Source organism: Tachypleus tridentatus, chromosome 3 (genome assembly GCF_004210375.1).
Source record: "Tachypleus tridentatus isolate NWPU-2018 chromosome 3, ASM421037v1, whole genome shotgun sequence".
Classification (NCBI taxonomy): Eukaryota; Metazoa; Arthropoda; class Merostomata; order Xiphosura; family Limulidae; genus Tachypleus; species Tachypleus tridentatus.
In genome coordinates, this window is record NC_134827.1 from 62,895,798 (window position 1) to 63,184,155 (window position 288,358).

Here is a 288,358-nt window from a genome sequence, read left to right on the forward strand (position 1 = left end):
ATAAATATAATAGTACTGTCTGTTGTATGTCCATGTAACTACTTATCTATATAAATATAATAGTACTGTCTGTTGTATGTCCATGTAACTACTTATCTATATAAATATAATAGTACTGTCTGTTGTATGTTCATGTAACTACTTATCTATATAAATATAATAGTACTGTCTGTTGTATGTCCATGTAACTACTTATCTATATAAATATAATAGTACTGTCTGTTGTATGTCTTGGTAACTACTTATCTATATAAATATAATAGTACTGTCTGTTGTATGTCTTGGTAACTACTTATCTATATAAATATAATAGTACTGTCTGTTGTATGTCTTGGTAACTACTTATCTATATAAATATAATAGTAATGTCTGTTGTATGTCCATGTGACTACTTATCTATATAAATATAACAGTACTGTCTGTTGTATGTCCATGTGACTACTTATCTATATAAATATAATAGTACTGTCTGTTGTATGTCCATGTAACTACTTATCTATATAAATATAATTGTACTGTCTGTTGTATGTCCATGTAACTACTTATCTATATAAATATAATAGTACTGTCTGTTGTATGTCCATGTGATTACTTATCTATATAAATATAATAGTACTGTCTGTTGTATGTCCATGTAACTACTTATCTATATAAATATAATTGTACTGTCTGTTGTATGTCCATGTAACTACTTATCTATAATATAATAGTACTGTCTGTTGTATGTCCATGTGACTACTTATCTATATAAATATAATAGTACTGTCTGTTGTATGTCCATGTGACTACTTAGCTATATAAATATTATAGTACTGTCTGTTGTATGTCCATGTAACTACTTATCTATATAAATATAACAGTACTGTCTGTTGTATGTCCATGTGACTACTTATCTATATAATAGTACTGTCTGTTGTATGTCTAGGTAACTACTTATCTATATAAATATAACAGTTCTGTCTGTTGTATGTCCATGTAACTACTTATCTATATAAATATAATAGTACTGTCTGTTGTATGTTCATGTAACTACTTATCTATATAAATATAATAGTACTGTCTGTTGTATGTCCATGTGACTACTTATCTATATAAATATAATAGTACTGTCTGTTGTATGTCTCGGTAACTACTTATCTATATAAATATAATAGTAATGTCTGTTGTATGTCCATGTGACTACTTATCTATATAAATATAACAGTACTGTCTGTTGTATGTCCATGTGACTACTTATCTATATAAATATAATAGTACTGTCTGTTGTATGTCCATGTAACTACTTATCTATATAAATATAATTGTACTGTCTGTTGTATGTCCATGTAACTACTTATCTATATAAATATAATAGTACTGTCTGTTGTATGTCCATGTGATTACTTATCTATATAAATATAATAGTACTGTCTGTTGTATGTCCATGTAACTACTTATCTATATAAATATAATTGTACTGTCTGTTGTATGTCCATGTAACTACTTATCTATATAAATATAACAGTACTGTCTGTTGTATGTCCATGTGACTACTTATCTATATAATAGTACTGTCTGTTGTATGTCTAGGTAACTACTTATCTATATAAATATAACAGTTCTGTCTGTTGTATGTCCATGTAACTACTTATTTATATAAATATAACAGTACTGTCGGTTGTATGTCTAGGTAACTACTTATCTATATAAATATAATACTAATAAATAAATATCCTTCTGTGGTATCCTAAAGAAACGTTTCTAGATCACTGTTGGCTAGTTTCCTAAACAGTACCAAACGTGTGGTTCTTACATTTTGTTTTCAACTTTAATACTGTTTTATAATAAAATATTTAAGGACTTTAGAGTTTCCTACTTTTCAAAGAATCAAAACAAGAACCCGTGTTTAAACTTTGAATATTAAAATCCCATTAAGGCCTCGTTCTACGGTGGCGCCCTCAACGGAATAAGTTTCACAGTAATCAGTTTGTTCATTCTACATTCTTTAATAATTCATGAACCAATGAGACCCCTCGATTCTTTGTAGCGATGGAAATATGACTAATTGCAATGCATAAACCAGATTACGGAAGAAGTTTTTAACAACATATCGATTGTCACAGAATATCTAAACCAGTGTCGTTAATGGAATTGAGGGTCGACCGGATATTCTGTTTCAAATTCTCTGTTGATTGTGAAACCAGGGAGCGCTTTAATATTCCACGATTTTCACAATTCATAATTGGTTTGTCAGTACCAAACTAAGTTATAACTTTAACCTGTTGACGCCAAGTATTTCAGCTGCTACAATACAACTCTAATGCTTCTTGATTTTGTAACTTTTTCGTGACGCTATTTGGGATCGAAAGTGAAACAATTTGTAAGTAGGTCAAACACATGTATGGTGCTGACATCTAGCGTTGAAGTTAGGTATTATTGAGAACGAATTAACTCGTCCGTGGCACTGTGTTACCGATCGGCTTGGACGAGTTATCTCGTCTACGGCACTGAACAGGTTAAACCGAGAAGCAAAAGGGAATCCTAAACAGCTGCTGCAGTGCTTGCAATTATTTTAAGCAGAATAAAAGTAAATTAATCTATGATAACTTCCACCCCTTTTTATTGGTTATATTTTTGTTCGCCAGCAATAACGACCGTAGGCCGTGCATAAACCCCATTCGAATTTATTCATCATAAAGATGTCTACCTGCCCACCCTCAAATTGAAAATCTTTTAGGCAGCATTAGAGTAAATTAATCTATGAAACCTTGGGAGTGATCAAATACATCATTTGAAAGAGTTTGACCTCCTGAGTCCAAAACTGTAATTAGATCTCAGATCGACCCAGAAATGACGGAACTATGAACTAAATATTTGTGCTTGATAAAAAAAACAACAACAACTCAAAGTATTTCTATGTGCGACAATGCCATGGCTGAAAAAATGTAAGTTCGACAATTTTTTAATGAGATATTTTTCACCAATTTATATTATAATACACAAATGGCATACCTTGAGGGTGGAGTCAAGTTGACTGACCTCTAGTTCCTCACAGACTGACCTTTGTGCAGACTTCAGAGTTTTTGGGTGTTATGCAAAAAACAGTCATGGCCCGGCATCTATTTTGATTTTTTGGTCACCCTGAAGTTTACATTTCAATTCTCCCAGGATTCGGAATAATATCTCATATCATTAGTCATCAAACAGAATAAAAAAAGATCCATTTGAAACTTTAGGAATAATTTATGCCATACCAGCTGTTGGAGTCTTGGGCTTTATAGTCTGAGCCCATCATATATTTACCGTAGGCATAGATGTTGACACACCAGTTCACTTTACTGAAACCACTATAATTATTGCTGTTCCGACCAATCAAAATCTTTAGATGATTAGCCACCCTACGAATTTCCTACGAACCTCCACTCTTATGAGCCCTCGGATTTGTATTTTTATTTACAATCGGAGGTTTAACAGGCGTAGTTTTCGCAAACTACATCATTTTCCACGACACATATTACGTTGTGACACATTTTCATTGTGTCCTATCAATAGGAGCAGCTTTCGCTGGAGTAACTCACTGATTTCCACTTTTTTTGGAACTACTATAAATCCAAAATGACTAAGGCGTGCGACTCGTAATCTGAGGGTCACCGGTTCGAATCCCGGCCGCACCAAACATGCTCGCCCTTTCAGCCGTGGGGGCGTTAGAATGTTACGGTCAATCCCACTATTCATTGATAAAAGAGTAGCTCAAGAGTTGGCGGTGGGTGGTGATGACTAGCTGCCTTCCTTCTAGTCTTACACTGCTAAATTAGGGACGGCTAGCATAGATAGCCCTCGAGTAGCTTTGTACGAAATTCAAAACAAACAAACAGTTCCATACCAGTGAGATGATTACAGAGATGTTAATTAAGTTTCGGGGTTTAAACTTTCAATAAATAGAACGAACAAACTAAAACAACAAACTATGTTCTTGAAGTAAAAGTTGCACAAATAAAACAACAATCAAATTTTTCGTTTCATTTTAAAAAGTGCCAGACATTCTGAGTTCGTGATTTATTCCATGTTAATGTTTTTTGTTTTTATTTTGATCGTATAATATTTCTTATAACGCCATTAAGATTGACTTTTTTGTTGTTGTTTTTTTTTCCTTTTCGTTTTACTTTTCATTTTTAACAGAATCCCTTTTGATCACGCTTCCAAAATATTGGAATATTATCCACACATAGATGCACATAACAAGTTTTCCGGTCCTTACTCATATAATGGCCGAGATAGCAATAGTCACGGAAAACTGTAATGCGTGTATCCATCATCTTTCAGACGTACGAAATGGTCTTTTTAATGATATACTCTCCCATAGGGGGCACTCTGAACAATGCTAATTAACGCGGCAGGAGACGAGGTGGTGCAAGCCACGTGCCCACGTGCTCAGCCTCTTCCATTTTGGTAAATCATTTGTTTTTTGTTGTTGACAAACTATTAAGGTCGCTATGGAAACGGTATAGTTTGATGGTGGATAACAGTGCAGGTCGTCTCGTTTATTGGATAGCTCTGTTGTTGTTGTTTTTTAAATACATTTTTACATCACGATCTGCTTTTAACAGTTGAAATAGGTTCGACAGTTCAACTTACTCGCTTAATCCCACACGAAACTATATTAAATATCACGCGAAGCGAGCTTTTAGGTTGAAGCAAATTAGCCGCTTCGCCCCATAAGTGATGCATATTTAATTATAAACAAACGTCAGTATCTGTGTATCTGCGTGTATATGTGAATAACTTTACCTTTTCCACATTTAAATAAAATATCAAGTTTGATACAGCGATACACAATATCATCGGCCCGTCATGGACAGGTGATTAAGGGGTTCGACTCGTAATTTGATGGTTACGGATTCGAATCCCTATCGTACGAAACATGATCGCTCTTACAGCCGTGGGGGGCGTTATAATGTGACAGTCAATCCCACTCATCGTTGGTAAAAAGAGTAACCCAAGAGTTGGCGGTCGGTGGCGACGCCTAACTGCCTCCCCTCTAGTCTTACACTATCAAATTGGAGACGGCTCGTGTAGTTTTGCGTGGAATTCAAAACAAACCAGAATGACATCAGGTTGGACTCACTCCCGACACACATACCTTTAATTTCATATTTATAGAATTCCAGAAAACAATTATGTATTTATTTTCAGTATTGATATTTTTACGTATTTTAATGTTTATTATGTTAAGAAAAAACAAAACTGCAATAATTTCCCATCCTTTCTTACCAGAGAGTTTTCCTTTCACCCGTCCAACGGGCGAGTACTCCATCTGGTGTTTAATATTTATTTATAATTCTTGTTAATGAATTACAAAAGTTTGGTTTGGATTTCGCGTAAAGCTACAAGAGGGCTATCTGCGCTAGCCGTCCCTAATTTAGCAGTGTAAGACTAGAGGGAAGGCAGCTAGTCATCATCACCCACCGCCAACTCTTGGGTTACTCTTTTACCAACGAATAGTAGGATTGACCCTCACATTATAACGCCTCCACGGCTGAAAGGGCTGCATGTTTGGTGTGACAGGGATTCGAACCTGCAACCCTCAGATTACGAATCGAATACCATATAAACCTTGGCCATGTCAGGCCACAAAAGTTTGAAAGCTAACCTTAATTGCATAACTTTTGCTGCAGGTTTCATTTCGTAATTTTTCTTTCATTTTGACGTTCGTTTATAAAAGCCAATAGAAACTTACGTTTCATTGAAAAAAGAACATAATATTTCATCATTATTAATAAGAGAATAGAACACATACTGTTGTACACGGGTTTCCTCGGTGGTTGAAAATTCATAGAAGGGTTTGGTATACCACATTTAAAATTAGTTTAAACTAAGAAGTAGAATAACAGGAAACGAAGTGAAGGAAAACGACCTGCGTTAGGGTTAGTATTGGTTTCTTTTAACAAAAGGCTCAGTGATCTCCACCTTGCTCTGTCTGCTAAACACTGGGGATTTAATCACGAAGCGTATCTTTCAACAAACCAAAGAACGATTTAATCAACGACCACTGGAGAGTGAAGAAGAAAACGAAACCTGGCGGGCTTTTCTGTAACTTTAATAATCTCGACCTAAATGCCTAGTTTTAGACCCCCACGCGTTCTTTTTATCTTTTTCGGAATAACTGATGAGATGAACAGTTAGTCGTTTATCTGAGAAGTGGAAGGTGGGGGAAGGGCGGATTTTTCAATTTATTTCTTTGGATGAACTGTTTTCCATTTATTTGTTGAAAGAAATAATAGAATTTGTGTGTTGATTTTAGTTTATGTCTCATACCACGCACAATGGACCTATTTTCCGAACTATTTATCTTTATATATATATATGAAACAAAACCAAAACTATCATCTGGAATCCGTATCTATGAGTATATGGTGTTTATTTCATTTTGTGAATAACATGGATTCTTCAACAAGCAGAACGACAATTTATGGTTACCAACGTTGAATGTTAGAATTAGCTTGTGGAATATTTCACCAGAAATTTGATACTTGGAGAATATAATTCATTTGGACTCCCCCCCCCAAAGAAAAACGTTTTATTCACGCATAAGTAAAAAGATGATTTACCTTCGATGTTATTTGACGAGACAATTTTCAGTGATAAAATTTTTACTTTGAAATTCTATAGTCTAGACGTCTTTTACAAAATTATTTCGCTTCTTTCCTTTTACTTTCCATGGCTGAAAGATCAAATAGTCACGTATCACGGGTTTTCAAGGCTCGCTGTGAAAGTAGTGAACACATTGTGAAGTGCAGAGCCACAGTATTACATTTCTAAGAATAATCCCTCACATATATTTTCAACGAACGTAATTCAGCATATAGGCGACTGAATTAAATAAATCAATAGTCAAAGGTTTAGTCGTTTCGAACTCGAAAAATGGGGGCTTATAATAGAAAATTCGAGATTCGATTCTCGCGTTAAAACACAGTGCAGACAGCAAATGGTGCTGTTTTTCGTTTAACAACGAGAGCAAAGCAAATTTTCGGGACATAAATATTATTGTAAATTATCATTTTCCATTTTAACTCAAAACCCTAAATCTGTATTGAAATATTAGACGTATGACTAGTATGTTAGCGTTGAGAAAAAACACAATATCCAACTATATTGGTTTATTTTGGGCTTGAGTTGTTGTATAAGTAAGGCTTCTTTAATTTTGCGTTTGTTTATGTTTGTTTCTTTATTTAGTATTTGAGTGTTTTTTATGGTTATGTTGTGTTTATTTGACTTGCAGTGTTCGAAAACATGTGAAGGTGACTTTTTATGTTCTTTGAATCAAGCCCAAAATAAACCAATACAAAGGAACACCTTTACACCGATATTAAAAATAACATGAATACAATCTCCAACTGTGTTTAGTAACTGTCTGAAAACCTCTTAATAATAAAAGGTTCATCTGTATTTTTACAGAAACCAACCTTATATTCTTTTGCTATCAAATATCTCCTTTTTCCTTTACTGACAAACTTTAATTAATAGGGATTTCTACCTATTTTGAATGAATAGTTATAAATTTGTTCAAGTAAAAAACATATATTGAAATTCATGTAACTGATGGTAAACGTGCAGATGTTTCACGGAATATGTCTTTTTATGGCTTATGTAACTTCGATTATTGATATAATACAATGCCATCTGATGTGTAAAACATGTAGTAACAAAAGACGAATACAATCAGACTATTGGTCGGATAAAAAGGAAAAACACAGCCAAGTTGACAATTAACAACATCACAAATTGATAGCCTTTTTTATCAATACCACCTGAAATGTATGATAACGTTCAATTAACAGTTACTGATAAGTGTGGGTGAACTGTCCACAATACGCTTATAAATAGCCCGCGTCTTAATAGTGACCTGTTGTGAGGCTGAGTAACGTAAGGTCACTTTAATAAAAGGAATAACTAAAAAAATCATAAATATTTTCAATAATTTGACATCAAATATCCTCAACTCGCTTTTCATGCAGTATTTAAGTTATAGGTTGACTCGATTGCACTAGCACTACTGGGCATAGTGTGCCGCTTGCCTGATATCGTTTATACTAATTTCAAACAGCGCGAACTATCAGCACGTGACTGTAATCCATGAAATTAGTTTTCACGCCATAAAAATTTTAAAATTTTATATTATATACGTATTTCACATTATGAAAATTATTTTAGAAACAAACAACCGATACGCGTATAAGACTCGTAAACGGGAAATAATGTAACAATACGGTGGTGTATCACAAACAATACATAAAAATAATATATTAATGATACCTCACAGATGTTTACGTCTCGCTTCATTTCTCAAGTGTGTTAAGGCGTTCGACTCGTAATCCGAGGGTCGCGGGTTCGAATTCCCGTCACACCAAACATGCTTGCCATTTCAGCCGTGGGGGCGTTATAATGTGACGGTCAATCTCACTATTCGTTGGTAAAAGAGTAGCCCAAGAGTTGGCAGTGGGTGTTGGTGACTAGCTGCCTTCCCTCTGGTCTTTTTCACATTTCTTTATTCAGTTAAGTTGTTTGGTTTCATTTTCATTTTCTCAAAATTTACACAAGTCCATATAACATCAAGAATATTTATATCAAGGCTTTGTATAGTCAAAGTTTTGGTTGTAAATGTTTCATCAACCTCCATTTACACAAGTCCATATTACCTCCAAAATATTTATATCACGGCTAGTCCAAGGTTTAGTTCTGAATATTTCATGAACCTACATTTACACAAGTCCATATAATCTCCAAAATATTTATATCAGGGGTTTATAAAATCCAACTTTTGGTTGCGAATGTTTAATCAACCTCCATTTACACAAGTCCATATCACCTCCAAAATATTTATATCACGGCTAGTCCAAGTTTTAGTTCTGAATATTTCATGAACCTACATTTACACAAGTCCATATAATCTCCAAAATATTTATATCAGGGGTTTATAAAGTCCATCTTTTGGTTCTGAATGTTTAATCAACCTACATTTACTCAAGTCCATATAATCTCAAGAATATTTATACAATGGCTATGTGTAGTCCAAGTTTTGGTTGTGAGCGTTCCGTCAACCTAAATTTGACAAGTCCGTATCATCTCAGAAGTGTTTATATCAGGATGTTGCCCAAGGTATGTGAATGTTCCGTCAACCTCTTTGCTGTCAACAATTATGTGTAGGTCATGGATACCACTGATTGTGATGCAGCCCCAAAGTTGTTGTGATGTCAGTCCTTCATCATGCTCCACTGTAACTATTCTAATATGTCTATGACATAATGAACATTTCAATCTCTCGGTTTGGACAGATCTTTCCATCATCGGTTCTGAAGCAACTACGTATTCATTAAAACCACATTGTAACTAACGTCTAACTGATCTCGAGGTATTGTTTTGTTTTTGTTTGTTTTTGAATTTTGCACAAAGCTACACGAGGGCTATCTGCGCTAGCCGCCCCTAATTTAGCAGTGTAAGACTAGAGGGAAGGCAGCTAGTCATCACCACCCACCGCCAACTCTTGTGCTACTCTTTTACTGACGAATAGTGAGTTTGACCGTAACATTATAAAGCCCCCGCGGCTGAAAGGGCGAGCATGTTTGGTGTAACGGGGATTCGAACTCACAACCTTCGGATTACGAGTCGAGTGCCGTCACAGTTTTTCATATATTTTTCACCTAAACATTTTTCATTTGGAGTATCCATAACAAGCCAAAACGTTAATTTTTACATGTTTATCATGCGGAATTTTACACATACGTGACAAAAGCGGATCACACATCGCATTACGACTGATAGGCATAGTATGAATGTCTGCATTTTTGTAACTTTATGCTATTGTATCAATTTCTGATTAGTTGGACAAGTTATCACGTGACCTTTTTTAAAATACAAATTTGGTTAATGATGAATAGTATAGATTATGAAATATATTTTGGCGAGTAGTCTGGTGTTTATTTCTTTCGCATATTCACACCAAACTACTATTCAAGGGCTATTAGCACTAATCGACACCAGTTTTGAGATCCCAATCCAAAGAGAAGACAAGATCTTGGGACCTTTCCTGACCAAATCCTGGGACTTCAACTTCGTCATTGTTTACTAAAAAAACACCTTACGTGTAACAAAAGTTGAGGGCAAAAATAAACCAACTGTGCACTTACATTAAATGGCTGCACTTTCTTTTCACACCTGAGATGTTTATGACTATGTATCATGAATATTTGTGAAAACACATCAACAAAATACGGCACGTGAGAAATAAACACTCGATAGAAACCCACGTTAACTTTAGGCTTCAAATCCTATTTATCGGAGCAGACCTTTACTTTGAAAAAACCAACCAGATTATTGCAATATATAGTGGTAGTTTTCCTCTCTAAAACAGTGTTAATAGCTTCCTTTGTAGTAACACCATGGAATTTAGATTAACTGTTTCTTGTCATCAACCGCGTACATTCGGTACAAACACATAAAGCATTATTCTTTATGCTAATTGTTTGAGATAATATCACGTGATGCTAAGCGTTCTTCAATCAGTAAAATATCTTAAAATTTAGAAAATGTGTTCTGAAATATTGGCAATAGATAACCAATTAACATGTTCCTCCATTTTGAAAATTAGAGCTAGAAACTGCTGATCTAATTTGCTTGGCTTAATCAGGGCGAGCATGTTTGATACGATCGGGATTCTAATCCGCGACCCTCGGATTACGAGTCGAACGCCTTAACACGCTTGGTCATATCGGGCCTCCAAAAAGAATCAATGTTGTATATTAACTCATAACCAATGATGGGCTGATAAAGGTAAAAACTAATGCACCGACATATAAGTGAAGAGCTTAACTGTGATAAACTCTACCATCAAGGCTTACACGTGTAAGTTATATAATTTTAAGTTATAAGTTAAACTGCTGTATTATTCCACTCTTAATGTGACAACTGACCCAATATATGTCTCTTATTGCGATAAATATCTTACTTAAAACGTTCTTTTTCAGGTGTATTACTTTATATTGTGTTTGAGTATTAAACACAATTGTGACTTTTTCTGTGACCTTACTTTCGTCCACCAAATTGGAATTTGTTATAAATAATGAATAATCGAATCCGAACAAATTTATTTTTGTATACGACCGAAGCAAAAACTCTTTTTAACTGAGTGAATATGGTAATTCGTCCTAACAGCAGTTGATTTTATATTCTGCCCATTTGTTGTTAATATCGATTAGAGACAGCCTCCTGGAGGTAAAAAGGAACAATAATAGTTGACTCCTTTTGAATAAGTCATAATGCAATCAAGGTTAAAAACACTCAGTTTCTCTGAACTTGCAGCATCACGTGGGTTCGATTTTTCATATGCAAGTATAATAGTTATAATATCACCGGAATGATATTTGTTGGAGTTACACCCCTTTGTGATCATACAGACAAAACCCAATTGATTAGCTATAAGTTATTTGTTGGCAGTTTCAAACTAATTCTCCAGAATAATAATGATTTCCACTGTTCGGAGTCAGCTCCAGAGAATTTCCCAAACTAAATCAACAACTACACAATAAAGGAACATGGACTGCTGTCATTTCTGGTCGAACATAAAATAATGGGTTCGATATGCTGTCTTGTAAGCTATCTCCATATCTTATCGAATTTCTTTACTTTGATGTGCCCCGTATACGACGATACAAGTAATGTGGCTTACACACTATCCACTTCACTTCGCGGGCTACGTTTTATAAGCCCCCCCCTTCCTTCCCTACCAATCTACGTTTTAAGTCAAAAATACATTACTGCTCGCTTCCGAAAAAAAATCTCTCATCGAGGTCGAATTCATGTCAAGAATAAACGGTATTGGTAAAGTTTCGTTTAACCAGCTCGTCAAAGACCGATAATGGAATATATCTTCTTACTGTCCTCCAATAATAACTGCGTTTCTTTCGATGCGAATATTTGGCTAGTGTTATGAAATAGTAAGTGTCTGAAATGCCAATGGACGTCACGAATAATTATTGGTTTTGTGTGCACTAAATCGAATAGATTTAGGTTTGTTGTTTTTTTTAACCAAGGGGAACCTACGCCTTAAACTACATTATTGTTAAGGTTTATTACTGTAGGACTCAAGGTCTTCCCACGTGAGTTGTCTTCTCGATTCACTTATAATACATTCGTGCCGAATATTGATTTAAAATATTAAAAGGATGGACTATAAGACTTATGGGTTTACAGTGATCCAACGAAACAGGAAACGACGAAAACACTGATGACGAAAGCAAAATGTTCACACGTTTGTTTGTTGTTAAAGGAAAAGCCACACAATGAGCCGTCTGTGCTCAGATATTGAAATCGGTTTTCAACCTTACAAACTTTAAAACTTTTAACTGAGGTACTCGGGAAAGGGGGGCATATTCTTATGATAGCTAAAGCACTGAATATAAATCAAGTTCTCATGAACGCAAATAACATTATATCTACATAATATTACAATATAAACTCATGCCATGTGCAGAAAAGGTTGGTAGTAATAAAAAAAAACTCTTTAAAATCGAATACGATTTCATGTAACACCAAACAAAACTGAAATATCCATTTCGGTCCAATTGTCTAGTTTCATAGAAACTGGAATGCATTAATGTGGATATTAGGGTTAGAAATGTAGTCTCCAAGTTTAAAATACGGCAGTAACATGAAATAACACGTTGCAACCACAATACAAACAGAGAAAGAATGGATAAAAACAAAAACTTATCAGTTGTGCATCGTAAAGTTGTTTGTAAAACTCGCACGTGTGACACGAATTTGTTTACAAACGTTTCTTATATTTGTAGGGTATGTTTATGGATGTGCCTGAACGACATTTGTATCATCCTGAGAGTCTGGAGTCTTCGAGTCCAGTGCCTAAGGAATGTTAAATAGTTTCTTTAGAAACATTCATTCACACGTCTGACTGGCTCTTACGTTAAAGCACGCAGTTCAATTTTCGTCCTTTATGAAAATGTCACATATGTTTCTCTTGTCACGTACGTAATACCTTAGATGTTGTTTTTTCAAACTTCATTTATTTTGTATTTCTTTTACTTTGTAGTTAAGCTAAACAATGGGTTACCTAGACTCTGCACAACATGGGTATCGAAACCCTGTTTCTAGAGTTGTAATCCCCACACAAACCTTTGTGCCACTGGAGGCGTTACATTCGAATGTATATAACAAACTGTAAGTTTGTTTGTTTGTTTTGAATTTCGCGCAAAGCTACTCGAGGGCTATCTTCGCTAGCCGTCCCTAATTTAGCAAAATAAGACTAGAGGGAAGGTAGCTAGTCATCACCACCCACCGCCAACTCTTGGGCTACTCTTTTACCAACGAATAGTGAGATTGACCGTCACATTATAACGCCCACACTGCTCAAAGGGCGAGCATGTTTGGAGCGACCGGAATTCGAACCTGCGACCCTCGGATTACGAGTCGAATGCCTTAGCCCACCTGGCCATGCCGGGGCCCAAACTATAAGAGCGAGATTTGAATGAGACAAAACTTTTCTTTGTCTGGTTCACCTCTCTAGACTTTGTGATCCCCCAATAACGTTACTGTCAGTACATTACTTACTACAGAATCCCTATAGATGTTTATTTATATTTCGAGGATCTACGGTGTACTGCTAGCATGTGTTGAAACAAGTTTGGAAGTTTACTCGATCGAAAAAATAAATCATTTGTAACATAATGCATTTAATATCGTCTCACAAGTATATATCGATAGTTTAATGGTAAATAATCGATAATAATAATCTATTAGTGAAGTAAACCGACGTGATTGAATTGGCTTTGAAACTACTACAAATATTGATTCGCTATTTTTGTAACGGAAAATTCTGCTGTATAAAGTTTCTCTTTTATCGCTCCTGTTTAATGTGTAGCGGAACTTAATTAATCAACGCAAATGTCATTAATCGAAAGTATTTAATAATCATAACAGATAACAATTTATCGTCGCGATAAAGTTAAACAGTGTGCTTTGACGAAATATTAATACACAGACTGTAAGTCGGTCGAAATTCCCGAACTACGGTTTTCGTTTGTTTGTTTTGGAATTTCGCGCAAAGCTACTCGAGGGCTATCTGTGCTAGCCGTCCCTAATTTAGCAGTTTAAGACTAGAGGGAAGGCAGCTAGTCATCACCACCCACCGCCAACTCCCGGTCATTCTCTCTTTCTATCGAAATGTGGGTTTGAGCGTCACATTATAACGCCCCCACGGCTGGGGGGGGGGGCGAGCATGTTTGGCGAACCCGCAACCCTCAGATTACGAAGCGCACGCCTTAACGCGCTAGGCCATGCCAGGCCCACGGTTTTTGTTACTTCGTGGAAAACGTTTATTAAAGACACTTGAGTTGTTGAAGGGGGCTAAGTTGTTTAACTGCCCCCCCTCCCACTGACATGATCGATCATCCACGTTCCCACTGATTTATTTCTGACAGAAGTACAGCATGGATACGTTTTAAATTCATCTTCGGGAAAAAAAAAACCTGCTAAAGACCTCCTATGCGAGGTAATTCAACTTTAATGTAATAAGCTCTCAGTAGCAGAACTGACGAACACCCCCTTTCCCTATGAAGAATACAGCATTCTTATATTTAAGCTGGCCGTCTATCTTGCCATTTTAACCATTTAATAAAGCAAAATGAATAACGCTCTGTAGGAATTACAAATAACGTGACCGTCGTTTTCACAACAACGAGGTATCAGATGTTAGAACAGTTTCTGGCAAATGGTTGTGACGTTCGAGTCTGTTTGAACAGAAACAAATAATTCCTGGCGTTTGCAGTTCGTGTATAGTTCTATTTTAACGCTTCTAAACTACTATAGTTGCTGGATGGTGTTCGGCCTGGTAAATAACATGTGGGGGACGCGAATGCTATGGCAGAGCTCTGACTTTCAAAGCGAGGGAACTACAGGGTGGCCCATAAGTCCCTACCCATCCATATGTTGTTATGTCATAAACAATTACACATGTATTATAAATTTGTTTCTTTTTTTCAGAGAAATATGGCCGATGTAAGCCCATTTACACTTGAAGAGCACATTGTGACAAGTATTATGCAGCGAGAATGAGGGACAGCACACAGATACACTGGATAAATAAGATATATGGATGGGTAGGAACTTACGGGCCACGCTGTAGTTTCCAATCCATGCGACACCAAGAAATATTTACTGACATATAAGCTGTGGATGAGTTATAAGAGTGATCGTTAATCACTGGATTTTAGGTGATAGGACGCTGTAGTCTGCCTCTTTTCTCCTGGTTCAGTATGGAGAGTTTAGTTCCTAATATTAAAACAGTTTCGAATATTCAAATTAGCAAATCACGTGATAATCACGTGGAAAGAAGTGAATCATTTGCTACAACGTGCTGTTCTTAAAGTTTATTCGAGTTATGTATAGACTTGTTATTTGTATTCTGGGCCGAGTGCCCGTTACCCTGCAGGTTTGAAGTTCCGTGTTTCGTGCCCTGTATTCGTTTTAAAAAACAATAACAAAATAATCGTACTTTGGGGCCTCGGGTGCGTTATAAAAGTAATCGTCAGATCTAACTACTCGGTATTATATGAGAAGTCTATTACTCCAAAATAAGGGACGGCTAAGGCAGGTAAGCTTCGTGTAGCTTTGCCCTAAATTCAACAAAACAAACAGAAGTTCTTGTATGCATTTGACGTAATTCGTCAAGCGTACTTGTGCCTGCCAGTGACATGCTACTAGTTTGTGTTTTATGGATTCACAGTTTTAGAAGGATTGACTGACTTGAATATAAGAACAAAACACGCTTGTAATTAGCATACAGCGAAACTCAATATTCCAATACTTGGATAATAATTTGAAAGAACACGAATGATGCACTCAGAACGCTACGGGAACAGACTTTACACAACAAAGAAAACAAGCGTGAACTTCGTGAAATTAATGCTTTCCGAAAATAGCTTTGTGGTTTTGTAGAAGGAAATAAGTATATTTCGCTTTCCATAGGAAAGTCTGTAATGTCCAGGAAAGATGCTGTTTGACCCCTAAAGTATGCAAGCAAAACCTCGTATATTAATTTATCCAAATACTTAAAGCTTCTTGTTCCACTGATATTGTGCGGACGTCTGGTCACTTTTATGTCTAGGACAGACAGCGAGACAAACATGACAAAGAGAGGTATAATGGTAATCTTAAAAGAGAGATAGACTTAAGATAAAGACAGTTAAAGAAATGAATAGACAGAGGTTTATATGAGTAGATAAATATCCAGTAAAGTTGAATAAACAGTTACATTATAATGACTTCTTTAATAATAATAAATAGAGAATAAACGAGTGATATGTAGTTTAAAGAAACATAAAATTGTACCTGACGAGGAAGTCATAGAAATTTAACCTGTTGACTGCCAAGTATTTCATCTGCTACAATACAACTGCAATGCTTCCCTCATCTTGTAACTTTTTTCGTGACGCCATTTTGGATAGAAAGTGAAACAATTAGTAAGTAGGTCAAATGCATGTATGGTGCTGACATCTGGCGTTGAAGTTAGATATTATTGAGAACGAATTAACTCGTCCGTGGCACTGTGTTACCGATCGTCTTGGACGAGTTATCTCGTCTACGGCACTGAACAGGTTAAAGTTATGGCTAATAAACGTGAAAAGCAACGTGACTCTCACTGAATAACGTAAGTATTTTGCTTACTTCCTTTCTTATTATATTTTTTGGGCTTTTCTACAGTTTGTGTTCCTGTTTGGTGTGCATTTGAAATCACACGTGTGTTGTAATAACGTAATCCATGCAGAAATCAGGTGTTTTATTATGCTTCGAGACAGAAAGTAATTTAATTAACCCTTCCAAAAAGAATATATATATATATATATACGAATTCGTGAAATTAAAATAAGAATACTGATTTTCAGTGTTTATTTACCTCCTGTGGAGTTTTGGATTCCGGTGTAGAATATTTAAATATGGCAGATATATGTATCTATCTATGTATTCTCCTGTTACTTTAAGAACCCTTCGTAATCCAGTAGAAATGAACATGGACCAGCGAAATTGCGATGACAGCTATATTTGTTTTGTTTTACAATCCTCAAATGAGAGGTTCGATTCTCTCGGTGAATACAATGGATAGCTGGATATGGCTTTATTATAACAAAACACAAAAGAGCTGTAGAAAGGTTATCTGAGATTCATCGTGACGATAGCGGCTTTTTTAACCTGTCGGTGCAAATGGAAACTACGGGAATATTTGAATAAATTACACACAGTTTGCGTTTTTTTTTCGAAATGTGTGAAGCATAAACAGGTAATTTATATTCGATCAGTGGTTTCTAACAGATATAACAAACAAATTTGAATGTCTCGTGAAATATTATTGTTTATTGCCGCTTCTTTGTTTGTTTTTTAATTTCGCGCAAAGATTCACGAGAGCTATCTGCGCTAGCCGTCCCTAATTTAGCAGTGTAAGACTAGAGGGAAGGCAGCTAGTCGTCACCACTCACCGCCAATTCTTGGGCTACTCTTTTACCAACGAATAGTGGGATTGATCGTCATATTATAACGCCCCCACGGCTGAAAGGGCGAACATGTTTGGTGCGACGGGGATTCGAACCCGCGATCCTCGAATTACGAGGGTTGAAAGTTCGAATCCCCGTCACACCAAACATGCTCGCCCTTTCAGCCATGGGGACCGTTGCAAAGTTAGGGTCAATTCCACCATTCGTTGGTAAAAGAGTAGCCCAAGAGTTGGCAGTGGGTGGTGATGACTTGCTGCCTCCCGTCTAGTCTAACACTGCTAAATTGGGGACAGCTAGCGAAGATAGCCCTCGTGTAGTTTGCGCGAAATTCAAAAACAAACAAGCAAAAACTAATTATGGCTTTATTAGATATATTATAACGTCCGTACGACTGAAAGATCGAGCATGCTCGGTGACGGGATAAGAGCCCGCGACACACAAATTGCAAGTCGAGTATAAACAAAGAGAACCGACAGATTATTCGATTGTTTTACATTGAGTTTACACGAGTAAAACATCCTAGCAACAGACAAATAAGGTATTTCATTCTGTCCAATCATAATAGCTTCTTTTTTTTTAAATCTTTCAACAAAAATTTTCGATCGATTTTACACTTTCGTGTGGATAACACTGCCAGCAATCCGTATATTAAGCAAACACGTATCTCGTAATAGATGAAATTCGAAACCCTTAGCGTGCAAAGCACATAGAAACGGTGTATTTTCAGAAAAATCACCATATATATAAGCATAGTTTGGTTTGTGCAGAACATCAGTCGATAAGAACTGTATTCAATGACGCTTCTGAAACGAGTTTACGAAAACTGTTTCATCTGCCAAGTTCTCGGACAAGGAGATTCATATTTCTTGGCATGAGTCATCTGTGGTCAGAGGGTTAAGTGTAATGGGTGGTCAGAAAGTCTGTTTAGTTTCCTAACCTCAGATAAATTTTCTGGAACGTTCGTTCGGCCTTTCACGAGGCACGACAAAGTTAGAAGTTTGACTCGGATTCTCGCCAGGTGAGCAGTATGAAAAATGGGTTTAATTGCAGTCTTTATAAAAGACTTTGTTGGGAACTTTGTTTCGAGAGAGTTGTGTTAAGCCTACAGTTGCACAAATAAGCTATCTGTGCTTTCCTAACCACGGGTATGGAAACCCGATTTTTGAGTCATAAATCAATAACAAAAAAAAAAGTGATATGACACTAAAAGTTTTTCTTGTTTATTAACTTTTCAAAAAAAAAAATTTAATTAGCATGTGCGTTACATTGTATTTCTTATCGATGTGTGTTTTCTAAAAGCAAAGCTGCATCAGGCTATTTACTGAGTCCACGGAGAAGAATCGAACCCCTGATTTTAGCGTTGTGAATCCGTAGACTTACCGCTGTACAAATGCAGGATTTCTTATCGATAAGACTCGTTTGTCGCTTTCCACACTTCTGTCGATTGTAATTCTCTTATCCAATGAAATGCCAGTTTCTTTGTGAACCTGCGAATGAATTTCTTCGCATAAGTTTCACAAAATGACGTGAAAAGGAAGTATGTGCTTTTCTCAGTGAGACAACTTCCTAACCGGATTCCATTCTACACACACAAAATATTTTTCACTATCGATTTTTTTTTGTTGTTTTTGCAGCTGGAGGGAAAAGAAAAAAAAATCCAGATAGAGAAGAAATCTTGAACTGAAATATTATAATTATTTTAACATTCCTGAAGTAACTTTTAACTGGTTAAAACGTTGAAAACGTTTTATAACTCAGCTCGTTAAAAATCGAGAATGGCCTAATGCGGAGGACGCTTTCACAAAGCAATGGAGTTAAACGTCTGAGTCACTAAGCCCATGTAACGTTACGAATCCTGCTCAGACGATGAATGTGAAAATTTTGGAAGGACCCCTGTCGTAAATGTCGTCTTTAATGCTGCAAGTATTTGAATCTGAAAAGCGTTGGCAGAAACTGTTTTCTCTCTTTGGACATTAACGATACGACGTCGTCTGGTAACGAGGATTCTAAATGTACATATATAGATTTATGTAGGGGAAAGTCTTTTTGTGTTCATTCCATGAAAGACGACCTCTACCTTTCAATTAACCTTTCGACTCTTCTTAGGTTTGCAGTTAATGTTTTCTCTGACTCACTGAAGTTTTAAAACGTGTTTTGTACCAAGCCCAACAACAAACAAAGTAAAAGAAACAGAGGTATTACATTAACTTGATTGAAAGAAGTCGTGAAATTTGCACGAGAGGAAAAAAAAATCCAGTTTCCGGTTCACGTGGGCAAACCTTAAAATTGATCGTACGTCGGAGATAGTTTTCTGTTATGATTCGGCTTAGAGGTAAATATTTCAAAGTAGTTACGTTGTAATATTCCCAACTGGTTGGTGTCCATTGTTCGTTAAGTGAGAAATGAAACATAATCACTCAACTTTGTGTGACACAAATCATCTTGTAAGCGGATATTGGTCGAAGTCCATTAGCTCAACTGTATTCACAATGTTTTGCTTGTTTAAGTGAAAACTCCACAATCGTTTACCTGCCCGATGCCTAATGCAGAGATGGAACGCCAGGTGTCAGGATTGTAAGAACTTCCGCTTTCCATTCAACCAATTGGAAGGAAGAATGTTCAGCGTGAACGGACAGAGCCCTTCAGAACCCTGTATTAAACGCGAGCAATGTTTGGGTTCCAAGAAAACAAATAACGTGTATATCAGTAAATGAGGTGCCATTCAATTGAACTGAATTCTTTTGTACATTTGAGGTACAAGGGTGTAAAAATAGACCGCAGAAGATAACATAATATGAGTTGACGTTTCGACCATTAGACCTTCAATTGGATTCGATTACTAGTAGTGTTATATCAGTATCAGGATAGGAGCCACGTGAATGACATGCGCGTCTGCTGGATTACGACATCAAAAAAACGAGGGTTTGAATCCTCTGGTAGGCAGAGCAGATACTGTGTAGTTTATGGTTCTGCGCCTAACAACAACGAAACCAAACTAAACGTGATATTAAACGAAACGTTTCTTAGACAGTTGCTTCGGGGAAACAAACATGTAGATCCGAAACTTTACTTTTACACGCCCCTAATTTTCAATACGAAATATACAATTTGAAAGGAGTCCACATTTTACGTGATCTCAGGTCCCGCATGGCCAGGTATGTTAAGGCGTTCGCGACTCGTAATCTGAGGGTCGCGGGTTCGAATCCCGGTCGCACCAAATATGCTCGCCCTTTCAACCGTGGGGGCGTTATAAGAGTTGGCGGTGGGTGGTGATGACTATCTGTCTTTCCTCTAGTCTTACACTGGTAAATTACGACGGCTAGCGCAGATAGACCTCGTGTAGCTTTGCTCGAAATTCAAAAACAAAAACCGTTTAGTAGCCTACCCAGCGGCACACAGCGGAATATCTGCGGACTTACAGCGCTAGAAACTGATATCCCTTTATAAGGCTTTGCACTAAACTACAAACAAAACAGTTAGTAGGCCACGTGGGACTTGGCGACGTTCACGAGCAACGTGATTCGTAGCGAAGGAAAAATTAACAGAAGGTAAACAACGACTGATTGATTTGTAATTAAACACAAAGCTACCCAGTGGGCTATCTATGCTCTGCCCACCACGAGTATCAAAACCTGGTTTCTAGCGATGTGAGTCCACAAACATTCCGCTGTGCCTGGATGGGGAGATTTGAACAATGAGTTGTTTTTGTATGTTTGTTTGTTTTTTTAATTTCGCGCAAAGCTACACGAGGGCTATCTGCGCTAGCCGTCCTTAATTTAGCAGTGTGAGACTAGAGGGAAGGCAGCTAGTCATCACCACCCACCGCCAACTCTTGGGCTACTCTTTTACCAACGAATAGTGGGAGTGACTGTTCACATTATAACGCCTCCACGGCTGAAAGGGCGAGCATGTTTGGTGCGACCGGGATTCGAACCCGCGACCCTCGGATTACGAGTCGCACGCCTGAACGCGCTTGGCCATTAAGAATGGCAGTTGCTGTGAATATTCAAACATGTAATAATATGCTTATAGTGGACAATGATCCTCTGAGGATGTTATATACATCGTTTCTTCGACCCTCAAAAATTCTCTCTCAAATTTAACAACGAGTTTAGCCATATTCAACATTCGTGAATGACCATTAATCGATTTCAGTGGTTTATACTGGTATATGTAACAGATTAGTAGCAGTGATAAACGACCGTCTTTGTTTTGTCAGGCTCGAATAGCCATCCCATCAAACATATCCATTCTTTTAGCCGTAGGGGCGTTATAATGTAACAACCAGTCGCACTTTTCGTTCGTAAAATATTAGCCCAAGAGTTGGCAGTGGGTGGTAATGACTAGCTGCTTTCCCTCTAGTCTTACACTGCTAAATTAGGGACGGCTAGCGCAGATAGCCCTCGTGCAGCTTTGCACGAGATGCAAACTAAACAATTTTTTTTTTTTTTTAAATTAGGTGCTTTACCGAAACACAAACTGTAAGTGACAATACAAAGTACTTCGTGGCTCCAAACACTTTATGTCAGTACAGTTTAAAATTAATAGAACAAGGGTATCCTAACCCGAAACATATAACATTGGTCACTTTCATGTAGTACTAATTTTCCCTCAACTGTTGATTTCGCGTTATTAGCGAAACGACATAGGTCTTTAGTAGACATTTTAAATTGTATATTCACGAGTGTTGACAGCTATTATTTTCAGCAGTTTTAATATTTTGTTTTACTCAAGTTATCAGTTACAAGATTAGACTACGTCGGTTTGTCCTTATATAACAATATTATGGCCTCGAACATAGCTTCCCGACGTTTAATGGTACAAATGACAGCTTAAAAATGCTGTTTACAATCTAAGTCGTTTGGTATATACACTATTCAATAAAGCTAAGTAATTTATAATATGTATCATATGTTTACATGTATTAACCACAATTTGCGAAATCCAGAGCCAACGAGACCTTTTCCCGAATACCAGAGCTCATTGGGATACGACAGATATATTAATGGATCAAACTGTTTTAGTAGCTTTAATAACATCAACTATTGTGGGGTGAGCCTGCTTAATTTGGTTATATTAGTAAATTAATTGACATCAGCTGTTATTGTGTGAACCGGATTAATTTTGTTATACTAGTGGTGCAAACTGGATTAATTTGGTTATATTAGCAAATTAATTGATATTACGTATTATAGTGTAAATTAATTAATTAATTAGTATTAAGTATTATAGTGTAAATTGGATTAATTTGGTTATATTAGCAAATTAATTGATATTAAGTATTATAGTGTAAACTGGATTAATTTGGTTATATTAGCAAATTAATTGATATTAAGTATTATAGTGTAAATTGGATTAATTTGGTTATATTAGCAAATTAATTGATATTACGTATTATAGTGTAAATTAATTAATTAATTAGTATTAAGTATTATAGTGTAAATTGGATTAATTTGGTTATATTAGCAACTTAATTGACACTAAGTATTATAGTGTAAATTGGATTAACTTGGTTATATTAGCAAATTAATTGGCACTAAGTATCATAGTGTAAATTGGATTAATTTGGTTATATTAGCCAATTAATTAACATCAGCTGTTATCGTGTGAACCGGATTAATTTTTACCATACAAGTACTTAACACCATCATATTTTCTGTCTGCCTAAAGCTTTATTTAGTATTTCGTTTCAAATTTAGTATAAAAATTCATCATCGAGTTACGTTTTGTTAAAATGTGACAACAGTTTGTCTATACACATTGAATAGCAGGTGAAATATTGGATATTAGCTCAAGTCCATTGATCCATGATCAAGTCCATTGAAGTTTAGGAACATATAACATTAATTGAAAGAGGCCATGAAGTTGGTGAATTCACATGAGACAGTTTATTATAGCTTGAAGCACACTATTAGAGCTGTAACATAGAAACTTAGACACTTACTCAGTGTACCAAAATATGTATATATTAAACCATGTCTACAACAAATCAGGACACTTGATGAAACAAGATTTGAATGTAATGCTGTTTAGTACAATTTCTGGAAAATAATAATAGAATAAATTGAGTAAAAGTTACTTTTGCATCTCTAGCCATCTATTTTTCAGTCTTCAAATCGCTACGATAGGCTTTACGTCATTTGACGTCTCAGAAGGAACTTGGAAACGTTTTGGGTTGGGAAAAATATCTTCTTGAACAAGAAACCACCCCTTCTAATCCACACCCATCCACACCCGTATTTTAGGAACGTTTGTTTCAGTCATAACAAAATACGTTTTCCCAATTCAGTGCCATGGAAAAAAAAAAAAACATACAGTTAGGCTAAAAAAAATTCAATCATAGAAATCCACGTTTCACAAGGGCATCTTTTTTTTTCAAGCCAGATGTCTTATGGTAAACGCAGAAGCTCTCTGATTAACCCTTAATAAATCTGAGAGTAGAATACATTTTCAAATAGGAACTTCAAGTGCAATTTGAGGTAGAGCAGAGAAGAACTCTCAAATATTTTGTTTTTCACGTCTTGGTGAGTAACTTGGTGTTGTTCATTCTAAATCATATCTGCTCACTGACTGTAATGGCGTCGCCTGAGCATCTGCTACAACTTAAAACTTTCTTTTGAAACTTACTACAATATTCTTAACATCAGTAGTGAAAGCGACAACTGAATGCCCTTGTTTGAAGTAGCTTTTCCAAGTTTGGTGATTGTCATTCCATACACAAATGAAATGAACTAAACCTGATGTACTCGCGCAATCCGCCACAAGTTTGCAGACTTACAATGCTAATATCTGAGGTTCGAGTCCCCGTGATGAACACAACAGATAGTCAAATGTGGCTTTGCTCTGAAGCAAACAAATGAAGTCATCGCACAACAATTACCTCAAAGAATTGAGCCACAGATTTAGTATTAAATTTAAACCGTGATACAAGATACTTTTGCAGTTAGAGCACACGTGATACTCTTTTAGTGTGATCAAATGTACCATACTTAAATATTGAAACGTCTGAAAATCCATGAAGAGTACAAAATATACTAGGGTAATAAAAATTAAACATTTAGAAGTTTTATAAAGAACTACTGCTTAAAAATCTTAGCCAATTCAGTTTCAATTTTGTGTTCACGGTTCGGATACATTAATATTTAATATAATACGATTAAAACCAAAATACTAGTGTTTATAATTTCAAACGACATCAATTTTCGCTTACTTGTTTCGATAACAAACGTTCATGTTGTGAAAAACGTGACAAATAAACACTTAAACACATGAAAAAGTTTACAATTTTTGCTTATAACATAAAAATATTATATTTTTAAATAATTCAAACCTGGTTTTCGGTATACCTTTAACCTGGCGTCTTTCTATTCATTGTCTCGCAGCTCTCGTAATAAAACTATTATATAACAGAATAAATTCGAATCTTATCGTATGATAGAAAATAGTTAAAACACACAATTACTAACCCAGTTCAGAGTTTTCAGTTGTTTTAAAAAAACACTCTAAACCTGTGTAACATGTTTACACATTCTATAGCTAAAACTGTTATCAATGGTTTCGTTTCACATTTAAAATAACAATAAAATGATGTGGCTTTCTTCGAAACGCAGAGAAAATATTTCATCCATGGGGCAAAAATAACAGGGCAAATTACGAGTTGAACACTCACTCGCTAACAAGAAAATGAACTAATACTTTTTGTAACATTTTATCAAAAAAAGAAACAACAAACATAACTAAAAATGAATTTTCTGACACACATTATATATATATATATATATATATATATATTTCTATTGTAAAATTTTTATTTTTACTTTCGAAACGTTTAGGCTTAAGGTGATAGGAACTCGCACACGCCCTCACTAGGGCAATTAACATAATAAATATTTAGTTTGTAAAAAGTGAGCACAAGATAAATATGAAATTAACGTCACTAAGTTCGAGTTATACCAACACGAGATTACATTTCTCCAAAAAATAAGTTCCCGAGTTAAGATATAACTTTTATCTTAGTATAGTAACCCGCGCGTGATCGAGGAACTTTAAACAGTAGTAATTCTAAACATCAACTTCTTTAAACAAACAAAAAAAAAAGTCATTTTCATATTCATTTATGTATGTACACGAAAAATCTGTCCTATAACGTTTTCAGTTATTTTTTGGATAGGTTAGCCATAATTAAACGCCCTCTCGCGGTGGCCTCAACAACTTACTCTCCAATAAAACGAAAATCAACAAAAAGAAAACAAAACAACATACAATCACGTGGCAGTGAGCAACAATTTTCAACCTGCAGTTCAAATTAAATAACAAAAATCTTACCATTTTGTCAGTGAAACAAACTATTAGAAGCTATATTAAGTTTTATTATAAATCACTTTTTATCTTATCAGTTACACTTACCATCTACTTACCTTGGATTAACGAAACATCAATAAATTAGTGTATTTTCAAAGAACTAACGTTCTTTTAGCTACGAAGAAATAGTTCATACTCTGTTACCTAAAATTTTCACTAGTTATTTCTACAAGCTTTGCCACATATAGCAGCATCAGGTAATATTCAAAGACGGAAAGCAATGGTATTTGTAACAAACGACACCCAACAGAGAAGTTTTGTACACAACCGATCACTGCTGGTACAGCATTCACCCCAGTCAACATTGAATTATTCGAGTAGATATATATGCAAAAGTAGATCACCTTAGGAAACCATAAACAAAAGATATGATAAAATTTATATTATTTTGTGATTAAAAATCCAGGAACTTTTTTTTCACACCCGCATCGTCTTGGTAATCAGAAATAGACGACTTCTGTTCGCAAGAACAAAAGCAGTTACAAACTATTGGGTGTAATTGCTTGTTTTCTCCCAACATTGACGAGTACATACACGTATCTACTATTATATCAAAAAGCGTCTTTAACCATTCTTTGTAAACAAAATCTTCCTCTAAACGTTTCACGAACATTTCTTAACGTAGTTCATATTTATAAGACAATACTTTCCACTTAGAAATTCAGTGTTTTCTATTATTTTTATTCAAATACTAATTTTGCTTTTGCTTTTGGAGGAACAAGACATTTTTGAATCACCATCTTTATATTAAACAAGAATGTTTTAATTAGGATTAAGTAAAGACTTGTTCTCTCATAGAAAACAATTAAAATAATAAGAAAAAAAAGCTAAAAACCGCACTGACTAAATCTGGACAAGGAAAGTGTTTCATGTGTCTTTCTTTAGCCTTAGATGAGTAACGTAATTTCCAGTTTCACGTGAAAAATACCCGCAGATACGTCGAGGAACAAAGACTTATTGCCTGAAGAAGTTTAGCGTTCGTGTTTATAATCCAGTCGCCCGAGTAGCACAATCCAGTTTTAGATCAGTGGCCAGAAGTCGAAATATCCATTCCGTTGCCCATCATCATGCTCTCAAGTCCGAGGGCAAAGTTCAAGGAGGATTCTAGATCCCGCCTGAAGTCCGTTTGCGATGCAGACAAAAGAAATGGATTAGACATATCTGGGATTCTATTTATGGTGTCATGAAATGACATTCCGGGCAAAGTGTTTCCCACTTCTGATTGAGATGTCATAGGCGGCGCTGCCGGGGGATGTAATCCTGTTGGAAGATGGCCTGATGACGTCATGGAGCAAGACGACAAATGACTTGTGTTCGCTGGTGTGGCCAAACCAGGGTATAATGTTGAAGGGCACGAAGCGGACAACATGGGTGTTACATTGAAATTCGCTCGTTGCATTACCCGTGCACCTGATATTCGATTTTGCAGCGCGAGATTTACGTCATTAGAATGACTTGTGAACGCCACCTTCCGTTGTAACTTCTCAACTCTTTTCACGTGGCTGTCCAAATGAGAATGAAATTTAAAATCTAAAACAGTCGCAAACCGTTCCCTGCACAGTTTACACTCGAAGTAGACTTGTATCAGCTTCAACACGGCTCTATCTTCTTCCTTGCCATGAGCGAAACATGATGCCCTCTGGTGGTTGATACATAGAAGCTCAGCTGGATAAACCATTTGACATTTCTTACATACGAATCCAATGTCTATGTCCACCTCGTTCAACTGCTCGACATCAGATTCCTGAATAGATCCTTTAAGGTCAGCAATATTTTTACCGTCCTGGGAAAAGCGAGTTATACCGTGCCCCGGTTGACACAATTTCTGAGTAACGTCTAAAATTGCCGCTGGAGGGAGCTGCAAGAGCGAGAGATGAGTACTGTATATACTAGAATCACGAAACAGGTTCTTCACAGCTGAACACCCTGCGGAACAAACAGTAAAACACAGGATTATTACATACACAATATGAACATTTCATAGCCTTTTATATCACAACTGAAACAGCTTTAAATTCCATTAAGAACACTTATTCCATCATCACCTAGTTTATTGCTTTGTATCATAATATCCATAAGTGTTAAAGTACTACAATACAAAGGAGTGGATTTTATAGGGTTAACATAATGAATTATTCTCATAAAACATGGGGGACAAACCTATTAACTAGTTAAAGTTTTAACACGTTTTAAAACGAACTTCATTGTTTCGCTTCTTTACAACTATCAAGTCACGTTCGTAATTTCGATAACAGCTCAAACACGGATGACATAACGTAAATTGTTTTGCTTTTAAAATGACTGATTTATTTGTGTTGAAAAACGGCTGTGTTTCTTTGTTCAAAGGTAAGCACAAAGCTACATAATCTGTGTTGTGCCAATTGCGGGTATCGAACCCTGGTTATTAGTCTTCAGACTCGCTGCTATACCACTAACATGGATGCTGAATGATACGTCACAAGATCCACACATACAGTAAAATCGTCACGAACCACACCTAGGATACGTCTGTTCTCCAACGATATGTTTTGAAATAATTCTAATTTGAAATCAATATCTGTTTAAGGCGAAATCATTATAAATCAACCGTAACTGAGAAAAAGAAAACAAACAAGGCCCATGTGATTGAAGCATGTTTTTCACGAAACAGTGACATTGTTATTTTGAACACAAAGAACACCATGTTTTTTTATATTTGCCCGGTTAAGCCAATTGAGAAAGAACAAAAATATAATCACTCAAAGAATTGTGTTCGTGTAGAAGAAACATGTAAAAAATACATAAACAAAAAAACAGGTGGATAAATACATAATCTTGCAGACAAACCAAGATGGGCGAGGGGGGGGGTGAAGTTAAGTTAAATCCTGGTGGAAACAGAACGAATGCTTCCAAACACTACAGCTGGTGCCTGTGTGTCTGTGGTGACCACTTATCGTTTCTGTAAATTAGGGGTTTTCTTCTTCCTATATTGTTCAAGACCAGCATGCTCTGGACATCTGACACAGAAAAATGACCACCTACGTAAATATACCTGCTTGTTTATGGTCTTTGGAAGATAAAATGTTGTGTCAAATAGGGGCCTGGCCTGTCACATAAATCTGTCTCCCCTCACTTGCCTATTTTAATCTCTAATGTGGAAAACAAATATTTGAGGTTTCGTTTCAAATTTCCACTTGCTGCAAAAAAGTAAAATTACCATAAGGTTGTATATTTATTTATCAATCTTATTTACAAGATTGTTAATAAGAGAAAAAGGTTTAAGCGTGTTATTTCTTAAATGTTTCAAAGGAAAATGTATTAAATCGTTTGTTAGAAATATTACGAATTTCTCTCATCTGAAGATCAAAATGGCGGCTTAAAACTGATGTTGCATGTTCTATACGACAGGCGATAAAACACCTGCATTATGTTACAGTCTGTGTTAAATTTTGAAGGTAGAATAAAGTTATTACACTTCCATAAACGTTTGTTTGTTTTAGAACATAGTCGCATCGGACTATATACTGCATCCACTGTGGGGAATCGAACCCTGAATTTTAGCGTTGTAAGTCCGTAAACGTATTGCTCTCTCGCCAGAAAAATACAGTCGTGTGTGTGTGTGTGTTCTTTATTGCAAAGCCACATCGGGCTATCTGCTGAGCCCACCGAGGAGAATCGAGCCCCTAATTTTAGCGTTGTAAGTCCGTAGACTTACCGCTGTACCAGCGGGGGGTAGAAGAATACAGAAACAGGTAATGTGGATAATTCTTTGGAATCAGCTTCTGATCTTCGAAAGTGAACACGTTTTTATGTTGTTATTTAAGTGAAATAGTTATCGTTACTTCAATATGTAATTTCTTTACTGCAACATACTTTCCAAAAATTCTTTTATACGTGTAAACACTTTCGCTCTTTCAACCGTGGAGGCTTTTTGATGTTACGTTTGTAAAACAGTAGCTCATGAGTTCGTTGGCGGGTGCGTGGTGGTGACTAGCTGCCTTCCCTGCAGTCTTTCACTGCTAAATTAGGGAGGGCTAGCCCAGATAGCTATCGTGTAGCTTTGTGCAAAACTCGGGCACAGTCTGGGTACAATGATATTCGACCACACTTGGCCCAAAACATAGATGGAAGCTATATGAATATATAAATGCATATCTTAGGAAGTCTGATGTAATAATTGGTTGTGGCTGAGAGAGGTGTAAAACCAGGAATCTTTAAGTTAGTTCCTGACTGTTTAAGAGATTGGAGAATTATTTGAGTGATCGGTCACCTTTCTCAGTTTGCGATTGTTTAGTTTAAGGAACATCCTATGATTATGAGTGTTATAATTACAATTACGGAAAACAGGTGTAAAAGGACAGACAAAAATAGATCTGTTTCGAAAACAGAGACAAAATATAGGCGTTAAAAGAAGGGGGGAAAGAGAACGGGAGATGAGAGAGAAACTTAATAAACCGAGAGAGAGGCGAATGAAGAAAAAAAAAGCTGCCAGTAAGAACCAAAACTGATTAATTTGTGTAACTCCTTTATCATCCATAGAGAAAAAGTTTGTTAATTGTCAAAGGATTATTTCAGATATTTAGATTACATACACACTTATATAAAAATTCAAATATTTTAGTTATTTGTTTTGGAATTTCGCACAAAACTACTCGAGGGCTATCTGTCCCTAATTTAGCAGTGTAGCTAGCTAGTCATCACCACCCACCGCCAACTCTTGGGCTACTCTTTTACCAACGAATAGTGAGATTGATCGTCACATTATAACGCCCCCACGGCTGGGAGAGCGAGCATGTTTGGCGCGACCGGGATGCGAATCCGCGACCCTCAGCTTACGAGTCGCACGCCTTACGCGCTTGGTCATGCCAGGCACAAATATTTTAGAAACAACCGACTATAGTAACACTATCTGCTCTGTGGAATATGGTTCGCGACACTTTGAAAAGTTTCTTTGCTGGTAACGAAATACCTTATTTGAATAACGGCAGCTTAAAGTTCCATGTCTTAAAAGGTCTACCGCCATGACACATGTACCAGAAAAGATTTTTAAAAGGGACATTTGACATAAATTGTTTCTTACTGCCCACAAATATGTACGTAAACCTAATCAGAACACCAACAGTACTTCCGGATAATGTTCAACGTTTTTGCATTTTTAATGATACTTTAAAAACACGGGGCAAATTTTTCTCGTCATCCACGTTCTCACGTGATACATCATTACAAAGATGGCGCTGAAAGTGTTGATTGAACTTTCGATATGAACGACTAGTACAAGGCGTCCAGTAGGCGGGTTGCGTCCTAATGGACTTATTATCGGCTGCCTATACATAAAAAATATATATATATCTCAAAGGCTCACAAGCTAACTGTGATGTGCAGAGATACCCTCATCCATCAGCAACGACTGACATCAGAGAGGTGTGGGTCACGTGTTGGAAGGCAAGAATTGTTTGTAAATACCAGCAAGCACCTCGATTAGCAAAGCTTAAATGATTCTGTCTTATATTTATATAAAAAACACAGAAAATTTGGCTTTTTGCCAATCGATTCTCGCGCCCTCTTCTCAATTTATCAAGAAAAAAACAGTAAAAGCGCTGAAACTGACACTCTCTCAATCTTCGCCTTTTCATGTAGCATTATAATATGCGCATCAAAAAATAGCTCTTTCGGGAATAAACAGAACTTCCCCACACTAGAACACCGCAACTGAAAAACAGAATTATTCTACAACGCGTTAGTAATATTCAATACATTTAAGTACAAGTTGTTTTCTAACTACACCAGAGAACTTAAAACTATTTGGTACATGTAGTTCTTACTGATCCAGATCGATGACGTATTATTGACGTAGTACGTGCAGAAAATACACACATAATTCATGTATAAACTAATATATAAAAAGACACTTGTCGAGGAATGGAACTAAACACCTAACACTCGAATTCTTTTCAAAAGCGCACAGAGACAAGTATTCAAACTAATTTGGAGCCTTACCACGCCATTACAGTACGTACTTTACCTGATTACCGTGGACCGTGGCGCCAATTCTGTAGCGTAATTACCATTACAGGAGGTTCTGTAGCAAGGCTGTCATGTCCAAAGAAAAGTTCTCCTCCTTGCATGCTTTCTATATGCTATACTGAAGAAAAACGGTGGTTTGAAATCGCTTGTTTCGATAGTGTAATTGCTCAGTTGCTTCGACTTGACTGATGCGGCTTTAAGTTGAAAGCATGAACACCGTTTCATTCACAAGCGCAAGCAACTGGCATTCATGTGACCTACGTTGCTTTTACAAATGGAGATTTTCTTCATTATATTACGTGCTGTCACTTGCGTCACGTGGGTGGATTTAGCCACTGGCCATTGTGATTGCGGATTCACACCAGTTACAAAACAATTCATTTTGCTAACAATATCTAGAATGTAATTTATTAGAGGTCTCTTTCTGGGTGGTCCTGTGTTCCCAAGATGATCCACATTCCTTCATTTCAAATACTATCAAGTCCAAATATTACCTACGTCTTGGAAATTTTGGAACGTTATCAGAATACACCTTTAGGTGTATGGATATTTTGGGTCTGAAAGGGCTCTTCCATTTCTTTTATTCAAACACCCAACAATGTCAAAAATATAGTTCTGATAAACGTTGTTCCATCGCAAACTTTTATCGACTGTGGTTGTCACGTGGCATGTTCATTTGCGTATTCAAATCATTTTAATATAACGTATTCAACCCTTTGTATATTTCGAGATAAGTTTTGTCTTAAAATCTCCAAATAGAAAACAGGTTTTATACGTTTTGGTTCATATATGATACCGTGATTAGAAGTCCAATACAATTTGGGATGTTTTTAAGTTCTGGTAACATCGTTGGGAACTGTTTAAAATCCAGAATCAGCTGTGATGATACAAAAACGCTATGGATTATTTTCATTTCGGGTGTTTTCAGTCTAGACCATCTTTTCTTTCAATGTTTCAGCACCAACTCTGTCGTACTTCCATCTCCACTGAATCATAAATAGATGAAAACCACCAAGATCACATGGTGTTTGTTTTGAGAAATAACACAACATTTATTTACCTACGCTTTTGTTAATTACAAAAATTGCAATTCCACAGCCAAAAGGCCTGATGGTTAGGTCGCTCGACTAGGAAGCTGAGTGTCGAGGGTTCGAATCCCTGTTCCACCAAACATGTTCGACCCCTTTCAGCTATGGGGTGCTACAATGTGATGGTCAATCCTACTATTCGTTGATAAGGGAGTTCCAAAGAGTTGGCGGTGGTGATGACTTGCTGCCTTCCTTCCAGTCCTTCACTGTCAAATTAGCGACATCTATCCCAGATGACCCTCCTGTAACTTTGCGCGAAATTCAAACGAAATTAGATCTCAAATATTTATTTTAACCTAATCATGGACTTAGAAATTGCAAGTTTAATGGTGGACATTTTCTGTTGTTGTTTTTACTAAACTAACAGATTCAGTAAATGAACTGTAATACTTATGCAAAAACGCATTACTGATGAACTAACGCTTTTCTCTAACACTGAAACAGCTTGTTGCTAAAATTATTTGTAAAGTTTGACAAGTACGAAAATAAATTATCGCGTATCTTATAAGCTTAACTCATACTAAAAGATGACAAGTTTTTTTGTCTTGTATTCTTCATGTGCTACAACGTTCTACACAGAACAGTGCAGAAGTGTATATGAATTATCATTAGAAGCACTTTGCCAACAAAGTGTAGTAACTTTGAAGTTCATATACAAATGTTGTCAATAATGAAACGTGACCTGCGCCAGCTGGCGGAGGTAAATAAAGCCACTGTGTCCACTACAACGAACTAATCGTCACGTTTGCGATGTACATGTAAAAAACAAAGATAAAACAGAAGATGCATAAAGACAAAGGCAAGGAACTATTTCTTTGCGCGCAGGACAGAACTGTGGATCTTTCAAAAAGCTACGCTCAATTATATTACTTAAAGTGATGGACATTTATATGAAGAATTCCGTTGAGGAATATGTGAATATGTGTTTGAATTATTTCAATAAGAAAACGAGAATACACAGTTTATATAAATATATATATTTCTCACTTTGGCCAATGATTATAAACAAGGCAATCAATAAACGTCTTCAAAGTTGCTGGTTTTAACCGATAAATCACTTTAAATTAAAATAAACGTATTTACTGTAATATCTTTGATATCAAGAGATTCAATTCACTCGTCATAATCCTCAAACCTAAAACTGCATGACTGTGGTGGCTGTAATAAACTGTCATAAAAACTTGTAGAAGCGATAATAAATAAGTTTTAAAACACGAACGAGGAATATCCTAGATGTCATCGGTGTTAAAATACGAACGAGGATTGTTTGTTTGTTTTTTGAATTTCGCACAAAGCTACTCGAGGTTTGAACAAAATAAAACACCCGATCGTTAATTAACTGCCTTCTTACGACATCGTTTTATTAGTGTTCTTATTGTGCTGAAGAGTTAACCAAACCTCTTCGTTCTGACCATACCGCCTACGAAATGATTGTTTGCGCGATCATGAAGGAAATAATGTATTATGTAGTCCTATGGACTACAGGAGTGGAAACAGTGCCATGGGTATACATAACACCCTATCTTGAAAAGCAGAGTAAACACCTTGACAGAAGACATCACAACAAGTGGCAGCATCTAGAATTGTACATCAGGAAGTGACGCGCAAAGCTACTCGAGAACCATCTGCGCTAGCCGTCCCTAATTTAGCAGTGTAAGACTAGAGGGAAGGCAGCTAGTCATCACCACCCACCGCCAACTCTTGGGCTACTCTTTTACCAACGAATAGTGGGATTGACCGTCACATTATAACGCCTACACGGCTGAAAGGGGAAGCATGTTTGGTGCGTATCACACCACCACGGCTGAAAGGAGCGAGCATGTTTGGTGCGACCGGGATTCGAACCCGCGACCCTCGGATTACGAGTCAAACGCCTCAACAACATCCCGTAAGAACGTTTGCTGGTAATTTAATGTAAGGAGATTCTATGGCAAAAATCAGAAGTTCCAAAACAATAAACGTGGAAGTTGAAAACTTCGTAAACACACACATAACAAATACAAGTTATAAATGTGTGTTACAGGCGAAAACCTAAGCCTTAAAAAGTGGATTTCAAGTTAAAACTTCGTCAAGGCACATGATAAGAAACGCACGATAAGACACATGATAAGAAAATTGTGTTTTATTGGAGGATATTAGGATTTATCTTTGTCACTCAGTTTTGGATAAAAAGTGCAATAGCTTTTGTGTAAATAACGCATTCAATACGAGGTCAACAAAACAGAATTGGTTTATTATGAATCTCGTGCAAAAACACACGAGGGTTACGTGCGTCAGCAGTCCCAGATTTAGCAATTGTAGGCCCGCCGCCAACTCTTTCGTTACTATTTCACGAACGAATAATGGAATTGATCGTGTCATTACAACGTCCGTATAGCTGAAAGGGTGAATGTTGATGATAGGAATTCGAACCCGTGACCCTCAAATTGCGAGTCGAGCGCCCTCACCACACCACGCAGCTCGAAGAAAACATTTCAGGTGTATTTGCGTACCCGATTCTAAATATGGTTTACCATTTGATCAATTATTTTTTTTTACATCAAAGGGCGTTTGCTTTTTTTTTCATATTTATTTATTAAAAAATCTAAACTCGGTTGAAACAAACGAGGGATAGTTTGATATCCAGTTGATATCAGAATGCGTTTCCTTTTGTAAATATGTCGTGTAACCGTTTAACTTGTATTTCTGCAGTGGTACAACGAGATGTATGCGGAATTAAAACAATAGAAACCAGGTTTCGATACCCGTGGTGCGCAGAGCACAGATAGTCCATTGTATAGCTTTGTGCTCAACTACAAGCTAACAGCTTCCCAGACAAATGGGTCAGTAAAGAATGGGTCGACCTGCCTTCGGTTCGCGTTATTTAGCGGTTTTATTACTGGAATTATAATTATTATATTAACAAAGCAGCTTAAAGTGTGTACGATATATGGATTCACTTGGGTGAAAACGAGCTATCGATTTCATTTCGAGTTCGTTCTCTTGCTACTGTTAAAAACCTAATTTAACTTATCATATCTCAATTACACTTTATAAGCCTATTTTACAAAGCAAACTGTACGAGTAGTTAATGAGATAAATATAACCAATAAAAAGAACAAACACATTGTTCTTACCGTCAAAATTGTTTGTTTTTGAATTTCGCGCAAAGCTACAGGAGGGCTATCTGCGCTGGCCGTCCCTAATTTAGCAGTGTAAGACTAGAGGGAAGGCAGCTAGTCATCACCACCCACCGCCAACTCTTGGGCTACTCTTTTACCAACGAATAGTGGGATTGACCGTCACATTATTACGCCCCCACGCCTGGGAGGGCGACAAGCATGTTTGGTGCGACCGGGATTCGAACCCGCAACCCTCGGATTACGAGTCGAACGCCTTAACCTACCTGCCCTTGCCGGGCCACTCGTCACGATTAACCCGCTGTGCTTATCTTCCTATCGTTTAAATATAAATTACTATAACAACTTTAATGTTTCCAGTGTAATATAGAATTCTTAATATTGTGTCGTTTAAAATTAAATAATTTTACGAGTTCAAAAACATCACATCCAAATTTGGAAGTCTTCTTATTTCGTCATAATAACTATATATGGAGTTGATTAATTTATGTGCATGGCCAAACGTGAATTTTCCTCACGTTTTCCTATTCACCTGAGTATTAGAACAAATACCAACTAATCATTGCATAGTCAGAAGTTTACGCGGCAAATTTAGATGGACAGATGGTTTGACAGTAGTTAAGCCCAAAGCTATTTAATGGACTATCTATACTCTGCCCACCGGAGATATCGAAACCCGATATTTAGCTGTTCCACTGCTGGGAGTGGGAGAGAAACCGAATAGATGGGCGCTTGGATTACACTACGTAACAAAATGTTTACTTGTTCCTGGACAGAAAGTGTTATTTCTCAGTTGCTTAAGCCTAAAGTAAATGGAAAAGACCTATTTTTCTCTTCAAACTTTGCTTTTGTGACCTGGGAGGGTATAACAAAAACATGATGGGAGACTGTATTTGGGGGCTGATACGTGAAAGTGATTTACATTACAGTCGCAAATCTCGAAAAACTACTCGCTTCTAAACAGTTTTGTATAACTTTAGTATAAATACATGTAAATCTTGATTCATATGTTGTTTTATTCAGACCTTATGTAAATGAAAATGTGCAAATTTGTCCGTTTTTACACAGAAAATATGTAAATTTCTAAATTTCATTATCCAGGTCACAAAAGCAAAGTTTGAAGTGAATAATGGCCATTTTATGTACTTTTACAACATAAGTAATTAAGAAATAACACATACTATCCAGGAACAAAATTTGTGTTACACAGTGTTATACAAGGCTGAATTCTACCCTGGAATATTAACAGTTTAGGAACGAACGAAAGAATAATTTAGATTCATTCATATACAGTTGAGTCAGATTTAGGTTTATTTTGTATATTTTCACAATGCGCCAACAGTATTTAAAGTTTTAAAACAAACATGCAAACAGGTTGAAAAGTCTTCGCACTTGTTTCATTTGTAGAAACAGATGAGGCGTTTCAGAAAAAAACAAATGCATTTTCTTTCAAACACAAGATGACACTGAAGTAAATCGAATCTGCTGGAAATTAGTATCACGTTTTGTATTATTCAAACTGTAAGAAATATATTAATACGATGAGCCGTCCTTTCGATAAGATAAAAATAACCTGTCTTTTGTATTAGATCAGAAGCAGAGGTTCATACTTGGCACTAGGTGGCACAAGTGATAAAAAAATTGTCCCACATAAAATTACATTTACGAAGAAACTCGTTAATGAACAATGTATATTTTCATGATTATTTTACAAATTGTTGAATATTGTAAAATAAATTAGATCACAATGTACTATATATCAGTAAAACGATTTTAATATCGTGATATGTATTAGAACGGATCTGTGGATTCCGTGAAGTTATTCAAATATGGTCATTTTTCCGATATTTGTTTCTGCTTAGTTTAATAAACTAGAGTATATGACCTAGAAACTCCCTATGAAGTAAAATTAGGGTTAAAGTACGTAATGTAACATTCGTAAAAGAATTGACTTCATGTGTTGTTGTTTTTTTTTCAGACAACGCTTTTGACTCGTAATCCGAGAGTCGCGGTTTCGAATCCCGGTCACAGCAAACATGCTCGCCCTTTCAGCCGTGGGGGCGTTATAATGTGACAACCAATCCCACTATTCGTGGGTAAAAGAGTAGCCCAAGAGTTGGAGGTGGGTAGTGATGACTAGGTGCCTTCCCTCTAGTCTTACACTGCTAAATTAGGGACGACTGGCGCAGATAGCCCTCGAGTAGCTTTGCGCGAAATTCAAAAACAAACAGACACAGCTTATTTAATACTAACGTGGTCTCTTATAAATAACATTCAATATACTATAGTCAAGGGTTCGTTGGGATAGATATAAAACAACAGAATGTATCCTAGGTATCTGAACATTTGCTCCGTTGAATGTTTAAAGGTAAAATATAATTCACTTTCTGTCAGTGAAATATAATTAAATAATCAAAAAATAATTAATAAAGTTAGTTATTCTATGCTCATTTCTGATAATTATTAGGGTTTCTCATCTAATAATGAAAGGGTATCTAACATGGCGATTATCAAATATTAGAAAGTGCCTTACGATCGTTATAATATTACGTATAAATAAAAATAATTTTAAACAATTATCAAATCAAGAATTACAAGTTGTGGAAAGCGTGTTCTACATATTATAATTTGTTTGTAATTGTTAGTTAAGCACAAACCTACACAATAGGCTATCTGTTTTGTGCCCATCGTGGGTATATAAACCCAAATGTTAGAGCTATAAGTTTTCAGAGTTGCCGCTGAGCCACTGGGGGCAAAACCACTAAATAATACAATGCCAAATACAACGTTGTAACATAGCTTATTTGTGTTAGCATGCGGTTACGTTACATTAATATAAATATATATTATAAGCTACAAAGTTATTGTGTATAAAAGAACCAAAATAGGTAACTTCGTTATAAAAGGTAAAAATTACTGTAATTAAAAACCTTCCAAATTTTTTAGTTTTGTTATTTTAACCAATTTAAAAAGTTCCATGTTTCAGTCTCTCTTTGGGAAACTATAGCCATCAATTCCAATTCGAAGACGTTTGTCTCTTGTAGCAATTTGAATACCACCACTGCGCTTGGCCCAACATGGCCAGGTGGCTAAGCCACTCGACTCCTAATCCGAGGATCGCGGGTTCGAATCCTCATCACACCAAAACATGCTCGATCTTTCAGCAGTGGGGGCGTTATAATGTGACGTTCAATCCCACTATTCGTGGGTAAAAGAGTAGCCCAAGAGTTGGCGATGGGTGGTGATGACTAGCTGCCTTCTCTCTGGTCCTACACTGCTTACAATTAGGGACGGCTAGCACAGTTAGCCCTCGTGTAGCATTGCGCATAATTCAAAAACCAAACCAAACCACTGAGCTTTGTAAGTGTTCACCTATATATCTGGCGACCTTTAACGTCTTCACCCTTGCGACTGAATTTTAAGTTTCAAGACTTATAATATTAAAACTCGAGTTTTGATACCCCTGGTGGGCAGAACATAGACATCTGTCCCCTGTGCCCCCTTATCAAACAAACAATATTTTACACCTTAGAAGTCAGTGTGTTTATAAATTATGTACGAGCATCACAACAATGGTTAACGTGCCGGCCCATCTTAAGAGTGCTATTTATCTAGTAAGTGGCACAAGGGAAACTTTAACACGAACAAGTCTATCACTGTGACGTTCACACATGCTCCAAAATAAGGAAAAACCTTTAAACAAAGTTTATGACAATAGGAGATAAACAGTAGAACAAGTATTACTGACACTTGCAAGAGGTGAAAGCAAAAGGTAAAAAAATGAGGTGGTGGTTTTGGTACGGTCTGACCTAGAGACCGGAAGGTAATTTTGGTCTGGTCTGACCTAGAGACCGGAAGGTGGTTTTGGTACGATCTGTCCTAGAGACTGGAAGGTGGTTTTGGTACGACCTGTCCTAGAGACTGGAAGGTGGTTTTGGTACGATCTGTCCTAGAGACTGGAAGGTGGTTTTGGTACGATCTGTCCTAGAGACTGGAAGGTGGTTTTGGTACGATCTGTCCTAGAGACCGGAAGGTGGTTTTGGTACGATCTGTCCTAGAGACTGGAAGGTGGTTTTGGTACGATCTGTCCTAGAGACTGGAAGGTGGTTTTGGTACGATCTGTCCTAGAGACCGGAAGGTGGTTTTGGTACGATCTGTCCTAGAGACTGGAAGGTGGTTTTGGTACGATCTGTCCTAGAGACTGGAAGGTGGTTTTTTTATGATCTGTCTTAAAGGTATCCGTATATACGAAATTAACCTCTCTTTATATTTATTTACACTTACTGTTTTAACAGTGATATGTGTACATTAAACTTCACCCCTAACCAGCTACATCTCTCGGGGTAAAATATGACATGGTTTTGTGACCTGCAGATGTAGGACGTTTCTTTCTTTTTGAAAATCTTCCAAAATTATATTTATTTGTTTGCACCAACTAAAGCCACTGTTTGACTTTGAGCAGCTTGTATTCATTGCGCAAAACAAGGAAAGCACGTCTCGAATCCCATGAGCCGACAGCGTAAATATAATAGATCCGAAACTTGACACCTACCAGAACAAGCACCACCGAGTAATATATATCAATTACCATATCGATGACACATATTTGACTTGACGTTAAATATTTATGCGAAATAATTTTCTTTTGAACACCTTAAGTGATTTCCTTTTATTCAAATAAGCCAGATTTAAAAGCGAAGTCTGAGATACATCCGGGACTTGTCAAACTTGAGATGGATGAGGGTTTGGAGAAGTTAGTTACAATGCACTGAGAGATCCATGAAACTTGATAGATCATTTGGTGCCACACTTTCGATTACTGTTCTTTTTAATTCTAAGCTGTCGTGGAGCCTTATTTTAATGTGATATAGAGCAGAAACAAGAACAACTTAATGTTATGGATAGTAAGTTATTTTTTAAAGAAATGGTTTTATAATACGTGTATAGGAACACAAACTCGGGGTAGGTACAAACAGTGTGATACATGGTATTACACAGCGTCTCTTTTCATTTATAAACAACCACTGAAAAACGAAATACTGTAAAAATGTAAAAGAAAAAGCTAAAACCTGAACAATGAAAATCATTTACGGAATATACTGGATTTTTGCTAACTCCAGTGTGGGACCTGAGTATGCCATACTCAGGGGTCCACGGTTTACGACCTGTTGCCCCATAAATGGTTTATTTGAGGCAACGGGTGCGTTATAAAAGCAGTAACTAAGGTTTCACTATTCGATCATGGCCAAGCGTGTTAAGGCGTTCGACTCGTAATCCGAGGGTCGCGGGTTCGAATCTCGGTCGCACCAAACATGCTCGCCCTTTCAGCCGTGGGGGCGTTATAATGTGACGGTCAATTCCACTATTCGTTGGTAAAAGTGTAGCCCGAGAGGTGGGGGTGGGTGGTGATGACTAGCTACCTTCCCTCTAGTCTTACACTGCTAAATTATGGACGGCTAGCGCAGATAGCCCTCGAGTAGCTTTGCGCGAAATTCAAAACAAATTAACCGATCAGAGCACCTTTTAAGATTTAGCTTGAAACTTTACTTAATTTGGACTTTTAGTTTAACAGAAAAACGTTAAGTAAATATTGTAACGTGACCAGTCATTAACATTCACGAATCAACACCATGCACATATTCTTCCTTTATGTCTTTTACCAACCCAACGAATAATGGGACCGACCGTAACATTATAACACCGCACAGCTGAAAGAACGAGCAAGTTTTGGTGTGAGGGGGATTCGAACCCACGACCCTCGGATTACGAGTCGATGGTCCTAACCACCTGAGGCTCCACCGTAGAGATCGAGCCCCGTATTTTAATACTGTAAGCCATCAAGCTTTCCACTATGCCACTAGAGGGCGTCTTCGTTTAAATAGTGTGCTTTTTATTGGACGACGTTATATTGTTAGAACGAAAGAGGGAATCACGTCTCAAATTGACACACTGTTTGAAAACGAAAAAAATATTTGCTCGATAATTTTGATTTCTATAATAACGCTGAATTCATCGAATAGTCCAAATAATATCGCGTTTCTTGCTACTTAAGTGAATTGGTTCAGATTTTTCTTTTCCCCTAACGATTCTTTCATTTTTCCGTTTCTTATTAAAAAGTTACTCTTTCGAGGAAAGCGAAACACACGAGCTAGCTTCAATAGCAGAAATGAAGAATGAAAATTAGTTGAAGATTTCCAAGTTGCTTTGAAATATATTTTAAACCTAAAAATTACATTTTAAAACACGCTAAAAATAATGTACTTGAACTTGATTTTTCGAATTGCTTGACGAGTTTGATTTAATAGTTTTGTATACAACTTGAAATATATTTTAAACATGAAAATTATATTTTAAATCACGCTAAAATAATGTATTTCAACTTTTTTCAAATTGCTTGACGAGTTTGATTTAATAGTTTTGTAAACAACTACCAGGTGGCTCCTCTGTACGAAGTCGTTGAGTTGTACCAGTTACAGGTGAAACGCCAATAAACTTAATTACTAGTAAGTAGCCAGACTGAGCTTTGGCTAATAGAAATTATTCAATTTCAACCCATTTGATAGACCAGCGCAACGACTGGCAGTTAACTAACTGTATGTAACCCTCACAGTTCTGCATTTAGGGCCTAAAACATACCAGATAACAGAATTTACTAATTTAATAACTCTTCTACAACGTTTGTTTCTATGACCCTGACTGCTTCCACGTGTAGGTTTCTTTTTTGTTTGAAGAATGTTCAAATGTTCGACCGATTCTAAATCAATGAGATAAACAATAGGCAAAGAAGGCACTTGCTCATCACATGAATTCTAGGCTAATACGAAAAACAAAATCACAACTTAGTGGAGCGAATATTCGAACCTGCGACTCTCAAACGGCGAGTAGAGCGCCCTCTGATCTTCTGGCCATGATTATTTAAAAGTATTTATTAATTTTTCTAGACCTCACAGAAGATATACAATTTCTTTCTACAATTGTATTTATCTATGATAGTTATAAAGCACTAAAGATGCTCACGCTGGAACTAACATCACAATTATAAATGATTTGTACAATTTATAGTATAACGTATCTAATCAGTTCTCGATTCGTGTTACTTTATTTAGAAACAATTGTTTAAAACGATACTAACGCGTTTTCGTTTCACCTATGTAATAAATAATTAGTACTTAACTTTAGGCCTAGGCTTCTGGTTTGTTGATTCTTAAAAAACTACGAATCTGCTACTTAAAGCCTCTGCCCTTTAAAATAATTTGAGTTTGTTATATATTATTATAAAGTGCCGAATTATATTATGACGTAGTAGATAACATTGTGACGTGTTAGATTATGAGATGACGCACAGTTACGTGTAGTAATGTACCATTGGTCTGTAAATAATTCTATACTTTATTAATAGGGGGAGAGAATTTTTATACACGACAGAATTTCAATGTGAAATTCCAGTTTAGTCTGTGTGAGAAAATTGACGATATACTTGAATGTAGAGAGAATGGAATATTAAAAATTCACAAATAAACTGTAAGTCTTTATTTCTGTAGGATTAATAATGGACTTTAAACCATTATTAGATAAACGTCAGTATGCGAGTACGGGATCTCCGATTATAACTGGTGACCTGCTATACCGATTGTCACCAATCCCGGCACGTGCCCTTACCAACACCAGAGGATCGATAAAGGGGAGTCAGCGTTTAAATGTGAACCCCGATATTTTCCTCGGGCGTTATTTGTGTCCATTGCTCGATCAGGTGGTACTAAGCCTAACATATTATACAATCAGGGTTCCTATGTCTTCTTCGTCTGTTAGATGGGTAACTCAGCCAGTAACGTAATATGTTTTACCGCACAACAGAAAATTGTTTGTTTTGTCTTAAACGTGAGATTTAACAAAGACAGGGAATTGTGCATAGAAAACAGTTAATATTCAACATGGAGTGTACCTTTAAAACTTTGTAAATCTTTTCCCATTGCGTATAGATTTGTTACGTTTTTCCATCTAGTTCGAGGTACCGTCATACGAGATCACTAACCATTAAACAATTTGAGAATTGGTTTAGTTTGAAGTTCGCGCAAAGCTACACTGCGGGCTATCTGAACTAGCAATCCCTCATTTAGCAGTATAAGACTAGAGGGAAGGCAGCTAGTCATCACAACCCACCGCCAACTCTTAGGCTACTTACTCTTATTAACTAATAGTGGGACTGATCGAAACATAATAACGCCTACACAGCTAAAAGGGCGGGCGCGTTTGTTGGGACGGGATTTGAGCCCGCGAATTTCAGTTTGCGAGCCGAGCGCCCTAACCATCTTTTGTTTTTTATATCCCTAGAGGACGCAGCATATATACATCACTGTGCAGCTTTGCGCTTGGCAACAAACAAACCAGCAATAGTTAATGGAATAAGTTGAAATTAGTTGTTGATTTGTGTTATATAACGTTCTCTGTTCAACAAATTTATAGGCCCACAAGTAATTTAGATCATAAACAGTGTAGAAAGAATTCTTTAAAAAGCCGATGGCGTCCATAAGGGCTCCATCTAGAGTAGATTGAGCACACTAATATACATGAGCAAATATTAGTTTTAATACATATGTAAAGCGATCAGAGAACGAGATTGAAAATAGTTCGAAATAATCCCAAACGAATGAAAATAGCAGTTGATATTTGTTTGAGTCAACACACAACGGATTCTACTTTTCATTCGTTTAGAAAGAGAAACAGGTAACACGGCCTCATCAAAGAAGCTACAAACGACGACATGCTAACTGGTTAAACGTTCCACGCGCTGCTAATAAGTTCAACGTCAGGTAGCGGGAAATTGTCCTTGTCGTTCAACAAGGAAACGATTACGAATTAACAAGTTAACACCTAGCGGGCAAATTTAAATTTATATCTATAACTAGCGGGCAACGTTAAAATGTCATTGTTACGTTATCAGAGTTTTCCACATCTCAAGTGCTTGTTTTGGCGCACGTGCAGCTCTGTTCATCTCGTCACGCTGATCAAAATCGACTCATTAAACGTGTTTTTGATTGGAACGTTACACAAAACGAATGGTAGTTACTTCTGACGAAATAACACAAAAAGTGCTGGATACAGTTGGTCCAAGTTTGTAACATACATCAGGATGATTCTTCTTACAAACAGGTAACAGTATGGTGCCCGTTTGATTTCAGGACACTGAGTAATAAGTGTAACAATAAGAAAGTTCACAACAACAGTTGGATCCCTTTATAAAATACAAACAAACCTTGTATTGCGTAGTACACTGCTTATAAGAACTCGACGAATTAAAGGTTAAACGCATCTGGGACCATAAGGTTTCATTTCTTTCTAAAGTTTTTTTCAAATATATGGGCAACAGATCTCCTACTCTGCTCGTAATTTTTTTCCTCAATGCACCTCAGTGGCAAATCTGAGAGCTCGCACCGCTGAAAACCGGACTTCGATATTCGTAGTGGGCACAGTACACATAGCCCATCGTGTAACTTTATGCTTTTAGCAAATAATCAAGGTCTTTCTATTTTCTAAATGTGTGTGCTGCCCTCTAATGGATAATTTATGAAGTGATATTATCATGTAATTAACCAAACACACCACGAAAACTTCCACAGGAAATCTAAATCCAAACGTCTCTGCAAACCGAGACACACATGTGATTCATATAACATATCTGTACAAATGAATGTAGTATTTTGTCAGATGAATTCTGTTACAATATAATTATGGAACTCGAGTTATATTAAGAAAAACAACAGGTCTGGAAACCGAGAACCACTTTACCGATTAATACAGAGAAAATTGATACGTGAAAAAGAAAACAAAACGATCATACAGACTTGATGGACTTTGAAAATTCGAACTAAGAATGACCAACAATGAGGCACTTGGCAACTAAAAGATGGACTTAAATTATTGTTGTGTTTTAAATTAGGTAAAAATCCAGATTTTACCACGTCCTTTGAAGTTGTAAAATACATCTTTCTGGTGTACTTTCTGGTTATATTTATACGATGTACTTATTAAAACAAAGTTATGAAAAATGGACGTGACTGTATTTGACCCGAATTACTCCTTGACAAAATTCAATATCGAGTCATCCATTATTAATGTCCCAGGAATCGACAAGAGCGATAAGCGAGGCACGAGTGTCCAGTTGAAGGAAGTTTTAACCGTTATACGAGGGCTGTTCAAAAAATACGCGGACTGTTTGAATTGCGCGGCTCCAGTTGGTTCCAGGGGAATCCGCTTGGTGTCGCTAGGTTCGCACAGATCAGCTGATTACGACGCCATTTCCCGATTGCAGATATCTTCATTTGTGTATTAGCTACGCGGTTTTAAGTGAAGTGCGATTTTTTTCGTTTGGCGGATTTCAGAATGAATGACCTGAAAGAGCAACGACTTGCTGTGAAATTTTGTGTTAAACTTGGAAAATCTGCGACTGAAACTTTTGCTATGCTTAACACGGTTTACGGTGATGTTGCTATGAAGCGTACGGCATGTTTCAAGTAACATGAACGTTTTAAGGATGGTCGACAGTCCATTGAAGATGATGAGCGTCCTGGACGTCCTTCCACGTCAACTGACGACCCACACGTCGACAAAATCAACACCCTGGTGCGGGTAAATCGACGTCTGACTGTCAGGGAGCTTGCTGAAGAGTGTGGGATATCAGTTGGATATTGTTACGAGATTTTGACCGAAAAATTGAAGATGCACCGCGTTGCTGCGAAATTCGGCCCTCAGAACTCGTGAGGTTTTGGCCAAACACTCGATCACTGTTCTTCCCCACCCCCTCTACTCACCTGACCTTGCTCCTTACGATTTTTTCTTGTTCCCCAAACTCAAAAGACCCTTGAAAGGAAGAAGATTTGAGACGATTCCCGAGATTAAGGCAAATGCGACGAAGGAGCTGGAGGACATTACAAAAAGACGTGTACCAGGACTGTTTCAACAAGTGGAAACACCATTGGGATAAGTGTGTGCGTTGGGGAGGAGAGTACTTTGAAGGGGTCCCAGACCTGTAACTTCTAAATAAAGTACATTTTGTTTTATGACGTCAGTCCGCGTATTTTTTGAACAGCCCTCGTATATAATGAGCCAAAGTTCAACTGTGCATGAAAACAAACATTCAGTCAAACTAACGGAAAACAACTATTAAAGGTTGTTATTTTTAAATTACCATTTTCAAGTAATGACTTACGTAAATTGCTCAAGTTTTTAACTATACGAACCTGTAAGTGACACCAAAGTGTATAAAACAACACTTCAATAATACTATATATGGTACACCCAGTGCCGACGAGATCTTTCGCATAATACTAAGAGCCACCTCAACCTATTCACTGTATAAAGTGTAGTCGGTACAGAAAAGTAACCGTTGTGAAGAGGGAACAAAATAGAACAATAAATATTCTAGAATGATGCATTTCAACTATTATTACCTATTAATAACTAAGGAAGATATGTGTATAACTGTCTTTAATATGGTTTTATATCATGCTAATTATAAGATTATTGTATAAATTTTAGACAGACGGGGATTTTTATTTTTTGACGTTGTTGTATCGTGATTTCCTGGGGTTCGATTCCCCTCGGTGGACTCCGCAGATAGCCAGATGTGGCTTTGATATAAGAAACCACACACACACACACCATTATTAATTCTATAAATAATTTTCTACTACGCCTGTAGAGGGAGGGACATTATTAAATGGTTTGACAATGATGGGTCGCACCTGATTGGTGGACTGGATTGTATTAATAAAAATGTAGTTCGTAAATGTAGGACAACTTAAAACGATAACATTTTTGGTAATTTCACTGGCCCACCAACTAGTCGTGAATTTTTTAAAACATTATTCATCAAATGTCTGACCGAATTTGTAAGACTGAAAGTGTATTTAACAACAACATTGTAACGCCGACGATATCACTCGCATTCATTGGCCCAAATAAGCGAAAACTACACAGTATTCAAACAACGAAGTTCATCTTTGTGTGCGTGTTTTACTGCTGCGCAACAAAACCAACCGTACGTGTATTTCACGAACGTGTAAATGTGGAAAATAAATGCCTTTGTTTTTGACTCCAAGGCCATCTGCGCTAGCCGTCCCTAATTTTCAAGGAAGGCAGGTAGTTAACATTACACTCCGCCTTTTCTTCAGATACTCTTCACCAACAAAAAGGGGGATTGACTGTGACATTACAACTCCCTACAGAGGAAAGGCCAAGCATATTCTGTGACAGAATTCGAACCCGCGACCCATGTATTGCGAATCACATACCCTAACCACCAGACCATACAAATACCACATAACCATCTCTTAAAAAGAACCCTCTCCAATAACCTTTTTTTCAGTAAATAACTCAACATATTCATGATTCTACTTCAGAACATGAACAGTCTATACTTTACAAAACATTACGACAAACACAACAGTATAAATATGATGAATCATTAAGAAGACCAGTGGTCAACAAAACGTAAGCTACGACTTGGAATTCCGCAAAACAGATAAGATCGACGTGACGTATCTGATTTAAAAGAAAGAAAAAAAAACTTCCAACTAACGAGCTGTAATGGAGCAAGGAAGACGTCTTCCTTTAGTGTCTTTCGAAACCAGGCGTGGGCAACCATAGCCGTTTCAGGTTAACCCAGTACTTTAGACCGTCAGAACGTCCACTTCCTAAGAACTATCACGCTTCAGTTAGATACATTTCCTGGACTACAGTCAGTGACTGAAGCGTTTATCCGTCTATCTCGCTAAGATGTATCCGTTTCATTAAAAATATAAATTACAGAAGTGTCGCATGAATTCGTTTGTTTTGAATTTCGCGCAAAGCTACTCGAGGGCTATCTGCGCTAGCCGTCCCTAATTTAGCAGTGTAAGACTAGAGGAAAGGCAGCTAGTCATCAACACCCGCCGCCAACTCATGGACCACTCTTTTACCAACGAATAGTGGGATTGACCGTTACATTATAACGCCCCCACGGCTGAAAGGGCGAACATGTTTGGTGCGACCGGGATTCAAACCCGCGACCCTCAGTCGCACACCTTAACCTACCTGGCCATGCTGGGCCAAGCCTTGAGGGAAGGCAGCTAGTCATCACCACCCACCGCCAACTGTTGGGCTACTCTTTTACCAACGAATAGTGAGATTGACCGTCACATTATTACGGCCCCACGGCTGAAAGGGCGTGCATGTTTGGTGCGACCGGAAATTTTATGTATGAAAAAAAAATTAACAAGTTCTCTGTTTCCATTTTTTATATAATTTTAACTGCCTTAAATTTCCACCTGTCTCCACCTATCTATCAAGTAACTTCACTTTCAACTGAGAACCATCAGTGCCAACTAAAATTCCATAGCAGTTTAGTATCAAACACAATAACGAATTTTCACATAACTTATTAAACAAAAATAACATTGCTCGAAACTCAAATGACACGTGATGGTTCAATACCAATAAAAGCTAATAGTTCGTACAATATATGTTTACTTTGGTATTATTCTTAGACAAGTTATCTATAATTAGAAGGCAAAAACATTCTTAGGGGAAATAGCGAGGCCTATTATAAGCAGATTTTTGTATTCGAATGCGCATGAAGGATACGTTTATTTAAGGCTCCGAGACACTTGAAGATTGTTATACTTAAATATGATAAAGTTTATTGTTCAGTGTACTATGGGCAGTCGTCTAATGTTATAATGCACGTTAACCGCACTGTATCTGGTATATCCGGTGGGACGAGGCCTTTCGCAAAGTATCAGGCCAGAAAGATTGGGACAGATATTATGATATTATATTGCAAATATTGACCCCCTCCCATCCTAGTAGTTCAGCGTTAAGACTAGCAAACTTATGACGTTAAAATTGGTGTTTCGATACCCGCCGTCATGGGCGAAACACAGATGTAAACACTGACTAATGTAAAGTTGTCCTTTTCTTGTTCTAAGACAAAAACTCGTTTAAGAAAACATTTCAAATGTCGTCACATGTTAAGGCGTAATCCGAGGGTCGCGAGTTCGAATCCCCGTCGTACCAAACATGATCGCCCTTTCAGCCGTGTGGGCGTTATAATGTGACGGTCAATCCCACTATTTGTTGGTAAAAGAGTAGCCCAAGAGTTGGCGGTGAATGGTGATGACTAGCTGCCTTCCCTCTAGTGTTACACTGCTAAATTGGGGACGGCTAGCGCAGATAGCCCTCGAGTAGCTTTGCGCGAAATTAAAAAAACAAACAAACAAACAAACATAAAAGACAATCTATTTCATTACATAGAAAATAGTAATGAGTGAGCTTACGCTACACTATACAGTTAAGTTAAGAATACGGTTTTTAGTAATTTAGTGAAGGATTCTTTGCAGTTCAAATTAAAATATTCTCGAGTGAGTGACACTAGCCACAGAAAATGAAACCCATAAACACTAGTTTACGAAGTAATTTATTTGATTGCGAATTAATGTTTTTACTCATGCAGGTGTAAGCTTACAACGCTTACTGTATATTTCCTAAATATCTGCCCAAACTGGTGGTAGAAATTAACATTTGCATACTTTAAACTCAACGTCACCCTGGAGTAAACTTCTGTCTAAACTGCGATTGTTTTGTTGATGGATTCTCCTAATGAATGCAAGTTTGGAATACATACAATGTATAAGCTGTTTTATTTATTTTTGTAGGAAGTTTCTTTATTATCTATTCTCCATTGAGTACGAGTTCCGGTCACTGAAAACCAGACGAAAGTAAAGCAGAAGTTATAAGCAGCTCTGTTAGCCGCTAGCCATGGAATTGACAAGTAAAGGTGATTTTTAATCAAGTGTAGTTGGTTGGTTAGGCTAAGAATTTACACCTAATTTACCACAGGCAGTATACGAGTAAATAAACTTAGTATTTCAAAAATTATTTAACTTCCAAATCTAACTTTTATTTGTTTGTTCGATTTGAAGCCAAGCGTAGAGCAACACCATAGACTATTTGTGCTCTGTCCACCACGGGTATCGAAACCCTGATTTAGCGTTGAGAGTCCGTAGACATGTCGCTGTGCCACTGGGGGCGAGTACAAGTTCACGAGAGGTCTATTTCAATCTACACTTTGATCAACGAGTGTTATGGTGTTGTGATAGTTTAGGTGAATTAAACTCCTCATCAGTAACCCTAAACACAAGTAAATCAAAGAGAAACAAGTTGGAACCATATCACAAAGTAAAATAATCAGGCGTTAGTTGTCAATGACGTTTATTAAAGTTTATTGAAGATGAAATGTTTACTAAGTCTCGGTAAACTCTGACGAGACAGAAAACGTCTGTGTTTTCTTATAGCAAAGCCACATCGAGGTGAGCCCACCGAGGGGAATCGAACCCCTTATTTTAGCGTTGTAAATCCGGAGACATACTGCTGTACTAGCAGGGGGCGAGACAGAAAAAATAAAATTTACCAAATATTACGAATATTTTTAATCATGTGAAAGGGATTCATTATAAAATCCCATAGCTGGAACTCCAAAATGAACAATCCCTATTTCAGGCGTTTTTGGAAAGTCTGGTGAATTAATAGAATTAATTAATAATTAATTATTAATTGTTTGTTTTTCTTACCAGGAATGCGTTATATGGAAAACCAAACCGCGTGGTTGATTATGTTTTCCCTCGAGCCACGTGAAGTAGACTTAACCCTTTTTGCTTCTAATGGTTGTTGTTTTGAATTTAGCACAAAGCTACACAATGGGCTATCTGTGCTCTGCCCACCACGGGCGTTGTAAATCCGCAGATATACCGCTGAGCCACTGGAGGTGGGGGGCACGCTTCTAATGGAGTTTGTCGACAACGAACACAATCTGTTGAGGGAACTGGTGTCAGAAAGAACATTGTTTGTTTGTTTTTTGGAATTTTGCACAAAGCTACTCGAGGGCTATCTGTGCTAGCCGTCCCTAATTTAGCAGTGTAAGACTAGAGGAAAGGCAGCTAGTCATCACCACCCACCGCCAACTCTTGGGCTACTCTTTTACCAACGAACAGTGGGATTGACCGTCACATTATAACGCCCCCACGGCTGGGAGGGCGAGCATGTTTGACGCGACGGGGATGCGAACCTGCGACCCTCAGATTACGAGTCGCACGCCTTAACACGTTTGGCCATGCTAGGCCTAATAATATAAGTAACGAGTTAAGTAAGCACGTGAAGAATTTTAAATGTCACGTTCAGAGCGCAAGACAAAGGACACCAAGCTACGATTAACCACATTTTACAGCGCTTAATTAGTACAGATTTACATTTATTTAATAAATTTGATTTCTTACGTTACAAGTAAAACAAAAGTACTTTGTATTCTGTTCCCCGTTGGCCTACCAGTAAGCTCGATAGCTAAAATTCTGAGTTTGATCCCCCATTGAAGACAAAGCTAACGTAGTTTATTGTTTTATGTTTATTTATTTGACAGTTAAAAAGCAGTAGCAAGTCACGTGAAGATAAAAAAAATGAAAAAGAAATATCACACTGGTAGCTGTGCCGTGACGTCACAAAACACGAGGGCCTTTCAGTCACAGGTTCGAATCCCATCATCGAACGTTTTCGCCCTTTCAACAGTTAAGGGATACAGCGTGGCCCAAGGTTTGGTGTTCACTAACTGTCTTACTTCTGGTTTATAACTTTAAAATTAAGGAGTGTTGGCAAAAATAGCCCTGGACGAAAATGGCCCTGGATTAGCCCTGGACGAAATTCAACAAATAATCTCTTTCTTTGCGGGCGAATTTTGCGAAAGAAAACACATTAGGGTTATTATGACGAGTGAATTATACGATTATTAGTTTAGGGCGTTGTTTTGATTTTCAGTCAAAGAACAAGTTCCAACAATAAAATACGTCCTGGTTGAGGTTCACTGACTACTGAGTTAGAGATGTAACAACAATGACAGAATTTGATGTGAACGTTTCCTATGCCTTGTTGTGGGAACCTATAACCATTTTGGCCAATTCCTACCTCAGTCTCCCAAAAAAACAAACAAACAAGGAAGCAAAACGAAACGGTACATTTTTTTTTTGTGTGCAAAGTTCAGAATTTGCTGACTTACTGGTTTTTTTGTTTGTTTCCTTCTTTGATTCATTTCGGTGGATATTTTAATAATAAACCCATTGTTTGTATGAGTTATGTATAATTACATCAACTATGATTTGTGAAAACAACCTAGACCTCAGTATTCTCAGCTATGTTGAACTCGAAAGGTATGTTACAAAGCCCATGCATCTACATACATGCGTTGAAATAAACAACGCTTTGTGTCAAGAGCGTTGTAAAAGTGGGCGGAGGGGCACGATATTTGGGTCCCATTAACGGATTGGTTCTACTTTATCATTAAGCCAAACTACTCGAGTGAGAAAACTGGCATAAATGTGAAAAGAAAAATACCTTGTAGAATTACAAATGTAGGCTTAGCGTGACTATCTGCATGTAAAACATGTTTACTACCCCATGGTAGCACAAGTGTAGGCTTAGCACGACTACTTTGTGGTTAATTTTTTTCTGTACACTGTGATAATACAGGTGTAGGCTTAGCATGACTACTTGGAAAGATAAACGTCTTCATTACCTTGCGAGAAAGTAAGTGTAAACTTAGCATGACTACTTAATGGTTAATTTTTTTCTGTACACTGTGATAATACAGGTGTAGGCTTAGCACGATTACATGAATGTAAAACATGTTTACTACCCCATGGTAGCAGAAGTGTAGGCTTTGCATGACTACTTGAAGGTGAAATATTTTCTGTACATTGTAATAACACAGGTGTAGACTTCTCATGACCACTTGAAAGAAAAAAGTGTTTATTACCTTGTGAGAAAATAAGTGTAGGTTTAGCATGACTACTTGAAGGAGAAACATGTTAATATATTCAGCTATGAAAATTTTAACAGCTATTACCTGCTACTAAATACTGTGCATCAGATATCGTTGTTACATATAGTTAATGTGCGTACCTATATTACCGTGCAAAAGTAAAGTACCAATAAAGACTGGAAACTGTAACTACACGTATAGAATCTGAGTATCAGATTTACATAATCATACGCTAAGTACCCTAAAGTTAAATAACGCTGTCTAGAAGTCAATATCAGACTGAAGTTTACAAAGGTACTACAAATTTACGAGACCATTTCCCTCACACAAAAAAAAAATAGTTTGCATGTGGTTTCTACCCCTCACTACACTCGTAAAGTACGGTTTCAACGTACTGAAAAACAAAGTAACAGAAAAAACATTTTCCTAATATGTCTGAGCGTATTTTATATTGCTGTATAATTGGACAGACAAACCTAGACGTATAAATAAGTATTTGTTTCTTTTAACGATGATATCAATAAACTACTTTAACCTGTTCAGTGCCGTAGACGAGATAACTCGTTCAAGCCGATCGATCGGTAACAGTGCCACGGACGAGTTAATTCGTTCTCAATAATACCTAACTTCAACGCTAGATGTCAGCACCATACATGTATTTCACCTACTTACAAATTGTTTCACTTTCGATCCAAAATGCTCGATGCCAGCACCATACATGTATTTGACTTACTTACAAATTGTTTCATTTTCGATCCAAAATGGCGTTACGCAAAAAGTTACAAAATGAAGAAGTATTAGAGTTGTACTGTAGCAGCTGAAATACTTAGCAGTCAACAGGTTAATATATTTCACGATGCAAGTAATCAAGATGGCTTCTTGACGTAAGTAACATTAATCTGAATATCCTAACTGTTAAAACTCTCGTATGTGGTCTTCGAGTTACAACATAAACGATTTTTTTCTTTCGCTTTCACAAACACTTCTACGTGGTATTTAAGATAAACATCAACGTATTGTGAAACATAGGACGAAAATGTTGAACTGCAGATAATCAGAGATTTTGTTTTCTTTTTTACAATAAGTGTTAGCAGTAATTTAACACATGTAGAAACAGAAGAAACCGACCGCTCAGGAAATACGAGATTTTACTTACATGTTGGACGCGTCTTGTAGAAACATTCTATTTATTTGTTTTCAATTTTGCGCAAAGGTACACGAGGGTTATCTGCGTTAGCCGTCCCTAATTCAGCAGTAACAGATCAGAAAGAAGGCAGCCAGTCAGTCAATATCACACACTACCAAATCCTGAACACTCTTCTACCAACGAACAGTGGGATTAATCGTGACATTAAAACGTTCACACAGTTAAAAAGGACAAATTTTTCGTTGGCGACATTCGAACCCGCGACCCGCAGGTTCCGAGTCGACTGCCCTAACCATTCTTGAAAAATTAAACAAGAGCGAATCATCAGTAGCCGCGGCTGTAATGAGATCTCAAATCGGTCAAGAGATAGCGCTACGAGATAAAAGTTTGTACCTGAAAAACAAAACAAAAACCACAAACAAACTCGAAGCTAATCTATAAGCCACTGTGCCGCGGTTAAAAAAAAAAAAAAGGTTATAACCAAGTTAACCAGTTTCTAATAAATATCCTATAATTTCTTACGTTTCATAATACTTGACAAATACCCGCGAGACAAAATTGCGTTTTCACTGAAAACGCACGTAACAACTTTGTCGTGTATATCGTCACTAACGAATTCACGCAAACTAGGTGTGAGAATAGTTCTTATATAAACACGAGACAAACGCTTGAAGCCTAGCTTCATAAGTTACCCCCACCCCACCCACTCGATGTCGTCAGTATTATAATAGAATACTTGCCGAACCAAGAAGGTCTACTGGTTTTTATTATCTTTTTTTATTATTAATTGTATGTCTAGATTTCGCAGAAACAGAGTTGCTGTGACAGAAATACTCTTTTGATCACGAATATTACGCACACGTCACATGTTGCAACCCCTAAGTAATCAGCTAAATCCATTTTATCCTCACCTGAAATTTTGAAGTGACTACGAAAGACCTTCGTCAAACTCATAATTAAATTTCTACGTCTCCTCCCTCTAAGCAAACTGAAGCATGACAAATACAAGGATATGGTGTTCGGGTTTTTATTAACTAAGGGGTCATTACCAAAGTTCTTATCACCTAGATATTTTATCGAGACTTTGGAAGAAAAAAAACGTTTAGCAAAACTTCCCTAAACCTTACTGTAAGTTATTAACGTGGAAAGCTTTTAATTAAGCCACGCATTGTAGTAAATATGCTATTGTTTCATCTCTTCGTTTTGCCGGAGGTATAAAACGTGAAAGTAGTAAACAAGAGATTTTGAGGTGTTCTAATAGGTTTGTTTGTTTGCTTGTTTTGAATTTCGCGCAAAGCTACTCGAGAGCTATCTGCGCTGGCCGTCCCTAATTTAGCAGTGTAAGACTAGAGGGAAGGCAGCTAGTCATCACCAACTCTTGGGCTACTCTTTTACCAACGAATAGTGGGATTGACCGTCATATAATAACGCCCCCACGGCTGAAAGGGCATGTTTGGTGCAACCGGAATTCAAACCCGCAACCCTCGGATTACGAGTCGAACGCCTTAACACGTTTGGCTATGCCGGGCCCATTTTAATATGAGAAAATCTTGTAATATCATGGAATTAATTGTTCTTCGAAACGTTGATTTCACGTAGTGTGAAATTATACATTAGTAGGTACGGGTTGTGTAAACGCATGTTTGTTATTTAAATTTGTTAATAAACAAAATTTCCTTGAAAACGAATAATTGTTTTCATTCTGAAGTACACGAATACCCGTTTTTAAACAGCCGTTCTGGTTTCGAGAAAATTCAAACGGAAAAATACATTGAATACAGTCTGCTTGTGGGATGGTTTAGACAAGACAACTACTGCTGACGTGGCAGTTAGAGTTGTAATGTTCTATTATTGCTTTCCAGATATAATTTGTCTTTACGTTTCTTATAGTTCAGATTGTTGTTTTAAAAGTATAATACAGAATGTTCTCGATTCTTTTTGTTTGGATAACAGCCGTTAACGTAATTGCAGGCTCCCGTTTAATCCCCGTATTTTATAGCCATTGTATACTTTATGTCGGAAGCAAACGAAGACTAATTCTTATACGTGTACAGTTTTAGTCTTACATTTATTCCTCGTGTTTTATAATCAACGGGGTCTTTCTATTCATAAAATATTGCAATTATTTCATTTTAGGTTTCGTTGAAAAATAAATTATAAGTTCTGCAACGAGAGATCTGTTCTGTTCATCTTAACTTACAAAGTACACCACCAGGTTTCATTTGAATTTCACGCAAAGCTACACGAGGGCTATCTGCGCTCGCCATCCCTAATTTAGTAGTGTAAGACCAGAGAGAAGGCAGTTACTCACCACCATCCACAGCCAACTCTTTTACCAACGAATAGTGGGATTGACCGTCACATTATAACGCTCCCACGACTAAAACGGCGAGCGTGTTTGGTGTGACGAGGATTCGAATCCGTGACCCTCGGATTACGAGTCGAACGCCTTACCACACTTGGCCATGCCGGGCCCCGAGCAGTGTAAGACAAGAGGGAAGGCAACTAGTCATTACCACCCACTGCCAACTCTTGGGATACTCTTTTACCAACAAATAGTGGGACTTACCGTCACATTATAACGCCCCCACGCCTGAAGGAGCGAGCATGTTTGGTGTGACGGGGATTCGAACGCGCGACCCTCGGACTACGACTCAGTGCTTTAACCATGTAATATATGTTGGAATTTCTTTGGGTATAGACTTGTTGGACTCGTAACAGAAATAATTTATCTTTACGAAGTTAAATTTCCCACCCATAAAACTTAAGGTTTGAATGTTTTTTTCTCTCTTGAATTTTATATTTTAAATCCCGGTTTGAAACATCCAGCTAAAGATCCATTACACTTAACTTTAGGAAGCATCGAAACGAGAATTAATCGTCAGTTCGTCCGTTGTAATTTAAAGTCGTTCGGATGCTCTACAAGATTTTTATTTCAAATAAACAAACTGTATCTTGTAAAACATCGAAAACAACGACCCAGAAGAACAGTTCGAGATGTATAGTTTTTTTTAGCTAGTGCATGGTTTGATGGATGTAGTCAATTTCACCCTACCACGTGTGGTAAGTGGAGCTCGTCTTCTTCAAACCTCGCGTGCTCACCGGTTGTGTATCCTTTGTCAGTTTTGTTCTTCTCTTGGAAATACTTGAATGACCTCTTTTCTAAAATAAATTGCGAGCTGGACAGTCCCAGAAGGTCATTAAAAGACCGAACTAAGGTAAATGTGAGAAGAGAAACATGATTTGAATATGTTAAGTTCTAGCAGAGAGGGAGGTTTGGAAAGTTTTTTTGTTTGTTTTTGGAACTTCGCACAAACCTACTCGAGGGCTATCTTTGCTAGCCGTTCCTAATTTAGCAGTTTAAGACTAGAGGGAAGGCAACTAGTCATCACCACCCACCGCCAACTCTTGGGCTACTCTTACCAACGAATAGTGGGATTGACCGTCACATTATAACATCCCCACGGCTGAAAGGGCGAACATATTTGGTGCGACGGGGATGCGAACCCGCAACCCTCAGATTACGAGTCGCACGCCTTAACAAGCTTGGCCATGCCGGGCCGGTTTGGAAAGTGTCAAAACAAGAGATATTACTGGGATCCCACTTATATTTTAATAACGATTACAAATTAGAAGAGATAATTAAACACGGTTAGAACTTTGAAACCACCTCTTTGCATGGTCAAAAATATTAATATATGATAACGTAAAATGCCAGAACTAAAACCTGTTTTATATCAGAAGTAAACCACAAGTACTCAATAGTTGGTGACAGAAATTGTGAATGTGTTCAGTTCGGTTAAAGTATGATATTTTAAAATATTTTAATATACCTATGTAAGTTACTTCATTGAAACAACTGATGTTGTCAATATGCAATATGAAAGTTATGCGTGGAGTGGTGAAAATTCATAGACATAACTTTCAAGGCCCGGCATGGCCAGGTGGTTTAAGGCGTGCGACTCGTAATCCGAGGGTCGCATCCCCGTCGCACCAAACATTCTCGCCCTTTCAGCCATGGGAGCGTTACTATGTTACGGTCAATCGCACTATTCGTTGGTAAAAAGAGTAGCCCAAGAGTTGGCGGTGGGTGGTGATGACTAGCTACCTTCCCTTTTAGTTTGACACTACTAAATTAGGGACGGCTAGCACAGATAGCCCTCGAGTAGCTTTGCGCGAAATTCATAAACAAACAAAACAAACACATAGTTCTATCTCGTCTTCTGTGATAATTATTGTTTATTAATATCAAAAATAGAATTCATTACGTGAAGGTGGACTTCCTTTTATAAGAAATATATCAATTTCTCGCCAAATGGTTTGTTTTATAGAAGAGCCACATTGGGCTTTCTGCTGCGTCCACTGCGAATAATTCAACCTCGGATTTTAACGTTATATGTTCGTGAACTTGTTGTTGTCCCACTGTGAGGGATGGCCAAGTGTTTAAGGTGCGCGACACGCGACCTGCGGGTCACGGGTTCAAATACTCGTCTCGCTAAATATGTTCATCCTTTCAGTAGTTAATGTGACGGTCAATCCTACTATTCGCTGGTAGCCCACGAGTTGGCGGTGGGTGGTGATGACTAGCTACCTTCCCTTTTAGTTTTACACTACTAAATTAGGGACGGCTAGCACAGATAGCCCTCGAGTAGCTTTGCGCGAAATTCAAAAACAAACAAAAGGACAAACATAACTTTCATAATATATCAACATGCACAGGAATTGGTTCTGTCATTGAAAAGCGAGTGATTGAAGGTTTGTAAGTAGCCTGTAGTGGGTTGATGACTTCCAATTTAAAAAATTGAAAAATCTTTCATAAAAATGAGAACATCTCCATGGGCAGGTTGTACACAGTAATTAAAAGAAAAAAAAATTCCATTAAAATATATTATCTCCATCACGCCCAACTTGTTATATCTTTGAAGGGTTGCCGAATTATTTACAATTTCTAAATGAAAATTCCGTAAGTAGACGAAATACGAACACTTTTTGGTGTCAATGGATACGTAATGACAAGCGATCCACGCCATTTCAGGTCCTCTGTCTCTTTGGAAACTTCGAGAATTTGCAAGAAAATTGTTCCTTTTATTTGAAGAACTGAAAGTGAGAGCCACTTGTTTCGAGAAATTTCAGTTATTAAAATAATGACATCTATAATAAACAAAGATGTTAAAATAATATACAACACGACGCAATGTGTTCATGTAAGACCAAGGAAAAGTTACAAGGAAAATCAAAAATCAAACGTTTGTTTTTTCTACTTAATATTAATAAATTACAGTTGTTTCACTTAAAGGATGGATAGTTGTTAGAAGGTAACACCAGATGTCATTCAGCAAAATTACTCTTTTATTTCCTTATTGGATGTTTTCTGTTAACTACAAAGATAAACAACAGGCTGTCTATATTGTACCTACTATGAAAACAGAAACCAGACTTCAGTTGTACAAGCCCTCTGGCCTACCGTGCGTGTGTCTGTGGAGATGGGAGGTTTTTTATGTTCGATAGAAATTAAATACGACAATTAATTTCTACCTTCCGTTTTAAGATCTAATTACTTTACGGTTCCCTAGAATGGATCAACATGGAATCGTATACATAATTCATGAGGTCATATGACCAGTTACTGCAGTTTTTAGGCCCGTTTTAAAAACTTTATTACCATATATTTCTCGTTAACAAAACGGCTGGTATGGGTATTAACATTTATTGATAAGCAGAGAACAGCTTGCATTATAACTGGCCTCATATCGCCAGGAGTTTAGGGCGCTCGACTCGTAATCTGAGAGTTGCAGGTTCGAATCTCGGTCGCACCAAACATGCTCGCCATTTCAGCCGTGGGGGCGTTATAATGTGACGGTCAATCCCACTATTCGTTGGTAAAAAGAGTAGCCCAAGAATTGACGGTGGGTGGTGATGACTAGCTGCCTTCCCTCTAGTCTTACACTGCTAAATTCGGGACGGCTAGCGCAGATAGCACTCGAGTAGCTTTGCGCGAAATTCAAAACAAACAAATCTATGAGGCAACGCGTTTTATTTGTTATTCCAAAACGTGATCATTTATTTGCTCAACAAATCTGTCTCCCGCAATTCTTCTCTGTATATAAATACGTTCATTTTTATGTAAACAAAAATACACTAATACAACCATAACAGTATAAAAAAAATCCTTATCCTTCAAAAGATACGATTGCTATTATTTATAATTTTTGATCTCTCGTGCGATGCAAAGCCCAAACAACCACGTGTTTTTTTTTTGCAAGTTAATTTATTTGACTGTTGGAAAAGTTTCTTCATATTTGGACAAGATGTCGAGAACTTCCCTACCCATACACATATGACCTTGATGGGAAGCATGATGTTAGATTGGTCACATGCTCTAAAATACAATATCACTTTAGTTTCATGATATATAGTTTATAGTGTAAATTATTTAAATTGGATAGAAGTTGTAGACACGAGCACTTTATAACAAGTACAAGGGATTCTACCACACCCTATGTATGCTGTACCTAATACATAGCACAAGCCTTGTAGTGGTTTATAACAGAACTTAATTATGGTCTTCCAGGAAACCACCATAATTGTATTAATGCTTTTTAAGACTGTCACTGTCATGGCATATAACATAAACATGAAATATTATCCAGATATGTGTACCCTTAGTATTTCTAGGGAAAGTACCATGTTGTTCAAAGGTTAGTTATTAAATTACCTTGTCGATACAAAAGACCGGACTGTTTTAGTCGTTAATGGCTAGAAAAATAAACTAGAGATGGCTTCTGTTGGTTATATCGATTAATATTGTTTTAAAGAAATTTAACAAACTAATGGCGGAATTATAAAAAAAAAACGAAAAACATTTTTTACAAGTTACGATATACCCCTCTAAAGTTCACTAACAAAATATTAAATTCACCAGGGATATCACTTGAAGAATACGAGTTTCTGTATCACCCAGTTATTGATGTTTTATATACCAGACAAATATGTAGATGTTACAGATTTATGAAAATAAATATACAAAACTATGCAAATTTCATTCATTATAATATCAAAATTTGGTTTAAGAAAGCAGAAAAACAATTCGAAAAGGCCACTTAAGCCTTATTAGGCTTACATTAATGTGAAACGTTAAATATCGTTAATTTTAGATTGTTATATTAGTGGAAAAGCAGTTAGTCAACAGCACCCACCGCCAACTCTTAAGATACTTTAATCGAATAGTGGAATTTTACTTTCTATTAAAACGCAAACACCTCTCCCTTCACGTAGTTTTGTAGCATCAGTACCCGAAAGCGATCCTTTGGATTCAGAGACCGATACGCTAACTTCTAGGTCACGACCGATACCTAAAATGATTACATCTTTAAAATATCTCATCTTAAAGGAATTTTGAGAATCATAAACTGTTTAAGATATTTAGACATAGAACAGTTTATTTTAAAATTACTCCATATTAGGTGAAAAACACACGACATTCTTAACTTGAACATCAAATCTATCATGAAATAAAGCTACTGTAGACGACACTTGTTCCGGATAGCATTCACTTATCCAAGTGACGCTACAGTAAACACCACAAGTTTTGGATAAGAAAGACATTTAGATATGGAATATACCATTATTTTTAAACACCCTGTACCACATGAAAATTTTCCGAATAAAAACTTATTTACTAATTTATTTAATAAGGTTTATTATTCTCAACGTGCCACTGTATGGTGTACTCGGGATCGAATCAGTGTTGTATTTTTTTTAGAAAAGTTTTACAAACCTCCGAATCCTTCTTTCAACTGTGTATTACAGATAATTAAAGTCTGGATCGAAAACACGATAAGGTGTCTTTATCGAGCTGACTAAAAACCTGTACAAATGTTTCATATTCAACTTCCAACTTCCACCGTACAATTAAAACATAATTACTGTTTTAGTGCCACATGAATGACCAGAAAGTAACTATTATTAACGGAAGAACGTACAAACGTACATATAAATAAATTAAACCAACTATGGTTGTGTTCGAACCGTGAATGTTAAGTAATATTTCATTTCTTTTGCGTTTTCTAATGAACGTGTGAACAGTTGTTAGCATCGGCAATGTTTTAACTATCATTACTGTAAACAAAGTTGGGGCCCGCGTTCCCTTATGTTCGTCGTTGTAAACAAAGTTGGGGCCCGCGTTACCTTATGTTTGTCATTGTAAACAAAGTTGGGGCCCGCGTTACCTTATGTTCGTCATTGTAAACAAAGTTGGGGCCCGCGTTCCCTTATGCTCGTCGTTGTAAACAAAGTTGGGTCCGCGTTCCCTTATGTTCGTCGTTGTTAACAAAGTTGGGCCCGCGTTACCTTATGTTTTATGACAATAATCTCAGTTAAAAACTATCTTCAAGAAGACAATTTATAAGTTATACCCTCACAATGAAATTACGCTTAGAATATTTGCTTGTTAAACACAAGTTAACCGGCGTAGCTAAACGTACTAGGTTTATCAATATAAACCAGCCGAATTGGCCCACAAAGTATTGAGATGTTTAGGTAACAGTAAAAACGTTGTCATGGGGATTCTTTTATCCATTTGAGTTTGTTCTTTAAATTACAATCTTCTGTGTTTAAATCAAACATTTTAAAACTGTTTTATTTAGGAACCGATTTCTCCTCGAGGTTTTACTATTTAGGGTTACTTATTTCGAACCCTCTTACAACTGAATGATTAATTAAAAAGAAACACTTGTTAACTGCACAATGTGCAAATACAGTGCTGTAACAATCAAATATTACAGCAAAGTTTTTGAGTGCCATAAAGTTGAGTGCATGTTAAGCCTTGTTAAGTCTCAAGAAGAGAACCAACCGAATATAAATTTCAGAGAGGAACACGTACAAGACATTCTTGGTATTTCTTTCTTCTCACAATCCTTTAAGTAACCGTTTGTTGAACTTCACAGAAAGCTACTTGAAGGTCATCTATAATTTAGTAGTGATAGACTTGACAGAAGGCAACTATTCAACATTACCCACCGCCAACTCTTGGGTTACTCTTAACAATAGAAAATCAGAGTGGCCGTACCTTTACAACCCCCCGTTAAAATTACTGTTTCTGACAAAGTAATGCAAAACTACACGAGCTATTCAGACTTTGTACACCAGGAGGAATCGGATCCCCAATTTTAGCGTCGTTTGTCCGTAAACTTTCCGCTGATCCATCGGAAAAATATTTCAAAGAAAAGTAAAAATCTGTTCTTTTCTCTTCTTCATGAAGACGGGAACATTTGAGGTAGATAGTTAAGTCATCATCTCTTTGTTTTACTAGGTTCAAACGTCATTGTATAATTCTGATACAGGAAATACCAATAAAACTTGTTCTGTTCCCTAACGAAATATGACAGAGCAACTTTGAGAAATATTAGATCGTTGGTATCCAATGAAGAGGAAAATATTTTAGTAACTTATTAATTCGAGGAAACTGAAAGAAAGGCACTCCAGTTGATACCACCACCTGGAAACTGGGTGTATGTGCATTGAAACCTGGGTGGGGGCCAAAAAGATGGGTGGGGCGAATATTGAGATAAAAATATCTGAAAGAAGAAGGAACAAAGGGGTAACGTGTTTCAGTGACTAACCCAGTGGTACCCAACCTTTTTTATGCCCCGCACCCTTAAAAATTTTTAATATGTTCTCGCACCCCTCACAGTAATTATTTATTTAAGAATAAAGGTGAAGGTGGCCAAAACAAATGTTATCTCGCATCCCCTGGAACGTTATCTTGCACCCCAAAGGGGTGCAAGCACTCCTGGTTGGTAACCACTGGACTAATGGTTAGTTCTGGGCTAAAAGTGAAATACCCCAATCAATTATCACACATCATAATACGGGCGTTGCGTGAAACAGATGTGAATTTTGCGAAACAGGGCGGGATGTGCCCTTTTCTAACGATCCTACTGATCGTAAATACGTCGTACTTCGTTTTTGTAGCTCAAGGCAACACAGTGGACTGCCTTCTGTCCATCTCGGGAAATCAAACCTCGGTTCTTGACATACAAGTCTACAAGGCTTCCTGTAATTTACCGGAGGGGGGATACAAAGTAAACAGATTCATCAGTGGTTCTATGCCTTTTTTGTTGGACCCCTAACCCCCATCGGCTCAGTGATAAGTGTGAAGGTTTATAACACTAAAAACAAAGTTTCGATACCCGTGGTGGGCATTACGTAGTTCCTCGTGTAGCTAGCTCTGCGGTTAACAACGAGCAAAGACTTTCAGCCATCTTGTCGTAGTTCAAATTCCACTTGTTAATGTTTATTATAACGCATCAGTTGCTTCTAGAAAGATATAATTTAAATACTTAAACGTTACAGACACCCCAACATTTAAGAAACAACACATTTGTTTACACAGCGTTGTTTCATACCTCAGGCTTCAGTAAGTCCTTTATATCAGTTTGTTTTGAATTTTGCGCAAAGCTACACGAGTTCTATCTGCGTTAGCCGTCCTTAATTTACCAGTGTAAGACTAGAGGGAGGACAGCTAGTCATCACCACCAAACTCTTCGGCTACTCTTTTATCAACGAATAAATGTGATTGATCACAACATTATAATGCCCCCACGGCTGAAAGGGCGGGCATGTTTCGTGCGACGGGAATTCGAACCCTAGACCCTCGGATTACAAGTCGAATTCCTTAATAACTTGGTCATGCCGGGCTCCCGATTTTGTCTTCCATCATTTTGTGTGTATGTGAAGGTATGTACATTTTTCTGGAGCCCACAGTTTTCGAATTAGATTCTCAAAGGAATCTTTGATCTCCCCTCGAAACGGTTAAGAAACACTGCTGTAGATAATTTGTTGTACAGCTGTGTTCCTGCTGTACGTTAATTAAATATTATTGGATAAATGGAAATTGTTTTGTATATTTAAAGAGTTTGCGAAACTTAAACATATTTTTGTAGACTGTATAATTTAATATTGTGAATTTATGTTTAAACTTGCATCCTCGACTGCCACTGCTGACTGTGCTGACCATATTGAAGTGATAAGATCAGAGAGAAGGCAGCTGGGTTTTTCTTTTTTTTTTAATTTCGCGCAAAGCTACACTAGGACGATCTTTTTTCTTTTTTATTAATTTCGCGCAAAGCTACACTAGGACTATCTGCGCTAGCCGTCACTAATTTTGCAATGTAAGGCTAGAGGGAAAGGCAACTGGTTATCACCACTCACCGCCGACTCTTGGGCTACTCTTCTACCAACGAATAATGGGATTGACCGTCACATTATAACGCCTCCACGGCTGAAAGGGCGGGCATGTTTGGTGCGACCAGGATTCGAACCTGCGATCCTCAGATTACGAGTCGAGTGCCTTAACCACCTGACCATGCCGGGCTGAGCAGCTAGTTAACGCCAACGTTTGTGATGCGTGTTAACAACGAATATTGAAATTAACCGTTACATTGTAAAACCTTCGCGGCTGAAAGGTCGAGTAAGTTTGACGACTGGCTTCGATCCCACAACCATCCCATTCCGAGGCGATCGCCCTAACCACCAGACCCTGCCAGATTTCGCGTGGTTTTACATAACGTATTTTCGCATACTAAATTTAATACATTCGTTTTTAATCATAAAAAGGAGGGAGAGCTTGAAATGGAATGGCATAATACCTTTTGTTACACCTATAAACCAATCAACCAATCGCGGTAACCCTCCGAATTTTCTACGTGCAGACCATCAGGTTCGGCAATGTATTCGCGTTTCGTGGCGTCATTGAAACGAGGTCGTATTGAAAGTTAAAATAACTTTTTCGTGAGAACAATCTAAACGTCTATTTAATCCATATTTCTTCGCTGTCTAGCTACGATCTCGAATGTTTAAGATAAGACAAAATAAAAACGTAAGCCTGAACTACTGACAATACAGATGGTGTTCCACCTATACCGGAGTTTTGTGTTATCAGTGGAACAACTTTCTCCACCAGCTTTTGTGATCGGAGTGATAGTTATAACTATGTACTATTGCTCAAAACTATAATTTCGATTTTAACAAGCTTTCGCGTTGACGGCGACTAATTACAGACCACAAGTCTGAAGAAACTTTTTGCAGATCTCCTTATCTTTCGTGGGCTTAATTAAATATTCCGTTTAAGCAAAACTCCATTCGTGCTAAGCCCGGCATGGCCAGGTTGGTTAAGGCGTTCGACTCGTAATCTTAGGGTCGCGGGTTCAAATCCCGGTCGCTCCAAACATGCTCGCACTTTCAGCCGTGGGAGCGTTATAATGTGACGGTCAATCCCACTATTCATTGGTAAAAGAGTAGCCCAAGAATTGGCGGTGGGTGGTGATGACTAGCTGCCTTCCCTCTAGTCTTACACTGCTAAATTAGGAACGGCTAGCACAGATAGCCCTCGAGTAGCTTTGTGCGAAATTAAAAAACAAACAAACAAAGGAGTTACAATGTGAAATTTTAGTAATACGATGTGTCCCACTTAAAGTATTATACAAAGAAAAAAAATATTAGCGGAAGATATTTCGAACTTTGCATTAGCGCTCTAAATGTCTGTTCCCAATATAAATATAATTTTCTCTAGCAGCGCTATTTTCTTCAGAAATACTGAAATATTCATTTCTCTTGTGCGTCGCTATTGTTACCACCTTCTGAAAATTTGACAAACTACGTTTCGAACATCTCGATCGTTACTACGAACGTTGAAACACATGTTCATGTGTCTTACTTAGGCAGAGCCTTTCGACTCATTGTTTGAAAGAAACAGGTGCGCGTGCAATGGAAAAATTTAAAATAATACAAAGTCACCTGTCTCATATTTAAAATAAAGTAATTCGGTCTTTTAGGCTTAATGAACTTAATTCGAAATTCAAGTGTGTAGCCTTAAAGACTTAACAGTTGGTCTATAATTGCTTGATGTAGTTATTAACTTTAACCATTATTTATTTATTATTCGGGTAACAACAACAATATAAATATTTCTACAAAATATAGAACCATATTTTAGTGAAAACAATAGAAAACGAAGGAAACCTCAAAGACGTATTACGGAAATCAACCTACAAAAAGTATTCATATTGGAGTAAAACCATTAATATAAATAATTCAGATGATTTTAAAACATGAGAGCGGGCCAACTTCTTAGAGTAGAAATGGCTGTAACAAACATGTCTTAAGTGGGTAGAATACGAACCCAGGTTCATTTAGCCGTTTACATATAACAACGAATACGTTGTAAATAAAGCAAATCGTACGAAACACAAGGCGAATTTGGATACTTTGGTGTTAGGTTTAGCACACGAGGCGAATCTGGATACGTTAGTTTTAGGTTTAAAACACAAGACGAACCCAGTGTAGTTTGAGGTTCAGGGAAAAAACAGGTTTGTTTCTTGTATTAGACGTCTTTAAAGCACATTATATATCAGAGACACCTGGTTTTCTCTCTTAGAAACCATTTTTACTTGGTTGCAATATACATGACTTAAGCCTTTTCAATTTGTGATACGTTTAGTTGATAAAACTATAGAGATCCTAACTCAGAAACAAAAGAAAAAAAATGACGAAAGAGTTACATTCATATGGAAGAATATTGCATTTACTATAAGACAATATTCAACTTATCAGTAAGCTTTCTCAACCACAAGTTTAGTGGATCTCCTAATAAGTTACCATCCATATAATAGAGTTACAAGACTATAATTCCTGTCGTAAATTAATTATTCGCGAATTAAGAATTACTGTCCATCAGTCAACATATTTAACTGTTTGTGAAATAAGCTTTACCGTTGACTGTCAGTATTAAAAAAAACGCGAGTTTCAACGTGCGTCCAGGTATAACGTATCCCCATTACTCTAAAATCAATCAATTTAAGTGGTTGTTTAACGAAAACTACGACATCTATACGTGAGAACGAGCTCATAAAAACTCATTTCAAGGAGAAAGTCAAACTAATCGTGGTTGAATATGTGGAATAAACATTAGAACAAATAAATAAATCTCATGTTTCCTTAGATCATAAAAATCTAAGAACAATTGTGTTTCCATAAAACTGAAATTTAAACTTACGGCAAATAATATTTATGAATAATACACATAAAATGACCAGTATTTTGCAAAAACATGATGGTAATCCATATTAACAGTTTCATCCGGTATCTTTGTATTATCTGTATTTTATCTTTGTATTACTGTGTCTACTGAATCCTTTTTAAAGCAGCCGTTTCGTTTGTTTTTGCCCCCAAGTGGCTCAGCGGTATGTCTGCGGACTTACAACGCTAAAAACCGGGTTTCGATACCCGTGGTGGGCATGGCACAGATAGCCCATTGTGTGGCTTTGGGCTTAATTCAAAAATATCGTCGTTTGTTTTTTTAAGGGCAGCAATAAAATTCGATATGAAACACGATCTAACCAGTTGAGGTTTTTACCATCTTCATTTCCTTTTAAATAAGTTGTCAACTCCTTCAATTGTATTTGGATAAATAACATGCGTAAACTCGGGCTGCGAGAACGTACATTGTCCGCCATTCGTGTTCCGAGTCAGAATTTGTTAGAAACAAAATATATTCGCACAATGAACGAAAATATCTACACAATGTCGGTGATAAACTTTTGTTCATTTTAAAATAATTAAAATAAAATCATCTACAGATTAATAAGGTCGAAACACTGTTCTGTACTCTATTTTAATTAAAGTTTTAACGCCCATACCAGCTATCTTGGGAATACATTTTTACTTCAAGTGGGGTTCTCGTCATCGTCATCTAATAACATTATCACTGCATAAGGCCAACAAAATTTCCATTTCTTTCGTACATTGAGAAGAAATGGAAAAAGCCTTGGCTTATTTTTAGCTCGCACGTGCTCGACTTTGTATAGGTAAACAAAAACATTGTTAGTGCATAGGGCCAACAAATCTTATCTTGTTCATGCACGAGGTAAATATTGTCTTTTCACTAGGCCAAAGATGTGCGTTATCTCACTCACACAAGTTGCTTGTCTGTGGCCAGATAAGTGAAGGTTGCCAGAATACATCACCAATATCGCTTTACGTATTATCACAATAAACAAATAAAACATGCAATGTAGTCTCCTTTTAAAGTTCTGCGAAAGGTGATCAGTTGACAGTCAAAATCCAGTTTTGTTATAAGACTGTCGATCCTAGTAGTCTGAAGCACCCGTCCCCTGGACGGAAGTTATGGAAATTCATGATTAATGAAAGATTATCTTATGGCATGAAAAGTTGTTTCCCTCTATGTAACTGTAAAAAAAAACACAAAAAAACACCCATACAACTTGGAAAACGTAAAACACGAATCTGCAATTTCGCACCTTACCGCACGAACCCAACAAACCACCATCTCACATTTGACAAAGATCCACCGACAAAGGACAAAGTAGTGCCACAAAACGGTTATAAAAACTGCAAACTTAAAATTATCTATTACTTTTCCCATGAACCTAATGGGCTTCCATATCAATTTTGGCGAATATCTATCCATTCCCTTTGAAGTAGTTACACATACAACGGACAGAACTATCAAATTTGTACAGATATACACACGGTCAGACATTGTGTGAAATCGCTTTTATGTGCTGTTATTAGAATTCATGTTTACACCACAAGAAACGTTGTTAGTAGAGTAAAAACGATTTTATTATATCAGTTGTTTTCAGGAGAAAACATCTCTTGTTTTACACTGTTCTGTTAGAAGTTTCACACTGGAGCCCAACAAATCACATTATATCATTTGGTGATATAACACTCAACGTTTCGTAGTGGACCAAACAAATCACATTATATCATTCGGTAATATTATACTCAACGTTTCACAGTACTGACGTGAAACAGCAAGAACTCGTCAATTTTCTGCGAATCGTGATATGAAACATTATAGCGCCCTCTACTGGCGTGATGAACCAACTAAACAGATTTTTTCGCTGAACGATGCGCACAACTGACAGGAATCAACTCTTTCATCTGTCTCTCTTATTGCGATTGGGATGGCGTTGACCAACTGGCTAAACTGGTCCGTTTCGCACTGGATTGATTTGTAACAATTTCGAGAGCTCAGCTGTTACACAAAGCTGTTAACAAAGCTGTGACATTGTTATGACACAGTCAATTTCACTATTCACTGTGGAAAGAGTATGCCAAAGATTGGTGGTAGATGGTGATGACTAACCAATTTCCATCTAGTCAGGCCTGGCATGGCCAGATGGTTAAGGCCCTCGACTCGTAATCCGAGGTTCGCGGACTCGAATACCCGTCACACCAAACATGCTCGCCCTTTCAGCCGTGGGGGCGTTAAAGTGTGACGCTCCATCCCACTATTCGTTGGTACAAAAAGTAGTCCAAGAGTTGGCAGTGGGTGGTGATGACTAGCTGCCTTCCCTCTGGACTTACACTGATGAAGTAGAGACGGCTAGCGCAGATAACCCTCGCGTTGTTTTGAATTGAAAGCAAACAAAAAAGGTTTGCGTTTCAGTCAGTTTGAGACATGTTTATTAAAATCACTACATTCTTGCGGTGAATTTCAAAGTTGTTATAACAGAAAAAAACTCGAAATGTTACTTAATCTTCCTCTGAGAAGTTGCGAATTTACAATTATAATTACTCCTCCATTAGTTGGTTTTAGGAGAATAAATATAAACAAAGGTTATCACGAATTAACTTCTGTTTTTCGATGATATTACTAACAAACAAAATCCACAGATTCGGATTACATCTTCATAGGGTCCTGCATGGCCAAAGCTTGTTAAGGCGTGCGACTCGTAATCTGGGGGTTGCGGGTTCGCATTCTGTCGCGCCAATCATGCCCGCCCTTTCATCCGTGGGGGCGTTATAAAGTTACGGTCAATTCCACTATTCGTTGGTAAAAAGAGTAGCCTAAGAGGTGGCGGTGGGTGGTGGTGGTGCCTTCCCTCTTGTCTTACACTGTTAAATTAGGGACGGCTAGCACAGATAGCCCTCGAGTAGCTTTGTGCGAAATTCAAAAAACAAACAAACATACATACATTTCCATGTTGATGCGTGTGATGTCACAAAAACGTTTGATTCAACGTCACCATACTGGACGTCAATACTTTCCTTCTAGCAGTAAAAAGCAAACTTTGCGTTAATTCACTTTCTCTATATAACCTTTATATCCCCGATATTACATGGTGTGAGATAACACGATATTAAAAGGAAATTTTGCCCTCGACTTCTAATATGGCGGAATAAACCACAACGTGATTTTTTTGGTGGTCATAGGGATATTAGGAACTTTGGCTGAGAGACTAAATTCACATCAGTGACTGCTTTTGCTTCAGCTAAAATAGTAATTACGTAAAAATGATTTGCGTTGAAGGCCTTGTAATTACACGAAATAATTGATAACAATCAAATTGCCAGTCTGTGCTTATAACAAAAACATAAATTAACTCTTTGAAGTTTCCAAAAGCATCATTGTAAACAAAAAACAAAAGCTTTAGTCTATACCTTCTGTGTGTTAATTATCCCAAGTCTGACAGGTTCAGTACTGCCGAATTATGACAACACCATGATTTCTACATTCTAATTAGACCGATCCGTATCTAGGTCCATACAAAGGGCGGGAAAAATCGTGCAGTCCAAAAACTTTTGTTCTTTTTATTTTTCTGTTGATTTCAAGTACACTGAGGGAATAACTTCTCAACAACAGACATTACGTTGGACCGCTCATTATGTATCTGCTAATGACACATTAGAGAACGGAGAAGTTGCTCGTGTCGGGTTCATACCTCTAGTTAGCCCTGACCTCTGGCGAGTGGAGGTTGCCAACATCCTGGTTCTGGAAAGAAGCAAAGGAATTCTTCCTCCCATGAGTCCGGAAACCACGAGTCCGTTTTTGATGCAATAACTTTATCAACCTACTCTGAAATATGTCCCCTCCTCTAATTCCTTGCTAAACCTGTTACACACGAACATAAGGTGAACTAGCCTTATTCTAACACTAAGAAATAAACACTCCTCTTACCGAATAGACACCTACGTTCGTTTAGTTTAATATGAAATCCACATTCCTTTCTAAATTAAGTTTACAAAGGCTTGTTACGATGTTTGTCAGATGTAACGAAATTACTAATTAATGACACATCTAGTCACAGCCTCCAGAAAATCGTGAAGAAACCACACTAAAGTCACCGCTAGGAACGGTAAGGATACACATATTTACGCACACGCCCTCTGGCAATGAAACACTGTTGCTATATGCTCACACTTTAGGCAAAATCGACGATGTATATTATATTTATTCCGTGTAGTAAACGTTGTTCGACCTTTTGTTGCAACAACGTATATTTTACTAATAGCCAAAAAGTCAAATGTACTGTTAATTATAAATTAAGAGCGTGGGTCTGTTATGATATTGTAGAGAACCGTGTTGCTTTTAACTCTTTTTGGTAATACGAATGGGCTTTACAATAACAAAGTTGGAGAAGAGAACATCTAACTTTGCTGCTAAGTGCAATGGTCTATCTGTCCGTGCTCGACCTACCGTTGGACGTGGGGTATCCAAGTCATAACCTTAGCATTATTACAAGCCCTCACACTTAACCCTGAGCCACCGAGGGATAAAACATATAGCTCTTGTATACAGACAGATATCTTCATGGATTTAAACACTAATGCCAAACCGAAGATAATTACAGACAACTAAAAACTTTCGAATATAAACTATATTTTTTAAATATATTTGTTATCATAATTATATTAATAGCATTACTTTTCAATTTGGAGCAGTATAAGTAACTAGGACTAATATCAGGGAAATATTTGTCAATATTCTCTTACCGCTAACGATTTGCTCAGTTTAGGTTTAGCAAACGTAAGATTATTAGATAATAAAGTTCAATAATTTGGTTTGAAAGAAAACCATTCTGAAAAATACAATTAGCAAATCTAGTTCTACAGTATATGATTTTTAAATTTCGTAAATTATTTCTTACCACAGTTTTCCCTCTGTGCAGCTTTGCGATTAAAAACAAATAAAAAAAAGCTTTAATTATTTTCTTTTTACACACCTTATATGCTCAGAAATTAGCACCACCATGTTACTATGGAAACAGCGTCTTGACGAAACGTCATTCAAATTTCAATCTATATTTGCGTACGTTTTCGTATTTACTTTTCAAAAAGCTAAACGTGACCGGTTAGGCCTAGCGTAATGTCTTCTTGATTAATTAGTTTCATAATTAATTAATAAAATCTACAGAAATTATTCGCTCTTTTGTTGTAGAGCAAAAAGTCATATTGGGCTATCAGCGTTCCTAGCGTCGCGGGGTATCGAGCCACAAATTTTAAAGAGTTGTAAGCTCGTAAACTTACCGATGATTCGTCAAAGGACAAATTTTTAAAGAGCTAGCTTAGAATAAGTAATATATCATTGCGCCACTTCTAACCAATGTGTACAGGGTGGCCCGTAAGTCCCTACCCATCCATATATCTTATGCATCCAGTGTATCTGTGTGCTGTCCCCCATTCTCGCTGCATAATATTATGCGACGCCATGTTCTGAGAGACATTTTCCTCAACATTGCAGGGGTTATTGTTCCAAATGCCGCGGTAACAGCTGCCTTCAACTCATTATTAGTATCATAACGTTGTTTAGTCACAACATATGGATGGGTAGGGACTTACGGGCCACCCTGTACTTGGACAGTATTTCTACATATTTTAGTATAAGAGAAATACCAGGAGTATTGTTTGACCAATTACGTTATCTCTTTAACAAAAATTCACGCATAGTTAACAAACAATTGCTGTGTATGCACTGGATTTTACGAATGTTTTGGCTGAGAAAACAAAGCCAGTCGCTCGTTACGCTACATAACAGTGTAGAGTGCGTGTTTTCTTATAGCAAACCCCCATAGGGCTATCTGCTGAGCCTACCGAGGGGAATCGAACCCCTGATTTTAGCGTTGTAAATCCGGAGACTTACCGCTGTACTTGCGGGGGGCCCAGCGTAGAGAAAGGCCTACAGACAGATCAAATGCCTTTATAAAAACGTTAAGGAACTGCAATAGGTACCCTTTCAAAGCCTTATGCTTTGGGAGTGGAATGTTACAACATGAAAAGAGCGTATATTCTTGATGTACTCTTAATGTTCTCGCGTTACTTGAAGAAAAATACATAAATGCAAATCCAGAAACAAAGCAGATAAATAAACGTCTCGAGCAAACTTGGCTTATCCTATCCTTCGCTAGGTGGAGCACCTTTATAAACACAATGATACGTTCATTAGCTGCGACATGGAATTTGAACTAAAAACATCCCTCCGCGAGAATGTTCGATATGGGATGACTTTTTTTTCTTTTTCCTTTGCTAGAAACTCGTGTTGTAAGCCTATAAAGCTGAGCAGAATCAGAGTCCTCTAACCGATTCCTCTTGTTCAAATCACTACGACTCATTTGACAAAGAATGCGATGAAAAAAATAGTCACTTCTACGGTCCTAAATAATTACAGTAATAACAAACCTAATATTAAAAAAGGTTGTGTGTTCACACACACACACATACGCAGCCGACTTGTTTCGTGAAGAGGTACCACATAGTCACGTAAGTTGTCTTTGTTGGATTACTTGAACTGCGAGATAGAATTTTTTATACAGATCTAAGAAGATAAATTGGCAGGTGAGCGGTAGTCATTCTGATTGCGCCAGAAGGCCATTAAAGTCTTTCTTTTGTTGTTCTAACGACGTCACTTATTACTCGAGCAGGAAAACACGAAATATATTAACTACCTTGAATAGGAAATATTATTTTTTTGTAATCGTGACTTCCATCACTGGTAAATACGAGATTTGGTACGAAGAATCGTTTAAAATAAATAGTTCGTCTTTACTGCGAAAAGGAACAAACGGAAGGAAAATATTTGTAACATCCACAAGCTGCATTTGGTCGTCCATTGGAAAAGAAACTGTAGAATACGAGATTCTTTATACCCTTATCTTAATCAATCATTATGGTAAGATAACCTGGCTAGTGAACCATTCTCTTTTGACGTAACACGTACGTGCAGATGAAACTATACATACATAAATTATGGTTGTTTGTTTGTTTTTGAATTTCGCCCACGGCTACTCGAGGGCTATCTGTGCTAGCCGTCCCTAATTTAGCAGTGTAAGACTAGAGAGAAGGCAGCTAGTCATCACCACCCACCGCCAACTCTTGGGCTACTCTTTTACCAACGAATAGTGGGATTGACCGTCACATTATAACGCCCCCACGGCTGAAAGGGCGAGCATGTTTGGAGCGACCGGGATACGAACCCGCGACCCTCAGATTACGAGTCGCACGCCTTAACGCGCATGGCCACATAAATTAGGATTTCAACAACTCTCACAGTTTTATTCTATGTCGCTGGTGGACGAAGCCTTTCGATCATCATTGGAAATTGCATGCAAATATGATGCCTGTTAAACAAAACAATGAACATCTTGAATGTTGTAGACCGGAAGGCACGACGACTTGTGGCTTGTAGCGAAAAACCTCGTCGGCAGCGCTACATACAATAGATTTTGGTTGTTTGTTTTAAAATTTCGCACAAAGCTACTCGAGGGCTATCTGTGCTAGCCGTCCCTAATTTAGCAGTGTAAGACTAGAGGGAAGGCAGCTAGTCATCACCACCCACCGCCAACTCTTTTACCAACGAATAGTGTGTTTGACCGTCACATTATAACGCCCCCACGGCTGAAAGGGCGAGCATGTTTGGCGCGACCGGGATACGAACCCGCGACCCTCAGATTACGAGTCGCACGCCTCAACACGCTTGGCCATGCCGGGCCTACATACAATAGAACTGTAGTCGAAATGTTAATATACCTGCCTCTTACAGCCAACCAGTAAATAGCACTTATTAAAAAAAAAAAACACTATTAATAATACGGCACCTATTGCCAGCTTAGGAATTATGAATCATCAGACTAACTACAATGTTAAAACATTGTATTGACCATTGCTGTAAAACAGTAAATGTGTCGAGTTGCTTTCTTTATTTACAGTTGGCACGTTCTTCGAGCACGTAGTCCAATCAACAAATCTCTGATTTATCCTGTGTGGTTACAATGTGTCGATCACACTATTTGCTAAAGATCTTGTTAGCTCTGTTTAGCAGAGAAGCTCGAAGTGAGTCTGAAACCTTTACCTTTTTTTTAAATATTAAATCCACCCAGTTCAACTTCAATCCACGATGGATTGATATATGCTTTATTTATACCGATCCGAGATTCTATTTTTAAGAAGGCCAACACAATGACTGGCACTGTGCACCACGAACCATCCTTCGTTTTGGTTAACCGTGAACCACGAACCTTGCTTGGTTTTGGTTAACCGTCCTTGGTTATGGTTAACCGTGAACCAGGAACCCTCCTTGGTTATGGTTAACCGTGAACCAGGAACCCTCCTTGGTTTTGGTTAACTGTGCACCACGAACCCTCCTTGGTTTTGGTTAACTGTGCACCATGAATCTTGCTTGGTTTAGTTATTTTGACAACTGATTGCCTGTGCATGTTTTTTAGTCCTAGAAATGCTTTCATATACGATGTCGCGTGGAGTTTGTACTTCCGGACACTTCCTGTTTCCACTATGAGAATTTCGTTAATTATACGAACGAATTACTTACACCCTTGTGCAAATTAATTGAAACAAATTGTCATTTTACAATATTTTCAGCATGGCGGCCGGTGCAGGCTCGCTGGACCCGCTGATTTCCTTTAATAGTCATTTTTTCACACAGACGGCGTCATTAGCTGTGTTGTGCAGTACGGTCGATCTATTTTTGGGATATATGACGAAATTTTGAGGAATATTACGTCATTCAAAATTGCGTTAGAAGGGCAAGGAGACCAGTCAAAAAACAACTCACCAACTCAATGAAGAAAAAACGGTATCACTGGGGTCTGAAATACAAGAACTGGATGCAAGAACAATGGAGGAAGGTGTTATTCAGTGACGAGACTCATTTCTTTGTACAGGGTCAAAGAAGTCTGAATGTTTGCAGATCTCCAGGTGAGAAACTTCGAGAATCTCACATCAATCAGTTCGTAAAACATCCCTTGAAGAAAATGTTTTGGGGCTGTTTCAGCTACTATGACGTCAGAGGCTTACATATCGTAGAAGGTATGATGCGAGTACCACAGTACATCGAAGTTTTGTTGAGAAGAATCGTTCCAGAATTGAAAAAGAGATTTCCAAATGGATCTGGCATTTTTCAGCAAGATCTGGCTCCGTGCCACACATCGAAACTTGTGAAAAATTTTATGACTACAACGCAAATAAAGGTGCTGGACCGGCCTGGAAACTCTCCAGACTTAAACCCAATTGAAAATCTTTGGGCGATTTGTAAAGAAAGACTTCGGGGAAAAGACTGTATTACGAAAGATAAGCTAATTGAGGCCATAATTGAGGTGTGGTACCGCGATCCAAAAATTAGTAAAGATTGCAGTCAACTCGTGGACTCGATACTAAAGCGGATTAATGATCTTTTGAAAAATAAAGGCGGTCATATCATGTATTAATTTGTGAGTAATTTTTGGATTCTCAGAAATAAAACGCAAAAAATTGAAAAACATCGTAATTTCCCGTCTTGTTTCAACTAATTTGCACAAGGGTGTCAATACTGTGTTTGGTTAAAGTGTGGAATTAATGAAACAAGTTTCTTTTATTTAACGTGTTTTTTATTAAAAATTATGTATTTTTAATGCATAATTCTATGTTTGACGCATTCGATTAAATTAAAACAGAGAAAAACTTAGCATTAGTTATAATAAAAAGTATCTTACTGTTGTGTTACTGTTCGAAATGATAAGTGGCACTGCTCTTTGCTGTACGATACGAAGCGTATTATTATTCTAATAAGACCATTTCATTTCCACAAATCGTCTTATACAAGAGCCTCTAGAAATACCACAACCATTCCACAACACACACAAAGTTCAACCATCTCCCAGGTCTGACGACTCGAATATGCTCACCCTCACACGTTAAAAAGAGCCATTATCTACACAGGAATAATTTCGCGAGCAGCTCTTGGAACGCTGAATCGGTTTTTATCTCGTTTCTTTTTCCTTAATGCATGTAATAAAGATGGAAACTCATTGACAGGATGAGCCTCTGTTAATAAGTCGCCAGCTGAGTCCTGAAGACAACATTTATATAGATGAAACGTACAACGCTAACGAAATACACAAAATGAATGCTGTTTCTTTTCTCCCTGATAAAATTCGTCCACTTATCAATTTACACAAGTTGGTTAACATGGTTTCCAGATAACACGAAACTTTTAATCAGTTTTTATGGACTCGTTTCATCCAATTCCCCTAGCGTACGAAAAGTGAAAAAAAAACAACATAAATTCAAACCACAGTTAATACAGTATTTATGTTTGTTGAGGCACCCTCCCCCGTGCGTCCAGATAAGATTTTATTACGAATATGGCATGATTTTTACTTTCCTTTGCCAGCAGCTTGTGTTTCAAGCCTTCAAAACTGAGCAAGCTCAGATAGTCCTATAACTGTCTCCTCTGAGAAACGAGAATTATTGTATTAAAAACACAAGAATATAACGTAAAACTAATGTTTTTTTCTTACAAAATAATTTGATCATATAATATAATAGTCGACTAGATGTTAAGTTTCACTCTCCCTCGAGTGTCTTAGTTCAAAATTAGACAGCATTTCCGGAATAGGGAAACACTCTTATAATTACACTTTTCAAATTTTAACATTCTCGAAAATTCCAGTTAGTTTTTAAACTGTTATTCGCATAATAACAGGGAAACTGTAAAAACACGTTAAAAACTGACATTAGTTTAAGCTTTGACCCGGCATGGCGAAGTGTGTTAAGGCGCTCGACTCGTAATCCGAGGGTTGCGGGTTCGCATCCCCGTCTCGCCAAACATGCTCGCCCTTTCAGCCGTGGGGGCGTTATAATGTTACAGTCAATCACACTATTCGTTAGTAAAAGAGTAGCCCTAAGAGTTGGCGGTGGGTGGTGATGACTACCTGCCTTCCCTCTAGTCTTACACTGCTAAATTAGGGACGGCTAGCGCAGATAGCCCTCGAGTAGCTTAGCGCGAAATTATAAAAACAAACAAAAGTTTTAGCTTTCCGTTTCAGAATTTCGCGCACAGCTGAGCATCAGGTAACAGCAATTTTAATAGAAACATAAGTGATTGATGTGGAGGGTGGTATACAACTAAACTGTCAAATGTTACAGTCGTTTAATGTTTCATTTACCAGCCAAACGTGTTATGGACAATTTGGTAAGTAAAAACAAAAGTTGTTCAACTTTTCAATTGGTTCGAGAAGATAATATTTTGAACTGGTCTGAAAATCTTTGGGGAATATAGATAGGAAATCCTCCTGAAAAGGGAATTTTTCATCTTGTTTTCGTTCCGCAGGTGAAAGAGTGTATGGTTCGTTTTAGCCCAAAACTACACAACAGGCTACAGGACTCGAACCCAAAATTTTACTGTCAAAAGCCATCAAGATTATTGCTGAGCCGACGGGAAGTGTGTGATAAAGAACTGACAATTCACTCTAAAAATGTGCACAAATAAAATTATCTTATTGTACGATACCACAGGTAAAAAGGTTTATCGTCATACGAAAAAAAACAAGTCTTCTGGAGCTGAAGACATGCCAGTGTGAAAAAAAAAAACCAAAACACTTACTTTGAGCAATGTTTAGCTTAAGATGCAGCGAAAATGTGAATTGTAATAATTATTTAACACACCGAATGAACAAAGCTGTTGACTATCAAAAAAAGACTTACTTGGCTCGTGAGGAAATGTAAACACGTGGTTTTGTTTCGTCTGAAAACAAAGATAATAATGGTATTAACGATTCTCAATTTGGGGGGAAAGGGGGCTTTGACGCGTAATAAGAGTAATGGTCAAATCCCACTATTACATGAAAATGGCCCAACAGTTGGGAACAGGGGAGGGGGCATTGGCGGATTATAAGAGTAATGGTCAAGTCCCACCATTCCATGAAAATAGCCCAACAGTTGGCGACAGGGAAAGGGACATTGGCGCGTTATAAGAGTAATGGTCAAATCCAACCATTCCATGAAAATAGCCCAACAGTTGGCGACAGGGAAAGGGGCATTGGCGCGTTATAAGAGTAATGGTCAAATCCTACTATTCTATGAAAATAGCCCAACATTTGGCGACAGGGAAAAGGGCATTGGCACGTAATAAGAGTAATGGTCAAATTCTACTATTCTATGAAAATAGCCCAATAGACGGTGACGGGTGTTTTTCACTAGCCGTTATTACTGTAGTTTATTAGTTTGAAATTAAGTACAACTATGAGTTTCGCTGTAATTTGATTCCACCGATAACTTACCAATGTAGATGTAACAAAGCTTTCCGACGCAAGATGTTCAAAACAAACGTATTATAAAGATGCCTTCAGATCGAGGATTTAGAATTTATAAGACCGTAGTCAGGAACATTCAGGAAGATCAGCTTGTCGCAACCACAGCTGAGCAAAGTGTGGCTAATCATAACGTGCGAGAACCACAAACGGATATTCATGTTACCGGACGCCGAGTCTGTCTAAATCTTAGCAAATGAAACGGGCGCTCGTAAACCTTTGTCCTTGTACACTGGGACGGCTTTTGAGAAACGGACAGGGAGGGCTGGTTTATTTTAAACATGATATCCTTACGCTGGGGCCTTTTGCAATGGAAAGTGCGCTGTAGGACCAACATTTAGTTGGTTGGTTGGTTTGACGTTTTATGACGCAAAGCAACTAGGCTATCTGCGCCACCAACGTTTGTCTGGTAGGACATGACTGGACATCGTGAGGCTCTACAAGTTTTAATTACATGTACTAATTCTCTTATTTATAAAATTCAACGAACATCGTGTAAAAAAAAACCTTACGAATTAGTGTTGTACAACGGTACGTCTGCGGACTTTCAACGCTAAAATCCGGATTTCGATACCCGTGGTGGACAAAGCACAGATAGTCCATTGTATTGTGTTTAACTTCAAACCAAACAAACGAAACCGATGTTATGAAGTTCAAACATAATTCATCCAAAAGTAACTTTAGGAACTTTTAAAATAAAATATATTCCATAATATCTAAATACTGAACTTCAATTACCTTGGAACCCCTTTGGAACAAATTGATTTATCCATTTGTAATAACAACTAAAATTATTTAACATGAAATTATTGGTAACTCGTTTTCTCTACGTCGCTTAACACTCCTACGAAAAGTGGGGCCTAATAGGCCCCAGAGCAACTTGAAAGGTTATTAATATTAGGCTAATAATTTTGTATTTAAATGAGATTGCCATTTAAATCCATTAATGAATGGATTAACAAGATTCCCACTGTCCCTATCTACTATCTAGCGAAACCACAGCCAGGGGAACGGGCTTGGAGAAATCAGGACTAGAATCGTCTTTTCGTAGGAGTGTTAAATAGAGAAATACTTGATACATTATTAAAATATAAATGTAGCGGTTATACTGAACAAAACTGTCGGATACTGGCGAAATTAAGATGCCAGAAGAAGTGAAAAGAATCGCGCAGCTGAGACGTGCTTTGATTTAAGTCAGGTTTTAATCTACACCAACACGAATAAAATTTTCTAACTGTTGTCAAAATGGCCACGAGCTAGTGTTTGGTCAAAAACTGACATGTATTAAGGCATAGCCTACAACATATAATTATATTTTATTACGTTTTCTATCATTATTAGCAAAGAACTTTTCGTATTACCGACTCATGCGAGTTTCTCTAGGCTTAAAATTATAACTTATTGAAGGTTTCCATGGCGACAGATATAAGGTTTACACACGTTACGACTCGTGATCATGCATTCCTGGAAAACAATCTCCACTTCCTCTTCGCAGATTTAGAAAGTTATTGTAAAGTGTTTTAACACACACACACACGGTGTTCATAACCGCCTGTTCGTATGACTTTCCATTCTAACCCCAATAACAGTGCATCTAACGAACTATTTATTTAGATTTTACAAGAGCAGATATGGAAGAAGAGGCGTGATTAATAACATTCCATTCCAGCTCGAGTGCACGTGATATGTTATCGTCCAATGACTTCGTTACCTGTCGCAATATTGTTGACTACTTGCTTTCTTCTTCAGTCATAGTTTTTGTCTCGAGATTCATCTAAATATATATATAGAAATACCCCGATATAAGATTTAACTGTTAACACTAATCAGTGTAAGGGCGCTTCTTTTTGTAATACAAATGGCACTTGCTTTAAAATAAAAATCGTGGAAGAAAAAAAAAATTACCGTCGTCTAAAATCATGTTATCGATTTTACTATTCTACCCCGTCTTTGTTCTGCCCATGCACTACTATCTTGGCAACGCAGCCATGAGCTGTGAGTCGTAAATATGTATACATGCATCATAAGACCGCGTTCAGGAATCAATACTGTTCGTCTGCCCCCTAACTCCCCTTCTTCATCAAGACACACAATACCGTAGATTTTCTGGACAACATAAATACGCACTGCGTGCCTTCACTTAAAGTTTGCATACAAATTATATCGTTGAAAAACTTAACGAGCGAATATCAGCAACTCAATTTTTGTTAGTTTTTTGTTGGGAGGGAGGGGAGAAGATGAAAAACTCTTCCGCCATCTTTAAAAACCTAACAAAATCGATATGTTATATATATAAAAACACTATAGTAACGCTGTTTTTTTTAAATCAATTATAATCACATTCGTTCCGTTTTTCTACCACCCTCCTCAGTTTTAACATTTCTAAATAGTTTAACATCATTGTTTGGCCACATGATAAACAATAAATAAGTATCTCAAAAGACACTACATGTTAATCCTGTTAATATTAACTTTCATCATTTCTAAGTTTTATAAAAATGTTTCCTACACTGCAGGTTAACTAAAAACTTCTGTCATTATATACACGGACGAATAACGAATTCAGGGCTATTACACACCTAAAACATTTAGAAACCAACTGTTTACTAAAAAATGAAACTAATATTTTTTTTCTTTTACACGAACTTCCTATGTCTAGGCTTACCACATTACCAGTTTAATTTACTTTGTGATGTGAACTGTACAGATCTAGACCTACTTTATTAAAATTCTAAATGTACTCCATTATTTGACCTACGACGATGTAGGTTTATATTACCACTTTAATGTTTGAGCTATAATATATCTAGGCCTATTTTACAAACTTTTAAAATCTGATCCGTTATTTGAGATATGTAGATCTAGATTTATTGTATTACCAGTTTCATGTACTCAATTATTTTAACTGTTTAGATCTTGCCCTATTTTATTAAGTTTTAAAACCTACTCTATTATTTGAACTAGATTTATTATATTACCAGTTTAATTTACAATTTATATGACATACATGTTAACTGGACAACTAGATAATTATTAGATGCCTAAATGTCCTACTTCCTCATATTATCCAGGTGTTTAGTTGAACAGTCACCAGGACGAATAAACGAATTTGCAAGTGAGGTGTCCAACTCTTAAACCAGAATAAGAAGTTTGATATATTGGCCTTGTTGCAATGGTGTATACGTAATGCGTTCAGAATATTTTAACCAATGAGATAAAATTATTTTTTCTATCAAAATAATTATAATATTGGTTACGCGGTTTCAATTTTTATAAATAACAAATAATAATCACCACTAATTTTAGGGCTTCACAAATTTAATAACAATCGAAATGTTTCAATGTTTTTGCATTTTTTTTTCCCTAGCGAAACAAAACAATGTCCTAAGGGCAGGACGTCCACCACCGTTATGTTATTTGTACCTTAAATGCACTAATGCAACGAACACTGTTAAGTACTTTTGGCAAAAAAACAAACAAACCAATATTTCACTGTGAAACACAAAGAAGTGAAAAAAAAAAAACAATAACATAGAAAAGCCTACAAATCCAAGCTGGTATGTCTTAATATTCTACATGCATCGTTCTGGTGTCGTTCATTCCACGTCGATTTTTTCCCCATTACATAACGACTATATTATCGGCTTGAGACACAACACCGAGCACTTAAACTACATCATAAGATAAAAACCTTGTATTAGACATAAATCAATCTGTATTTATACAATTTTACGACTCCCAACCTACACTCCTTCTCAATGAAGTATTATATATTACAAATTAATGTTAAATTACGTAACCATCCTACTATTTAGATGTAAAAATAACCTTAGAGTAGAATTTAACCATTCTATATATACTGAAATCTTAAGACTACAAACCTCTACCCCTTTTCAATAAGGACTACAAAATGGTGTTAAATAAAAGTTAAAACCCTTACCTGAGTAATAATTATCTACACTGCTATCCCAAAAACTCCCCCTAAATGAAGATTATCCTTCCCTCCCTACACGTCATTCTAAACTAATCCCCACACCGACATTAACGGTTAATTATTTTCAAACTTCAAATGATCTTAAGTAGTGACCTCTATGTATTCCGGAAAGTAATTTCAGTAATTAAACTTTTATTTTTTAATATATATTTTCTATTTGTCATTATTTGTTGCCTTTATTTGTTAATAATCGAAAATTATTCACATAGTAATTAGTATTGGTAAAAACCGTATGATATATTTTAATTCAGTGTTAAAATTCACGATGGATGAACCAAAGACAAAAAAATTAAAATTCTTTTCATTAAAAATAATTAACTGTTTTCTGCCTTCGCGAAAACAATATCTTAATCAATCTGGTGTACGTGATAATATCTGTTATTATTTCTTTTTATTGTACGTTACTTTGTTTAAAGTTTACGTTATAATATTATTGAACAATTTGTTTGTTTTTTGTTTGTGAATTTCGCGCAATTTGTTTGTTTGTTTTTTTTAATTTCGCACAAAGCTACTCAAAAGCCATCTGTGCTAGCCGTCCCTAATTTAGCAGTGTAAGACTAGAGGGGAGGCAGCTAGTCATCACCACCCACCGCCAACTCTTGGGCTACTATTTTACCAACGAATAGTGGGATTGACCGTAACATTATAACGTCCCCACGGCTGAAAGGGCGAGCATGTTTGGTGCGACTGGGAGGGCGAACCCGCGACCCTCAGATTATGAGTCGCACGCCTTAACCCACTTGGCCACGCCGGGCCTTATTGAACAACGAAAGTGTAACTGTACAAGGTGGAGTTTGTTTCTTGTTTCGTAAACACAGTCCTGTAGTGTAGATGCAAGCCAGCCACCACAAATTTTAATACTTTTCAAGGAAAGATAATATAGGTATAATAAATATACAGATTATAAATATATTTGTACACTGATGCTCAGTAGATTTGAAATTAGAAATAATTATGTCAGCATCTATACATTCCCCGATTAAATCGTAAAAAGTTCTGATTAAATCTTTCAAATCTATTTCGGTGTATCATGTTGTAAAATCATAAGTTGTTTTAACAGAATTACTTGCTCTTAAAGAATTTACATTACATGAACTTTTCGAAGTCTGTAGGGTTTCGATATTTGTGATGGCCACAGCACAGATAGCACATTGTGCAGCTTCGCAATTAGCAACAATCAAACAATAGCACCTAACCAAATGGCCAGGCATGGCCACGTGGGTTAAAGCGTTCAACTCGTAATCAGAAGGTCGCGGGTTTGAATCCCCGTCGTACCAAATATGTTTGCCCTTTCAGCCATAGGGGTGTTTTAATGTGACGGTCAATCCCACTATTCGTTGGTAAAAAGAGTAGTCCAAGAGTTGGCGGTGGGTGGTGATGACTAGATAGCTGCCTTCCCTCTAGTCTTACTCTGCTAAATTAGGGACGGCCAGTTCAGATAGCTTTCGTGTAACTATCAAAAACAAACAAACTTATACCACAAAGAAACGTTACATTTTCAGAGGCTCAATTCCCCTCGGTGAACTCAGCAGATAACTAATGTGACTTTGCTATAAGAAAGCACACACATACACACACACTTTAATATGCGTTGAAAACGTATCGGGCTAGCCTTCTTTGGGCGATTTTAAACTTTGGCACAACAAAGTTGGTTTTCAGTGTAACCTATATAGCTTCTCATAACCAGAAGTTTTAATTAGTTAATACTTCATATAAGTGTTCAAACACCTAGCTGCACTACAAAATGTAACTAAACCTCATTTTACAGTTCCTACGTAATTAGTATTGGAAAAGGACAAAAGCTATAATATATCAACTGGAAGTCAATGGCTCTGTTATAATGACCTAACATATAAAGTTGTATTACAAAACACCTAAGGTCATAGTTAACGTTATAAAGACAAGGGGTGAATGATTGAGTAATAAAGATCCAGGGTCAAAGGTTATTTTATGATGAATTCATTCGAAGGTTATGTTGTAAAAAATTAACATCAAACACTGGGTTAACGTGACTCTTATAAGAAAGTGGTGTGACAAGTAAACGTTACCTGTTCTTTTACAATAATCAGTTCTGTGTCAAATGCGTTGACCTCCAAGCTGTTACTTCTTGAATAACACTTTATTAGCACAGCGTGTAAAATATTAACTCTTTTTGCATCAAAACGTTTAGAACGTACGAGTAAAGAACTTAAACACAAGTTGGTTATTGTTAAGTTTGTCAATAAGGTTTTTATACCAATGAATACAAGTGAACAATGAAGTCAGTGTTAAGTCTATTGGTACACTTTGTTTTCCTTTTCTCAACGTTTAACAAGTAACTTGGGGCCTGGCACGGCCTAGCGCTTCGTAATCTGAGGGTCGCGGGTTCGCGCCCGAGTCACGCCAAACATGCTCGCCCTCCCAGCCGTGGGGGCGTTATAATGTGACGGTCAATCCCACTTTTCGTTGGTAAAAGAGTAGCCCAAGAGTTGGCGGTGGGTGGTGATGACTAGCTGCCTTCCCTCTAGTCTTACACTGCTAAATTAGGGACGGCTAGCACAGATAGCCCTCGAGTAGCTTTGTGCGAAATTCCAAAACAAACAAACAAGCAAACAAAACAAGTAACTTATCAATTAATTTCAATATTTAATCAGTAATTCTAACTAATATTAATGTTTGCAGACCAGTCGTGGCTTAACGGTTGGCGACACAGACTCTACATTTGTAGGTCCATTTTTAACTCCCAATTTCTATAAAATTGGAGCTACATAGTAGCTCAAAAGATGGCGATGTGTGGTGTTGACCGATTGTATTCCCTTTGGTCTTTCACTTGAAAACTAATGACGACTAGCAGATATGTATCTGTGGCGCGAAATCTAACAAGCAGACCTTAAAGGTTCTTATGTCTACATGCAATGATTAGTTCTAGTTTACTTCTGTCGCAAAGGTAGAGAAAATACATGACTCTAGTTGGGCATAGAGTGCTTAATGAAATAATAGATACATATTATTTGAAATATTCACATAATTACCGAAGCTAAACGTAATCCAAAACCTTTATACATATATGTATATTTATAGCTCGTGTCAGAATTTTTCAGATGACGTGGTTTTTCGTTATGAAGAGGTTAATTTACATACGTACATTTTATGATCGCTTATTTACTCGTATAAATTAACTCTTGTGATAACCAGTAGTATCGATATTGTTTATTATACGTTACAACACCACAGGGAGGGCAGCCACTCAGTGTATTTAGTTGTGGTGTTTTCAGATCTCTTTTACTCGTACCAGTGAACGTGTGTTTACAGAGAATTTCAAGAATAGGTAACGCTAATTTATTATTCTGAAATTATTAATCAAGCAGTATGTTTAAAATACCGAAAATAAATATGAAACCCAATACATAATGAGATCACCACTTGTTGGGTTCGGGAAATTTTTAACGGTCTTCAATAACCCTAAACGTAACATGAACTCCGTCTTTATGTTAAACCTACTCTTGTTAATGGAACAAATTATCTGAGGACAACGTGAGACTTAAAAAAAATTATTTTGTTTGTATGTTATTAAGCGCTAAGCTATACAATGGGCTTACTGTGCTCTGTACAACACGGGTATCGAAACCCAGTTTTTGCTGTGTCAATAGGGGCGGTGTCATAAATTCCAAGTTTCTCTAACCTGAAGCCTTCTGACAGTTTGTTCCATTTTCTGTCTCAGTGCCTGTATGTTTGTGTATTTTTCTTACAGCGAAGCTACATTGGGATATCTGCTGAGTTCATCGAGGGGAATCGAACCCCCGATTTTAGCGTTGCAACTCCGTAGACTTACCGCTGTAACTAGCGATGGACCCTTGTATGTGGTTTTAAATTAATTTAGTTTGTTTGTTTTTAATTTCGCGCAAAACTACATGAGGGCCATCTACGCTAGCCTTCCCTCTCGTCTTACACTGCTAAATTAGGGATACTCTGTTACCAACGGATAGTGGGATTGACAGCCACATTTTAACGTTCCCCACGGCTGAAAGGGCAAGCATGTTTGGTGTGACGGGGATTCGAACCTGCGACCCTCTGATTACGAGTCGAGCGCCCTAACCACCTGGCCATGCCGGGCTATATTTAATTTTGTGAAATCAGTAGAACTCATGACAAGTGTTGAATCGAGTGACAGATTTGGCTTCGTATGTATTTTTAGTATTTTTAAACAGATGGTGTACTAAATAATTCATAAGGATAAATTAGTCGCACCAGTGCCAAGCGTTCTTCAAACCCTATATAGGTACAGGTTCACTTCGTGGAGTAAAGTGCAACTCTGAACACCATACATATCATAAATAGTGACTATAAATAGCACATAGTCTCGTTTGTTTACATTTTTCCTTGTTTAGAATTACTGATGAGTGGTAGAAGTCCCTAAAACCCGTGTAACTCAGTGAGTGGAAAGTTGTGAGTCCAATGATAGATGGGGAATCATATTTAGTTCTAGTTTTTGACACCAGTGTGTCGTTATGTTGTCACTAACGTTGTGAAAGAGAGATAGAGCGTGTGTGTGTGTTTGTGTGTTTTTCTTATAGTAAAGCCACATAGGGCTATCTGCTGAGCCCACCGAGGGGAATCGAACCCCTGATTTTAGCGTTGTAAATCCGGAGACATACCGCTGTACTAACGAGGAGCTAAAGAGAGAGAAAAAAAAGATATAACCGCTTGAAAAGCCACAAACACCAGGGGTTTCAGAGTAATTAGGAATATGTAAACTTTGATGGACGGGTGCTGCAGTCTTGTACATATGAAGAAGTGTTAACTGTCAGCATATATATGACCTAAAACTTCTCTTAAACAGTTTGACTGTTTGCATTCTGATATTCATTTTCATTCCCTGATGACAAGTTTTGCTAAATCATTTGTTTAGAGATAGTTTGTTAATAATATCATTGTATGCACAAGTGCTTGTAATTCACTTACGAAGATTGTTTTGCACCGGTAGCTTATTATACGTGTTAGGACTAATTTAAGTGAGACATTGTTTGGTTTACGACAGAAAACATCGATAACAGTGAGAGCTTCCAACTGATGAAACAATAAATTCTAACCAGTATAAGAACGTAAGAGCAGTGTATTAAACTAGAAACTCACAGTAATAACTCGATTTTTTTTGGTTCGATCAAAATTTATTTATAGTGAGATAACTATTTTGTGAATTATTATTGGTTTTATTATTCAAAATTTGCCTTGAATTTAGAAAATACAATTCCTTTATTATGTAAACGGGAACCATACTTTGACGTTAAAAATGTTGTTGTTTTTATTTCAGCTAGTTAAATAAAAATTTTGCGAAATAGATAATTTTAGACTCCAGAGAATTAGAATGAAAAAAAAAACGTTTGCGGAATTTCGCGAAAAAATACAAGAGAGGTTGTCGTTCCTAATTTTGAAGTGACAAACTTAGTAGGAAGGCAACTAATTACCACCACCCAACACCGGATCTTTAGCTGTTCTTTACTCACGAGTTACCGTCACGTTAAAGCGCTCCCATGACCTTAAAGAGCGAGCAAGTTCTGTTACGGGACTCGAATCAGCAATCCGTAGGTTACAAATGAAGTGTCCTAACCACATAACTCCAAATAAACGACGAGTTGCAATAGTTATTGGCTCATGTGACGTAAGAATAATGGACGTTTAGGGTCTCGATGACATATCATTTGATTGAAAATATTAGAAATAAATCTGGAACGTGTCGTCATCCTAATCCGTTATATGATTGTCTGCAGTGGCGTATTTAGGTGGGGGCTAGAGGGAGCTTAACCCCAAAGCCCATGGTTTTAATGGAGGCTCATTGAAAATTTTATTCTATGTAAAATTACCTGGGAAGTAGGATGAACAAACATTATTAGCTTCTGGACTTACACAACCTTAAATCCACCATTTATTGTCTGGTGGACTGTTTATAAACGTTTTTTGTAATGCATGTGTTATTACAATGAGGAAAATTGCGTCGCATGTAGTTTCAAGTAAATAAAACTCACTGAAATGCATTGTTAACGAAAATGGTTCGGTTTCAATGAAGTGGATGCATCTAGCACATGTTTTTCTGCTGGATGCTCCAGTTCCTTGTCGTTTTATTGAGCACAAGAAAAGACCGTTACAGAAGTGGGTTGTTATTTATAGAAATAATGTCAAAATGAAGATATTTGAGTTCAATTTCTTCGCTACACATAAACATAATACTGAAAAAATAAATACAGAAGCCAAACATCAAATGTATACTCAGACATCCTCATTGTTTATGTTGTTTTTTTTTCATTAATACTGCTTCAAAATATTTACTTCAATTTATCAAAGTTGGAATCACCATTTGTTTCGTGATTTTCCCACATAAAAGAAAACAAAAACGTGTTTTGTTTCTCAGATTCACCGGACAACACATGTTTACATTGATAAGAAAGTTTAGGTATTGAAAAAATTAATTATATATATATATATACATATAATCTAACAGATACTGAAGTGTTCTAGTGTTTAGTTAACAGAACTGTGCTTGAAATATTTGGACTGTTTTTGTAGCTTGTCGTTTAAATGTGGTTTATTTACGTACTATTAATATGAAATACTTGCATTGTTTAGCTGGCTTGTTGCTTAAATGTGGCTTATTTATGTAACTGTTAGTATAAAATACTTGGATTGTTTAGCTGGCTTATTGCTTAAATGTGGCTTGTGCATGTCAAGTACTTGGATTATCTAAGTGGTCTCCTACTTAAATGTGCCTCATTTGTGTGTTAAGTGAAGACTAGGCATGCTAGAGGGTTTCTGTTAATAGGTTTGTCTTTTTTGGTATGTTTCATGTGTATCGAAACTATTGACAGATCCGATTGTTAGTGAGGATTAGAATAAAGGAAGCGATTATGTAACAAGAAACCCAAACGCTGTTGTTCAAATTATTGCTTCAAATAACGAACAAGGAAACAACATTCGGGTTTATATCTTACTAAGTCTCGCGGAAAATTTGACGAAAACGTTAAATAACGTAACGGTTAATCTGCTAAGCTTTCAGATGATTAAATTATTTTGGTGACTGGTGAAGAGAAAACATTTATTTGTAGGACGTGACACACACTTAAATGAATACCAGAAGTGTAATAGCAGACACATTGAAATTCGAGACATACGTAAAGAGAACAGTGAACATCACGTGCGTATTGTTACTGTGGTTTCTACTATTAATAGGCACTAATATGGAATCAAACAGCTTGGTATATAAATTCATGACAAGTACTGTTAAAGAAAAATTTCTTGACAAAAAGCTTGTGGAGAGAAACGTTTCTTCTCGGGACATCGGTTATGTCGTGCATATTAATGGGGGATTTACCCCCATTTCGCGGTAATTTGTATGCAAAGTTGATACTGTTGGTATATGAAAATAATTACCAGTTTTTGCGAACACGTAATGGTTATTTTATTACGAAAGGCAGATAAATCTAAGATTCGTAATAATGAATTTGAATCTGGTTTAGTACTTCAGAATAAACGTCACTTAATAATAATTATTATTGTTTTTAAATTATGTAAGAAAATACGAGAAGTTTAAAACAAAATCTATAAATTTAAATAATAATTTATGTGGCTCATGTGACCACTGTAATTATTGAAATATGGTTTGACACGTCCTTAAGAAGCATGTCCGGTGACCGTCGTTTGCAAACTCTCTCTTTGTTGACCTGAAGATGACCGAAGAAGACCGGAACGTTGCTGTCTGCTTTATTATCAGAAAACTGTTATCACCCCACCAGCCGTTCTGAGATATATTTTTACATCAAGCGGGTTTCTCGTTATCGTGAGTGAAAATAAGTTATCTAAAGAATAATTATTTACATTCGAATAATTGTGCTTAAAATTAGTTAACACGTATCATAAATGTGGTTTATCCTTTATCGGGTATTTAATACTTTGAAATAGGATATATAAAACTGTTTATAAAACTTGTGAATTGTTTGTTTTGGAATATCGCACAAAGCTACACGAGGGCTATCTGTGCTAGCCGTCCCTAATTTAGCAGTGTAAGATTAGACGGAAGGCAGCTAGTCATCACCACCCACCGCAAACTCTTGGACTTCTCCTTTACCAACGAATAGTGGGATTGACCGTCACATTATAACGCCCCCACAGCTGAAAGGGCGAGCATGTTTCGCGCGACTGGGATGCGAACCCGCGACGCTCGGATTACAACTCGAGGGCCTTACCCACCTAACCAGGCCGGGCCGGGCCGCAACTTAATAACTTAGTCATACATTAACCGGTAATCATTATAATTTTATGACTTAACGGCTCAGTCATATTTTATGACTTATTGGCCCCCTATAATACATTCAACGTTCTTTTCTTCGTATGAAATATCGCCAGTCGAAAACAAACAAGCACAACTGGATGTCATTTCAATAGAATTTCCATGGGATTTTTGCAAAGTCAGTCACAAAATATCACGTATTTTTGACATTAGAAACACATGATTTCCTTTTGTGTATTACTTATATAAAATTCTCACCTGCGGTATCACTTTAGTAAAGGCAAATCCTGCTCCAGTGTAGCGTGACGTTTGAGTTGTAAATTAATAATGCTGCTGTGCGAGTTCTTTCCACTGACTTTCAACTGTTCTTAAATAATGTGAAACTTTATAACATACTCAACAGTTTAAATAATTTTATGGAATTGCAAGCTTATTTGAATATATCTTTATATAGGTCTTACCTTTGGCGTATACGTAATGTAAATACCATTTTAGGTTTTCAAATGTATGTATATATACATATATATATATTTTCCTACACCATGGATAATTTGTTTTTTGTGTTAAGCAGAATGCCTTCAGACTAACTACTGTTTCTGGTTTGGATACTTAGCATTATAGTGTCTATTGTTAACTAATTAAATTGTAATTATAGTCAGTTAGACTTACCATATATTTGGTTTTGGTAAGATTAAAGAATTTGCTAATTTTCACTTATTCTGGGCCCCGGCATGGCCAGGTGGGTTAAAGCGTCGACTCGTAATCTGAGGGTCGCGGGATCGAATCCCCGTCGCACCAAACATGCTCGCCCTTTCAAGCGTGGGGTCGTTATAATATGACGGTTAATCCCACTATTCATTGGTAAAAGAGTAGCCCAAGGGTTGGCGGTGGGTGGTGATGACTAGCTGCCTTCCCTCTAGTCTTACGCTGCTAAATTAGGGACGGCTAGCGTTAATGGCCCTCGTGTAGCTTTGCGCGAAATTCAAAACAAACAAACACTTATTCTGTACAGCACATTGTGTAATTTGTGTTCAGTTAAAACAAACAAAATAGATAAAAAAAATGAACATTCTGCCCAAACAATCTGTCAAACAAAGATCAAAATAAAGTTTCGAATCATCCCCAGAGATAAAATTTGTGTGAGACTTTGCTAATAAATTATGTTTCTTTTGCTCAATTCATGCGAAACTGGTTTCTATATTGCTGATGCTTCTTACATCACTCACGCACGAGTGTCTCTAAATAACATTATACAGTACGTTATTATTCGCTTGACTCACTAGAATGGCACTGTTATCTCCTTAACTTTCTAAGCCTTTATTCATATGAATCGTTTACGCATGTCTTAGGTTTGCTCAGTTTACTTTTATAAACAGTCTAAGTTAGTCGACTCGTAATTCGAGGGTCGCGGGTTCGAATCCCCGTCTCACCAAACATGCTCGCCCTCTCAGCCGTGGAGGCGTTTTAAAGTGACGGTCAATCCTACTATTCGTTGGTAAAAGAGTAGACCAAGAGTTGTCGGTGGGTGGTGATGACTAGCTGCCTTTCCTCTAGTCTCACACTGCTATATTAGACACGGCTAGCGCAGATAGCCCTCGTGTAGCTTTGCGCGAAATTCAAAACAAATAAACAGTTACAAACAAACGTCGGAAGGAAGTGAAATGGGTGTTTTAAGAATTACTAACCAGAATCTAAATTACACTTAATTACCTTCGCAGTGATCGTCAACCAATCGATTTATGGTGAACATATTTTCTTCCTTATCCCCCAGAGATTCTCTGTTTTGTTACCTGCATTAACAACACCAGGGGTTCTTCTACTGTCACAAAGGAAACGCTTCTCTGACAACAACAATGTTGGGATCCCGCTGGTAAAAAATGAAACCTGTCTTGAAGGGGTTAGATACCTGTCGTGTAGATTGAAAAGAATTATTTATCTTTTTTTTCAACACGTGTTACATGTGGACAAATAAAGTGATCAATACAAATGGCTCTAACACACCCACCCACCAATGTACCTCCGTTCGCTCGGCCAAGTTCATGGCTTCAATACGAGATAATGAATTAGTTTCACGGTCTAATTAATTTGCTGTTTGTTCAGAATGTTTAAACTTGTGACCTACGCCGCAGAAGAACGAAACGTTGACGTAACTTCCAGGACAACTAAATGAATACCGTTTTAGGGATACTTTGATAACGCCCAATGTTCCTCATGTTTCAGAACCAGTTTCCTCTTTTGGTTTATACATTTTGGTGACTGAGCAGTAAGTCTGAGGGCTTATAACGATAAAAATGAGGTTTCGATACCTGTGGTAGGCAGAGCACAGTATTTGTTTGTTTGTTTGTTTTTGAATTTCGCACAAAGCTACTCGAGGGCTATCTGCGCTAACCCTCCCTAATTTAGCAGTGTAAGACTAGAGAAAAGGCAGCTAGACATCACCACCCACCGCCAACTCTTGGGCTACTCTTTGACCAACGAATAGTGGGATTGACCGTAACATTATAACAACCTCACGCTCCCCGCTAGTACAGCGCTAAGTCTACGGATTTACAACGCTTAAAATCAGGGGTTCGATTCCAATCGGTGGGCTCGGTAGATAGCCCGATGTGGCTTTGCTATAAGAAAATACACACAACCCCACGGCTGAAAGGAAAAGAATGTTTTGGAGTGACGGAGATTCGAACTCGCGACCCTCAGCTTACGAGTGGAGCGTCCCAACCATGTGGCCATGCCGGACCATAACAATAAATATACTGCGTGACCAAAACAACGACCAATACATCAAGCCTAGCACGACCTGGTAGTTTGGGCACTCAATTCGCAGTCTGCGTGTTTGAATCCCATAATCGAACATGCTCGACCTTTCAATAGTGTGTGTGAGGCATCATAATGGGACGTTCGATCCAACTATTAGATGGTAAAATAATAGCTGAAATGTTGGTGGTAGGTGGTGTTGTTTGGCTGTATCCACTCTAGTCTATTGCTTCGAAATTAGAAAGGGTTAACAGTGGAAATCCTCGAGTAGTTTTGTACGAAATTTAAAAAAAAAAACACAACAAAAACAGCAAACAAAGAAAACTTTAATAGAATATCCAATTTATTGGGCAAAGTTATCGTATTACTTTATCCTCGGATTTGGACATGTAAGACACTCTTTCATTCTACAGAACTTAAACCTGACGAGCAGAGGGTTTATTTGTTTGTTTGAATTTCGTGCTTAGCTGCACGAGGGCTATCTGCGTTAGCCGTCCCTAATTTAGCAATTGTAGACAGCACAACCCACAGCTACTTCTTTACCAACGAATAGTGGGATTGACCATCACATTATAACCACCACCTTAACCACCTGGCGAAATAAGATTTTACACAAATAAAGACTAGGCTTACGTCAGTACAGACAGTGTGTGTATGTTTTCTTATAGCAAAACCCCATTGGGCTATCTGCTGTTTCCACCAAGGATAATCGAACCTTTGATCTTAGCATTGTAAATCTGTAGAGTTACCGTTTTCATAGCGGGGTACCGGTACAGACAGATTTTTTTAATGAAAAAAAAAAAGGTGATTTAATATCAGTATAGAATTATCAACAGATGGCGCTATTAAACATTTTGATTTTTTTTTAGGGTTAGTACATGAAAAAATGGAATACAACAACTAGTATCACAAAGACGACGTTAGTTACAGTGGAGAAGTTGTTCAGTATCACAAATCAGGCTGTTGATAAACTCAAGGCTATGACATTGTTAGTACAACTTAAATCCTAAAAGGATTATTCCAGTATAACTTGTTTGTTGACAACAGAAGACAGTTTACCTACCTCCTACAACTTCCGCTAGCACAGAAATGCAACGTTTCGTTCGCTAAAATATTTTTAATGAATTCAGCAGTGTAATGATCTCTTATGTTTCTTATTGGCCAAAATATAAATGTAACGTTTACATGTTATGTTGATGTAAATAGAATTATTATTTTTAATTGGTTACGTATGAAAATGTTCACGTGTTTATGATTTTGTTTGTTAGTTGTTTTATTTCGCATAAAACTACTGGAGGGCTATCTGTGCAAGCCGTCCCTAATTTAGCAGTGTAAGACTAGAGGGAAGGCAGTCAGTCAACACCACCCACCGCCAACTCTTGGGCTACTCTTTTACCAACGAATAGTGGGATTGACTGTCACATTATAACGCCCCCACGGCTCAAAGGGCGGGCATGTTAATAGTGGGATTGACCGTCACATTATAACGCCAAAGGGCGAGCATGTTTGGAGGGATCGGGGTTCGAACTCGCGACCCTCAGATTACGAGTCGAACGCCTTAACCCATCTGGCCATGCCGGGCACGTGTTTATAAACAAAAGCTTTTAATGCTGTGATGTAAAAGATACCAAGCCACAGAGTTTCCAGCTGATCCTCTGTTATCAGTTCACTTAGGCCTTTTTTAACTTTCATAGTACGTCTAACATTTCTGTATGATCAAGGAAAGCCAAGAGCTATGTTACAACGTTGTTAAATATGTTCACTAGCAAATTCCAGCATCTTAACTTTTTAGCTCAGTTGGTAGAGTGCCCATTTGCCGGTGGTCACGTGCTTAAGTAATGCCTGAGGTAGAAAAAACAACAACAAACAAATTACTACGGAAACTGCGACACTCGGATCCAAACACTTGAAATACGGTCCAGGGTCAGACCTCGTCTTGTTTGTAAAAGAAGAGGAACATGGTATTTTCAGAAGTTAAATATTTTTTTTTACTTATAACGTCTACTTTGTTAATAAAATTTAAATCCTATGCATGAGAGGCTCAAAAAGATTCCAATATTAAATTCGACAATAAGTTGGCTCGTGTACCTGAAGACGGGCGAAGCTTATATGTGTAGCATCATCTAATACAGGGACCTAAATGTGTTGATAAGAGATGGAATGGTCCAGAAACTGTGGTTTTCAGCCGTCTATGAAAGGACTTTTCCTAACTCGTGTAACAGCCAGACAATTCACCAATGTGGAAGTTTAGGAGCAAGTTAATGAATTACCAGAAAAGTAGTTGGTTGGTTTGCCAATTCTTGTGAACGATAGTTACATTAATGCACACAAGTACATAAAATAAATAAACAATGTTATAATAACATAAATAATGTTGTCATATTTATTCTTGTATAAAGACGATACGAATGCTTAGATGAGACTAAAGTTAAATTTACATTGACATACTGGAACAATAGCAATGTGTAGATTAGGCTAAAGTTGAATGTAAATTGACATACTGGAACAATAGCAATGTGCTAGATTAGGCTAAAGTTGAATGTAAATTGACATACCGGAACAATAGCAATGTGCTAGATTAGGCTAAAGTTGAATGTCAATTGACATACCGGAACAATAGCAATGTGCTAGCTTAGGCTAAAGTTGAATGTCAATTGACATACCGGAACAATAGCAATGTGCTAGATTAGGCTAAAGTTGAATGTAAATTGACATACTGGAACAATAGCAATATGTTGGATTAGGCTAAAGTTGAATGTAAATTGACATACTGGAACAATAGCAATATGTTAGATTAGGCTAAAGTTGAATGTAAATTGACATACTGGAACAATAGCAATGTGTAGATTAGGCTAAAGTTGAATGCAAATTGACACACTGGAACAATAGCAATGTGTTAGATTAGGCTAAAGTTGAATGTAAATTGACACACTGGAACAATAGCAATGTGTTAGATTAGGCTAAAGTTGAATGTAAATTGACATACTGGAACAATAGCAATGTGTAGATTAGGCTAAAGTTGAATGCAAATTGACACATTGGAACAATAGCAATGTGTTAGATTAGGCTAAAGTTGAATGTAAATTGACACACTGGAACAATAGCAATGTGTTAGATTAGGCTAAAGTTGAATGTAAATTGACATACTGGAACAATAGCAATGTGTTAGATTAGGCTAAAGTTGAATGTAAATTGACATACTGGAACAATAGCAATGTGCTAGATTATGCTAAAGTTGAATGTAAATTGACACACTGGAACATAAGCAATGTGTTAGATTAGGCTAAAGTTGAATGTAAATTGACATACTGGAACAATAGCAATGTGCTAGATTAGGCTAAAGTTGAATGTAAATTGACACACTGGAACAATAGCAATGTGTTAGATTAGGCTAAAGTTGAATGTAAATTGACATACTGGAACAATAGCAATGTGCTAGATTATGCTAAAGTTGAATGTAAATTGACACACTGGAACAATAAGCAATGTGTTAGATTAGGCTAAAGTTGAATATAAATTGACACACTGGAACAATAGCAATGTGCTAGATTAGGCTAAAGTTGAATGTAAATTGACACACTGGATCAATAGCAATGTGCTAGATTAGGCTAAAGTTGAATGTAAATTGACACACTGGAACAATAGCAATGTGCTAGATTAGGCTAAAGTTGAATGTAAATTGACATACTGGAACTATAGCAATGTGTTAGATTAGGCTAAAGTTGAATACTAAAACCAAGGTTTTTCCGAAAAATGCAGCCATTTTTTATCATATCTGGTGAGTTTAAATAAATAAAAACCACCTCAGCTATGGCCTATATTCTTTAAAATTTACATTCTAACAGAAAGAATTTTTACGCAGTTTGCTATTTACAAGCTGAGAAAAGGCCCAGAATGGCCACGTTGTTAGGGCGATGGACTTGTAATCTGAGGGTTAAGGATCTGAATCCCCATCTCGCCAAACGTGCTCTCCTTTTCAGCAGTGGGACGTTATTATAAGTTACGGTCAATTCCATTATTCGTTGGTAAAAGAATAGCCCAAGAGTTGGCAGTGGGTGGTGATGACTAGCTACCTTCCCTCTAGTCTTACACTGCTAAATTAAGGACAGCTAGTGCAGGGCGAATCATAACCAGGACATTCCATTTAATCAGCACGCGAGTAAACAAGTTGTGTTTTTGGTTAGTTTGTTCTCTTGAACGGAGCGCTAGGCCTGAATCAATATTTGGTTATTCCATAAACTCTATTTGCATATTCCATGGATTTTTTTCCAAAAGCCCACAGGAAACAGCTATATAACACAGAAAATCCAAAGGAAAACCCGATTTTTCATCAGAGTCGAAGTGAGGTAACTCATCGCATCAGACATTGCAGTTCAACTTAATATTTTTAGGTGGCAACAAAAGGAGAGGGAGTCGGAAATCTTGTTACCTATCATTGATTCACCCAAACTGAAGGAGCCACCCCTCCCAATTTTTTAACAAAAACTGCCCATAGGTGTATTGCTGTGCAAAAGATGGTTTGATTTATTTTATTTAGTACGCTATGTCGTCCATCTCGCCCCAAACCTGCCCATCTTTAGCGATTTACTGAAAATATTAAAACCTCAGTTATTCATATAAACAGAAGACGTTTCCTTGACGTTTCATTCACCAAACTCTGAAATGAGAAACTTAATTGTAATAACGTCACTGAATTAATGTAAGATATTAATAGCGTATTGAATATATATTTAAAAAAACTAACAGAATAATAGAGCAAAATAGTAGTTTTTTTGGTAACTATACAACTTTATTTAACAGATATACGTGGGGTTGTGGTCGGGGGTTACAAATCTCTTCAAACTAATATGCCCCCCCCCGTGGTAGACGGGGTATGTTTACTCACTTAAAACGCTAAAATCCGGGGTTCGATTCCCTCGCGGTGTACATGGCAGATAGCTCAGTTTGGCTTTACTTTAAAACAAGCAGTTCAACGTTCTATTTTTTTTACAGTTTTATAAGTTTCAGTTTTACGTGGATATTTAAATACAACAAATAAAAATAACGGTACAAAGAAAGGGAAACAGTATAAAAATACCCCTATTTAATTAATTTCGTGTTCGCGTGACTCAAGGGATACAGTTATACGCCATAACTCTTCACGTTTTGGAAATACTATGGAATGTCAAAAAATAAAATGTGACAGGAGAATGATAACCAGATAAAACAAAGTTCACACAACACCACTTGTCAGGGAAAAAACACGCGTGACACTTCACGTGATATGTTTCACGAGGTAGGAGAGAAACAGTAGAACGATACAGAACTTCCATCTGTAAATAAACCAACCCTAGACTTTCACAGATGGATGACTGCCCTGCCAGACACGTATTGCAAGCTACAAATACCAAACGTAATGAAATTCTTCCCTTTATTGTTACGTAACTATTGAAATAGATTTGTGAAAAACCAGTCTACTAATTATTATTTATCTTTAGAATGATCTAATTTTGTATAATACAGTTACAGTAACGTGGATATATATTTTGTGCTTTGAAAGAGCCAGGTGAGGCCTAAATGTTAGACGTGAACATATATGTTTTTTCGCTTTTATAGAGCCGGTTGAGGCCTAATTGTGAGGAAACTGTGCTGTGTATTGATGGGTTTGGGTTCGAGCTTCGCTCCTCACTTTCAGGTGTGATACGTTATAAAGAAAACAGTCAACTTTATTAGTCGATTATGAAAGCCTGGTGAGCCTTCGTGGAGGTGACTACAAGTTTTTATGAACTTCATTTACGAATTACGTATTATTATGATCAATTGAACCACGTGTTTTTTATGAGGGTTATTTATGAGATATTAATTATAGAGACCTATGGTTTATAAATAATGGCGAATTTGACAATAATTTCGGTTTTGTTTGTTTGTTTTAGAGCAAAGCCGCCTTGAGCTATCTCCTGTGTTGACTGCGGAGAATCAAACCCCGAACTTTAGTGTTATAATTTTGTGTCCGCTAAAAAGAAGCATTTTTAACAGCCCAGCAACTGAAATTTCCGTGATATAACATGTGGTTTATCCGCATCCGTAAATGAAATAGCCCAAAATTAAGGATCTCTTTCTTTTTCCGCAACCTCCGTTCACCTACACATTGAGCTGTCTGCTGTGTCCATCGCGGGGAATAAAACCCCGGATTTTGGCAATGGCAGTCCTTACGCTTACCGTTGTACCATCGGGGAACAGATGTTCCCCGTGAAGCCGTCCCTGGTTTCGAATGAAAGACTAAGATTGTAGGCTGTCTCCTCTGAAGAGGGCGCGGCGAATCGTTCGTTAGAGAATTGTGGAATTATGTCCACAAGAGCAGACAAATTATCTCTGAAAATACAAATTGGCGACAAAGAGGTAAAAAAACCACCGTAGAAGTATCATTACTATTAAGTAATATATAGAGTAACAATAACTAAAATGGTAAAAAACGGATGTTACTTTTTCATCACCTAGACAAATAGATTACAAAGATAACCGATAGAGGGAGGCCCCTAAAACAACAATAACAACAAATAACAACAAAAAGCAAACAACTTATAACCCAAAAGTGTGGAGCTTGTTTTTCTGGCATCGGGACGCGAATCATAAACCTTCGAATTCAGAAATCAATAACGCTAACCACTAGGTAACGCCCATTTCCTCACACGTACTGTGAAAAAGAATATAAGACACCTGGTGTGATAGTTGTAGTAAATATACCAGAAGTTTATAACTAGAATTTTTATCTTGTGTTTTCACCTCGTACGCAACCACTACATAAAAACATCTACAAACGTTTCGTTCTGTATAGATATTATATATTAGTTATGTTAAAATGTATTGACTTCAATTTAAATATTTATTCAAATAGATCAAGTCAACGTTTAGTTTAATTTTTGTGTTAACTTCATCTATTTACTGCAACACTCATGATTAAATTGTATAAAATAAAAGTGTATTGGATATACAGACTTACTGGCCATCTGGTGTGAAAACAACGTACCATAACTTCATCCGTGAAGATCAAGTAACAAGCTTAGAAAAGATCAGTACAGGATCAAACAGACAAAAATATCGATGATTCCACAGTTAATTATGATCCACACACATCTGTCAATGTGCAAAGGTTGAACATCGAATGATGTGGTCAGCACCCTCAAACATAATTCAAAGGATAATGAAACGGCTCTGTTTGATTGTTCCAGTAATACAACTAACCCTAACAAAGATATTTACAGTTTGATAATATATGTCGTTGTTCTTCACGCACATTTATTTGCTCTAAATAATAATAAAAAAACTAAAAAAAAACTAGTAAATTGTGCAATTAACCCTGGTACATTAATCCAGCATCTAGACTTTCGGAACAACAAACAGAGTCTGGTGAAAGCCTATTTCAGGTTAAACAACTTAAGTCACCGATTGCGGATGTGGAGACCCAACCTTCAGCTGATGTTTACCTTCAGATTCTTAATGTTTAAAACCATTCTCAAGCTTTTATTTCTTACGTTCCGTTTTGACAGAAGTGGGTCGAACGCGGCCAGAGTGTGAATTTGGGGTTAGGTGGTTCGCTATCATCCCCCACTCCACCCCGTGCGGGCGTTATAAGAGTGAGGGTCAAATTCTACTATTCGGTGTGAAAGATCAGACCAACAAATGACGGTAGGCGGTGTTTAACAAATGAGTTTTTTTCTAGTCTACCTGTTCTAAATTAAGGATTGACTTATGCAGACAGTCGTCACAAAGTGTTTCGAGAAATTACATAAAAAATGAAAGAGACCATTGTTTGTTTGTTTTGTTTGTTTTTGAAATTCGCGCAAAGCTACTCAAAGGCGTGCGACTCGTAATCTAAGGGTCGCGGGTTCGCATTCCCGTTGCGCCAAACATGCTCGACCTTTCAGCCGTGGGGGCGTTATAATGTTACGGTCAATCCCGCTATTCGTTGGTAAAAGAGTAGCCCAAGAGTTGGCGGTGGGTGGTGGTTACTAGCTGCCTTCCCTCTAGTCTTACACCACTAAATTAGGGACGGCTAGCACAGATAGCCCTCGAGTAGCTTTGTGCGAAATTCAAAAAACTAACAAACAAACCAACAGGTTACCAGAGCTGCGCAATATTAAAAACAAACAAACTAATACTCCAGTATTTTAAAACACTGCCTTAGCTCCCTCTTGCGAGACTTTAGAAACACTCGAGAAACTAACTCTGTTACCACTGCCCTCGTGACGTTAGAATACAGTACAGATACAACCCACACAGTTTTAGTTTGTGGCACTACTTGCTAAGCCTAAAAAAACGAAAACGTATATCTGCAGACACATTAAAGTGAGCATGCCCACGACTGGTAAGGTGTATTATCAGATCTATAATCTGACTCATAGTAGGCAAGGTAAGTGAATAAGTGACATTATTTTGAGGGTAAGAGCCGGACCTAGTGGTCACCTGCTGTGCTGAGAGGGGAAACTATTGAATTAAAACCGGCGTGACGAGAAAGGTTTTATCGTAACAAGAAATTAATGTAAGACTCGCTGTCGGCCTATTCACGAACGAGCTTTCAAGCGTTTTACGCCAGACTTTCGGACAAGTCAGAAAAAGTGATTTCCTAGGGTATTTCTTAGTTTGAACGGCCTGTCGGCATACGCTTCAAACAATGCTTCAGCTGCATTGTTGACTTGGCGGTTACAAAACAAGGATTTATTTCACTAACCCCCCGTGTTTATTCATAAAACACCTTTTTCATAATAATAATAAAATTTCTCTGAAAATAAAAACCATAAATATTAATAAAAACCTAAAAGCATAATTAAAAATGCGCGAAATTAAAAATGTAAGAAAGAAAGAAAGAAAGAAAGAAACAAATTACTGAAACACGAAAGATGTTGTTGGGATAACGGCCAAGAATACCGCCAGCAGCGACGGTACCCAACTGATGAGAAATTATTTGTATTTATTCGTAGCTAAGTTCTAGTTCTAATTAAAAACTAATATCATTTCGACACAATCCTCTATAATAACAGGAAACTGAATTTGTAAAGAATTAATTTGGCAGCCCGTTGTATATATTTGTGCACCCAGAATCTAATAATTTTCAAATGGATACAATTAATATATTTTTTACATTCCTTCAGAAAACTAACACCAATCTTGAAATCGCGTATAGCTTAGTCCCCCAGTGGCTCCGCGGTATATCTGCGGACAACGCTAAAATCCGGGTTTCGATACCCGTGGTTGGCAAAGCACAGATAGCCCATTGTGTAGCTTTCTGCTTAGCTCAAAAGAACAACAACGTATAGCTCAAACCAATTTAATTTTTTCTGAAAAATTAATCAGACCCCTGGCGGTTGGTAGAGTCGAAACGGACCCCTCGAAATATATGTGGTTGAATAAATAGTTGAATGACTCTCAAATAATTTAAAATTAAATTACAAAAAAAGGTCGTGTACCACACTGTAATTTATAGTAATTCGATTTAACGCAAGTTGTTTGTTTTAATATAGTTGCGAGGCAGCATTAAAAGTTTTATTAACGAGATATTAGTTTATCAGAAGAGCTATTTGTAGAAGCTTTCTGTAGTAGTGGGTTTTGCTATCAAAGTACACCATTAATCGCACACCTTGAAATATATGGTCGATATTCTGGAACGGGCTTCACGTCTCTTTAACGACAACAAAACAAAATACTATTTGTTCGCTATTTTTAAGTCTTTTTAAAAATATCGTCTAAAACCCACAACCAGTAAATAATACAAACTAATTATTTTTTAATTAATGAAGAATTATTGTTTTTTTGCTCCATACGTGAAATAAGAGAACCATTAAACTGCTAATATATGACATTAAAGTGTAGTTAATCATATTGTATTTGCACGGTCTCGAATATAAGGCGATTAATAACATTCCTGTCTTGGCCTTTATGAATGGGATTCGTATGGAGAAATAATAACAAGTAATGATTTATTTTAGGATCGAGGTTGTATTATTGAGCAGATATGGCATGGAAATATATAGAACTAACAAACCGTATTCTGTAATGAACACATATTGCAGAAACCAGAGGTGACAGAGATTATTCGCATACGACAGTGATCGTAATAAAAAAACGTCATTTCCTTTCTTATCAATTGAAGTAGCTTGTGTCTGGCATACAGGATGTGATGTTATTAGTCACCCCCTCCTTATTGGCTGTCTACCTGCCCATCATATTAACGTTTTCATAGCGTACAATAAATTCATTTGCGGACAGGATGTGACGTCATTTATATTAACTTTTACTTACTAACTATCTAATCGTCTATCATTCATCACCTAACGGAATATTAGTCTATCTTTTACAGACAGAATGTATTTTTCTCTTTACTGGCTTTATCTGTCTTTCATTTCTATTATATATTTTAATACGTTATTTGATTCACGCAACTTGTTATATTGTTTACATTTTTATTTCTATTTTGTCGAGAAATCTGTTATGCGTAAAAAAAAATATTTTGGGTCAGTTATAAAATGTATGTGAATATCTGTGTGCGTGCTATTTCTTTCCATAAGCTTTTTGAATAGAGTCGGAAAGCTTATTGGAAACATCTCGTTAATCAGGTAATAAAGTTTAGATCCTTCCAGAAATTACCTCTTATAAACTTTGTTTATAGCCTTATTACGGTACCTGACAAACTTTACGGTGCCTTCAGCGTTCAAACGAAACAATGATTTTAATAGACAACTCGCTCCATTTCAACTTGTCATTCCTGCAAAGCCTGAACACTCAGGTATCCGCTACCACCATGGTAAATTACTGCGGTATGTATAAAGTAACAGATCAAATTTTTTTTCGAGATCGTGCCATAAAATAATGATCGCTCATAAGACAACGTTCGTGTCCCATAAATATGTTGTGAAGCCATTAGAATGGGTCCTTCTAGAAATCACTGTGTTTATTGCTAGGTGTTCATTATAGTGCGGAACTGCCTAAGCGGAGAACAAGCGAATTCAATTATTTCTACAGAAGGATCATAAGTCAATAAATATGAAGACGGCAGGTGTAATGTCCAGACAGCAATGTAAGAGTTTGGCAAGTGACGAACCAAGAAATAGCAACAAGGATCGTTTCATATCAACCACCCGAACCTAGAAATATTTTACTAATGTACTAAAAATATTCGATACTTAACAATTATCAAGCTACCACATTACCAGAAAGAACTTTTAGAAATAATACTTAGGAAAGCATTGTTGAAAAAGCTTACGAAAATACTGTTTGTTTTGAGTTTCACGTAAAAGCTACACGAGAGCTATCTGCGCTAGCCGTCCCTAATTTAGCAGTGTAAGACGAGAGGGACGGCAGATAGTCATCATCACCCACCGCCAATTCTTAGACTACTCTTTTACGAACGAATAGTTGGATTGATCGTCACATTATAACGCCCCCACGACTGAAAGGGAGAGCATGTTTGGTGCGACCGGAATTCGAACCTGCGACCCTCGGATTACGAGTCGAACGCCTAAACACACTTGGCCATGTCGGGCCCAGCTCTATTTCAACGGCGTGGAATCGAACTCCGGATTTGAGCACTATAAGTCAACCAAACCGTCGGATAACAGTTAGAACAAGCATATCCATGCTCAGATAAATCAAACAAATTTATTTTCAGGCAAAATAAATTATTCTTCAATATATATATAATTAACCAACTTAAAAAATAAGACTTGAAGACAACTGAAAGTGTCTTACTAACAAAACAAAACAAAATCACTCAAGTTAATTTATTCAGAAAGAAGCAGGATAACCTTGTTCAAGGTCAAATAAACAATATTATTCACAGCCGCACACACGGAAACAATGTTATGCTTAGAAAATTGAGTAAAACATTAATTACTGACAGTGTGAAATTTATTAGCAGAAGATTAAAATAAGCTGATTCACAAACAAACGAAACGCTTTGTAGACAAATGAGAACTTGATTTGTGAACAAAGTTATATACAGAGAAATCAGAACATTTATTCATAAGAGTCAACACTACGTCGTAAATCTGATAATAGTTGGTCTCTTGTGAGTTAAGCATACAATTCACAGTGGGCTATCCAAGCTGAGCCCGCAGCGAAGATCGAACCTGAAATTTAACCTTATAAACCTTCACGTTCACTGTTTTGCCTCAGAGGGTGGGATAACTTTTTGGTTTATTTTAGAGCAGTGTCACATTGGGTTATCTGCTGTCTCAACCGAAAGGAATCGAACCCAGATTTTTAGTGTTGTAAGTTCCTAAATGAAGCAGTGTAAGACTAGAGGGAAGGTAGCTAGCCATCACCACCCACCGCCAACTCATGGGCTACGCTTTTATAAACGAATAGTAGGATTGAGCATAACATTATAACGCTCGCACAATTGAGAGAGTGCTGTCTCATCGGTGGATAAGGAGATAAATACGAAAAACCAATGTATTTTTGTAAACACTCTTACAAGATAACTTCTTTGTACTTAGATCTTGTACATTACATTGTTTTCAATTTCAAATATTGGGATTGACCGTTACATTATAACGCCTCCACGGCTGAAAAGGTGGGCATGTTTGGTGCGACGGGGATTCGATCCCGCGACCCTCAGATTACGAGTCGACGCCTTAACCCACCTGGCCATGCTGGGCCTAAACTAAACGGAAGACAGCTGATCAACACCTTCCGCTTCCTAGCATGTTTGGTCAGAGCAATTCGAACCCACAGGCCGTCCCTAATTTAGCACCACCCACCGCCAACTCTTGGGCTACTCTTTTACCAACGAATAGTGGAATTGACAGTCATATTATAACTCCTCCATGGCTGAATGGGCGAGCACGTCTGACGGGGATTCGAACCCACGACCTTAGTTAGATTGAGAGTCGCGCGCCCTAACCATATAACCTGTATATTACTTCGACATGTAATTGGTTAAAAGCGAAAATAACAAGTTATCATTTTGAGAGCAAAACAAATGTTAAAGTCAGTACTTTTCATTCTACGACAAAGAAAGACGACAATATCTTTGTAATATCCTTCGTTCACGTAAGCCTAATAATAATAATAAGCCTACTTCATTTTCGACGTAAAAAGCTGTACAGATTGTCCTTTATACAACTGTCAAGTTCGAAATTATTGAAGGCATACTTTTAGGATAAACAGACCCTTTGTTTAAGAATGACTGATTCTCATGGTTATGTCATGGAAACACGAATGGAACCTTATGGACTAAGTGGAAAGTTCAGGCACAGCGATCCCTAACCCTGAACTGTTGGCCACACTGACCAGTCCAGCAGAAGCACCTTTCATTTGGACGGTCCTGTTAAACGAATAGCAGGAGTGACAGTCAGTTATAACACGAATTTGCAGGACGTATTTACTGAGATATCGCGGATCGAGTCGTAGGCCTGTCATTCTGTCGCTCGGCGTACGAACAATCAGGTCCCACAACCTGTTTACGTCAATAAAAACCAAATGGTCTAGAGTTCGCCTACTAATTACATTTTCACAGTTTTAAAAGTCAGTTTCGTAGTTAACCATTTATTAAAATACGGGGAAAACTGCACCTTTATTATATCCCGTAAAATACGGGGAAAACTACACCTTTATTATATCCAGTAAAATACGGAGAAAAACTACACCTTTATTATATCCAGTAAAATACGGAGAAAAACTACACCTTTATTATATCCAGTAAAATACGGGGAAAAACTACACCTTTATTATATCCAGTAAAATACGGGAAAAACTACACCTTTATTATATCCAGTAAAATACGGAGAAAAACTACACCTTTATTGTATCCAGTAAAATACGGGGAAAAACTACACCTTTATTATATCCAGTAAAATACGGGGAAAAATACACCTTTATTATATCCTGTAAAATACGGGGAAACTACACCTTTATTATATCCAGTAAAATACGGGGAAAAACTACACCTATATTATATCCAGTAAAATACGGGGAAAAACTACACCTTTATTATATCCAGTAAAATACGGGGAAAAACTACACCTTTATTATATCCAGTAAAATACGGGGAAAAATACACCTTTATTATATCCTGTAAAATACTGGGAAAAACTACACCTTTATTATATCCAGTAAAATACGGGAAAAACTACACCTTTATTATATCCAGTAAAATACGGAGAAAAACTACACCTTTATTGTATCCAGTAAAATACGGGGAAAAACTACACCTTTATTATATCCAGTAAAATACGGGGAAAAATACACCTTTATTATATCCTGTAAAATACGGGGAACTACACCTTTATTATATCCAGTAAAATACGGGGAAAAACTACACCTATATTATATCCAGTAAAATACGGGGAAAAACTACACCTTTATTATATCCAGTAAAATACGGGGAAAAACTACACCTTTATTATATCCTGTAAAATACTGGGAAAAACTACACCTTTATTATATCCAGTAAAATACTGGGAAAAACTACACCTTTATTATATTCAGTAAAATACGGTGAAAAATACACCTTTATTATATCCAGTAAAATACGGGGAAAAACTACACCTTTATTATATCCAGTAAAATACGGGGAAAACTACACCTTTATTATATCCAGTAAAATACGGGGAAAAATACACCTTTATTACATCCAGTAAAATACGAGAAAAACTACACCTTTATTATATCCAGTAGATGAAATTCAGTTTATATTTTTATTAATAATATATTAGGTACAATGTAAGAAACTTAAATATGATTTTTAAACCCAAGATCGGCTAAACCTTTGCAATTTTAAGCGATTGATTTACACAAATGTTAAGACGATGTCGAAAAATTTCCCGAAGTAGGCGACGAGAGCCTTAAGGACATTTAACGAAAAAATAATTAGTTGATGACCTTGAGTTAACTTGGGGTTTATGTTGGCTATTCTTTCCATAAAGTAATATTCATACAGCAAGGGTTGTTAAAAGATGTTGAGTCAAAGAAAGACACATGACACTGATTTTGGAAGAGGCAAAACTCACACAGCAGAGCGTTTAGGCTAGCAACAATATCGAAAACTTCACTACAAGACAGTACAGAGAGTGGTAGGTATCGAAAGAGAATCTTCTAGCCCCTCCGAAAAACAAACTCACAGAAAACATAACAACTTAGCTACACGTCTTCTGTTACCGTTAAAAGCAAAATAAAAAGTAATTAGAAACAGATGAAGGCTTACAACCTCACAGCCATACCTTGAAACCAACAGTTGCTTTTGACAATGACAACCTAATAAACTAAAAGTCACGGCAACCAAATATGGCAGCATCCTCGTGATTCTCACGAGCCATCTGAAATAGACAAACTTTCGTGCCTTTCTTCTGTTTAAACGCGGTCTTGGAAACTGACAATATCTACACGTTGGTTTTTAAATCTTTCTTTGACGCAAAGCACTTGACCGGACATATTTAGTCCCTTATTTATGTAATTATTAGATACATAATATAAAGAGGATGGACATGGTTCAAAGGGCTGACTAAGCCGTGTAATTATTCATAGATCGAATAGGCATTGGTGTTAATACCAAATCAAACTTTTAATATTTTTACGACGAGAAGTCGGTTTAGAAAAAACGGAAACTCTTTTAGCGATTAGCAATTTGACCACAAGAATACTAAACATATTAGCCGGTAGATTTTGGGCTGGTTTCTTAGAAATGATTTGAAATTCGATAATTAATGAATGCTATCTCTACATCAGCTGAAAACCGAAAATATATACAAAAAACTCAAAAGTGAACTCACATACTAACTAATACATTTTATGTCTCATTTCAATATTCGTTGTTGTTTTTTAACGCACATTATAAGTTATTTGTAAATGGTTTTCTTCGCGTGATAAAGTTAATGGTATTTAAGTTTCAAAAAGAAACTCCAATTTCCAGACGCGTACAACGTGAGGCTATTTATCTTCCATAGTTAACTCGACTTATAAAGTAAAGTAATGGAAATATGAATATGAACTGTTCATACGAAATAATGGATTCCAGCGATCCAACAACGAAAGTTACAGAATAATAATGAAGAAGGTGTGAAGTTATTTATTATTGTGAAAGCCAAAACGTTACTCAAGATAATTCTTATTCGAAAATAAATTAACATTTGACAGGACTTAACATATCCTTTGCATATATTTAGACAATTTTCAAGGTTTTAATCTGTGCAGTTTTTTAACAATTTCGAGAATTGGCGTTTTAAGAAAAACAATAGTTTCAAAGCACGCGACATAATTAAAGCTAGCAACGTGTTACTGTACCGTATAGATTTGTTTTGAATTTCGCGCAAATCTACACGAGGGCTATCTGCGCTAGCCGTCCCTAATTCAGCAGTGTAAGACTAGAGGGAAGGCAGTTAGTCATCACCACCCACCGCCAACTCTTAGGCTACTCTTTTACCAACGTATAGTGGGATTGACCGTTACATTATAACGCCCCAACGGCTGAAAAGGCGGGCATGTTTGGTGCGACGTGGATTCGAACCCGCGACCCTCGGATTACGAGTCGAATGCTTTAACACGCTTGGCACTGTCCAGAACAAACAAAAAGTGAAATCTTTCTAACTGTTTAGCACAGAACACGAAATTATTTTAAATTGATAATTCTTGTGTCAGTTCGATCTGAAGTTGTTGCCACTTCGTATTTTCCAACAAAAATGTTTTGATGGATCATAAAGAACTAAAACATCTTGCAAAAAACAACAACAACAAAAATTCTGAAATAAAATAAAAACCAAAACTTAAACTTCAAAATCTGTTTGGATTCGTTTTATTTAATTTTTCTCAGTTTTGTTTTTATTACCCAGAATTTTGAAAAAAAAACAAAAAACTGCTGTAAACAAGATAATCACGACCTTCATGGTTATCTGGTGGTTATAGGTTAAACGGTATATTTATCTGGTGGTTATACGGTTAAACTGTACCATTATTTAGTGGTTATACGGTTAAATAGTACAATTACCTGGTGATTTAACGATTAAACTCTACCATTATTTTGTGGTTAAACGGTTAAATGGTAGAATTATCTGGTGGTTATATGATTAAACTGTAGTGTTATTTGGTGGTTACACGGTTAAATGGTACAATTATCCAGTGGATATACGGTTAAATTGTATGATTATCTGGTGGTTATACGGTTAAATGGTGCGATTATTTAGTGGTTATAAGGTTGAATGGCATACAACTAATGCAACATGAATGCGGCATTCAAAAATGAATATTTTATAATAAATTAGAATAAATTAGAAACGAAATAAAGAAAAGTAGACAAGAAACAAAAACTTCTGTTTAAAAAAAACAAGAAAATTTATTTTATATTCATCTGACAAATCTGTGTATGTACAGGTGGCATGTTAAAGTACATCGAAATACCACAAGCTGAACAAAGAACAAAATTTTCTCAGAATTACAAAGTAAATTAAAAGTTCCGTAGCATAACAAACATAATAGAAAACAGACACTTTCAAAATCACGTGCAACTGAAATGTTTGTGGTTAACATGCCCTGACTAAATAGCAAATCAGTAAACAAAATGAAACCATGCAGTGAAATATAATATAACATTGTGATACTTTATAATATAATCCGAGTCCACTCATGTAATATTCTGTGACATTGGAAGCACAAAAAAAGTTGGCCGTGCCATAGTTCAATTACTTGTCGAAAACACAAAACTCACTACTCGCCAGCCATTTTTAAAATTAATTAGGAGTACGCTGATGCAAGTTCGAATCTGTAGTGGACATCTTGAGAAATAATGGTGAAAATATGTGGCGAGAATGACCTTTCTTGTACTACTGAATAAACCTAATGATTACAAGTTTTTTTCTTCCAATACTTATTTCTATTCGACACAAAGTCTATTGTTTTCAGATTATCATATTAAACCTAACTCACAAAACTTGAAGTATTTGTAAGCATTAACTTTACAAGCAAGAATATTTCACGGTGCAGAAGTTTTGGACCAATCAAAATATTTGTAATGATGACTAATAATAAATATTAATACTTCCCATGAGACCTAAAAATGACTGTTTTATTACAAGCAACACTTGAAATAAAAAAGAGACTATCTTTACTAAAGAAAAATAAAATGTGTGGTAAAATTTGTTGTAAGTTTATGACACTGTGTCTGTTACAATTTAAAATATTCTCGTAAATAAAGGCACGCAAACACAGCGACCTCTATCTTTCATTGGCATTTTCTTCTATTCTTATAGCCATATATATATATATATATATATATTTATTTATATACTGAAATTTTAGGCTTATATGTATATATATTTACAGCTTCATAACGTACTGTACAACACGATAACTTATTTCAGAAAATATTTCCCATGCACGTGGCAAAAAAAAAAAAAAAAATGTGGGTAAACATTAGGAACTGCTGAAAATCGACTTGATCATTGACACACACGCAGGAACTTATCTATCTGATCGATCGCTTAAGAGCATGTATCTGGCAGATTTCAAGAGTGACATTATGGCAAATTCAAATGAATGTTGTTGTTTTTTTCTTGAGGAACAAGGCACGTATTCAATGAACGAAAAATTAAAACAACCTAGAAGCAACCATTCTCACGTGTTTTTCCTACCTGTACTGTACATGTTCGGTGAAACGGTTGTTCCAGAGTAATAGCTGGCGGGAACACTGGTGAACATATATGGAAAAAATCCTGCAGTTCCTTCAGTGGAGAAAGATGCTACATCAGCTGATTGGCTTGTATTTGTTGTCGATGGGTTGGAAGCAAGTGGTGCAGCTAAGGCAATGTCTAAAGTCCTTGAAGTATTGGCTGCCACACTGGCTGATGGCAAGTTGCTTGATCCAAGACTTTCCGGGTTCGAAGTGACCGCTTCAATTTCTCCAGAAGACTGAAGAGGTTCTGTAGGTAAAAGTGACCTTTCCAAATTGGACACTTGTTGCAGTCCAGTCGCTTCAATCTGTTGCATGGAATCTGATTGGGTTGATTTTACGTGACCTGATGTTACGAAGTCTCGTTGTGGTTGTTTTGCTTCTATTGGTGCTGGAAGATCACGTGACAGGTTAGAGCTCTTCAACAGTTCTTTGTTCTTTTTGTTCTCTTCTATGTGGAGTTTCAATTCCTCAATGTGGTTCTTGGAAAAAATGTGTTCCTGTACGCTTGTATTTGTGTACTTAACACTGTACGTACTCTTACAAATCTTACACTCGTTTGTACGTTGAGATGTATCCGTATCCTGTCCATACGTGTTGGCAAAGGCAATACTCGATTTTTTCTCTTTAGCACGTGCATTTTGGAACCATACTTGTACGACCCGTTTCGGTAGACCAATCTCGTGACCTAGAAATTCACATTCTGTGATCGAAGGAGTTTTATAATCAATAAAAATTGATTTCATTATCTTAACTTGTACAATCGTCAGTTGGGTTCTAACCCTCTTTCTCGTAATGCTTGGTGGTGTGCTTACTTGGTTTTGAGTAATGGGACAGATTTGACTTCCACTTAACGAAATATCCTCTTCCCTATCAGTAGATTCGGAGAGAGTTTCTGACACTGTATCCTCTGAAACGATAAATTTAGACGAATAATCTTCGACACTCTTATCAGTGAGGTTTGTCTGTATACTGTCAATTAATTTCTGCGATTTCACACTTATCTTGGAAGGTACACTTAAATCTAGAGGAGACTCTCGTGCTTCTGGTAAATTTATCTTTGGCTGTTCTTTCTCTTTCACATTAACTCCAAAAACATCTGTTTTATAGTTAGGTGAAATTCTCAATTCATCTAAATAATTTAGTAAGGAATCTTCATGCTTTGTATTGGTTGTATTTTGCATGACATCCAAAGATAAACAAGATAGGCCAGAGGACATCACGGATGGGTTCGAAAAGGGCATTTCTTGAAAAGCTGATACGCTTTCTTCTCCAGCACTGTTTGCACCATCAGTGTCAGTTTCGCCATCTGGTAAAGTGTCTATTTGTATGTCGCCTTTTGTGTATTTGTCAGCGTGTTTTGTAGCCAAATGAGATTCGAGAGCCGATCTTGCTTTAAAGAGGGCTCTGCAGAATGGGCACCTCTTATGGATAACCTGTTGATGGGCTCGGAAATATCCTTTTCTTTCTCTTGCACGAGTGTTCTGAAACCAAACTTGAACGACTCGCTTCCGCAGACAAACCTCTCGAGCTATGTTTTCCAGCATTTTTCGGCTAGGATTGCTCTCCAATTGGTACTTTTGGTACAAATAATCTAGTTGTTCAGGTAGGATTGTGGTTCTCAGTCTTTTGTCTCTGGGTTGTTCACTCGTATCTTTGGGGGCGTCTTTATCATCAGTAAGCTTCCTTTTTACCGGTGGGATCAGAGTTTGTTGTTTGTCAAGGTGAAGTATTTCAGATTTATTAGGATAATTTGGAAAAATGGTCGGATTCATGATATGAACTAGCTGATGCTCTCTCCATAGGTTAAATCTTGAAAATTTAAGACCACACTTGTCGCACTGATAAGTACTGTTCTGATGATTCTTTCTGTTATCCTGTGTTACAGGAACACCTTGAGCGGACCCAAAATCTGAAGGATTAACATAATTTTCATATGAAGACGTACTTGTTTTATTGTTTTGAAATGCTAATGGGTTTTCATCTTTAAAACATGACCCTTTTTGATGCTTAATAAGTTCGTAATAACGCTGAAAAACCTGCAAACACTTCTTACACTGGTAATTTAATCCTGGTGTCCTTTGAAAACGTCCATTCGTGTCTTCATCTGATGGAGTAGGTCCTTGATTCTCGTAAACTTTCCTAGCTTTTTGTCTGGCATTTTGAAACCATACCACAACGACTCTTGGACTTAACTTCAATAATTTCGACAGATACTCAAGGCTGTCATCTTTTGGATAAGCGTTGGTCTCAAAAAATTCCTGAAGAATTTTAATCTGGTAGTCTGTAAATCGAGTTCTATTTGCACGTTTACCTGAGCATCGACTAGATGAAGGACCTTGAGGTTTCTGATTATCTAAAATTTCCGCAGAAGCAATTCCAGTTAAGCTCGATGTGATGTCTTCAGAGTAAAGAAATTTGAAATTTGTACTTTCTGATTGGACGTCACACCGTTCGGATGAATTGCTGGCTTCCGTGCTTGATTCTGTTATCTTAATGGAAGTGTTTTGTAAAACTGCATCACACACTGACCCAGTTGCGTCGAATATCTTATCATTTGATTCTGAGGATACTGGAGTTGCTGGCATAGAATCTGTAAAATACTGTTTCGTATCACTCGATAACTTTGGCTCACTGGTCCTGTCGTCTAGTCCTTTTTTGCTCACTTGACGTTTAGATTCTTCTGCTGTAACTCCCTCTTTGGCATCATTATCTTTATAACATTCTTGGTTACTTTCTTGAGCAAGAATTGATTTAGCCTTTCCAGTTTTTTCATATTCTTCAAGATTAAGAAATGTAGATGGCGGATTACTGAAATTGTAAGGAGAATCTTTGTTGCGTTGACGTTCTTTAAACAAAGTGTTTCGAAACCAATGTTTGATTACTTTCAAAGGGAGTCCAGATTTTACGGACATTTCTTTCAGTTGTTCTTCTGACGGAGAATTATTTATATTGAAGTATGTTTTCAAAATCTTGAGTTGGTCATCATTTATTCGCGTTCTTGCACGTTTTTGCTGTTGTGTCTGTAAATACTGCTCTTGTTGTTCTTGAAGGATCTTCTGCTGAGCGTTAAAAGCAGTCGAATCGAAACCAGTCCCCATAAATGGATGACTGAATGCTGACGCCATCATTGACTCAACAGGAGGAGGAAACATCATAGGAATTAGCGATGGATGGATGTTATTTGTAAATGGCATTCCCATACCCATTGGTACGTTCATCCCAAAACCCATGCTCATGAGTAAGTGCTGGAACTGGAACTGAGCAGCCATTTGATTCGCAGCAAAGTTGGATGAATCCCCTCCTTGATGACTCGAGTGAGGTATAATGGGAGTTACTTGTTGAAAACTTAAACCAGATTGTACTGTCCCATTCGTAATATTTTGGCTGGATATGCAATAGTCAGGAGTTGAAATAGGTGTTGGAGCTGTGTCCGAATTGCTCGTCAACTCATCTTGTTGTGGTAGGTTTAATGCAAGATTTTTTTTATCATAATATAGTCTGAATTCTTGAGAAACGTGTTCCAATAGGGTAAATGGCACGATTTCTTTGTGGTATTCTTCCCTGTGTGCTTTCAAAACCCAGATGCTGGAAAACTCTTTGGAACAAATGTTACACACTGACTTGTTAATTTCAGGCAGATATCTATTTTTTGGCTTTTCATGGCAGCTTTGCACTTCTTCGTTAGATATTGTACTTGATTTTGTTTTTGCAGTGTCTTTACTGGTTATGTTCTCTCCTTCAGTATCAGTTCTGGTTTTATGTTGGTTGAATTCGTTGAACTGCATGACAATTTCAAAGCCACAGCTTTCTAGTAAGTGTTTATAAATCAGTGATTTTGACCGAGGATATGGGCATTTTGCCAAAAGCATTTGAAATGTTACTTGCTCCTTAGATTTTGGTAACTCAAGAGAAGTATCATATTGGTCTCGGTTACAAATGTTTTGGGAACTTAGCTTTTCTGACTTAGTGACAGTTTCTTTTAACGAAGCATCTGAGACTATATCTTTGGATTGGAGAAATGACGAAACAGTTGATGCGTGAGTCGAACCAGAAATTTCAGGGACGTTGTCATAGCTAAACAAAGAAGATGCAGGCTGACGTATAAAATTGCAAATGTGTTGATGATGAAATAATGCATCTTGAGTAGGTAATGACAAACTGCAACGCTTACAGAGATAATGCGTTTGTGGTGAAACTTGGGGATTAGGAAGACCTGAAGTTTGTGGAAAATCAGTCTGTGTTACTGGAGGATGATGACCATGAGGAAAATTAAAAGGAATCTTCGGTGAAAAATTACCATTTAAAGATGAGCCAGTGATTGGCAAGGAGGTTTGGGGAAACGTATCGAAGTCAGTAGAAATCGAAGGTTGTGCTAATGAGGTTGTTATGTTTGCACTTACATGACTGATTCCAGAAGTTCCAGTTTCAGCGTTCTTATGGTCTTCCTGGGACTGACTTAGTTCTGGTTTTTCAATCAAAGGAAGATTCAAATCGACTTCTCCTATTATAGCTAATTCGTGCAGTTTGGATGCTTTGGTCTGGTGTAAAACAGATCGTATATGTATATCAAGCGTTGAGCTCTGATTATAAGCAACCTTACATATGTTACATTTATAGAGTTTCTTTTCCGATTCGCTGGTAGTAGTGACGGGACTTTGGCATCTACTACTGTTGGTATTAGATGTGACAGGTTTGGTTAAGTTATGAGGTGTTAATGTTGTGAAAATGGTGCTGCTGTCCTTCATACTTTGCTTCAATTTGTGCAGGTGAGAGACAGAATTGAAGTGCACAAAGAGTATATTCTTCTGGGTGAAAGATTCTTTGCACACTTCGCACTTATATGGTCTATTAGGGTCGAGGTATCTGTCAACAGGATAACTTGTCTTCTCGCCCTTTTTGTGAATCAGAGTTTTGTTATGGCTGGTAAAATAACTTTGCTTCGTAAAGGCAACCTTACATCTGTGGCACTTGTACTTTCTGTTAGGGTCATTATAACTATTTTCTGCCATTACTTGGTTGTTTAAATAGTCCTCAAAGGCCACTTGTTCTTTCGAAGTGCAGTCATCCAAATGTCCAACTTGCGTGTTGCATTCTTCAGAATTAGAACTAACGTTTGCTGAACTTTGGTTCGTTTGTTCTGGAGGATCAGATGAGGTTTTCTTTTCAGTTTCTTCAGCCCTGTCTTTGTTGCTTTCTTTCTTCAATGTTTCTGTAGCGTGAGGGTCTAAAATAAGATTTCCTGTACTAGATAATAAAGGATTATTCACCAAGCTGGCTTCGCACTGTTTAATTTCTTCTTTAGTCAAATTAGTATGAGATGATTCCACGTGTTTCTGGAGTGAAGACACCGATTGGAAACTTCTTCCACACAAAACGCACTGTGACGTTGCACGAGTTAAGTGATATTGTGAATGGGATTTCAGTTTTTCCATAGTTTTGAACGTCAGTCTGCACTGATTACATCTGAACCTATAGACATGACGGTCCGATAGGGTTAGCTGAAGTTTCTTTACATGAACCTCCTTAAAATGCATTTGGAGGGCCTGGGACACTCGAAAAAACTGGTGACATCCTTTCTTCCAGCAGATATATCCCAGGCCACCTGGTGTTTCTTTTAGTTCAATGTGACCCTTTTCATTTTGGTGAACAAACAGATCGTCTACGTTGTTGAACAGCTTTAAACAAACGGGGCATTCTAAATCGTCTGCTTTCTCGTCATTATTGTTGGCGTTTTCCCAGTTTCCACTGTCATTTTTGAAGTTCGAGTCATTTCCTTCTAGCTGGTGGTCTCTGGATTTCGAGTTATTACTTTCCACATCAGTCTTGTCCACGATCATCAACAACCTGTCCACGCTCTCGCGACTCACTTTATGAGATTCCATCAAGTGCTTCTCCAAATTGGGCAACTCGTAAAGACATTCTTGGCAAAGTGGACACTGCAGGTTTTGTTTCTGTGAATGCTGTACGACCACGTGCATTTGTATAAGCACCTCACTGACGTTGGTGTAATCACATAAAGGGCAGGTAAGCACACGATCTCTTTCTGGCGGTTCTCCATTCTTAAAACTATCTGTGAGGGTTTGTTTTAGTTTCGACTCCTCACTTTGACCCTCACTGTTTGTGCTTTTACTCCCAACAGGTTTGCTTTCTGCCGAGTCTGTTTGTGGCTGAGCTGAATAAAAATAACAGAACAGTTAACGAAAAATTACAATTACCTAGTTTCACATAACAATACCTATAAAGAATTACAGTGATCTATTTTTTGATAGATTGTTTAGGCAGAGTATTCATGATGAAACTTTGTAGAATGGACGACAACTACCTGTTGTGGAGACACAAATGTAGAGGACGACGTTTCAAAAGTCTTCCGCCTTTCGTCTTCAGGTCAGTGTGTGTGTGTTAGGTGTTGTCGATCTTTTACAGTGTTCTGGTGGATTGTAGATAGCGTGTTGTGATTGGTTGAATTATCAATGTTTCTGATTGGAGAAGAGATTTCCTGTAGATTCAACCAATGGTAGTCACAGGTTACTCACTTCTAATCTGGAATCTCTGTTTAGTGAAGGTTTAATAGTGTTAATATAAAATGATTCTCTGATTTTTCTTGTCTTCCATAATTTGTCTGTGTCAATGATTCTAGTTTTCTCCCATTTTATTCTGTGTCCAGTTGACGCATGCTCTGTAATGGCTGAATTTTGTGTTTTCATGAGTCTTGTACTATCTTTATGTTCTTTTATTGTTGTTACGAGTTTTCTTCTTGTTTCTCCAATGTATGTGTCGTTACAGGAACACGTTATTACATAGATGACGTTTTTGAGGTACTCTTTGGTAGGTCGCTGTTTGTTTTTTACCAGAATGGACCTTAAGGTATTGTAAAATTTCCACCGGACTTATACGTTGAATTTCTTGGCTACGCATTTGAGGTTTTCACTGAAATGCTGTAGGTAAGGTGAGTAAATGGTGGTAGTAGTGGTAACTTTCTGATCTTTTCTTTCTGATCATGGTCTTCTTCAAGGAGTTCTTGATGAAGGAGGAAGTGTAACCATTCTGTTTAAAACTCTCTACGATCTTTTGGTGTTCTGCTTCGATGGATGTCTTATCACGAATGTTTTCTGCTCTCTTGTTTAGACATTGGATTATACCACGTTTTATCGAGGTTGATGATAGGTCTGGAAATGTAGGTATCTGTCCGTGTGGGTGGGTTTTCTGTTTACAGTTGTGGTTATCTGTCTTGCTTGTTTGCTGACGAGTATGTCAAGAAACGACAGAATGTTTTGTTCCTGTATTTCCATAGTGAAGTGGATTCTTTTGTCTACAAAACTGAGATGTTCTTAGAAGGCTGGTAAGTTTTCATGACCGTGGGGCCAAATAACAAAGGTGTCATCGACATAAAAACAAACAGGGACTTTCTAAAGATAATCGCAAAAACGTCATCTATGTAATTCAGTGTTCCAGCAACGACACATACATTGGAGAAACAATAAGAAAACTCGTAACAACAATAAAAGAACATAAAGATAGTACAAGACTCATGAAAACACAAAATTCAGCCATTACAGAGCATGCGTCAACTGGACGCAGAATAAACTGGGAGAAAACTAGAATCATTGACACAGACAAATTATGGAAGACAAGAAAAATCAGAGAATCATTTTATATTAACACTATTAAACCTTCACTAAACAGATATTCTGGATTACAGGTGAGTAACCTGTGGCTACCATTGGTTGGATCTACAGGAAATCTCTTCTCCAATCAGAAACAGTGATAATCCAAACAGTCATAACACGCTGTCCACAATCCACAAGGACACTGTAAAAGACCAACAACACCTACACACACACTGACCTGAAGACTTTCAAAACATCATCCTCTATACTTATATCTCCACAACAGGCAGTTGCCGTCCATTCTACAAAGTTTCATACAATGATCTAGTTTCACATAACAATGAGTTAGTTTCACATGACAACACATATAAAGAATTACATTGATCTAGTTTCATATAACAATACTTATATGAATAATTGTAGTGAGCTAATATGAAACAATAATACTTGTATGAAGAATTACCATGATGTAGTTTCATATGGTAATGTTTGTTTGATTACGAGACACAGTTACAAATGGGCTATCTGTGTTATGCCCACCACTGGTATCGAAACTCGCTTTCTAGCGTTGGAAATCCGAAGACAAACAGCTGTGCCTCTGGGAGGCCGTGGTTTTATATACATAAATAATTCCAATTATTTATTTCCACATGATAACACTAATAGAAAGAATTACGATAATCTGATTTCATATTATAATAATTATTAATATAAATAATTACCTAGTTTTACATAACGAGTATACAAATGTTTCTTTCTCAATCACTTCGCATACGTCAACCACCGTGATAATATATGTTGTTATCTGTGTAAGCCTAACATGAACCTCTTCGGAACCAAAGAGTTATAATATTAGAAATGGACTCCATCTTTTCAAAGGTTAAAAAAACAGCTGTGTATTTTTAACTTTGGTTGTTACCCTGACATACATTTACATACCTTTCGTATTTTTATATGAAAGCTTTATTTTCAGAAAGAAAAATAAACAAAGAACAAAAATATAATTAAAACGAAAATCTATAGATTCTAAAATTATATATATATATATATATTTTGACACCCATAATTGAATTTTATATAGCGTTAAACTTGTAATAATTCAAAGAGAAATTGCGTTTTTCATCAACTATCTATTGAAAGACCGGAGAGATTTCTCCTGTTTTTACTACTTTGAATAATGAGCTATCGGCTCTCTACCCACCACAGGTATTGAAACTGGAATTTTAGGGTTGTAGCCTTGCACTGACTGGGATTAAGGAACAAAGGTCCTGAAACTTCTGTGGATATGAGAACTGTCAAAACTACTAATTTCATCTACACTTATCTATCACGGGCATTAAAACCCGTTTCCTTAGCGTTAGAAGTCTTTAAACTTACCACTGAGTAACTAGGGTCCATAACACATTTCCTTAGCGTTAGAAGTCTTTAAACTTACCACTGAGTAACTAGGGTCCATAACACATTTCCTTAGCGTTAGAAGTCTTTAAACTTACCACTGAGTAACTAGGGTCCATAACACATTTCCTTAGCGTTAGAAGTCTTTAAACTTACCACTAAGTAACTAGGGTCCATAACACGCGTCTTGTTGCCGAAAAATAAAAGAAGCGATTCGAACTACGGAACCCTGCATGAATTATGGGAGTAGCAGTCAAGTACCACTATTCGATTAAAGTTGCCCAAGATTTCTTACCCCCCCCCTCCCGTTTCCCAGAGCTCTAAAGGTGTTTGAGCTCATTCACTCAGAACTTCCAAGAAAATCTCACCGAATCGGACCTCACTCATATTTCACGCTCTGTCCAACCTGTATCTGATCACGTGCTCTGTACACGTCTTGTACCTGTCGTAATAACTGCACCCGACATAATCGCCACTGACAACGTGTTGTGCCCATGCATTCTAATTCAATATAACACGATTAACGATTATTCTATTCGAAACGTCTGAGGTGTACGTTTCATACAGCCGTCTTTGAAACGCACCTACGCGAAACAGGTTTACTTTGTGGCCAATGCACAGACTCTGAATAATCTACTTTCCTTATCTATTTAATAACGTTTACGAGTTTCCCATTATACCTTTAATTAACCGAATAAACCAATGCTACGTGGAAGACAGGTTTTTAATAATTTCCATAAAATGAAAATACCCACTTGTTTAGTTAGTTAGTTGTTTTGTTTGTTTGTTTGTTTTTGAATTTCGCACAAAGCTTCTCGAGGGCTATCTGTGCTAGCCGTCCCTAATTTAGCAGTGTAAGACTAGATGGAAGGCAGCTAGTCACCACCACCCACCGCCAACTCTTGGACTACTCTTTCACCAACGAATAGTGGGATTGACCGTCACATTATAACGTCTCCACGGCTGAAAGGGCGAGCATGTTTGGCGCGACGGGGATGCGAACCCGCGACCCTCAGATTACGAGTCGCACGCCTTAACGCGCTTAGCCATGCCGGGCCAACTGGTTGTTTTGAATTTCATGCAAAGCTACACGAAGGCTATATGCACTATCTCTCTCTAATTTAGCAGTGTGTAAGACTAGAGGGAAGGCAGCTAGTCATCACCACCCACCGCCAACTCTTGGGATACTTTTTCACCAACGAATAGTGGGATTGGCCCCGTCACTTTATGACGCCCCCACGGCTGGAAGGGCGTGCATGTTTGGTGGGACGGGGATTTGATCCCGCGATCCTCAGATTACGAGTCCAGTGCATTAACCACCTGGCCATGCCGAGTCCCCACTCGTTTAATTGGACATTTAGGGGAATATAAAGGGTTTGATACTTCAAATGAAGCTTACACTGTACGCGACTTCCTAGATATATATTCCTTTAAACCTGACCAGGTGGTTAAGGCACGTGACTCGTAATCTAAGGGTCAAGGGTTTGAATTCCCGTCTCACCAAACAATGTCGCCCTTTTAGCCGTGGAGACGTTATAATGTAACGGTCAATCCCACTCTTCTTTGGTAAAAGAGTAGCCGACAAATTGGCGGTGGGTGGTGATGACCAGCTGTCTTCTCTCTAGTTTTACACTGCTAAATTGGGGACGGTGAGTGCAGATAGCACTCGTGTAGCTTTGCGCGAAATTCAAACCAAACCAAACCTTTAATACTAATTCTGACGTCATCCTTAGGCGGACGTTAACGTCAATCTTACCAACGAGTCGATTTCAGGCCTAGAGCTGCAAGGAAATAACCGAGTAACAGTTACACGTCCGTAAGAGACGTTTATCTTTAGCGGTCTCAATAAAGTTTCTTCTGAGCGATGATACGAGACATGAAGACAAGAACAGGCAACACAGTTAAGCTTATTTGTCAATAAAGACAAGAACCAGACAGTAAAGTTGAATTGAATTTTAGTGAAGACAACAACCACACAGCATTTTTGCAGGAACATGTATGCACCAAAGTGCAACGTTCACGAGAGCGGCTGACGGGTTTTGAACGGAGCTACAAAACCGTTTGATATGTAGAATGATGAAGCACAATGCCAAATAAATGATCAAAACAACCGTAATCTGAATGAGGGTATTGGTCATACTTTCATTACTGATCAAAACAACAGTAATTTGAATTAGGGTATTGGCCATACTCTCATTACTGATCAAAACAATAGTAATTTGAATGAGGGTATTGGTCATACTTTCATTACTGATCAAAACAACAGTAATTTGAATGAGGGTATTGGTCATACTTTCATTACTGATCAAAACAAGAGTAATTTGAATGAGGGTATTGGTCATACTTTCATTACTGATCAAAACAAGAGTAATTTGAATGAGGGTATTGGTCATACTTTCATTACTGATCAAAACAAGAGTAATTTGAATGAGGTTATTGGTCATACTTTCATTACTGATCAAAACAACAGTAATTTGCATAAGGGTATTGGTCATACTTCCATTACTGATCAAAACAACAGTCATCTGAATGAGGGTATTGGTCATACTTTCATTACTGATCAAAACAACAGTAATCTGAATGAGAGTATTGGCCATACTTTCATTACTGATCAAAACAACAGTAATTTGAATGAGGGTATTGGTCATACTTCCATTACTGATCAAAACAACAGTAATTTGAATGAGGGTATTGGTCATACTCTCATTACTGATCAAAACAACAGTAATTTGAATGAGGGTATTGGTCATATTTTCATTACTGATCAAAACAACAGTAATTGGAATGAGGGTATTGGCCATATTTTCATTACTGATCAAAACAACAGTAATTTGAATGAGGGTATTGGCCATACTCTCATTACTGATCAAAACAACAGTAATTTGAATGAGGGTATTGGTCATACTTTCATTACTGATCAAAACAAGAGTAATTTGAATGAGGGTATTGGTCATACTTTCATTACTGATCAAAACAACAGTAATTTGCATAAGGGTATTGGTCATACTTCCATTACTGATCAAAACAACAGTCATCTGAATGAGGGTATTGGTCATACTTTCATTACTGATCAAAACAACAGTAATTTGAATGAGGGTATTGGTCATATTTTCATTACTGATCAAAACAACAGTAATTGGAATGAGGGTATTGGCCATATTTTCATTACTGATCAAAACAACAGTAATTTGAATGAGGGTATTGGCCATACTCTCATTACTGATCAAAACAACAGTAATTTGAATGAGGGTATTGGTCATACTCTCATTACTGATCAAAACAACAGTAATTTGAATGAGGGTATTGGTCATATTTTCATTACTGATCAAAACAACAGTAATTGGAATGAGGGTATTGGCCATATTTTCATTACTGATCAAAACAACAGTAATTTGAATGAGGGTATTGGCCATACTCTCATTACTGATCAAAACAACAGTAATTTGAATGAGGGTATTGGTCATACTTTCATTACTGATCAAAACAAGAGTAATTTGAATGAGGGTATTGGTCATACTTTCATTACTGATCAAAACAACAGTAATTTGAATGAGGGTATTGGTCATATTTTCATTACTGATCAAAACAACAGTAATTGGAATGAGGGTATTGGCCATATTTTCATTACTGATCAAAACAACAGTAATTTGAATGAGGGTATTGGCCATACTCTCATTACTGATCAAAACAACAGTAATTTGAATGAGGGTATTGGTCATACTTCCATTACTGATCAAAACAACAGTAATTGGAATGAGGGTATTGGTCATACTTCCATTACTGATCAAAACAACAGTAATTGGAATGAGGGTATTGGTCATAATCTTCCTTATTCACAAAAAATGTGCCCCCTCCCAAGTAGTACATCGACATGTCTGCGGACTCACACAACTAGAAACCAGGTTTCGATAGCTGTTGTGGGCAGAGCACAAATAACCCATTGTGTATCTTTGGGCTTAATTTCAAACAAACAAAAACAATGCACGTAGAGACTAACTGATCTGAAAATCAGTGCGGACAGAACCAATAATTTAACACCCTATTTTTTATGATTCCTCTGAATGGTAAAGAGTTTCATCCTTTTAACCTGGTGGTTGGGCAGTGGACTAGCATTCAGCAGGTTCGAACCCCCTCTCACCGAACGTGGGAGACTTTATAATGTTATGGTCAATGCTACTATTTATTGATGAAATAACGAGTTGGCGGTGGGTAGTGATGAATAGCTAGCTGCTTCCCTCTAGTCTTATACTGCTAAATTAGGAACGGCTAGCACAAAATAGCGATCGTGTAGTTTAGCGCGATATTCGAAACAAACAAAAACAGACAATTAGACGGCGTTTTCTTCATAAAGTAGCATTGCTTGTATAAATATAATGGCACTGTCTGTTGTATGTCCATGTAACTACTTACCTGTATAAATATAATAGTTATGTCTGTTGTATGTCCATGTAACTACTTACCTGTATAAATATAATAGTTATGTCTGTTGTATGTCTAGGAAATTACTTACCTCTAAAAATATAATAGTTATGTCTGTTGTATGTCCATGTAACTACTTATCTATATAAATATAATAGTACTGTCTGATGTATGTCCATGTAACTACTTATCTATATAAATATAATAGTACTGTCTGTTGTATGTCCATGTAACTACTTACCTGTATAAATATAATAGTACTGTCTGTTGTATGTCCATGTAACTACTTATCTATATAAATATAATAGTTATGTCTGTTGTATGTCTAGGAAATTACTTACCTCTAAAAATATAATAGTTATGTCTGTTGTATGTCCATGTAACCACTTATTAATATAAAAATAATAGTACTGCCTGTTGTATGTCCATATAACTACTTATCTGTATAAATATAATAGTTCTGTCTGTTCTATGTCCATATAGTTACTTGCCTATCAGGTCATAAGTGATGTCCGAAAATTTAATACAGAAAGTACATCATTTCTGTTTTTGTAGAAGGTTTTAATGACTAAAATATATAGTAGAACATGTATAAAAACTGTTCAGACAAAAGAAACTAACCCAACTCCACTTTTTCAGATCATTAATCAAATGAACCCTTATAAAGATGGGTCTGTCTGAGGAGCACATTAGGCATATAATGATTTGAGTTTAAAAAAAAAGACAATAATGTAGCAGAAACTACACGAAACATTCAAGGTGATTATGGTGCGGAGCCTCTGAAGCAAAGAAAATGTTGAAGGTGGTTTCAGAAGTTCAGATCAGGTGACTACAGCTGAAGTAATGCGCCACGTTCAGGTCGTCCTGTTGAGTTTAATGGTGACTTGCTGCTGGCTGCACTTGATAAAGATTGTGCTGTAACAGACGAAGAACTAGCACAAACTTAATTCAACCCATTCATCAGTTCACTGTCATCTGCAACAGCTTGGAAAGATGTCAAAACTTGGAAAATGGGTCCCCCATGATTTGACAGAAGCCCAACTTAGAGCAAGGGTGGACATCTGTACTCTTGTGAACGTAACTCACCCTTTTTGGACAGGTTAGTGACTGGTGATGAAAAATGGATATTTTATAAAAATGTTAAGCAGCACAGACTATGTCTAAAGCACAGCCCAAAATAAGCATCTGCCCTAAGAAAGTCTTTTTAAGCTTTTGGTGTGATCCACTTTGACTTGCTGCCACTCAATGTAACGATTACATCAGACTTCTATTGTCAACAGTTTAGAGCACTTGAATGTTGCACTGAAAGAAAAAAAACCTGTTTTGACCAATCATAAAGGTGTTGTGTTATACCAGGATAATACACGGCCCCATACAGCAAAGATCACATCTGTAAAGATTGAAGATCTAAACTGGAAAAACTTCCACATCCTCCATATTCTCCAGACCTTACTCCATCTGGTTATCATCTATTCTGAATTTTGCAGAATTATCTTGACAGAAAAGAGCTTGGAACACAAGATGTCAAAACTACCTCTCTACATTCTTTTCCTCCAAACCCCAAGAATTTTATAGAAGTGACATTCAGAAGCTTGTGAATCGTTGGCAGAAGGTAATTAATAATAATGAAACATACATTATTGATTAAATAACATTAAAAGTGTTTGAAATCCTTTCTCTTTTTCTGAACCTAAAATCGGACATTACTTAAGGGATGACCTGATATATAAATACAATACTACTGTCTGATCTATTCCATGTAACTACTACATAACTAATTGTTAAGGAAGTTCATTAGGTCCAAGCGGGAGGGGGCAGATACAAATATCCAGATATGCATTTCTGCGGTTTTTATGCCCGTTTATTTACCACTGCCACGACTCTTCCACGTGGTTCTTCATCCAAATTTGTATGGATGTTCATTGGGTCCATGGGAAGATACTTATAAACTTGTGGTCTCACATTGTGTGCTTTGCGGTTTTATGTTTATTTTTATTTATTAATAAAACCATCTTTTTCATGTCCTAATATAACCTTTTACTAGTCATGAATTTACATAAGATTCCTCCAAGGGAAACGGGTACTCCAGTTAGGTTTAAATAAATTTGTATTGGTTACTAGGCTTTAAAATAATGATGAAATACGAGAAGTATAAAATATTAGTATTTTATTTCGACATATTTTCACTACTAGTATATATATATATATATATTATATTAATATTTTAGGAATGTACTTAGGTTAATCAAATTCCCTTGAGATTAGGTGCGTATCGTGACATGAAGAATGTAGTTAAAATTATTCAGTTAGGACTAACATAAAGAGTAAATAACATTTAACATATTTTATAGTTTGTAATATAATGGGAATATTAAGAAATAAGTGTTCAGTCTGGCAATCTAAACACAGCTCCCTTCAAAGTCCCTTCGATCTTTGTGGTTTTTTTTTTGTTTTTTTTTTGCATTTAATCAACTTTTGTTTTTGTTTGATCGCGAAAAATTCGTATAAAAAGTCGAGAGAGTTTGAAAAATTTTCTTATTAATCTATAGTTGGGCTCTGGCATGACCAGGTGGTTAGGACGCTCGTCCAACCAAACATGCTCGCCCTTTAAGCTGTGTGGGCGTTTTTATGTGACGGTCAATCCCACTATTCGTTGGTAAAAGAGTAGCCCAAGAGTTGGCGGTGGGTGGTGATGACTAGCTGCCTTCCCTCTAGTCTTACACTGCTAAATTAGGGACGGCTAGCGCAGATAGCCCTCGAGTAGCTTTGTGCGAAATTCAAAACAAATAAACACACAATAATCTACAAGTATCGACTACCATGCTTTAGGGCGTCACTGTGGCGCCGACATTTTCCTTCTACGGATATAATACAATAGTTGCCAAGGAAGTATTATTACTAAATATTAACATTGTGCATATACAAAGGCAGTTGTTGACACACTTCGCCATAATGATCACCATAATAATATAATACGATAACATAATGGTTACTTGTACCGTAAGGACACGATAAGTAAGGTGCGCCATCTGCGCTCGTATATTACATTTTACTATAAACAATAAATGTTTTGGCGCTTGATATTGCTTTTAAAAACCAAAACAAACTTAATTTGGAGAGCACCAAACATGCTTGCTCTCCCACCCGTGGGGGCGTTATAATGTGACGCTCAATCCCACTATTCGTTGATAAAAGAGTAGCCCAAGAGTTGGCGGTGGGTGGTGATGACTAGCTGCCTTCCCTCTAGTCTTACACTGCTAAATTAGGGACGGCTAGCGCAGATAGCCCTTGAGTAGCTTTGCGCGAAATTCAAAAACAAACAAACAATCATTTGGAGAGGCTCCCCAGTCGCTCAGCTTTATGTCTGCGGACTTACAACGCTAAAATCCGGGTTTCGATACCAGTGGTGGGCAGAGCACAGATAGCCCATTGTGTAGCTTTGTGCTTAACTAAAAAAAAACAAACAATCATTTGGAGAGAAACAAAGAAGTAACTTATTAAGACATTAAGTGCTATAAGTATGTCATTATTGACCCCCGCTAGTACAGCGGTATGTCTCCGGATTTACAACGCTAAAATCAGGGGTTCGATTCCCCTCGGTGGGCTGAGCAGATAGCCTTTTGTGGCTTTGCTATACGAAAAACACACATGTCATTATTTTTAGTCATTGTAGAAGTGCAATAGATTATCATGTTTCTTTATTAGCACATTTTATGTTTCCTAATGTTTCCAGCTTTAAACGTTTTTGCCATTATATATAAATTATACTTTTAAGGACATAAAGAGAGAATAAGTGATTTTAGCGAAAATATGAAGCATTAGTACTTTTATCAAACAATGCTAAATTACGGGCGGCTACGAAATTCAAAACCGAAACCATCTACAGCATCGAATGCTTGTTTGTAACTGAGCACAAAGCTACACAATGGGATACCTATGCTGTGCCCACCACAGGTATCGAAACCCGGTTTCTAGCGTCGTAAGTCTGAAGACATTTCGTTATGCCACTTGCGTGTATGTGTAGCGTGACCCGACAGCCTATTGTCTTCAGACAAGGAGAAGTATATGAAAACAGATTTCGTGGGCCTACCCAGTACCATTGTAGCCATTCACGGTCATGTCAGCTGCGAAGGTACAGGCAAGTACCAAATAAAAACTTTAAACCTACAATTACCAAAACTGCTCTACACAAACAATTAAAACATACGTGCATATAAGGCAAACAATCTAACAGTATTATAATGAATTCAAAGCACTGTCAAATTGTGACAAATGTAAATATGGTGGTTTCACTGTCATTATTAGTTCGTGTTCTTGCTCTGAGTGCACTATGCCTATGGTTAAATGAGTCTGTAGTACGCAGCCGCTGATATATATATAATATGGTAATAGCCCAGACATTCAGTGATACTCGTCGTACCTTTTACTGTCTGGAAAAGATTTACAAACACGAAAATGTTTTTTTTTTTTTTTTTGTAATGGCTTTCCATTTTACTAAGACCTATGTATCATTTCAGGATTGGTCCTGTTTTGAGATACCGATGCAAAACAGATTTATAACATGACGTGTCATGTGTTTCCTGGAGCACTATAAATGACGAAGACGAGCACATTTACAATTGATTTAACACCTATGAAGAAAGGTCAATAACACCTATGAAGAAAGGTCAATGATACTGCAGAATATAAAAGAGGCACGATAGTTAGTGGACATCTAGCAGGTGACACAGTGGTCAAGTCAGGTTTTTGGGAGATTGCTTCAAAACATTGAACATTCAGGTTTATCCGGAATAGAATAAACTATTTGGCAAGCTTCAAGCACGTTGTGACAGAGATACGTTAAAGCAAGATTTTTATGTCTTAAATGTCACCAAAACTTCGATCAACTGACAGAGACATTCAGTTCACGATAATCTAAAACCAACTACATATATACCGTGCAAAAAACGTTACAACGAATGAATGCAGAAGTAAAAGACCGCTGATTAAACCAATGATCTCAGTTACCAACAAGAAAATAAATCTTCGAGTTATGTAAATAGGTGCGGACCTAAAAACACTGGTAAAGAATGATTTGGACCGGCAAGTAATGTTTTACGCTTTTCTTTTGCACAGATTAGAAAAGACAGATTCAGAGAAATCCCACAAGGGATACTCGATATCCTTTCGTGTAGTCCCACCTGTCCGGGCCTATGACGGTGAGATCATGGTTTGACACTAGTCTGATTGCTTTAGAAGGTTGAATGAATGTCACAGCTTATTTCAGTTTATAACGACACGTTTCCTCGGTTAAGAACAATGATTCAAAAATACAGATCGCTCTCTCCAGTAAAGAAAACACACAATGCACTTGTCCTACTGATTTAGACTGCACCTTTTTGAAATATACAGGGTGGCCTGTAAGTCCCTACCCATCCATATATTTTATGTATCCAATGTATTTGTGTACTGTCCCTCATTCTCGCTGCATAATATTATGCGACGTAATATTCTGTGAGACATTTTCAAGTGGAAATGGGCTTAAATCGGCCATATTTTTCTGAAAAAAAAATTATAATAGATGCGTAATTGAATATAACATGATAACATATGGATGGGTAGGGACTTACGGGCCACCCTGTAGATTGTTTCAGTGTGTTTAACTTTCTTAATCAAAGTTAAGATAATTCAGATTTCTACCAGTTCCCGGTGGTGATAGCTATTCCAAAGATGACAATACAATCCCTTCCCAAAAATGTGAGTGTATGGTTTGAGAAATATAACTGAGATTTCCAGAATCTCCTATGGCCACTAGATTTCCTCAAGACAATGTTTTGTTTGGTTTTGGAATTTCGCACAAAGCCACTCGAGGGCTATGTGTGCTAGCCGTCCCTAATTTAGCAGTGCAAGACTAGAGGGAAGGCAGCTAGTCATCACCACCCACCGCCAACTCTTGGGCTACTCTTTTACCAACGAATAGTGGGATTGACCGTCACATTATAACACCCCCACGGCTGAAAGGGCGAGCATGTTTAGGGCGTTCGACTCGTAATCTGATGATCGCGGGTTCGAATCCCCGTCGCACCAAACATGCTCGCCCTTTCAGCCGGGGGAGGTTATAATGTTACGGTCAATCCCACTAGTCATGGTAAAAGAGTACCCCAAGAGTTTGCGGTGGGTGGTGATGACTAGCTGCCTTCCCGCTAGTCTTACATTGCTAGCGCAGATAGTCCTCGTGTAGCTTTGCGCGAAATTCAAAAGAAAATTTAATTTCAAACAAAAATACTAATTCTTGAAGATACTTCATACAGGAAGGAGGTTCCTCACTGTAAGCCCAGCACGGACACACAGAAATATGGTTTGTATTTACAATGAAGGACATCCTTATTGGTTTAGAGTTTACACGTGACAAACCCAACGAAAAGAAATACCAAAAGGAACGTCTTCTTTAGGTACCGCGCGGAAATTTACTCCTCAGTTCAGAAAAGAAATTTCATATTTTTACGCCATAAAAAACTTACACCTAACGAAAGTGTTGTGTAACTCATAAAGAAAGATCAGTAGAAATGCATTGTTTTACATACAAACAATGAGGCGTTATACAACACATCGCACATTCAGACAACCGAACTTGTAGTGTAATTTCTACTTAAAATGTAATGGCAACGTCTTGTAAAACAATACTAATAGGAAACTCGTGTTACCTAGCATTTCATTCTCACAGTCAAACCAAACCTGTGCGCCCTTTTAACTGTGAGGGCGTCATAATGGGTCAATCCCATTATTCGTTGATAAAAGAGTAACCACAAGAGTTGGCGGTGGGTGGTGATGACTAGTTGCCTTCTCTCTTGTCTTACACTGCTCAATTAGGGACGGGTAGCACAGATAGCCCACGAGTAGCTTCGTGCGAAATTCCAAACAAACAAACAAAAACATTTAATTAACACTCCAATTACAGCAGAGACATTTTAAAAATGATTCTTTAAATATAGTTCCCTAGCTTCATAATTAGATCATGTTGACACATCACTGAGAAAAACGTATTTCTTGTCAACCGGAATAGAACATACGTATTTCAAATAAGTATAGAGAATGAACAGTTTCTAAAGATAAAGAAATTATTGCCTTTTCCAAGCGTCCCGATTTCATACAGCTTCATGGGTGTTTACTGCGAAATGTTATAAAGTAAAACTACTTACTCCGAAGATCGTACATAAATAACTAAATGTTAAATTATCGAGAAGCTTGAAATGTGATTGGCGTACATTTATACAAACAAAATGTGATTGGTCTACATTTATACAGACAAAATGTGATTGGTCTACATTTATAGAAACAAAATGTGATTGGCCTACATTTATACAAACAAAATGTGATTGGTCTACATTTATACAAACAAAATGTGATTGGCTTACATTTATAGAAACAAAATGTGATTGGCCTACATTTGTACAAACAAAATGTGATTGGTCTACATTTATACAAACATCCATCCGTTCTTGGAAGATGTTTTCCTGTTATTTCGTTATTTCCAAGCTAACCAAAAAATAAAGAAGTAAAAAACGGGGGTGGGACTTACCAGTTTGAGAGTCTTTCGTCTCTTTTTCCTGTCCTCTGCAACTCTTCACTGTGTATATCTCTCGGAAGTCATCTACCGACTCTTGGCCTTCTAGTTTCCTCTGCATCTGACGAAGATGTTCGTTTCTCAGATGCTCCAGCGAGTGAACATGTTGAACAAGTTTCACTTTTGTGTTTGCAGAAAAGTTACACAGAGAACACTGGTAAGACGTTGTCTCGGTCTCGAGGCCATTTTCACTGTACTGCAAGTACAAGAACAGCTTAGCACTGATCTCATGTCTGGGATTTGAGGAATGTAATTGGAGCTCGTGAATGCTGTTGGTGTAGCAGTCACAAACGTTGCATCGCACCTGGACGGCGTTGCTGGTCTTGGCATACTTCAATTTCCACTCATTCCTCGGTCCTCCTTCCCTGATGTGGTTAATATGTTGAAGTCCTTGGTAATGCTTATCTGTCTTGCAGTGAAGCTGGAAATTGGCTTTTAGGTTGGTTTTGTAGGCGCACAGCTTACAAACGTAATTTCCTCCAATCACAATCATGGTGTCATCTTTCCCTTCTTCTGTTCGATCAACTTGGAAGTGTTGGTTCAAGGATTCAATGCTGTTTGTTGAGAAACAGCTGCACACACAGCAGAAGAACAGAGCGGAATCACCCTGAGAAATATCTGAACTCAATGTTGGGTCGATGCGTTCCACATCTGTGGCAGATGCATACGGAAAATATAAAGAAGAAGTTTGGGTGGAATTGTTTCCAACAGGATTAGGCCCTACCATTACCATTTGTTGCTGCTGCTGTTGATTTGCTATCATTATAAGTGCTTGATTATAATACAAGTCTGCCAAAGCTGCTTCAGGCTGTAGTTGAGCATCTGGAGAGAACGATACACCAGAATGGAACTGTCCAAACATTGGATCCATCACTTGAGCATAATGAAGTGCTGACAACTGTTGCATGTGCTTGACGTTCTGTTGTACAACCATCGCGTTGTGTGTGTGTTTTTCGCTCGTCATGTGAATCCGAAGATTTCGAGCCACGTTAGTTTCGTAGTTACAAATATCACAGCGCCACGTAGCCTTTGGTTTAGTTAAAGGTAACGCTTTCTTCGTCGGTTCTGAAGCAGTTGCAACGGTTACATTTTGAGAAGGAAGAACATGTTTGGTGGACAAGTTTCCACTTTGGAGATCTTTAAGATTATTAAGGTGTTTGTCAGAGTGCATGTGAATACTCAAGTTACCTTTGGTAACGGTAGAATAATTGCAAATTTCACATCTGTATGGTTTGTATCCACAAGTGTAAGTCTCACCACGTGACAGTTTTGGATGTCGCTGGTTGGTTATGCAATAAACACACGAAGTTTCGTTCTCCGAGTGTTTCTCTTTCATATGTATCTCTAAGGTTTCTTGATATTTGTAATGCCAGTTGCATTTCGGACACTTTAGAGTTTTACAAGAGTTTCTAGAGTGTATCATTTCCATATGACTACCTAACGAAGAAGAGGAACCTGAAACCATGTCACACTTTGAACAGTCTGGATGCCTGTTGTCTAAGTGCTGTGGACAAATAGTATACGAAGTATTTGTTGAGGACGCTAAAGAATGGCTACATACCGTGAGCAAATCTGGAGACATCGAAGCCTTTGGAGACACAGAAGATTCCGAAGAACTGCTTCCATAACTTGTTGGTCCCTCTGTTGAAAGAGTTCTTCTTTCTAAGGCCGAAGATACAGAGGTTGTCATTGGTCCATCTTCTTTCTGAGCTTCGGTACTTTTTGGCATTAAGTTAACCTGTTGAAACTTACCAGGTGATCCTGAGGAAGTCGCCTCAGCTGCTGCAACAGCTGCTTTGGCCAGTCTTTCAATGTTAGCCAAGTCTTCTAATTCCGGAGCAATAGATTCCAAGTCTTCTAGTTTCGGAGCAATGGATCCTATTGTTGCGGTACATTGAACAGTGTCTTTCTTCTCATTCTCAACAAAGGATTTTTTAACTGAAGGAGTTGGGTTCAGATGTGAGGATGATGCTGTTGATTCAACTGTACTGGTGGATGGTGAAACACTGTTAACGACTACAGCACAGTTAAATGGATGTTTGTTAGCATCCAAGTGTAGAGAGGAATCATTAAAACTCAGAGACAGCACATCGTTTTCACTAACCTGAGCGGGGACGCTATGAGCTGGTTTGAGGAATGAAATAAGTGGAACTTTGTCTTTCCCCACGCCCTGAATAATGGCCGAAACGTTCACCTGTGATAAAATATAGCCCTCTTCATCAAGGAGATTTATAGCGTGTTCCCTGACAGCGTGAGCAACAAACGATTTGGCATAACCGAAAGATAATTTACACATGAAACACATAAGAATAGGTTTAACTGGTACAGAAGAGTACTGGTAAATTTTATGTCTGTCCTCATTGTCAGACCTTAGTTTAGGTCCACCAAAGTCAGTCTTTACGAATTCTTTATTATCAAAACTGGACCTACTGTCACGCAAATTAAACACTTTGTAACTGTGCACCATAGGAATATCAGGAACGTTTTTCTTCTGCTGACGGCGGTTACATGTTTGCCCATAAAGGGCACTAAGCAGATTAGAGTTTCTATAAATGTGAAAGGCATTTATGATTTCAGGAAAAACCATATACTGTGTAGGTGTCGCCCCCTGTACGTCAACGATACCGCCTGTTTGCTGAGGTAGATCCAGACTACATTCTTCATCGCTCATTTCCGAGTCCCCTTCGATAATGTAGGCAGACCCATCTGGGTTGTATAAAATCTTCCCAGTGAACGTCTCCACATCACTTTCCGACAATTCATTGTCAGCTCCATTATTTTTATCACCATGACCTGAAAGTTGAGCATGCGCAATCGCTTTGGTTTCCTGTTTCTCACATCTTTGAGTAGGTTCTGAGTCAAAGTGACTTCTCGTTTCAGTGTTGAGCTGCCCACTCTGACACAAAGCCACGCCTGATCTATCCTGGTTTGAAGGATCGGATTGACTGTCCCGTGGTGTCATGCGTAGCTCTTTATTGGAAGATGGCGTATCGGAAAATTGGTAAGAATGTCTTTCCTTGGTTGTTCTATTTACGGTGGTTACTTTCTCACTGCCACATCCAGTTCTTACCACTTCATCAGGTAGCAAATATATCTCACTGTTTGGAGCTGAGAGTTGTGGCTGGTGTCTTCTGGCAGACTGCTGTCCTGTATCCATATCCTCCACAGGTGTATGAGATTCCATTGTTTTAAACTTAAGTCATGTTGAGCTTCGTGTTGTTCATCTGAAAGAAAGACAAAAAGTACTTTATCTTAAACTGACCACTGACTTCCATTCACGAAAACTCAAAGCGTTCTGGCACTTTTATGAACACAGAGTGATTTATAGTTTTATACTAAGGTAATATATAAATAATTACCGTTTATCATTTAATTAGATAAGAACCGTTGGTTTCAGACTCTGTCGTATTTTGCATAAGTCAGATTTGTTTGTACGGTGGTCATAAACTTTCAAACAACACAATATTATAATTCAGTTACTCCCAGCTACTGACTCGCCCACTGAAATTGAAAGTATTGCTTCTTTCAGAGATATGGTGAGAAAATGCAAGCGTGAAGAATTATTCTTTGACTTTCACACTTGTCAAAACAATTATGACCGAATTCCATGCGTTAAGTTATGTTCATCAAACTTCAGAGAGCACGTGGCCTGAAGGTCAGAAAATAGGTGTGACGAAAAGCTGGAAGGATAGAAAAAAAAGATATGGCTGAGATATGAATCATTCACGAGCATGCGCAGTCTCTTCAGTTGCATGGATACCCACAACTTTAACTCCTACAAGTTAATGAATCGAATAATGAAATATTTTCATCGATGATTCTGGCACCACGACTTCTCAAAAACAAATTAAAAACAAACTGTTTGTTGTTTTTTAAAGTTAAACAGTAGAGCATTTACTCTGAGCCACTGTGATACGCTTGGTTCGGTTGTTGTTGGGCGCAGAGATACACAATGGTTGTAGTTGTTGTTTTGAATTAAGCACAAAGCTACACAATGGGCTATTTGTGCTCTGTCCACCACAGGTATCGAAACTCGGTTTTTAGCGTTGTAAGTCCGCAGACATACAGCTGAGCCACTGGGGGGCTGATACGCAATGGGTTATTTGTGCTTTGCTCACAACAGGCATCGAAACTAAAATTTTAATACAATTAGCCTGCAAACTTACCTCTGAGCCATCGAGGGGTGGAGAAGGTAGAATGACATGACAAACTGAAAACTGCATGCGTAAACATGACTAAAATTTGGAAAGGTTTAACAAAAAAAAGAAGAAGTTAATTCGGTGACACACATGCAATGAATTTTAGACAAATTCTTGGAAAGAATAAGTTCAACGGTAACGCAAATTGGTGAGAAACAGCAAAAGTCCATTTGCAATTTGCCGACGAGCAAGATATCGAAAAGTTACCATAAATGCAAATCTAATATTTTAATTTCATAAATAAAAATCATTGTTTTACGAAAACAAACGCTGAAAATAAAATATGAAACAAGGAAAGTCAGTGTTCTTGGACGGTGAGGACCATAATTATGTTCTTAAAGATACTGTACAGAATACATTTGATATAATTCGCCAGACCACGCAATAATTTTTTTTTTGAGGGGGGGGATTTCGCGCAAATCTACACGAGGGCTAACTGCGCTAGCCGTCCCTAATTTTGCAGTGTAAGAGTAGAGGGACGGTGGCTAGTCATCACCACCCACCGCCAACTCTTAGGCTACTCTTTTACCAAGGAATAGTGGGATTGACCGTCACATTATAATGCACGCTCCAACGGCTGAAAGGGCGTGTAAGGTTTGGTGCGACGGGGATTCGAACCCGCGACCCTCAGATTACGAGTCGAACACCTTAACCCACCTGGCCATGCCGGGCCCGCGCAATAAACAGGAGTCTTGGTAAACGGAAAAGTATTGCGTTAAGTCCATAAAGCAAGACGTTTTTTTTGTGAAATCACTTGAAACGATTTAATTGGTACTTTGAACTTTTTGATTAACCAATGATATTTGTCGACTTTATGAATACTATTGTTATACAGGTTGTTAACGGCTCAAACAACATACTGAGGACATCACTGAGTTAAATACAATCTGCTTAGTCTGACACAAAGCATTTACCATTACCATTACTGTTGTAGCGCCAGTACGGAATAAAGAGTTCAGCTGTTCAAGGTCATAGTGTCAGTCCTATGGTACAGCACCGTCAGCACGTTACGTTGTCGTTCGTAGAATTTTATTATCCAAACTCGAACGACTGTGCTTTTTCCTCACGCCTTAGGTTCTTCACTAAACACATCAATAAAAAAGAGGTGGTTTGTGTTCCATAGATCAAAAGAACCTGACTTAGGATGGTTAAAATCGGGTTTCGATAACCCTCTAGGGCAAAAATAAAGGCTCGGTATGGCCATGTGATTAAGGCGCTTCGTTCACAACTTGAGGGTCACGGGTTCGAATCATCGTTCCACCAAACATGCTCGTCCTTTTCAACCGTGAGGCGTTATAAAGTACAGTCAATCCCACTATTCGTCAGTAAAATAGTACCCTATCTGCGCTAACCGTCCCTAATTTAGCAGTGTAAGACTAAAAGAAAGGCAGCTAGTCATCAACACCCACCGCCAACTCTTGGACTGCTCTTTTGCCAACAAATAGTTGGGTTGACCGTCACATTATAACGCCCCCACGGCTGAAAGGGAGAGTATGTTTGGTGCGACCGGGATTCGAACCCGCGACCCTCGGATTGGGAGTCGAACGCCTTAACACGCTTGGTCATGCCGGGCCTCTTATCGTTCAAGTTAAACATAAAAATCTCCTACTTTAAAACATTTAGAATAATGTAACACGATGATAAAAGTACTGGAGTGATTGGTTGGTATATATGATTGTATTTGAAAAACGTGAAAACGTTTATTTGTGACATCAAATAAAGAAACGTGCCCGTTGTATAAATTCAATTCCCTTAATTACGTCTTTCGTGTGATTTGTTTTGAATTTCGCGCAGAGCTACTCGAGGGCTATCTGCGCCAGCCGTCCCTAATTTAGCAGTGTAAGATTAGAGGGAAGGCAGCTAGTCACCACCACCCACCGCCAACTCTTGGGCTACTCTTTCACCAACGAATAGTGGGATTGACCGTCACATTATAACGCCCTCACGGCTGAAAGGACGAGCATGTTTGGTGTGACAGGGATTTGAACCCGCGAACCTAAATTATGAGTCGAGTGCCTTAACCATCTGGCCAAGTAGGGCGTAATTACGTCTTTATAAATATTTACTAGATATAAACAGGGGTACTTGTTTCAGTCCTTGTTGTGGTTCAGTTTCTTCAACCTTATTTAAAATTCCTAAGCACAAATGCCCCCCGCTAGTACAGCGGTATGTCTCCGGATTTACAACGCTAAAATCAGGGGTTCGATTCCCCTCGGTGGGCTGAGCAGATAGCCCTTTGTGGCTTTGCTAAAAGAAAAACACACAAACACACCAAAGCACGAAACTAACAGAAATGAAATGGGGTTGCACGTGAAGGCGTGCTTCTAACATCGTCACATCGCCAGACATTTGAAGTTAGAAGCACCACCTAACGAGAAAAAATAACGACAACAAAAATACGCCAGGACAAACAAGTCTTAATTCTAAATATATTTTAATAAGCATATATGACTAATACCCTATAGCAAATACATTTCACAACATCTGGAATTGTTAAACAGGTTCGTAACGGTTTTAACACAGGTAACGTTGTGCACACTTCCGTAAATAGCTATCGAAAGAACAGGTTAGATGCACTACCTTCTTAAACTCGGTTTGTTTTTTTATGCGGTAGTTATAATCGAACTGAACTGGAATTATATGGTAAGATGAGTACAAATCTTAATCTAATTTTAAACGTAATAAGAATGAAGGCATAAAAGTTGTTTTCTTCTAAATGATGTGTTATCTGAATTCATTCTATTAACAGTATATATCTGTGTGTGGAAAATTTGAGAAACAGGCATTTCGCAAGGCAAGACCTGTGATGAAACTGTTTAAATTTAAAGACGAACCGAAATGCATATCACGTCAGATTTCAACAATACGTCAGCAAACATTAAATGACGTACCTCGAGATCAAGTTGAAATTTTTAAAAGAACCATGCTTTCATGTCTTCCCTTTTTTGGGGCACGTAAAATAAAACACGAAAAAAAAATTTAAGTCAATATTTTCGTAAATTTTTTTGGCGCAAATCTAGACCAGATAGATAGGTTTGCTGATAAGCAAAACGCTGCGCCATGGGCTATTTGTGCTGTGTTGAGAGGAGATATAACGCATGGTACTTGATTGAGGTTAGTGGTATCTGTGAAACGAGATAAAAATAATAAGTAATCAAACAATAAATTATTAGAAACATGTGTGTATAATATTCATAAAATTTATGAAAATAAATAGCTTTCGCATCAAAATGATAGAAAGTGTAATTACATTAATTTTACGTAAATAAAAACGATAAATTGTTTACTTGTTGTAAATGGGTCCATGACTCCATTAGGGCCCGGCATGGCCAAGCGTGTTAAGGCGTTCGACTCGTACTACGAGGGTCGCGGGTTCGAATACCGATCGCACCAAACATGCTCGCCCTTTCAGCCGTGGGGTCGTTATAATGTTACAGTCAACCCCACTATTTGTTGGTAAAAGAGTAGCCCAAGAGTTGGCTGTGGGTGGTGATGACTAGTTGCCTTCCCTCTAGTCTTACACTGCTAAATTAGGGACGGCTATCGCAGATGGCCCTCGAGTAGCTTTATGCGAAATTCAAACAACAAAAACAAACAACCAGAACAAAGACACATTAGGCTATCTGTTGTGTCCACCACAGAGATTCGAACCCCAAAATTTAATTTTGAGTCTATTTGATTGTATTGTACGTTTGAAAAAAACAAACAAACCGTTTCCTTTTTCTTTATTCTTCTCAACTTTATATTGAGTTGAAAAATAACAGCTGTAAAATTCATCCTTATGGGTGACCTTTAAGGTCACATAACAGAACTGGTAACAAAGCATTATTTAGTACCAGTATCTACACGTAGTTTGGTTTGTATTTCGTGCAAAGCTCCGCGAGAGCTATCTGCATTAGTTCTCCCTAATTTAGCAAAGTAAGACTAGAAATCCTCGCTAACCCTTGTATTGATTGTTAACTTATAACGCCCCCACGACTGATGATAGGTCGAGCATGTTTGGTGTGACGAGAATTCGAACCTGTGTCCCGCAGGTTGCGAGTCGAACGTCCCCAACCACCTGGCCATGACAGGCCCGTCGACAGGTTGAAACTTGTATATGTTTCGATTAGAAATATGTATACTTATTCGACTGACGCACTAGTCAACTAAGCCTAAATATAAGCGCACTGGTCAGCTAAGCCTAAATATAAGCTGAAGATATATTCTAAAATTGAATACTCTTAAACTAAATTCTTCACTTCCTGCTCACCTTCCCTGTCTTTCATCAACCAGATGTGATGGAAGAAAAAAAAACCAGGCTAAAAAAACAAACAAACCATAGAAATTCTGTGAAAAAATGATTATAATTGAGAAATGAGTTATGGCGACTGATTCATATAACCTTTGTTTTAGTTTTCATCTCTCCCACACGAAAACACACGTCACTTAACGGCAGGTCTGAAGATTTCTAATCCTAGAAATCCGGATTTGATAACTGTGGTGGGCCCAGCAAAGATAGCCCATCGTGTAACTTTGCGTTTAGGGTGTTAGCCCTATTTGTAACAGGAATACAAATACATTTAGCACACTTCCCGTATTTGGTTTATATCAATAGATGAAGAAACTAAATCCATATTTGTTTTCATATATATCAGATTGGAAAGAAGTTCAAATAGAATGCAGCCTGAGAGTTGGCAGTGGATAGTGAGGAATAGTTTCATTCCCTCTAGTCTATTTATTTAGGGACGGCTAGCGTGGGTAGATCTCGAGCAACTTTGTGAGAAATTTAACACAGATACAAACTCAAATTACTGAGTGTTCACGAACAGAAGAGAGACACACAGAATGACTAACTGCCAAACACATGGATATTGGTCATCTCTGATGATTCTTCTTCGATCGTATAACTAATCATATTAGGCTTAAGGTGACTTGCAGCATGCGTGTAACTAATGATCATATTAGGCTTAAGGTGACTTGTAGCATGCAGGCAACTAATGACCATAGCAGGCCTAAGGAAACTTGTAGTTTGCGTGTAACTAATGATCATATTAGGCTTAAGGTGACTTGTAGCGCGCGTGTAATTAATGGCCATAGTAGGCCTAAGGAGACTTGTAGTTTGCGTGTAACTAATGATCATATTAGGCTTAAGGTGACTTGGAACAAGCGTGTAACTTAATGGCCATACAGAAGTTAGTCATAATAAATAAAATCATCGTCCTAATAAATTTGTAACTAGTAAGAAATTCGGAGCAAGGTTGGAAAGGGGTTGTGTGTGCGAAGTAGTTTGGCAACTTCAATTTTAACGTTTCGACAAATATAATCTGTATAATTGTCACTTCCAGGGGCCTAGTTTTTTTACACCCGTTGGGGAAGGGGAATGATTTTTGCAACCACTTAAGTGGACTGTTCAGTTTGCAAATTGGTAATCTCTGATTGCGTGAACCTGAAAGCTGTAAACATACAGTCACAGAGTAATCTTATTGCCACGATACTTGCATGTATACTTAGGCCTACTGACTGATACTTACGAACTATCGCTTAGATCGAAAACTTAGAAGCACGCCTATATTAAAGATGTACATTTCGGCTACTGAAAAAGCCTACATCTAGGCCTAATTATGTAATTCGATTGGTAAGAACACGAGAATCACAAGAACAAACACATAATTTGTAGGCCTGTGATACAATAAATATATATATTATTTATTTTTTACTGATTTCAAGACATGCAACTTCAGGTGGTTAGACCATAAAAGGATCCGGAATTGGATCCTAAACAAGAAAAGGTGAAAAAGGTGAAGCGGTAATCATCGAGATCCTTGGCTTCGGTCGTCATGGTGACTGCCATATTTTACTGGACTATCGTCAAAGATTAGGAATGATCGTGAATACGAAAAAGATCAGATGATAAAGGCGCAAGAAACAGCTTTTCTAAGCTTTGCCGCCCAGAAAGGACGAGGGAGATCTACAGTTACGGGATTTCCAAACCAGTCTTACTACTCTTTTAAACAGGGTATTAATCACGACAGCAGGTAGATGTGGGACCTATGGGGATGACCCCCCTTTATTATTATTTTCCCTTTATCTTTCTTCCTCGTTCATGTTAACGGTCGCAGCTGTCTTCTCAGCCATTTAGATGTATTCTTCTGCAAGACCATTGAATAGGTACCATACCGGTAACAAAGACCACCTTATTAACGACCAATCACGTTCACTGTGGAAGGACAAAGCTGGACGGAGTTCTAAGGTTGTACAAAAGAAAGAAAGCATTGCAAGGAAGAGGTCCTGGCCACTATAGCACAATAACTTATTTTTTTCCGTCATTTTATTACGTAATCAAAACTACAATTTCGTGTTCATATTATTAAGGCCCAGGTGTACGCCCCAGAGTACTACACTTAGTATAAATTGAAGCGAACGAAAATCAAACAATATAGAGAGTGGTGTTGTCACTGTTGAAACATTGCTTTTTGTTTGTTTTTGAATTTCGCACAAAGCTACTCGAGGGCTATCTGCGCTAGCCGTCCCTAATTTAGCAGTGTAAGACTAGAGGGAAGGCAGCTAGTCATCACCACCCACCGCCAACTCTTGGGCTACTCTTTTACCAACGAATAGTGGGATTGACCGTCACATTATAACGCCCCCACGGCTAGAAGGGGCGAGCATGTTTGGTGCGACGGGGATGCGAACCCGCGATCCTCAGATTACGAGTCGCACGCCTTAACGCGCTTGGCCATGCCGGGCCTGTTGAAACAACCACAAGCCATTAAATAACGAAACTCCAATTGAAATGTATTATTCTTACAACAGCACATAACAGTAAAAAGTGACTTTTTTTTTTTCTGACACTTTACCATGCTCGAAACTACACCAGCCGTCAAGCAGGTTGGATTTCAAGACACGTAGGAATGAAAGTACACACGTTGATAACTTTTAAAACTCACAGCCATGTATTTAATACGGTGTATCTGATATGTGAATTATGATTTAATCAAATAAAAACAACGTACTTGTTTATCCGAATGTATTAGTAATAATGGGTTTACTTGTTTGGGCCTTTTATTTTGATATAAAGAAATAAAATATTGATAAAAAATAGACATATGTTACTCCAAACAAGCTTCCCAGTAGAACAGCGGTATGTCTGCGGACTCCCTCAGCTAGAAACCGGGTTTCGATACCCGTGGTGGGCACAGCATAGACAGTCCATTGTGTAGCTTTGTACTTAATTCTAAATAATAATAAAAGATATATTTTAAAAACAAACATTAACGTAAAGTTCAACGTTTTGTGATTATATTGTTCTTCACGGAAACGAAACTTTCAACACGATAATTTCGGCCTTAAATTTAACGAAACGTTGAACATTGTTTTGGTATCAGCTTCACTACAGATAGCCCCTTTTAGCTGCTTTGATTTTATCACTGAGATAACAAATTTACGAGCTAAAAAAAAGCTTTGTTTCTCTCTTTTTAATTTTTCGAAATGTGGGAGTTCGACCGACATTATAACGTTCACGACAAAACCTAAACTAAACAAAGGCCACAACCACCCACGTACAGGCGATGCCCCATCTGTAACGTAAGTTGTATCGGCCCTGAATTATCTGAACACAAAATTATTCACGCTTTGTTTACTACTAGGCCTCGTGGTTAGGGTACTTGATTTGCAATTTGCGGGTTTCGAATCTCATAACCGAACATGGTAGCTCTTTTCTTGCCGTGAGGTTAACTCGATTCGAGTACTACAATAGCTGGGGGTGTGTGATATTGACAAGCTGACGTCCCGTAGAGTGCAAGCCGAGTACCCTAGCAACCAGGCCCTCGTTTGAAACTTCGAACTTCGTCATACGCAGTTGATTGGCGTTTCATTGCGCAAAGAAACTCGGCTATCTGCGCTACGCAGTTAATAAGCACAGAGAAACAAACAAATGTCTTGGAAGATCGAGATTTTTTTATCCAAATTGGTGCGCGAAACATAATACTTTAAAAGAGATGGTCAAATATACTTAAATAGTATCAGTAACACATTCATTATATGGGAAAATAGGTGGACTGTCCTTACAGAATGCGTTATGGAAGACCGTCCTTTTTAATAATAAAATAAAAAGATTCGTTTTGGAATGTTAATGTGAAGTTAACGGAAATGTTTGTATGTTTTGTTATTAAGTGGCCCAACATGGCCGGATGATTATAGCGCTCTACACTCGTAATCCGAGGATCGGAGGTTCGAATCTCCGTCACTCCCAGTATGCTCACCCTTTCAGCCGTGGAAGCGTTAAAATGTGAAGGTCAATCCCACTATTCGTTAGTAAAATAGTGGCTCAAGAGTTGGTGGTGGGTGGTGATGACTAGCTGCCTTCCCTCTAGTCTCACACTGCTAAATTAGAGAAGGGTAGCGCAGATAGCCCTCGAGTAGCTTTAAGCGAAATTCAAAACGAACAAGCAATTTTTATTAAGCACAAAGTTACACAAAGAGCTGTCTGTGCTGTGCCCACCACGGATATCGAAATCCGGTTTCTAACAATATAAGTCCGCTGTGCCACTTCGGGGGATAGTAAGGTTTGTCAGCTTTTTTAGGTTTTAGTTTCTTTATTTAAACATTTGAGATAAAAGAGCGTGGAAAGTACAAACGCATTGCAACACTTTATTATTTCTAATTAACGCTATATATGTCAGTTTTTCTACTTAACGAACGAGGGGAAAAAAAACCAACAAAAACACTCGCGATAAGGAAAAAAACGCAGAACTACTGCCATTGTTTTATTTAAATTGATTAAAAATGATACGAAAATAGAGTTATGAAATTAAGGTTATTGTTAGTGAATTAGCGCAATGAACAGAAAATAAAAATAAAATAATTACGCAGTTCGTAATTTTAATAACGTGTGGCAATAAAGAAGAAAATAGGCTTAGGTTTATAAAACTAATAAACTGCCACAGAGTCGGGAAAACATCTGTTATAATCGGATAATTAAATGTTGTTTCTTCGGGAACATCTGTCGGAAAAACAAAGCAGATAAATTAGCTTTTTCTACCAAAACCAATTAAATATTAATTGTTTATTAACGGCACGATCCTCTCTACCGTTCTACGGTAGAAGAAATCCAGTTCCTTATGGTTTTATCTTCACACATAACCGTGTAATTAGCGTTGAACAGCATACGTTCTTTGTGGTTCATAAACCACAAAGAACCAGAAATAGCATATCCGTTATTAAACTCCTGCTGTCTTTCATATTTCTACATTATGTGTAGTTACTTACGAAATTTAAAGACGGAAAAAAAAAGAAGAGTAGTTCAAAGATTTTCCGACAGGGTTGTTTGTTTGTTTTTGAATTTCGCGCAAAGCTACACGAGGGCTATCTGCGATAGCCGTCCCTAATTTAGCAGTGTAAGACTAGAGGGCTACTCTTTCACCAACGAATAGTGGGATTGACTGTCACATTATAACGCCCCCACGGTTGAAAGGGCGAACATGTTTGGTGCGACGGGGATTCGAACCCGCGACCCTCGGATTACGAGTCGCACGCCTTAACCACCTGGCCATGAATAGTGGGGGTGACCGTCATCTTATAAATGCCTCCTCCCTCCAGATGATAAAGCGAGCATGTTTGGTGGAATGGGGGATTCGAACCCACAACAAGCATTATTATCTTATTTTCTCTAAACTCCACTTTTTTTTAAAAGAAATGACAAAAATACGATCAATGAAAATATAAACGTTGTTTGTTTATTCTTGGAGTAAAGTGAACTCGGATAACAGAGAAATAAAAATGGAAAATTCAAACTAGTGTTGCGCGAAAGTTAAAATAGAACCCACACTTCTACTCCAAGCCCAGCATACGCTCAAAACACAGATCGTTAGGTGCCATTCGCTTCTTCGTACGACACCGATGGTAACTGTTTGAGGACAACTAGCGTTACTGTGTTCCCTAATCACTCACTGTTGCTTTCTTTAACGATGTTAGTTATATTATATTTTATTGGTTTTTTCAGAATGTCTCGTGCATATCGAAGAGATTTAGATATCATGGCAAGATAAATTACCCTAATTTCCCAAGTAATAACGATGATTTTTTGTTTCAGCCAAAGTTTTACCATTAGGGATAATGGTAAAAGAACTATTTGTTTCTGCTGTAAGTCCCGATAAAACCGCAATGGCGGATTGCTATCTGAAGAATGGTTGGTGTATTGAATGTCATTGTGTTGGCCCGGGATGTTTGACTCGTAATTCGAGGGTCGCGGGTTCGAATCCCGGTCGCACCAAACATACTCGCACTTTCAGCCGTGGGGGCGTTATAATGTGACGGTCAATCCCACTATTCGTTGGTAAATAAGTAGCCCAAGAGTTGGCGGTGGGTGGTGATGACTAGCTGCCTTCCCTCTAGTCTTACACTGCTAAATTAGGGACGGCTAGCACAGATAGCCCTCGAGTAGCTGTGTGCGAAATTCAAAACAAACAAACGTAACTACCAACTATACAACACTTCTACCCTATCCGCATAACAAGTAACTGGACCCCATACATTTATTTCTCTTTAACTCTAGTTATGATTCTGTTTGTTCAAAAAACAAATTAAAAAAAACAAACCAAACAAACACCTCAACTTTTATGTCAAGATAAATCTGCAAAAGCTAAAAATCGATTTCGATCTTCACTAACTGCTTGGCTCAAGAGATCTGGCGAATTGGACATTTAATAATACGTAAAAAATGAAATAGGAACTTTCTGGTTTAAGCATTATTACAGCAGAGTCCAAAGTAAGAGTTATCTTAAGTATGTGACAAGACAATCCCAACTTCATTCAGTAAGAGTTATCTCAAGTTAGTGACAAGACAATCCCAACTTCATTCAGTAAGAGATATCTTAAGTTTGTGACAAGACAAACACAACTTCATTCAGTAAGAGTTATCTCGAGTATGTGACAAGACAAACACAACTTCGTAATTACGAATAATATAGTTAGCTTTTTCCACTGCTTGTACGACGTTTCTCCCAAATTAAACTTCGTAATTTCCGGATACCCTGCTTGATTTAAGTGATTATAGTTTGGCATACACCAGTGGTTCCTAAAGTGTTTCAAAATCTGATTTTAAAATGTTACCCCCCTCCACAACGTCAGCACGGTCAGTGAAAAACAGTAATATCCCCTTTCAACATATGTATCACTTAATTAATTCAGCCCCACTGAAAATGCCTCACAGCCCTCAAGGAGGCCGAGGTTCCCTCTTTGGGAAACACTGGTTATATACACTTTAAGGCAAGTATATATCAAACAGCATATTTCGTGTTGTAGAAACAGTTGTTTATCTAACAGTTGTGCTGGTGACCTTCACGTTACTGTATAAAATACAGGGTGTTCGGAAAGTCGCTGTGCAGTTTTGTAATCATATTTTATTCAGTCTATTTCAAGCCAGCAACTGATAGCGGTGTTCAAAAACAAACTAAGAAGGATCCAGGCCTGTATTGATGCCAACGGGGGTCACTTTCAACATTGTTTATAATTGTTTATATTTACCTTCTGTATTCTATATTGAAACATGTCTGTTAATAAATATATAAGTGCACAGTGACTTTCCGAACGCCTAGTACTTTCGCTACATTAATTTCAGAGAGGTTTTCAGTATCGAAAACACTTTACAATTCGAGTCCAACTGAATAAACAAACGTTTTCGTGAATTATGTTTTCTTTTTTGTCGCTAGAGTCGAATCAATTCGTTTTACACCAGTCACAGTGAAGCACTAGATACCAAAACAAGGTGTAATCGATCGATTCTATGCAGTGATAATTAGTTGAATTAATTACAACATTGACTTATTTTTAGTTATATCTTTCGTGTGTGACTTCTATTTTATTAACGACCCTTTAACCAACTAGGTCATGGACTCACAAGCAATTTTTCTTGGCAGTTTAATAGCACGTGATTAAACTGCAGTCCATCGGTAATTCTAGGGCTATCAGTATAATTACAGTAACGTGTTTCAAACAGCAATTCCCTGATTAAAATCAACAGAAAACAAATTCGATATAAATGATATATGAATTTACAGCTAAGCTGATAATGTTAACAGTTAACGTTCCTAATTTTGAACTACTGACTAGAGGGGAGGCAGCCAGTCAGCAGAGACCTACTAAGGTACTGACCACCACGCTTATAACGCACCAAAAGTTTAAGTGAGTGTTTATTATAGCAAAGTCACATCGAGCTATCTGAAAAGTCCTCCGAGAGGAATCGAATCCCTGATTTTAGTATTGTAAATCCGTTGACTTACCGCTGTACCAGAGGGGGACCCCACAATTTAAAGTACACATAACAATTGTTTGTTTATTTGTTTTTGAATTTCGCGCAAAGCTACTCGAAGGCTATCTGCGCTAGCCGTCCATAATTTAGCAGTGTAAGACTAGAGGAAAGGCAGCTAGTCATCACCACTCACCGCCAACTCTTGAGCTACTCTTTTACCAACGAATAGTGGGATTGACCATCACGATATAACGCCCCCATGAATGAAAGTGGCGAGCATGTTTGGTGCGACAGTGATTCGAACCCGCGACCCTTGGATTACAAGTCGGACGCCTTAACACACTTGGCGATGGCGGGCCTTATGTTTGCTTGTTCAACACTGTTTGTTTTTGAATTTCGCGCGAAGCTACTCGAGGACTGATATTCTGAAAACCTTCCCGCCACTAATTCTGGAAAGCTTGTTATATTCTTATTATTTTTAATTTAAGAAATTTTACACCCTATTTTTATAATAATATTATTATTGTTGTTATTATGATGTTTTGTTTACGTAATTTTTCAAAATATTGGAAACATTTTAATAATTAGTTAGTACGATAACAAATATAATTCAAAATGTAATGGAGAATAATAACATGAATGAACATTAGGCCTACACGAGTAGTTGCTTTTACATTCAATATTCGGAACTATGGGCCTTTAGAATACTGGGCTCTAACCCATAAATCCATAGATTTTCATGAGAATCAAACGTACGCGTAAAGTTAACAACTAATTATCGAAATTATCATCTAACCCTAATTATAAATTAGATCACACCTTGTTTTTCAGTTGCTAATGCGTAGCAGTTCCAATCGAAGTTTTGAAAAGAACTGTAGGTGGTGGCAAATGCAGGGGTTCGAGCCTGGACATTCTTCTTGGGAATCTGCGTGTACTCTTATACAGAGTAGAACCTTTCTTTCTAGCAAAATATTTTGGGATAGAACCCAACAGTTCTACTGCGATCGAACCCCACTTCTTTCCACCACCTAACATGGGGATATACCCCGACTCTTTCCCACTACATACAATTCTACTCGTAACTTTTCTAAAGACAGCTGTTGATTAATAAACGAAATACAGAATGTAAATTAATAAGTAATTATTATTAATAATAACATTATCATCAGTAAGGAACCAATAATCAGACTCAGTCGATCGCATAAGCTATTAATTGTAACAATAACTGATCTCAAACTTCGACAGCCTTCCTGTAGGTACTTAGTTAAAAGCCACTTTCGTGTGTCTCAGATGAGGTCGCACAAACGGAAATACTCGAGCGTCTAGCAGCAAAAAATAACTGCGCAGGGAGCAAAGCGAACTCTTCGAAGCAGCGGTCATTTCACGTGCGCTGACCACACGATCAGATGTGTAACAAATCTGTATACCCGCGACAACAGAAAACTAAGCCAAATTGTGATGGATTAGATCAAGGACGATAAGATAATATCCTAAGTACGTCGTTTTCAGTCGGTTATCTGTTTTTCTTGCTGGTGGCTTTAAACACTTGTTGTATGCCGGTCGCTAACAAATCCAACAAAAATATAAAAGAGTAAGTTGTGAAAATCTATAGACTTACAATCTTGGTATTTATACTTTGGTAACGACACATTGTGTGACCACACTGGTAACTGACAGAGGACAGCCACCCAAACTACAGCTGGTGAACCGGTCGAAGGCTTTTGAAATCAATAACTGAGAGGAATCAGTAATTCTCCGTGGATTTGCTTGTTTGTTTGTTTTCTGAATTTCCCGTGATACATCTTGCGCTAGCCGTCCGGCAGCTGGCCAACACTGCCAGTGGCGCCATTTCAGAAAGATATTGAGTGAGGAGAAACGTGGAAGCCCAGTTTCTACAAACTGTTGATGACGTAACACGTTTCGGAGTTCACACGTCAGTTGTAACAAACATGGAAGAACCAGAGGGTTATGAGGAACAAACATTACCACCAACATGGGGAATCTGACTTTGTTTATGTTAATATTGCTAATTTCTCATACAAATAGCCTAGTAGCCAATCATTTTGTGATTCTAAAACCTCCCTCCAACTTGAGCCACTTAACAACTCCCACCGCCAACGTGGGATTCAACGTCAGGTTATATAACGCACCCACGGCTTAAAAGAGCTATCTTGTCTGGTGATGGGATTCGAACCCGTGGTTTGTGAGTCAAGGGCCCTCAACAGCTGGCCATACTGTTCTGAACAAGGAACAAATGCTGAGTGTTGCAGTAACAACTCGTTTTACTTGTCTTTCACTGGGATATCCTGAACACAAGTCATTCTATTACTGTAAAAAATATATCAGAGTCCGACGTATTACGATGGACAATTCGTGATCTTCAATTATACTTCAAGTAAAGAATTACAGTAACTAACAGAAATAACTGCCTCCTGAGCAGGTGTAGCTCCGAGTTCTTGCGGAAGCTGTTAGGCCTTTTCTGGAATGGCTTGACATTCAGTTCTACAACAATGTACTCATGTTTCACATAATAATGTTGTGATGGTAGCTCATTTTTAAACAAAAATTACAATGAAAATCTTTTTTACTCATGGAATTCTAGTTTAAAAATGAGCTATCGTCCCAGCATTACATCACACAGTATTAACTTTGAAACTTGTATGTTTATGTGGTATATATAAGTATTTCATTACTGAATCATGACAGCTTTACAAGTATACTTTTCCATTTGAAAGTTAGAGAGAAATTATGTGAGTATTAAATTTGATATTAACACTTCAGTAGAAGTACCCAGAACAAGTGTTGAGTGTGCATAACGTCGAAATACCCAGAACAAGTGTTGAGTGTGATAACGTTGAAATACCCAGAACCTTCACACGTGTAAAAGTGTTGACTTTGTGCATAACGTTGAAATACCCAGAACTTCCACACATTTGTACAAGTGTTGACTGTGCATAACGTTGAAATACCCAGAACTTTCACACATTCGTAAAAGTGTTGACTTTGTGCATAACGTTGAAATACCCAGAACTTCCACACATTTGTACAAGTGTTGACTGTGCATAACGTTGAAATACCCAGAACTTTCACACATTCGTAAAAGTGTTGACTGTGCATAACGTTGAAATACCCAGAACTTCCACACATTTGTACAAGTGTTGACTGTGCATAATGTTGAAATACCCAGAACTTTCACACATTCGTAAAAGTGTTGACTGTGCATAACGTTGAAATACCCAGAACTTTCACACATTCGTAAAAGTGTTGACTGTGCATAACGTTGAAATACCCAGAATTTCCACACATTTGTACAAGTGTTGACTGTGCATAATGTTGAAATACCCAGAACTTTCACAGACTTGTACAAGTGTTGACTGTGCATAACGTTGAAATACCCAGAACTTTCACACATTCGTAAAAGTGTTGACTGTGCATAACGTTGAAATACCCAGAATTTCCACACATTTGTACAAGTGTTGACTGTGCATATGTTGAAATACCCAGAACTTTCACACATTCGTAAAAGTGTTGACTGTGCATAACGTTGAAATACCCAGAACTTCCACACACTTGTACAAGTGTTGACTGTGCATAACGTTGAAATACCCAGAACTTCCACACATTTGTACAAGTGTTGACTGTGCATAACGTTCAAATACCCAGAACTTTTACACACTTGTACAAGTGTTGAGTGTGCATAAGGTTGAAATACCCAGAACAAGTGTTGAGTGTGCATAACGTTGAAATACCCAGAACTTCCACACATTTGTACAAGTGTTGACTGTGCATAACGTTGAAATACCCAGAACTTTCACACATTCGTAAAAGTGTTGACTGTGCATAACGTTGAAATACCCAGAATTTCCACACATTTGTACAAGTGTTGACTGTGCATAATGTTGAAATACGCAGAATTTTCACAGACTTGTACAAGTGTTGACTGTGCATAACGTTGAAATACCCAGAACTTTCACACATTCGTAAAAGTGTTGACTGTGCATAACGTTGAAATACCCAGAACTTTCACACATTCGTAAAAGTGTTGACTGTGCATAACGTTGAACTACCCAGAATTTCCACACATTTGTACAAGTGTTGACTGTGCATAATGTTGAAATACCCAGAACTTTCACACATTCGTAAAAGTGTTGACTGTGCATAACGTTGAAATACCCAGAACTTCCACACATTTGTACAAGTGTTGACTGTGCATAACGTTGAAATACCCAGAACTTCCACACATTTGTACAAGTGTTGACTGTGCATAACGTTGAAATACCCAGAACTTTTACACACTTGTACAAGTGTTGAGTGTGCATAACGTTGAAATACCCAGAACTTTCACACATTCGTAAAAGTGTTGACTGTGCATAACGTTGAAATACCCAGAACTTCCACACACTTGTACAAGTGTTGACTGTGCATAACGTTGAAATACCCAGAACTTCCACACATTTGTACAAGTGTTGACTGTGCATAACGTTCAAATACCCAGAACTTTTACACACTTGTACAAGTGTTGAGTGTGCATAAGGTTGAAATACCCAGAACAAGTGTTGAGTGTGCATAACGTTGAAATACCCAGAACTTCCACACATTTGTACAAGTGTTGACTGTGCATAACGTTGAAATACCCAGAACTTTCACACATTCGTAAAAGTGTTGACTGTGCATAACGTTGAAATACCCAGAATTTCCACACATTTGTACAAGTGTTGACTGTGCATAATGTTGAAATACGCAGAATTTTCACAGACTTGTACAAGTGTTGACTGTGCATAACGTTGAAATACCCAGAACTTTCACACATTCGTAAAAGTGTTGACTGTGCATAACGTTGAAATACCCAGAACTTTCACACATTCGTAAAAGTGTTGACTGTGCATAACGTTGAACTACCCAGAATTTCCACACATTTGTACAAGTGTTGACTGTGCATAATGTTGAAATACCCAGAACTTTCACACATAACGTTGAAATACCCAGAACTTCCACACATTTGTACGTTGACTGTGCATAAGTGTTGACTGTGCATAACGTTGAAATACCCAGAACTTTTACACACTTGTACAAGTGTTGAGTGTGCATAACGTTGAAATACCCAGAACTTTCACACATTCGTAAAAGTGTTGACTGTGCATAACGTTGAAATACCCAGAACTTCCACACATTTGTACAAGTGTTGGCTTTGTGAATAGCACTGAAATACCCAGAACTTTCACTCACCTGCAAAAGTGCCTATTGTGTATATTATAATCAAGGAAAGAAAGTCACCTCCAGTGTTGGACAACATGTTTTCAACACTGCTTCAGATTCATAGTCTATATGTTCCACAGTTATGTGTTAACTTTTATTTGTGTGTTACTCATTCGTGTAGTTCCTATCTTATTTTTTAAAACCTACACTAAACGTCTTATACAACAATTAGTGTTTGTTTGCCACACAAGGGCTATCTGCCCTAACCATCCTTAATTTAGCAGTGTAAGACTAGACACCGCCAGCTCTTGGGCTACTCTTTTAACCAACAAGTAGTGGGATTAACCGTCATATTATAACGCCTCCACGGCTGAAAGGGCGAGCATGTTTGGTGCGACGGGGATTCGAACCCGCGACTCTCAGCTTGCGAATCGAACGCCTTAACCCGCCTGGCCACGCTTGTCCCAACAATTACCGTAAATCATAAATAAGGGGGTAAACTTGGCTGGTGCCAGAGTGTATGCACGTGAAAGAAACCGCCAGATGAAACTGTACCTACTGATGTTCATTTCATTGTTTGTCGAAAATCTGGTCTGTTGTTTTCAGTTGTCAATGTTGCTAACCATTACTAGATCAATTACACAACCGTTTGTAAGAAATTAATGTATTTGATTTTACTGTTCGTCATGCTATAAATTATTTGGTGTAAATATAAAACAAAAAACAATAAATAGTGTTTTGTTTAATGGAAGAAAATAAAACTTAACAGGATTGAACGACAATACGTTATAAGAAGATGTGTGAAACATCTTGTAATATTTGTAGTTATGGAAAACTTAACAATGGAAAACTATTGCTAAGTAAGAGGAGCTAAAAATGGTGGGTGAATGTAATGTGTCTCCTCCAAATGGTGGGTGAATGTAATGTGTCTCCTCCAAATGGTGGGTGAATGTAATGTGTCTCCTCCACGCAATCCCAACATGGCCGACTTTGACACCTCAACATTCTGGTAAAACACAGAAACATCAAACGCTGTCTACATTACTGCTTAAGACACGTAAGAAGGTATCTGTACCAAATGCCACGTACGTTTGTTGACATACTACCAAATCCCATGGAAGTTTGTTGACATAATACCATATCCCATGGAGGTTTGGTGATATACACATAAATAACTCGCGAAAATCTGAGACGAACTACCTTCACTGACACATTCAGTCAAAGAAAAAAATTTCTAAATCCATCTATTTGGAAACTGTTTCGGACCCGCAAGGCTAAGTAATTGACCAAAAAACACCTAAAATTATGGGTTTATTTAAACCTTTTACCATACATTGCTAAACGAGCAAAAATTTGAAGATTCTATATTTTTGCCATTATATAGAACCCGTAAAAAGATATCTTTTGAAACAAATTCCACGTGAATAGGCCGAAATGTGGTTGAGTAAAAACCTAAAATTGAGATTCCTGTGTTGGAGTTGCAGAAAAGTATTTTTAACTAAATCCTGTGCAAATTGTCAAACTATGACCGAGTCCTTGACCAAAAACCCCTAATTATACTTTTCTAAGGATCTGATCCTTCTAAAAGTCCTCCAGAAGCACAACGGTATTGTCTGCGGACTTGCAACGCTATAAACCCCGTTTCAGATACTAGTGGTGGACAAAGCACAGATAGCCCATTGTCTAGCCTTGTGCTAAACAACTGAGAGGCTATCAATCCTTCTGAAATATAAAACTCAAAATGGACAAATCCAAATTTTTGGATGCCAACATGTTGAGCACGTCGACGTTTTATATTTGTGGTAATTTTCATTGACCCTTTGACTCCATAAATCCTTAAAAAGGGGCCTAAATTAAAAAATAAAAAACTTTCTGGGCGAATAAGACAAAATTATAACCCTACTAAGTTTCAAGTCAATCTGCTAAAGAAACGAAGGACTGGCGGTCGATTGAAAAGTGTTTGGAAGCCAAGAAATAAAAACACAGTACGTCTCTCTGAGGAGACGCAAAGAACATCCACTCTAATAAACATATCAGGCGTCGCTTAGTGATGAGTATGCTTGCTGCGGATCGGAAGATTCCAGGTCCGAGCTGCGAAATGACGCTAAATTAACTCCACACTTTCAGTCATGGACGGGTTATGAACGTAACAGTTAATCCATCAATACATTTAAGAGTATCCACTTCAGGCGGCAGGTGCTACCAACTAGTTACCTTTCCTTCTCTGGTCCACAGTTTAAAACTAGGGACACCTATGGCTGGGTAGCAATTATATCTGATATATATGGTCGTTCGGATGTCTACTTTGTTGATGTGAACAGCGAAACTAAAGTTAATATTTAACGTTCTATAAACACTGAATTAGAAATTTGAAGGTAAAATTGCTATGCGATGGTTAATCTGTTTTTACTTACAGCGACTAAATAATCAGATATATTTGGGGTAACTTTCTGCTACTTTAACAAATTTTCTACGTTTTAAAGCCAGCAGCAATACCACTTAGTTTAAATATATTCTGAAGGCGGCTGGTAAGGGTATTAACACTTTTATTAAAGTGCAGAATAACGTTTCGACCTTTTAGGTCATCTTCAGGTAGTTTTGTTAGCCTGAAGATGACCTGAGAATCTCCAAAAGTTGTTCTTTATTTTAATTAAAGTTTCAACACCCATACGAGCCGTTTTGAGGCCCGGCATGGCCAGGTGGGTTAAGGCGTTCGACTCGTAATCTGAGAGTCCCGGGTTCGAATACTCGTCGCACCAAACATGCTCGCCCTTTTAGCCGTGAGGGCGTTATAATATGACGATCAATCCCACTATACGTTGACTGTTGTTGTTGTTTTTGAATTTCGCACAAAGCTACTCGAGCGCTATCTGTGCTAGCCGTCCCTAATTTTGCAGTGTAAGACTAGAGGGAAGGCAGCTAGTCATCATCACCCACCGCCAACTCTTGGGCTACTCTTTTACCAACGAATAGTGGGATTGACCGTCACATTATAACGCCCCCACGGCTGTAAGGGCGAGCATGTTTGGCGCGATGGGGATGCGAACCCGCGACCCTCAGATTACGAGTCGCACGCCTTAACACGCTTGGCCGTGCCGGGCCTATACGTTGATAAAAGAGTAGCTCAAGAATTGGTGACGACTAGCTGCATTCAAAATTAAACCAGCCGTCTTGAGAATACATTTTTACTTCAAGTGGGTTTCTCTTCATGACGAATCATTTAGTTTTATTTTTTACTTATATAAGAGCTTATACAGAGAGAGATAACTTAAACATCATTGGTTTTCACACGGTTCTTGAACATTGGTAATTTTTGGTAAAATTTAAAAAAAAACAACCACTGTACTTGTAATATGACTGTTTTAAAATTTAAAACAAATTCAAAGTCCAATATACCCGATATAAAAATATCGATTACCAGTGGCCCCAGATACACTTTTTATCAGGTGTGTGTGGGGTATGGGGGGGGGTGTTACTTTCTAATTGTTAACTTTTAGTCCCCAGCTCTCGCCCCCCAGTGAGATTTGTCTTCTGGTTGAAATGAAATCCTCTGTACAGGATTTCAGAACTATTGTTTGATCGACCAATCGAAAACGAGAAACGAAACACGAATCCACGCTCTTCATTCATGCGCAACGATCGTGTAAACATTCACATTTGGTGACTGGACTCTCTCGTGAACGTGTCAAGAAACAGTTCTTGTTGAATTAACGAGGGCATAAATTACAATAATGCCACCTTTAAATGTGTCCCTAACGATTCACAACAGAGTTTCTAAAGCTGAGAACAACCGGCTAACTGTGACGTCATAAGCCAGTGAGTGAGAGGTTCTTCGGTTCTATTGATTCCAGGTAAGTATTTCTACAGGTGTGAAGACCGTAATAACAAGGGAAGCTAGATCAATAGGGGTCGTCCAGTCAGTACAGGTTGTAAGTTATTTTAATCCAAAACGATGCTGCTCGCAACTCCAGCCGTCGATCTTTCTAACCTTACAAACATGATACGTAAGAAAGAAATGTCAGTGCAGGCAGTTAAGTCTTCCATTGGTCTGCGGTGAGTGGGCTTATAACGTTACAAACTGAGCTTCGATACCTGCGATTGTTGAAGCAAAGCCATATCGGGCTATCTGCTGTGTCCACCGAGGGGAATCGAATCCTTGATTTCAACGTTCTAAATCCAAAGAGTTACCGCTGTCCCACCTTGGGACCTCAACAAACGTAGCCCCACAACAAGTACGTGGTAAAAGATGAGCTATCAGATGAAATGGGGCGATTTTTTTCTTTATCTTTAGGCTTAATATACTTGATGTTGTCATAAGAATTATGTTAAGCCTAGAGACAGGGAAGCCTCTGTCTCCTTTACCTATAAGACAAACATTTGTCTTATTATATTGTACGGTGTGACACAAACGATGAATATAAGACATTCTGCTAAAATAACAAAACGCACATCCTAAACACATGGAATACAAGTTATTAAAAGTCACCATATTAAAGAGTTGATCGAATGACAAAGGCTGAAACATGTGTTTCACCGTCTCTGCACCAGCTTGTCAAGCGCCTTTCAATCTCGGTGTTCGGTTAACGATTACAAACTATTTTGTGAAACATGTAATTTGATTTATGGTTGAAGTTGTTATTGGTTAAGCACAAAGCTATACAATGAGTCATCTTCGCTCTGTCCACCGTGGGGAATCGAACGTCGAACTTGCAAGACCGTAAACTTATCGCCAAACCAATACACATGTGTTTAATTTCCGAAACAAAGCGAAACGCATTAAAAATGGAAACAAATAAAGAGTATATAAATAAAGAAACTAGCGAGCTCTATCGATAATTCTGACAAGTTATCTTAATTTGTATTATTCCAAAAGACACCGAGAAAAATCAAACGCATGACACGAAACCCACGAGACACATAAAACTCATACGCACAACACACATGTATATATTTATATAAACTCAATTAATGTACTTATTATTACACGTAATAGTTTTTATACACATTTTTCCCAAGAGGGAGCCACCTGTTTTAATCATTCCCACCATTATACAGCAGTGCGTTGTCTGTCTGTCTGTCAGTAGACACTAAAATTACGCCACATAAGGGACGTTGAAATTGATGTTGGATTGATGTCAGTAAAACGTGTACATTCCTAGAATCGTGAGAATAATTATCCATTCTGTATTCTATGACACAGCATGACATAGGAACTTCAAAATCAAGAAATAAAAATATTTATTACTCTTAATTTTGGTTTCATTTACTCTTGAACCAGAAAACTTTTGGGAAGCCTGCGGAGATACATCTAGTTTATATCGATAATTTCTTACAACTAGTATGACCAATTTCATGGTATCGACTGTAGCTTGTTCACAAAACTAAAAACCATATTTTATCAGTTACAAAACTGTACTTAAACAAGCATGGGTAAGGGTAAGAAATCTTAGGTTACCTTGGTTGGTAGTGCTCTAAATAAAATAAAGTCTGGTTGTCATAGTTATGTAAATTATGCCAACTCATAACAACAGCTACGTCACAATGTATCGTGGTGTGTCGTTCAATGATTGTTGAATACCTCCTGGTGTTGGTGGCACGTCTTCTGTTACTGCAGGTGGCAACACAACTATTAAAAATGGCTGCTTTACAGGACCATCTAGCCGTATGGAAGTTTATGAATACGACGCGCGAGAAAGATTGTGAGAGACTGAATGGAAAACGTGCCCCTAGTAACGAACAAACGTTAGATTAGAACAGCATTTACTGTCCCAGTAACGCTAGTAATCTCCCAACGGGTCATGACCCACAACGTACGTGACAAGGCATATTGTTGTGTTTACAGGATGGAAGCCTATTAGCTAGTTTAATTCGACATCTATGGGGCAACGTCTGGATTTTTGAGACATTATGGGGCTCTTGACTCGTAGTTTCCCAGCCTCCGAACATTCGCACTCTTTCAGCCTTGGAGGCATTACAATGTTACAATCAATCGTACTTTTCGTTTGTGAAAGAGTATCCGAAGGATTCACGGTGAGCGGTTTTGACTAATTGCATTCCTTTAGTCTATAACTTCAAAATTAGGGGCAGTTGACGAAGATGGGCCTCGAGTGGTTTTGCACAAAATTCAACAAACAAGGTAAACATCGTAAGCCCATCCACTGAAGCACAGTGGAATGTTTGTGAACGTACAACGTTAGAAACATTCACAAAAATCCCGTACGAAAAGAAACTTCAATAACTGTGAAAAAGACTCTTGTTTCTTCTTGGGATCTGAGATCTTATGTTATTAATCTGAAATTAACATGAAAACATTTTTTTTTTTTTTTACTTTTCACACAGATTATCTAAAAAAAATCAACCAAAAATACCCAGACCACAATTTTGATTAAATGCCCATCGCAGCCTGGTGTGGACACTGACAATTGATCTCCTGAATAATAGAATTGCTTGTTTGTTTGTTTTCATTTCGCGCAAAGTTACACGATAGTTATCTGCACTAGCCGTACCTAGTTTAACAGTAAGACTAGAGGAAAGGCAACTAGTCATCAGCACCCACCGCCAACTCTTGGACTACTTTTTAACAAACGAAAACTGGGATTGACCATAAATATATAAAGCTCCCAAGGCTAAAAGAGCGAGCATATTTGGTGTGACGAAGATTCGAACCCATAATCCTCGGATTACGAGTCGAGCGCCATAACCACCTGGCCAACAATAGAATTAACCTGTTCAGTGTCGAAGACGAGTTAATTCGTTCTCAATAACATCTAACTTCAACGCTAGATGTCAGCACCATACATAATTTGACCTACTTACAAATTGTTTCACTTTCGATCCAAAATGGCGTCACGAAAAAGTTACAAGATGAAGAAGCGTTAGAGTTGTATTGTAGCAGCTGAAATACTTGGCAGTCAACAGGTTAAACTGATTCATAGCAGTGTTACCTCACTTTCTAACTTGCTTGTAGTCACTGCTTTCGTTCAGATACAATTTATAGGCTAAGGACCGTGTGAATGTTTTCACTTTCCTAAACAAAAGTAAGGTCATGCTAGAATTCAACGTTTCATAAGTATTTTTCGCCCAAAATCTACGCTGTTTCGTTTCTTTTCATTCTTTTGGTATCAAAAATAGTCGATAGATAGCAAATGCCATCCAAATGTTAAACGTGAAATCGCAATAGAAAGAAATAAAATATTTGTAATAGTCTGAAAATACTGAAGACAAGTGATACCTTACGTATATCAATCACCTTTGTATCGCCCACCACTTAAAACTGGGATTTGATAGTCACTGTGGCCAGGCCCGGCCCGGCACGGCCAGGTGGGTTAAGGCGTTCGACTCGTAATCTGAGGGTCGCTGGTTCGAATCTCCGTCGCACCAAACATGCTCACCCTTTCAGCTGTGGGAGCGTTATTATGTGACAAACAATCCCACTATTCGTTGGTACAAAAAGTAGCTCAAGAGTTGGCGGTGGGTGGTGACGACTAGCTGCCTTCTCTCTAGTTTTACACTGCTAAATTAGGGACGGCTAGCATAGATAGCCCTCGAGTAGCTTTGCGCGAAATTCAAAACAAAACAAACATTGTGACCAAATCTCGGATACACCGTTGTGCAGCTTTGCGCTTTGAAACAAACAAACAAAGCCTGTGCGATGAAATGATAGAATTAATATTCAGTTTTTTTTACTTTTTCTACGTTTGACTAGACTATTCACTGAGAGGAATCAAACTCCGGATTTTAACATTGCTCACATAAGTAAGGAAAGGTCTCGCAATAGGAGTTCATTTTTGTATTGTCACATTATAACGTCCCCACGGGTGGGAGGGCGAGCATGTTTGGCGCGACCGGATGCGAACCCGCAACCCTCAGATTACGAGTCCACGCCTTAACACGTTTGGCCATGCATTTTTGTAAGTCCGTTTAAATCAATTTATATTCGATAATAATAAAATCAGTTATTTCATACGTGTCTTGAAACGGCAAGATGGCCTGGAAGTGTAATCCATAAAACCTGTATAAAATATGACTTCTCTTCAGTTAATTATAGACTGTAGGAACAAATTCAATTTTCTATTTGATATATTCAATTGTTAAAATGCAAACTAGGCTTCATCGTCTGGTTCGAATTGAATACAACTATCTTATTGTCCCTAAAACCGAATAAAATACATTAAACCATTCACGAAAAATAACGAATATGTTTGTATTCTGAATACTGTTTAATCATCTTTTAAAAGGGAATTTTGTAGAAAAACGGTTAATGAACAGCAGTCATTGGCAACTCTTGAAACTACTCTCGTATGATTGGCTAGTGAAGCTGTCCATCACTCTCGTAACGCACCAATAGCCTCAAAGTGTAGAGATCGGTTTGCGGCAACGGGTCGCGAACCATGAACCATCAGGTTCAGTCCAGTACGCCAACCGTTAGAAAGATATAATCACATATATCTCTGTCAGTCTTTGGTGCTGTAAGGAAATGAGTCGGTTAAAGGTAGCGAAATATGGGAAAACATTACAACAAGGTAAACATCGGTAGAGAAGGAAAAATATTACGAGCCTGAGTGCTCGTGAGTCTCTCTACAATTCGAGTTTCACGCATGAGATTCGCGATTAAATATAAAAATTTATAAGCGATAAAAATGGAGCACAAGTTTCTTGTTTGTTTGTTTGTTTTTGAATTGAGCCCAAAGCTACACAATGGGCTATCTGTGCTCTGCCCACCACGGGTATCGAAACCCGATTTTTAGCGTTGTAAGTCCGCAGACATTCCCCTGAACCACTGGGGGGGGGGCTCATGTTTCTTGTAAACAAGCAACTTGGTTTAATTTGTCTGCCCACTGAGAGTTAATTGTACTTTTCGAAACGATTTCCCAACTTCCGTTGCGTTGTCCTTGCAACCACTTCTTTCGCAGTGAATCGCGTTTAGTTGGATGACCATCATTATGAACTACTACTAAGGAACCCCCTCCCCACTCTCGGAAAGTTTCACAAAGAACGCGCTCGACTAGATCACACATTTTCTCAATTTGTCCCAAAAGTTCCAATATGCTCTTATTGTCAGTTTCTTAGACCACGTTGATGTAGATTTCAAAGTGAAAGGGTTTGGTGAAGCTGAGTTGAGAGATTTAGCAAGAACTGGTAAAACCAAGGTTCGAACTTCTTCTAAAAACAGCCTGTGAATCCTAATTGTCTCTGGAAACTTGTAGGCTTCAAATCCTTGTTTAATACATTGTTAACTGTACGTATGAATATGTCCAGTTTCATCGATGTGGATTTTTTTTTGGATCGAAGAGGGTGGATTGGGCCGTTCTCTTTCGTAGCCATATAACCTTTACTTCGCGAACGAGGGTGTTGCTCCACATCGGTTCGAGTTGTAGTTTTCAAACTGGGTGTGATGTAAAACATTGAAGGGTTCCTTAAAGACACCTTATTCAAGTTATTGTATCCTATGATCCTTTCCATTAACAATCCCATTATATGAATACGCTTTCTTGAAGTAAACAAAAATAAACAATGACAGATCTCTTTCACTCACAACTAATGAAAAACAGAGGTGTCACTCACGTTTACAAGTTTCATATGTGTAGCGATACAACACCGTGTCTGGAAATCCCTCTATACGAATAGTTGAGAAAGAGACAGAAAAATATGAGGTTTGAACTAAGACAAATCTGCAGACGGTTAATGATGAAGTTTCAATGACTGACAACTGGATATAACTTCTGATTATAACTGCTGAAACATGGAATAAATGAAAAATGTTTCAATAAAACAGTAAAAAAACACCTTTATCAGGAAGGAAACAGGAAATACAGAGATATACGGTTTGGTTTTGTTTGTTTTGAATTTTGCACAAAGCTACACGAGGGTTATCTTCGCTAGCCGTCCCTAATTTAGCAGCGTAAGACTAGAGGGAAGGCAGCTAGTCATCACCACCCACTACTAACTCTTGGACTACTCGTTTACCAACGAATAGTGGGATTGACCGTTACGTTATAACGCCCCCACGGTTGAAAGGACGAGCATGTTTAGCGCGACGGGGATGCGAACCCGCGACCGTCAGATTACGGATATGGAAGATTTCAGCGGAAGTTAATACCAAATATCGTATTTTATACCTTATAAGACGCTACATCGTAAAAGATGAGCCCTAATTTTGGAAAGACAATTCTGAGAAAACAATATTTTGACTCAACAACTCACACCTTGATATAACCTTGACCTTTTTGCAACCCACTGAGTAAATACAGTCAAATACATTATATTCTTCACAATATGTAGACAATATTAGTAGAATGTTTTCTACAATTGAAAATACTAGAATTGGTAAGTAACGAAATTATGATATGTATGAGAGGCCATTTTGAGTACACTTTAACCTAACCTCTTGCCTTAAACAATCACTTTTCTCTTGGAAGATACATGGGTATTTTTCAAGGTATTTTTAAAGAAAAAAGTGCGTCTTGCAAGGCGTAAAATACGGATAATCTTGTAAATCAACCCTAAAATGTCTCCAGTTTTAGCACAATTACACTCACAATGTACCTTTAGCACAATTACACTCACAATGTACCATGTTGTGAGCCCAGAGATCAAAGATGCTGTGGGAAAATATGTAGGTGTGTCAAAACTTGTTCAGACCAGTGGTACGATCTGTTGTTGTTTCATCACGAAACAAATGTGGTTGCAGTTTCTGCGTGTATAGATATATATATGAGTGTGTATTAAAATGTAGTTGTTTGAAAACGTATATTTATAGCCTTTAAACATCTGCTTCGAGCTTTTATAGGACCGTTTATTTTGACCAATCAACACAGACGTACATACAAATTATTTTGCTCTTCTTCAATTTGCTGATTACACGAACGAACATCCTTTCCCGCCATTTCATCATTCGAAGACAAATCAGTTATTTTAACTGGTTTAAAAAAATGCCCGCGAGTTTTAAAACAAAAAAAAAAGAAACCGAATATATAAACCTTCGAAAATTAATTCAGATTTGCCATAGTTCGGTTAGTTTTAGGTATACAGGGTGTTGAAACAGCTTGTTTGTTTTGAATTTCGCGCAAAGCTACACGAGGGCTATCTGCGCTGGCTGTCCATAATTTAACAGTCCAAGACTAGAGGAAAGGCAGCTACTCATGACCACCCACCGCCAACTCTTGGGCTACTCTTTTACCAATGAATAGTGGGATTCACCGACACATTATGACGCCCCACGGCTGAAAGGGCGAGCATGTTTGGCGTGAAGGGGATTCGCACCCACGACTTGAAATTACGAGTCGAGCGTCTTGACCATCTGGCCATGTCGGTCGGGCACACGTGCACCAAATGAACAGCGATCAGTTTACGGAATTTCAAAACTAAAGCTCGGGGTTCGATTCTCCCCGGTAAACACAGCGGATAGCACAATGTGGCATTCTTCTAAACCAAACAGACTCATTAATACCGTACTTTTATAACCAACACTCAAACGTTATCTATGCCTATCAAATTTTCACTGCTTACACTCAAAATTCAAAACTCACACGTTTAGTATTTGCATAACATTTGAATGTACATTTATACCACTAAATGCGAGAGATAACATATCGCATGTTGAATTACAGGGAATAGCTGAGAAAGAAAAAAAGACTAACAACTCATTAAAATTAACGTACGTGATTGATTTTTGCGTCATTACAAGTACAAAATAGGCTTAGATGATAGCAGTAGGATATCAAGACCCTTATGCGATCATTTTTATGTACTAATAAACTACCATCTAAAAACAATGCATCATATAATATTATTGCTAACGAACAGACTTGAAAAATAGGCTTCTTATTAGAAAATACCTTATTTATCAAAAATAAAAAAAAGTCCTAACCGATAGTTAAATGGCACCAGCTGTCGTTCTGTCAAAAACTAAATAAAATAAATACAGTTGTTCGTTTGTTCTTAAGTGCAAAGCTACGCAATGGGTTATCTGTCCCTTCCTCACCGAAGGTATTGAAACCCGATTTTCAGCGTAATAAGCCCTTAGAATTACTGCCCCTACCTCTAAGTGACCCAGTGGTATGCCTGAATACTTATAACGCTGAATAAAATGGATATCCAGTCCCCCCCCCCGTAGTAGGTGTTGTGTCGCTTTGCACTTACCAACAAACAAATAAAACGAAGGGAGTTGTGGAGGGAAGGGGGTAGGCAAAGGGACGAGGAGACAACTAATTTCATAATATCGTAAATTAATTATGACACATCTTGATTTTAAAATCTGTAAGTGAACACAATCGAAAAAAACAATATTTATAATTGTTTGAAGTGGAGAAACGACGAACTATTTTGAGACAGGCAGGAGATGAAAATCCATCTACAATTACACGAATTTTACATCTGAGCGCCATCTTAAGCGCACGTGAGCCTTACGTTAGAGACCTCCTAGGATTTGGGTGTAACCGTCGTAATTTTGATCTGTTGCTGAAAAGAAAGACTGTCAGTCATAAGCACCTGCCACAAAAACGACTTTGTTAAGGATTTTGAAACGAATATTACTTTCATAACGCACCCAGAATTCGAACCCTCCGGTCCACATCCCTTCACGCCTAACTACTAGGCCACACCATATTACAATACTGTATACAAAAATTGTAAGTCGAACACCCTAACCATTATGTCGTAAGAAACGTGGACTACGATCTCGGATTATAAATTAAAATAAACATTCAGAAAACATTTGTTGTGAGACACTTAATATAAACGTTGTTAAAATGCTGTGCGCATACTGAATAAAGATTGTTTAAGTGCGCACACGAAATTATATTAAAATTCTTCCTCTGTAATAATAAGAGCTAACTGCGCGAACAGACAACCAAAACTTTGAAGGGATAAAGTACAAGAACGACAAACATTTATCGGCACTACTGACAAATCTTGGGTTAATCCTTTCTGATTATTCGAGTGTGAAAGATCCCTGGTTCGATTCCCGGACGAACCCGATGTTACTCTCTTGCCCCCCCAGTGGCTCAGCGGTATGTCTGCGGACTTACAACGCTAAAAACCGGGTTTTGATACCTGTGGTGGTTAGAGCACAGATAGCCCATTGTGCAGCTTTGTGCTTAATTCAAAAACAACTACAATAACCTTTCTGATCAAAATATAAAGTATATCGCACTCTTTTTGCCTACACACGGCCCTATACGGCGGAGCGCATTTTTGCGGCAATGGAAGGTGTGCCACGATCTCTCCTTTTCGCTAGCCCAAACTAGCGAAGTCTACAGGTACTCGAACTTTCAAAGTTTGTCTGTTTTTCTTTACAAGCTCAACAATTTTATAGGAGGCGTTGTTGTCGATATTATGGTCACATGATAAAAAACTTTCTCATTCGGGGTCAGACATGGTTTCATGTTGCATTGTTTGTATAGCCTTGAAAACAAACTTTCTATCAGTTTATTTAGCTTAATTATCTAAAAACAAAGAGATGGATAAATTCGGGAACTAGTTTGCTGACTAGGATCAGACATCGACACATTTGGTTATCGTTCGCTGGCCAGAATTAAAATGTCCATACAATCTGGCAAATAGCTGGGTGACCAAGATAAATACTTGTTTTGTAAACAGTTCACTGACCACAATAAACATTTGTTTTTTTAAACAGGTCACTGACAAGAACATTTGTTTTGTAAATAGGTCACTGGTCAGAATAAATATTTGTTTTGTAAACAAGTCATTGTGACCAGGATAAATATGTTTGTAAATAGGTCACTGGTCAGAATAAATATTTGTTTTGTGAACAAGTCATTGTGACCAGTATAAATGTGTTTTGTAAACAGGTCACTGAACAGGATAAATATATATTTGTGAACAAGTTATTGTGACCAGGATAAATGTGTTTTGTAAATAGGTTACTGACGAGAATAAAAAATAAAAACAATTGATATGTTAAACAGATCACAAACGAGACCTAATATTTTAAACATTGTCACAAGAATCACCAAAACTTAACCCACGGAATCACAAGAATCATCAAGTCTTTTCTTCCGAGACTTACGGACACGGATGCAGATGTCCGAGGTTAAACACTCCATCCGTAGCAGTAATAAAACACTGCTTATCACCAAACCACTCCATTCTGATATATTCCAGTTTATTCTTTGTTATATCACAGATATTTCAAAAGCTAAACAGACATGCAGGTGCGCATGCTATTAACTGAATATTTTCGTAACATTACCTCTTCTAGTCATTTATACGCAAGCGCAATACACAAATTTATATGTACATATATATATATACACAAACACATACGCACACCGCAATGTACTTTCAGACAACTATACTGAAGCTAGAACAAACAACAGAGTTTGGTTTTTCAAAATTAGATATGTGTGTACACACAAACAATTGATTAATATTCACTTTATTAAATTCACCCGTATACTTCTAGAGGGCGTGATGGAAGTGTCGTTCGAAAATATTTAGAAGAAAAAAAAAACACAACAAACTACAAGTTTAAAAACCTATTAAATTCGATTTTGGTTCCAGTGTGGTTGACAAATGAAAATCGAGTCCCTTAAATACACCCTTAGTAGAGGTGTAGAAGAAACAATATTATTCAGAGGACCCTACGCATTACGGTGAGCCTGACAGCAGTAAGTCTGTGGACATGTAAAGCTAAATCCGAGATTCGATGTCCTGCAGTGGACGCAGCACCTAGTCCATTGGTGTTAACAAAGATTATAATTTGGCAGCCACGAACCTTGCTGTTTGTCTATAATTGAAGTTGTTTTTACTGTTATAGGGTCTAGACTGAACGGGCGGATACATATTAGACAATCTGCATAAAATATCCTTCAAAGTCACTAAAGTAACGTATCATGTGGTTATAAAAAAAAAATGTTCGAAACGGTCTTAAAAACTCTCTGTCCCAGTGAGACTAAGTTTCACCAGAGACACAGGGAAGATCGCAAATATTTAATCTGAAAAGCCTAAACATAACAGATGATACTTTGTTGGTGACTGGCGATGTTGGGTGACTGACTACCTGTGCTTTCCCCGTAGTTCAACACTTCATAATCAGAGACGGTTAGCACCGATTGTCCTCGTGGAGATTTGCACGAAATTCAAGAAAACTCATAATCACCCTATACTTCAATAAACACAACTCGACGCGCACGACCAGTTAGAACGTGGTGATGTGAAGAATAGAAAATCTATCATATACCAGGTTAAAAAAAACACGATAGGATTATTTTTCCTAACCTAGTGACGCTATAATGGCAGGTTGAACATTGTTGTTTCTGGTCAACGCAATTAAACCGAATTGGTTTAACTGCATTGTGGAAGGATATTTACCAACTGACGTTTCTTCAAATTCATGAAACTCACTTCAGAGTACTAAGGCCGTTTAACAGTTCAGTCACGAATGCCTTAACTGAAATTCAACTGAAAAAACAACAAAAACATTATCTTAAAATCTTTCAGGTCCTAAAGAAAAAGACATTAAAGACAACCATAAAAATGTCCAAAAAGCTACAATTTCCTTGTTTGTAATAAATCTTGGTTAGAGACAAACAAATCTTGCAGAAAGACCCTGGACCTTCTGGCTGAAAAAGAATCGACAATGATGGGTGTGAGGGGTCGTTACCTAAGTTAATTACTCGTGGTCGTGATCCTCGATATTATATGACTGATCACGTGATTGTTGAGGGACCGTTTAGATAATTATAATTCTCAAGCTGCCTCTATTTGTCTGCGGAGAAACACCTACACGTTGAACCAGATAAAACATTCGAAACTCGTTACAGTTGGCAAAATATTTGCTAATGCAAGCGATAAGCGAAAATTATGTGAAATCGCAAACTTCCCACTCTACTACCACGCCACCCTGCGGACACACCAAGTAAAATGTTAACCCTATAACTATAAACAATTTACGATAACAGCGTGTGCGCCTTGGCGACAAACGTTGCAGGCCATTGCGTGCTCACTGTATTAGATGTGCATAGCGAGAAGCATATACTGCCATCTTTTTGAAGATGTATGCTACCAAGGATTCACGTGTTGCCATTTTATCTGAAGATAGATGGCGCCAAGAAAAATTGACGATTCAAGTTATCAAAAGGATTTCCAAAAACTCTATTTAACCTACCATACTGGGTGACTGAGTAAAAGCAGAGGCATTATTGGAATAAGGGGTGTGAGGAATGTAAGAGAAGTGATTCGAATTTAGTTAAAATGATTGTAAAAAGAAACTTTGTATGTGAATACCGTTATTGTTAATCGTGTTGCACATCGTTCTTGTACAATTTTCAGGGATCGTCCTCATAAAGTAGGGCGAAGATCCTCCATTTTAACCCTACCTCCACCCTCTGAGGATATTAAGTATCACGCACATTAATCGTAACTGAAAACGAAACTTTCAATCAAGTGAGGCTAGTGCCATACATTATTATATATTCAGGGCTGTAGATAAACAGCAAAATACTGATAAGTTGATTTAAGTGCATATTGCGATACTTTATTATTTTGGGCTTCAGAAAGGCGAGATCCAGTGGTCATCATGCTGGACAGCCTATCGGTAGGTTACCACTCTTCAGTCAACAGCTGTGTGCTAGGACCAACGATTCATTTATCGTTGGAGTCCTTGACATTGTACTGATGCTTAATAAAATACAGCCCTCAAGTGGCTCAGCGGTATGTCTGAGGAATTACAACGCTAAAAATCGGGTTTCGATACCCGTGCTGGACAGAGCACAGATGCATTTTTGACACTTAGAATAATGACTGAGGAATAACTAAGTCAGTAAAAAAAATAATTCAGCTAACAGTCAAATATTAACGTAGACATGTTTAATAATAAACTATGTATACGTATTATATCTTGCTCTGATGGATATACAAAAATATTCAAATAATACATCTATTTCCGTTTCGACTGAATGCCGGGAGGGATAAGTCCATCATTTACTACAATAACGATCAGTTAGAAGATCTACTGTTTCAAACTTCCAAAGGGATAAGTCCATCATTTACTACAACAACGGTCAGTTAGAAGATCTGCTGTTTCAAACTTCCAAAGGGATAAGTCCGTCATTTACTACAACAACGGTCAGTTAGAAGATCTACTGTTTCAAACTTCCAAAGGGATAAGTCCATCATTTACTACAACAACGGTCAATTAGATCTACTGTTTCAAACTTCCAAATATCCGACTATTTTGTAATGAACGAAGCCGAGGTGTGTGTTGAACTGATGCAGTGTAACTGTGTCGGACTTTCGATTTAGAAAAAAGTCCTATTGAATGAAGTGGAATATCTGATCCAACAACAACGAGGACGGTCCTTTTTGGTACATCCAATAAATTGTTCCCAAACGCACACGAAACGGCTGAAAACCCATCTCTGAGTTATATTATAACACTTATAAATGTTATGTAACGTTGCCTGGACAGGTGTGAATATGTACAACGTCACTTTAATTGGAGGGAATTACTTCTATCATGTGCATCAGTTAATACCGTGGTTACATCTTCAACAGAAACTCGTAATAAAGAAACATACTGTGATCTTTGTCGTCAAACCACTTAAAATGTCCTTGTTTTTCATATAACCAGTTTAAGTAATTAAGCCTTTGAGCAAACAAGTCATCAACTACAAAAGTGTAATTGGGCGAAAGGTCATGACTTACAACAGTGTAATCGGATATAAGGTAATCATGTATGGCACCGTAACTGGGTTAGTCCTAATACGTGACATTTTCTTTGGTTAGCAGTAAAAATCCGAGGGTGCACAACAACACCCGATCTGTAAATTGCTCTGAACAAACTGTTTATAATTACTAACTCGCCATCATGATGACGTATATGCTGCAAACTGGCGACCTCTGGTTTAATATATGCTGTCCTAATTATTTGCAAATTATTAACTAGAGCCACGTTGGTTCATTGTGCAGGTTATGATGAGCTAAACCAACACGGGAAGGATGAGAATAGAACAGATGCCCCATTTTGTGTCTTATTTGTATATAAATCAATACATCTTAATCTGTCTAGTTGGGCTATATTCTATAAGTTGTTTCCTACGGGAGATACGATCATATGTAATTAAAATATAATAATTTACGTATGGTACTTCGCATGTAGGCCCGGCATGGCCAGGTGGGTAAAGGCGTGCGACTCATAATCCGATGGTGGTGGGTTCGCATCCCCGTCGCGCCAAACATGCTCGCCCTTTTAGCCGTGAGGGCGTTATAATGTAACAGTCAATCCCATTATTAGTTGGTAAAAGAGTAGCCCAAGAGTTGGCGGTCGGTGATGATGAGTCGCTCCCTTCTCTCTAGTCTTACACTGCTAAATTAGGAACGGCTAGCGCAGATAGCCCTCGTGTAGCTTTGCGCGAAATTCAAACCAAACCTTTTGGTCTATCACTTCGAAATTAGTGACGGTTAGAGCAGATAATCCCCGAGTAGCTTTCCGCAAGATTGAAAACAAACAAACTATACAGTTATCAAAATCTTTAGTAACTTATTTATTTACCAAACGTATATGTTACACGTCATTTGTTAATAAAACAGTGGTTTATACACATACAGTTAAATCTCTAGTTGTGAGAATCTGCTTCCTCATGCTACAAGTTGAGACCTGAATCAAAATCTATAAAGCATTTAAGTGTACGGTTCCTGTACTGGTGTTCGAACGCACAACTATACAATGGGCTCGCTACCTGTTCTCTGTTCACCTCAGGAAATCGAATCTCGGAGTTTATCAAATCTGTTATTTACCGCTGACCCACTACTCTGCAGTTTGAGCTTCTGGCACGGAAAGATTGTTCTCACCACGATGAATTTCAACAGTTAAAGATTTAAGGAAAAATATTAAGCCTGAATAAATAAATAGTAACCTTGGACAAACTGTATCTTTAATGTATAACGTTTAATTTAAAAAGAAACGAACAAAACGATAATATATTTACATAATGTTTTACTACACGATGGTTTAACATAACACTCAGCTGAAACCAAGGTTCAACAAACAATTTATTAAGCTGTAACAACACAAAGAGTAAAATTTAACGTCCAAAAACACAGTTAATAAACACTTGCCCGGGCCTGAGTTGATATTAATGTAGTAGACAATGTAACATAAATATAAACATAAAGTAGTTCAAATATAAACATAAATTAGTTCAAATAATGGAATCACAAGAAAAAAAAACCCTTGAAGAAATAAAAATATTATTCGAAAAATAAACAAAAATAACAAAATAATACTCCAAAATCACTTTTTTATATTAATTTTAAAGGAACTGAGTAACAAACATTAACTATCTCGTAACTCACTTTATTCACTGTGTTAGATCACGAGTGTACATCTCATGTGATAATATATTTACATGATGTTTTACTACACGAATAAGATTTGTACGTCATCGCAGGGGAAACTGGTATCAGTTTCATAATACATTAATATTTACTCAAAACAAACATGACGAACTACAAGGTATGTTTGCTTCTTGATGAATTTTGCGCGAAGCTACACGAGGAGCTATCAACCCTAGCCGTCCCTAATTTAGCAGTGTAAGACTAGAGAGAAGGTAGCTCGTCCTCACCACCCACCGCCAACTCTTTTACCAATAAATAATGGGAGAGGAACTTTCAATAGAGTTCCTCACGTTCATTATACGTACACGTAGTTTACGTTCCACAAATTTACCCATGTTCATTAATGGTAAAATGTTGAAATTATATGAAACGTTTTATTTCTAACAGTTGTTAGTAAAATATATTTCAATATATATTTGCCTCACCAGTTTCAGATGGGAGAGAACTTCTACAAAGAGTGTAAGTTGAGCTCGTGGTCACGCCGAATCTCATATCAGTTCGAGACTGTGGACGCCAGGATATCCCAAGAATTATGATGAAACTAAAGTAACCTACCAATCTCGTACAAGAAACTTTGTTCATGTGCCAGTAAAGAAAAAAATTTTTTTAATGTATCTCCGATCAGTAGAGACCGCTCGCTTAATACGAGGTTTTATTTCCTATTAAAATAAGTTTTGGGGTTTTAAACCTGACTGGTTTTGTTTGTTTTCTATTTACATAGGTTTTCTACACCTGACTAACGTACGAGGAAACACGCACAGACACAGAGGCATTCAAACCTGGGATAGCATGATGGCACAGCTCCGACTGGGGCGCAGAATGATGCTCGGGTGCGCAGAGAACGAGCCGAACACGAGCACTGCGAGACACGAGCGACTTTTGGTACGCGAACATCGAACACAAACGCGAGCATCACACTGTGCGCGGCCCTCCTGTCACGTACTAAGAGTATCTGCATATTGGTCATAATTATTTCTCAAGATGAGGCTTTCAGCCAATGGCTGATCACATATGAGCAAACAACATCAATCATACTATTGGCTGGTTTCATTCTGCTAGGCACATTTCAGAGGTCCATCAATAAGGCTATTTTTAGGCCTAAAGATGTTAACTGAACCGTGGGTTGGTATAAAAATCAAGCTGAATGAACACATTTCACCTCTTTAAAAAACTAGAACCTCGTCGACGCACAAGGTTTTGGTTGTTTCGGTCTGCCATACTTTTATTTGTATATATATTTGTATACATAAAGTACAAAAATACAACTATGTTTAGCGCTCCATAGGGCTTCGAGCAACTTAAGCCGTTTGAATATATTAAATAATATATCACGATTTTTAATACAAACGTCTATTTAGTTTATTTACATGCAACAACAATAGATATAAAAACAACAACGAACAAACAAACAAACGAGCAGTACACTCAGTGATAAACTTTCTTCTCGGCTTACCAACACGTTTCGCTTAAATATAAAAAAACAAACAAACCAGCAAACAAATTCATCTAAGGTATACATTTAGGCCTAACCTTGTTATCCTATTAGCACTGGGTTGCCATACAAATACAGTTTCATTTGCAAAGTCCCGTCGGTATGCCCTGTCTGTCATAAGCACTTCCCGAACACTGCAGCTCCGCCTGCTGCCTTCTATCACGCCACCATTACACCATTTGTGCTCGACGCGCGTGTAGTGACTGAACTACAAGATATGAAATACCGACACCTTTATGGATGCACAAACACATGATGCACGACTGCCATCTATTGTGTCTCCAGTAGACCAGCGAAGCGCATGTGCGAAAGATGTAACACCAGTTAAAACCGTGCATAGATTCATCCACATATAAAGAGAACGTACATACCCATGTTGTTGTTTTTTTATGTAACCCGTCATGTTCACGAAGTGATAATATTGACAGCTAGCCGCCTACTGAAGCACCAATCATCAAGTAAAGCTTCATTGTTGTTTTTTCAAATAAAAAACGAGTTACTACATATGAAAAAACGAATACTTATAAACACATTGTCTTTTAACTCTAACTGACGTTTAATCGGATCTTTCATCTTTCTTTGGACGGTTAGAAAATGCTGTAATACTTAGTGATGAACCTGCCATCCATCCTAAAACGGCCCGGCATGGCCAAGCGTGTTAAGGCGTGCGACTCGTAATCTCAGGGGCGCAGGTTCGCATCCCTTTCACACCAAACATGCTCGCCTTTTCAGTCGTGTGAGTGTTATAATGTCACGGTCAATCCCACTATTCGTTGGTAAAAGAGTAGCCCAAGAGTTGGTGGTGGGTGGTGATGACTATCTGCCTTCCCTCTAGTCTTACACTACTAAATTAGGGAAGGCTAGCACAAATAGCCCTCGAGTAGCTTTGTGCGAAATTCAAAAAATAAAACAACCATTTTAAAACAAATAAACAATTTTTTTTCAAGTTGATAGAAGAAAAACACGAAAACAAAACAGTAACATCTTTGAAGAACAACAAAGGGATCAAAACTGCAATCCGTCTTTCTTGGTAAGACGAGTGAACTTAACACACATACGCCCCCTATAGTGAGTTAGTAAAGGTTCAAAAATAATCGCTCTATTTGTTTGTATATCGTCTGTAAATTCACACGCAAACAATTATAACAGAACTTAATGGGGCTATCGTTCTTAGCTGGAAATACAGTAAAACCTGTCTAAGGCGAAATTGCACGAAACCGACTAAAATGTCCGGCTTAAGCAGGTTTTCCGGCTCAGACAGAGAACATTCATTTTCTAAATTATGTGTAATTTTTTAGCGGAACGTTATACTTGCTTGACTCAAGGGAAGTAAGACGTTTGTGAATATTATGTTATATTTATTATAATAAGAACAAAAATGGACATTCAAAATATACATAAGTACACAATATCTTAAGATTTATTTTAACAAAGTGTCCAGTTTCAACTGTTTCGTTTTTTTAACAGGCTTTCTCATGTGGTTAAAAGAGAACGCCAATTCTACGAACTTTTCATTCATTTTCCCCTTCATTTTTACATACAATTTGATGGTGTTAATATAACTTAACACTTGTGATGAAGTGGGAATTTCTATTTCCTCACTATCTTTTCCATTTTGTTCATCTCCTGAATCTCCTACACTGTTACCATCTTGTGATTCTTTTATAGATTTTAAATCAGTTTCTGTTAAAACATTCTTATCAACGTTCACAAAACTTTCTGCGTTTACAGAATCATCTGCATCAATCTTCTCAGTCAGAGTTTGTATTTCATTAGAATCATCATAACAAACAACTTCTTCACAATCTCCACCATTATCAAGAATAAATCTACAGTTTTTAAAACACTTTATTACACATTCATATTTTCTGTATTTGATTGGATGACTTAAAAATACAATTACATCTAACACGTCAATTTTCATGGTCATTTTAAATACTCTCTTACTGTATAATTCCATTATCTTGTGGCTATAGAACTGACGTTGTACAAGAAGGTAGAAAGACTAAACAAACATTTGAAAGTTGAACTTTTGGTTAACAAGTTGCATTATCTAGGAAAAGTAGAATATTCATATTTTCTTGTCCCATTCTTTTGTTTAATTTGTTCAAAAATCCCTCTAATATAACACTTGTCATCCATGTTTTATTATTCACTTTCCGTTCCACAGGAAGCTGATTCTTCCTTACATTTTTAAAACAGCGCGGATTTTCACTTTTACTTATTACCCATGGATTATCTAGTTTTCCATCAGACTGACCAAAAGTACAGTCAATTATTCTTTGGAATAGCGACCTCTGGAATAATGACGGCAGAAAAAAAGAACATAATGAGATTAACCAATACTCACTGTAACAAAATGTCCGAGAATTTATTAATATTTAAAAAAAATATTAATTAAATAAGAAATTAATATTTAATCAAAAACATTTTCTCTGCCTTACTCAGGTTCTAATCCAACTTGTTGATAGATGAGGTATGTGGAAGATAGTTTTCCCTACGCGTTACGGAGGTTCCGCCATATAGAGGGCGTTTTATAAGAGAAATCTTAAGATAATGCAACAAAATATTGAAGTTTCCGGCTTGTACAGGTCCCCTCCATGGAGTTTCCGGCTCAGACAGGTTTTACTGTACAATAGATTATAGAAGTACTTGGAATTGTTGTCTAGTTTGGAGTAGTGACACATTGCACAATCTTTTAGCAACACTGTTTAAAGCCAGGAGTAATAACACATTGCACAACTTCTTAGTACCACTGTTTACAGTGTGCAGTAGTGACACATTGCACAAAGTTTCAGTACCACTGTTTACAGTGTGGAGTAGTGACACATTGCACAAAATCTTAGTAACACTGTTTACAGTGTGGAGTAGTGACACATTGCACAAAGTCTTAGTAACACTGTTTACAGTGTGGAGTAGTGACACATTGCACAAAGTCTTAGTACCACTTTACAGTGTGGAGTAGTGATACACCTTCTTGATACCACTGTTTACAGTGTGGAGTAATGACACATTGCACAAAGTCTTAGTACCACTGTTTACAGTGTGGAGTAGTGACACATTGCACAAAGTCTTAGTACCACTTTACAGTGTGGAGTAGTGATACACCTTCTTGATACCACTGTTTACAGTGTGGAGTAATGACACATTGCACAAAGTCTTAGTACCACTGTTTACAGTGTGGAGTAGTGACACATTGCACAAAGTCTTAGTAACACTGTTTACATTGTGGAGTAGTGACACATTGCACAACCTCTTAGTAACACTGTTTACAGTGTGCAGTAGTGACACATTGCACAAAGTCTTAGTACCACTGTTTACAGTGTGGAGTAATGACACATTGCACAAAGTCTTAGTACCACTGTTTACAGTGTGGAGTAGTGACACATTGCACAACCTCTTAGTAACACTGTTTACAGTGTGCAGTAGTGACACATTGCACAAAGTCTCAGTACCACTGTTTACAGTGTGCAGTAGTGACACATTGCACAAAGTCTCAGTACCACTGTTTACAGTGTGGAGTAATGACACATTGCACAAAGTCTTAGTACCACTGTTTACAGTGTGGAGTAGTGACACATTGCACAAAGTCTTAGTAGCACTATTTACAGTGTGGAGTAGTGACACATTGCACAAAGTCTTAGTACCACTTTACAGTGTGCAGTAGTGATACACCTTCTTGATACCACTGTTTACAGTGTGGAGTAATGACACATTGCACAAAGTCTTAGTACCACTGTTTACAGTGTGGAGTAGTGACACATTGCACAAAGTCTTAGTAACACTGTTTACATTGTGGAGTAGTGACACATTGCACAACCTCTTAGTAACACTGTTTACAGTGTGCAGTAGTGAGACATTGCACAAAGTCTTAGTACCACTGTTTACAGTGTGGAGTAATGACACATTGCACAAAGTCTTAGTACCACTGTTTACAGTGTGGAGTAGTGACACATTGCACAACCTCTTAGTAACACTGTTTACAGTGTGCAGTAGTGACACATTGCACAAAGTCTTAGCACCACTGTTTACAGTGTGGAGTAGTGACACATTGCACAAAGTCTTAGTAACACTGTTTACAGTGTGGAGTAGTGACACATTGCACAACCTCTTAGTAACACTGTTTACAGTGTGCAGTAGTGACACATTGCACAAAGTCTTAGTACCACTGTTTACAGTGTGGAGTAGTGACACATTGCACAAAGTTTTAGTACCACTGTTTACAATGTGGATTAGTGACACATTGCACAAAGTCTTAGTACCACTGTTTACAGTGTGGAGTAGTGACACATTGCACAAAGTCTTAGTACCACTGTTTACAGTGTGAAGTAGTGACACATTGCACAAAGTCTTAGTAACACTGTTTACAGTGTGGAGTAGTGACACATTGCACAAAGTCTTAATAACACTGTTTACAGTGTGGGGTAGTGACACATTGCGCAACCTCTTAGAAACACTGTTTAGAGTGTGGAGTAGTGACACATTGCACAAAGTCTTAGTACCACTGTTTACAGTGTGCAGTAGTGACACATTGCACAACCTCTTAGTACCACTGTTTACAGTGTGGAGTAGTGACACATTGCACAAAGTCTTAGTACCACTTTACAGTGTGGAGTAGTGATACACCTTCTTGATACCACTGTTTACAGTGTGGAGTAGTGACACATTGCACAAAGTCTTAGTACCACTGTTTACAGTGTGGAGTAGTGACACATTGCACAAAGTATTAGTACCACTTTACAGTGTGGAGTAGTGATACACCTTCTTGATACCACTGTTTACAGTGTGGAGTAGTGACACATTGCACAACCTCTTAGTACCACTGTTTACAGTGTGGAGTAATGACAGATTGCACAAAGTCTTAGTACCACTGTTTACAGTGTGGAGTAGTGATACGCCTTCTTGACACCACTGTTTACAGTGTAGAGTAGTGACACATTGCACAAAGTCTTAGTACCACTGTTTACAGTGTGGAATAGCGACACATTGCACAAAGTCTTAGTACCACTGTTTACAGTGTGGAGTAGTGACACATTGCACAACCTCTTAGTAACACTGTTTACAGTGTGCAGTAGTGACACAGTGCACAAAGTCTTAGTACCACTGTTTACAGTGTGGAGTAGTGATACACCTTCTTGATACCACTGTTTACAATCTGGAGTAGTGACACATTGCACAAAGTCTTAGTACCACTGTTTACAGTGTGGAGTAATGACACATTGCACAAAGTCTTAGTACCACTGTTTACAGTGTGGAGTAGTGACACATTGCACAAAGTCTTAGTACCACTGTTTACAGTGTGGAGTAATGACACATTGCACAAAGTCTTAGTACCACTGTTTACATTGTGGAGTAGTGACACATTGCACAAAGTCTTAGTACCACTGTTTACAATCTGGAGTAGTGACACATTGCACAAAGTCTTAGTACCACTGTTTACAATCTGGAATAGTGACACATTGCACAATTCTTTAAGCTGTTGTTTAAGTCTCGAACATTGGTGTCACGTAATTAATCTCTCAGAGTCACTAGTTTTAATTTGGAGCAAAAATACCTTGAACGGCGTACAGGCAATTGTTCTTTTTTTATACAGATTGTCGGGTAGCAGTGTAATAACAACGTAATTAATTCAACAGCTAAAAAAAACACGTGATTTCTGTATCAGATGAAGTTTAATTATTTGGTTCTAGCAGTTGTAAATATACTAACAACTAAATTGTAATAAAAACGTGCAAAATCGTGCAGAAATTTGCTTTGTCTTGTTGTATTTCAGGTCATGCAGGTTATAAAAAAGCATTAGAAGGTTGTAAAAACAGAGAGCAAAAAATACGGATACGCTTCTACAGAACCGAAGAGAGGACTATTTGCGGAACGCTACATCGTGCGAGTAAGTGTTTAGGACACTCCTACTAACACACTATAATCTTTTGTCTCTATCACTTCATGCCTCACGCAACCACAGTTCGCTGGTTCACGTTGAGAAAGGACAGTGGCTCGTGCTGCAACATACTTGTCCGAAACAAAAAAAGGATAAAAAAAAAGAAACCCACCCACATCCGTGCTTGGGGGAGGTGAAAGTCCTCGTAACCTAGAAATGGGAAAATAAATGTTGTGAAGAAAAAATTAATATACGGGAGATCGTCTCATGTCGGGCCTAAAATCGGGCTTATCTTTATCGTAGTTTAAAACGAAATATTAAAACCTGGTAAAGGCGAGCTGCATGGAAAACGATGATTTCCTAACACTTTTCTATACGGCGGGTTTCAAACTACGTAGTGATATAACGCATAGGTGGACCCGTGTACGTAGAATGTATTACAAACACGTCAGTGTCCCGTTCTTTGGTCACTGGGATGCTTCAGGTAGGCTCGTGCCTCAGCAGTTAAGCCTCGTCGCAAATTAGTCTAAGGGAAAAAAGTTACCGCACTCACTCAAATTAAAACCAAAAACGAAAAAAGTTAGACACGAAATCATCCCGATGAAGGTCAGTCGGAATCAGTGTACGTGTGAGCGAATCAAACACAAACACACAAAAAGGTCATTGAGATATGAGAAGAGGAAGAGACTTTTGCAGTGGAGTGCACGTGGCAGTGGAGACTCCAGGAAACCGTTACATTTAAAGGGTTATCGCGTGAGGCAGTTTTTTATTATTGTTGTTCTTTCAAAGACAGAAAATGTGGGGGTCAAGAGAAAAAACCTTGTAGAGTGATGGTCGCTTCGACAACTGAAGATTACAGTGGGTCAAGCAGGTGTCTCGAATACGCGTCAGTTTTAGTAGAAGCACAAAACGGCAGTAGAGGTCACTCACGCACGCTGCTGCTGGCTGAAAAGTGAATGCATGCATTCTCTCTTGACCAGGGAGGAAAAAATAAATAAATGAAACGTGTATCAAGCTGAAAGGTTTTGCCACGCCCTCAGAAAGATCCAGGCAAATGGAGACGTTTCATTTTTCACTGTTACATGTACGAACAATCAGCGCTGACATGTACGATGTATCACGTGGATAAAGCGCTTTAAGGTCCCATTTAGTACCACAGCGAGCACATACTTAAACAAGGAGACAAATCTATCTCATCGTCGTTTCCACGAACCAGACTACAATGGGACCACACGTGATTCAACTGTAAAAAAAAACAAACCCCAAAAAACTCTAATATGTAATACAAGTGAAATCAATTATGAGAGCTCCAATGATTTAAAATTATTATAAAAAATTACTATTTCTTTACACAGTTGTCGTGTCCTATTCCTTCCACCCAACACCCAATAAAGTACTATTAATAAAAATATGAAAATTAAACTACAGTCTAGACAGAACCTATTAAAATAAAGAATTACTCGGAATGTTATGGATTACGTGTGCACAAATTTGATATCTCGCTCTACCAGATGATAATACAGTAATTACAGGCCCGGCATGGCCAAGCGTGTTAATGCGTTCGACTCGTAATCCGAGGGTTGCGGGTTCGAATTCCGGTCGCACCAAAACATGCTTGTCGGTGGGTGGTGATGACTAGTTGCCTTCCCCCTAGTCTTACACTGCTAAATTAGGGATGGCTAGAGCAGATAGCCCTCGAGTAGCTTTGCGCGAAATTCAAAAAACAAACAAACAGTAATTACAACTAGAGTGCCGAGAAAGGTTTTCCAACTAAAATCGAACTCATCTCACAATTTCAAAGTTTTTATCCGTTTTCCACATTTTGAAAAGACTTCTCTATGTGGTTGTAACTGCTTCATGCTATGTGTTTGTTTGGTAATCAGATTGAAACTCTATTTCGGTGTCTAAGAAGGGTTCTTAGATTGATGTTTCATCGTGGTGTCTTAAAATGGTTCTCCAAGTGGTGTTTTATTGTGGTGTTTCAAATGCTGTTTAAATTTTGTGGTGATTTACACACGTGGCTGAGACAATCTTGAACATTTTAATAGTACAGAAGAACGTTATATTCTCTATAGCAGATAAATGTTCCGCCTATTACTTGACTTCTTAGCAGAAAATAAATTACAACAGTAATATATGTCTGTACGTCACTGTATAAAATATCATGAAATATATTCAAAATTGTAAACAAGAACAATAAAATTACAATGCAATTTGTCTCGTAAGTAAAGTATGAGAATGCAATATTTCGTGTGAAGAACGTTTCTAAGTGAGAGTTCGAAACCTGTTGCTTAAATTAAGGACAGATCAACTCAAGTGTTTTCTTACACAGTTGTTCTTGGTGTGATGAACTTTCGGGAAGACAACTGTTCAACAGTATCATGTAGAAACTCTTTGAGTGAAGACAACTGGTCAACAGTATCGTGAAGGAACTGTTGAGTGAAGACAACTGGTCAACAGTACTGTTGAGTGAAGACAACTGGTCAACAGTATCATGTAGAAACTGTTGAGTGAAGACAACTGGTCAACAGTATCATGTAGAAACTGCTGAGTGAAGACAACTGGTCAACAGTATCATGTAGAAACTGCTGACTGAAGACAACTGGTCAACAGTATAATGTAGAAACTGTTGAGTGAAGACAACTGGTCAACAGTATCGTGTAGGAACTGTTGAGTGAAGACAACTAGTCAACAGTATCATGTAGAAACTGTTGAGTGAAGACAACTGGTCAACAGTATCATGTAGAAACTCTTTGAGTGAAGACAACTGGTCAACAGTATCATGTAGAAACTGTTGAGTGAAAACAACTGGTCAACAGTATCATGTAGAAACTGTTGAGTGAAGACAACTGGTCAACAGTATCATATAGAAACTGTTGAGTGAAGACAACTGGTCAACAGTATCATGTAGAAACTGTTGAGTGAAGACAACTGGTCAACAGTATCATGTAGAAACTGTTGAGTAAAGACAACTGGTCAACAGTATCATGTAGAAACTGTTGAGTAAAGACAACTGGTCAACAGTATCATGTAGAAACTCTTTGAGTGAAGAGAACTGGTCAACAGTATCATGTAGAAACTCTTTGAGTGAAGAGAACTGGTCAACAGTATCATGTAGAAACTCTTTGAGTGAAGACAACTGGTCAACAGTATCAAGTAGAAACTGTTGAGTGAAGACAACTGGTCAACAGTATCATGTAGAAACCATGTATTCTCAAGACTTACAGTCTTAACACGATAATTACAAATTACCCCAAACCCCCTTGGAATAATCGTCGTTTGAAACCCAAATCAGTTGTGAAGAAACACGACTGACGTTTTCACTGTTTTGTTGTTGTTAAAACAACAGGTTCGATCGTTTTCCTTTGTTATTTAGTCTTAGCTGAAAAAGCCAACAACATTTACCCCATTTGTAGTTATTTTGCAGGTATGAACAATGATAAACCAAAATGCTGTTTATCTCGCAGCCCAGAATCGCTCTTTTCCATCCTATGTCCAAATTGAGCCCAATTAAGGCAGATTAAATTTCATTACAATTAAGTGTATTCAAGATAAACCAATAAAGATCGTAATCTGGCGCTAACGAAAAGAGAATTGAAATGGATTAATATAATAATCTAATTACGCTTCTCAGCAATAAATACCAAATTATGTCAATATAGTCAACTGGAACGTCAGCCGCTGAGAGCGACACATCGCGTTAAATTTTATTACTATGATTTTATTATTAGATAACGTTGCATCATTGTATCAGTTCGTAGAAGCGTATAGCGAGTTCATCGATTCCTCGGGAAGGATCACTCGATTCGAAACAATGGAGTTCTATTAAATGCAAATATAAATGAATGCTGTAAAAAATGACACAAAAAACAATAGGCCTAAAGATTTACAAATTAAAGTGTGTGTTTATATACATTTATATAAATGTATACACATTTATATATAAACACACACGCGCACACGGAAGCAGGTTTTAATGCGAGATTTTGGTACGGTAACAAAACAATGCATTAGTTAATAAGAAACCATTCGACAAGCGATCAAACATTGACCTTAAATGTATTTAAGGACTTTTTTTTTGGGGGGGGGTGTCATTGCGTCAACTAGTGGGCCCGGCATGACCAAACGTGTTAAGCGTAATCCGAGGGTTGCGGGTTCGAATCCCAGTCGCGCCAAACATGCTCGCCCTTTCAGCCGTGGGAGCGTTATAATGTGACGGTCAATCCCACTAAACGTTGGTAAAAGAGTAGCCCAAGAAGTGGCGGTGGGTGGTGATGACTAGCTGTCTTCCACGTAGTCTTACACTGCTAAATTAGGGACGGTTAGCGCAGATAGCCCTCGAATAGCTTTGCGCGAAATTCAAAACAAACAAGCGTCAACTATGGTAATTGTCAAACTTATTTTAATGATAAGATAATGCAAAGATTTTCATGTTTTAATTACAATGAGCTTAAAGATTTATGACGCTAAAACTGATTATTAGATCTCTGCAGTATGCACATCATAGGAAGCCAATAAGACACCAAACATATTTAATTACACAAACTAATTCACGTGGCTCAGTGGCAAGTTTAAAAAGTTTATAGTAATAAAATTTAGTTTGATCACTGCTGTGTGCAACTTTGCGCTTGAACAAAAACAAACATTAATGATTCGTGAAATTTTAACAACAAACAAATTAAACAGGCCCGACATGGCCAGATGGGTTAAGGCGTGCGACCCGTAATTTGAGGGTCGCGGGTTCGCATCCCCGTCGCACCAAAACATACTTGCCTTTTCAGCCGTGGCGGTCAATCCCACTATTCGTTGGTAAAAGAGTAGCCCAAGAATTGGCGGTAGGTGGTGATGACTAGCTGCCTTCCCTCTAGTCTTACACTGCTAAATTAGGGACGGCTAGCGCAGATAGCCCTCGTGTAACTTTGCACGAAATTCGAAACAAACCTAACGAAAACTAACCAATTACATTGAAGTATACTTAAATGATTCACGGACCTCACTTGTTTCATCTCAAAAGTTCTAAAAACCAAAACAGATAATGAAAGAACACAAAATGTGTCTGAAACTTGCGTTGAACTGCCAAAAATGAATGGACACCCCGAGAAGACGTGGTATGTATGGCTCATCTCGCCTGCTACTGAGGGTAGCCTGTGAGAAACGCCGAAAATTATAGTTTGTTTGTTTTTGAATTTCGCGCAAAGCTACTCGAGGGCTATCTGTGCTAGCCGTCCTTAATTTAGCACTGTAAGACTAGAGGGAAGGCAGCTTGTCATCACCACCCACCGCCAACTCTTGGGCTACTCTTTTATTAATGAATAGTGGGATTGACCATCACATTATAATGCCCTCACGGCTGGAGGGCGAGCATGTTTGGTGCAACCGGAATTCGAACCCGCGACCCTCAGATTACGAGTCGATCGCCTTAACCCCCCTGGCCATGCCACCGTAACTACTCAGACATCCCTTATGTCTGTTTCGTTGGACATGAATAATTTTATTTCTTTACGTGTATCGAACTGAAATATGTATCTTTACACACCAAGTCGTCCCAAATAGAATTCCGACACGTAGCTTATAAATCGACCAGTTTCTTAGTATGGCGTAGCGCTGCCGTTTGTAGGCTCGAGAAATGTAATTATTTTAGGAACTTTCTTTTCAGGAACAATCCATTAGCCTATTGATGTAGATATTGTGACCCAAAGCACTTTCAACACAAACGCGTAGTTCGCAGATCACATCACAACATCCACATAAAATAATTTCCGGTTGATTCAACATGAAATGCACAGAAGACAGGCCACCTACATCAGAATGTTTTCAATTAATTCAGTGTATTCGCTACCTGTTTGTTTACCTTCTTGTCTCATGAACCGTAGCGTAGAATCACGTTGGAATTGCGTGGAGACACTCTCACTAAAACTAGTATTAATAACTCCGCTCTTGCAAAATACACGAAGAAAACTTTGGAATTTCCATGTGACTGGATTGGATGTACGTGACTCACTATGAGTCTATTGGGGTCAATTCTATAACTTACGAATAAGTAGCCGAGAAACTTTCAGTTGACCCGAACGGTTATCTTTCTGTTTCTTTCCATGATAGTGTTCAATGGTCACAATCACAATAGATCGTTTGTCATCAAAAATAGCACCTATTTCTCCTATCGATTTTTTCCCTTCTACTCTCTTAACAGACTAACTACCCTCCCCCTTTTCATTTTTCCAACTTTATATAATTCCCGGCAGGCCCGGCATGGCCAAGCGTGTTAAGGCGTGCGACTCGTAATCTGAGGGTCTCGGGTTCGCATCCCCATCGCGCCAAACATGATCGCCCTTCAGCCGTGGGGGCGTTATAATATCACGGTCAATTCCCACTATTCGTTCGTAAAGAAGTAGCCCAAGAGTTGGCGGTGGGTGGTGATGACTAGATATGGTATCGCATATCTTAAATGAAGATATCACTGCTAACAACTCTTTTACGTTAATCAACGAAAATACAAAAAAAAAACATTTGTAAAGCTTATTGTATTAATAAGAACTTGTTAACGAAAGCAAAGAGCGGTGTGCATAATGCCTACTATATCAATTGTTTGTTTGTTTTGAATTTCGCACAAAGCTACTCGAGGGCTATCTCTGCTAGCCGTCTGTTATTTAGTAGTGTAAGACTAGAGGGAAGGCAGCTAGTTATCACCACCCAACGCCAACTCTTAGACTACTCTTTTACCAACGAATAGTGGGACTGACCGTCACATTATAACGCACCCACGGCTGAAAGGGCGAGCATGTTTGGCGCGACGGGGATGCGAAACCGCGACCCTCAGATTACGAGTCGAACGCCTCAACACGCTTGGCCATGCCGGGCCATATCAAATACCGACGAGGCCTTTCGTATGATACTTAGACTCTTCCGTCCCAGTAGTATACGAGAAAATAAAATATAGTAGAGATGCCACTTGTGGTATCATAATGCTTATATAACAACTGTTTCGGTATGAATTACATTGCGTTGATGAAATGGGAGTTTCATGAATGTTGTTTAAGACACTACTAATCAGAATTAGGGTAAAAATTCTGGATTTACTACGAATACACTAAAGTAGTGTTCGACAGTAAAGTGTTAACTGTCGCGTCAGGTTTTTGTTCTCTCTCTTCATCGAGACTTTGAAGCTTACAGACGACAACCACTTGACGAACGTGGTGTCATCGAAACAAATCTTGCGAGGTTTCACACGACGTCCTGGGGAGGGTGTCGCCCTCTGTACGTGTTGGGTGTGGTCCAGACGTAAGCGTCGAAATGAATCTCGTTAGCTCTGTGTATAGTCACGACTGGATGTGCTTGTGAAAGTACATCTTGCACGTGTTCGCTCCTCATTGTCTCGAGGCTTCCTGCAAATTAAAGTTCATCCACAGTGGATACACTCACACTCGGCTCGTTTTACAGAGGCTGACTTAATTGTATGAATGTCCGAGATAAATTTTAACTTCCTCTTTCTCCAAGCTGTTATGTTAAACCCCTTTGTTCATCAGTGTTAAAAAATAAATAAAATAAAAAAAACATTTCATTTGCATCGCGTTGCCACGTGCGAAACAGGACATTCGTTAAGGCCGGAATTATGTTATTAAAGTCACCCCTTTGTGACCTAAAGTATATATATATATATATATCGAACATATTAAGCCACCCCGTGGGTAATGTAACAAGAGTAACAAACGAAACATAATTAATCTGAGCCCATACAATGACGTCACTAACTCCCGAATTTGATAGACATCTAACTCTGCCAGCTGAATGTATCAGCCTATGTTCTCTTCTCCAGTTTCTATCCTGGAAAGCACGCGGTTCGAGATTAAATGTTAGCTTTTAAGTAACCTTGTATAATTACATTTCCCAGAATCTCCTAGCACAATGTATTCTAGATAATAATTTGTCATCAGGTTTGAACTTTTATAATATTTTAGAAAAGAAAACCTAAAATGTGTTACAGCTTTTGTTATTGTTATAAGTATTCTTTGCTGAGCATTTTAACACATTTCAATTATGTTGATATAATGGGTATGTAGTTTCAATGTTCACCACATTATTCAACATTAAGTTTTCCCATTTCATGTTGACATTCGTTTGTTTGTCGTCTCTTTAATAACGGTTTGTTTGTGTGTTTCTTAAAGCAAAGCCACACTGTGCTGTCTTCTGGGTCCACCGAGGTGAATCGAACCCTTGATTTCAGCGTTGTAAATCCCTAGACTGAGCGCTACACCAGCGGGGGACATTAATAACAGTTTCGTACCAGTTGAGACCACATACTGTATCGTATTGAGAAATGTTATAAATTTTCGTTCAGCATAACAACTCAACGTAACGACCTTCAATAAAAAATTGGGTAACATCATTCAGTCATTAGTGAAATTAATTAAAATGTCGACGGTATATTTTTGTTTCAATTTTATTTACGTGACTCGCATGTTATCACAGACCCAGTTACTAATGAAGTCTGTTTGTTTTGTTTGTTTTTTTGAATTTCGCACACAGCTACTCGAGGGCTATCTGTGCTAGCCGTCCCTAATTTAGCAGTGTAAGACTAGAGGGAAGGCAGCTAGTCATCACCACCCACCGCCAACTCTTGGGCTACTCTTTTACCAACGAATAGTGGGATTGACCGTCACGTTATAACGCCCCCACGGCTGAAAGGGCGAGCATGTTTGGGGCGACGGGATTCGAACCCGCGACCCTCAGATTACGAGTCGCACGCCTTAACACGCTTCGCCATGCCGGGCCCTAATGGAGTCATGGACCCATTTACAACTTTGCTCATAAGTAATTTAAAAAAAAAGTAATTCTATGGTTTGAAATTATGAACAACGAGAGAAAAGAGCTTCTAATGCTCACCATCATGAACACCGACACTTCTCATAACATATTCTAACATTCTATAACTTACACGGAAACTTGGAATTAATTTTGTGAACAGATAATTAACATTACTTGGTTTATTATTTTGGTATAATGATCGTCACATATTCACCAACTCTCACCAAAAACCGTCTCTCGTCCATAAACGCGTATAGTTCCTAAATGGCCCGGCATGGCCAAGCGTGTTAAGGCGTTGGACTCGTAATCCGAAGGTCGCGGGTTCGAATCGCGGTCGCGCCAAGCATGCTCGCCCTTTCAGTTGTGGGGACGTTATATATGTTACGGTCAATCCCACTATTTCGTTGGTAAAAAAGTAGCCCAAGAGTTGGCGGTGGGTGGTGATGACTAGCTGCCTTCCCTCTAGTCTTACACTACAAAATTAGGGACGGCTAGTGCAGATAGCCCTCGCGTAGCTTTGCGCGAAACTCGAAAACAAACCAAACCAAACCAAACTCACCGCTTAACCACTGGCGGGCTAATTCAGTGGTACTCTTATTAAAATTTCTTAAAAAATTTAAAATCGCGAATACATAAACAAATAAATACATAATAATAAATAAACGACAATTTGATCAAATCATTTGATTGAATTTTAAAAGACTGTGAGTCATAGAACTAATAAGAAAAATGACTAGAAACGTGTTTGTGTTTTCATACAGCAAAGCCACCTCGGGCTATCTGCTGAGACCACCGAGGTGAGTCGAACCCCTGATTTTAGCGTTGTAACTCTGTAGACTTACCGCTGTACCAGCGGGGGACCCATAACTGGAAATAAGTAAGGAAAATATTGACCAGAGAATATATAAAATATGAAGTGTGTGTACAAAGTGTCCTTTAGGAATGTTTGAAAGAATTTTTGTTCGCCAAACATAGCCAGTCTTCCCACGTTTCATCACGACAGCAGAAAGAATAGAAACTTTATAATACACGAATGAAACCCGTATCACGTATAATAGAGATACTCTATTCAAACACAGCATTTCTATACAGTTCGAGTGACTAATATAGCTCTTCCAGGAAACTTTCGATTCTCAGTAAAATCATCTTTCCCACATAACAATAAAAACAACAATAAATGAAGCACGAAAACATAAATTCTGTTAATTCACGGCCAGCATTACGAGATATTTCATGTTTTACAGGAGGCAACACAGACGTACAGATTACTTATACCGACTGAAGCAACTTCAAATCATAAGTTTTGTAACTAGATGTAATTACGTTATTACATGGTGCAGTGTGAACAGAATACAGGGACGTTAACCATAGTTTGTTTGAAATGGTGAAAATGTTTCTTGATATTGTATACAACCATTCAGAGTCGCTCCAAATATCACACAGAAACACCAGTTTTCATAATGAATATCATACAGAAACACCAGTTTTCACAATGAATATCATACAGAAACATCAGTTTTCACAATGAATATCGCACAGAAACACCAGGTTTCATAATGAATATCGTACAGAAACAACAGTTTACACAATGAATATCATACAGAAACACCAGTTTTCACAATGAATATCGTACAGAAACACCAGTTTTCACAATGAATATCGTACAGAAACACCAGTTTTCACAATGAATATCATACAGAAACACCAGTTTTCACAATGAATATCATACAGAAACACCAGTTTTCACAATGAATATATTACAGAAACACCAGTTTTCACAATGAATATCATACAGAGACACCAGTTTTCATAATGAATATTATACAGAAACACCAGTTTTCATAATGTATATCATACACCAGTTTTCATAATGAATATCATACAGAAACACAAGTTTTCATAATAAATATCGTACAGAAACACCAGTTTTCACAATGAATATCATACAGAAACACCAGTTTTCATAATAAATATCGTACAGAAACACCAGTTTTCATAATGAATATCATACAGAAACACCAGTTTTTACAATAAATATCATACAGAAACACAAGTTTTCATAATAAATATCATACAAAAACACCACTTTTCATAATGAATATCATACAGAAACACCAGTTTTCATAATGAATATCATACAGAAGCAACAGTTTTCATAATGACTATCATACAGAAACACCAGTTTTCATGATGAATATCATAATAAACACCAGTTTTTAAAATAAATCTCATACAGAAACACCAGTTTTCATAATGAATATCATACAGAAACACCAGTTTTCATAATGAATATCAAACAGAAACACCAGTTTTCATAATAAATATCGTACAGAAACACCAGTTTTCACAATGAATATTATACAGAAACACCAGTTTTCATAAAGAAACACCAGTTTTCACAATGAATATCATACAGAAACACTAGTTTTCACAATGAATATCGTACAGAATCATCAGTTTTCACAATGAATATCATACAGAAACACCAGTTTTCACAATGAATATCGTACAGAAACTCCAGTTTTCATAATGAATATCATACAGAAACACCAGTTTTCACAATAAATATCGTACAGAAACACCAGTTTTCACAATAAATATCATACAGAAACACCAGTTTTCACAATGAATATCATACAGAAACACAAGTTTTCACAATGAATATCATACAGTAACACCAGTTTTCACAATGAATATCGTACAGAAACTCCAGTTTTCATAATCAATATCATACAAAAATTCCAGTTTTCATAATGAATATCATACAGAAACACCAGTTATCACAATGAATATCATACAGAAACACCAGTTTTCATAATGACTATCATACAGAAACACCAGTTTTCATGATGAATATCATACATAAACACCAGTTTTTAAAATAAATCTCATACAGAAACACCAGTTTTCACAATGAATATCATACAGAAACACCAGTTTTCACAATGAATATCGTACAGAAACAGCAGTTTTCACAATGAATATCATACAGAAACGCCAGTTTTCACAATGAATATCGTACAGAAACTCCAGTTTTCATAATGAATATCATACAGAAACACCAGTTTTCATAATGAATATCATACAGAAACACCAGTTTTCATTATGAATATCATATAGAAACACCAGTTTTCACAATGAATATCGCACAGAAACACCAGTTTTCATAATGAATATCGTACAACAACACCAGTTTTCACAATGAATATCATACAGAAACACCAGTTTACATTATGAATATCGTACAGAAACACCAGTTTTCATAATGAATATTATACAGAAACACCAGTTTTCATAATGAATATCATACAGAAACACAAGTTTTCATAATAAATATCGTACAGAAACACCAGTTTTCACAATGAATATCATACAGAAACACCAGTTTTCATAATAAATATCGTACAGAAACACCAGTTTTCATAATGAATATCATACAGAAACACCAGTTTTTACAATAAATATCATACAGAAACACAAGTTTTCATAATGAATATCATAAAAAACACCACTTTTCATAATGAATATCATACAGAAACACCAGTTTTCATAATGAATATCATACAGAAGCAACAGTTTTCATAATGACTATCATACAGAAACACCAGTTTTCATGATGAATATCATAATAAACACCAGTTTTTAAAATAAATCTCATACAGAAACACCAGTTTTCAAAATGAATATCATACAGAAACACCAGTTTTCATAATGAATATCATACAGAAACACCAGTTTTCATAATAAATATCGTACAGAAACACCAGTTTTCACAATGAATATTATACAGAAACACCAGTTTTCATACAGAAACACCAGTTTTCACAATGAATATCATACAGAAACACTAGTTTTCACAATGAATATCGTACAGAAACACCAGTTTTCATAATGAATATCATACAGAAACACCAGTTTTCATTATGAATATCATATAGAAACACCAGTTTTCACAATGAATATCGCACAGAAACACCAGTTTTCATAATGAATATCGTACAACAACACCAGTTTTCACAATGAATATCATACAGAAACACCAGTTTACATTATGAATATCGTACAGAAACACCAGTTTTCATAATGACTATCATACAGAAACACCAGTTTTCATTATGAGTATCATACAGAAACACCAGTTTTTAAAATAAATATCATACAGAAACACCAGTTTTTAAAATAAATATCATACAGAAACACCAGTTTTCACAATAAATATCATACAGAAACACCAGTTTTCATAATGAATATCATACAGAAACACAAGTTTTCACAATGAATATCATACAGAAACACCAGTTTTCATAATGAATATCATACAGAAACACCAGTTTTCATAATGAATATCATACAGAAACACCAGTTTTCACAATAAATATCATATAGAAACACCAGTTTTCATAATGAATATCATACAGAAACACCAGTTTTCATAATGAATATCATACAGAAACACCAGTTTTCACAATGAATATCATACAGAAACACAAGTTTTCATAATGAATATCATACAGAAACACCAGTTTTCACAATGAATATCATACAGAAACACAAGTTTTCATAATCAATATCATACAGAAACACAAGTTTTCATAATGAATATCATACAGAAACACCAGTTTTCACAATGAATATATTACAGAAACACCAGTTTTCACAATGAATATCATACAGAAACACCAGTTTTCATAATGAATATTATACAGAAACACCAGTTTTCATAATGAATATCATACAGAAACACAAGTTTTCATAATAAATATCGTACAGAAACACCAGTTTTCACAATGAATATCATACAGAAACACCAGTTTTCATAATAAATATCGTACAGAAACACCAGTTTTCATAATGAATATCATACAGAAACACCAGTTTTTACAATAAATATCATACAGAAACACAAGTTTTCATAATGAATATCATAAAAAACACCACTTTTCATAATGAATATCATACAGAAACACCAGTTTTCATAATGAATATCATACAGAAGCAACAGTTTTCATAATGACTATCATACAGAAACACCAGTTTTCATGATGAATATCATAATAAACACCAGTTTTTAAAATAAATCTCATACAGAAACACCAGTTTTCAAAATGAATATCATACAGAAACACCAGTTTTCATAATGAATATCATACAGAAACACCAGTTTTCATAATAAATATCGTACAGAAACACCAGTTTTCACAATGAATATTATACAGAAACACCAGTTTTCATACAGAAACACCAGTTTTCACAATGAATATCATACAGAAACACTAGTTTTCACAATGAATATCGTACAGAAACATCAGTTTTCACAATGAATATCATACAGAAACACCAGTTTTCACAATGAATATCGTACAGAAACTCCAGTTTTCATAATGAATATCATACAGAAACACCAGTTTTCACAATAAATATCGTACAGAAACACCAGTTTTCACAATAAATATCATACAGAAACACCAGTTTTCACAATGAATATCATACAGAAACACCAGTTTTCATAATGACTATCATACAGAAACACCAGTTTTCATGATGAATATCATACATAAACACCAGTTTTTAAAATAAATCTCATACAGAAACACCAGTTTTCACAATGAATATCATACAGAAACACCAGTTTTCATAATGAATATCATACAGAAACACCACTTTTCACAATGAATATCGTACAGAAACACCAGTTTTCACAATGAATATCATACAGAAACACCAGTTTTCATAATGAATATCATACAGAAACACCAGTTTTCAAAATGAATATCATACAGAAACACCAGTTTTCATAATGAATATCATACAGAAACACCAGTTTTCATAATAAATATCGTACAGAAACACCAGTTTTCACAATGAATATTATACAGAAACACCAGTTTTCATACAGAAACACCAGTTTTCACAATGAATATCATACAGAAACACTAGTTTTCACAATGAATATCGTACAGAAACATCAGTTTTCACAATGAATATCATACAGAAACACCAGTTTTCACAATGAATATCGTACAGAAACTCCAGTTTTCATAATGAATATCATACAGAAACACCAGTTTTCACAATAAATATCGTACAGAAACACCAGTTTTCACAATAAATATCATACAGAAACACCAGTTTTCACAATGAATATCATACAGAAACACCAGTTTTCATAATGACTATCATACAGAAACACCAGTTTTCATGATGAATATCATACATAAACACCAGTTTTTAAAATAAATCTCATACAGAAACACCAGTTTTCACAATGAATATCATACAGAAACACCAGTTTTCATAATGAATATCATACAGAAACACCACTTTTCACAATGAATATCGTACAGAAACACCAGTTTTCACAATGAATATCATACAGAAACACCAGTTTTCATAATGAATATCATACAGAAACACCAGTTTTCATTATGAATATCATATAGAAACACCAGTTTTCACAATGAATATCGCACAGAAACACCAGTTTTCATAATGAATATCGTACAACAAGACCAGTTTTCACAATGAATATCATACAGAAACACCAGTTTATATTATGAATATCGTACAGAAACACCAGTTTTCATTATGAGTATCATACAGAAACACCAGTTTTCATTATGAGTATCATACAGAAACACCAGTTTTTAAAATAAGTATCATACAGAAACACCAGTTTTTAAAATAAATATCATACAGAAACACCAGTTTTCACAATAAATATCATACAGAGACACCAGTTTTCACAATGAATATGGTAGACAAACACCAGTTTTCATGATGTGCATCATACATAAACACAAGTTTTCATAATAAATATATTACACCAGTTTTCACAATGAATATCGTACAGAAACACCAGTTTTCATAATGAATATCGTACAGAAACACCAGTTTTCACAATGAATATCGTATAGAAACACCAATTTTCATAATGAATATCGTACAGAAACACCAGTTTTCACAATGAATATCATACAGAAACACCAGTTTTCATAATGAATATCATACAGAAACACCAGTTTTCATAATGAATATCATACACAAACACCAGTTTTCACAATAAATATCATATAGAAACACCAGTTTTCATAATGAATATCATACAGAAACACCAGTTTTCATAATGAATATCATACAGAAACACCAGTTTCCACAATGAATATCATACAGAAACACCAGTTTTCATAATGAATATCATACAGAAACACCAGTTTTCACAATGAATATCATACAGAAACACAAGTTTTCATAATCAATATCATACAGAAACACAAGTTTTCATAATGAATATCATACAGAAACACCAGTTTTCACAATGAATATCGCACAGAAACACCAGTTTTCATAATGAATATCGTACAACAAGACCAGTTTTCACAATGAATATCATACAGAAACACCAGTTTACATTATGAATATCGTACAGAAACACCAGTTTTCATTATGAGTATCATACAGAAACACCAGTTTTTAAAATAAGTATCATACAGAAACACCAGTTTTTAAAATAAATATCATACAGAAACACCAGTTTTCACAATAAATATCATACAGAGACACCAGTTTTCACAATGAATATCGTAGAGAAACACCAGTTTTCATGATGTGCATCATACATAAACACAAGTTTTCATAATAAATATATTACACCAGTTTTCACAATGAATATCGTACAGAAACACCAGTTTTCATAATGAATATCGTACAGAAACACCAGTTTTCACAATGAATATCGTACAGAAACACCAATTTTCATAATGAATATCGTACAGAAACACCAGTTTTCACAATGAATATCATACAGAAACACCAGTTTTCATAATGAATATCATACAGAAACACCAGTTTTCATAATGAATATCATACAGAAACACCAGTTTTCACAATAAATATCATATAGAAACACCAGTTTTCATAATGAATATCATACAGAAACACCAGTTTTCATAATGAATATCATACAGAAACACCAGTTTCCACAATGAATATCATACAGAAACACCAGTTTTCATAATGAATATCATACAGAAACACCAGTTTTCACAATGAATATCATACAGAAACACAAGTTTTCATAATCAATATCATACAGAAACACAAGTTTTCATAATGAATATCATACAGAAACACCAGTTTTCACAATAAATATATATTACAGAAACACCAGTTTTCACAATGAATATCATAGAGAAACACCAGTTTTCATAATGAATATTATACAGAAACACCAGTTTTCATAATGAATATCATACACCAGTTTTCATAATGAATATCATACAGAAACACAAGTTTTCATAATAAATATCGTACAGAAACACCAGTTTTCACAATGAATATCATACAGAAACACCAGTTTTCATAATAAATATCGTACAGAAACACCAGTTTTCATAATGAATATCATACAAAAACACCACTTTTCATAATGAATATCATACAGAAACACCAGTTTTCATAATGAATATCATACAGAAGCAACAGTTTTCATAATGACTATCATACAGAAACACCAGTTTTCATGATAATTATCATAATAAACACCAGTTTTTAAAATAAATCTCATACAGAAACACCAGTTTTCATAATGAATATCATACAGAAACACCAGTTTTCATAATGAATATCATACAGAAGCAACAGTTTTCATAATGACTATCATACAGAAACACCAGTTTTCATGATGAATATCATAATAAACACCAGTTTTTAAAATAAATCTCATACACAAACACCAATTTTCATAATAAATATCATACAGAAACACCAGTTTTCATAATAAATATCGTACAGAAACACCAGTTTTCACAATGAATATTATACAGAAACACCAGTTTTCACAATGAATATCATACAGAAACACTAGTTTTCACAATGAATATCGTACAGAAACTCCAGTTTTCATAATGAATATCATACAGAAACACCAGTTTTCACAATAAATATCGTACAGAAACACCAGTTTTCACAATAAATATCATACAGAAACACCAGTTTTCACAATGAATATCATACAGAAACACAAGTTTTCACAATGAATATCATACAGTAACACCAGTTTTCACAATGAATATCGTACAGAAACTCCAGTTTTCATAATCAATATCATACAAAAATTCCAGTTTTCATAATGAATATCATACAGAAACACCAGTTATCACAATGAATATCATACAGAAACACCAGTTTTCATAATGACTATCATACAGAAACACCAGTTTTCATGATGAATATCATACATAAACACCAGTTTTTAAAATAAATCTCATACAGAAACACCAGTTTTCACAATGAATATCATACAGAAACACCAGTTTTCATAATAAATATCATACAGAAACACCAGTTTTCACAATGAATATCGTACAGAAACAGCAGTTTTCACAATGAATATCATACAGAAAAACCAGTTTTCACAATGGATATCGTACAGAAACTCCAGTTTTCATAATGAATATCATACAGAAACACCAGTTTTCATAATGAATATCATACAGAAACACCAGTTTTCATAATGAATATCATACAGAAACACCAGTTATGATTATGAATATCATATAGAAACACCAGTTTTCACAATGAATATCGCACAGAAACACAAGTTTTCATAATGAATATCGTACAAAAACACCAGTTTTCACAATGAATATCATACAGAAACACCAGTTTACATTATGAATATCGTACAAAAACACCAGTTTCCATAATGACTATCATACAGAAACACCAGTTTTCATTATGAGTATCATACAGAAACACCAGTTTTTAAAATAAATATCATACAGAAACACCAGTTTTTAAAATAAATATCATACAGAAACACCAGTTTTCACAATAAATATCATACAGAGACACCAGTTTTCACAATGAATATCGTAGAGAAACACCAGTTTTCATGATGTGCATCATACATAAACACAAGTTTTCATAATAAATATATTACACCAGTTTTCACAATGAATATCGTACAGAAACACCAGTTTTAACAATAAATATCATATAGAAACACCAGTTTTCATAATGAATATCATACAGAAACACCAGTTTTCACAATGAATATCATACAGAAACACCAGTTTTCACAATGAATATCATACAGAAACACCAGTTTTCATAATGAATATCATACAGAAACACCAGTTTTCACAATGAATATCATACAGAAACACAAGTTTTCATAATCAATATCATACAGAAACACAAGTTTTCATAATGAATATCATACAGAAACACCAGTTTTTATAATGAATATCATACACCAGTTTTCACAATGAATATCATACAGAAACACCAGTTTTCATAATGAATATCGTACAGAAACACCAGTTTTCACAAAAAATATCGTACAGAAACACCAGTTTTCATAATGAATAAAGTACAGAAACACCAGTTTTCACAATCAGTATCATAGAGAAACACCAGTTTTCACAATAAATATCATACAGAAACACCAGTTTTCACAATGAATATCATAAAGAAACACCAGTTTTCATAATGAATATCGTACAGAAACACCAGTTTTCACAATGAATATCATACAGAAACACCAGTTTTCATAATGAATATCATACAGAAACACCAGTTTTCATAATGAATATCATACACCAGTTTTCATAATAAATATCGTACAGAAACACCAGTTTTCACAATGAATATTGTACAGAAACACCAGTTTTCATAATAAATATCGTACAGAAACACCAGTTTTCACAATGAATATCATACAGAAACACCAGTTTTCATAATGAATATCATACAAAAACACCAGTTTTCACAATGAATATCATACAGAAACACAAGTTTTCACAATGAATATCATACAGAAACACCAGTTTTCACAAAAAATATCGTACAGAAACACCAGTTTTCATAATGAATATAGTAAAGAAACACCAGTTTTCACAATCAATATCATAGAGAAACACCAGTTTTCACAATAAATATCATACAGAAACACCAGTTTTCACAATGAATATCATAAAGAAACACCAGTTTTCATAATGAATATCGTACAGAAACACCAGTTTTCACAATGAATATCATACAGAAACACCAGTTTTCATAATGAATATCATACAGAAACACCAGTTTTCATAATAAATATCGTACAGAAACACCAGTTTTCACAATGAATATTGTACAGAAACACCAGTTTTCATAATAAATATCGCACAGAAACACCAGTTTTCACAATGAATATCATACAGAAACACCAGTTTTCACAATGAATATCATACAGAAACACCAGTTTTCATAATGAATATCATACAGAAACACCAGTTTTCACAATGAATATCATACAGAAACACCAGTTTTCACAATGAATATCATACAGAAACACCAGTTTTCATAATGAATATCGTACAGAAACACCAGTTTTCACAATAAATATCATACAGAAACACCAGTTTTCATAATGAACATCATACAGAAACACCAGTTTTCATAATGAATATCATACACCAGTTTTCATAATGAATATCATACAGAAACACCAGTTTTCATAATGAATATCATACAGAAACACCAGTTTTCAGAATGAATATTATACAGAAACACCAGTTTTCATAATGAATATCATACAGAAACACCAGTTTTTATAATGAATATCGTACAGAAACACCAGTTTTCACAATGAATATCATACAGAAACACCAGTTTTCATAATGAATATCATACAGAAACACCAGTTTTTACAATAAATATCATACAGAAACACAAGTTTTCATAATGAATATCATAAAAAATACCACTTTTCATAATGAATATCATACAGAAACACCAGTTTTCATAATCAATATCATACAGAAGCAACAGTTTTCATAATGACTATCATACAGAAACACCAGTTTTCATGATGAATATCATAATAAACACCAGTTTTTAAAATAAATCTCATACAGAAACACCAGTTTTCAAAATGAATATCATACAGAAACACCAGTTTTCATAATGAATATCATACAGAAACACCAGTTTTCATAATAAATATCGTACAAAAACACCAGTTTTCACAATGAATATTATACAGAAACACCAGTTTTCATAGAGAAACACCAGTTTTCACAATGAATATCATACAGAAACACTAGTTTTCACAATGAATATCGTACAAAAACATCAGTTTTCACAATGAATATCATACAGAAACACCAGTTTTCACAATGAATATCGTACAGAAACTCCAGTTTTCATAATGAATATCATACAGAAACACCAGTTTTCACAATAAATATCGTACAGAAACACCAGTTTTGACAATAAATATCATACAGAAACACCAGTTTTCACAATGAATATCATACAGAAACACAAGTTTTCACAATGAATATCATACAGTAACACCAGTTTTCACAATGAATATCGTACAGAAACTCCAGTTTTCATAATCAATATCATACAAAAATTCCAGTTTTCATAATGAATATCATACAGAAACACCAGTTATCACAATGAATATCATACAGAAACACCAGTTTTCATAATGACTATCATACAGAAACACCAATTTTTAAAATAAATCTCATACAGAAACACCAGTTTTCACAATGAATATCATACAGAAACACCAGTTTTCATAATGAATATCATACAGAAACACCACTTTTCACAATGAATATCGTACAGAAACACCAGTTTTCACAATGAATATCATACAGAAACACCAGTTTTCATAATGAATATCATACAGAAACACCAGTTTTCATAATGAATATCATACAGAAACACCAGTTTTCATTATGAATATCATATAGAAACACCAGTTTTCACAATGAATATCGCACAGAAACACCAGTTTTCATAATGAATATCGTACAACAAGACCAGTTTTCACAATGAATATCATACAGAAACACCAGTTTACATTATGAATATCGTACAGAAACACCAGTTTTCATTATGAGTATCATACAGAAACACCAGTTTTCATAATGAATATCATACAGAAACACCAGTTTTCACAATAAATATATATTACAGAAACACCAGTTTTCACAATGAATATCATAGAGAAACACCAGTTTTCATAATGAATATTATACAGAAACACCAGTTTTCATAATGAATATCATACACCAGTTTTCATAATGAATATCATACAGAAACACAAGTTTTCATAATAAATATCGTACGGAAACACCAGTTTTCACAATGAATATCATACAGAAACACCAGTTTTCATCATACAGAAACACCAGTTTTCATAATAAATATCATACAGAAACACCAGTTTTCACAATGAATATCATACAGAAACACCAGTTTTCACAATATCATACAGAAACACCAGTTTTCACAATGAATATCACAGAAACACAGAAACACCAGTTTTCATAATGAATATCATACAGAAACACCAGTTTTCACAATGAATATCATACAGAAACACCAGTTTTCACAATGAATATCATACAGAAACACCAGTTTTCATAATGAATATCATACAGAAACACCAGTTTTCATAATGAATATCATACAGAAACATCAGTTTTCAGATGAATACCAGTTTTCACCAGTTTTCAAATGAATATCATACAGAAACACCAGTTTTCATAATGAATATCATACAGTTTTCATAATGAATATCACCCAGTTTTCATAATGAATATCATACAGAAACACCAGTTTTCATAATGAATATCATACAGAAACACCAGTTTTCACAATGAATATCATACAGAAACACCAGTTTTCATAATGAATATCATACAGAAACACCAGTTTTCATAATGAATATCATACAGAAACACCAGTTTTCATAATGAATATCATACAGAAACACCAGTTTTCATAATGAATATCATACAGAAACACCAGTTTTCACAATGAATATCATACAGAAACACCAGTTTTCATAATGAATATCATACAGAAACACCAGTTTTCATAATGAATATCATACAGAAACACCAGTTTTCATAATGAATATCATACAGAAACACCAGTTTTCATAATGAATATCATACAGTTTTCAAACACCAGTTTTCACAATGAATATCATACAGAAACACCAGTTTTCATAATGAATATCATACAGAAACACCAGTTTTCATAATGAATATCATACAGAAACACCAGTTTTCATAATGAATATCATACAGAAACACCAGTTTTCACAATGAATATCATACAGAAATATACAGAAACACCAGTTTTCACAATGAATATCATACAGAAACACCAGTTTTCACAATGAATATCATACAGAAACACCAGTTTTCAAAATAAATATCATACAGAAACACCAGTTTTCACAATAAATATCATACAGAAACACCAGTTTTCACAATGAATATCATACAGAAACACCAGTTTTCACAATGAATATCATACAGAAACACCAGTTTTCATAATGAATATCATACAGAAACACCAGTTTTCATAATGAATATCATACAGAAACACCAATTTTCATAATGAATATCGTACAGAAACACCAGTTTTCACAATGAATATCATACAGAAACACCAGTTTTCATAATGAATATCATACAGAAACACCAGTTTTCACAATAATGAATATCATACAGAAACACCAGTTTTCATAATGAATATCATACAGAAACACCAGTTTTCATAATGAATATCATACAGAAACACCAGTTTTCATAATGAATATCATACAGAAACACCAGTTTTCACAATGAATATCATACAGAAACACCAGTTTTCATAATGAATATCATACAGAAACACCAGTTTTCACAATGAATATCATACAGAAACACCAGTTTTCATAATGAATATCATACAGAAACACCAGTTTTCATAATGAATATCATACAGAAACACCAGTTTTCACAATAATGAATATCATACAGAAACACCAGTTTTCACAATGAATATCATACAGAAACACCAGTTTTCATAATGAATATCATACAGAAACACCAGTTTTCATAATGAATATCATACAGAAACACCAGTTTTCATAATGAATATCATACAGAAACACCAGTTTTCATAATGAATATCATACAGAAACACCAGTTTTCATAATGAATATCATACAGAAACACCAGTTTTCATAATGAATATCATACAGAAACACCAGTTTTCATAATGAATATCATACAGAAACACCAGTTTTCATAATGAATATCATACAGAAACACCAGTTTTCATAATGAATATCATACAGAAACACCAGTTTTCATAATGAATATCATACAGAAACACCAGTTTTCATAATGAATATCATACAGAAACACCAGTTTTCATAATGAATATCATACAGAAACACCAGTTTTCATAATGAATATCATACAGAAACACCAGTTTTCATAATGAATATCATACAGAAACACCAGTTTTCATAATGAATATCATACAGAAACACCAGTTTTCATAATGAATATCATACAGAAACACCAGTTTTCATAATGAATATCATACAGAAACACCAGTTTTCATAATGAATATCATACAGAAACACCAGTTTTCATAATGAATATCATACAGAAACACCAGTTTTCATAATGAATATCATACAGAAACACCAGTTTTCATAATGAATATCATACATTTTCACATACAGAAACACCAGTTTTCATAATGAATATCATACATAAACACCAGTTTTCATAATGAATATCATACAGAAACACCAGTTTTCACAATGAATATCATACAGAAACACCAGTTTTCACAATGAATATCATACAGAAACACCAGTTTTCATGAATATCATACAGAAACACCAGTTTTCAAATATATCATACAGAAACACCAGTTTTCATAATGAATATCATACAGAAACACCAGTTTTCATAATGAATATCATACAGAAACACCAGTTTTCACAATGAATATCATACAGAAACACCAGTTTTCACAATGAATATCATACAGAAACACCAGTTTTCATAATGAATATCATACAGAAACACCAGTTTTCATAATGAATATCATACAGAAACACCAGTTTTCACAATAAATATCATACAGAAACACCAGTTTTCACAATGAATATCATACAGAAACACCAGTTTTCACAATGAATATCATACAGAAACACCAGTTTTCACAATGAATATCATACAGAAACACCAGTTTTCATAATGAATATCATACAAAAACACCAGTTTTCATAATGAATATCATACAGAAACACCAGTTTTCACAATGAATATCATACAGAAACACCAGTTTTCATAATGAATATCATACAGAAACACCAGTTTTCATGATGAATATCATACATAAACACCAGTTTTCAAAATAAATCTCATACAGAAACACCAGTTTTCACAATGAATATCATACAGAAACACCAGTTTTCATAATAAATATCATACAGAAACACCAGTTTTCACAATGAATATCATACAGAAACACCAGTTTTCACAATGAATATCATACAGAAAACCAGTTTTCACAATGAATATCATACAGAAACACCAGTTTTCATAATGAATATCATACAGAAACACCAGTTTTCATAATGAATATCATACAGAAACACCAGTTTTCATAATGAATATCATACAGAAACACCAGTTTTCATTATGAATATCATATAGAAACACCAGTTTTCACAATGAATATCGCACAGAAACACAAGTTTTCATAATGAATATCGTACAAAAACACCAGTTTTCACAATGAATATCATACAGAAACACCAGTTTACATTATGAATATCATACAAAAACACCAGTTTTCATAATGAATATCATACAGAAACACCAGTTTTCATTATGAATATCATACAGAAACACCAGTTTTCAAAATAAATATCATACAGAAACACCAGTTTTCAAAATAAATATCATACAGAAACACCAGTTTTCACAATAAATATCATACAGAGACAACAGTTTTCACAATGAATATCGTAGAGAAATACCAGTTTTCATGATGTGCATCATACATAAACACAAGTTTTCATAATAAATATATTACACCAGTTTTCACAATGAATATCATACAGAAACACCAGTTTTAACAATAAATATCATATAGAAACACCAGTTTTCATAATGAATATCATACAGAAACACCAGTTTTCACAATGAATATCATACAGAAACACCAGTTTTCACAATGAATATCATACAGAAACACCAGTTTTCATAATGAATATCATACAGAAACACCAGTTTTCACAATGAATATCATACAGAAACACAAGTTTTCATAATCAATATCATACAGAAACACAAGTTTTCATAATGAATATCATACAGAAACACCAGTTTTTATAATGAATATCATACACCAGTTTTCACAATGAATATCATACAGAAACACCAGTTTTCATAATGAATATCATACAGAAACACCAGTTTTCACAAAAAATATCGTACAGAAACACCAGTTTTCATAATGAATAAAGTACAGAAACACCAGTTTTCACAATCAATATCATAGAGAAACACCAGTTTTCACAATAAATATCATACAGAAACACCAGTTTTCACAATGAATATCATAAAGAAACACCAGTTTTCATAATGAATATCATACAGAAACACCAGTTTTCACAATGAATATCATACAGAAACACCAGTTTTCATAATGAATATCATACAGAAACACCAGTTTTCATAATGAATATCATACACCAGTTTTCATAATAAATATCATACAGAAACACCAGTTTTCACAATGAATATCATACAGAAACACCAGTTTTCATAATAAATATCATACAGAAACACCAGTTTTCACAATGAATATCATACAGAAACACCAGTTTTCATAATGAATATCATACAAAAACACCAGTTTTCACAATGAATATCATACAGAAACACAAGTTTTCACAATGAATATCATACAGAAACACCAGTTTTCACAAAAAATATCGTACAGAAACACCAGTTTTCATAATGAATATATACAGAAACACCAGTTTTCACAATCAATATCATAGAAACACCAGTTTTCACAATAAATATCATACAGAAACACCAGTTTTCACAATGAATATCATAAAGAAACACCAGTTTTCATAATGAATATCATACAGAAACACCAGTTTTCACAATGAATATCATACAGAAACACCAGTTTTCATAATGAATATCATACAGAAACACCAGTTTTCATAATAAATATCGTACAGAAACACCAGTTTTCACAATGAATATTGTACAGAAACACCAGTTTTCATAATAAATATCGTACAGAAACACCAGTTTTCACAATGAATATCATACAGAAACACCAGTTTTCACAATGAATATCATACAGAAACACCAGTTTTCATAATGAATATCATACAGAAACACCAGTTTTCACAATGAATATCATACAGAAACACCAGTTTTCACAATGAATATCATACAGAAACACCAGTTTTCATAATGAATATCGTACAGAAACACCAGTTTTCACAATAAATATCATACAGAAACACCAGTTTTCATAATGAACATCATACAGAAACACCAGTTTTCATAATGAATATCATACACCAGTTTTCATAATGAATATCATACAGAAACACCAGTTTTCATAATGAATATCATACAGAAACACCAGTTTTCACAATGAATATCATACAGAAACACCAGTTTTCATAATGAATATCATACAGAAACACCAGTTTTCATAATGAATATCATACAGAAACACCAGTTTTCATAATGAATATCATACAGAAACACCAGTTTTCATAATGAATATCATACAGAAACACCAGTTTTCATAATGAATATCATACAGAAACACCAGTTTTCATAATGAATATCATACAGAAACACCAGTTTTCATAATGAATATCATACAGAAACACCAGTTTTCATAATAAATATCATACAGAAACACCAGTTTTCATAATGAATATCATACAGAAACACCAGTTTTCATAATGAATATCATACAGAAACACCAGTTTTCATAATGAATATCGTACAGAAACACCAGTTTTCACAATGAATATCATACAGAAACACCAGTTTTCATAATGAATATCATACAGAAACACCAGTTTTCACAATAAATATCATACAGAAACACCAGTTTTCATAATGAATATCATACAGAAACACCAGTTTTCACAATGAATATCATACAGAAACACCAGTTTTCACAATGAATATCATACAGAAACACCAGTTTTCACAATGAATATCATACAGAAACACCAGTTTTCATAATGAATATCATACAGAAACACCAGTTTTCACAATGAATATCATACAGAAACACAAGTTTTCATAATGAATATCATACAGAAACACCAGTTTTCATAATAAATATCATACAGAAACACCAGTTTTCATAATAAATATCATACAGAAACACCAGTTTTCACAATGAATATCATACAGAAACACCAGTTTTCATAATGAATATCATACAGAAACACCAGTTTTCACAATGAATATCATACAGAAACACCAGTTTTCATAATGAATATCATACAAAAACACCAGTTTTCACAATGAATATCATACAGAAACACCAGTTTTCACAATGAATATCATACAGAAACACCAGTTTTCACAATGAATATCATACAGAAACACCAGTTTTCATAATGAATATCATACAGAAACACCAGTTTTCACAATGAATATCATACAGAAACACCAGTTTTCACAATAAATATCATACAGAAACACCAGTTTTCACAATGAATATCATAAAGAAACACCAGTTTTCATAATGAATATCGTACAGAAACACCAGTTTTCACAATGAATATCATACAGAAACACCAGTTTTCATAATGAATATCATACAGAAACACCAGTTTTCATAATAAATATCGTACAGAAACACCAGTTTTCACAATGAATATTGTACAGAAACACCAGTTTTCATAATAAATATCATACAGAAACACCAGTTTTCACAATGAATATCATACAGAAACACCAGTTTTCACAATGAATATCATACAGAAACACCAGTTTTCATAATGAATATCATACAGAAACACCAGTTTTCACAATGAATATCATACAGAAACACCAGTTTTCACAATGAATATCATACAGAAACACCAGTTTTCATAATGAATATCATACAGAAACACCAGTTTTCACAATAAATATCATACAGAAACACCAGTTTTCATAATGAACATCATACAGAAACACCAGTTTTCATAATGAATATCATACACCAGTTTTCATAATGAATATCATACAGAAACACCAGTTTTCATAATGAATATCATACAGAAACACCAGTTTTCAGAATGAATATTATACAGAAACACCAGTTTTCATAATGAATATCATACAGAAACACCAGTTTTTATAATGAATATCGTACAGAAACACCAGTTTTCACAATGAATATCATACAGAAACACCAGTTTTCATAATGAATATCATACAGAAACACCAGTTTTTACAATAAATATCATACAGAAACACAAGTTTTCATAATGAATATCATAAAAAATACCACTTTTCATAATGAATATCATACAGAAACACCAGTTTTCATAATGAATATCATACAGAAGCAACAGTTTTCATAATGACTATCATACAGAAACACCAGTTTTCATGATGAATATCATAATAAACACCAGTTTTTAAAATAAATCTCATACAGAAACACCAGTTTTCAAAATGAATATCATACAGAAACACCAGTTTTCATAATGAATATCATACAGAAACACCAGTTTTCATAATAAATATCATACAGAAACACCAGTTTTCACAATGAATATTATACAGAAACACCAGTTTTCATACAGAAACACCAGTTTTCACAATGAATATCATACAGAAACACCAGTTTTCACAATGAATATCATACAAAAACACATCAGTTTTCACAATGAATATCATACAGAAACACTAGTTTTCACAATGAATATCGTACAGAAACACCAGTTTTCATAATGAATATCATACAGAAACACCAGTTTTCACAATAAATATCATACAGAAACACCAGTTTTCACAATAAATATCATACAGAAACACCAGTTTTCACAATGAATATCATACAGAAACACCAGTTTTCACAATGAATATCATACAGAAACACCAGTTTTCACAATGAATATCGTACAGAAACACCAGTTTTCATAATCAATATCATACAAAAATTCCAGTTTTCATAATGAATATCATACAGAAACACCAGTTTTCACAATGAATATCATACAGAAACACCAGTTTTCATAATGAATATCATACAGAAACACCAGTTTTCATAATGAATATCATACAGAAACACCAGTTTTCAAATGAATATCATACAGAAACACCAGTTTTCACAATGAATATCATACAGAAACACCAGTTTTCATAATGAATATCATACAGAAACACCACTTTTCACAATGAATATCATACAGAAACACCAGTTTTCACAATGAATATCATACAGAAACACCAGTTTTCATAATGAATATCATACAGAAACACCAGTTTTCATAATGAATATCATACAGAAACACCAGTTTTCATTATGAATATCATATAGAAACACCAGTTTTCACAATGAATATCATACAGAAACACCAGTTTTCATAATGAATATCATACACCAGTTTTCACAATGAATATCATACAGAAACACCAGTTTTCATTATGAATATCATACAGAAACACCAGTTTTCATTATGAATATCATACAGAAACACCAGTTTTCATAATGAATATCATACAGAAACACCAGTTTTCAAAATAATATCATACAGAAACACCAGTTTTCAAAATAAATATCATACAGAAACACCAGTTTTCACAATAAATATCATACAGAAACACCAGTTTTCACAATGAATATCATACAGAAACACCAGTTTTCATAATGAATATCATACACCAGTTTTCACACAAGTTTTCATAATAAATATCATACAGAAACACCAGTTTTCACAATGAATATCATACAGAAACACCAGTTTTCATAATGAATATCATACAGAAACACCAGTTTTCACAATGAATATCATACAGAAACACCAGTTTTCATAATGAATATCATACAGAAACACCAGTTTTCATAATGAATATCATACAGAAACACCAGTTTTCATAATGAATATCATACAGAAACACCAGTTTTCATAATGAATATCATACAGAAACACCAGTTTTCATAATGAATATCATACAGAAACACCAGTTTTCACAATGAATATCATACAGAAACACCAGTTTTCATAATGAATATCATACAGAAACACCAGTTTTCATAATGAATATCATACAGAAACACCAGTTTTCATAATGAATATCATACAGAAACACCAGTTTTCATAATGAATATCATACAGAAACACCAGTTTTCACAATGAATATCATACAGAAACACCAGTTTTCATAATGAATATCATACAGAAACACCAGTTTTCATAATGAATATCATACAGAAACACCAGTTTTCACAATGAATATCATACAGAAACACCAGTTTTCACAATGAATATCATACAGAAACACCAGTTTTCATAATGAATATCATACAGAAACACCAGTTTTCATAATGAATATCATACAGAAACACCAGTTTTCATAATGAATATCATACAGAAACACCAGTTTTCATAATGAATATCATACAGAAACACCAGTTTTCACAATGAATATCATACAGAAACACCAGTTTTCATAATGAATATCATACAGAAACACCAGTTTTCATAATGAATATCATACAGAAACACCAGTTTTCATAATGAATATCATACAGAAACACCAGTTTTCATAATGAATATCATACAGAAACACCAGTTTTCATAATGAATATCATACAGAAACACCAGTTTTCATAATGAATATCATACAGAAACACCAGTTTTCATGATGAATATCATAATAAACACCAGTTTTCATAATGAATATCATACAGAAACACCAGTTTTCATAATGAATATCATACAGAAACACCAGTTTTCACAATAATATCATATAGAAACACCAGTTTTCATAATGAATATCATACAGAAACACCAGTTTTCACAATGAATATCATACAGAAACACCAGTTTTCACAATGAATATCATACAGAAACACCAGTTTTCATAATGAATATCATACAGAAACACCAGTTTTCACAATGAATATCATACAGAAACACCAGTTTTCATAATGAATATCATACAGAAACACCAGTTTTCATAATGAATATCATACACCAGTTTTCACAATGAATATCATACAGAAACACCAGTTTTCATAATGAATATCATACAGAAACACCAGTTTTCACAAAAAATATCATACAGAAACACCAGTTTTCATAATGAATATCATACAGAAACACCAGTTTTCACAATGAATATCATACAGAAACACCAGTTTTCACAATAAATATCATACAGAAACACCAGTTTTCACAATGAATATCATACAGAAACACCAGTTTTCATAATGAATATCATACAGAAACACCAGTTTTCACAATGAATATCATACAGAAACACCAGTTTTCATAATGAATATCATACAGAAACACCAGTTTTCATAATGAATATCATACACACCAGTTTTCACAGTTTTCATAATAAATATCATACAGAAACACCAGTTTTCACAATGAATATCATACAGAAACACCAGTTTTCATAATAAATATCATACAGAAACACCAGTTTTCACAATGAATATCATACAGAAACACCAGTTTTCATAATGAATATCATACAGAAACACCAGTTTTCACAATGAATATCATACAGAAACACCAGTTTTCACAATGAATATCATACAGAAACACCAGTTTTCACAATGAATACAGAAACACCAGTTTTCAATATCATACAGAAACACCAGTTTTCATAATGAATATCATACAGAAACACCAGTTTTCACAATGAATATCATACAGAAACACCAGTTTTCACAATGAATATCATACAGAAACACCAGTTTTCACAATGAATATCATAAAGAAACACCAGTTTTCATAATGAATATCATACAGAAACACCAGTTTTCATAATGAATATCATACAGAAACACCAGTTTTCATAATAAATATCGTACAGAAACACCAGTTTTCACAATGAATATCATACAGAAACACCAGTTTTCATAATGAATATCATACAGAAACACCAGTTTTCACAATGAATATCATACAGAAACACCAGTTTTCACAATGAATATCATACAGAAACACCAGTTTTCATAATGAATATCATACAGAAACACCAGTTTTCACAATGAATATCATACAGAAACACCAGTTTTCACAATGAATATCATACAGAAACACCAGTTTTCATAATGAATATCGTACAGAAACACCAGTTTTCACAATAAATATCATACAGAAACACCAGTTTTCATAATGAACATCATACAGAAACACCAGTTTTCATAATATCATACACCAGTTTTCATAATGAATATCATACAGAAACACCAGTTTTCATAATGAATATCATACAGAAACACCAGTTTTCATGAATATCATACAGAAACACCAGTTTTCATAATGAATATCATACAGAAACACCAGTTTTCATAATGAATATCGTACAGAAACACCAGTTTTCACAATGAATATCATACAGAAATACCAGTTCTCATAATGAATATCATACAGAAACACCAGTTTTCATAATGAATATCATACAGAAACACCAGTTTTCATAATGAATATCATACAGAAACACCAGTTTTCAAAATAAATATCATACAGAAACACCAGTTTTCACAATGAATATCATACACAAACACCAGTTTTCACAATGAATATCATACAGAAACACCAGTTTTCATTATGAATATCATACAGAAACACCAGTTTTCATAATGAATATCATACAGAAACACCAGTTTTCATAATGAATATCATACAGAAACACCAGTTTTCACAATGAATATCATACAGAAACACCAGTTTTCATCATACAGAAACACCAGTTTTCAAAAATAAATATCATACAGAAACACCAGTTTTCAAATAAATATCATACAGAAACACCAGTTTTCACAATGAATATCATACAGAAACACCAGTTTTCATGATGTGCATCATACATAAACACCAGTTTTCAAAATAAATATCATACAAAACACCAGTTTTCACAATGAATATCATACAGAAACACCAGTTTTCACAATGAATATCATACAGAAACACCAGTTTTCATAATGAATATCATACAGAAACACCAGTTTTCACAATGAATATCATACAGAAACACCAGTTTTCACAATGAATATCATACAGAAACACCAGTTTTCACAATGAATATCATACAGAAACACCAGTTTTCATAATGAATATCATACAGAAACACCAGTTTTCACAATGAATATCATACAGAAACACCAGTTTTCATAATGAATATCATATCGTACACCAGTTTTCATAATGAATATCATACAGAAACACCAGTTTTCACAATGAATATCGTACAGAAACACCAGTTTTCACAATGAATATCATACAGAAACACCAGTTTTCACAATGAATATCATACAGAAACACCAGTTTTCACAATGAATATCATACAGAAACACCAGTTTTCACAATGAATATCATACAGAAACACCAGTTTTCACAATGAATATCATACAGAAACACCAGTTTTCATAATGAATATCATACAGAAACACCAGTTTTCACAATGAATATCATACAGAAACACCAGTTTTCATAATGAATATCATACAGAAACACCAGTTTTCATAATGAATATCATACACCAGTTTTCATAATGAATATCATACAGAAACACCAGTTTTCACAATGAATATCATACAGAAACACCAGTTTTCACAATGAATATCATACAGAAACACCAGTTTTCACAATGAATATCGTACAGAAACACCAGTTTTCACAATGAATATCGTACAGAAACACCAGTTTTCACAATGAATATCATAGAGAAACACCAGTTTTCATAATGAATATTATACAGAAACACCAGTTTTCATAATGAATATCATACACCAGTTTTCATAATGAATATCATACAGAAACACAAGTTTTCATAATAAATATCGTACAGAAACACCAGTTTTCACAATGAATATCATACAGAAACACCAGTTTTCATAATAAATATCGTACAGAAACACCAGTTTTCATAATGAATATCATACAAAAACACCACTTTTCATAATGAATATCATACAGAAACACCAGTTTTCATAATGAATATCATACAGAAACACCAGTTTTCATAATGAATATCATACAGAAACACCAGTTTTCATGATGAATATCATAATAAACACCAGTTTTTAAAAGAATCTCATACAGAAACACCAGTTTTCATAATGAATATCATACAGAAACACCAGTTTTCATAATGAATATCATACAGAAACACCAGTTTTCACAATAAATATCATATAGAAACACCAGTTTTCATAATGAATATCATACAGAAACACCAGTTTTCACAATGAATATCATACAGAAACACCAGTTTTCACAATGAATATCATACAGAAACACCAGTTTTCATAATGAATATCATACAGAAACACCAGTTTTCACAATGAATATCATACAGAAACACAAGTTTTCATAATGAATATCATACAGAAACACCAGTTTTTATAATGAATATCATACACCAGTTTTCACAATGAATATCATACAGAAACACCAGTTTTCATAATGAATATCATACAGAAACACCAGTTTTCACAAAAAATATCGTACAGAAACACCAGTTTTCATAATGAATAAAGTACAGAAACACCAGTTTTCACAATCAGTATCATAGAGAAACACCAGTTTTCACAATAAATATCATACAGAAACACCAGTTTTCACAATGAATATCATAAAGAAACACCAGTTTTCATAATGAATATCATACAGAAACACCAGTTTTCACAATGAATATCATACAGAAACACCAGTTTTCATAATGAATATCATACAGAAACACCAGTTTTCATAATGAATATCATACACCAGTTTTCATAATAAATATCGTACAGAAACACCAGTTTTCACAATGAATATTTTACAGAAACACCAGTTTTCATAATAAATATCGTACAGAAACACCAGTTTTCACAATGAATATCATACAGAAACACCAGTTTTCATAATGAATATCATACAGAAACACCAGTTTTCACAATGAATATCATACAGAAACACCAGTTTTCACAATGAATATCATACAGAAACACCAGTTTTCACAAAAAATATCGTACAGAAACACCAGTGTTCATAATGAATATAGTACAGAAACACCAGTTTTCACAATCAATATCATAGAGAAACACCAGTTTTCACAATAAATATCATACAGAAACACCAGTTTTCACAATGAATATCATAAAGAAACACCAGTTTTCATAATGAATATCGTACAGAAACACCAGTTTTCACAATGAATATCATACAGAAACACCAGTTTTCATAATGAATATCATACAGAAACACCAGTTTTCATAATAAATATCGTACAGAAACACCAGTTTTCACAATGAATATTGTACAGAAACACCAGTTTTCATAATAAATATCGTACAGAAACACCAGTTTTCACAATGAATATCATACAGAAACACCAGTTTTCACAATGAATATCATACAGAAACACCAGTTTTCATAATGAATATCATACAGAAACACCAGTTTTCACAATGAATATCATACAGAAACACCAGTTTTCACAATGAATATCATACAGAAACACCAGTTTTCATAATGAATATCGTACAGAAACACCAGTTTTCACAATAAATATCATACAGAAACACCAGTTTTCAGAATGAATATTATACAGAAACACCAGTTTTCATAATGAATATCATACAGAAACACCAGTTTTCATAATATCATACACCAGTTTTCATAATGAATATCATACAGAAACACCAGTTTTCATAATGAATATCATACAGAAACACCAGTTTTCAGAATGAATATTATACAGAAACACCAGTTTTCATAATGAATATCATACAGAAACACCAGTTTTTATAATGAATATCGTACAGAAACACCAGTTTTCACAATGAATATCATACAGAAATACCAGTTCTCATAATGAATATCATACAGAAACACCAGTTTTCATAATGAATATCATACAGAAACACCAGGTTTCATGATGAATATCATAATAAACACCAGTTTTTAAAATAAATCTCATACAGAAACACCAGTTTTCACAATAAATATCATACACAAACACCAGTTTTCACAATAAATATCATACAGAAACACCAGTTTTCATTATGAGTATCATACAGAAACACCAGTTTTTCAAATAAATATCATACAGAAACACAAGTTTTCATAATGAATATCATACAAAAACACCAGTTTTCACAATACATATCATACAGAAACACCAGTTTTCATTATGAGTATCATACAGAAACACCAGTTTTTAAAATAAATATCATACAGAAACACCAGTTTTTAAAATAAATATCATACAGAAACACCAGTTTTTAAAATAAATATCATACAGAAACACCAGTTTTCACAATGAATATCGTACAGAAACACCAGTTTTCATGATGTGCATCATACATAAACTCCAGTTTTCAAAATAAATCTCATACAAAAACACCAGTTTTCACAATGAATACCATACAGAACACCAGTTTTCACAATGAATATCATACAGAAACACCAGTTTTAATAATGAATATCATACAGAAACACCAGTTTTCACAATGAATATCGTACAGAAACACCAGTTTCACAATGAATATCGTACAGAAACACCAGTTTTCACAATGAATATCATACAGAAACACCAGTTTTCATAATGAATATCGTACAGAAACACCAGTTTTCACAATAAATATCATACAGAAACACCAGTTTTCGTAATGAATATCATACACCAGTTTTCATAATGAATATCATACAGAAACACCAGTTTTCACAATGAATGTCGTACAGAAACACCAGTTTTCACAATGAATATCATACAGAAACACCAGTTTTCACAATGAATATCTTACAGAAACACCAGTTTTCACAATGAATATCGTACAGAAACACCACTTTTCACAATGAATATCGTACAGAAACACCAGTTTTCACAATGAATATCATACAGAAACACCAGTTTTCATAATGAATATCGTACAGAAACACCAGTTTTCACAATAAATATCATACAGAAACACCAGTTTTCGTAATGAATATCATACAGAAACACCAGTTTTCATAATGAATATCATACACCAGTTTTCATAATGAATATCATATAGAAACACCACTTTTCACAATGAATATCGTACAGAAACACCAGTTTTCACAATGAATATCATACAGAAACACCACTTTTCACAATGAATATCGTACAGAAACACCAGTTTTCACAATGAATATCGTACAGAAACACCAGTTTTCACAATGAATATCATACAGACTATTTGTCAATCTCCTATATAACATAAAATGAAAATGTTTAACATCAAAACTGCTCGTTATTTAAACAGACAAAAATTTTCTTTTGCCGAAAATATTAACAATAATTACCAACTACGACCCTTATGAAAGTTAAACAAATTTTGGTTCTCCTGGTATTAACTTTCCACCTTTTATGTACAACAATTTTGTAGCGTTACTTTAGTCGTCACAATGAAATGAACAAACCTTTCATTTTGATTCTGTAATAACTAATACCTTTATAATTACTTACAAGGGCTTACATCACGAGGTATCGCAGTTCCAGAGGGCTGTTTAAAGCGATTTGTTCTACGAATGCAAAATCGATACAGAGCATCGTTTGACAAAATTATGGACTTTGTGTAAACCTTCATCCTTGTAAGCAATATATACGGTAAAAAGTCGAAGGGTGACGTTTATTTTAACGTAAAACTGAATAAAGAATTGTCTGCGATTTCTCCATAATGTGAAATGGAACCTTGGATTTTAGCGTTTCACTTCTATAAGAGTACCGCTAACCCATTGGAAGGGTCCATTACCTAAGGGTAAGAATATTGTTACACTGTTTGTTAAATTACGAGGAAGGGCAGACAACACCATCAACCACCAGTTGAGTTAGGCTGGGCATGACCAGATGGTTAGGGCGCTCGACCCGCAATCTGAGGGTCGCGGGTTTGAATCCTAGTTCAACCAAACATGCTCATTCTTTCAGCCGTGGGGGCGTTATAAATGGAAGGTCACTCCCACTATTCGTTGGTAAAAGACTAGTTCAAGAGTTGGCTGTGAGTGGCGATGACTGGCTGCCTTCCCTCCCACCTTACATTACTAAACTAGAGACGGCTAGCGCAGATAACCCTCGAGTAGCTTTGGGCGAAATTCAAAACAAACAAACTAGGCTATTCTAATCAAACAGCGAGATTGACATTCACATTATAAAGGTATAGCTGTAAGTCTACGGATTTACAATGCTAAAATTAGGGGTTCGATCCCCCTCGGTGGACTCAGCAGATAGGCCAATGTGGCTTTGCTATAAGAAAACACACACATATTATAATGCACCCACTGTTGAAAGGGAGAACACGTTCGATGATAAGATTCGAACCGTGACCCGCAGGTTGAGACACAAGCGCTTTAACCAGCAGTTCCAGTCAAGGCCTTAAAACTCTAGATTGTACACAAAGAATTGATAAAGAGACACCAGGAACAACAAGTATCACACACACACTTGTGTCAAGGAATTCTTGCTCTTTGCGAAAACTCTTTGCAATTGGTTCATCGTATCAAATTTCATCTCCGGTCAACTAATGAACTTAAAAGAGAGAAAAGAAAACCGTGTACATCTCCTATTTTCAATACAGTTGCACAAAATAGATCATTCCGGTTACTTTTGTTAAAAAAACTAGCGCAGAATGTTAACAGCGTTTCACAGAGACGTTAAAACCAATAACATGCCGAAAAAATATAAGACGTTTTACAAAATGGAATTTGAAACTCACCTCAAATAATAGTGAAATAAAAATGAGTCCTCAAGTAATGAATTTTTAAAATATATAACATCAAGTTTTTCTGATTTTCTCAAACCACAATATAACTTTTATTTTTTCAAATAAAATTACGATTTCTTTTATAATTTCGCGCAAAACTATACGAGGGATATCGGCTCTCGCCGTCTCTACTTCAGCAGTGTAAGACTAGAGGGAAGGTAGCTAGTCATCACCACCTACCGCTAATTCTTGGGCCACTCTTTTATCAACGAATAGTGGGATTCATCATCACATTATAACGCCCCATCACTGAAAGAGCGAGCATGTTTGGTGCGACGGGGATTCGAGCCCGTGCCCCTCAGATTACATGTCAAGCTCTTTAGCCACCTGGCTTTGCTGAGCCATATGGCAAACTCATTAGTCAAGTGGAGCGTTAGGTGGCATGATTCTAAGAATGTACAATAAAAAAATTTAAAAAGTTAATTTAAAATTTAAAAAGTTATTTTAAACTGTTATAAAAAGAGAATGAAATAACTGACAAGAGAAAACAGTCGCCCAGTGGGTCAGCTGTAAGGTAAGAGACTTACAGTACCAAATATCGGGGATCGATCCCCTCACAATGGACAATAATGCATATACCTCATATTGTAGTTCTTTAGTAAGAAAACAATATTGATACAAAGTAAGTTAAATAATAAATTCTTAGCACATAAAATAAACAAAAATTAAACATTAACTTTGGGCAAATAATTTTTTTTTGAATTTCGCGAAAAGCTACTCGAGGGCTATCTGCGCTAGCCGTCCCTAATTTAGCAGTGTAAGACTAGAGGGACGGTAGCTAGTCATCACCACCCACGGCCAACTCTTGGGCTACTCTTTTACCAACGAATAATGGGATTGACCGTAACATTATAATGCGTTCGATTCGTAATTTGAGGGTTGCAGGTTCGAATCCCTGTCGCACCAAACATGCTCGCTCTCTCAGCCGTGGGTGCGTTATAATGTGATGGCCAATCCCTCTATTCGTTGGTAAAAGAGTAGTTCAAGAGTTGGCGGTGGGTGGTGATGACTAGCTGCCTTCCCTCTAGTCTTACACTGCTAAATTAGGGACGGCTTGCGCAGATAGACCTCGTGTAGCTTTGCGCGAAATTCATAAAACAAATAAAGACAGAAACAAGGTTTAAATACATTATTATAAAAAAGGAAAAATAATAAATAACCGACTCTAAATAGTTAAGACAAATAATTTCCTACTAATTCTAAACAGCGAAAATGTATGTTCAGTGAGTCTAGACGTCGAAACTAAAGTTGTGCAACTTGTTCCAAAAATTAAGATAAAAAATGACACAATCAGTTGTATAAAATAAAGTGCTGAGTCATAACTGATTCTAGACGACCTATGAAAATTATCTTAATAGAGATGGTATGAAATATACACTTTGATACCGACAATTGAAACAACATGAATATTATCTGATTCTTAAACTGTAAACTGTGACAATTCTGGAGAAATAAAAGAGCCCCCCTACAGTGACTCAGCGGTACGTCTGCGGACGTACAACGCTAAAAACCGGGTTTAGATACCCGTGGTGGATAGAGCCCAGATAGCCTATTGTGTGGATTTGTGTTTAATTTAAAACAAGAAGAAGAAATTCTGTGATTTGATATGTGAAAGGTTTCTAAGTTTTGAAGAAAAGGGTGTCCTGTGAAGTGGAAATACAATTTTCGATTAAGATAATTTATAATATAGAATGTTAAAGTGTGTGTTTTGTTACAGCAAAGCCATATCAAGCTATCTGCTGAATTCACCGAGGGGGAATCGAACCCCTGATTTTAGCGTTGTAAATCCGAGAATGTTAAAGAGATTTAAACCTAAGCTAGGTTTAATTAAATTCAACAGCTGAAATACGAATAATGTAATCTCATTTTATACAGTTTAATTTCGAAAATGTTATACAATGGTTTAACTGTGCGCCGTGTCGAATACTGAATTCTAGAGTTGTATACTCGTAAACAGTATTGTTGATAGTAAAGAATGATATAACCTGATATATGGTTAAGATACCAGACGTGTTCTGTTTCACGAGTAAATAAAACCAAAAGTGTCATGTTGCAGCCTACAGTTCATAATAAGTGTCATGTTGTAGCCTACAGTTCATAATAAGTGTCATGTTGCAGTCTACAGTTCATAATAAGTGTCATGTTGCAGCCTACAGTTCATAATAAGTGTCATGTTGTAGTCTACAGTTCATAATAAGTGTCATGTTGCAGCCTACAGTTCATAATAAGTGTCATGTTGTAGTCTACAGTTCATAATAAGTGTCATGTTGCAGCCTACAGTTCATAATAAGTGTCATGTTGTAGCCTACAGTTCATAATAAGTGTCATGTTGCAGCCTACAGTTCATAATAAGTGTCATGTTGTAGCCTACAGTTCATAATCAGTGTCATGTTGTAGCCTACAGTTCATAATAAGTGTCATGTTGCAGCCTACAGTTCATAATAAGTGTCATGTTGTAGCCTACAGTTCATAATAAGTGTCATGTTGCAGCCTACAGTTCATAATAAGTGTCATGTTGTAGCCTACAGTTCATAATAAGTGTCATGTTGTAGTCTACAGTTCATAATAAGTGTCATGTTGCAGCCTACAGTTCATAATAAGTGTCATGTTGTAGCCTACAGTTCATAATAAGTGTCATGTTGCAGCCTACAGTTCATAATAAGTGTCATGTTGTAGCCTACAGTTTATAATAAGTGTCATGTTGTAGCCTACAGTTCATAATAAGTGTCATGTTGCAGCCTACAGTTCATAATAAGTGTCATGTTGTAGCCTACAGTTCATAATAAGTGTCATGTTGCACCCTACAGTTCATAATAAGTGTCATGTTGCAGCCTACAGTTCATAATAAGTGTCATGTTGTAGCCTACAGTTTATAATAAGTGTCATGTTGTAGCCTACAGTTCATAATAAGTGTCATGTTGCAGCCTACAGTTCATAATAAGTGTCATGTTGTAGCCTACAGTTCATAATAAGTGTCATGTTGTAGCCTACAGTTCATAATAAGTGTCATGTTGTAGCCTACAGTTCATAATAAGTGTCATGTTGTAGCCTACAGTTCATAATAAGTGTCATGTTGCAGCCTACAGTTCATAATAAGTGTCATGTTGTAGCCTACAGTTCATAATAAGTGTCATGTTGCAGCCTACAGTTCATAATAAGTGTCATGTTGTAGCCTACAGTTCATAATAAGTGTCATGTTGTAGTCTACAGTTCATAATAAGTGTCATGTTGCAGCCTACAGTTCATAATAAGTGTCATGTTGTAGCCTACAGTTCATAATAAGTGTCATGTTGCAGCCTACAGTTCATAATAAGTGTCATGTTGTAGCCTACAGTTTATAATAAGTGTCATGTTGTAGCCTACAGTTCATAATAAGTGTCATGTTGCAGCCTACAGTTCATAATAAGTGTCATGTTGTAGCCTACAGTTCATAATAAGTGTCATGTTGCACCCTACAGTTCATAATAAGTGTCATGTTGCAGCCTACAGTTCATAATAAGTGTCATGTTGTAGCCTACAGTTTATAATAAGTGTCATGTTGTAGCCTACAGTTCATAATAAGTGTCATGTTGCAGCCTACAGTTCATAATAAGTGTCATGTTGTAGCCTACAGTTCATAATAAGTGTCATGTTGCAGCCTACAGTTCATAATAAGTGTCATGTTGTAGCCTACAGTTCATAATAAGTGTCATGTTGTAGCCTACAGTTCATAATAAGTGTCGTGTTGTAGCCTACAGTTCATAATTCTTCTCGTAATACAGGGGATTCACAAGTTGCACTGACGTCAAAGTACAAACTGCAACGTTAAGCGTCCCTTATGTGACGTCATCTTAGCAAATACACACTGACACACAGACTGTATCGTTGTGAGAATGGTTAAAACAGGTCACTCACCTAGGTGACCTTTGACCGCGTTTAGGTGAAAAAAAAACGAGAAAAAATAGAAGTGTAAAATGACAGTAAATTATTCTAGTTTTGCTGAACCTACCAGTGTAAAATTTTCGTTCATTTCAAATATTGTAAAAAAAATAAACAAATTTCAAAATTTAAATTGTAAAGTTTACAACAGTTTACAATTAAAACTAAATGTTTATTTCTTGGTTTTGAAGTTCGTATTTCACGGTGTGTTGTTGCCCACATAATTCTTAATTTTTCTCGTGATTCATATATTGCGAACGTTTTACTGATGTCACGACAGTAAAATTTCAGCTTTAAGCGCCCCTTATATTACCTCATTTGTAAATAATTGAAAAAGTGTAAATAAACAAAACATATGAAAATATATATCCTTAAATAATGTATTTATTATTTCGGTCACATACAAATATAAATACATACACACAAGTTACGTCCATTATAGTAAGATATAGGAAACATCTCACATTTCGAATCGTTTGCATCTATTCATTTACATAAACAAAATCAAAGTAACTACAACAGATATCATAACAAAATCGAATAAAAGGTTAGAAGATATTTAATATGTTTATTTAAATTTATACCAGGTTTGGTGGTTTATCACGATAGAGTATTCTACTGTTTATTAGTTGACCATTTTATGATAGCGCGAGTGAGAACTGAATACGAACGAGCTGTTTTATTAAATATTTAAAATAATGTTGAGTCCAATTTATGATGTAGAGGTCTGACATCGATCGATCAAATGATTCCCCCCCCCTGCTATTTCATGACAACTGGAATATATCCTGAATATACGAAATACAAGTTTTGTGAAATCATTAAATATGATGCGTCGAGTTGTTTGTTAACGAATACAAAAAAAAAGTTAAATCCATTATTGATATAACTGTAAGTGACTAAGAAACATAATACGGTATAATATCATCCTAATATTTACTTATTTGATCGGCATGGCCAAGCGTGTTAAGGCGTACGACTCGTAATCGGAGGGTTTCCGGGTTCGCACCCCGGTCGCGCCAAACATGCTCGCCCTTTCAGCCGTGGGGGCATTATAATGTGAAGGTCAATCCCACTATTCATTGGTAAAAGTGTAGCCCAAGAGTTGGCTGTGAATGGTGATGACTAGCTGCCTTCCCTCTAGTCTTACATTGATAAATTAGGGACGGCTAGCGCACATAGCCCTCATGTTGCTTTGCGCAAAATTCAAAATTCAACAATACTTCTTTCATTCTGCTTTTACGAGAAAAAAATTGGACTGGCAATTTTATACATGCAGAGCCATCTTGTAACGATTATGAAAATTATACTTTTATTGTTTTTAATTTTTTATATAAATAATATTCTATCATTCGAAAAATAAAATATGTACTAAAAATTGCCATACACAAGGGTGTAAAAAATTCAAAGACATGAATATAGTTTTGAAAAATAAATCTAACACTCATAAAAGTGACAAAACAAATATACAGTCTCTGAGCTAATATGTAGCTAGTTTTCTGTAGAATAAAATATTAATTCGTTTTCCATATAAAACGTTTTTTTAAGTAAATATTCATATTGCAGATCTAATACACACTAGGCCTTTTTATTTGTTTATTTCAAATTATCAAATTGTAGTGAACACCCATGACAGAGAATTATAAGCGTTTGCCAAAAATGTAATAATAATAATAATAATAACATTAAAATAATTGTCCACGTCTATCGAGTTTGTATTGTACTAAATCATGTAAAGGACTTGGCATGGCAAGGTGGTTAAAGCACTCGACTCGTAATCCGAGGGTCAAGGGTTCGAATCCCCGTCTCACCAAATATGCTCGCCCTTTCAACCGTGGGGACGTTATAATGTTACGGTGAATCCCACTATTTGTTGGTAAAAGAGTAGCCCAAGAGTTGGCGGTTGGTGGTGATGACTAGCAGCTTTCAGGCCATGCTAGTCTTACACTGCTAAATTAGGGAGGGCTCGCGCAAATAACCCTCGTGTAGCTTTGCGCGAAATTTAATGCAAACAAACGAATAAACCAGTTTGTTTACAGTTAAACTAAAAACTACGAAATTGGCTATCTGGGTTCTGTCTACCAGGGGTATCAAAGCCCGGTTTCTAGCGTTATAAACCCGCACACTGTGCCACTGGGAGACTAATCAAACACAATGCTGGGAGTGGAAATTTTTCTTTTCTTCTTTGTTTTTTAAGGGGTTTTTCTATGCTTATCTCCTCTCCCAATCGAAACCCTTACCACAGGACTGACTTCATCATTGTTCGGAGGGAGGTAGTGGAAGAGATGCCACAAGCCACACAAATAATTGAATGGACATCAAAGTTTAGATTGCTAGCTCTGGATTTTGCGTAAAATTGTCGGAGGACTATTTGAGCCAGCTGTCCCTAATTTAACAACAATATACTAGAGGACTGACATGTAATCAACTCACCGCCAACTCTTGAGCTAGTATTCTACTAACGAATAGTGAGACTGAGCGTCACATAATAACGCCGCCACGGCTGAAAGGACCAACATGTTTGGTGGCGGGGATTCGAAATTTCGACTACCAGATTGCGAGCTGAGCTTTCTAATATGCTAAGCCCAGCTGTCAAACAACTTTGTATACGAAGCATAGTAGCATATAAACAAAGATCATAAAATTCAAAGTTTCTTTCTCTTAGACCAGAGCTTAAAGTAACTAAAATTAATCTCTCCTGTATGTAGGCTTCCCATATAATAAGGAAGCTAATTACATTGCAGTTTGTGTATGTGTTGAAGTGCTCGTGGATATTTTGTATAATACTTTGTCTACTTTTATAATAAATTTCTAACGTCACATGTACGTAACGTACAAGTGAAATCAACAAATACCAGCTTCAGATTCTGTTGAAATATAATCGTATATACTTATATAGCAAAGGCTGATGGTGGCCTATTAATTAACTTATTATATTGGAATTCTGTCGATCTCGGGTTCGAGACGTGGTGCTACCAAATGCGACTTGCACCTTTCAACTGAGGATGCATTTCTATAAGCGTAACATCCAAATTCACAATTCAGTTAAAAGTAACCACCTTAAACGACGGGTAATAACTTTTGGTTTGCAGTTCAATACTTGCGACTGTCAAGCTTGAGCCGTGGAAGTCCATGACATTGCCGCGCACTGGGTGACCAATCAAAGAAATATAAAGCCATAATATTTAGAATGTCAGTTCGGCATGTTAATACGCAACGTTTAAGAAAAGACCGCCATTCAAATGGTTTGTCATACCAATAGCTTAAATTAGAAAGGTTTGTTTGTTTTGTAATTTCGCACAAAGCTACTCGAGGGCTATCTGTGCTAGCCGTCCCTCATTTAGCAGTGTAAGACTAGAGGGAAGGCAGCTAGTCATCACCACCCACCGCCAACTCTTGGGCTACTCTTTTACCAACGAATAGTGGGATTGACCGTCGCATTATAACGCCCCCACGGCTGGGAGGGCGAGCATGTTTAGCGCGACGCGGGCGCGAACCCGTGACCCTCGGATTACGAGTCGCACGCCTTACGCGCTTGGCCATGCCGGGCCAGGCAGAAAGGTTTAGAATGATGTATCTATATAAGTTATTATGTATAGCTTCGAAAGGTTCTAACTGCAAAATCCTTAGAGAAATAAGTTCTGAAAACAAACAAGCTGCTTTGAAACGCACTGAAACTTTGATCGGTTTAACTTGGAAAGTCGTGACACTTACAGCAGAGAAATCATAACAAAAACAGCAGTTATACCGAGTTAACGTAATTAAACCATGTACACTGTATATTATAAAATTAAACACGCGTGTATATACACACAGACACATACACAATCGCGGAAAGTCAAGCAGAAACAACAAAAGTTGAATCACGCTAAAAGTGGGCGTACACAGACGTTAAAACAACTTGCTTATGTTGAGAAAATAGTTGGGGACTCTATCGATTGTTTTCTTTTTTCGTTATAAGTCGTGTTTAAACAAAATGTTAGTTATGTTATCTTGATTAAATGCGTTAATAACAGGAAGAAAAATTACTTTCTTACTAGGCCAAGCGCACGCGGCTAAATGTTTCGCTGAACGCCTAGGGTTTACGTCAAATGTTGGTACTGAACCGTTCTCGGGTTATTAAACTGTATCCAGAAGACAACAATGTTTTTAGTGTTTCTTCTTTAGTTACGTGATTGAGAGCTTATTTTGCATAAGGAAGCGATTCCTCTCGGTGGGCTCAGCAGACAACTTCTTGTGGCTTTGTTATAAGAAAACACACACACGCGTTTATGTGTTAGCATAAGTCCTAAGCCATGTCCCAAACAACCAATAACCTCATAACATTGTCGCGCCATCTACCGACTATCTATTAATTAATCAAGTAGCTCATAATACGTGTGCCTATATTAATAATAATTATAACATTTTGATAAAGTTAAATAAACGCAGTCCTTTCTTGTGATTTTGTTCACTTAACTTTATTAAAATGTACTATTTTTCACTATTATTATAATATATATTTTATAACCATAAAATATTCAAGCCATAAAAGTATGCCATGTTAATGTTTTGTTTATGACTCAAATATTTTATGATTATAATACAATTAATCGTAGATTTGGATTTACTGTTTTTAACGCGGTCCTTACTCATGATTTTGTTCATTCATTTAGCTTTATTTAGACATAATTATTTAATTATATGTAATTAATTGTATATATAAACTCATACTGGAGTTTAGGATAACGTAAATTACGTTCCCGATAAAATAAATATTCTTTTCCATCTGAAAACCCCAGTGTGGGCGTTATAATGTGACGGTCAATCCCGCTATTCGTTGGTAAAAGAGTAGCCCAAGAGTTGGCGGTGGGTGGTGATGACTAGCTGTCTTCCCTCTAGTCTTACACTGCTAATTAGGGACGGCTAGCGCAGATAGCCCTCGAGTAGCTTTGTGCGAGGGCCCGGCATGGCCAAGTATGTTAAGGCGTTCGACTGGTAATCCGAGGGTCGCGGGTTCGAATCCCCACCACACCAAACATGCTCGTCCTTTCAGCCGTGTGGGTGTTATAATGTGACGGCCAATCCTGCTATTCGTTGGTAAAAGAGTAGCCTCAGAGTTGACGGTGGGTGATGATGACTAGCTGCCTTCCCTCTAGTCTTACACTACTAAATTAGGGACGATAGCCCTAGAGTAGCTTTGTGCGAAATTCAGAAACAAACAAACAAAACTGTCCTGAAACATGAATCACGATATTTGTGTTTTTATTACAGTGTCACTACTTTCAAATCTAAATGAGAATCTTTAAGAAAACAACACGTTTTAAGATGTAGTGTTTAATGTTAGTAATAGTGTTGTGACTTCTTCCAGTTGTACCGCGTTGTTTGTTTGTAGCTAAGCGTAAATGGGCTAACTGTGCTCTGTCCATCATAGGAATCAAAAACCCGGTTTCTAGCTTTGTAAGTCCACAGATATTCGGATGTGCCACTGGGGTGAGCCTGCACTGTTAGATGTTTACCACAGAACTCACATCTTGGATCAAAAGTGGCTATTTCGTGCTCAAATTAAACCCTAAATAAAAACTTCACAGCTGAGTTAAGAGGGCACAAGAGACGTTAGGAAAGTCAAATATTTACGTGAGTAGAACGCTGAATCACGTTTACTGAAAAGAGATATGAGAAGTAACGTCCTGTTGAACAGTTGGACAAAAATCAGAATAACAACATCAAAAACAAACTTAGTTACAAATAACCGTGTAGGAGTTATTAATTGTTTTAGCCTCGTGACGAAATAATAAACTTGATTGCGTGCGACACCTACACTAACCAGTTTTCTTTATAACAGTCAAGGAAATTCGCCTATAAGCAGGGTATGACATAGCTATGACAAATATAATAACAAGTAACTCTGACGTAAAGATTTCTTATGTCATGATAATGGTATGAATAATCCAGGAAAACATGTCGATTAACTCCACCATCCATTGGTTACGAGTAGCCCAAGAATTGACGATTAGTGACGCTGACTGTCTTCGTAAAATTCAAAACAAACAAACAATAACTGGATTGTGAATCCGAGGATTCATGGTTCGCAATTTGCTCCGCAATGGGTGACAAACAACAGTCGCGAATGAAATCAGACCAGGTGAAGATAACACAAAAATTGGCGGCTGACACCGTTGATCAAATGCCTAAGTTTTTAGTCTATCGGTTCAAAACGAGGGACTACTTTACGTGGAGAAAGAATTTGTGTAGCTTTGAGCAAAATTTCTGAAATAAAACGCGGTTGGAAACCTGAACAGTTAGAAATATATTACATCAATCAAACTTAAAGCAAGGTCCCGAAAGAAAACATTTCATTAGCATGTACAAAGTAGACCAAACTTTAGGCTTTAAGGTAAAACAATTTTGTGTTTATGAGTGTAGCAGTGTTTCTACGCTGCATCAGTAAGGAATTTGATTGTTTTTACACGACTGGAATACATACGTTCCTAACCTATAAGATGGTTCAGTTTGTACTCAACAGACTGGGACAAAAAGGAATCTAAATAACTGCTTCATTTTTAAACATTCTACTACTGTCTAGGCCTAATGCACAGCAGAAATGAAAATACCATTCATTTTCTCGAGATATCTCTCTTGTTACACAAAAAGCTTACCACGCTTTATATATCAACACGCACGAAGAAATCTAAGATTATTAAGCGATTCTTTTGACACCAGCTTTGGCGTTTCACCGTTAACCCGTCACAGGATCTTATTTGTCCTGCCCAACCAGTATTATACGAAACATTTATTACTGATTTAACTTGTCTCCAGGGGCAACTGAACTTTAGTTCGCCACTAACTCCTCAAGGATGCCACAAACCTGAGTCAGGTATACAAGTCTGACCGCTCGGTTCACATTCAGCAGAAAAGAAAGAACAGAGAACAATATGCGGTGTTACATGACACGACAAAAAGACTCTTTGTTGTTGTTTTTAAACATGATTTACGCTAAGCAAGCTACTCACCCTTTTGTTAGTTTTATGAACTGTATACACATTCGTTAAAATAAAATAAAACAAACCAACATAAAAGTGAAGAATAAATGTAATCGAAAACTTACAAAATGCAGTATTTTGTTCCTCTTGCGCATAATAACGAATTAGGCTTAGCATGGTCTGAAAATTAGGACACTTGACGTTTTGCAAAATAATTAAAATCGAATAAACAAGTAATAAATTAGACAAGTAGTTTAATTAGCACTAGAAACACTTACAAATAACACTGCTTAAATTTCCAAATTTCTTAAGCTCTTTAGGAAGCCAGTAATCAGTTTTAAAGTTGGGCCTAGTTTTGTCAATATGACAAAGGCGTTTCTTTAAAATCGGTACAGGCAGGTAAGTTTCGATCTCTTGTAAATAGTAAAAACATTTGTCTAATTAAACGTAAAATAGTTGTCATTAATTTTTTTATTACAAAAAACTTTCACACTGCATATTCTCTTTAATGTGTGTTTGTTTGTTTATACCAAAGCCACATCGGGCTATTTACTGAGTCCACCGAGGGGAATAAAACTCCGTATTTTAGCGTTATAAATTCGTAGACTCACCGCTACATTCTCTTTAATATTGATAAAATCTAAAGTATGGGATAAAAACACGTAAAAAACGACTTAAAAGAAGGCGAGCTTTTTAAGTTTTCTTTCTTATAACAATACCACATCAGGCTAACTGCAGTGTCCACATAGGGGAATCGAATCCCCTGATTTTAACGTTGAAAATCCGATGACTTACCGCTGTCCCACCGGGAGACTGGGTGAAAGGACACATTTTATCGCTCCTAAATAAGAATGTGACTATAACTTGTCACGATCCATGCAATCATTATAAGCCTTAAACCTACCCTGATAACTTTACTAACTTACAACACTAACATGCAGGGTTCGATTCCCATGATGGACAGCAGATAGCACAACAAAAACACAGCAAAAGAAACGGGACGTACTTTACTACTTCTTAATAAGGTCACGAGCCTGACGCACACAACAAAGCGATGTTCTACCAATTTCTAACGTAAAGAAATGATTTATTATTTTCTAAACAGAATCATACTCTCGTCCTCAAGCGAGTTTAGATCGCAGTTTTCAATTTTCTCGTTACTGAACCAGTCAACAAGACGCAGACAATACAATCTTTGTAATTTAAGCTACACAATGGGCCATCTGTGCTATGCCCGCCACGGGTATCGAAACCAATCTAAGAGAACCTTGAGTCAGGTTATATCTCCTCAGTAATTTTTTTACCCATAAACTCGAATTGTTTCAAAATCTTCTACACTGGAAAGAAATAATTAAAAACCGTAAGCTGATAGACCGAAACCATATTTTATTGGCTGGGTGAGAGAGTCTGTAATACTAATTCAATCAGATACTAATAACAACTTTATTACTTATATTATATTGTTAGAAATTTGAATATGTGGCAAAAAGCAAATAAACCCTCATTTTTACCATATTTATTCATGATTCACATGAAGCCTTAAACGTACCCCCCGGAAAGTTTACGGACTTAAGACGCTAAAATCTTGGGCTTGATTCCCGTGGAAGACGTAGCAGATAGCTTAAAATCGCATCTAAGATAAAAAGAAAATTGTGAGTAGGCTTAGGTTAATAATTATAAACAAACGAATTTCAACTTTTCATTTATCTTCAAACTGTTTTCAAAGATTTTGTTTTTCTGATTTGTCGTTTTGGAACCATTTAAAATATATATATATGTTTTCCCCTTACCGTTCACTTAGGATACGTTGCCAGCCATCCATTCTATCGGTCCAGGATCTAAAGCACAGCTCGTCTCACCGTTTCGCGTAATAAAATGACTGCGTATAAACCCAATGTTTCAATGATTCCTGACCTCATTTTGATATTCGATTTCTTGAATAAAAAATTCCTACTCAACTAAAAAACGATTTATGAACGACTGTGATTGGCTGGAAATATTCTCTACGCTACAAATAGTCATTAACATTTCATTTCCTGACGCATAGATTTCCGAATCTCTGAGAGAACTCCGTTCTCATTGGAGAAGAAGAGATTCGCATACGAAGTGCCCTGTCAATCTGGACTCAAGTCAAATGCAAATTCCGCCGATAGTGTCGCTCTTATTTAAGCTGTGACACCCTGTGATGGCTGCGCACCAAACAACTTGGAGTCAACCAATAACTTGTTCCTGGGTATAAAAGCCTTAACACGCCCATTCGGCCGACGACTGAGAGAATAACTCTTAAAACTTGGTATTAAAATATATTCAGAAACGCTAACCCTAGTATAAGTAAACAAGGTTTGAACTAAGTCCTCTGTGATATAAATTGAACATCCGAGAATTGTATTAAAATATATTTAAAAACGCTAACCCTAGTATAAGTAAACAAGGTTTGAACTAAGTCCTCTGTGATATAAATTGAACATCCGAGAATTGTATTAAAATATATTTAAAAACGCTAACCCTAGTATAAGTAAACAAGGTTTGAACTAAGTCCTCTGTGATATAAATTGAACATCCGAGAATTGTATTAAAATATATTTAAAAACGCTAACCCTAGTATAAGTAAACAAGGTTTGAACTAAGTCCTCTGTGATATAAATTGAACATCCGAGAATTGTATTAAAATATATTTAAAAACGCTAACCCTAGTATAAGTAAACAAGGTTTGAACTAAGTCCTCTGTGATATAAATTGAACATCCGAGAATTGTATTAAAATATATTTAAAAACGCTAACCCTAGTATAAGTAAACAAGGTCTGAACTAAGTCCTCTATGATGTAAATTGAACATCCGAGAATTGTATTAAAATATATTTAAAAACGCTAACCCTAGTATAAGTAAACAAGGTCTGAACTAAGTCCTCTGTGATATAAATTGAACATCCGAGAATTGTATTAAAATATATTTAAAAACGCTAACCCTAGTATAAGTAAACAAGGTCTGAACTAAGTCCTCTGTGATATAAATTGAACATCCGAGAATTGTATTAAAATATATTTAAAAACGCTAACCCTAGTATAAGTAAACAAGGTTTGAACTAAGTCCTCTGTGATATAAATTGAACATCCGAGAATTGTATTAAAATATATTTAAAAACGCTAACCCTAGTATAAGTAAACAAGGTCTGAACTAAGTCCTCTATCATATAAATTGAACATCTAAGAATTGTATTAAAATGTATTCAAAAACGCTAACCCTAGTATAAGTAAACAAGGTATGAACTGAGTCCTCTATGATATAAATTGAACATCTGACAGAGATACACACTTTTAATACTATTAATTTATTAATACTCAATGTATTGTAAAGGTCTGTAACACTTTTTACGCGGTACTCTATGTATTACGTATACGCAGATATGGACAATTTTTTAATTTCGTACTAATATACCTTACATATTGTCACAGATATTCTTAAGAAGACTATACACATTAATTTAAATGTAACAACACGTAACATTTCTGAAATAAATCTGGTAGCTAGCTAAAAACTAGTCTTAAAGCTAAAAGACTTATTCGAGGTTTGATTTGCTTGTTGGCGGTTCGACCCATATTATAAATATTTCTCAAATATAAATTTTACAAGAGTTTTTAGCGAGGTTGTAAACAGTTATTTGACTATTAAAGAAAAACAGTGCACCGTAAATTATCGCTTGAATTTCTATTTTAAAAAATTAAAATAAACGTTTCAATATTTAACGTAATTTAATAATATATATGCACAATGTACCACTAATACTGAGCCAACAACTGACAACAACGTAAACTAAACGCACGCGGTTTTCCTAGTTTCAAGTTTCCATTTAGTCCTCAGGTTGTTCTTTGACCAACCAGTTCGGTGTTAGTCAAAGAAAATGAGGTAATTCAACTGCATTACATCCAATGGTCAGATGCGATATAAAAAAAAAAATGAAAGAGAGATGAAAAAAAACAACACTTGACGTCGACTTTGGTTGATACCTACACCATCAAACCCCAGTTCGCTGTTAGCCTAGCGAGCTGTAAGACTACGACTATGGGAAGCCCATCATATTGCGTTTCCGGCAAGTGAACGAGTCGTTTACGGCGTACATTATGTTTCACAACCGCACTTTTCACCCACTACATGCCGGTCTTATCAACGAAACTATAAAAAAATTCTTCTAAAATGTTTTATAGTTTAACATTATTTTGTTTAACGGGCAAAAACGGACTTTTTTTTTTTCGGTGCCGTTACGTTTCAGAGGATCTGTGAGTCTAAAAGTCAACAACAATAAAAGGAAATACGCTTGTCCCTCACGGGCCCGAGGGGCTACTGAGGAAAATCGCAGTTTTTCTCGATAAACGAACGCATAAAAAAACTACAATGAAAGTCGTGAAGTTCGCCCCTCGTCAGGAAGTGGGAATATAAGCGGTGAGATGTCGCTTATATAGGATACATAAGAGTTAACTTATACTTGGTATAAACAGTAAACCAATAAAGAAACATTTAGTATACATAAGAGTTAACTTATACTTGGTATAAACAGTAAACCAATAAAGAAACATTTAGTATATGAAATATGTAAACATAAGAGTTAACTTATACTTGGTATAAACAGTAAACCAATAAAGAAACATTTAGTATATGAAATATGTAAACATAAGAGTTAACTTATACTTGGTATAAACAGTAAACCAATAAAGAAACATTTAGTATACATAAGAGTTAACTTATACTTGGTATAAACAGTAAACCAATAAAGAAACATTTAGTATACATAAGAGTTAACTTATACTTGGTATAAACAGTAAACCAATAAAGAAACATTTAGTATGTGAAATATGTAAACATAGATTATAAAGAATTAAAATTATGGATGTGAGAAAAATCTGTGCGAAACTCGAAGAAGGAAACCTAGTTCGATTATAACACTTTCAAAGTAGGTCAAAAATTTCGAAAGACTCGCGATACGTCTTATTTTCCTATTATTTTCACGTGTACAGAAAGAGCATTTTAAATACCAACTAACCCAATTTCAGCCATAACAGTTGATGAGAAAGTAAGATAAAATACGAATATTAGTATTTAATATGACCGTAGATTTCGTCGGGTCATACCCAGGGGCCCATTCTTAAGAAATTTATGTCTCGTCTCATATCTCAGAAGGCTCACACACAAACCACCTTTAATTATTTATACATGCTGGGCAGAGCAGAGACAGACAAATTTGCAGCTTTGTGTTTAGTAACGAACAAACAATTATTCGCAGAGAGTTAAACGTAAACAAGAAGGTTTGCTGTGTTTCAAACAGACATATACCCAAGTTTGGTCAGTTGTTCATAAATGTTTATCTAGAAACGTTCGTGCGTAGACAAACGATGGTACGTTTAAACAGTAGAACGGCCAAGCGTGTTAAGGCGTGCGACTCGTAATCTGAGGGTCGCTGGTTCGCATCCCCGTCGCGCCAAACATGTTCGCCCTTTCAGCCGTGGGGGCGTTATAATGTTACGGTCAATCCCACTATTCGTTGGTAAAAGAGTAGCCCAAGAGTTGGCGGTGGGTGGTGATGACTAGCTGCCTTCCCTCTAGTCTTACACTGCTAAATTAGGGACGGCTAGCACGTAATAGCCCTCAAGTATTTGTTGCAACGTTTCGGTTACGTTTAAGCTTTTGCTTGTTTCGGTGGTTTTGTTCAAATATCAAGACATCGCAACTTAAAACCAACCCATCAGAATAATTAAAATTAGCCATCTTTATATCGTTTTTTTCTTTGCAAACTTTCTTTTACCAATATAGCTTTCTTAAAGAAGACTTGTTATGGGTGTCTATTTGGAACACAGGTGATTGATATTTTACCTAAAAATCAGCTCGTATTACAAAATAAATTGCATTACAATTTTGTCCCGATGTCAGATTTTTTATTGCCCTTTTTTCATAAATGTATTTTAGTTGCAATAACGTTCAAATATTAAATACAAATTAATATATATTTTTCTAGAAAAATCGTGTCTTTGATATTTAACATTTCTACTCTCGAAACTCCCATGACAACACGCAATAAAGTAGTCACGTTGAAGTTGATTTCACGCGCTGAGAAGCACGTACATTTTAAAAGTCTCGCGCAAGATCTGTATTAGAATACCGTTAAATTCGTTAGAAAAATATTTTTAACAACAGCACCAAGATAAAAAAAAAAAAACCCTTAATGACTTACGTTGTAAAAGTTGAAAAATGCGTTCTGTATTATCTAAAAACCAAAACTTGCCTCATGGATAAACAAGGACCTGCAAATTGTTTCGTGTACAGGCGTGAAGAACAAAAAACACGTCTGTGAAAGAGAGGCCTAGACTGCGCGATGAAAATGATCATTGCAAAGGTATGAGACAAGAGATGCAGTCTACCCTGACTGCTGAAAAAAATCGATATTTCTGTGCTAGAGATTGTAACGGACAAAAAATGAACTACCGTAAGGATTCACTAACAAACCTATGTCATCACGTCGAGGGCAGTGGAGCAGACTATAACGGATGGCTGTGTGTGGTTTAATAGAAGAACTAGTTTTCATTTTGCTCATTACAAAAATAGAAACAGTGGTTATATTAGGGATGGCAAACTGAAATTTTTTATATTAGCTAAGAAACGAAAAAAACAACAAAAATAAAAACATTGTAGTGTTAGCTGAGGCACATACCAACACTTTCAGGGTATGCATAAGAGTTTTATGAAAAACTTTCCTTTTCAAAAAGCTGTTTACATATTTTACTTGTTATTTACGTAAAATATGCATTAACGGTGTATACAAATGCGTAGCATATATTTTGACCGAAAGAAATCGCTTTAAAAAGTAGTTAGGCAAAGTATTTATATTGAAGGGAATAATTCTAAAAAAAAACAGAAATCGAGCGCGCATGCGCAAGCCAACCGATATGAATAGTGCATTGTGGGAAATTTTAAATGGCTCCGTGAGTGAGATCGCTTCATGACTAAATTGGGTAAGCGTAAAATATGCCCAGAGAAATATTAAATGTTGAAGTAGTATCATATTTGTGTCCACGTATGCATCTAATTTCTTTACATACTGAGTTTAATCCTTTATCATTTTTTCTTCAATAATCTGATATAGCGCCAGTCAAGCCTACGAAAATAGAATAGCAGAAACGGAACACTATATAGCAGTCAAGGTATTTCAGTTAGTAGGGTTTGGAGTTATAAATAAAAAGCAAATACAGTAACTTAAGCTTTTATTATAAATATATAGCTTACAAGACGTACGGCATTTCCAGAAATTAAAATTTTCGGTGAATTATGCATAGGCAAACAAACAAGTACGCTACAATTCTTCATTTAGTTGCACGGTAGGTCAGCGAGGAGTTTACTTCAAAACTCGGGGTTCGATTTCTCACGACGTACAGAGGGCAGATAGCCCATTGTGTAACTTCGCGCTAAAAAACAAACATGGGAAACTATTTCGCCTGACATTTTCAATTTAGAAAGTTAAATATTGTCATATTTTATTTTAAGTTTTTTAGCATCAATTCGTTGTTACAGTAGTACAGCACCAGCCCCTCCCGGAAAAATAAAAACATAATTCTCTATTCATTCAGCATGTGTATATGAACGTTTTATTCAAATCACAATTTCATGCAACTTGCTACCCTATTTCTGCAGATGCTCATGATATGATCTTTGATCTTTTTTTTAAAACCTTAATATTTATATGATTCACATTATTTCAAATTTATTTTTCCATAGAATGCTGAACAGAATATGAAAAATTATAATTTATACATAGTTTTTCCATGTAAGCTCAAACAAAATTTGTGTCAATTTGCATGAGCAATTGGCCCGGCATGGCCTAGCGCGTAAGGCGTGCGACTCGTAATCCGAGGGTCGCGGGTTCGCGCCCGCGTCGCGCTAAACATGCTCGCCCTCCCAGCCGTGGGGGTGTATAAGTGATGGTCAATCCCACTATTCGTTGGTAAAGAGTAGCCCAAGAGTTGGCGGTGGGTGGTGATGACTAGCTGCCTTCCCTCTAGTCTTACACTGCTAAATTAGGGACGGCTAGCACAGATAGCCCTCGAGTAGCTTTGTGCGAAATTTCCAAACAAACAAACAAAAAAAGCATGAGCAATAAATGTACCTTTAGACATTAGAGGTCTCTCAACACGAAACTAACCAGCCAATAGACACCATATATTAAATCAACGAGAAATAAGTCCTAACTAAGTGAGAACTTGTACGTCTGTTAACAGTGATCTTCACCTGACTTTACAAAGTCCAGAAATTCAGCCATGGATTTTGCTGTCCACTATTGATTATGTAATTCCACCTGAACCAAACAGAAGATAAGTAACGAAATACTGTGAAGTATAGTAGTTACAGAATGTCGGCTGTAAAAGGAAGTTAAATAATTATTGTTGGTTGTCTTATTGTAAGGGCAGTGATTTATATGAAACGGGGAAAGACCACAGTAATGTCTTTTTGAAGAAATGTTGAAGTAACTATTATAAAAAAGATACATTTTGCTGTGGGGTTTCATAGTTTGCAGAGGACCTATTATATCGATTGAGTTTTTTCATTTCCTCCAGTTACATCAATAATTACCCTAAAGTGATTGCCCCCCCCCCTACAAAGGTCGTATTAGTTTGTGTATGGGGAGGATGAACATTGTCTGAAATATTTAAAAGGTAGAAGAATTAATTTGAAGACAACAAATATGGAGAAGATAGAAACAATGTTTTAAAAATGGTACCTTACAGATGGACAGAAACACAAAAACTGACCCTGAGTTCACCGACCCTGAAAACCCACTCCTAGAACCCCCATTGTGCCTGAATTATCTTCCAGGCATGTTCTAACTTAAATAAGGGTAGGGGAACATGTTTCTTATAGATAAAAGAACAAGCCAAGAACGTAACTGACAAATCCATTCACAAATGGAAAACATAAATTAATGTAAATAGATTGAAATATTTATGTGAAGGATATAGAACACAAGGAATCTTATTGAAGTGTTTATTGTTAGGAATTCTGTTAGATTACCAGTGTGGGAATTAATGTTGTTGGTAGTAGAAACCACATTTAATTATAAAAATGAATAAGTCTAAATGCAATTATTTCTTGAACAACCAAAGTTAAGTATACATACACACCCTTTTAAAAAAGTGAATTTCTCATACTTTGTGTTTGCGCGTGTTGTTTATTTTTATTAATTCAACACTTGTTTTTCAAGTAATTGGTACGTTAATGTAGCCAAGAGTGAAAACTGCTAATGGCACTCATTTCTTGGGGCAATGCATTCTAAACTTTATGAATAAAAATGTAAGAAAAGGGTATTTAATTAACTGTAGTCATTACAAAAACCAGGTTGAATTGTAGTGTCACTCTAATTACTAGTTAATAATTATTAATAAATAAGACATGACCTCTGTGAATTTAAAACTATGTACAGTAATAGAAATGTATCTTGCATTGTAATAATACCAAGCACAAATGTATTTTAATGTTAAAATTTCAACATTATGTTGGATTGATTTATTTTGTAAAAAATAACAAAACTTTTAATTTTTTTTCTTTTCATATTGAAATTTGAACATGCATTTTGTGATGTGTTTTATTTTAAGAAAACACGCACTAACAAACTTAATTATAAACGTGCTAATTTTAAATTACTGTGTTTAAAATAGTTTCCATTTCACACAGTATAACACACTCAACTGATCAGCCTACATTTTTTAGGTACAAAGTTTAGGACTCTCGTACAAAACCTTAATTAGGTTATACAAGAAAAGGTTTTTACTTTTTGGCTGTCATTGCTGTTGTATGTTAAATAATTTTTTCTTTCGAATGGGCAATATGACTAAGGGTGTGAAACATGTTACATCAGTTTAAGGCTTGGAACGTAGCGACCATGTTTCAGAGTAAGAAAATATATACAGGCAGAAAGTTTATTAGCTTTGTTCAGTGCATCTATATCACGTTAATATCTTGAACGTATTTCACTAATTGAAACCTGGTATTCCTTTTTATAGTATGACAAGTGAAAGTTATGATTTATCTTGGACTTTTTATGTAAGTTATCTTCATAGAATATTCAAAGCATTTATTGAAATCAACACGTGAAAAAACACGTATATCTTTCAGTTTTTAATTTTGAGTAAAAATAGCTTTACTCTTAACATAGCCTTGCAGGACCAATTGGTCTCTTGTTCCCTGTTGGTTATGCTATCTACTCACCCCTTCAAGGAAAAAGTAAAAATATAAATCACCCCTTTTCAGTAAAGTACTGTCCTCCATATTTAATAAGTCAGTCACCCCTATTGAAAAAATAGTCTTAACTGGTTGTTATCCTGTTTTCACCAAATTTTAACACTTGTTGTTCTCTCATTCTGTTATCTTCAAACCATAGCACAGAAAAAAGTTAGAGGCTTTAAGCCTATTGCTCACCCAGATAATGTTGAAATGATGCAAACATCAAATAATGGAAAATAATTTAACTTTATGTTGGTTTATTAACCTCTCCATTTTAGATCTGAGAGGTTAATTCAGTTAGTGTCACGTGAAATATCTGATTAATTATAATTATTAATATCACGAAGGTTTTCTAGTAATTAAAATTAATATTTTTGATTATTCCAACAAACCTGGGAGTCGACATATTTCATTATGACTCTCCGTTATTTTTACCAATTCAAAGTTGTTATGTTTACTCAGTTTCTTTCACAACTGAGGAAAATAATGGATTCATGAGATTCCTGAATTTAATTACGAACATTTTCAGCTATCCAAGTTGAACAAGTAATCAGTTGAGTGTAACTGGTTCGACTAAACTTCCATCCCTAGAATTATTTTAGTAACTCTGTTCTGAACCTTTTCCAATAAGATCTTCTCTAGATAAGTACATTCTACACATATTATTTTAGGTGAAGTTTAATTACTGATTTACATGAAGGCATAATTACCATTTATTAGTTTATAACCAGTATTTTGAAACCCTAAAATTTTGTTAGTTTTACCATTAGAATTAGAGCATTGTTTCAATGACTCGAATGACTTGCCCACTACCATGTCAAGTTCCCTACTATACTGAATGTGTGATGCAAGTTATGCCAATAAAAATGTTTTTTCTTCTTTTGCATTTGCAATAATTAAAGGTCATTTACTAAAAATTTGTTCAACTAATGAGTTGACCTAGGTCATTTTTTAGACCTAGATTATTAATAGAAATATCTAAGGGTTTAGTGCCATTCACAAACTTTAGTAATTTATTTATTCCACCCCTATGAACACCACTGTTGTGGATAGTAACAAGGGTCCTGTCTGTCAGGAGTTTTTAATAACAACACTGTTTTACCCTATCCTTCCATCCTACAATCCAATTAACTGGCCTTCCCCTATCACCCATTGATGTACATTGTTTAGCTAATCTTTTGTAGGCACCTATCGAAAGTTTTTGAAAATCTAAGGAAACCATGTCCACTTCCTTACTTTTATTCAGGTAAGAGTAACACCCTTGAAACCATAACAGATTTTTAAAGCCAAATATTTTCCTTTGATGAATGCATGTTGCCTTTCTTCTACAAGGTTTCATCGAATGATTCTGTAACTCTTTTTAGCAAACTCCCAAATTGTTTCCCACTATCGACATAAGCCTAACCAGTTGACAATTTTGACAGCAACTTTGATTACCCTTTTTAAAAACAGGATTACATAAGAAACACTACAACCTTCAGGCACCTGCAGGAGCTCTGTTAACCTACCAAAACAAGTGAAAGTAAAAGATGTCCATTGCAAAACCTGCTGTGCATTATAACATCTACCTTGTTTTTATGTTCTTTTGGTGAAATACGTATCGATCATAATTGTAAAGTTCTGATTTAGAAGAGTTTACCTTTCATAATGGTATTAAAATGGTAGCATCTTCTCACTGAAGCAGCAGAAGAGTCATTATTTCTCTTTTAGGGTGATAAATTTGTGTTACAAATTATCATCTTGGTACAGGCTGCTGGTTGTAAAATTCACAAGTTTAAGAAATAAGCTTGACGAATATAATTTAAAGGTGAACGAGAGACCAGATAGTTCACTTCGGCTTCCCTATCCACAAAACTAGAGAGCAAGAGAGAAAAACAAATCAAAGCCAGCCTTTATCATTTGAACACTCACTATTCAAAGATTTATAAAAAAAATATTAAAAAGTGGCCAATCATTAGCCTCCTTCAACGCCTTTGAGAAAATGTTTTTTGGTGTTATGGTTATATTATTCTTATAACCTTCCAATGCTTTCTTAACCAGCTCAGAATTAACATATCATATCAGCTGGTGTTGTTTTCACCTAGTAACCATCCAGAATGAGAGGCATTGCTTAATTTTCTGGAAAGTCACAGAAGAACTTTGTGGCAGTTAGTAACAGATTTGATCCCGGGTTCCATGTTATCCAGTCAACCCTATTAGAACGTGAACCATCTTGACGATTTGATTGGTTTCAAAGGGGCACCAAAGTGTAATTAAGATTAATGATTGGTTTCAAAGGGGCACTGAAGTGTAATTAAGTTTAATGATTGGTTTCAAAGGGACACCAAAGTGTAATTAAGATTAATGATTGGTTTCAAAGGAGCACCAAAGTGTAATTAAGATTAATGATTGGTTTTAAAGGGACACCGAAGTGTAATTAAGATTAATGATTGGTCTCAAAGGGACACCAAAGTGTAATTAAGATTAATGATTGGTTTCAAAGGGACACCGAAGTGTAATTAAGATTAATGATTGGTTTCAAAGGAGTACCAAAGTGTAATTAAGATTAATGATTGGTTTCAAAGGGACACCGAAGTGTAATTAAGATTAATGATTGGTTTCAAAGGGACACCAAAGTGTAATTAAGATTAATGATTGGTTTCAAAGGGACACCGAAGTGTAATTAAGATTAATGATTGGTTTCAAAGGGACACCAAGGTGTAATTAAGATTAATGATTGGTTTCAAAGGGACACAAAATGTAATTAAGATTAATGCTGGTTTGATGTTATCAGTGGGTAAACAGAGAAAGCTTCTTTTCGAACTGATAGTTTGACCTTAGCTTGGATCCATGACTGTCATCAAAATTTGCAGTTTGATGTGTTTTTTTAATAGCATAGGACAAAATATATTGATTGGTGTTTACAGTACAGAGTAGATGTGACACTAGGATGGTTAACCTTCATCACAGTAACTTAGAGAAAAAAATGCCATCAGAGACTACTACAGTTTGTTACCAATACATGTCATGTAATGCCATCAGAGACTACTACAGTTTGTTACCAATACATGTCATGTCCTACTTTTATAATCTGTGGGGATGGGGGAGCTATCTTGATATTAATGCAAAGAGTATGTTTTAGGGCCACAGGAAACTGTCACAATTTTTCAGATTCTGCTGATGGATTGATTGTTTCACACAGAGCAGGCTGGTTTCACTTGTTTCTTATGTAGAAGTATACATGAACTGTTGTCTATATTAAAATAACATTCTATTATTTATAAGCTCTCAACCATAATACTGGAAACTTTCTTAGACAGCAATGTCCAGAGCAGTACTCATCTGTGGAACACTGCTTTAAATCAGGTGTATAGGCAAAAATAACTGGTTGTGTGCACAATTGTTATGTTAGGCTGCAGTGCTGGTCAGACGGCACAGCATAATCTGGCACAGTTTGAGACAGACTGTAAAATGTCATAATAACAGGATGTCCATTCCAAATTGGGAAGGATGTACAATGTACAACTGTATAGTATTGAAGAGAAAGACTGGTGTAATATCAGTTATAATGTACTCAAAGTGAGTTTTTGATAAAAAGTTGAAGTAAGCTGGTGAAACTTCAACAGTAGCTTCAAAATAGTAAGTCAGTGGTGAAGGAACTTCTGTTAAGTACTTATGTAAAAATCAATAATAATTATTCATTTCTAAGCTGATATCATGGGTTGTTATTCCACTTAAACATTTTTTTGTCTGTAATAATCAAAGCTTTCTCCACAATGATAAATATAAACTACTATTTCATGAATCATTTGTGCAATTTGGAACAAAGTTGGATATTTTCTTTGCAGGGGTACTTCCAAGATAGGCAGTTTCTTAATCAAAATGTAGTTCTCTAGCATAACATTATAACAGTATACTACTGAATGTCTTCAACACATCATCATAACAGCTTCCTACTAAAAGTCTTCAATATAACATCATAACAGCTTCCTACTAAAAGTCTTCAACATAACATCATAACAGCTTCCTACTAAAAGTCTTCAAAATAGCATCATAACAGCTTCCTACTAAAAGTCTTCAACATAACATCATAACAGCTTCCTACTAAAGGTCTTCAACATAACATTATAACAGCTACCTACTGAAAGTCTTCAACATAACATCATAACAGCTTCCTACTGAAAGTCTTCAACACAACATCATAACAGCTTCCTACTAAAAGTCTTCAACATAACATCATAACAGCTTCCTACTAAAAGTCTTCAACATAACATCATAACAGCTTCCTACTAAAAGTTTTCAACATAACATCATAACAGCTTCCTACTAAAAGTCTTCAACATAACATCATAACAGCTTCATACTAAAAGTCTTCAACATAACATCATAACAGCTTCCTACTAAAAGTCTTCAACACAACATCATAACAGCTTCCTACTAAAAGTTTTCAACATAACATCATAACAGCTTCATACTAAAAGTCTTCAACATAACATTATAGTATCTACCTAGCAAAAGCTTCTAGAGTAACAGTATAACACCTTGACAAAAGTCTCTAGCATTATAACACCTTTCTAAAAAGGTCCCTAACGGGCATTGTAACACTTTACTCACAAAAGGCCCGGCATGGCCAGATGGGTTAAGGCGTTCGACTCGTCATCTGAGGGTCGCGGGTTCGAATCCCCGTCGCACCAAACATGCCCGCCCTTTCAGCCGTGGGCGTATTGTAATGAGACGGTTAGTTCCATTATTCGTTGGTAAAAGAGTAGCCCAAGGGTTGGGGGTGGGTGATGATGACTAGCTGCCTTCACTCTAGTCTTACACTGCTAAATTAGGGACAGCTAGTGCAGATAGCCCTCGAGTAGCTTTGCGAGAAATTAAAAACAAACAAACCTCACAAAAGACTTTGATTTGAATCTTTGAAAGACGTTTCCTATTGACTGTTTGGTTACTGCGAAACTATTTCTAATTGCCCAAAAATGTTAATGAACAGAGAAATAATTGTTTACAAGAAACATCTTGGTAAGTAATATTTATTAGCTAATAGCACAATTTTAAAAATGATTTTTGTTTTTCTCTTTTCCTTATACATCGGAGTTTTCTTCTGCTCATGGGCTGTTTCTGTCTTGTTTATACAGTTCCCAAGCCTCTCTGATGTCGCAACACGTTAAACATACATCAGAGTTTTCTTCTGCTCATGGGCTGTTTCTGTCTTGTTTATACAGTTCCCAAGCCTCTCTGATGTCGCAACACGTTAAACATACATCAGAGTTTTCTTCTGCTCATGGGCTGTTTCTGTCTTGTTTATACAGTTCCCAAGCCTCTCTGATGTCGCAACACGTTAAACATACATCAGAGTTTTCTTCTGCTCATGGGCTGTTTCTGTCTTGTTTATACAGTTCCCAAGCCTCTCTGATGTCGCAACACGTTAAACATACATCAGAGTTTTCTTCTGCTCATGGGCTGTTTCTGTCTTGTTTATACAGTTCCCAAGCCTCTCTGATGTCGCAACACGTTAAACAGACATCAGAGTTTTCTTCTGCTCATGGGCTGTTTCTGTCTTGTTTATACAGTTCCCAAGCCTCTCTGATGTCGCAACACGTTAAACATACATCAGAGTTTTCTTCTGCTCATGGGCTGTTTCTGTCTTGTTTATACAGTTCCCAAGCCTCTCTGATGTCGCAACACGTTAAACATACATCAGAGTTTTCTTCTGCTCATGGGCTGTTTCTGTCTTGTTTATACAGTTCCCAAGCCTCTCTGATGTCGCAACACGTTAAACATACATCAGAGTTTTCTTCTGCTCATGGGCTGTTTCTGTCTTGTTTATACAGTTCCCAAGCCTCTCTGATGTCGCAACACGTTAAACATACATCAGAGTTTTCTTCTGCTCATGGGCTGTTTCTGTCTTGTTTATACAGTTCCCAAGCCTCTCTGATGTCGCAACACGTTAAACATACATCAGAGTTTTCTTCTGCTCATGGGCTGTTTCTGTCTTGTTTATACAGTTCCCAAGCCTCTCTGATGTCGCAACACGTTAAACAACTTGCATTTATTTAAAAAAAAAAAAACAATTATTTTTCTTTCTAATATGTCGGTTGTGTGAGTAAAAGAAACTGATGTACCGACGCGAGGAACAAAACCAATAGCGACTAGCACTGTTGGATTACCAATCCCACTAAGGTTTATTTTTTGTTCCTTGTCTACTATCGTTTAACTGAACATTTCTGTTTGGATTTTTTTGAAGTGGATTACATTAAGCCTACTAAGTTGCATCTGCCACCACTGCTGGGATTTCGTTATACAAGGACAATATATTATATTGTCATATTAATCTATTAATAGGTTAACACATTGAAATACCTATTTTTTTGAAAGATAATTTACATTCATGATTGATGTGAAAATATTGACACGCAACTCAGTGATATGCAGGAAATCTCTCTCCTATTTTTGAATAGCCTTGATTTCAGTTTTTACGTTCAAGCCTATAATACTGGTACTATATTTAATGACATTATTTAGACGTTGCTACCGGGCCCGGCATGGCCAAGCACGTTAAGGCGTGCGACTCGTAATCTGAGGGTCGCGGGTTCGCATCCCGGTCGCACCAAACATGCTCTCCTTTTCAGCCGTGAAAGCTTTGTAAAGTGATGGTCAGTACGCACTATCTGTTGGTAAAAGATTAGCCCAAGAGTTGGCGTTGGGTGGTGATAACTAGCTGCCTTCCCTCTCGTCTTAAACTGCTAAATTACGGACGGCTAGCACAGATAGCCCTCGAGTAGCTTTGTGCGAAATTCAAAACAAACAAAGAAGCTGCTACTAAGTGCTTTAATAGAGAGAATAATGAAAGAATGCAGAAGGTGAAAGATACCTCAGTGATGTTTGTTTTGGGGGACGGTGGTGGAGAACATATTACACAAACAAGACATAGAAAACGTGGTGTGTGAGTGTCTGAACACTTGGCTTGTTGGTGGTGTTAGATCACGTGGAGGGAGAACCATCCCACCAGTATTTCATGCAAAGGGTTAAAATAAAATATGTTTACTTAAGACTGTAGTTTTTAATATTCTTCCTATAATAAATTAATGAGGATTTCTTAATGGATCACCCTATATGATAGTTTGGTGATACAGGGTGTTGCGAAAGTCGTGAACCTTTGTTGTACTTTTTATGTCATTTTTCTCTTACGCCATCTACTGCCTTTCCCATTCTTGTTACAATAGCTTGATGGGATATTATTAAACCAGTAAGAATGTGAGAAAGGGATCACGTTGTGACATTGTGATGAAATGTCCAGGGGTGCACGTTTAGAACAGCTGTGAGGGTAGAACTTAAGAAATATTGCATTACCGCGAGGATAATAGAAAATATATTCACTGAAGTTTCCGTTAAAAATTGAATTTAGTAAAGGGAAAACATAGATTCATTTATTTCGCGAAATGTTTTTTTAGTGAACAAATATCGTATTTCCTAAGTTATCAGATGAAAGTAACGAACTGTGAGTTGTATATATATATATATATAACTCGTTAGTGCATTTATTATATTTCAGTTTCAATTTCCTTTATGCATTCCATTTAATCTCGTACTCAGCTTCCCCCATGACTATTGAGCCCGGCATGGCCAAGCGTGTTAAGGCGTACGACTCGTAATCTGAGGGTCGCGGGTTCGCATCCCCGTTGCGCCAAACATGCTCGCCCTCCCAGCCGTGGGGGTGTTATAATGTGACGGTCAATCCCACTATTCGTTGGTAAAAGAGTAGCCCAAGAGTTGGCGGTGGGTGGTAATGACTAGCTGCCTTCCTTCTAGTCTTACACTGCTAAATTAGGGACGGCTAGCATAGATAGCCCTCGAGTAGGTTTGTGCGAAAGTTCAAAACAAACAAACCTCCATGACTCAATGTTAAGTGTGAAAGCTTATCACGCTAAAATTCAAGTTTCGATACCCATGATAGGCGCAGGATAATTGTGTAAGTTTGCGCTTCACGACGAACACCTTAATAAAGATTCAATTATGGGTCTCTCGTGTTATTCGGAAGGTCCTTTTCAGTTTATTTGTTTCTATTGAAGATAGGACACAACTTATTTTAATTAGAGATGAACCACAAAATAAGTTTAAAACCTTTACGATTATTACATCATTATTTGGTTTTATGACAAGCGTTAACTAAACTGTGTAAAATAAAGTAACACGTTCCGTTATCGCACGTGTTATATTCAGTCTTTATTTGTTGATAGGTTTAGGAATAACATATTAGAAAAAAGCTTATATTGTGTTATTTAAAAGTCCCACTTACTGCGCTGTTTTGAAGACAAAGGCATTTAACATGGCATTTAAAGGTATGATATGGTGAGACAAAGCTTTATTTATATGTTAATAAGATAAAACACATTTGTGATTAAGGACAAAGTCACAGATTTATCTATGCTGGACAAAACCAAACGTATCGAAACCCTATTTCTAGCGCTATAAACCTTCAGACGTATTATTGGGAGGTGTGCACAAAAACGGCATTTTTATTCTTTCATTCTTTACGTAATAGGTAATTGAACGCTTTCTTGTACAAAAGATGGCAGCACCAGCGTGATTTAAAAGAATATATGCTCTTGAAAAAAAACCAACCAAAAACGTTCAGACGGTTGGGCCTAAATTTTTCTTCTAAAATTATGATTATTTTATTTTGTTTTTCGGGCCCAAATAATTTTATTCCAGAGAAGATAGGATTATGAGTGGTGTCTGGTGTTAGTAATGTGTTGGTTTTTTTTTCTTTTGGTAACACAAGAACTTGGGTAAAACTCATATTAATTTATCACAGTAAATGACAATGGTGTAAAATAAAAAAAAACAAAACGATATTAGTTTCGTTTGTTGGTTTGTTTTGAATTTCGCACAAAACTACTCGAGGGCTATCTGTGCTAGCCGTCCCTAATTTAGCAGTGTAAGACTAGAGGGAAGGCAGCTAGTCATCACCACCCACCGCCAACTCTTGGGCTACTCTTTTACCAACAAATAGTGGGATTGACCGTGACATTATAACGCCCCCACGGCTGGAAGGGCGAGTACGTTTGGTGCGACTCTCGGATTACGGGTCGAGTTCCCTAACCACCTGGCCAAGTGAAAAATAAAATTAATAAATGTACAAATAGAAAAACCACAAAAAATTGTGCCCTTAACGTCGTTGTCTATGTTACAAACGAATATCTGACGGGGGCAACAGTAAGTTTACGCATTTCTAAAGCTAAAATCTGGGGTTTGATTCCCGGTGGTAATAAAATGCAGATAGCACAATGTGTATGTTTTTCACTAAAATAAAAGAACCAGTTATGCAACAGCAAGATAGGTTAAACTTAACATCATCAGTTGGTTACACGATTTTGTTCGATTTTAACGCAACAAGATAATTATTAAAAGTACACGTTTACGTCTTTAAAATGATAAATTTCTACTAGATCGAAGGATATTCATGTACAAACATGAACATTCCTTTCAACAGAATTATTAGTCAGAGTACTCAACTCCCATCCCGCGGGTCACAAGTCTGAATCCTGACACTGCGCATGCTTAAGGAGTTCAGTTTGTTTTGTTTTTTGATTTTGAATTTCGCACAAAGCTACTCGAGGGCTATCTGCACTATCCGTCCCTAATTTAGCAGTGTAAGACTAGAGGGAAGGCAGCTAGTCATCACCACCCACCGCCAACTCTTGGGCTACTCTTTTACCAACGAATAGTCGGATTGACCGTCACGTTATAACGTCCCCACAGCTGAAAGGGCGAACATGTTTGGTGAGATCAGGGTTCGAACCCGCAACCCGCAGATTACGATAAGGCGTTCAGATTTAGTTTTCACAAAAAGAAAATGGAAGAATCTTATTACCAGTATGTGCTTAACGTTTTTTGTGTTTTCTGTTTGAATCTACACAGTTTTGTGGGTATCCGGTATGGACTGGGACGCTCGACTCGTCATCTGAGGGTTGCAAGTTCGAATCCCCGTCACACCAATCATGCTTGCCCTTTCAGTCGTAGGTGTGTAATAATATGGCGGCCAATCTCACTATTCATTGATAAAATGGTAGCCCAAGAGTTGGCGGTGGGTGGTTTTGACGAGCTGCCTCCTTTCCAGTCCATCACTTCAAGATTAGGGTCGGCGAACGCATGTAGCCCTCAAGTGATTTTGCGCAAACTTCAATACAAACAAACTTGATCTGTACTCACTAGGAATCTTTTTCATTAGCCCACAAAGGCAAGTGCTTTTCAGGTTAAAAATGCTATTAGCCTAATCACTTATACACAAATTTCATAACAAATCTAATGCGCATCCCTGTTCCTTTCCACATAATAGTTCAAATTGTTCATGAGGCGACTAACTATAACTGAGTACAACTTTATCTAGTTCACTAGTGTTGGCTAAGGTTCCAGTGCTTTGGCGGTAACGTAATAAAACTGGCCTGTTTTTCTTCGATTCCACTAGGTTGTTACAAGACAGATACAAGAAATATAAAAGTTCTCAATTAGAGATCGCTAAAAAGTAAGATTTATTTGTTTTAGAACAAGGCTGCATTGGGCTATCTGCTGTATCCACAGCGGGAATCGAACCCCCGAGTTTAGTGTCCGTAGATTTGCCGCTTCTTACAGAGGGGCAGAAAAGCAAGGATGTAAATGATATTTACTCGAACTACAAATCCTTAACAACGTGATACCTAATGATATTGTAGCTCACTTTATTAATCGTAATTATAATAACTGTAGCTACTGACTAATTGATCGCATTAGTTCGAAATGTAAATATTAAGTTGCTACTGGAGATTGTCATGGAAAAATATTTTGAAAATTTGTTATTTTGTGTGACTAAATTTTACATATATAATGTATAGCAATGGACATATATCAGGTCGTACCTTAAGTAATGTCCGATTTTAGGTTCAGAAAAAGAAAAAGGATTTCAAACACTTTTAATGATATTTAATCAATAATGTATGTTACATTATTATTAATTACCTCCTGCCAACGATTCACAAGCTTCTGAATGTCACTTCTATAACATTCTTGGGGTTTGGAGGAAAAGAATGTAGAGAGGTAGTTTTGACATCTTCATGTGTTCCAAGTTCTTTAACATCAAGATAGTTCTGTAAACTTTGGAACAGATGATAATCAGATGAGACAAGGTCTGGAGAATAATGTGGATATGAACTTTGGAACAGATGATAATCAGATGAGACAAGGTCTGGAGAATAAGGAGGATGTGAACTTTGGAACAGATGATAATCAGATGAGACAAGGTATGGAGAATAAGGAGAATGTGAACTTTGGAACAGATGATAATCAGATGAAACAAGGTCTGGAGAATAAGGAGGATGTGAACTTTGGAACAGATGATAATCAGATGAGACAAGGTCTGGAGAATAATGTGGATGTGAACTTTAGAACAGATGATAATCAGATGAGACAAGGTCTGGAGAATAATGAGGATGTGAACTTTGGAACAGATGATAATCAGATGAGACAAGGTCTGGAGAATAAGGAGGATGTGAACTTTGGAACAGATGATAATCAGATGAGACAAGGTCTGGAGAATAAGGAGGATGTGAACTTTGGAACAGATGATAATCAGATGAGACAAGGTCTGGAGAATAATGTGGATATGAACTTTGGAACAGATGATAATCAGATGAGACAAGTTCTGGAGAATAAGGAGGATGTGAACTTTGGAACAGATGATAATCAGATGAGACAAGGTATGGAGAATAAGGAGAATGTGAGCTTTGGAACAGATGATAATCAGATGAGACAAGGTCTGGAGAATAAGGAGGATGTGAACTTTGGAACAGATGATAATCAGATGAGACAAGGTCTGGAGAATAATGTGGATGTGAACTTTGGAACAGATGATAATCAGATGAGACAAGGTCTGGAGAATAATGAGGATGTGAACTTTGGAACAGATGATAATCAGATGAGGCAAGGTTTGGAGAATAAGGAGGATGTGAACTTTGGAACAGATGATAATCATATGAGACAAGGTCTGGAGAATAAGGAGGATGTGAACTTTGGAACAGATGATAATGAGATGAGACAAGGTCTGGAGAATAAGGAGGATGTGAACTTTGGAACAGATGATAATGAGATGAGACAAGGTCTGGAGAATAATGTGGATGTGAACTTTGGAACAGATGATAATCAGATGAGACAAGGTCTGGAGAATAATGAGGATGTGAACTTTGGAACAGATGATAATCAGATGAGGCAAGGTTTGGAGAATAAGGAGGATGTGAACTTTGGAACAGATGATAATCATATGAGACAAGGTCTGGAGAATAAGGAGGATGTGAACTTTGGAACAGAAGATAATCAGATGAGACAAGGTCTGGAGAATAAGGAGGATGTGAACTTTGGAACAGATGATAATCAGATGAGACAAGGTCTGGAGAATAATGAGAATGTGAACTTTGGAACAGATGATAATCAGATGAGACAAGGTCTGGAGAATAAGGAGGATGTGAACTTTGGAACAGATGATAATCAGATGAGACAAGGTCTGGAGAATAATGTGGATGTGAACTTTGGAACAGATGATAATCAGATGAGACAAGGTCTGGAGAATAAGGAGGATGTGAACTTTGGAACAGATGATAATCAGATGAGACAAGGTCTGGAGAATAAGGAGGATGTGAACTTTGGAACAGATGATAATCAGATGAAACAAGGTCTGGAGAATAAGGAGGATGTGAACTTTGGAACAGATGATAATCAGATGAGACAAGGTCTGGAGAATAATGTGGATGTGAACTTTAGAACAGATGATAATCAGATGAGACAAGGTCTGGAGAATAATGAGGATGTGAACTTTGGAACAGATGATAATCAGATGAGACAAGGTCTGGAGAATAAGGAGGATGTGAACTTTGGAACAGATGATAATCAGATGAGACAAGGTCTGGAGAATAAGGAGGATGTGAACTTTGGAACAGATGATAATCATATGAGACAAGGTCTGGAGAATAAGGAGGATGTGAACTTTGGAACAGATGATAATCATATGAGACAAGGTCTGGAGAATAAGGAGGATGTGAACTTTGGAACAGATGATAATCAGATGAGACAAGGTCTGGAGAATAATGTGGATGTGAACTTTGGAACAGATGATAATCAGATGAGACAAGGTCTGGAGAATAATGAGGATGTGAACTTTGGAACAGATGATAATCAGATGAGGCAAGGTTTGGAGAATAAGGAGGATGTGAACTTTGGAACAGATGATAATCATATGAGACAAGGTCTGGAGAATAAGGAGGATGTGAACTTTGGAACAGAAGATAATCAGATGAGACAAGGTCTGGAGAATAAGGAGGATGTGAACTTTGGAACAGATGATAATCAGATGAGACAAGGTCTGGAGAATAAGGAGGATGTGAACTTTGGAACAGATGATAATCAGATGAGACAAGGTCTGGAGAATAATGAGAATTTGAACTTTGGAACAGATGATAATCAGATGAGACAAGGTCTGGAGAATAAGGAGGATGTGAACTTTGGAACAGATGATAATCAGATGAGACAAGGTCTGGAGAATAATGTGGATGTGAACTTTGGAACAGATGATAATCAGATGAGACAAGGTCTGGAGAATAAGGAGGATGTGAACTTTGGAACAGATGATAATCAGATGAGACAAGGTCTGGAGAATAAGGAGGATGTGAACTTTGGAACAGATGATAATCAGATGAGACAAGGTCTGGAGAATAAGGAGGATGTGAACTTTGGAACAGATGATAATCAGATGAGACAAGGTCTGGAGAATAAGGAGGATGTGTATTTTGGAACAGATGATAATCAGATGAGACAAGGTCTGGAGAATAAGGAGGATGTAAACTTTGGAACAGATGATAATCAGATGAGACAAGGTCTGGAGAATAAGGAGGATGTGAACTTTGGAACAGATGATAATCAGATGAGACAAGGTCTGGAGAATAATGAGGATGTGAACTTTGGAACAGATGATAATCAGATGAGACAAGGTCTGGAGAATAAGGAGGATGTGTATTTTGGAACAGATGATAATCAGATGAGACAAGGTCTGGAGAATAAGGAGGATGTAAACTTTGGAACAGATGATAATCAGATGAGACAAGGTCTGGAGAATAATGTGGATGTGAACTTTGGAACAGATGATAATCAGATGAGACAAGGTCTGGAGAATAAGGAGGATGTGAACTTTGGAACAGATGATAATCAGATGAGACAAGGTCTGGAGAATAATGAGGATGTGAACTTTGGAACAGATGATAATCAGATGAGACAAGGTCTGGAGAATAAGGAGGATGTGTATTTTGGAACAGATGATAATCAAATGAGACAAGGTCTGGAGAATAAGGAGGATGTGAACTTTGGAACAGATGATAATCAGAAGAGACAAGGTTTGGAGAATATAGAGGATGTGGAAGTTTTTCCAGTTTAGCTCTTCAGTCTTTACAGATGTGATCCTTGCTGTATTGGGCCGTGTATTATCCTGGTATAACGCAGCATCTTTATGATTGATCAAAGCAGGCCTCTTCTTTCAGTGCAACATTCAAAGGCTCTAACTGTTGACAATAGAAGTCTGATGTAATCGTTACATTGAGTGGCAGCAACTCAAAGTGGATCACACCAACAATATCCCACCGAACGCTTAACATGACTTTCTTAGGGTGGAGGCCCATTTTTGGGCTGTGCGTTATCCAGTTTACCTGAACTGCGGCGCTTAACATTGTTCTAATATATCCATTTTTCATCTCCAATCACTAATGTGTCCGAAAAAGGTGAGATACGTTCGCGAGAGTTCAGAGATATGCAAATGTCCACTCCTCCTCTAAGGTTGGCTTCTGTCAAATCGTGGAGGACACATTTTCCATGTTTTGACACCTTTCCAAGTTGTAGCAGATGACGGTGAACTGTTGAATGGGTTGAATTAAGCTTCTGTACTAGTTCTTCAACTGTAACAGCATAATCTGCATTAAGTGCAACCAGCGGCAAGTCATCATTAAACTCAACAGGACGACCTGAACGTGGCGCATCAATCAAGCTGTAGTCACCCGGTCTCAACTTCTGAAACCACCTTCGACGTTTTCTTTGATTGAGAGACTCCGCACCATAAACACCTTGAATGTTTCGTGTAGTTTCTGCTACACTATTGCCTTTTTTAAACTCATAAATCATTATATGCCTGATGTGCTCCTCAGACACATCCATCTTCATAATGGTTTATTTGATTAATGATCTGAAAAAGTGGAGTTGGGTTAGTTTCTTTTGTCTGAACAGTTTTTAAAACACGTCCTACTACGTGTTTTAGTCATTAAACCCTTCTACAAAGACAGAAATAATGATGCACTTTCTGTATTAAATTTTCGGACATAACTTATAGGATGACCTGATAGACGCATAGATTAGAAGACAATCTCCACTTTGCATATATAAAATATTACGATAAATCGCGTCTTTTTGCGAATTCGTGTAATAAAATTTAATACTTTGTGTATTGATTTTTCTACTCCTTCACATGACGCCTTCTGGTGGGATAGCGGGAAGTTTACGGATATACAACGCTAAAATCCGGAATTCGATTCCCCGTGGTGGACATTGCAGACAGCCGAATGTACCTTTACTCTGAAGCAAACAACATATCCTTGATACGTTAATATAGCGGTTAGCTTCCTAAACACGCCGATTGTATAGTGTACAAAGCATTCAGTATTTATATATTAAAGTTATGAAATGTTCATCAATTATAGGCTAGTAATTACTGTTCCGCTCTGTACTTAAGCTTTTTAACTGAACACCATATGTTTGTAAGTAAGTTAACTTCAAGACGTAATTAGATCATCGTTTACTCTTGAATTATGACGTTTATAACTAATGTAAAATACAGAAAAAGACAAAGTGTCTTTTCAATACCCCTACGATCTTACCAGTAACTTATTTAGTATTCTATATATGGTTTGGATGCAATATATCAAGCTGTTTTAGTTGTAGGCCGGCGCGAGTCCGCAGAAATGCCGTTGTGCCACTGGGACGCGTTCTTTTTTTCGGATTTATATCAGTCAAAAGAGAAGGTTTTAAAATTATTTGTTGGTTTTGAATTTCGCGCGAAGCTACACGAGGACAATTTGCATTAGTCGTCCTTAATTTAGTAGTGTAAGACTAGGAGTAAGATAGCTAGTCATCACCACCTACTGCTAACTTTTGGGATACCTTTTACCAACGAATAGTGAGATTGACCGTCAAATTTTAACGCCCCACGGATGGGAGGGCGAGCATGTTTGGTACGACAGGGATTCGAACCCACGACCCTCGGATTACGAGTCGAACGCCTTAACACGCTTGGTCATGCCGGGCCTACATGTGAAGGGAGAAATCTCAAGTAACTAAACTGGAGGAGCACTAGCTAAACTCATACCTCCACCACGCAGCATTAATTATATTTGGCCCTAAAAAAACACAAAAATGTATCAGTACGTCCGTCGTTATGAAAGGACGCGGGTCATTTCTACCAGGAAAATGAATATTATACACACTTCCATCATGTTCATCACAATTCGATCATTTCTGGCTGAGCAAACATAGAGCGAAAATTCAGTCTTCATGTCACCAAACAGGAATTTGTTTTTGTAATTTTTGTGACCTTGCTGTGACTTTGACCCTCCAAAAACTAATCAGCTTTAAGGTGGGTCATAGTTCAACTGTATATCAAATTTATTTTAAATACACTAAGCCGTTTTTGAGAAATTGGGCTGACAAAACACATATACAGCGATAGAACACATGACCTCTGTCTAACTTCGGTGTCGGACGTTACACAAATAAATTACGTTACTAACTATGTTCATAATTTATAAGATAAAATGAGGGCTCATAAAATTCTTTAATGCAAGTGTATTTTTTTCTTACCTAGATTCTGGTTTGATCATTCGATTTGGTATGTTTTAAATTTTGCGCAAAAGTTCACGAGGGCTATCTGCCCTAGTCGTCCCTAATTTGGCAGTGTAAGACCAGAGGGATTTGTTTGTTTGTTTTGGAATTTCGCACAAAGCTACTCGAGGGCTATCTGTGCTAGCCGTCCCTAATTTAGCAGTGTAAGACTAGAGGGAAGGCAGCTAGTCATCACCACCCACCGCCAACTCTTGGGCTACTCTTTTACCAACGAATAGTTGGATTGACCATCATATTATAACGCCCCCACGGGTGAAAGGGCAAGCATGTCTGGTGTGACGGGGATTCGAACCTGCGACCCTCAGATTGACTATTCGATGCAACAACAATAAAAAGAGCTAATAAGAGTCCGAGGCTTGACTCTCTCTGTTCGATAAAGGCGTTTATTGAAACGTAACTTTGTATTAATCGAATATCGTTTGAAAGTCCAGTAGTTTGCGTGCTGGCCTGCGGAACGTAAAAGTCCGAGGTTACCACAAAAAAAACGCCCTGTGAACTTTCGGATTGCATGTTAAGTAATGATTGTAACGATTACACTCTACCATTTCAGTCCAACAAGATTGTTGTTGTTGTTTTGAATGAAGCACAAAGCTACACTATGGGCTATCTGTACTCTGCCCACCACGGGTATCGAAACCCGATTTTTAGCGTTTTAAGTCCGCAGACATACCGCTGAGCCACTGGGGGCCGGTCCAACAACAATTGGTGAAGTGTGTTATCGATTACTTGCCGTTACTACAGTCTTAACACTTAAAAATTAGAGAGGGCTGGCCAAAGTAGCCCTCGCATAGTTTTTCGTAAAATTCAGCGAAACAGACGTACCTTGTAACTCCTAACTGTATGACAGATGACGTTATGTGAAACACGCGCGTTTCAGCGTCCATCGTAATTGGAATATTGTCCAAGTATTTTATTGTCTGGTTTTTGTGTGACATGAATGTTGCGTATAGTCTCAGGTACACGTCTCGTACTAACTTAACTATCAGACACCATTATGTCTTTATAAAACGGCTTATCAGATATTCTGTTCTGAGAGGTTTAGGCTTAAAAGTTAGAAGTGAAAAATGATTTATATTATACTTATCTTGATTGCGTGTACGGGTTATTTCCAAGGCTAAGTTTTAAACTTGCATTATTTGTTGTAGACGCTGGCAAGTGAAACGCACTATCGAAACACGAACACACAACCAATAAGAAATGAAAATATCTTGCTAAGTAAATAATCCCTGTGAACTGGTTAGTACGTCATCAACCATCTGTTAGGGACCATATGCAAATCATCTCGTTTCATTATGACATCTGGCAAAGTTGTTGATTTCGTTTTAAGACCAAGAGTTTGATGGGAGTTGTTTATAATATGTTAATGTAACCAATGCATTACATTTACAGAAATGTAACGATTTCCACAAACAATCGTTCGTCCAATTTTTGATGCATATCAGCAAAAAAGTAATGTGTGGGATAGGGCATATTTATTATTTCATTATGAATCACATACAGGTTGAAAAGTGAAGATATTTAGAGTCGACTTCGAACTTTTCAGTTCCATAATTATAATTTCCATTGGTAGAACTATGGGGAACTAATTATAAGTTATCGCTTTCGTCTTTGGTAAATACTTTATGTTACGTGTACGTTAACATGACAAAAATAAACGAAACTTGTGTCACAACAAAAATACTGTTGTGATTTATAACAGAAAGTTATCGTAATGAAGACATACTTATGGTCTGAACTTAAACTTCTACGTTAAGCCTAAATATACCTTAAATGCGGTTGTGCGCATGCTCATGTAAATGCATCTGTAATTCGGCAATAAAAAGTTACACAACAAAATATATTGTACTTTTTCAGAATCAGAAATCTGACAGAAAGGCCTTTCTTTAGATTACAAATAGGAAATTGTTTTCGCGCGAAGATACATAAGTGGCTATTTGCTCTCTGCCCGCCGCGGGGATACAGCTTTGTATTTTAGCGTTCCAAGCCACCAGGGAATCCCATTAGGTATACGTTTATTTTGCAAAATAACAAAATGTATTGATACTGCAATCACGTGTCGAGAATGAATTCAGATATCATTACAACGCCATCTTTTGGTTAAGTCTTGAGACTCGTAACGAGAAAAATCACATTTGATTCCCACAGTGGATATAGCACAGAAGGCTCATTGCATAGCTCTGCGCTTCACAAAAAGAAAAAGACGCCCGTAGTAATATTTATAAACCACTTTGACAGTGAGTAAAATGCTCGCCCTTTCAGCTGTGGGAGCGTTACCTTATGGTCAATCCAATTTTTCGTTGCTAAAAGACCAGCTAAAGAGTTGGCGGTGTGTGGTGATGACTAGCTGCCTTCCCTCTAGTCTTACACTACTAAATTAGGGACGGCTAGCGCAGATAGTCCTCGAGTAGCTTTGCGCGAAATTCACAAAAAAACAAACAAACAAATCATAATGATAAAAACCCCACAATCCCTTCAAGGCCTCTGAAGAAGGAAGGACCACTTTTGTAAAGTGTTCGGGTTATAGGTTTTTTTTATCATTTTTTATAAAGGTTTATTAAACCTACGCGTTTTTATGACATCATGATGATGTCTGTCATATCACAGCCATCCTGGTGATTCCCGGTTTAACCAAAATGGTTCGATGGCGTTAGGTAAGACAAATAAAATGTGGTTGTAACACGATGTTGTTTATCTTTCAGTCGCATCTTCCTAGAATTTCATGAGATGCTTATTTTTAGAAATAGACAAAGGCAGACACGTGTGCGCCAAAACCTGCTAGATTTACTGTAATAAAACTACGTGATACTTAACTGAAATGATGGCACGAGCTTTTTGATCTTTAATTACCACCTGTTTCGGATTCTTGGTTGTGTGGATAAATTTGCCTTTTGTAAAACGTCCAGTTCTCGTGGTGCTTTGACCTCCGTTCTTTGGTTTTTTTGGTTATTTCCAAACGTTTTGAACATAGAAGTGTTCCGAATTCATGGACCTCATTAATTAATGCAATCTCGTGAGGGAAAAAGACCAAACAAAGCACGTGGTTTTGAACGTGGTACCGAATACCGAATTGAAAGCGTGGCGCTGTTGGTAGTTACAGTAACGCTCCAAGTGGTAAAATACACATACTACTAAACCTAAATTTTGTGTTCTTTTCTTTTCGTGTTACCCACATGTTTTCAGAACTTCAAACCAGAAGAATTCTGTATGTACAGCTGCTCTGTTTGTTTGTTATTAAACTACACAATGGGCTATCTGTATGTCCACTGCAATTATGGAAAACAAGGTTTAAGATTGTGAGACCCCTTCCGTCTACGTGTGCAGCTGTTTCAAGCTTCGGTAATTTAGTGAGAAAAAGTCATAATTAGGCAAAACTTAGGAATCCGAAGCGACACCTGCAGGAAATATTGATTTGTATTAGTTTCAGTAGTGACGTACTCAACTTAGTAATTAACATTAGTTTTTAAAACACTCATTTTTTGTTTTGTTTGTTTTTGAAGTTCGTGCAGTGTAAAAATATTTTAAGAAGGCAGATAGTCATCACCATCCACCGCCAACTCTTGGGCTACTCTTTTACCAGCGAATATTGGGATTGACCGTCTCATATAATGCCCCCTAGGCTGAAAGGGCGAGCATGTTTGGTGTGACAGGGATTCGAACCCGTGTATCTCAGATTACGAGTCGAGCTCTCCCTAACCACCTGGCCATGCCAGGCCTAAAACATTCATAACGATATTACGCCATGACAAATGATTTTGATTTGTTTTGAATTTCGCGCAAAGCTACACGAGGGCTATCTGTGCTAGTCGTCCCTAATTTAGCAGTGTAAGACTAGAGGGAAGGCAGCTAGTCATCGCCATCCACCTCAACTCTTGGATTTCTCTTTTACCGACGAATAGTGGGATTGACCGTCACTTTATAACGCTTCAACGGCTGAAAGGGCGAGCATATTTGGTTTTACAGGGGATTCGAACCCGTGACCCCTCGGATTACGAGTCGAGTGCCTTAACGCGCCTGGCCATGCCCGGGCCATGACAAATGAACTGACGTGTGCGACCAAATGGTAAATAACCAAAAGTGCCGACTTCTAAAGTTTAAATATAAGAAATAAAATAAATGATATGTAGTTAACTTGCCATCAATCTTTTTCTGGAGCAGGAAAGAGCCCGTCAATAATTAAATTACTGTTGAAGGAAAAACAATATAAAAATAAGTATTGTCTCACGAATGTGACGGTGGTTCAAGGTTGGTCAAGATACCCCAGCGTTTTCTCATTATTTATGTACTCCATCACATAGTTACGGTAATAATTATCTTAAAACAACGTTCTTAACAGAAAAGAAACAAAACAATATTGATCGAGCTCGTAACTTGTTCTAGGGTTTTTCGGGACTCAGCGCGACTCGCGGCTTTCGTAACTTCAACGTAACAATTAGTTTGACGATGTTTATGTTCGGTCTTTTAAGTGTTTCGGAGGCAAGTTCTATAACGTTTGAAATCGGGTTTCAATATGAGTGATGGATATTAAAGCTTTTTTTGTCTGTTCTGTGGTTTCTCTGAAGAATTGCAGCGACGCTTTTGTTCAAACACAAGACTGTGTTTGTTTGATTGTTTTACATTTCGCGTAAAGCTATACGAGGGCTATCTGTGCTAGCCGTCCCTAATTTAGTAGTGTAAGACTAGAGGGAAGGTAGCTAGTCATCACCATCCACCGCCAACTCTTGGGCTACTCTTTTACCAACGAATAGTGGGATTGACCGTAAGATAACGAGTCGAGTGCCTTAATCACCTGGCTGGCCATGCCGGACCGAAACTTTCTAGTCTATGTAAAACAATCGATAAAGACATTTAATACTGAGTTTTGCTTTCGCTAATACCACGTAGTTAGAAGGATTTGTTTGTTTGTTTTTTGTTTGTTTTTGAATTTCGTACAAAGCTACTCGAGGGCTATCTGTGCTAGCCGTCCCTACTTTAGCAGTGTAAGACGAAAGGGAAGGCAGCTAGTCATCACCACTCACCGCCAACTCTTGGGCTACTCTTTTACCAACGAATAGTGGGATTGACTGTCACATTATAACGCCCCCACGGCTGGGAGGGCGAGCGTTAGAAGGAGAAAATACACATAATCTCAGTGTATGAATAAAACCTATTACGATGATTTGTTACCAAATTTTCGGTCCTATGACTAAAGGTTTGAATTCAGTAAATCGATTTGTTTTCCACTCTTATTCAAATGTGTCTAGGCTAAAACTAGATCAGTTTTAAGTTGAGGAATTTTTTTTTCTTGAAGATTAGTTTTGTGAATGTGTCACTACTTAGATATAACTTTATATAATACAAACTGAATACGAATGTCCGTCAGTTTATGTGATAAAATGATTAACTAAAAACATATCAATATAAACGTTTTATTTAAAATTTTCTTTCTAAAAACAACCATAATATTGTTTGTTTTTTTTCATTTCGCACAAACGTACGTGAGGGCTATCTGCGCTAGCCGTCCCTAATTAAGCAATGTAAAAATACAGGGAAGGCAGCTTGTCATGACCACCCATCGCCGACTCTTGGGTTACTCTTATACCAAAAATTATTGGGATTGACTGTACCATTATAACATCCCAACGGCTGAAAAAAGCAAGCTTGTTTGGTGTGTCGAAATTCGAACCCGCGACCCGCAGATTATGAGTCGAGCGCCCTAACCACCTGACCTTGCCGGGCCGAAGTGTTTGTATTTGTTTATCTTAAACAGGGTAGGAAATGCCCAACAAGAGGTCTCAGTAGTGACTTGCACGACCTTCATTGTGAATAACTGCAAACATTTGCTTTGGCATGGTCGATAAAAGCGTTTGCAGAAGGCCGGCTGGAATGTTATTCCAAGTGGTGAAGATGGCTTTACGAAGATCATGTACTGTTTGGAATTGACGTCCATTTCTATAGACTTCCCATGTCATCCACCCCCAAATATTTTCAGTGGGGTTCAGTTCGGGCGAACACGCTGGATGGTCCAAAAGAATTACGTTTTTCGCCATGAAAAAGCCCTTTGTCCTGCTGAACGATCCAGTGATTTCTATACAAACGAGGGCCTTCAGTCAATAAGGATGCTCTCTCCAACATGCCAATGTAGCCAGCTGCTGTTTGACGCCCCTGTATAACCTGAAGCTCTATTGTTCCATGGAAGGAGAGAGCACCCCAGATCATGATGGAATCTCCTCCACTGAGTCGTGTAGAAAATGTCTTCGGTGGGATATCCTTATCATGCCAGCAACGTTCGAATCCATCTGGACCATCCAGTTAAATTTTTTCTCATCAGAGAACAAAACCTTCTTCCACTTTTCTACGTCCTATGTTTGGTGCTTCTCAGTAAAGTTTAATCGAGCTGTTTCGTGGTATGGAAGGAGGCGTGGCCTTTAAAGACGTTTACGGTTTTTAAAGCCTTTCTCTCGTAGATGCCGTCTTATTGTTCTTGAGCTACATTCTGCGTCCGAAAGGGCCTTAATATGGTTCGACGATCGGTTGGTGTCTTGCTGGACAAGCTGTCGAATCCTCCTGCTCAACGCCGGCGAAATTTTCTTGGGCCGACCACTTGAAATTCTCGTTCCGTATCCATCAGGGTCTTTTAAGAAATTTTCAACAGCAGTTTTACTACACCCAATCTCACCAGCACGTTGAGAGAGACCTTGGTTTTACAGCTTGACAATTGTGCCATGTTCAAACTGTGTCAACTTTTTAGCCTTTGCCATGTTTGTACCCAATGTTACACAGGAGATGTGAGTGGAAGATGTTGACAATGCTAATGCTTGAACACAAATGACTAAATTTCGTTACGTGTTTACCGGTTAACGCTTCCTTTTAGTATGGTCTTAAATTCTTGACCAGCTATTATTTAGGCTAATTTCATAGTGTCCACATTTTCCCTATTGAATGCTAAAAACGTTTTTTTATTTTATTTTCCCTTTCCTTATTTTCATCTTTCGAAGCTCTGCTCACATAAGTGGTCGAGTCTAACAACGCAAAATTCATAATTTTACTTTACCTTCATTGGCCTTAAGATTTTGGCCAGCAGTATACATGTTGGTAAGTCTCGGTTTCTGTACTGATTCTCAAAGTCTCTATTTTTCTTTGATGTTAAGGGTTTTATATTTTTCCCAATGTCTCTAATTGTGGTGAGTGCATCTGGACTCAAATAGTGAGCTGTTCTTCATTACCGTGATATTGTTAAAACTGTTACAGAACAGACATAACCTTCAAACAATGAGCTATTACTTACTACCGTGATGTTGTTAATAGAGTTACAGAACAGACATAACCTTCAAACAATGAGCTATTCCTCACTACCGTGATGTTGTTAATACAGTTACAGAACAGACATAACCTTCAAACAATGAGCTGTTCTTCACTACCGTGATGTTGTTAATACAGTTACAGAACAGACATAACCTTCAAACAATGAGCTGTTCCTCACTACCGTGATGTTGTTAATACTGTTACAGAACAGACATAACCTTCAAACAATGAGCTGTTCCTCACTACCGTGATGTTGTTAATACAGTTACAGAACAGACATAACCTTCAAACAATGAGCTATTCCTCACTACCGTGCTGTTGTTAATACAGTTACAGAAAAGACATAACCTTCAAACAATGAGCTGTTCCTCACTACCGTGATGTTGTTAATACTGTTACAGAACAGACGTAACCTTCAAACAATGAGCTGTTCCTCACTACTGTGATATTGTTAATACGGTTACAGAACAGACCTAACCTTCAAACAATGAGCTGTTCCTCACTACCGTGATGTTGTTAATACAGTTACAGAACAGACATAACCTTCAAACAATCAGCTGTTCCTCACTATCGTGATGTTGTTAATACTGTTACAGAACAGACCTAACCTTCAAACAATGAGCTGTTCCTCACTACCGTGATATTGTTAATACTGTTACAGAACAGACATAACCTTCAAACAATGAGCTGTTCCTCACTACCGTGATGTTGTTAATACAGTTACAGAACAGACATAACCTTCAAACAATGAGCTGTTCCTCACTACCGTGATGTTGTTAATACAGTTACAGAACAGACATAACCTTCAAACAATGAGCTGTTCCTTACTACCTTGACGTTGTTAATACAGCTACAGAACAGATATAGCCTTGAAACAATGAGCTGTTCTTCACTACCGTCATATTGTTAAAACTGTTACAGAACAGATATAACCTTCAAATAGTGAGCTGTTCCTCACTACCGTGATATTGTTAATACAGTTACAGAACAGACATAACCTTGAAACAATCAGCTGTTCCTCACTACCGTGATATTATTAAAACTGTTCTCACTAAGATCCAGTAAATCACAGTATGGAAGCTTAATGTACTTTCCCAAAATAAAAATATATGAAAGTATATTACGTACGACTCTTCTCTCTATATAAAGAAATTAAAAGGGTAGAAAATAAATTCATTACATATACTAGTTTCGAATTTATAGCAGCTATGCTTTTACCTGAAAAGAAAAACACGTTTGAATATAGAACTACACGATGAAGCATGTATACAACTAACCAAGAAATATTCTTCTAATGTTTAAAACAAACGATAGATGGTGTTATAAAAAACAATTGGGTATGTCGTATTAAATCTATTTTAGAACCTCACCCAGTCGTCATAGTCAACATTGCCACGTTTTGTCATACTAATACTGATGACCAAAAATCTTGACAACAACCCTTCAGCACAATTTGCAATGTAAAAGAGTCATAATGCCTCCCTGCATACTTTCCATATGCACGAGATTGGTATTAATTTGTTCATTTTAACGGTCCGATCGCATAGAAGTCGTTTACGTGTGGAATAGTATAAATACAAGTTACATACTTTAACTTCTTGAGGTACGAGACGACTGAACTGGAAATATGATAATGCCTCCCCGCATACTTTCCGTAAGTCATCCAGTGTACGAGGTCAGTATTAAATTGTCTATTTAAACGGTCCGATCGCACAGAAGTCGTTTACGTGTGGAATAGCATAAATATCAGTTTCATTCTTTAACTTCTTAAGGTACGAGATGATTGAACTGGAAACCTTATCTTGGTGAGTCCATAACCTATTGCCCACGTTTCCAGATTGGTGACCCTTCTTGATTATGTAACTCACTATTGCTTGGATCACGCGTACAGCTGTTGCCGGTTACACTTAGATTAATGAATCCCTACCTGTTATAAGATACCGCACTATGCTTACTAAAACTAAGGTACGACATGCTGTAAGTCTCTTTCTGAAGCCCCCCAGTGGCTCAGCGATATGCCTGCTGACTTATACTCTAAAATCCGGGTTTCGATACCCGTGGTGGGCAGAGCACAGATAGCCCATTGTGTAGCTTTGTGCTTAATTAAAAAACAACAACAACAACTCTTTCTGAGTGGTTCAGGTTAATCAATTTTCCTTTGTTTTTTTTGTAATTCCTTAACAAAACAAGATACCTTTGACTTGGTAGTACCCAATCTTAGATCTGACTGAATGAATATATTGCGCTGGAAATGATTGTTATATAACCTTTACGACGATGGTCAGTAGTCGGCGGTACCATGCTACGTAAGACACGCCAAACAAAAGGTATTTTTGATAAAACGTCCCAGTGGAAATGTGTATAAAGTATCGGCCGGCCCGGCATGGCCAAGCGTGTTAAGGCGTGCGACTCGTAATCTGATGGTCGCGGGTTCGCATCCCCGTCGCGCCAAACATGATCGCCCTTTCAGCCGTGCGGACGTTATAATGTGATGGTCAATCCCACTATTCGTTGGTAAAAGAGTAGCCCAAGAGTTGGCGGTGGGTGGTGATGACTAGCTGCCTTCCCTCTAGTCTTACATTGCTGGATTAGGGACGGCTTGCGCAGATAGCCCTAGTGTAGCTTTGCGCGAAATTCAAAACAAACAAACAAACATTTCTTTCAGTGCTTCTTTTCAGACTGGTGTCTGAAACCATACATCTGAAAGGTGATATCCTAGTTTCCTACGTTAGTCACAAATATACTTGTAGTACAATCAATAAAGGACTATATTACTAATTTTTATCATAATTATTTTAAAGAAGAAAACATAACAAAACATATACAACAAAGCATCGCTGGTGTTCAATATAGAAAACAGCTTTATTCGATAAGACAGGCTGTGAGGAAATGAGTTAGAGCATTCACACCTTTATATGAAGTCCAATGAAGTCCAGAATTTTTTCCATGCTTACTTTAAATAACAAAACAAAAAACGAAGTTCAAAAGTCATTTTGAGGATCTTCAAAATATCTTTCACACGTTTGAATTATTCTTCTAATCAAGATTTCAAACGGCACTAAATAATTGACCCTTTTGGTTTGACCTCAGACGTAGACATAAATAAAACGTGACCTCTTTGTTTTCTTTTAATTTCGCGCAAAGCTACTCGAGAGCTACCTGCGCTAGCCGTCCCTAATTTAGCAGTGTAAGACTAGAGGGAAGGCAGCTAGTCATCACCACCCATCGTCAACTGTTGGACTACTCTTTTACCAACGAATAGTGTGATTGACCGTTTCATTATAACGTCCCCACGGCTAGGAGGGCGAGCATGTTTGGTGCGACCGGGATTCGAATCCACGACCCTCGGATTACGAGTCGAACGTCTTAACACGCTTGGCCATGCCGGGCCCTTTTCTCTGGGAAGCATCTTGAGTGGGCTTCTGTCGCTCACATTCGTTCCGTATACGAGCTGACGTCTCAAGTTGTTTCGTTTTAAACCGAATAATTATGACATATAGCTACGTCTTAGTTGCAGATGTCAGAAGGAAAAAAAAACGATTTTAAGCTAACAGTTTAGTTTCAATCGGTTTAGTTTGTTTTCGAGTCAATGAGATACGTGTGCTGTACCCACAGCTGGTATCGAAACTCGTTGAGATTCAAACAAAGGGAACATTAATTTATGGACATAAGGAATCCTGTTCATATTATATTTCCACAACTATAAGTTCCATTAAAGTATGTATTTCTTTCTGAGCGATCGTACGTAAGCCTAAGAGTAAAGGTAAATAAGTGAATAGCAGAAAGGCTTAGGATGTGAATGTTGAGATGAACCACTTACGTTACAATCGTTTATTTTTGTTTCTTACGACATTCAATACAAGAGATTCCACACAACAAGTCTGATTGCCTGGAAGATTAGTCTTTTTTATGTCTGACAACAAACAAAGTCTCATGTATTACCACCCGAGTCTTTTATATCATAGCCAAACTTTATCCAGATGTTTATTTAGTACAGATTAAAGGTTGTTGTCTTTTATATCATAGCCACACTTTACCCAGTTGTTGATTTAGTACAGATACAAGTTGTTGTCTTTTATATCATAGCCACACTTTATTCAAATGTTGATTTAGTTCAGATACAAGTTGTTGTCTTTATATTATAGCCACACTTTATTCAAATGTTGATTTAGTTCAGATACAAGTTGTTGTCTTTTATATCATAGCCACACTTTACCCAGATGTTGATTTAGTACAGATACAAGTTGTTGTCTTTTATATCATAGCCACACTTTATTCAAATGTTGATTTAGTTCAGATACAAGTTGTTGTCTTTTATATCATAGCCACACTTTACCCAGATGTTGATTTAGTTCAGATACAAGTTGTTGTCTTTTATATCATAGCCACACTTTATCCAGTTGTTGATTTAGTACAAATTACAAGTTGTCGAAATTCATTAAAACAAGTAGACAATACGAAGTCCACTCTTGTTTAGTCGTATTTTTATATTTATGTACTCGGCCCCAAACTTGTTTTTATGCCGTTCACTAGTGATGATGTCCACATAATGCATCATTGTAAACTAGTAAAACATATAGTGTGAAGGATTCCGGCAATAATCTTCGAGATGAATTACATCACTTCTAGTGATAATTTTAACACACGTGACTCATAATTAGAAGTCCCGCAACTTAGCGCTTAATTGAACAGCTTAGACAAATGTGTTTCAGAAACCGGTAGCCCCACATGGGATCTGTCGGTGTTCAGGGCTTAAAAGAAATATTTAACAAACATCTTCTTGTGACGTTGCTACATTATATAAGAGCCATTCAAATCTTAACCAATTAGATGGAGGTATTTTTGTATCCTTCTCTTTGATTAGTTCAGTAGAAAATCTCTGGACTTATGCGCAGAAAGTAGGGTTTCGATATCCGTGGAGGACACACCATTATGTATTTTTTGGCTTAACAAGGAGCAAGATAATTTTGTTATGAAATATTTTATATATAGCCGTCCCTAATTTAGCAGTGTAAGACTAGAAAGAAGGCAGCTAGTCATCACCACCCACCGCCGACTCTTGGGCTACTCTTTTACCAACGAATAGTGGGAGTGATCATCACATTATAATGCCCCAGCGGCTGAAAGGGCGAGCACGTTTGATGTGAGGGGGTTTCGAACCCGCGATCTCAGATTACGAGTCGTGTGCCTCATGCACTTGGCCATGCCGGGCGTCCTTTACGGTTGAGTTACATGTGATTATTTAGTATTTTGTTATGTGACTATGTAACGATAAATATCCCTCACGTATCATCACGTCTGAATGTTAGCGAGCTTTAGGTTGGATCGTGACGTTTTAATCAGTACCCACGATCAACGAAATATTAAGCGCATGTCACGATCTTAATTGTTGTTCATTTGACAGTATTATGTATGCTTAACACGTATTTCTTAGAATAATATTTGGTTTCTTTTCTTAATGAATTTAAGACAAAAATAAAACTAATTGTACAGCGCTTTCAAACCTCATATCACCAGTTGTCCAACAGGCCTACGTTCGAGGTATGCGGATACGTTATAAAAGTGACAATCAATCCTTCTACTGGCGTTTAGGTGTAGTCATGTAGATAGTAGATAACGCTGACCGGTTCCCTGTGGTCAGCAGTTGAAATTAGCTTCTTGTTTTTTTAATTTGGAGTCTTTGCTTGTTTTTATTGTTTGCTGAATTTCGTGAATATCTACTAGAGTGGTACACGCGCTAGACAAGAGGGAAGGCAACTGGTCGACAACACCCACCGCCAAGTTTTTGGCTGCTATAAATGAATCAACAGTTCTGCATAACAAAAAACATGAGCAGCGATTATTTAACCGATAAAACTCAATATTTGGCTAATAAAATTGAAATCTAAGTTGTAAGTACCTCGTTCATAAATTCAAAACATGTTGCAGTTGAAACAAGTTTATACCTTACTACAATTATAAATGTCCCTCTTGTTGGGGGGGGGGAAGTCTAGCGATTCATAACGTCAAAATCCGTGGTCTGTGGTGGACACAGCAGATAGCCAATGTCCCTCTTGTTGGGGGGGGCGGCGGAAAGTGTAGCGATTCATAACGTCAAAATCCGGGGTTACCTCTGGCGCACAGCAGATAGCCAATGTCCCTCTTGTTGGGGGGGGGGCGGTAAGTCTAGCGCATTCATAACGTCAAAATCCGGGGTTCCCTGTGGTGAACACAGCAGATAGCCAAATATACTTTTCCACTAAAAGAAACAAAAATTCTATTGCATTAAGTTCGTTTTGACACAGGTTTTTTATTATTAAACTTATTTCAACAACAAATTAGCCAGCATGTTCTTCATGACTCATTTTCTTGTTCAGTCTAACTTGAACAGCAGTTTTCTTGTTGTTGTTGCTGAAATATTTCAAAACTTAATGACTTGTTTCTTTGGGGTACATATAGGGCTGCTTCGATTTTAAACGAATGCTGTTTTTGTTGTTGTTTGAGTGCTCATTGTATGTGAAAATTACGTGGGATAAACGGCCAGATCAGAGACAATTAGGGTGCAAACATAGCCTTGAAAAATTTCGATGAATAACCAGAAGGTGTTCCTTTGTATTACTTATACACCAACTCAAGCCCAAAATAAACCAATACAAAGGAACACCTTTATACCTATATTAAAAATAATATAATAAATAATATAAAATTATATATTCAAACATCTAACACCGCCCTCTACATTCCGACCCTCAGATACACAACCCCTTTCAAACATGTGGTCAGCGTCCGGTCAGTTACCTCTCTCTTTGTTTGTGAACCTGACGATGACCGAAGAAGGTCGAAACGTTGTTCGCTCCTCTATGTAAAACACTTTCTCAACTCGAACGAGCCGTTTTTACATATATATTTTTCTCTACAAGTGTGTTTCTCAACATCACTGAATAACCAGAGGGAGTTCAAACGACCAGTGGAGATCGCCTCGAAAAGAAATCCGTTTGGCATCGGATAAAGCGTTAGGCGATCAGTTTGATAACGCATCCACATTAAACAGCGGAAAGTGTGCTGTGCTTTCAGCGACGTCGTATCTCCTACACGGGACCTTTTGACCTATAACTCGAGACCCTAGCCATGAGGCCACAACAATCTGCTCGATGTTCTTACCACGGGAAAAACAAACAAACAAATGAAAACAACGATAATTCGTTTCGTCTGACGAATTACCCTCGAAAGCAGCGCGTTTAATGTTTATATCTGATGTTATATACGATTAACCGTTTTTAAGTTTTACGAAACTAAACGTCTACAAATGTGAACATTTCAAAGTTCGTTCGACTTGCTTGTTCAAAGATATATTTAGGCTTAAAGTTTGACTTCAAAGAAAACGCATTTCGGGTGTTTCTGTAATTCTGACGAAAGACAAACTTTTAGGAGTTAATAAGACGTGTATATATAACAAGAGTTAGATAGTTATTGTTTGTTAAAAATCCAGGTTTCTTTCATACAACTTCAAAATTACAAATATCTAAGAGCAGAGAACATATATTTTTAATGTGTTTTGTTTCATAATTTATTTAAGTTTATGAAATAAAGGCAAACGTTCTGCTACTAACAATACCATACTCTCATTGAAACTTACAGAGAACCTCTCGTATCGTATGTGTTTCCCACCTTTCACATAAATTCGAGGATCCGAAAAAACGCACTCCGCACTTCGGAACCGTGAGCGGCTATGTGACTGTTTGTTTGTTTTGCAGTTAATCGAGAAACATCACAATGGGTTATCTGTGCTCTGCCCACCGCAGGTAACAAAACCCAAAACCCAGGTTTTAGCGACGTACGTCCAACACACATGCTGCTGTGCCACTGAGGAGCACTACAAGAGTCACCCCCAAATTCCACTCTTTCTTTATTTTTGTTTGTTTATTTTGGAATTTCGCACCAAGCTACACGAGAGCTATCTGCGCTAGTCGTCCCTAATTTAGCAGTGTAAGACTAGATAGACAGCAGCTAGTCATTACCACCCACCGCCGACTCTTGGGCTACTCTTTTCCCAACGAATAGTGGGATTGACCATCACATTATAACGCGCCCACAAGGGCGAGCATGTTTGGTGCGACGGGGATTCGAACCCGCGACCCTCAGATTTCTTGTCCCCACTGTTTGGTATGAGCGTTGCAAGAATTGGCAGCGAGTACTAATGAATAAACTACCTTTCTCCAGCCCACGGGTTCAAAATTCTTGAAAACTGGGTACAAACAGACTTTATGAATTATTGCACGATATTCCGAAAACAAACAAACTCTCAACTTTATAATAAGTTCATAAGAAGAAGTACTTTGTGCAGCGTATTTAAAATCCTGTAACACACCAGCGTATTAATACATAAACAGTTAAAGACTAAACAAAACATATCAGAAAACTTCCCAGTACTCTCGAGATGACACTCTTGAATTTGTTTTGTTCTGCCAAAATTAGTCGTTTTTTATCGTGATAACGAGAAACCCACTTGAAGTAAAATTGTATTATGAAGACGGCTGGTATGGGTATTACAACTTTAATTAAAATTAAGTAGAGAGCAAAGTTTCGACCTTCTTAGGTCATCTTCAGTTTTTGTTTTGTGTTGATTTGTTACTTATTTGTGTAATATTATTATTAGAAAATTCTGTTTTTATGATTTAATACATGGAGCTGAGATTCTTCTTTGGAACTAAATTTATATTTTTGACTCAGTAGCTTTTAACGCTTTCATTTACTGAAACCGCAAGGGTCACCTGTGGAGCTCTGTCGTCAAACACTGCAACCTTGGTGAAAGTTTGACAAATAGAACACAGCGTAAGGTATATATATAAAAACGTATGTAGAGGAGCGAACGACGTTTCGACCTTTTTCGGTTATCGTCAGGTTCACAAAGAAAGAAAGAGGTAATTGACCGATAGCTGACCACACGTTTGAAGGTGGTTGTGTAATGAACGTAGGAATGTAGAGGGCGTGCTTAGATGTTTTATTATATTTATTAATATAGGTATAAAGGCGTTCCTTTGTATTGGTTTAATTTGGGTTTAAGTTGTTGTATAAGTAAGGCTTCTATAATTTTGCGTTTGTTTATGTTTGTTTCTTTATTTAGTATTTGAGTGTTTACTATGGTTATGTTGTGTTTATTTGACTTGCAGTGTTCGAAAACGTGTGAAGGTGACTTTTTTAGTTTCATTGAATCTGGTTTCCATCTTTCTACTTGTTTCTCCAATATAGAAGTCGTGGCAGTTATCACATTGTATTTTATAAATAATGTTGGTGTGGTGTTTGTCAGTGTAGTTTTTACATAGTATAGACCTCAGTTTTGTGCCTGGTTTTTGACTAAATTAGGTATTAACTGGAATGTCATATTTTGTTACTAGTTTTTGCCAAATGTTGGTTATTTTTCTGCTGATGTCGGGAATATATGGTATGTAATATTGGTGATTTTTCAGTGGAAGTCCTAACCACTGAAGCCTGCAAGATAGCCTTAGAACTCTATATCCGAGACCCTAACCCATCTTTTGACATTCCCAGCAACCAATTAGCAACTCTCATAAAATTCACCACGATAAAGACAAACTTCATGTTCAACAACCACAACTATATACAAACAAATAGCCTAAGCATGGGCAACCCAGTATCACCAGTTCTACCCGATATTATTATAACACAAGCAATTAACACAGCATTACATCCACCACTATACTGGTACAGATATGTAGATGACACGGTTGCGGGATTCACATCTGCTGAACACATACTTAATTTTTTTCAATCACACCTTCACACGTTTTCGAACACTGCAAATCAAATAAACACAACATAACCATGAAAAACACTCAAATACTAAATAAAGAAACAAACATAAACAAACGCAAAATTAAAGAAGCCTTACTTATACAACAACTCAAACCCAAAATAAACCAATATAAAGGAACGCCTTTATACCTATATTAATAAATATAATAAAACATCTAACACCGCCCTCTACATTCTGACACTCAGTTACACAACCGCCTTCAAACGTGTGGTCAGCTATCGGTCAGTTACCTCTTTCTTTGTGAACCTGACGATGACCGAAGAAGGTCGAAACGTTATTCGCTCCTCTACGCAAAATATTTTCTCAACCCAAACGAGCCGTTTTTACATATATATATATTTCCCTACAAGTGGGTTTTCTCATCATCACTGATTGTTATTTCATCACAGCGTGAGATGTTTGTACTGATTTTTTTTTGAAACAAATTTTCATATCTATTAATGTTCCTAGTCATCGTACACTATTTATAATTCATTATCGTGTAAGGTTACAAGGAAAATTAATAATTTAATATCCCCTTTCAATCTAGAACCCAGGAACTTCCAAGGCCTTAAGACGATCCACGGAACACGGCCATGATGGGTCCACCTGCGGTACGCATATATGTCGCTTTGTTCGGTAAAATAAACCTCCAGTGTACTCCATCCAGTACCAGTGTACTCCATCCTCGAGCCAAGGTCTGGCTCACTTCACTTTCGCTGCTTTCGTCCAGTTCTCCCGTCCTTCCTCTCCCTCACAAATACACCACTACACTTTTTTTTTTTGAAATGTTAAAAATAAAGTAAAAATTCCACGGATATCTTAAAACATTTCTCATGTAAGGGGACGAAGAGGAACTACAAAGTTCCTGAACACCCCAGTTGGGGAGAGAACTCTTCTGATTTCTCTCTCTAAACTGAACCCCTGCCACGTTAGTTTAGTTTAGTTAAAATAAACCTTGGACCTCTCCTATTCACATTTGCTACGCCTCTGTTGTTTAAAGTGTTGAACTCCTAATATTTAAACAATAAACGTTTATAATTTCTATATAATTTCTTTTAACACATGCGCACTTTATGTCTGCTTTATTTTTATACAGGTAAGCATGGAAACGTCATTTGTGCTTATCTGTTTATGATGCTCTTTTAAAAATATTAACAACCTACCTTCCACCCCTCCATAAACAATGTGACCTACTTTTTTTAAACTTTATAAATCGTAGAAAGAAATCAAAATAACAAAAACCAGGAACTTCTACAATACATCATTCTGATTTACTCCTACACGTTGCGTTTACTCGTTTATATGACAAAATGCTTTTGAAATCAGAACTTCCTTAGGCTAGAGGGCCCTAATGGGGTGCACGAGACACAATGAAATTTACACAAAAATACCACGAGTTGCTATCAAATCCACCAATAACTGGTAGTGCTGTCAATATAAGTTTCTTTTTCTGTTGTTTTCAGATAGAAAATATGAAGCGCCAATTACTTTTGGGCAGAAAATAATACCGAGTGAAACAAATGGGAAACAAATGAACTTAAAAGTATCCGATGAAAACTGAGGGGAACCAACAGAACCAACCTCAGCGTCCTCGAAGAAGTCAAGATCAGCAGTATCGAAGCCACCATCATCAAGAACCGTCTACGATGGACAGGCTATGCTCCGAATGGATGACAGCCGACTCCCGAAATAACTTCTGTATGGTCCATTAGAAATGGGAAATGAATGAAAGAAGGACAGAAGAAGCGGTTCAAAGGTGGCCTGAGGACAACACTCAAGAGCTACAACATTGATGTTAACGACTGGGAAACTCTTGCTGACGACTGAACCACTTGGATATCCCTTATCCATCAGGTAGCAGAATTCTTGGAGTCATCAAGAAGACAACATTTTGAAGAGAAGCGAAAGAAAGGAAAACAACGCCACCTACTATTGAAGCCTCTTCTTCCGTCTGAACCAACCTGCCCATACTGCCAGAAGACCTGTGCAGAAGGATTGGCTTTCATCTGCGGTCTCATGTATGAACTTGGAGGACCATCATCCTCGATCTCGAGGGTTCGCCACGACAATCTAGTGTTAATTATAATTAGTATTATATGTGTATGCATACATTTTTTCTGCTCATGGAGTTATGAATTAGTATATGGATGTTCCGTCGTTATAAGTGCTCAGAAAGGTATGCAGACCTCAAGTATAGTAAACGGCATGTCGGCAATTGGTAATTTTAACAACTTACCTTCTATGCTGCATCAGACTATAAATAAAAATCATTGGCTCACCATGTTGCTCAACTCGCAAAACGTGGGTCGCGTGTTCGAATCCCACCACCGTACTTGTTTGCCCTTTCAGCTGTAGAAGCGTTATAATGTAACGGTCAACCTCTTATGAGTTGGCGAAGAATGTTGTTGTCTAACTGCCTTTAGTCTTGTCTATCACTCGAACATTAGGAACAGTTACCGCAGATAATCCTCGGGTTCCTCAACTGGAAAATTGAACAAAGGAAGAAAGATTCCATCATGTTTCACATTCATGGATAACATCGTCTAGAACTCAGAATTAAACAACAAGTACGGTACAACAAAGCAGAGCGTCATAGCATAGATAGCAATCAACCATATGAAGACCATGGTAAGTCTGTGGGTCTGATTTGTTTCAATTTTCGTGCAAGGACACACGAACGCTATCTACGTTTGTCCATAAATTGGCAGCGAAAGACAAGAGAGAAAGCAGCAAATCATCTCCACTCACAGCCGCCTCTTTAACCAACGAATAGTGGGATTGACCGTAACATTATAATGCCCCCACGGCTAAAAAGGCGGGATGGGAATTCGAACCAGCAACCCTCAGACTGCGAGTCGAGCGCCCTCACCACCTGGTCATGGTGGACCCATGGTAATGGGATGGATGCGATAGTTAGCAACCTAACTTAATCACTTAGATATAATAATTAATTAGTAACTTTATTACGCTCCACTCTGAAGCAAGGCTCTGAATTTATCACGCTAAAAATCTGGTTTCGATACTCGCGGTGAAAATCGGCCAATCCTTACTGTAGCTCTGTGCTTAACAACAAACTGCACTATCTTTATTAGTGGTGCAAATTATACAAAAATTAACAGTTTCTATCGCACGCTTCGGCTGCTACATAGACTGTCTTTAAAAAAAACAACCTGTCTTTCTTACTTACGGAAAACACCAGCAGGTACCAAGTTATTGAACGAAAACTGAGATAAGGACTAGTCATTGGTCGTTAGTTAAACCGAACGATACAACTAATTAGTAGTTAGACTTGGGTTCGCTGCAAGGAAGGAACTGATCTTGGGACGTTTGCGTTGCAAGTCCCTAAACAGCCCTGTACGGCCAAGCGTGTTAAGGCGTGCGACTCGTAATCTGAGGGTCGCGGGTTCGAATCCCGGTCGCACCAAACATGCTCGCCCTTTCAGCCGTGGGGGCGTTATAATGTGACGGTCAATCCTACTATTCGTTGGTAAAAGAGTAGCCCAAGAGTTGGTGATGACTAGCTGCCTTCCCTCTAGTCTTACATTGCTAAATTAGGGACGGCTAGCACAGATAGCCCTCGAGTAGCTTTGTGCGAAATTCAAAAACAAACCTATCGCTGACTCGCGAGGATACTTGTCCAACGAATCATACAGCTGTATTCCCGAGTAGAAACACCTCTATTTGGGTCGTAACTTAAAAGAAATGACAGTAATGGAAGACAATAGGAGTTGCTAAATGACCCTCCCTTTCCCCAAGAGAAAAATTAATTCAGATCATTAGGGTTAGTAAAGAAGACTGGTACGGCCATCTTCTTTGGAGACTGCTTGTGACACTTAAAGCAGAACCTTGACTTATTACAGGAAAATATGATGGGTGGGGCTTTGCAGAAACTATCTCGAATAAATTATATAAAACTCGTTTATCAACACACGTGTCGTAGCCAACAAAAATACGGCATTGCATATAAGTGGTTGGGGCTTCATTTGTAAGCGTTGTACAACAAACAAAGGTATTAAAACAGCGTTTTCCTTTTAACGTAAGACAAGAGTTTTTGCGACAAATTAAAACAGTTTCCTGGAGTTGACAGTTGTTCAAATGGGCGGCAGGTGTTGTATCTGTTTTATCAGTACATATACCGTTGTTTATGTGTGTCACCTGTTCATATGGTAATTATCTTGTTTAAAAAAGTTCCCTGGTGGTTTAGCGGTAACTTTACAGACTTACAACATTTAAATACGAGGTTCAATTCCCCGCAATGGACAGAGCCGTACATGGTCCATTGCTTGGAGCACGTGTAATAATTTTTTTTTTTAATAGTTTAAATAATTAAAATCTAAGAATGCATTACAACAATAGTATCACACTCCGGATTTTAATTTTCAAGCATTGTTTAAATAAAGATCTCACAGTTTATACAAATTATAAATTTGGAACAGCTATCTACAGAAGATATAATTTTAAACAAACAGGGAGACAAGAGAAACATTCTTATTAAAGAATTATTATTGTGTAACTTTTCTCCAAGGAAAAAACAATACTTTCCTCATCATTGATTGATTGACTGTTTGTTTGCTTGTTTGGAATTAAGCACAAAGCTATTCATTGGCCCATCTGTGCACTGGCCACCACACACGTATCGAAACCCGGTTTTTAACGATGTAAGTCTGCACACATTCCGCTGTATCACTTGAAGGGTGTGGGGCTTTCCGCCTGAATAGCTTTAAAGATGTGTTTAGAAAGATAATATGTTAAATTATATCTTATCGGAAATATTAGGGTCAAAAGGTTAAGACACATACCTTCCAACTGCTTTCACTTTCCTTTCCGTTAAAAGTTGACCCAGAAGATAAGAAACTGGTTTAAGGAGGTGACACAAAGTTACGATAGTAATAGAATAATTCGGTCTTATTATGTATATATCACCTGTTTTCATCTCGTTTATTAAACCTGAAGATTGGCCCAAAGGCTATGAAACCCCGGCGCAGGTAAGAATGGCCCGCAGAGACTATGAAAATGGTACAGTGATAAAATTAAGTTAAGGTCCAATATTGCGGTACAAATTACTGTACCGAAGCAAGTTTTAACACTTTCTAATGCCCTCTTCCGTCCGACTTGAAGATGGTGATAATACGCGAAAGTGCCGACTATTGTCTCTGCGCAAATCCGAGTCGCAATTCTTAAATATACTTTATATACCTTTATTGTATATTTACCTACTATCGCACGTGCATAACGTTCATAAGGGACAATTCTGGTGTTTATTCTACTATACCAGTGACGACGTTTGTTCGTATTTTGATCAGTTCAGCTTGAAATAAAAATCCAACAAGTATTGTGGGACTACTTGTTATGGGCTAATAATACTTTCTATTTACAGTCTAGGTATGAGATGGATTGGTTAGTGTAAAACCCAAATTGTTGTATTTTTATATTTACGACCAATCTGGTTAGGATACAGATTAAACTTTAAGCACTTTATATGTGTGCGTGTTTCCTTATAGCAAAGCCACATCGGACTATCTGCTGAGCCCACTGAGGGGGAATCGAACCCCTGATTTTATCGTTGTAAATCCGTAGGCTTACCGCTGTACTAACGGGAGCCGAAAGCATGTTTTGTTTTCAAAAACAGGTGGGAGATGTTAAGAAACAACATGACTCTTCAACGAGATGTTTTTCCAGGTTGAATGATGCATGTTTAATAGGCGATAAATCATGTTTATCAAAACTAAACGTCAAGAATCTTTCTACGCCACCGAGTACTGATAAACAAATCGTTTCTTGCCATATAAACAACCATTTTGAACAGGACTCAGTTACTCTCGATACGTCACTGTCAGTTCATTCAAGCTGAGTTGGAATACGTTTTGCCTTTTTCTTTGCTTTAGAGAAAAGACACTTTTGGTTATCAGGAAAACGAACACCGTGTGCTTATTACAGCGCTGCTTAGGGTACAGGAATCGAATATCTACTTTCAGTATTTCTAATACTGTGTACGAATACGTACGTCTCAAATGTTGTTGTTTTTTTAAAGTTACATAGGATCCACTTCTAGGTGTTTGACAGTTAGCATACAAGAACATGCTAATTTAAGATCCACGTCATTGTCAAACGTCAAGAACCATGCGCACAATTGGTGTAATGAACCTATCAGTTCATGCTCTTAATTTATCGTATAATGAACAGGAACTGCATGTAAGGGAAGCACACAGATCAATAGACTCGAACCGGGACTGAATTAACGAAGCAATGCAGTTCATGTATTATTAACCTTAAAAGCGTCAGTAATACCTCAACACAGTTACAAACAATTTTAAAGGTACCATTCATTTCTCTCAATAAGATTTGATTTGACAATTCAAATTATCTGTAAAAAAACATTTCAAACATAATACACAGGGTTACATTCATAACGTTAAAACGATTTTTAAATATGCAAATCAAAATGTTACTGAAAAACAAATAACCAATACAGTCAGTTGCGGCGGAACAGATTGTATAAGAACTACATTTTAACATGGTAGTATGACGCTACCGACAAGTGATCGCAGGTAAAAGTCTTTTCCAATGCTAAATATTTTGGTATTCAAATCATATCGGAAATGTATTATTTCCAAGACAATGGTATACCTAGAACTTAATGCCGTTGAAAAAGAAAGGTATATGGATCAATTTGAATCACCAGGACTCTTCAGAAAGAGACCTGACACAAGTCGTACCCCATCTACAGTATTCTTAAGAGCGGCGTCTTATAATAAGTGAATGCAAAAAAGGCCGTTCATGTGTCACAAACAACAGTACCCAACATAATCAGTAAATGTGTCTCCACTTGGAAGCAAGACCAACAGCCACAAGTTCACCAAAGTAAGGCTTCCAGTCATATCTTCCGTTCAACCGTCACATACCACAAGCAGTTGGAGAATGTTACATCCGTGTTTTTCCATACAAAGACATTTGGTTGGATTTTTCAAAAAGGCACTGATAAATCGTAATTTCCGCATGCTAAATAAATTATGGAAAGTACATTGATAGGAGAGGTGTGTTTTGTCCTTGAGGGCCTTACAATAGATATGCATAATCGTAAAAGTGTTACCGGACTTGTCGAACTGTACTGTAACATCATGGTGAGGCTCCAAACTGGTTTTAATATAGCATATTCTACAAATATTATCTTAGAACTTGGTTGATTTCGGACTATTAAGTGATACACAGAAAAAGTTTCATATAAATTAATAGAGCTAATAGAGACCATTTAAACGATATATTTGAAATACAAGCTTTTGCCTATTTGTTGTTTGTTTTTGTTTTTTGAAATTGGCGCAAAGCTACTCAAGGGCTATCTGCGCTAGCCGTCCCTAATTTAGTAGTGTAAGACTAGAGGGAAGGTAGCTAGGCATCACCACCCACCGCCAACTCTTGGGCTACTCTTTTACTACCGAGTATTGGGATTGACCGTCACATTATAACGCCCCCACGGCTGAAAGGACGAGCATGTTTGGCGCGACGGGAATGCGAACCTGCGACCCTCGGGTTACGATAAATTATTTTAATTTATAAGTAATAGGTGTAATAAGAGACGATAAAATGTTATAAATAGGAGAGTAGTAATGAAACTGAAATCAATGTCCAATGTAATGTAACAAAAATTTCTTTACTTTCGGCCTTTTAAGATCATCTCCAATCAACTAGTTCGTTTAAAACGACAACATACAAGATAGTATTAAAAAAACTCCATTTTAATGCATACACCAAAAACTTATAGAAGTGCAGAAATATAAAAGAGACCTTTAATTTAATAGACGTCCTATTTATCATAGTCCCAGTGTCGTTTCTTGTTGTCACCTATCATTACAATTACCAGGCATTATTTTCTGTCTCGGATGTAGTTTAACAACCAATGTTTGTTTGGTGTTAAGTACAAAGCTACAACAGTTACTAATTATCTACATATCACGAGTTTCAGCATATAAGCTTATAGAGCAGTCCCCGAGAGATGCCGGGTTGTTTTAGTGTTGTACGATAGTCCATCTTTATCAGGTCCACATGGATTGAATTGATTTTATTGTGTATGAAAAAAAAAAGTGCTTTTAAACCTACAGTAAAACGTTTACCATTTTACCACTGTGATATTTGATTAAGTTTGACTCTTTCGACCGAAATTTAATACGTTTGTTTGTTTGTTTTTGGAATTTCGCACAAAGCTACTCGAGGGCCATCTGTGCTAGCCGTCCCTAATTTAGCACTGTAAGACTAGAGGGAAGGCAGCTAGTCATCACCACCCACCGCCAACTCTTGGACTACTCTTTTACCAACTAATAGTGGGATTGACCGTCACATTATAACGCCCCCGCGGCTGAAAGGGCGCGCATGTTTGGCGCGACCGGGATGCGAACCCGCGATTCTCATATTACGAGTCGCACGCCTTCACACGCTTGGCCATGCCGGGCCGAAATTTAGTACAATGAGCAGATGAAGATTCCTTCCCACCATCTCTTTCTCAAAGCTAAATGCTCTAAGAAAGTCCGATAAATTACAGCCATAAAACGTTCTTTATGTAATCTCTATATTTACAGACACTCTGTTTCTAGAGGATACGTTTCTTTTCCTGACACTAATTCCATGAGACACTAATTCCATGAGACATTCTTAATGAGTATCGTAAGTGTCTATGTTTATGTAGTCAATCCAATGTAATGACCCTTAAACTCGAGGCGCCATTTGTAATTTAAAAAAAATTACGTTTTACAGCTACGTAACGTGTTCAGAAATCAAAATACATTGAAACCACAATGAAACACAGCGTAAATACTCTAAAACAGAAACGTGTTTTCTGGGGTGAAGAGAGATATTTTTCCCCCGTCTGTTTTTCATCCTTATATTGTTGTTTGTATCTATTCATGACCTCTGTGAGTTTAAACGTTTTCAAGTCATGAGGGCAGGTTACAGTCAGGTTATTTACGTGCTAGATTTTGAGTCTGAGGGTTTATGGTTCGTGTCCCAATACTATAAAATCCTACAAGAAAATGTAGTGTTTTATTAGGGTGGCAGCACATTCTTGCCAAACCATTGGTATTTAAACCCAATTTTCAGCGTCGT

At 36.7% G+C, this 288,358-nt stretch overlaps 1 protein-coding gene and 1 pseudogene across 3 annotated transcripts; one reads left to right on the forward strand and one right to left on the reverse strand.

Annotated features, from left to right (window-relative positions):
- The first annotated feature begins 3,086 nt into the window (after positions 1-3,086).
- Positions 3,087-3,587, forward strand: LOC143245885 (cytochrome c oxidase subunit 1-like; annotated as a pseudogene).
- Positions 3,588-25,315: 21,728 nt separating this feature from the next.
- On the reverse strand, positions 25,316-236,914 carry LOC143246979 (zinc finger homeobox protein 3-like). 3 transcript variants are annotated; one of them, XM_076494259.1, is made up of 4 exons: positions 236,780-236,914; positions 136,097-139,365; positions 115,077-121,289; positions 25,316-27,821 (listed from the first exon to the last, which is right to left on the reverse strand). In XM_076494259.1, the coding sequence occupies exons 2-4, from the start codon at positions 139,323-139,325 to the stop codon at positions 26,920-26,922; spliced, it is 10,344 nt and encodes a 3,447-aa protein (XP_076350374.1). In that variant the 5' UTR covers positions 139,326-139,365; positions 236,780-236,914; the 3' UTR covers positions 25,316-26,919. The 3 variants fall into 3 exon arrangements, with proteins under 3 accessions (XP_076350374.1, XP_076350373.1, XP_076350372.1); XM_076494258.1 differs by lacking the exon at positions 236,780-236,914 and adding an exon at positions 177,550-177,999; XM_076494257.1 differs by lacking the exon at positions 236,780-236,914 and adding an exon at positions 178,655-178,810 and having other exon boundaries at positions 25,317-27,821.
- Between the last annotated feature and the right edge of the window lie 51,444 nt (positions 236,915-288,358).

Coding starts and splice junctions, on each gene's coding strand:
- LOC143246979 (XM_076494259.1), bottom strand. CDS start 139,325: ATGGAATCTCATACACCTGTGGAGGATATGGATACAGGACAGCAGTCT. Junction 121,290..136,096: donor GACGAAAGACTCTCAAACTG/GTAAGTCCCACC, acceptor ATTTTTATTCAG/CTCAGCCACAAACAGACTCG. Junction 27,822..115,076: donor ACCGAACATGTACAGTACAG/GTAGGAAAAACA, acceptor TTTGTTCCGCAG/GGTGTTCAGCTGTGAAGAAC.